The following is a 281,076-nucleotide window of genomic DNA, read 5'->3' on the forward strand; positions in this document are numbered from 1 at the left end:
GACACCTCCAGATTGAGGAACCAAACCTCACTGGCCCCTTTCTTGGAAGAAGAAAAAAATTCTCTTGTCACGAGGAAGGTAAGAACCTTCTCCATGACCCTTCATCCTCCCAGGTGCCACAAAGACCAGGGACGAGCCTTGAGGTGATACAAGGGGACAAAATTAAAACAAGTAAACTCTGCTAAAGCTTCTTTTGGATTTGCAGAAGCTTTGGGAACTTTCCTCATTTGGCTGTGGTTGTAGTTAACACTCGTTACTCGACTCGGGCTGGCTGCAGTGCTCAGGCCCACGCAGCTCCTGCCTCCCTCACTGTGTCCTACATTTCAGCTGCACGTGACTGAAATTGGGGCTTTTGGCGTGAAAGGGGCCAAGGGGAGCAGCAAAAACAGGGCTGCGAACCCCAGCTGGGCACACAAATCACCGAGGGGAGGGTGGGCACAGCCCCGACTTCGCAGAGCTGCCAATTCCTCCCCTCAGGTGGTGAGAGGCTCAGTAATTCCCAAAGCTGGGGATTCCTAAAAATGCCACAGTGATGCTCCTCTCCATCCCCCAGGGCCAGCAGCCCTCGGGCCCAGCATCCCAGTGAGGAGTTTGGAGTCACCCAGCTCCTGTTCCAGGGGAATGGCGAGGGGAAAATGGAGCTGAGCAACCCTGGGAGTGCACCCAGAGCCCCCCAGGGACTGACCCCAGAGCCCCCCAGGGACTGCAACCAGAGCCCCCAGGGACTGATCCCAGAGCGCCCCAGGGACTGATCCCAGAGCCCCGGAGGGACTGATCCCAGAGCTCCCTTGGGATTGATCCCAGAGCCCCCCCCCCCCCCCCCCCAGGGACTGATCCCGGAGCTCCTCAGGGACTGATCCCAGAGCCCCCCGGGGACTGATCCCAGAGCGCCCCCAGGGACTGATCCCAGAGCCCCCCTGGGACTGATCCCGGAGCTGCCCTGGGACTGATCCCAGAGCTCCCCTGGGACTGATCCCAGAGCCCCCCGGGGACTGATCCCAGAGCCCCCCAGGGACTGATCCCAGAGCGCCCCCAGGGACTGATCCCAGAGCCCCCCGGGGACTGATCCCAGAGCGCCCCCAGGGACTGATCCCAGAGCCCCCCAGGGACTGATCCCGGAGCTGCCCTGGGACTGATCCCAGAGCCCCCCAGGGACTGATCCCAGAGCTCCCCTGGGACTGATCCCAGAGCCCCCCAGGGACTGATCCCAGAGCTCCCCTGGGACTGATCCCAGAGCCCCCCAGGGACTGATCCCAGAGCCCCCCAGGGACTGATCCCAGAGCCCCCCAGGGACTGATCCCAGAGCTCCCTTGGGATTGATCCCAGAGCCCCCCAGGGACTGATCCCAGAGCTCCCCTGGGACTGATCCCAGAGCTCCCCTGGGACTGATCCCAGAGCCCCCCAGGGACTGATCCCAGAGCTCCCCTGGGACTGATCCCAGAGCTCCCCTGGGACTGATCCCAGAGCTCCTCAGGGACTGATCCCAGAGCTCCTCAGGGACTGATCCCAGAGCTCCCCAGGGACTGATCCCAGAGCTCCTCAGGGACTGATCCCAGAGCCCCCCAGGGACTGATCCCAGAGCTCCCCAGGGACTGATCCCAGAGCCCCCCAGGGACTGATCCCGGAGCCCCCCAGGGACTGATCCCGGAGCTCCCCATCACCAAAACCCCGGGTTACCCCACTGGCAGCGGAGATCCATCCCAGGGATGGTCCTGAGGGAGGAAAGGGATTCAATCCTGCCACACCAACCTGGCAGAAGTCTTCCCCCATCCCTGCTGCTGTCAGACTCCACCCAGAGCAGGAAAAGAACTGATAAATGCTGGTTAGGAGGCAAGAAAAGCCACACAACCCTCGAGGATGGCTCACAATCCTCACACTGCCTTTGAGGCTCTTCACAACCCTCACACAGCCCTCGAGGCTCCTCACAACCCCCACAGAACCCTCGAGGCTCCTCACAGCCCTCACACAGCCCTTGAGGTTCCTCACAACCCTCACACAGCCCTCGAGGCTCCTCACAACCCTCACACAGCCCTCGAGGCTCCTCACAACCCTCACACAGCCCTTGAGGATGGCTCACAGACAGAGCAGGGGCTCCATGAGGCCAGCTCTCAGCAGGTGCTCAGTAAAGCGCCTGGTTCATAGCAGGTTCTCTGCAGGTTCCCAGCAGGTTCTCTGCAGTTACCACCAGGTTTTCTGCAGGTTCCCACCAGGTTCTCTGCAGGTTCCCAGCAGGTTCCCAGTTTCAGAGACGCTCTGTTCACACAGGGCTGAGGTGCAGCCAAGCCCCCGGCAGCCCCAGGGCTGGAGGTTTCACAATGACTCAGGGCTGGTTTGCCTGAGAGAAGCAGAGCCTGGGCAGGCTGAGTGATCAGAACCCACAGGAGCAGGAGCAGCAGGAGCAGGAGCAGAAACAGGAGCAGGAGCAGCAGGAGCAGCAGGAGGAGCAGGCAGCTCTCACTGTCCCCTCTGCCCTGGATTGCTCCATGCTCACACAGCCTGGGGCTCTGCACAGGACTCAGATCCAAAACTGAACCCCAGGAAGGCTCGTGATCACAGAATGGTTTGGGTTGGAAGAGACTTTATTGATCCTATTGTTCCCACCTCGTTCTGTGGGCGGGGACACCCTCCACTACCCCAGAGTGTCCCAAGCCACATCCAACCTGGCCTTGCATGTTTCCATGGACAGGGCAGCCACCACCCCTCTCAGCAGCCTATTTCAGTGTTTAAAAAGTTTCTCCCTGACATCTAGTCTAAATCTACCCTGTTTTAATTAAAAACCATCATCCCCTGTGATCTCACAACAGGCACTTCTGAGATGTTCATTAGGAGCCCCCTTTAGGTATCAAAGCCCCCACAGCAGCAGTGACAAGGTGAGGGCACAGAGCTGCACAAACCCGGGACATTTCAGAGTCCCAGCCCAGCCTGCAGTGCATTGAAGTGTGACAGTGTGTGGGGACACAGGCACTGCCACCCCTGGGGCTGTGGGATGGTGATGAAGAGCAAGGAAAGGAGTGGAACTGCTCCCCATCCCTGCCAGACCTTCAGGTGCTTCAATCAGAGACTTCTCTGGGTTTTCCAATGGCAAAGGAGATGGAGATTGCAGCCCACGGTGCAAGGAGAACACCTCAGCTGCTCAGGGGTGGAGATTTAAGGGTTTATCACCACCAGTTCTCATTTTCTGCCTTGTGGCCTGCTGCCTTTGGCCTCTTGGCAGGGTCTCTCCACCATTTCATCACACCCTGAAGCAACCAAACCATCTCCTTTGCTCCAGAGCTGGACCACAAGGTTCCTTTCCTGGCAGTAGCACCAAATTCACGTTTTTTCCGAGCCGAAACTCGGTTTCCTGACTCTTCTGCAATGCTGAGCCCAGCTGCTGCGACTGGCACATCTCACACACCCTCCCCACAACCTGCTGGGTCTGATTTTCAGAGCACTGAGGAGCAGCTCTGCCTTTCCTGGCTGGAAAAGCCTAGAGCAGGATTCCTGTGGGCCTTATGGTGAAATTTCTGCAGAGAATCTTACTCTGAGGAAAAAAAAAAAAAAATCACATCTCGTTCTTCTGCTTTTACAGCCAAATTTCCATCAGCACCTGTCATTTCACAATCAGCCCTCAGCAGGATCCCTGCAGCCCCAGGTCTGAGCAAGCCTTATGCCAGCAGAGCTTCCACAAATCCAGCTTTTTCTGGGCATTAAAGCAATTTAGCTGTGAGCAGGCCAAGCCTCACACCAGGAAATCCTGACATCCCCCTGATATGCCTGGTCCTAATTCTTAGAAAAATACAACTATCAAGTGATTCTGCACAGATTTTTTGCCCTTTTGGAGTTGTCCAGCTTACCAGGAGGTACAAACCAACCCCGAGCAGAAAGACAACCAAGCCAAAGGCTCCGTGGGCAGCAGAAGGAGGCAGGTGGCTGCCAGAGCAGCTCTGCCAGTCCTGAGAGCCCAGGCATGGGAAAAACAACTTCTCTGAGTGGTGAATTAGGGCAATAAACAGTAAATGATCCTCACCATCACAAAACAAAGGGCAGCAGTGAAACAGCAACCAGCTGAGGGCTCCTCAGTGCCATTGCACAATGTGCCTTCCTCCTGCACTTCCACACGAGCCTCAGGACATTTCGTCCTCCTGGGGCTGCCCAGAGTTGACCAACACCATGGGAGCACAGCAAACCACAGCTGGAGCAAGGGGCTTCACCTCCATCCTTGCAAGAGCAGCAGACACTTCTTGTGTTGACAGAAAAGAGATCTTTGTGATTCATCCCTCCCCAGTGATCGGCCTGGAGCAGAGCCAGACTTTTGATCAAAATCACCTCAAAAGCAAAAAATATATATATATGATTTTTTTCCTTAGCAGGAAGCTTGTTGCTAAAAATAAAGCAGGTGGGGGTGACGAGAGAGGGGTTATTTTTCTATTAAAAATTTCAAATGTTGCAGTGAATCTCTTTCACAAATTCCTTTGGAGTCAGCAGGTCTCGGGTACCCCCAAGTTTCCATGCTCTGCTCCCACTGCAGCTGACTCCTGCAAATAATGGTGGCCATCACCTCCCACAGGCCCAGACCAGCGCCCCAGTCCAAGATTTTATATCCTGCCTGCCCTGGGGTTGTGTTTCCCAGAGGTGATGGAACCACAGAACCCCAGAATGATCCTGGCAGGGACCTTGAATCTCACGCCCCTGCCACGATGTGTGGATCCATCTCATCTTCCCCAGACAAAACTGGATTCCTTCCCACTACTTTTCCCATCCTTACCTGATCCCAGAGGACACAGAACCCCCAGAACTCCAACCCCTCTCCTCTTCCCTCTCCAGTCAATTTATTTACAGCACCTTGTGAGCAGATCTGTCCCAAAAATTCTGGTTTCAAACCTAAAATCGACAAAATCTGGCCCCGTGTGAGTAAGCCCGTTCTCACCCGCCACCCACACTGCCCCAGCTATTCCTTTTAGCATCAACAGCTTCACAGAAAACAGCCCCGGGTTTCATCCACCCAGGCACTGAAAGCAGTGACAGAAAGAGAGAGCCTGGGGGCTGCAGCGGGGGCAAAACCCCTCCGGAGGGACATTTCTGCTGGGGAGGGAGGGAAAGTGGAGGGTGGAGGGGTGACACCACGGCTACAGCTTTTTCTCCAGGGGTTGGGACCTTCAGGAAAGCCTGGGGAGCTTCAGGACCACCCTGGGAGAGCTGCTGGCCCCTGATGGCTTCAATTGAGGGGAATGGAGCGGGGGAATCAGCCGTCGGTGCCCGCCCCGCTCTTCCCTCCCCAAACACGCACAGAAAACATTTCAAGCCGCAAATCTTCCCGCCGGAGTCGAGATTTGTGTCAGTGAGCACCGTAATTTCCAGAACAGGATTTCGGTAACAAAAAGAAACCTGAACCTCATCCCACCCGAGGCGGCCTCGGGGCTCATTACCAGGATTACGTTTTGTTTAGAGAATCTTTTGGTTTTTTCCAAAACGTTGAACCTGCGCAAGCCCGCGAGACCTCGGGGGATGGAAAATCCTGCCCGTGCTTCACACCTCTGCCTGCGCCTCACTCCTCTCTGCCTGCCGGCAGCAGCCGCATTTCCTCTCCTGGGACAGCTGGCTTCGAGCTGCGGCCCCGGGACACTGACAGGGATGGAGCCGGGAAACGCCAGGGATGGACCCGGGAAATGCCAGGGATGGACCCAAGGCAGTGCCAGGGATGGACCCGGGAAATGCCAGGGATGGACCCGGGAAACGCCAGGGATGGACCCGAGGCAGTGCCAGGGATGAACCTGGAGCAGTGCCAGGGATGAGCCTGGGGCAGTTCCTGGAATGAACCTGAGGTAGTTCCAGGGATGAGCCTGGGGCAGAGCCAGGGATGAACCCAGGGCAGTTCCTGTGACGAATCCAGGGAAATGCCAGGGATGAACCCGGGGCAGTTCCAGGGATGAACCTGAAGTAGTTCCAGGGATGAACTCAAGACGGTGCCAGGGATGAGGCTGGGGCAGTACCGGGGATGAATCCAGGGAAGCGCCAGAGATGGACCCGGGGAAATGCCAGGGATGAACCCCAGGAAGTGCCAGGGATAAACCCACGGATGAACCCAGGGAAATGCCAGGGATGAACCCAGGGCAGTTCCAGGGATGAACTCCCTGCTCTGGAGCTCGGCAGCCCAAGAGGCTCCTCCTGGCAGGGGAGGCTGCAGGAGGTCGCTGGAGCTCCTCTGGCCGTTCCCAGCTCCCATCGTGCAGCATCTTTGTGGGATTTGAGCCCCTGCAGCCCCTCTGCTGCTTGGGAACACAGTCACAGACTGCTTTGGGTGGGGAAAGACACCCAGTGCCACCCCTGCCATGGGCAGGGACACCTTCCACTGTCCCAGGCTGCTCCCAGCCCTGTCCAGCCTGGCCTTGGACATTCCAGGGATCCAGGGGCAGCCACAGCTGCTCTGGGCACCTGTGCCAGGGCCTGCCCACCCTCACCGGGAGGAATTCCTTCCCAATATCCCGTCTAAACCTGCTCTTCTCCCGTTTGAGGCCACACCCCTTGCTCTGCTGAACAAAGCTCAGGGATACAGAGCGGAGCTCAGGGATGGACAGGAGAGCCCGGGGAGGCACAGCAGTACCCGGGGATGCACAGCAGAGCTCAGGGATGCACAGGAGGCTCAGGGATGCACAGCAGAGCTCAGGGATGCACAGCAGAGCCCGGGGATGCACAGCAGAGCCCGGGGATGCACAGCAGAGCCCGGGGAGGCACAGCAGAGCTCAGGGATGCACAGCAGAGCCCGGGGATGCACAGCAGAGCCCGGGGATGCACAGCAGAGCCCGGGGAGGCACAGCAGAGCTCAGGGATGCACAGCAGAGCCCGGGGATGCACAGCAGAGCCCGGGGATGCACAGCAGAGCCCGGGGAGGCACAGCAGAGCCCGGGGATGCGGTGAGTCCCGCTCGCTCCCTGGCAGGAGGTGAGGAGGGTGAGGAAGGCACGTGGGGACTGCGACACTTCCTCCCCTCCTGCAGCACCTCCCGCAGCCCCGGCGCTGACAGCGGGGACCGGGCACAGCCCGAGGGGGACAGCAGGGACCGGGCACAGCCCGGCGCTGACAGCGGGGACCGGGCACAGCCCGAGGGGGACAGCGGGGACCGGGCACAGCCCGGCGCTGACAGCGGGGACCGGGCACAGCCCAGGGGGGACAGCGGGGACCCGGCACAGCCCAGGGGGGACAGCAGGGACCGGGCACAGCCCAGAGGGGACAGCGGGGACCCGGCACAGCCCAGGGGGGACAGCAGGGACCGGGCACAGCCCAGAGGGGACAGCGGGGACCCGGCACAGCCCCGGCGCTGACAGCGGGGACCCGGCACAGCCCCGGCGCTGACAGCGGGGACCGGGCACAGCCCAGAGGGGACAGCGGGGACCGGGCACAGCCCGGGGGGGACAGGGGGACCCGGCACAGCCCCGGCACCGGGCGGGCAGTGTCTGTCCCTGCCGGCACTCAGCACCCGGGGCCACATGTCCACGTGTCCCACACCATCATCCACATTATCCCACATCATCATCCCAGCACCCCACACATCCCACAGCATCCCACATCACCCCACACCATCATCCACAACATCACCACATCATCCCATTTCATCAGCACATCATCCCACCATCACACCACCTCACACCACTCCACACCACCATCACAGCACCCCATAGCACCCCACACATCCCACATCACCCCACACCGTCATCCACAACATCACCACATCATCCCACCATCACAGCACCCCACAGCACCCCACAGCATCTCACACCACTATCAAACCACCCCAGAGCCCAAACCCTGGCAGTGAAGGTCCTGGGGAGGGCAGTCCCTGTGCAGCAGCCCTCGGAGCTGTCCCCAAACTGAGGGATGTTGTGTCCCCGGAGAACACCCTGGGGAGCTCAGCCTTTCTGGTGGGGAAAAGAGCAATTTTAGGACACAGGGAGAGCAGCTGGAACACTTGGGAGTTCTTCACGGCCACACAAGCAAAAGGAGAGACTGAGTGACTCTTTAAGTGTCTTTAATCCAAAGGACTGAAGAGCAGACTGGGAAGATTAGTATAAGCCAACAGGCAAAAAAAAAAAAAAATTAAAAAAAAAAGGGGGGAGGGGAGGAAAGGGATAAAAACCAGTTTTCAAAACAAATTAAAATTCCATACAGAGTCTAAAAGATTGCCTAAAAACTAAACATCGCCTTAAAAAATCGGGTTTTTTCCCCATTCAAACACATTTAACGAAGTGAAACATCGTGACAAATAATAATAATAATAATAACAATAATAATAATAATTCATGGACTAAAGACTTCAGAGAAGGGCCAGGAGCCACCCTGGGGGTCAGCCCTGGCCAGGGTGGGGTCACAGTGCTGGCCCCAGCTGTGCCACCTCCACCCTTCCCCTGTCACTCTCTGTCCCCAAGGACCCCCCAGGGCAGGGGATGGGCTGAGGGGGGGACACATCCCTGCAGAGCCCCCCCCGAGGTCAGAGCTGCCTTCCAGGGGGGAGCCACGAGCAGCTCCAGGCCCACGGACAGACACACACCCCACACAGACAGACAGACAGAGCCCGGGAGCTCAGGGAGGGGCTGGGGCGCTGCTTTTTTTTGGCTCCTGTGATTTATTTGGTGGCCACAGAGACCCCCCCCAAGGCCAGCAGGACAGGGGGGAGGGCAGCTCTCCTTCCCTGACCCCGTCTCTAGCCAGCATCCACACAGGGAACACGCTTGTCTGGGTTTCTCAGCTCTACAGTAGTTTTCTTTTTAAAAAATATTTATACGTTTATATACCCTAAAAAGGTCACCACAGGAGTTTTCCGTGTCTTTGGAAGGAAGGAGGGAGGGAAACAAACAAACAAAAAAATATATATATAAATCAAAACTGCTTCACAAAAGAAAAATTAAAAAAATCCAATTATTGGCGGCGTTCACCTAGAGGACAAAAATTCCCTGGCTGCAGGTGTGGGTGTGAGGGGGGAGAACTCACCACCTGCCCCAGAAAGGTCAGAAAAACACAGGTGAGTAGCTAAAAATAACTAGTCTGGTATAAATGTCTGAATTCCATGCGCTCGATAGAACAGTCTTGTTTTTTTCCTTTTTGTCTTTTTTTTTTTCCTTAAAAAATATATATATAATAGTTATTGCTTTGTCTGGAGGGCTGATGGGCTGGGGGCCCTCAGTGGGGCAGCGTGGTGGGCTCAGGGGGGTTGGCTTTCTTCCTCCTCTTCATCAGCAGAGGGTTGGAGGAATCCTCAATTTTCTTGATCTTGATTTGTTCGTAGTCCACTCTCATGGTGGCCAGGGCACTGGTCATCTCCTCCTGCGGGCAGGGGGGGCACAGAGCCATCAGCAAAGTCCCCCCAGGGTCCCCAAAGCAGCTGAGATTAAGTGGCCACTATGAACTTTTCCAAGTACAGATCTGCTCCAGAGGCAAATTGGAATTGTGGAATTGTTCAGGCTGGAAAAGCCCTCCAGGATGATTGAGCCCAGCCCTGTTGTGCCCTGGGATGGAATTCCCAGGGCAGCTGTGGCTGTCCCATCCCTGGCAGTGCCTGGCAAGGTTGGAGCAGCCTGGGGTAGGGGAAGGTGTCCCTGCCCTGGCATTTGAGGCCCCTTCCAACCCAAACCATTCCATGGCCAACCCAACGCAGCCACTCCACCACTAAATCATGTCCCCAGGGCCACATCCACGCAGTCATTGAACACTCCCAGGGACAGTGAACCAGCCTGGTGTGCAGGGCCACAGGAGAGAACATTCCCAGAGAACAGAGGGGTGCAGGGCAGTGCAGGCAGGGACGGAGACAGGTTTTACCTTCACATCCTCCCACAGGTCCTTCTCCTCCTTCAGCACACGGCTGGTGTGCAGTGGGGTCTGGGGCACCTGCATGGATTGCTGCCAGGAGAGGGGAGGAGTGTGAGCTGGGAGCCACAGGCACCCATCCCATGGATCCTATCCCATCCCATCCCATGGATCCCATCCCATAAATCCCATGGATCCCATCCCATAAATCCCATGGATCCCATCCCATAAATCCCATCCCATGGATCTTATCCCATCCTACAAATCCCATCCCATGGATCGTATCCCATCCCATCCTATGGATCCCATCCCATAAATCCCATCCCACCCCATGGATTCCATCCCATAGATCCCATCCCATCCATCCCATGGGTCCCATCCCACGGATCCCATCCCACCCTCCTGCTCACCATGATCCAGGGGTGGTTCATGAACTCCGTTATTGTCATGCGCTGGGTTGGGTCTGTCTTCAGCAGGTTTCGGATCAGCTGCTTCACTGCAGGGGTTTTGGCAGGCTCAGGAGCCAGCACCTCCCTGGGGGGCTCTGCTGAGCTCCAATCCCAGCCCCAAAAAAAACCCCTGCACACCCCACACCCTCCTGTGCCACACCCCCCACCCCACACAAACCCTTCAGCAAAAGCCTCTCCAGCAGAGGGGGAGATGCTGAGAAGTGACCCCTGACACACTCCCAGCCCTCAATGTCCCCCTCAGCCTGGGGACAGCCACCACAGGGAGCACATTTACCTTCCTCTGACACCTCAGACCACTCAGGGTTGGGAAACTCGTACTGCCCCATCCGGATTCGCTTCTTCATGCCAGGAGAGATGGCCAGGCCGTGGTTGGAGTAGAAGGGGGGGTACCCACACAGCCTGCACCAGGAGGGGGAACAGTCAGTGTGCCACCCCAAAAACCTGCCCAGGAGCACCCACAGGGCACGAGGCAGTGCCACAAGGTACCCACAGGGCACGGGGCAGTGCCAGGAGTGGAAGCTGAGCCCAGCAGGAGGGAGAGGAACCCTCAGACTTACAGAATATACATGATGACACCGAGGGACCACATGTCACAGGACTTGTCGTACTTCTCCGGGCCCAGCACTTCTGGGGCTGGTAAAAACAAGGAGAAAATCCTAAATCCGGCAGTGCCAGCACCGGGTGAGGGCTCTGCCACTCCATGGAGACACCAATGCAGCTGAGGGCACTCTGGAGCAGGGCAGTGTTGCCCCCAGCTCCAGGCTGGATGGATGCAGAGGTGATGGGTGTCACAAGAGGACACAAAAAGAACTACACTCACCTGTCAGCATGAGAATGAGAAAAAGAAGGACGTTATTTTGGGAATCCCAACTTATATAGTTTTTGGGATTTGGTCAAGGATTGGGGGATGAGAGGAACACCCCCCTGACCCCAGTGGTCAAACCAGCAGTCCATCACGGAGAGGAATGCAAAAACAATCTACTCTGTTTATGTTTCAATGCATGAAAACTCCAATGTAAGAATGCAAAACAATCAGAAGGCTGAAAATCAGGGTGACATTGGGCTGCACGTGGCATCCTCTAAACCCTCCAGCTGTGCCCCCAGCCCTACAAACCCCTAGAGCACTCACCCACGTAGTAGGGCGTGTAGCAGGGCGTGGCCAGGGAGTTGTGCGTGGTGGTTTCCTTGGCAAAGCCGAAGTCGGTGAGTTTCAGCACAGCATTGGGCCTCTTGGAGGTGTACAGGAGGTTTTCAGGCTGGGAACACACAGGGGACAAAGGGGTGAGTATTGGTAGAGGACACAAAATGAAGGACATCATGCAGTCAGTTGTCAGGGTAAAAAGAGAGGTGTTTGTTTTTTGACCTCAATTTATACAGATTCTGGACAATGATCAGGGATTGGACACACGAGGTTGATGCTCCTCCAACTACACTGGTCAAACTAGAAGTCCATCAATTGTCCCTCCTCCACAGAGGAATGCAAACATCAAGGACAGTTTCCAAAACATCGCTTTTGTTTACGTGAAAAACTGTGGAAAAACTCCACTAAAAAAATGCAAACATCAGAAGGCTGAAAAAGATCAGGACAACATCTGAGCGGCAGGGCTGGGGCAGCCTGGCCCTGGCATGGCCCAGGGGGGCTCAGCACAGCCCAGGGTGGGATCAGCACTGCCAGAGGAGGGTCAGCACTGCCCAGGGAAGGGCTCAGCATTGCCCAGGGAAGGGCTCAGCATGGCCAGGGGGTGTTGGGAAAGATGAGGCAGAAAAAGCTTACAAATATGATTGCCTGGCAAGAGATACTGAAAATATAAAAACTGTGAGTGAAATAGAAATGAAAGCTGAGCTTTGAGATGTGATCATGGCAGGTGGGAAGACAATGATGAACTGGGAGATGGGTTGAGTGATAACAAAGGGACACCAAGGGACCCAAGGGTGTAGCCCCCACCAAGGTATCCAGGAAAAGGTAGATAAGAGAGCAGCCTTTAGAGTTTAGAATACAGAGTGATGTGGTGATATAGCAGTTCTCATGGGCTGTGTGCAAAGTCTGTAGGTTTTGTATCTCATGCTGGTTGGTCACTGTAAATCAGAATATTCAACACAAAAGGAGATAGAATGGATTGTAACAAGGACCTCGCTCTCTTACCTCTCTTAGCCCTTACCCTCCTGCTCTTACCCTGTTACCCCTCTCACCCTCTTGCTCTCTCTCTCTCTCCCTCTCTCTTTGGGGCATCTCCCCAGCCCAGGCTGGTGGCTGAAGGCAAAGCCCTCTTTACCCACAACCTTTGCAATAAAGCCACGTGTTCCTAGAGTGTCTCAGGTCTGCAGAGTTCCCTCTCCCTGCCATCCACGGATGCTCCTACAAGTGGAAGGCTCAGCACTGGCAGGGAAGGGTCAGCACAGCCCAGGGGTGGCTCAGGGCGGTACCTTCACGTCCCGGTGCGCGATGTTGATCGAGTGCAGGTACTGGATGGCTTCCCCGATGCTCTTCATGATCTCTGAAGCCTCTGAAGCGGCAAAGAAACCATCAGAAGCCTTCATCAAGGCAGTTAAAAAGGGCTCACTCACTCCCTGGGTAACTCTACAAACCAGGAGTCAGAGAACCTGGCAAAGTCAAGGGGGTTTTCTCTGCCTGAAGACCCCCTTTCCAGGGAGTCTCTTCCCTGGGTAAGGAGCCTGCAGCTCCCAGAAACTCCAGGGGAAGGGATGGGGCAGAGCCCAGCCCCTGACCCTAATACCAAGGAGGGGCCTGCACCATTTAGGACACCCAAGCAGCAAGGAATCCAGCTGGGAAAGGTTTCCCCTTAGGATCAGGAAGTCAAGGGGGCAATGGGCTCACAGTTTGGGTTGTGTGGTTGCTTTTCCTGGCCAGAGGACTAGAGGGAATGAGATTAATGAGATCTATGAGAACCACGGCCCATGGAATTAATTCTTTGAGGGAGGTGGGTGTTTCTGACAGGATTGGGATGGACAGAGTGTGGGAGCAGCTGAGAAAATACCCCCTAACCCTGTTCTCAATAAACATGAAAAGCAGGGCCCCTTGCACCCACACCCCTCATTCCCTGAGTGCAGAACTCTGCTGGGGATCCAAGGAGTCACTGAGGGCTGGAGGGGACTGAAGGGCAGCAGGAGTGAGCTCCATACCCCGCTCTGTGAAGGCCTGGTCTCCCCTGTCCTGGATCCGGCTGAAGAGCTCCCCGCCGTCCAGGCTGGAAGAGAAGCAGCTGCTGTTACATCCTGTGGGTCACATCATCACCAGCTGCACCAAACCCTCTGCTGCTCAGCAGGAAACTGTGGACTCGATATTTTCTGAGCCTGAGAATTGCTGAGCTCTTCTCAAGGGAAACTTTTCAACAGTTTTTCTTTTTCCCAAAACAACCTTGTGTAAACAATGTTCATTTCCCATCATGACAGGTGTTGTTTGCTATTTGTGTTACTGAGCCAATGGGAGAGGTGTCAGCCCCACGGACCAATAATGTGGTTTTTTAGCACAACATCTTATAAAAGGGCTGAATGAAAATAAATTAAATATGAAAATATTTTAAATATTAAAAGTTATTACAATATTTTAATAAAATAAATATAAATATATGAAAATATTTTAAATGTGGAAAATGTGGAAAATGTGGAAAATGTGGAAAATGTGGAAAATGTGGAAAATGTGGAAAATGTGGAAAATGTGGAAAATGTGGAAAATGTGGAAAATAAATGTAAATAAAACCTTCTGATTTCCACTGACTGGAGTCAAGCACCTTTATTTTGTGTCCTATTATCACAGGAAACAATCCTCTTCTCCATCCAAGCCCTTGGGTTGGTGTTTCTGGGGCGTTTCAGAGCCTCCCCTTTCCTGGCACGGGCAGGGCAGAGGCACAGGGCGGACGTGGTCACCCCAGAAGCCACAGAAACACATTTACAGTAAAGGCAGCAAATGTGGCTTGAAGTTGGTGAGAGCACTCCCAGCACTTGTGGCCTCCTTTTTTTTGCTCACGAGCCAACTGCCTCAGCAGCACCATGACCCAGCACAGAAGTGCTGAGCAAAGCTCAGGGCACGGGTGAGACATCAGCTGTGTCACAGTGAGCTCCCCGAGCTGTGAGAGAGAGGCTGGAGATCCCTGCAGCACAGCCAGGTCCTGTGGGAGGTGTTGGAGAACCACTGGTGGGGTTCCCTCCCCAGGTACCCACAGGGAAAATGCAGCTCCCAGAGAGATCAGGGCTGAGAAATGGGAGAATTCTCCATGGGAGCAGGATAATGGCACTTCCTGCCCCTGCCTTATCTGACTAGAGCAGGAACAGTTTGGCTTTCCCAGCGCTGATAGCATCTCCCTGACATTCTCTGACATCTGCAATAGCAATAGCCTGCAGGCCCTGGGGCCCTCTGCTGCACAGAGCCTGTGAGGATGGACCCAGAGCCTGCTCCTGCTGGAAGTCAAATCCTGCCTTGTGACAGGTATTATTCCCAGAGCATCCCTCGGTCACACAGCCAGCCCTGGGGACTCTCCTCCTTCCCCTCAGCCATTCTTTCTTTCTTTCCCCACCACACACCCCTTTCCCACCCCTGGCTGCCCAGAGTGCCAGGCTGGTTCTCAGCTCCCTGTTCCCCCACTTGAGCTGCTCAGGGGGCTGCTGTGCCCCCTGCCCTGGCACTGCTCCTGCACCCGCCGCCCCCCCGGGCCACCTACCAGCCTGGCAGAGGAGAGGCTTTGGCAAGGAAGCTGCATCAAATCACAGCTGCGGTTGGGATGTGGTTTCAATACTTTCCCCTTCATCCCTCCTCCTCATCCCCAGGTTAATACCAAGCTCCTACACCCCGAGCAGAGCCGCTCAGCTGCTGCTGCAGGAGGTGCCAGGGCAGTACCAGAGGTGTCACCTCGGCTCGGTGGCTGCCCCACCACAGCTCCCGGGCTGCCAGGAACGCGCTGTGCCTTTTGATGGCCAAAGGCAGTTTGGTTATGACCCACCTGTGAGAACCACAGGCCCGGAGCCGAGCAGGGCCCAGAGGGTTTTCAGGATGACTCAGAGCCAGCGCAGCCCCGGCCGTGTCCCCGTCCAGCAGTGCCCGGGCTGGCATCCCCACAGCTCCATCCACCGGTGTCCCCAGTGCCGGAGGATGCCCACCCCACTTTGGCAGCCCCCCAGCCCCGCTCAGGCCCGGGGAGCCCCCCGGCCGGGCTCTCACCACTCCATGACGATGAGCAGACACTTCCTCCCCTGGTAGAGGTTCTCGTAGACGTCCATGATGCGGACGATGTGCGCGCACTGCGACGCCCGCCAGTGCAGCTCCACTTCCCTGCGGGCCTTGGGGCAGTCCTGCAGCATCTGCGGGAGGAGTGACACCCCGTCAGCCCTGAGACACCCCGGGGAGCTGGGTGGTGACCCCCGGCCGGCCCCGGGCCACCAGAGAGGCGGCGGGGGCTCGGGCCGGGCGCTCCCCGCGGGCGCGGCCACAGCGCTCTGCCAATGCTCCATCCCCATCTAGCGGGAACTCTGAGAAGCCGCTTGCCCTCAGCTTGCCCTTCCTCCTGAGGCTGCTGAAAGCTTGTTCTGGCTGCGTGCCACCTCCCAGCGCCCCACCAGCAAGATCTACCGCATTTATGAGCCAACTTCGGCACCCTGATACCTCCCCTGCTGCACCCCTGGGTGCCACCGGGCATCCTCACCCTCCCCTTTGCTCTGCTGTCCCCCATCATTTCCCATCCATCACCCTGCTCCTCCTGACCACAAAAGCTCCCTCACCACAAATTCAGAGCCCACCAGCACTCGCGCCTGGGGAGGGGACAAATCAAATATCCAGATGTTCCCTAAACTGCAGCTCTTTAATGAGCCCCCTGCCCTTCCCAAAGACAACTCCGAGTTCCCAGGTGCAGGAAGGGTTTGCTTGTCTGCCATAGACTATTAATTACGGTGTTTGTCAGGATAAACAACCAGCCTTAATTATTGTGCTCCTAAATATAGAACAACAAACGTGTCTATCTTGAGCGTAGCTCGTTTTCCTTCCTGTCTCCGGGAGCCTTTGGGGCCGGGCTCAGCCCCTGGAGCAGCTCTGCCCCCTGGAGCAGTGAGGGGGGGATGTGGAAACACACCCCCACCCTGCAGGAAACAGCAGGTTTGGTCATTTCACCAGGATTTACACAAAAAAGTGTTTCTGACCCATCTGATCTCACCCCAACGTGCTCCAAGGGGCAGAGCAGCATCAGCCTTGGGATGCTCTGCAGGACACAGGGAGGTGCCCAGGGCAGTGGGGATTTCACAGGAACAAGGATGAATTCCCAAAAACCCCACACTGCCCGTTTGCAGATGAAACACTCGCTGATGGTGATGCTTTAAGCTTTAGCTTGCAGATTCTGTGTTACCTAGGGATGTAGTTCTGAGTTTCATATTCAGTGCTAGTAAGCTCTTTTCACAGGGTAGGCAGACAAAATATTTTTTTTTTTCTGCTGAGAACTAAGGACAACTTTCAGGCCCAAAAGCACAAACAAGTGTGGACCAAAGGGAGGAACAAGAAGGATGAGACCTCACAGCCTGAAGCTGTAACTGGACAATTAAACTCCAATATGCAAATAGACCAAAACTGATAAAAATGTAAGATCTCCTGACTGATCAGCCTTTTGTGAGTGGCATACTCATAAAAGTTTCATGAAAACTGAGTTTCATAGCACACTCAGGGTGCAGCCTTGGTCAGGCTCCTGTCCTGCCCAAGGTAAATCTTGGAGGCCTTTCAATAAATCCCTACTTTATTCTCTAGCTCTGTCCAGTCTCTGTTTCAGGTCAGCTTCCAGGCACCAATGGTGCTGCCCTGGCAGAGTAACCCTGGAGATTTTCATTCCTGCCTGGAACAGCAGCCATCCATCCATCCCTCATGGGGAAAGGCACAGACAGGATGTGCCCTCCAGCCACCCACCCACAACCATCCCCAGGCTCTCCTCACACCTCTGCCACCTCCTCAGCTCTCCTGCTTGCCCAGGCAGAGGAAACCTGGGGCAACCTGTGCAGCTGGGGAGGCTGCTGGCACCAAACCACCAGTGAGGACCAAAGTGCCCAAAGCCAACTTTTGACTTGACCAACAGCCTCAGGGAAAAGGAAGACAGGGCAGGAGGTTGGACAGTCCCTCCTTGCTCCTCTATTGCTTAATTACCCTAAAAACTGCATCTTGCAGAAGCCAAAACTCTAAGCAAGAGTAACACCAGCCCCCTGAGGAGCCCTGCAGAGGGGACTGGAGAAAAGCCTGGCTATTTGCAGCCCCACTCTGAAGAGCCTGGCGTGGGGAGCCAGGAAGCCGAAGAGAAAAAAGGAAAAAACCAAAACAATTTGTAATTATGCTTCAGGAAAATGGACCAGCAGGAAGCAGCCAGTTAACATCATTCTGCACAAGACAAACAGCAGAGGTACAGCAAAATACATCCCATTTTTAGAGGTCACTCGGAGCGCTTTTATAGGAGATTAATTGGATTTCTAATGAAGCAGGAGGCAGCAGCCTCCATTACCTGCACCAGCACAGCCCTGACGTTTGTTTTTGTACCCAGACAACCTCCAGGAGCAAACAGCTGCCCCGGAGCTCTCGGAACACTCAGCTGTGATCCAGCTGCTCCCTCTGCCCCCCTGCTGGCTCTGCACCGAGAGGTGATGGAGAGGCTTCCAGAGGAGCAGATTAAGCCTCGTTAAGGGAATGATTTGGTTAATTTAGGAAATGTTCCCGGTGCCAGCTGAAGGCCAGATGCACAGAGGGAAGTGGGGATGGACAAGCCATGGCAGAGGCAGCCCACAGCCTCAGCATCTCCTGCTGCACCCCAAAACTCCTGCTCTGAGTGATGTGGGGATGGACAAACAGCCCACAGCCCCAGCATCTCCTGCTGCACCCCAAAACTCCTGCTCTGAGGTACATAGGGATGGATAAACCATGGCAGAGGCAGCCCACAGCCCCAGCACCACTTCCTGCACCCCAAAACTCCTGCCCTGAGGGATGTAGGGATGGATAAACCAGGACAGAGGCAGCCCACAGCCCCAGCATCTCCTGCCGCACCCCAGAACTCCTGCCCTCAGCACAGGCACCGGCTCCCTGTGCCCTGGGATGCTGGGAATGTGCTGAGCATGACACAGGGCTGGGGCAAGAGCAGCACTTCCAGCAGTTTGTCCTCTTTAGGTGGGAGCCAGCAGCTCCCAGAGCTGCCAACCTTCCCTCCCATTGCCCAGCCAGCAGTGAAACCTCTGGTGGGTGATGCCCTGGCACTGCTCTGCCCACAGGAACTGCTCACCAGGGTATTTGGGGGTGGCAGCACTGCTCATGGCCCTAACTCAGCTCCGGTGTCCAGGAGCCTGTGACAACAGCAAGATTTATATTCCTGGGCTCCCAACAAGGAGGCTGAGATGGGAAAATCACCTCGTGTTTCCCCTGAGGTTCAGCAAGGATGAACGGCCCCCATCCTACACCAGCTCATTTTGCAACCCAGTAATCTGGAACACAACCAGGGTTAACCCTTCGATGGCAGCAGCCAGGACGAGCTGCTCTCAGCTCAGCTTCTCCAGCTCTTATGTCCTGTTCCTCTTCCAAAGAAGAGATCTCCTTGATCTCCTAGGAGAGCAAACTTCATTATTTCAGAGGGAAACGCTGCAGTACCTGCCTGCTCCTGCTGGAGAGGAGGAGGGCCCGGCAGCTGGGGCGGGCAGTAACAGGATCCCCGAGTTACACAAGTGTCCCCGGGCAGGGCACAAGGGCAGCGCTGCGGGGGAAGCTCTGCCACCTCCTCGCAGCAAATCCGGGCAGGATTGAGGCAGGAGGAGCTGCTTCCCTTCCCCACGACGGCTGTTGGGTGTTCAGATTTGCAGCTCATCTCCAAACTCAGCTCATGGTGACAGAGCAGCCCTGTGTGTCCCTTCAGTGGCAGGGGACGGGGGACAGCCAGGAGAGCTGAGCCAGCCCAGAGCTCTCCCCATCCCATCCCTGCCTCCCACCGGGGCACCTCCCGGCAGGAAAGGAGGGAGAGCAGGGAAAGAGCCGCTCCACCCTGCTGGCAATTAGGGAGGAAATTCAGCTTTCAGCCGCATTCCAGCTCCCCTCCCAGCAGCCTGACACCTCTGAGAGCTGGGCAGACAGTCTGCTGCCATCCTGTGCCTTGGCTCAGCCCAGCTCTCCCAGGAGCCTTCCCATGCTGCGAGAGAAATTAATTCTGTGCTCCTGTAAACACCCTCATTAGCTTCATTAGAGCCCTCCAGCCACACTGCTCCCATCAGAGGATGGCACAGCCCAGCCTGGTGTGCTCAGGACCCCCAGAGCACCAAAGGCTCCTCACCAGCTCCAGCTTTTCCCCACCTTGGGAAGACAAACCCTGGAAGCAGCTCCTGAAAACAAAACAGCTCATCAGGGCTCCTGAAGGAGGGCAGAACCCAAACCCAGGCTCCAGCCTGGTCCTGCAGCCATCAAAAGGAGCTTCAGCTCCAAGGAAGGGCTCAGCACCACATGGAGCTGAATTTCCCCCCATCACCTGAGGACAAGCACAGCACAGGTGGGTGGGCACGAGGAAGGAAGGAAGGAAGGGAGGGAGGAAGGGAGGAAGGGAGGAAGGGAGGAAAGGTCTGGAGCAAAGCAGGGGCTGGAGCTGCCCACACTCACGTTCCCTCTCCTGTCCTCAGGCACCACTGATTCGGTCTCGCCGCCTCCTCCCGGGATGATGTTCCATGAGTCACGACAGGTTGGAAAAGGAAGCTGCCTCCTCTCCTGGCACGGCAGGAGGTCACTGAGGACACTGTCCCACTGTCCCTCCTTGCTGTGGGTGCCACCACAGCCCCCAACGCTGCTGCCCCTCAGTGAGCCAAGCACACCCAGATGGGCAAGATACCCCTGTGCAAGAGGGAAAACTCACCTCCCACAGGCAACTCCCATGGACACTGAGGATCAGGCTCACACCTGTCCATTCCCCAGGGCTGCCCCACGCTCACCCCGAGTGCTCCAGCTGCTCTTGCAGGCAGGGTGGTTTTATTTCCGTGGGTATTTTGATCCCACCCGATTCTCCTCAGTCCCCAGCAGGACAGCACAGGCCATGCAGTACCCACCCCTCCAATAGGGCCTGCAGGGGTGTAGCCAGGCCCCAAACCACCCCCAGGAGCTCCCCTCTGCACCACAGGGTTAAAATAAACTCTTCTTGAGCTGCAATAAGAATGAACCTACAGTGAAGGGAGGCAGGCTGTCATCCCCCAAATTATCAGCAGGGAAGCAAAGCAGAGCTTCCCCTTGCCTGGATCACACACAGGCTTTGGACTCCCCTGACCTGACTAGCACAGGGCAAGGAACAGTTTTTCCTAATAAAGCAAAAGGGTTTTTCTCCTCAAAGGATTTTCCTCTCCTAATATTCCCCTGCATACTCGCTGCCAACTGGCGTCAGCTGCTTCACACATTTGTAGGGCCAGTGCTGGAAGCTTTGCACAGGCTGTTCCCACCTCTCCCTGGACTGAACTGAGCCTGTAATGCCAGAATATTTGGGGAGCCCAGAGGTAAATGAGCCCAAAGCTGCCCCAGCCCCTGCCAGGAGGGAGAGGGCAGCAGAAGGACGTGGAGGCAGCTGAGCTTGGTTCCTCTTTTGGGGTTTATGAGCTACGAAAGAGAAACAAAATCACGAGCCCCAGAGCCCCTAAGAGGAATTGTGTTACCAAACAGAGGGAAATTCATGGCTGAACCACAAGGCAGGAACAATGAAAGGTGCAGCTCAGGAAGCCTCCCCCACATCACTGTGGCTCTTATATAAACCTTTAGATTAACCCCATCCCCGCTGCTCACACCCACCACAACCTGCCCTGCCGACCTGGTGATGGGACTTTCCCGAGCTGGGCTTCATTTCTGCTCTGCCCACGCCCAAAGAGCCACAGAGAGTTTGAAGCCCCAACAGAAGAAGGAGGTGAAAGCCTCATCCTCACGTTTGTTTTGCCCGGGGAAAGGCAGAGAGCAGAGGTGATGGAGGAGGAGCCGTGTGTGGGTCGGCAGATCCTGCCCTGAGCGTGCCCCGTCCTGCCAGCCCAGCACCACTGCTTGGAGGGTGACTCTGCTCCTGATGGATCCTGATGGAGGTGGCTTCATCCAAGAGAATGAGGGATGCAGGAAAATCCTCCTTCCAGAGGGATGGAGGCCACCAGAGCCGGGTGCACACTGAGGCTTCGACCCACACCAGCACACTCAGCTCCATCCTCCATGTTCTCTCCCCTCGGGGGAAATGGAAAGGTCGAAGAAAGGATCCCAAGCAAAGAGAGGATTATTTAGATGAGAAAGAGCAAGGCAGGAGAGGCAGGAGAGGCCGAGCAAATGCGAGCTGACACACAAATACAGACACACACACACAAATACAGACACACACACACACACAAATACAGACACACACACACACACAAATACAGACACACACACACACACATACAGACACACACACACACATACAGACACACACACACACAAATACAGACACACACACACACAAATACAGACACACACACACACACACAGACACAAATACAGACACAAATACAGACACAAATACAGACACAAATACAGACACAAATACAGACACACACACACAAATACAGACACACACACACACGCTCGAGCTGCTCGGCCACATTCTCCCAGCGTGAATGATCCCAGCGCTCCCAGGAACATCCGGAACCCCAGCGGAGAGCTCAGGGAGAGCCTCCCCACAGCACGAGCAGCCAGCCGGGCATGAAGAGGCTGCGTGAGCCCGGGGAGAGCTGAATCCCCTGGCAGGAGCAGCTGGCAGGGAGGGAAGGAAGGAGGGAGGCAGATGTCGCGGCGGGGGCAGATGTCACAGTGCTGTCCCCACTGCTGCTGCGGGCGATGTCGCAACCACGGGGCGGAGGATGGAGATGGGGAGAGGGAAGAGGCAGCTCTTACACGCCGCTTTCACAAGGGGCCCCCGGCATTGCACAAGGTCCCCGGTGCTCTCAGCTCCCCTGCCCGTGGGGTCCGTGCCCGGCGGGCGATGCTGAGACCCCCCATCCTGCAGAGCCCCCCCTGCCTGCCCGGGGCATCTGCTGAGCATTTCCTTGCCCCGCTGCTCTCCCCCTGCGACAGATGCAGCAGCCATTCAGCCTTTTCAGGCGGCAACAAAAGCCTCTCGAGGCACACAAAGGCGAGGAGCAGAAGAGAGGCCTGGGTTTAAATAAGAGCCACCTGCCAGGGGCCTGTGTCCCCCCCAGTGTGGTCGGGTGCTGCCCCCCCAGCCAGCCCCACACTGCAGAGCCCATTTCCCAGCAGCTAAAAAATGGCCTTGGCACATCCTCTGGATGAAGAGTCCAAGTGGGAATCCGGGAGCAGCACCTGGATGCTCCGGGAAGGGTCCCAGCATGGTGGAGGCGTCGAGGAGGGAGGAGATGGAGTAGGAGGGAAGGGGCTGCAAAACTCACAGGGAAAAAGTCAGAGCAGGTAAATGGCAACAAGGCAGCAGCACGAGGCGTCCCCGCTGACTCACAGCCAGCAACAGGCTGGGGCTGGTGTTTAAAGGAGAGAAATGAAGAGTGTCGGCTTAATTTATCTGAGAAAAACAAAATTAGGGGCCTATTCAGTCCCATGTGTTTGTTTTGGGAGCCTCCTCTTCCTTCCAGCCCTCAGCAGCAGCAGCGCTGGGTCTGGCTGACTCACACGATGCTCATCCCTCCAGGAGGCTCCGGGTGAGGAGCAGCAGCAGCCCAGGCACGAGCCACAGTCACGGGGGTGCCACGTCCTGCTGGGCCACATCTGCCTGGGGTGACAGAGCCACCACCCTGCCAGGACCTCCCCGGGAACCCCACAGGGACAGACAATGGCCAAAGTGCTGCAACCCATCCCACCTCAGCCCATCCCATCCCATCCATCCCATCCCTCTCCAAAGACATCCAAGGCATCACTGCTCACCAGGAGCCACCACAAGAGTGGGTTTGAGCAGGAAGGGCCCGACTGATTTGGGGGACAGAAGGAGGCACAGCCCAGCTCTGAATGGAGCCACTCTGGGCAGGGATGCTCAGATCCTCTCTGCAAACCAAACCCCTGATCTCACATCCCTCTGCTGCCCCTGCCAGGGCCCTTCATCCACACCACACAAAGTGAAAGGGAAATAAGGAGCCGTGGGAAGGGTGGAGACCTTCCCAGGCACAGCTCCACACGCACACAGCTCCCTCACCTTGCCCCTCTCTGCAGGGCTGAGGGCTGGGGTCAGCTCCTCCTCCCGAAGCCTCTCCTTGGCAGTCACTATCAGAGCTGACAACACAACGGAAAAGCACACACGTGGTTTTATGATGGGAAGTGGTTGATATTTGCAGGTGTGATTAACACCGAAGTAAACACTGATGTAAACCATTAACTCAGGGCTGACCTCTGTCCTTTGTGCTCCCCTCCCACAGGCTGAGCTTGAAAAAAGCACCCCCTTATCACCAGCTCTGCACGGAGCTGCATGCAGCAGCCCTGCAGCCACAGCCAGGGGCTTCCCCTCACCATCAGCCCACCCAGAGCATCCCCTGGCTCCACCAGCCTCACACCAACCCTGCCTGACCCTCCTGCTACCTCTGACAGCCCTGCATTCCCCACACTGACATCCCAGAGCTGCTCTTATTTTCACACGTGTCCACCCATTCCCTGGACGTTTCAGCTGGAAGTGATTTTGGGGAGAGGCCCAGACCCACGCCTGCAAGAGGAGCAGCACTGAAGCCCTGCCAGAAGAACCCCCACAACACTCACTGCTTCCCAAGGCTTGAATTCTGCCAGAAAATGAAATTTCTCAGGGCTCAGCCCATGGGCAGGGCCCCCCAGGGGACAGAGCTGGGCTGCCACCCACCCCCCCAGCACAGGGACCCCACCTGGGGCCTTCCAACACAGATCTGAGTGCAACATAAATAAATATATGCGTATTTAAAGAAAGGAAAAAAGCCAAACTGAAACACAAAGCTGCATCAAGGCCATCCCCTGCTGAGGCACCACTTGCCCCTGGCCCTGGGAGCAGCAGGGCCTCGGGATGTGTTTCCTCCAGCAGGGCTGAGCCTGAGCAGGGTTTCATTTACGCAGCCCCTGAAGCTCGGTGACGACAGCACCGTTTTGCATCACCCTGTCCTTCCTCAGCTGTTTATTTAACACAGTGTCACCCCTTGGTCAACACCAGGGCCACAGCAAACACCTTGCTGAGATAAGCCCAGGACGTGCAGCCCAGCTCTGCAGGGATCCAGAGCAGAGCATCCCCTCAGCTGCTGGGACCCAGCTGGGCAGTGCCAGAGGGGCTGGAATCACAGCAGGGACCATGCCCACACCAGCCTGGAGGCTGCCAGAGTGCTGGGAGCAGGAAAAGGCCAGGAGCAGCTCAGGGATTTCGTAACAGGGCTTTGTCTGCGCAGGTGCTCAGAGAGGCAGGGGCTCCATGGCCACCCACAGCCTCCTCCTCCTCCTCCTCCTCCTCCTCCTCCTCATGGCACAGCAGCCCCAATGTCCAGGGCAGGGAGAGAGGCAGCAATGAGTGTCAGGAGAGGGGATGGCAATGAAGGGGCAAGAGGGGATTGCACCCCAGAGCTGGTCAGGGACACACATCCCCCACCAGCCTCTGCTTTGCCATCTCTCCAAACACCCCCAAAGCCCACACTGCAGTCTCCAGGCTGTCCCTGCCCCCCTCCTCGTCCTCCTCCCATCACACTGAGGCTGTACAAGCCCAGCACCCAGCAGGACCTGCAGAGGAGCTGCTGGAAACCCCCGCTGGCCACAAACCCACGTGGCTGAAGAGCCAAGCAACACTCCAGACCCAGCACTAGCACAGCAGTCAGCATTTTAGGGGAAATCCTGGGCCCTGAAGCAACACAGTGAAAACCTGAGAGCCTCCTGCCAACCCTGAGCAAGGCACTCCTCCTCCAGCAGCCACCCTGAGACTCCTTCAGCCGGCAGGAAAACACAGTTGTGTTTCTATTTTTGAAAAAAAAAAGCCCTTCTCTGCATCCTGCTGGCACCACATTAAAGCTCTCAGGACACGGTGGCTATTCTTAGCTCCCTGCAGGCTTTTGGCAGCCCCAGGAGCCTCCACAGCACCTGTTGGCAGCAGCAGCCGTGTGGCCCCGGAGCTGGGGAGGTTTGGTGAAGGTTTGGGACAGAGCCTGGACCAGTGGTGTCCCAGTCAGCACCATCACCTCAAAACGCCTCGGCCAACAAGTGTTAAAACTCACTGTGAAGTGCCTTGGGTGCACAAATTCCCAAAAATTCCAGGGGGGAAATGTCCCCCCTGTTGGTGTCACCAACACAGAGCGAGGAGTCACTGAATCATGGAATGGTTCGGGTTAAAAGGATCCCTAAAGATCATCTCATTCCCACTCCCTGCCATGGGCAGGGACACTTTCCACAGAATCACAGACTGATTAGGTTGGAAGAGACCTCCAAGATCATCGAGTCCAACCCAGCCCCAACACCTCAACTAAACCCTGGCACCAGTGCCACATCCAGGCTTTGTTTAAACACATCCAGGGATGGTGACTCCACCACCTCCCTGGGCAGACCATCCCAATACTTAATACTCACTAGAGCCCCATCCAACCTGATCCAGCCTGTGCTGACAGCAGAGGTTTTGTGCTCTCACATCTTTCCAAGACACAGCAAAAACGTGTGGAAAACACACAGGGAAGAGTCACTGATCCTCCCATGGATGCTCAGCACCCCACTGCTCGACAGTGTTTACCAGCAGGCCACTTGATTTCCTACCAAACCCCACAGGCAGCAAGTGGTTTGGACTCATTTTGCCTGCTAGATTAAAACGGAGATGGGATAAAAGGATAAAGGCACGGATATTTAAACAAACCAACAGAAAAATCTCCTCCTGCAGCTACTGCTGCTCCCTTGGCAAACAGCCTGGGCTCCTTGGGCATTCCCAGAGCCAGCTTTTTAAAAAGAAACCTCTCCCCTCAGCCAGCCTCACACACACCCCGATCCCAGGGCAGCGTTATCCGGGACCCCTGGGCGTGGGGTGAGCAGGGGGCAGCTGCTCCCTCCAGGTCAGCCGGGGGCTCCTGGGCCCTGCTTTGTATGAATTTAAGCTTTTTCAATCCCACTTATTCACGAGGAGAGCTCAGGGCTGGGGGAAGCCAAAGAGCAGAGACAGGGCAGCCTTTGTGCGGCTCCACCGCCCACCCCAGGGCTGGGGCAGCCCCCACGTCCCCCCACACAACCCCTGCAGCACAGCCGGGGCTGGCACAGCCCCACAGGGCCTGGAGCAGCACCTCCAGTCAGCACAGCCTCCTTTCCTGAGCCAGAGGGGGAAATGAAGCCTGGAACAGCCCCTGTGAGCAGCACCCACACTGCACGACCCCACCTCTCTCACAGGGTGAGGCTTTTGGCTCTTTCCAGGGCTGCTGGGGGGGATTGGATTTGGGGTTCAAGATCCAGATGTCCAGTAGTGGTCAGCAGTTAAGTCACTAAAACCCTCGAAGCATCAGCCAGAGGGAGAAATGAAGTCTTGAGCAGCACCCACACTGCACGACCCCACCTCTCACACAGGGTGAGGCTCTTTCCAGGGCTGCTGGAGGGGATTGGATTCGAGGTGGGTTCAAGATCCAGATGTCCACTGATGGTCAGCAGTTAAATCACTAAAACCCTCAAAAGCATCAGGCAGAGGGAGAAATGAAGCCTGGAACAGCCCCTGTGAGCAGCACCCACACCGCACGACCCCACCTCTCACACAGGGTGAGGCTCTTTCCAGGGCTGCTGGAGGGGATTGGATTTGAGGTGGGTTCAAGATCCAGATGTCCACTGATGGTCAGCAGTCGAGTCACTAAAACCCTCAAAGCATCAGCACCATGTCCCAGGCCAACCCTCCTCCAGCTACATTTGCCTGGTTGTCTCAGGGCAATCTTTGAGGAGAAGGAAACATGAAAGGAATGCTTTGGTTAAAGCCAGAGGTGCTTGACCTGCTGTGAACACGCTGCCCTTGCTGCCAGAGCCTGACAAAGCTGAGCTAAGGGGATACACTCAGCTTACTGAAGCCTCTCCTTGCTGCACTCACAGGGCCAGAGCCATTCCTGCCCCACAGCTCCTCCAGGAGAGGCCCGGAATTGGGAATATCCCCCCAAAGCACTGCCCTGAGGCACACAAACATCATCTTCCCAGACTGTGGCAGAGGCAGAGCCCTCAGATCTGCCCCACAGCTCCTGGGAAAAAGCAGCTCTGGCTCCCACCCAGTACCTGCCTGAGCTGCTGCTCAGCAGCACCCAAGGACCACATTTTAATCCATCCAGAACCTCCTCACCCAGCACCTTCCTCACCCAGCTTTCACCAGCCCAGCATTTGCATTCCTAATGACATGCAGGCCTGGGGAATGGGAGCACCAGGACACTTCCCAAAACACCCCAGGGACCTACAGTGATCCTCTGCTGAATCCCAGCACCCACAGAACATCTCCTGTCCTGGCAGAGCTGTTCTTGAGTCCCAGCACCCACAGAACATCTCCTGTCCTGGCAGAGCTGTTCTTGAGTCCCAGCACCCACAGAACATCTCCTGTCCTGGCAGAGCTGTTCTTGAGTCCCAGCACCCACAGAACACCTCACCCCCTGGAAGAGTTGTTCTTTCCAGCAGCTCTTCCTTACAACGAGAGATTGGGAGTCTGAACTCCAAGGTGGAACAAGGGGATGGAGAGGAGATGTGAGTGGTTCCAACAGAGCTGCACAGCCCCTCTCACCAGGAGCAGGGTCATTCCTTGTGGGAAACACTGAGGACAAAAGCAAAGGGCTTCCCAAGCCTCTCCCTGGGCCAGCAAGGGGAAGATGTTCTCTCCAGGAGCCTGGGCAGGCGTCCAGTGAGGGCTGCAACACCTCCAGGCTCCCCAAAACAGCCCTGTCCCCATGCCAGCCCTGCTCTGCCGGAGGCACGGGAGGAACCCGGCCCAAAATGCCAAATTCACAGCTCTGATGACTTCCAGGAGATAACCTGAGTTTAAACTTCCTGCCAAGCCCGCCCTTCCCAGCACTGCCGGAGCCTCTTGCGCAAGAACCGCCCGCCCGGGGCTCTTTTCTCTCACAGATCTGCCCAGCACCACGGGCAGCCGGGTTGGGAAACGGCCCAGGAGGAAGAGACAGTCACAGCAGAGCCCCGAGGGGACAGGAGGAGGCTGGCACAGGTGACAGTGGCTCCCCCAGCCTGGCAGGAGGAGGCTGGCACAGGTGACAGTGGTGGCAGGAGGAGGCTGGCACAGGTGACAGTGGCTCTCCCAGCCCGGCTGAGGGAGGCTGGCACAGGTGACAGTGGCTGCCCCAGCCTGGCCCTGGGAGTCACTTTATTCCCAGAGCCGTGGTGGCAGCTCAGTGACAGCCACAGGGGCCTGTTCACCGGAACAAGTGGGAATAGAAGCACTTTAAGCACTTGAGCTGGGAGATGCCATAAGGCTCACTGCTGCTGGAATTCCAAACACATCCCTGCCACCAGACGCCTCCTCTGCTCTTGATTTGATTTACTGCTTTTGTTAAGATGAAGCTGAGGATAACACACATACTTTGGGGTTTGTTTGGACCTGATTGCATCTGCTTTTCCCCCGGCCCGGCGGAGATAGGCGGGATTGCAGCTCCATTCCCAAGGAACAGCCCTCGGAGCGGCTCCCGCCCGCACCTGGGGGCGCAGGAGGGGATGAGCCGCCGCTACTGGAATTGCAGCCTGACAGGGAACGAGCTGCCAAATTTCCACAGCAGCCCCGGCTGGTGTTCCAGCCACATTTCCCTGAAAACACACACTTGGCAGGACATGCAAGGAGCCTTTGGAGAGGCTGCCCCAGCTCGGTGCCGGGCAGGAGGACGCGGGAGGACAGAGGGCAGGGAGGGGAGAGCGGCTGCTCCAGTGCTGAAAGCCCACAAGATGCTCCCAAAGGCACGAGGGAAAGGGATTTTCCCTTGGGAAAGGGACAGCATAGCCCCAGCCTGCTGTGACACAGGTTTAGCCTGGTTCACAGTGTGAGGTATGACCCCAAACCTGCCTGACCCTCATCTTCTGGGGCCAGCAGAGCTGGAAAGTTTGAGCTCAAAACGGGCACCCACCTGCAGCCAAGGGCACAAAGCAGCAAATTTAATTACGGTGACAAAGGAAATGAATCCATCCCTCTCCCAATCCCCACTCCACAGGCCACACCGGGTAAGGACACCAAGAGCAGAGCAGCAAAGCCCCAGCCTGGCCGGGCGCCCCAGGAACATTCAGATCTGGGTTTGGATTTTGGACTTTATCTCTGCTGTGGGCTGCAGGGCACAGAACCACGTGCGGCCCTGACGCCAAGGGCCTGAATAATCTCATTACATGGGACACAGGCAGAGGCTGTGCCAGCTGCAGCAACTCCTGGGCCACAGGGCTCACCTGCCCTCCCCACCGGGACAGGGCACTCAGGGAAGGTCCTCATCCACAAGAAGATGCCATCGTCCTCCTCAGCAGCACCAGAGTGAAGATGGAAGCACAGGGGAGCTCCCAGAGTGCTCAGAGTAGACCCTGTGTCCCCCTCCCAGAGACACTTGCCTCATGACATTTTTCACACAGCATCTCCAGCAAAACTTTTTCGTTTCAGGTCATCTCAGGTCCAGCAGCACTCAGGGACTGGGGGTTATCGGTCCCCTCCCCAGGCCACAAAGGAGCAGCGAGTTAATGCAACCATTAAACCTGCCAGCCGCTGTAATCCCCACCTCAAATTGGTAAGATCTTAAAAGGCTGAAATGTTTGAAATGAGTCAGCCGCGGGGTACAAAGGAAGGACGGTTTGAAAGGCTGTTAGAGCTCTCTGCATTCAGAGCTGCTCTGGCGTGCCCTGCTCCAGCCCCCGCACTGCTCCCCATCCATCTCTGGGGACCTTTCCCGCTGGGGACACAGAGCTCAGAGTCCTCCCCAGAATGAGCTTCCGGGCACAGGGCACACTCACAGCCCTCGTGCCAGCCAGAGCTGAAAGGAGAAGAGATTTTTCAGAGAGGAAGAATCACGACATGGTTTGTATGGAAGGGACCTTGAGGGTCATCTCCTTCCAGCCATGGGCAGGGACACCTTCCACCAGAGCAGGATGGTTTTGTCATCCTGCAGAAAATGAAGATGGGACCCACTTTCAGTGGGGTACAGGCCTCAGGGGCTGTTAAATTCAACACTGGCACTCCCAGATATGACCATGGAGCTGACCCAGAGTGACTCCCCAGGCTCCAAACTGGTTTTTTGGGGAGTGGTCAGGCCAATCTGTGTTCCCATGCCAGCCTCTGGAGATGGTGATGGGATCACCCTGGTCCTGCTTCAAACCCTCCCTCCTCCAAAGCTGACCTGCAAGATCAGCCAGGTCCTGAAAACCCTCTCCCAGCTGCTGCCTCACCCCTGCAGCCCACAAAGGGCAGAGGAGCTGAACAGCCTGGGGTGGGCATGGGATAAACCAGAGCCCTGGGGCCAACCTGGGACGGGCATGGGGCTACCTGGGGACACCTGGCACAAGCCAGAGCCCTGAGGCTGGCCCATGCCAGGCTGTGGCAGCCACCCTGGCCCTGTGGCCAGCCCCTGCACAGCACAGGGGAGGCAGCAGGGGAGGCAGCACGTTATTCTTGGAAACCAGGAGGTGAGGTCATGCTGCCTGAATGCTGCAACTTGAGGCCAGACGAGCGGGGCCAGTTGTGCTTGGAGAGGAGCCTGACTCTGCAGCGAGGGCCGTCTGCAGGTCGGGAGGCTGCCTGTGCTCCGAGCAGGAGGAAATGGGTTTATAAAGGAAGGCGGAATCTTCCCTCTCAGTTTCTCAGATCTTCCCTCTCAGTTTCTCAGCAGACAGCCAAACCACAGTGAAAGGATGGGTTTGAACGGAGCAAAGCCCTTGGAGCACCCCGGTGTGGGGCACAGGAGCCCACCAGGAAGGTTGAGAAAGTGGCAGAGCATCAACCTGGAGTGATGCTGCTCCTGTGCCACAGGATCAGCCCAATGGCCACTCCTCTGGATGCCTCCGACATACCTGCACCACCCTGCAGCCCAGCAAGAGCTCTTCCATCCCATCAGATACTACAGCACATAGAGCTGTCTGGGAAGACAGAAGTCACCTTCAGGCTCCCTCAGCAGGAACCTTTGAGAGTTTTCATCATCTGTGCCCACCCAAACGTGCCAGCAGACCTGGCTGCACAGCTTCAGTTATTATTTACACATGGCTTTGGTTGTTTTAGAGCACGTTTCTGCCAAAGCCCAGCCTGTTCTGCATCACTCAGTAACCGAGGCAGAGCCATCACCTCCAGAGCCCCAGGAACAAGCACTGTCCTGTAATGAGCCTTTCCTGGTGTGTGTGTGTGAGGAGGTGATGGCACAGAAGGCACCAATCTCACCAAAGGCCAGCAGGGCTCAGTGTGAATGGCAGAATCGTGGTTTTACCTGGTGGCATTTGGCTATTCAATCACACATCCAGGGCTGTGTTTTCATCCTGTGTGCCACAGGCAGCTCAGCTCCTCAGCCTGCTGCTGCCTCTGACGTTCAGTAAATCACTGCATCTCAGTTCCCCGCCTCTGAAAACATGGGAAACGCCTTTTGCAAGACCCATGGCTGATGGCATGAGATTATTACTGAGAGGAAGAGCCCCGCCACTTCCTGAGCACGTACCAAAGAGAAAACCCCTGCTCCTGGGCTTTATCAGTCCATCACAGCCATAGTTCTGACTGCTCAGAGCACATGAAGTGTTTAAAAGAGATTACGGCCAATCCTAAATCATTTGAACAAACTCAAAACCCCAAGTTTGAGTTTGACTCAATTGACTCAGTAGACTCCTTTGGTCAATGAGATAATAAACCACTGCTTTGGAAAAGTCCCAGTGATGTCACTGCAGTTTCCACAGCTTTTCAACCACAGCTTGCACAGAAGGCCACGGTGAAGACATTTCTGATTATATAAAATACATGGCAGAGCTAATTAAAAAAACATCTCTCCACTGAGAGAGGGACAGAAGAACAGCAGACACAGCAAGCTGTCTCCCATGAGCACGAGCCCAGGATCTCCATCTACTCCCTCACTTCAGGGATGTTTTTCCAGATGGATTCTCAGAGGGACACAGCATTTGATCCCAGACAAAGCTGCAGGACACAGGAGCTCGTCCACGGAGCTGCTCAGCTATCAGCCCCGAGCTGCCTGCCCTAATTCCACAACAGGCACCTTCCCAGAACAGCAAACCACAAGCGCCATCCTCCTTCCTCCTTCTCCATCAGGGGAACCATCACCCAGAGATTATCAGATGAGGCCGACAGCAAGATTGAGTGTTTTGCAGATGTGCCCCAAAGCACCAAGGATGCTCCAGAAATGGGCAAATCCACAGCCCTGAGCTCCTCCAGCCTTCCCAAAGCTCACCAGTCCAGGTGAGGATCTCCTGCTTTGAAGCTGAAGCCAGCAGTGAGGTTTGTTCATTTATTTTAAAGGAAACCTGCTCCACAAAGAGCTCCATCACACAACACATACAACAAACTCATCACCTGCAATACCAGTCCCCACTCTCCAGCCTGGCTTAGCTGCCATTTCCTCGTGGAATTAAGGCAGCCAGCCCAAAGATTAGTCTTAAAAGTGGAATTTGCAGCAGGCAAAGAGCCCTCGCTCCCAGCCCCACCAGTGCAGCCTGACCACAGCCGGCCCTGCCAAGTCGGGCCAGCAGTGACCTACATACAGCAGCCTCCACAGAAATTACAAGCCTAATTTTGCCTAATAATAAATCACACTGAGGTACAAGGAAGAACAGGGTAAGGAACCAGGCGCTTCAGCTCCATTCATCACCTCTGCCCAGGCTTTCTGTTCCTATCCTGCAGCAGATCATCCTTCTTCAAACAGGGGCAGGTCACGGGTGACCGGGACCATCTGCAGCTGCTTCACACCAGATAATTCAGGGATGCCACACACTCAGGTACCAAAAAATACAATAAAACCCGGGGTGGGAAACAGAGAGATGAACAAGAATCTGTAAGAGAAGTAGAGGAATCTCTTATTTTCACCCAGGTACTACACAGCAAGCAGAACTACCTTCCATTAACTCGCACACAGCATCATTTTGTTTAATGATGTGTCTCTGCCACGGACTATTGCTCTGGAAGGAGAAGAAAATTTGCCTTAATGTTTTCACTGCTGCTAGAACACTGTCCCCAAGCTCAAACTCTCCTGGAGCACTGAAAAGTTCCCTTCAGCAAAGTGACTCTCAGCAAAACCCTTACCAAAACCATCTCTTGATTTGGGAGGAAGAGTTTTTGACAACACAAGAGTTGCTCGTGACCAAGGGGAAGCACAACATGACCGGAAGACACCGTTCATGTCAGGGACAGACAGCGAAGGATTGCATTGTTACACAAGATTTTGGAACAGCAAACCTAAAGGATGACACTCCAAATGGAAAAGGTTCACTGCACAACCAAAGCAGGCAGCAGACAGATTTCAGCTGTGGCTCCTGGCGATGGGCCATCAGGATTCTTTTAAGCATCATCTGAAACATGACAACTCGATGCAATCACTTCTGTGGATCCTGCTTTAGGTCATCTTTCCACTGTGATGCAGCCCATGAGTAATTTGGACCCAAATACCTCTCCACAGGTCTCTAGCAGAGACGTCAGCCCAGCTGTGTATGCGAGGAGGGAATGAAGTCAACACACATCATGTCTGGGGCAGTCACCCACACCAAGTTTGGGCTCTGCAGCCCAGTCCAAATATCCCAAAGGAGAAAGCCAAGCCTGTAGCTCACTCATGAGGGCAGGACGGGCACCCACAGGCTCGTCCCAGAGCCCAAACTCCCAGCGCAGCAGCTTTGAAGGTGCTGGAGGGAATCACTTACAGTAGCAGCTGTGCTGCTCTTTGAGAAGCCAGGGACGTGTCCAACCACTCAGCTGAACTCGTCCCTCCCCGTCAGGGACACCAGGAGAGGCCAGGACAGGGGACAGGCAAGACAATCCCTTCTCCTAAAAGAGACTCAGTGTCGAATATACCTCACCCCGCAGGAGCCACAGAGACACTCTGCGTCACCCTCCTACAGCCCAGCTCACAGCCCTGCACTCCAGGAGGATTTTCAGCAATCCAAGGGACCCGTGTGACAGGGGACACAAACGCTGAGCCCTCGCTGGGGCACGGGCAGGGTGACAGCCCCAGTCCCGTGCCCCAGCCAGGCCGGAACCTCCAGCCTCCTCCTCCTCCATCCTTCCCCTTTCGGGGCTGCGAGAGGGAAGTGCTGGGATCTGTGCTTTAAATATGTGACTCAACTTCAGAGGCGAGGAGGAGCCCGTCTGTCAAAACAGAAGAGGATTTTGCTAATTTTCAACCCAACGAGATGACAACACAATGTCGCCCTGGAGTGCAACACACGGTGGCTCACGGGCAAGGTCTTTGGTGTTTCTGAAGGAAAAGCCAAACTTTTATTACCTAAGTGACCCCCCTTCCTTAACCACAGACATTCAGCACTGTACCTTGCCCACCCCACAGCACAACCTGTACCCCCAAAACCCCACGATCCTTCCCTCACTCAGGGTAGGAACCCCAGACACCAACAGAGGAGCAACTCTAAACACAAAAGAAGCGTGGTTACGGGTTTAGGTGGGAGTTACAGGGTTTAGGTGAGGGTTACGGGTTTAGGTGGGGTGTTTTCAGCCTTCCCAGCTCTCGGGGTAACGCCAAGGACTGGAACAGCTCATGTGTGGGCGCAAATTGCACGGATGCTGGAGAACACGGTGCTCCCAGCCCGCAGCCAGCCCCGCTCCCGCCTCACCCGCCGCCTCAGGAATCCATTCAAACTTCCCCGAGCCTCGCTGGCAGGGAGACACTCTCCCCTCTTTGCTCAAAAACCTCTTTTGAAAAGAAGGAGAAGGGCGGCATCACCCAGAGCCCGCTCAAACACACCCTGGAGCCGCTGGTTACCCCTGGCAAAGAGAAGCGAGTCAGGGACAAGGGGTAACACAGTAACGCTGAGATATTCCCTGTGGGAAGCTGAGGACGGCCGTGGCTCGGTGTTAGAGGCGGAGGGGACATGGAAGGGGACAGCGAGCAGCCCACAGCACTCACAGCACCGCCCCACGGAGGGGACCCCGCGTTCCCACAGCCCCCGGCATCCCGGGATGTGCATCCCCGGGGGATCTCAGCCAGGCCGGGATCTCCTCCCCATCCTGACCCCCTTCCCCAGCCTCGGGCTACCAACATGTCATTTCGCCTCGTTTCCCACTACAAAGCTGGAAAGCCGCGTCTCGCTGCTCTTAAGGGGAAGGGGGAAAAAAGAGATGAAAGCGCGGCCGGAGGGGCGGGGGCAGCTCATTGTCCGGCGGGCCCCGCTGCCGCCCCCGGCCCCCCCGGGACCCCCTTCCCCGGCAGCAGACTCCTTCCATCACTGGCACGGCGCCGCTGCCGCTCCCGGCCCCTCCCGGCCCGGCGCCCCCCGGTCTCCTCGGTCCCCCCCGGTCCCCCCCGGTCCCCCCCGGTCCCCCCGGGCCCCGCCGCACCTTCAGCGCGAACTTCTCGCCGCTCTTCTTACTGAAGATCTCCAAAACTTTCCCGTTGATGCCGAGCCCCAGCACTTGCGTGGTGACCTTGTAGTCGTCCGTGATGGCATTCTTCCGGATCTGCAGGCCGCCCTTCCCCGGGAACGGCGGCGGCCCGTGCGGGGGAGCGGCGGGCGGCGGCGGCGGCGGCGGCTGCGGCGGCGGCGGGCTGGGGAAGCCGGCGGGCGGCGGCGGCGCCCCGGAGAGCATGGCGGGGCCGGGAGGGCTCCGGGAGGGCTCGGGGGAGGCTCCGGGAGAGGCTCCGGGAGCGCGGCGGAGCCCCGCGGGCCGGGCGGGACGGGACGGGACGGGACGGGCCGGGGGTGCGGGGGGTGAAGCAGCAGCGCCGCCGCCGCCGCCCCCCGCCGGTGCGCCCCGGCCCCGACACGAGCGATGGCTCCGGTGCGGCGGCGGCTCCTCCTCCTCTTCCTCCTCCTTCTCCTCCTCCTCCTCCTCCCGCCGGCCCGGCTCTGATGTCAGCGCCCCGGCCGCCGGGGGAGGGACGGGGCGGAGCGGCCCCGGGGCTGAGCCTGCGCCCCGCCGGACCGGCCCCGCCGCCGCCCGGGGAGGGCTCAGCCCCCGGGGTACCGGCCACCCCCGGGGTACCGGCCACCCCCGGGGTACCGGCCACCCCCGGCCCCGCCGCCGCCCGGGGAGGGCTGAGCCCCCGGGGTACCGGCCACCCCCGGGGTACCGGCCACCCCCGGCAGTACCGGCCACCCCCGGCCCCGCCGCCGCCCGGGGAGGGCTCAGCCCCCGGGGTACCGGCCACCCCCGGCCCCGCCACCGCCCCTGTGCCCCGGAGCCGGCAGGGCGATGGGCAACAGGTCGCGGCGTTCCCAGTGACCCCCGGTGACAACAGGAAAGAGCGTTGGCAGGACAAGGGGCGGCAGGACAAGGGGGAAGGGGCTCGGGTTCAGAGAGAGGAGGTTCAGGTTGGATATTGAGGAGGCCCTGGCACAGGGTGCCCGAGGAGCTGTGGATGCCCCATCCCTGGCAGTGCCCAAGGCCGGGTTGGAGCAGCCTGGGACAGTGGGAGGTGTCCCTGCCCGTGGCCGGGGTGGGATGAGATGATCTTCAAACAAACCCATTGTTCCCATTCCATGATTGTACCATTCAACCAGTAACAGAGTCCCAGCCGTGCCTGGCGTCCCCTCGCTGTCCCGAGAGCTCCCTGAGGTGACAAAGGGCTGGTGGCTGCTGGTGCCCCACACCTCACCCACCACCGCTCCATCCACAGCCACCTCCCAGGAGGAGAAGAGCTGTAACCAACACCACAGCACAGAGAACAGCAGGGGTGGGAAACCAGTCCAAATAGAGTGAAGCCTGCCCTGATGATAAATTAACTCCCATGTCCATGTTCATCCCAGAATCCAACAAAGATGAGGCTAAAAGAGATCCACACTGAGGTGCAGCCTGCCCTTCAGCTGCCTGACAGCCAGTAAAATCCATGAGCATTCCTTCTGCTGGGGCACCACAGGAAATCCAGATATTTCATTTATGGATGTAAAAGGCACACGGATAATCCCTGTTTTCTAAGTAAAGAACATGTGTTTTCTGACACCCACCCCTCTTTCCCAGCTGTCCCACAAAAGGCAGGCAGTGTGCCCTGGGGAAGAGATGAAGGAGCATCACAGTACACAGGACCCACACCACGTCCTCCACAAGCAGCTGCCACCACAAGAAAGAAGAACCCAGGTCCTCAAAAGGGACAGGACAATGAAGGGCAGGACAGGGAAGGGCTCTGTCCCTACACACAGGCAAGGCCACCCCGGAGCAGGAGGCATCTGCTCCACCTCTGCCACCTCAGCACCTTCTGAGATCAATAAAATCCTCTCAGGTCTTTTTAATCAAGCCAATAAAACTGCTCCCAGTTTTACACGGGCGGCTCTTACGCCGTGGCTGATCAATAGCTGGGTGAAGCAGCGGATCCAGCTAATCAAAATACGTCATTAGCAGCAAGAGACTGAGCGTCTGTCAGGAGGTGGCAGTGACAGTCACCAGATGGGAGAGTGAGTAAACCTACACCAGGCGCTGGCAGCTTTATAAATAAAACTCTTGTCGAGCTCCCCGTGCCTCTCTCACCGAGTCCTGAGTTTCCCTGAGAAACCTGGAGAGCAGCAGAGGCCTCTGCCCACTCCTGGCTGAGCGTCGGCTGCAAGGAAATTTCCCCCTTGGAAAAGGGATTTATTCTGGGCCTTGCAGCATCTCCCGGAATAGTCTGACTCTGCACCCTTCACCCCAGCTAACAAGGGGTGTTGGGGGTGGGAGTTAAATGCACCAGAGCCTCTAACCACAGATCAAAGCTGCTTCAAAGCTGCTGCTCTGTGGGGTTTTCCCAGCTCTGGCGTCCCCTTTCTTGGGCTTGTCTCAGCACGTCTGGGGAAAGGAGCCTTTCAAGCCAAGTTTTTCTCCACGAGGAATCTGGTCAAAGGAAAATGATTGACCTATTTCGTTGCTCCCGTTTCCTTTAGTTTCATTCATATTTGCTTTGTAACCCGACCCTTCAGCTATTTCAAAGATAAACAGCAGCCCAGAGGAGGCACAGTTTGGGAGCCCCGGGTCCTGGGTTTCCCATGGAATCCTCCTTGGTTACTCACCCGAGGCCAGGGCTGGGCTGGCTCCTCCATCACAGCCCGGGCCCCACTTCCCTCTGCCTCCAGCCTCGGGGGAGTCAGGAAACCACATCAATTCATCAGAGAACCGTGGAATGGTTTGGGTTGGAGGGGACTTTAAAGCTCATCCAGTTCCAGTCCTGCCATGGGCAGAGACACCTTCACCCATTCCAGGTGGCTCCAGCCTGGCCTTGGACACTTCCAGGGATCCAGGGGCAGCCTGGGCAGTTTCTCTGTGCCAGGACCTCCCCATCCTCACAGGGAAGAATTTCTTCCCAATTCCCAACCTAAACACCCAATCTTTTAATTTAAAACCATCTCCCTTGTCCTGTCACCAAGCCCCTGACACTTCTTAACTATTTCTAAGATAAATCTAATTGCAGGGAGTTTGTCCTTGCTCTGCTTCAAGCCGTGCTTTGATAAACTTAAGCTTTCTCTTGTACAATTCATGTCGTGGGGACAGATGTTTCTTCCCATCATTACACCTTTTACAAGGTAATCGCAATGACAATCTGCTGCTGCAGTCAGTGGGAAGCAATGAGCCCTTCGGTGTGAATTTATTAAGAAATAAAGAATTTATTAAAGAAATAACCGTGGAGGGGCAGGCAAGGGATGGCCCAGTGTGACCATAAACATTTGATTTTCAGTTTTACAGCAAACCTGAGAAGCCAAAGTGGTGGTGAAGTGGGTGAGGCAGAATTAGAGCGATTTCCCCCAGAACGATCCAATCTGTCCTAAAGCCGGGACAGAGGGGTAAAGACGGGCTGTTCGGGGTGTCGGGGACTCCCAGGCCGGCTCGGAGCTGCTCGCCAGAACCGCCACGAGGTGGCCCCCGGGCCCCGCCGAGCCCCGCTCCGCCCGCGGCACCGGCACCGGAGGCTCCGGGATCCCGGCCCCGCTCGGGGCGAGACCCCCTGTGCCACCCCTGCCCCGGCCCCAAAGGGAACCCCCCAGGCCGGCCCCCGAGGGAGCTGTGCCCCAGGAGGGCTGGGCTGGCTGGCAGGGGAAGGCTCTTCCCCCGGGTGTGCTGGGGGCTGACACCCGCCCCTTCCCCTTCCCACTCACCCACGGCTTTACACAGCCATGGGGCTGCCCTCAGTTACCCCAAAGCACCGTCAGACGGGGTCCGGCATAGGAACAACCACCGGAATTTGCTCCCTTTTTATCAAAAAACAAAAAATCCCCTCCAAACAAACCAACTCATAAAACCCTCTGTGAACACCAAGCCCAGCAGCAGCGAGCTCCAATCCTCAGCCAGGAGAAAAAAAAATCACCCAGATGAGAATGGAAACTGATTTTTCCCTCCTTCCACTCCCATTTCCACCAGGGAACAATCCCTGGCCGGCAGCAGGCTCGTCCTGAAGCGGCTGATCCATGAACGTGCCCTCCATGGCGAGTAATAAACCAGGTAGTTATTTGATTACAGCAGAGTCACCAGGAAAAAACAGAGCACGAGGATGAGGGAAATGCTCATTAAGGCTCTGTGCATCCTGTTCTTGTCCCTGGGTGGATCTGTGGGAGCACGAGGCTGCTGAAAAGCCATCCCACCTAAAAAACGATAATTCCTTGAAATAATCCCACGTGTTTAGGAGAGGAGTAATAGAGATGAAAAGATGCTGTTAATCACCATTACAGCCATCAGTGCCGCTCGGAAAGCGGCGGAAGGGCTGAAATGAGCGCAGGAGGCAGCGCTGGAAGCTGCAGTGATGTTTTTCCACCGTTCCCGGAGCTCCAGTTCAGCTCCCGGCAGCTGCTCCGCTCTCCCAGGAAGTGGCTCCATCCCGGTGCCTGGAAGTGATCCCTGTGCACGGCTTGCAAATCTATTTATAGAGCACTGTGGGATCCTTCGGGATGAAAGGAGCTCTGCTCACTCGGGTTTATTTCCCAAAAACGCGAGCACAGCTTTGTCTCGCACTGCTCGGCTCAGGACGAGCCCGAGCAACGGCGCTTTTGTGGAGATGTCTCGGGGCAGGGATGGCTCTGCCTGGCAGCCCCTTGCCGGGATATTTGGCACGGGCATCACCTTTCTGAGGCAGCGGGAGATGCGGCGGTGCCCCTTTGGCACAGGGCGGGGAGAGGCAGCGGCTCCAGGGCCGGGATTCCCGTCGGGGATTATCACCCGGGGCTCCGGCGTTGCTGACATTCCCGGGCCCTTCCCGCCGGGCATTCCCGGGCTGACACACAGAGCCCTGATTGCGAGCCATGGCAGGAAACGCTGCTCGGGATTAGAGGTGTCTGCCCGCCGGGGGTGAGGCTTTTCCTGCCCCTTTCCCGGCCGGGTGGGTGCCGGGCACAGGCACAGGGCACAGGGCAGGGGACACAGCACGGCTCAGGGACAAACCAGCGTGTCCCGGGGGCATCCTACAAGTGTCCGCCTCCAGCACTGACCCCCCATCCCGGGAGGGTTCAGCACAACACTAAAAGCACAAGAAAATCCCCCAGCACTGAGCCCTTACTCTGCTTTTCCCAGCACAAGGAATTTTCCACCTGGAAAGCGGATCCTGATTCATTGCCCACCAGATGATGCCAAATGTACTTCCCCAAGTGACAGTCACAAAAACCATCACTCAGAATGTACAGAAATGTCCAGGCCCTGAAATAATTGGCTTTTAAAGGGATGAAGTCCAGCTGAGAGGTGAAACCACAGATCCCACACCGGGAGAAAAAACGGGAAAAACCGGGAAAAACCTTAGGTACAGGCAGAGGGACCTGGTTTTAAGGGCAGCACTGCTGTCCCTGGAGGGTAGAGGGGTGACAAGGTAAGACCCTGAGCAGGAGGAGGATCTTCCCACCAGCCCCAGCTGGACCAGCCTGGCACAGCCCCCTGAGCCCTGCATGTGTCACCCCCCAGAGCCCTTCTATCTGCTGGCATCCTCCCCCAGCCCCAATCCCACTGCTCTGCCAGCACAGAGGAGCATTTGTGTGACAAGATTATGGAGATTAGCCCCATTACCATAAGCAGCTCCTGGGCTGGCCCTAATCCAGAGGGACATATGCAGCCCCTGTGCTGCTGCTGCTGCCCTGGCTGTCCCCAAGGAGCCGTGGCAGCTGGGGACACCATTGTCACCCGTGTCCCCGTGTCAGCAGGGACCCACAGATCCTCCCAGCTCAGCCCCTGCAATGGGCTGGCCATGCTGGGTCAGTGGCTGGGGACAATCCGAGGGTGGCAGTGACCCCACCACACCAGCATAGCCCAGGGTCAGTGGCTGGGGACAATCCAAGGGTGGCAGTGACCCCAGCACAGCCCTGGGGCAGGGTTTGGGGACAATCCGAGGGTGGCAGTGACTCCACTGCACCAGCACAGCCCTGGGGCAGGGTTTGGGGACAATCCGAGGGTGGCAGTGACCCCAGCACAGCCCTGGGGCAGGGTTTGGGGACAATCCGAGGGTGGCAGTGACCCCAGCACAGCCCTGGGGCAGGGTTTGGGGACAATCCGAGGGTGGCAGTGACCCCAGCACAGCCCTGGGGCAGGGTTTGGGGACAATCCGAGGGTGGCAGTGACCCCAGCACAGCCCTGGGGCAGGGTTTGGGGACAATCCGAGGGTGGCAGTGACCCCAGCACAGGTGCTGCCGCCTGCGGGGCTGGCTGGGCTCTCTCGGGGTTTCTCTGCAGGGCGGAAAATCGCCGGGGCCACCGAGTGAGAGGCTAAAAGTGGCCGGGTCAGGGCGAGCAGCTGCCGGGCCGTGCTGGAAGGGCCGGAGGGGCCGGAGCAGCCCCAGCGTGCTCAGCCCCAGGGCCGGGATTGCATTGCACAGCCCAGGGCTGGCATTCCCCACAGGCCAGAAATAAACCTGTTTGTGTAGCAACTGCAAACACAGCAACGGCAGCGAGGTGAGGTGGGACTCGCTTTTTTTTGGATGTTTGTTCGGGTTTGGGTTTTTCACTTTCTTTCTTTTTTTTTTTTTTTTTTTTTTTTTTTTTTTTTTTTTTTTTTGTTCGTTCGTTGATTGGTTTGTTGGAGTTTGGGGTTTTTTCTCTTTTTTTCTTTTTCTTTTTTTGTGGGTGGTTTTTTTTTTGTTTGTTGGGGTTTTTTGTTTGCTTGTTTGTTTGGGGTTTTCGTGGGGGTTTGGGGGGTTTTTTTTTGTTTTGTTTTGGGAGGCCAGAAATATTTCTTTGGGTGGGAGAGATTTTGTTGTAAAGAGGTTTTTGGTCGGGCTGTGAGCTCCCTGGAGCACCCCAAGGCTGTAAGTGGCAGCAGGATGTTTCCATGGAGGTCCCAGCAGCATCTTCATTGCCCTTTCATGTGCCACGGGCTTTGGGGTGCTGGGCTGGGTGGAGAAACGCTGGATGCAGCACAGAACAGTCACCAGAGGACATGAAAGAACCACATTTGCCCATCAGGTTGTGAAATGAGAAAGAAGAAGAAATTTATTTTTGGATTCAGGGTTTAAATAGGGTTTGGACTTTGACCAGTGACTGGGGGATGAGGTTGACACCTCTCTGACCCCACTGGTCAAACCAAAAGTCCATCAATTTGTCCTTACCCCTGGAAAGGAATGTATTATTTACCAAACATCAGTCTTTATTTTTCAATGCCTGAGAAAGCTCCAGTAGAAATGTAAAACATCAGAAAGCTGAAAAATCAAAGCGATGGAGCAGAGCCAGCAGGATGCAGGGACGGGCTGGAACCAGGTGTATCCCAATATTTGGGAGGCATCGCTGACATTGCTGTGTTCCAGTCCCTTTCCAGCTGTCCCTGCACCTTGTGGATGGGGAAAGGGAGTCAGGAATGATTTGGGTTTGTTCAGGACTCCTCAGGAGCCAGGACTGTGCCCACAAACCCCTGCAAGATCCAGGGGGATGGGACAAGCTGCAAGGGCAGCAGACAGAAAACAGGGAAGATGGGCTAATTAAAGTGTCCATATAAAATAACCTTCCTGCCAGCACAGGGCAAAGCACAAGGTCACCCCTGGCTGGGACAGGGCAGTGACAAAGCTCCCACCCCCCAGCCCTGCCCGCCCTGGGCACTCCATCCCCTGGCAGTGCCATGTGGGAAGAGCTCAGCAAATGCCATCAGGGAGGCTGGAGACAGGGAAAGGACTGAAACTGGGCCCACCAAAAGCTGCAGTTGCTGTGGCCCGTGGGAAGGTAAAACATCTTTCTGTAACACTGCCAGGAGGGGTCGTGGAACGAGAACAAAACCTGAGAAAGCAGCTCATAAAGGCCAATTCCTCCACGGGGTGTAACTAGACCCAGCAGTGTGGGTGATGCACGAAGCTCTGGGTTTAGTTTAATGGGGGGGGGGGGAATCATCAAAGAATATTTAGAAAGGTTTGTGTCACTGCCATCACATGGAGATGTGTCAAAGGACCACGCTTAGTCCTGCGAGTGCTGAAGAGGGGCCTGGAAATAGCTATAGCCAAGCTTGTGACCCATTAGACAGGGCAAAAGAGGAAGAAAATCCAGCTGGGAGATTCTGGCTCTCTCTTACCTCTCCTGTCACCTTTATTGCTCCTCCTGAGAGCTCAGCCAGGGCCCCTGAGCGAGGAATGAGATGACGAGGGAGGTGGAAACGATGCCGTGTCACCGAGGCCTCGTCAGCTCAGCTCCACGCAACTGGCACTGCTGAAACCTCCTGAATCAGCACCAGCTGGCTGGAAAATGAAAGCTGGGCTGTTTGCTCCCCTCTTGCACCGCCCAAAATAACCAGCAGCTTCCCTCCCCTCACCCCCTGTGAGCACACACATCCCCAGCTCCCCCAGCAACCAGCGTGCCCAGCCTGCTGCTCCCTGTGCCCCACAAGTGACCACATTAAATGGGCATTTTTGGAGATCACCAGGCTGTAAATGTCTGAAATGTGTTGGAGAACACAGTTCCCCCCTCCCAGGGCCCAGGGTGCTATGTGGAGGTTGTGAGGTGCTGTGGGGCACGTCCGGCAAGGAGGAAAATCATCTCAAACCACCCTCATTGTTTCCACTTTTATCTCATCTAAAGAAGAAACAGAGCATAAAAAGGTGGGCAGCACATTTCTCCAGGCTCCTTCAGAACTCTGAGGAGCTGCAGGAACTGCCCAGCTCCAGCCTCTTTCTGTCCTGTGTCACACAGGAGTCGACAGCATCCACACCAAACCACGCCAGGGGCTGAGCTCCACACGGGAAAACAGCACTGAAGGGAATTGTGCAGGGGATCCACAGGGGTTCTACAGCTCCTGTCTCACAGAGTCAGCCTCAGACAAATAAAACCATCCCTCTCAGCTTGCCTGCCTGTGTTCATTCGTGCTCATGGCGCTGGGAGCAGAGGAGTTCTGGTGTAAATTACCCGCACGACCTTTCCTGTTTGATGACTTTACAGCTGGCTGCTCACACCTCCAACATAATTCCATTTATGCCATCCATCATTAGCACCTGCTGGAGAGCCTGGCAGCTCCTGTGGTTGGTGCTGCTGTCCCCAGGGGCTGTGGCAGTGGCAGGGCACAGGATGGGCACACAGGGAGGTGACACTGCCCTGGGCAGGGCAGGACATGGCCAAGGACCTGCCATAGGGTTGAGTAAAATCCTTCTTTAGTCTTCTTGTTTTTCACCCACTTTGAATGAGCTCTGAGGCTCCTGCTGAGTGTGGCAGAGTGGAAATCATTTTTCCAGCTCTTTCCCCTGCCCAGCTGATGCCTTGGGAAGGCTGAGCTGGAACAGAGACTGGACAGAGCTGGAGAATAAAGTAGAGATTTATTGAAAGGCCTTTAGGATACACCTGGGGCAGGACAAGAGCCCAACCAAGGCTAAACCCAAGGAGGACCCAAAATGGACACAAAATATCTCACCAGTCAGGAGTTCTCACACTTTAATAAGTTTTGGTCCATTTGCGTGTTTGGGTTTAATTGTCCAATTCCAGCTCCAGGTTGTGAGGTCTCATCATTCTTGTTTTCTCCCTCCAGCCACCCTTGTTTGTGCTTTTGGGCCTGAAAGTTGTCCCTGGTGTGCAGCAGGAAAAGGATTTGTTTTCTTTACCTCTCCTGTGAAGAGAAATGAGTGACACTGAATGTGAGCTCATCACTGCACCCCTGGGCAGCACAGAATCTGAAAAACAACAGAGCCAAAACTTAAGGCATCACTACAAGCTCATCCAGCACAAAGCCCTTGAAGGCCACAGCAGCTGAACTCCACTCTCCCAGCAGCTTCTTGGTTGTGAGTTCTTGCATTGCCACATCCTTAGTGCCTACAGCCAAAAACCCACCCAGGGCAAGACCTGGCTGCCTCATTTCTCCTCTGGAGAGCCCTTGCTCACATCCCCTCCCCAGCACACCGCAGGTGGGGTGTTCTCCCCCTGCAATGAAATTCCTGTTAAATCCAGGCCGGTTTGTGTCACCGGTACCTCCAACAGTCCCTTCTGTGGGCTAATCAGGGATGTGCCTTATTGCTCTCAATCCCTTCTCGGCTATGCTTAATTACACTTAATTATTGTCACCACGGGCTCGGCCTTCCTGCCCTCCATCCCAGCAATCCCCGGCGATGCTGCCGTGCCTGCACAGCCGAATTCCGGAGCTTCCGAGGCGGCGGGAGGAGGAATGCGAACCCTTACATGGCTCCGCTGCCCTGCCAGGGGCTGCGCCCGCCTCTCGCTCGCCTTTGGAAAGCTCCTCTCAGCGGTTAAGAATGGCCAGACTTAATTCGGGCAGCTATTCCAGCCCCGCAGACAAAGGAAACAAGCCGGAGCACACTTCAGGAGCGATTATTTAAATCCCCGTGTCTGCAAGAGGCGGGAGGGGGGAAAGCTGCTGGTGCCAACCATCCCCAGGGCCACATCCCAAACCCTCCTGTGCCATTCCTTATAAGTTCAGCTTTCCCCAGACGTCTCGGTCCACATCTGCACCCGGGAAAATTGCATTTATCACCCGGGAAAATCGCATTTATCACTCCCCTATAAACTCTGGGGAGAGAGGAAAAAAACCCGGTCAATGATACGTGTTTATCCCTGGGTTTTACACCCAAAACCCAAGTGAAGATTGGGTTTCCCTGTCAGAGGGAAAGGCGTTTCTGAGCATCTCTGCACGTGGCTGTCCCAAAAAGGTGTTTGCAAAGCCCGTTGGGGTAATGGGGACATGAGGAAAGAAAACAAACCCGGAGCTGCCACCGCTCCCTCCTGGCCCGTGCTGAGCTCACAAACCCAGCCGGTGAATCATCCCAGCGCCAGCTTGAAGAAAACATGATTTAGGGGCAGAATCCTCCGGGCAGGGACACCTTTCACTATCCCAGGAGGCTCCAAGCCCCGTCCAGCCTGGCCTGGGATACTCCCCGGGACCCACCTCAGTGACCTCCCCACCCTCAGTGAAGGATTGTCCACAATATCCAATCTAACCCTTCTCTCTCCCAGTCTGAATCTCTTCCCTCTCGTCCTGTCACTACAATAATTAACAATAATTGGAATACGCCACAGGAGTAACAAACTCCAGCCTTCTGCTCTCGGTTTTTGTGCAGATTCAGGTTTTTACCAGCACCTCTCAGCACGATTTTACCGGGCACAAAGACAGGGCTCAGCTTTGCTGTTGGATTCCCCAGCCCCTCCACTGGCACCAAACATTATTTTAACCCCTCACAGTGCCTGTGCAGCTCAGACAGCAGAATTTGGGATCAGTCCCTTACCACGTTATATCAACAAGTATTACAGCAGGGCAGATAAACTTATGTTTTTCTTAATCTGAGGTGCTGTGCTTGAGAAAATGTCACTCAGAGAGTGTCCCATGGACTCTGGCTGAACACAGCTACACATATTTATTTACAAATACCACAAACAAAGACATCTAAATCTCTCTATTTTATTTTTTTTTACTTATTGTTTACTTATTTTTATTTATTGTTTTCAGCTTGCAAACTTTAAAAAAATCAGTTATTTGCCATTCACCCACATTAAAACAAGGTAAAAATTCACTGTGTTGTCTGCACACACTGTGTGTTTGTGACACACATGGTTTAATCACCCAGGTTGTAGCTGGAGACCTTTTCCTGGAGCATGATTTCATCTTCAAACCATCCCAATATCCACTTGTGTACAGTAAGTTCCTCATTTATAGGTTTCTAATAAAAGCAAATCTCCCCTAAGTGGCTATTACTGGATTTCTCCTTTCAGCCTGGGGATAAGCAGGATTCTGGGCTTTAAAAAGCTCTCTAGTGGGCTGAATAAGAAAGTGACAACTGAAGAATGTCATGGCAAAACTCTGGTGTGTTCTAATTACAGCACTGTTAACGAGAGGAACATTTGTCAGGGCAGAGCTTCATCACGTTTAGCACAGACACAGAAACCTCCCACTCACCCAGGGACAAGTTTCTCTGCTCTCCAGGCAGATGCCACAGGAGGTGGTGTCTGCCAGCACAAGGTAAGTTCCACCAGCTGGAAATAATTAATACCTTTTGCTTTTTCGTTTTAATCAAGGACTTTTAGGAATCTGCACACTTGATCGCCGAAGAAAACGATGAGTTTATTTTTCTTTTAAAAACGACCCAAAATACAACTTTAGGAAATCTGCTTGTTACATTTAGATACATAGTTTGAGACTGACTGAATTCCAGAATGTTCCACCACGGTTACATCCACATGCACCTCCACTGTTTCCCACATTCCCCCACCCTATCACACCTCATCACGATATTCATAATAAAAAGGCAAAACTGCAGATTCTGAGGACGCTGACATTCAGCTGGAACATCTGCAATGTGTAAGAACCCCTGGCCAGGAGGCAGATGGAGGCTGGTGAAACCCTGAGTGCTGTGTGGGGGGGCTCTGGGACAGCACAGACCCTCTGAATTGGAATAAAAAATCCAAATTCAGGAGCCACAGATTTTACCTGGCTCAGGGGGAGTTACAGAGCTGGAGGCATTGGTGGCATTTCAGAACTCTCTGATGGGATGTAGGAGGTGTATTTACTTCCACAAAGTGCTGTTTAATTAATAAAAAAAATAAAAATCAAGTGGTGTTTGTGAGCTTCTGGCTCTGCACAACTCCCTGACAGGAGGAAGGATTTGAGATTATCCCAGGGAACAGGAACAGGAGAGGGAACAGCCTCAGGCTGGGCCAGGGGAGGCTCAGGTTGGACACCAGCAGGAATTTCCTCATGGAAAGTGTGGTCAGGCCCAGGGAAGTCTGGAGTGCCCATCCCTGGAGGTGTCCAATAACTGGACACTGGTCTGGGTGACAATGGGGATCAGGCACAGGTTGGAACTGATGATCCTGGAGGGCTTTTCCAGCCTCAGCGATTCCAGGACTCTGATAGCACCAGATATAGAATCACACTGTCCAACACCCAAAGTTGCCAGGTCCCCACAGCTCTGAGCACTCAGCATGTGCAGAAACCCCAGGATTTTTCATTAAAGTCTCTGAGCACAGTTTGTTTTTAGTCTCAGCTGGTGCTGCACACAAGTCCCACAGATCTTTCCATATTATTTCGGCTCTCCACTTCCACAACGGAATTAAACTTTGGCAGGCAGGGGATTTGTATCATTTCAGCAGAGATCTCTGAGTGCAGCATCAGCCTTTTGCTTGTGTGCCTGGGATTAGCAAGACATTGCTGAGATCATCATATATATGTTTCACAGCCAGGACAGCTTTTGGTATTAAACAAGAAACAAAAAACAAACCCCAGGAGAGCTGCAGCCTGCAGCCCTTTAAAAACGACCCTGTGTTTGTTTGAGAGGTAGTTTTGAAGGTGATGATCATTGCAAAGAAGTTCTGCAACTGCATAAGAACTTTTCAACTGCACAAAAACCCTAACAGGTAAAAAAGACTGTAAGCAATCACTCACTGTTCCACAAAAGTTGTATTAAATCTGTCCAGTTAATCTGCTGTGGATTCTCAGGTCACTGGTCAAGCAGGATTCCCATTGCAGCTGGCTGGGAGGATAAAAAACACCAGTGAGGAGTGTCTGTGGCACCCACAGCATCTCTAGATTTAGGTTAAGAGTCTTTCAGGTGTGTTGCTCATGCATCGTCATTGATTTACATAAAAATATTGCTGAGCCAAAGAGCTGAAACTGCAGCCAAATGAACAGGTGTGATTTGCACCTCTCACAGGGTAGTAAAACACTATAAAGAACATTTCAAAACAAGTCTGGGTGACTTTTAGAAGTGTCTGATTTGCTGTAAACACAAGGGATTTATTTGCATGTGTTCTGTTCTCTCCTCAGGAGAACATGACTGAGGTGCCAGTGCTGGCAGCTTAACAAAGCAAAGCTACCACAAAACCAAAAATTCCTCTTTATTTTCAGACATTTTTCATTTTAGGCTACTTCCAACACTCTCAGCAGTAGCACAGGTAATGATGTGATGGCCTCTGGTGATTTCAGACCTGCCCAGAGTTTGGCTTTCCCAAAAACAAGTGTGACTTTGAGCTTTGGCCATATCTGGCCAGCACAGACACCGAGATCGTGCCCGCCCCTGATAAATGACAGTGACACAGCCCAGGGCCCCACAGGGGTGCCTTGGACAACTCCTGCTCCAGCTCACAGGGAACCCAACAGGTCCAGGCTTTGCAGGGATGATTTCTCAGATGATATTTATTGGCTCACCCAGAGGGCTCTCCCAGTTTGGGAATTCTGCGTCACACAATTCACCAAAAGCAAATGATTCATGAAGAAATTTGGGATTTTTGATTGGGAACAAGACCTCAATATTCTCAGCTGTGTTTCCTGGGTTAGGAAGAAGTTTCCAGCCCAGTAAATATCTGCTGAGGCTGCTTTTCCTTCTCACCTAAATTAGCAATTCACATAACCACATATTTGATTTTCAAATATGGCAGCACCAAGTAAGTAAGAGCCAGTCTTAAACAAACACTCGTGCAGTCAGGGCATGCTGAACACATTTTCTAGATGAAAAGCCACAAGTTTTGCCAGTTAATTGCTTTATCTGCAGCTTCACAGCCCCAGCCTTAAGCAAAATTACTGAATGTGCACCAGAGGCAGCACCAGAAGTTCCCTCACAGTCACTTCTTCCTACAAGTCAAATTATATTTATTATTCTACACTTTTTATAGATAAAATGGTTTTGAATCAGGACTCTGCTGTGTTCCTGGGCCCTGTTTGTGCAGCTCCCAGGACATCACCACTGCTCCTTCTGCCAGGTTCCAGCACCACCATCACCTTATATTCTCCTTAAGAAATATATATATATATATATATATTCTCCTTAAGATATATAATCTTAAGGATTTCATAAAATCCTTTTCCATGCATCTTTCCTACCAAGCTATTGCTCCTGAAAGATTCCTTTCTCCCTTCTCACCTGGTGTATTTTGTTAAAAAAGAAATGTAAAGGGCAGAAAAGGAAGACAAAGAAAATTTCTGGCTTCTGAAAATGTGCCAGATCTATTAGACATTCTACTAAAATCGATGCAAATATCTTCTGCCACTTCCCTCCAGAATCCACTTCCCTCGTTCTTCATTCAAAAAAATACTTCACTCAGCCAAGCAAAATAAAAAATACCAGCCATGTGTGGCTGTCAGTGACCCATGAACAGCCTGTCCATGCTGGTTGCTGCACGGATAAGGGCCAGACTGTTATTTTAATATCATTTCTAAGCTCATTGAATTGACACTCGTGAAACAAAACAACTCAGAAAAGCTCCACACATAAGAACTTCCATTTCAGCTCCTGGGAACCTCAATTTAAAGTCCTCTGGAGCTCTGGCTGAGTCTTTTTGAGGTTTCCTGCAGGCCTCCACCCAGTGCTGTGATGACCCAGAGGGGTCAGAGCAGCCCCATCTCCCCAGGGGAAGGGTCTCCTACTGAACATTTGCCCACCTTGTATTTAAAATCACCCTGGTGACTCCTTTGTTTATGTACTGAGAGTCTCCTTTAGCATTCAAAACCTGCTGCAGAGAAAGTCATTACATTTCAAACCTTCTGTTCATTAAAGCTCTAAATTGCTTTAAAGTCCTGTTCAGGCACCTGGCAAGGGATCAGATGGTTTTGGAGATGGACTCGGGCCATGAGGCTGCAAGAAGGAACAACCCCAACAAGCTGTGCTGTGGCTGTGACAGGTCACACCACCCTGGCATGTTCTGGGAAGATAAAGGAAGAGGAAATACAAGCTCATGGAGTTCAAGAATGAGAAAATGTAGGCACCCAAAGGCCTGAAGGAAGGCAATTAGAAACAAAGCAGCTCTTCCCATAAAATATTTCCATTTGGATCCGCCAGTTCTTGCACCTTATCAGCCTTTCCTGGTTCTGTTTCCAGAGATTTTGTTGAGATTTCAGAGCACACTCCCATTTATTGATGTGTGTTTCCCCCCCTCCCTCATTTTCCAGTCACAGCCCTGGGCCTGAAAAAGTTCTACTTGTCTGGCAGGGGTGGCATGTTTGCATTTTTATTAAAAGAGCTTCATATAATTCAATGGAATTCACTCTACACAAAGAGATATTTTTTGCAAATACCAGAATCTCAAACATGGATATAAACCAGCTCTTGAAGTTCAACATTTTTTTTTAGAAACACAGGAAAAACAAAGACACACACCTGGCAGAACCGATGATGGAAATCTGAGCTCCAATGAAACAGATCATTTACTCATTACCTGAACAAACTGGCTCTCACTTGTGATGGACCAGGCCTGATCCCAAATTCTCGTAATGGACCAGGCCTGATCCCAAATTCCCCTAAAAGCTTTCCATAGATTTTAAGGGGGAAATAGCAAGTGTTACTGAAATTAGTAGTTTTATTTAGATATATCCTGTGTTTCATGGCATTTCTACGCTGCTTTGAAATTTTATCATCTGAGTATTTTCTTTTCCAACAACAAATTCCTTTGGTGTCTACATCCCATCACTTTTTTTAAAATCCCAGGATAGATATGGGAAAAGCAATGCAGAGAAATAAAATTCTTCAAACTTAAGCAATTGGCAAGTAAGTTTCTAATGCATTACATTAATGCATTTGTGCTTTTGACAAGAGATTTAAAAACTTTCCCCTGGAACAGAAGGAGTTCAGCTGGAGATAACTGAAAACATGAAGTTTAAATCAAGTTCCTTTCCTGCCTTAAGCAAATGAACCTGTTGAGCCATGATAAGAAATGGTTTGATTTCTAAACCAGTATTTTTAAACAAACTGTCTCTGTACTCCCCAGCTGAGCTGAACCCTCAGCAGTGGAATATGCACCAGGTGTGAGTGAATAAAACTGGATAAAATCAGCCCTTTAAAATGTGCACTTTTTGACTGATCTTCCAATATTCCAGACTGAGCCCCCTACGGAAAATTAAATCCATTAAAACCCTCTGCATTTGATTTCCTCCCACAGCATGAACAGACAGTTAACGCACACACATGGGGTGTATCCTGGGAACCCCTCTCTCCCCACTAGCTGACCAGTTTGGGGAGCACAGTACACAGAGGGATGTTGCCACTGGACTCAGGGGCCATAGTGCCCCTCATCTTGCTGGAGACTGCAGACACAGGAGGCAACTTGTTAGAAATTCCTTGGAAGGAACCTGAATAGCTGGAAATCCTCCTGCTGGAGCTTTTCTCCAAACCGGCCGCTTTGGGCACCCGTTTGCAGATCCAGGGGTGCCGCAGGGCCTGGCTGGGGATCATGCGTGCAGAGGGATCCCAGCTGAGGCACTCCTTCAGGAAACCAGTGAACAAGGGGTCGTCACAGCCCTTCAGAGCTGTCACCCAGTCCTTGTTCCCCGGGGCTCCCCTCACCTTGCCCCGGCGCGTGCGGCCCCCGCTCAGGGTCACCTTCCCGTCCGGCTGCGTCAGCACCGTGCAGTACCGGGGCTGACCCTTGGAGTTGATGAAGTTCTTGGCTCGTTTGGATTGATCCAAGAGCTTCTGAGGTGGCATTCCGAGGAGTTCCATGATGCAGGCCAGTTGGTCTGACTCGTCCTCTCCAGGAAAAAGAGGGTAGCCAGTCAAAAGCTCCACCAGGATGCAGCCAAAACTCCACATGTCTATGGGCATCCCATAGCGGCTGCCCAGGATCACCTCTGGAGCCCGATAAAACCGGGACTGGATGTATGTGTAGACTCTTTGGTGCTCAAAACAGCTGGACCCAAAATCTATAACCTTGATTCCGCTCCTCCCTTGCTGTTTTAGGAGGATGTTTTCTGGCTTCAAGTCACAGTGGATGATTTTGTTTCGATAAAGGGCATCCAAACACTGCAGGATGGAGTGAGCGAACTTCCGAACCAGCTGCAGGCTGAAGCCCTGAAATTTATTCCTTTTAATCAGCTCATACAAGTTCATACTCAACAGTTCAAAGGTCATGCAGATGTGGTTCCGAAAGGTGAAGCTTTCCAGCATGTGGATCACATTCATGCTGCCTGTTTTATCCTGCTTCTTCAGGTGCTCCAGGATCCTGATCTCCTCAGCGGCTTGGCGATGGAACCTCTTCTCGTTGCGAACCATCTTTAAGGCCAGGTGTTGGTGAAGTTTGTGATCATAGACTTTAGCAACTTGTCCAAAACTGCCCTTGCCAATGATTTTGAGCACCTCATACCTGTAGGCCAGGTGGTCGTGGGGCACGTGGATGTAGCTGCCTTGGTCGTCATCGTAGCCGCTGTTGTTGGGGCCGCCGATCACCCCTTGCCTCTTTTTGGCAGACGCCCCCACAAAGTAAATCTCAGAGAAACTGAAGATCTCCTGCTGCTCGTAAGCTGATAGCTGATGTTTGTACTGTCTGACAGCTTGCTCTGGAGCTTGGGAGATGGCTTTATGTGATTTCAAGGAGCTCCCATTGCCCCTAGCACCCAGGTTCTCCAGGCTTTTCTCTTTTCTCAGGGAAGGGAGAGATCTTTCTGGAGTAAGGCCTGCAGAGTGAAGAGCACCGCTCCTTCTGTTGCCAGAGTCCTCAAATAACTGCTCCACTTTGACCTGATTTCCAGCCAGACAGTGATCCTTCATGGTGAGTTTGTTGACAGAAACCTAGAAGGGAGAAAGTAGTTTAGTTTATCTTTTAAAGCACAGGTTAAAAATAAAATCACTACCAACAGAGAATAGGTAACACAGATGATTTTGGCATTTATTAGCAACAAATATAAAATGCTGGACTAAATTAAGTTACAAGCATAGTTATAGAAGGGTACACAAAGAGAAAGCAACTCCCTGCAACAGCACTTGTGCTTTTAAATCCAGAAAGGGAAACCCTAGCCAGCCAAAGACTGAAACAACCACAAAATACCTATCTCCAGTCTGCAAAGGGCTAGGGAACAGCTATGTTTAGCTTCAAACGTGGGTGCAGCAGCACAGCCACCAACAGATGCAACTTGCACCTGTCTGGAGCACGGAATGGAACGAGGACATGCTGAGAAGGGGCAGGAAGATTGCACAGCCAGGCTGCCAAAGGAAGACAAAGCAACACCAGCAGGTGACGTGGCTGCTGTGAGGCAGCTGCACCAGGAGCAGGAGGAGGACAGGGCAAGGCAAGGTAAACCAGTCTTTAAAAGAAATTCATTGTGGGGTCTTAATTTCAAGAGGAAAAAACATCATGATATCCACACCTCCCTTTGAAATCATGGTGGAATTATAGAATACCCTGAGCTGGAAGGGACCTATAAAAACCATCAAGTCCAACTGCTGGCCCTGCACAGGACACCCCAAAATCCCTCCCAGTCTCTGAGAGCATGGTTCTGGAGCTCTGGCAGCCTTGGGGCCATGCCCATGCCCTGGGCAGCCTGTTCTGTGCCCCAGCACCCTCTGGGGGAAGAACTTTTGTCCAACCCAAACCTCCCTGACCCGGCTCCAGCCATTCTCCTGGGTCCTGTCACTGTCACACAGGAAAGAGAGAACTGCACAACTCTCTTAACACAGACTTGAATAACTAAGAACACCTCCCACTCCAACTCACTCCCTCTTACCACCATGTGCTAAAATATTTACATCTGAAACAAACACATACGAGGTGAGAAAAACACTGTGAAATTCTCCAGGCTTGTCAATTTTACTATTTAGTAAACGCTGACACCCTGGGAGGTCAGTTTCCCACTGGCACAGCAGTTATTCCCTTTCCTGCTCGCTGGCACTCCTTGCTGAGAGGCAGCACAGAGGTGTTGTCCATTCCCAGGCAGAACTGAAGAAGCCCTGACTGAAGCAGCAACATCTGTTTTCCATTTTGTCCTTTAATCTAAAAATAAAGATCTCAGACACATGCCAAACCGAATCCCTGAAAACCAAAATAACTACACAGGAATCAAACAAAAATATAAATAAACCTGCAACCCCACAGCAATAAAACCAAATTCCTTTTTAGTTACATCCAGCCCAACATCTCAGCAGGGTCAGCAAATAAGGGAAGTGCATGTTCTCGCCAAAGCCAACTACACACAGCTCATAAAAGACTCCGTTTGTTGGTGCTGCCCTGAAATGTTAGTTCTTGCCCACAAGCCTCAAAAAATGAGCATTTCCCTGTAGAACTCAGTCCTTATCAACATGGAGAGATCCTATGAAGCTCCACTCCTCCTATCAACCCCAAAATGCAGTGTGCTGGGAGGGACACGCCTCGCCAGAGTCTGAAACAAAAACAACAGAGCCCAGCCCTGGTAACGCGGAATAAACGCCTTTTTCTTGGAGCCTGGCTGAACCTCTGAGATAAGAATGACATTTTTTCAGAGCTGGCTCAAAGATTCTTCAGTCCAGCAGACCCAAACAGAAAGTTTACAAACAAACAGGAGAAATAAAAACAGAACTGGGCTCACATTTGTTTAAATATTCTCCACGCATGAGCAGTAGCAGCTCTGCTGGTGCTGCTGCTCATAGCAAACATTTTGTACCTCTGAATCCCTAAATAAACCAGGAATTCATGATTCCATTTATCCTGGAACGATTTCTTAATGAAGGAATTATGGCTTTGGATTTCAAACCTGACTCAACGGTTGTAAGGTCTCAATTTTCATCCTTAGAGGACTCCCAAAATCAGTTGCCACATGATGGTGAGACACAAATATAGCTTCATCTTCACTTGAACTCTGAAGAGCTGCACTCAGATGACTCCTGGGTAACATCAGCTTGCTTTCAACAGCTTTCTTTTACAAATCCCAGGCTCCACAGGTTTTTGGTTTTATGGCTGAAGTGCAGGCAAGAAATGAGGCTGACAACACCAGTGGCACCCTGTCGAAAACTCATCCCTGACAAAACTTCATTTTCACTGACAAGGAGACAGCTACTGCAATTCCTACACAAACTGGTGTGCACAGATGTTCTGAGCACTGAATTAGACTGAATTCAGTCCGTGTATTTTCAAAGCAGAGAGACTTTGTGTTCTCTTGCAGGACACAAGGCATTCCCGATGAAGGAATGGGCAGCTGCAGTCATCACCAGGACTCCTCACCTCTCATGTAACATCACATCATCATAAAATATCTTGCAAGAAGAAAACTAAAAATCCAGGTATTTTCCTATCAAAACATAGCAGGATCATTTTCAGCCTCACCCCCTGCTTGCCTGATACCACTGAGGCTGGATTTTATTGATACATCACCATGCAAACTGGGCATGCTACAAATCCTTAATCTTGCCCTAAGAAGTTAACAGGCTTCAGGGACAAAACACAGATGAAGACAAGTCAAATCAAACAGTCACAGATTTATATTTGTATTTCACTGTATAGTTCCACTCTATTGACTTGTATTCAGTTACGAACAAATGAAGTCACACTATGGTTTAAAACATTGCTGCTGAAATCTTTCCACATCCCTGCAAATAAAAAACCCCAACCCACTACTCTTCAAACCCTACTGCAAATTCCTTCTGCTCCCCCTCATCATTACCAAAAAGGGAAAAAAAACCCAGACTCATGCCCCTGAGTTTGCACAGACCAAATTTGTTACAACAAAACTCCACAAGGTGATGATTTTCAAATGCATCTCGCTAAGGGCAATGTCTATTTTCACTTTTTAGAGAGTGAGAGGGGTTTTTTTAAGCTTAAACTCATTCCCTTCTGCCAGAATTCAACAAGAGCCAGAACACATTTAAAACCCATCTAAAGGAGAGATCAGTGTACAAAAGTACAGCTGAACATGAGCACTACTGAACCAATTAAAGGGGAAAAAAAAATCTCCCAACTCCACATCTGCTGAGGGAACAGAGCCCTGATGAAAGAGCCCGGCAACACCTTCAGTTCATGAGGAGCTATTTCGGTAGAAGTGACAGATAATGCCCAAGTTTTCAGAGCAGAAAGATACTTTTGTGAGATGTTTGGCAGCCACACAGACTCACACTGCTCCTTCTGCTGCTCCTACGTACTTACCCGTCGGAATTTTCATGAGGGAAACTAAATTGGAAACGTGCAGGAGGAGGCAGAGCAAAGCGTGTGTGGATTTACTTATCAGAGTACAAGGTGACAAGGCAGAACGCTTCAACGCTTTGTAAAGTGACTTTTTTTCTTTTTGACTGAAACACAAACTGAGGGCAGTAAGATGGGATTCCTGAGGCTGCCAGCAAGTTCTGCAGTGAACACAGCACATCGTTTTTATGCTCAGGAAAAACAATAATGTTAAGAAGCCACTACAAAGCTGCAAAATCCTGCTTTTAAAATTTATTCTCTGTAGGGAGGTATCAGACCCCCAGATAGTTTTCACTGCCACACAGAACACTGTGAAGACAGAGATGACTGTAAAATACTCACATGAGTTCTTGAAAGGGAAGGAAGTCCTGAAGGGCTCTCTTCTTCATTTGTAGGCTCTGGGTATCTACACTCATCTATCCTCATATAGGAGTCGTACAATCCGTCTCCAATCCTGCCTGGAAAGGTCCCACACACAAACCAGTTATTCACAACAACTCACACTGATAGAGCCAAATGCTGAAATGCAACTCCCTTCAGCACATTTTAATCTGTGAAATCATTGATTCTCCTTCACTCATTAAATGATCTTTGGAATCTAACTATATTTTCATACCACAGGAGCGCGATGCTTCTGGAGAATCTTAATTCGAGATACTTTTAATTTAGAGCTTCTTTTTCGTTAATCAACTTCTGCACTGCAAAAAAATACATCCCTAAGAAACACTAACCACCATCCTCCCCGCTTCCCCTTAATCAGGATAATCCCAAACGAGCAGAAAACGAGCAAACACTTAAACACTTGATAGGACTATCCTTTAAAGCAGGTTATCCCTTAAAAATGAGATGTAGGAATTATAGCTGCAAAAACGTGGGGAAAGGAAAAAAAAAAAAAAAAAAAAAAAAAGAATAAGAAAAGGCGGCGTCTCTCGCTGTCGGTTGCTCAAGAACTTAAAATCGCGAAGTCTATCGCGACAGACCCGACGGACGGCGGGGACCACGCGGGGGGCTCGGCGGCCACCGACCCAAATCGCATCCCTCCCTTTCCCCCCCAGCCCCCGGGACCCCCGGCCGCCTCCTCCTCCTGCTCACCCGCTGCGAGAGGCCCGTCCGGCTTCCTGCCGAGCAGCATGGTGTCGGGGGGGCCCCGGCGCGGGCCCCATGCCCGGCGGGTGCCGCTGCCCAGCGCGGCCGCTCGGCCCCGGCCCGGCCCGGCCGTTGCCCCGGGAACGGCCCCCGCCCGCCGCCCGCCCGCCCGCGCCTGCGCAGCGCCGCCGGGGCGGGATCGCGCCCGGGGCTGCGGGGCTCCGGCTCCCGCTTCGCTTCTCCCCTTAACCGAGCCCGCCCCGAGGGACCCCCACACACCGCGGGCTGCTCGGCCTGCAGGAGGGGAGGCCGCCGGGGCGGGATCGCGCCCGCGGCTGCGGAACTTCCCTGTTCGCTTCGCTTCTCCCCTCAGCCCAACCCGCCCCCAGGGACCCCCGCACAGCGCGGAGTGCTCGGCCTGCAGGAGGGGAGGCCGCCGGGGCGGGATCGTGCTCGGGGCTGTGGAGCTTCCCTGTTCGCTTCGCTTCTCCCCTCAGCCCAACCCGCCCCCAGGGACCCCCGCACAGCGCGGAGTGCTCGGCCTGCAGGAGGGGAGGCCGCCGGGGCGGGATCGTGCTCGGGGCTGTGGAGCTTCCCTGTTCGCTTCGCTTCTCCCCTCAGCCCAGCCCGCCCGGAGGGACCCCCGCACACCGCGGCGTGCTCGCCTTCCTCTCCTCACAGCGGGGCGTGGAAGGATTTTTAAATTTACTTTTGTTTTGGGACAGTGTACACTCTGTGGGTCTACCCCGATCTTCTCCCTGCCTTTGCAACATGGCCCTCTGTGTGTGCTACAGAAATAAACCTGTCCGTGGTTGCGGAGAGGCGATGGAGGCAAAACGCTGAGTGCTGCATGTGGGAGGCTCTGGGACAGCAAAGGCTGCCCCGACCCTGCCAGCCCCTCTGCAGGAATTAATGATTTAGTGTAAAAAGTCCAGGACAACTTTCAGCTCTCCACGGGCAGCCACGGAATTTGCCTAGTAGAGAGGGAGTTACAGAGCTGGAGGTGTCGGTGGCAACATGAGGGCTCTCTAATGGGATATAGGTGGTGTATTTTGTTCCCTTCATGAAATCATTTAAGTAAAAATCAAGTTGTGTCTGTGACTTTCTGGCTCTGCATAACTCCCTGACAGGAGGGGACAGACATGTTCTGATCCCAGGGAACAGGGACAGGAGGAGAGGGAACAGCCTCAGGCTGTGCCAGGGGAGGCTCAGGGTGGACACCAGCAGGAATTTCCTCATGGAAAGGGCGGGTGGAAGTGCCCAGGGAGGTTTGGAGTGCCCGTCCTTGGAGGTGTCCAAGGAAGGATGGATGTGGGATCAGTGCTCTGGGCTGGGGACAAGGCGGGCATCGGGCACAGATTGGACTCGATGATCCTGGAGGGATTTTCCAATCTCAATAACTCTGTGATCCTGGGAAAGCTGCAATTACTACAGTACTCCTGTAATACTCCCGCCTATTCCACACTCCTCAATTTGCAGCTAGAAATTGACCAGAAACACTCAAGCAAAGGTATTAAATCAGAGCCAGAGTGCCCAGCTGCCGGGGCACCTTAACCAGAGAACAGCTCAGAAGTTTAAGCGCAAAAGAAACCCCACATTTCTGAGAACCCCTCGTGTGGATAGAGGAGCCCGGGGGCGCTCTGGGGAGACCCCAGACCCGGGTGGGGAACCGGGACCCCCTCAAGGAGCCGGGGCAGGGGACCGGAGCCCTTCAGGGAGCTGGGGCGGGGGTCTCCATCGGGGCGAGGGGAATCGAGACCCCCTCAAAGAGCCGGGGCGAGGGGACGGGGGCCCCTCAGGGGGCCAGAGCGGGGGCACCGAGACCCTCTCAAGGAGTCAGGGCGGGGGGACCGGAGCCCCTGAGGGAGCTGGGGCGGGGGTCCCCAGCGCAGGCGAGGGGGACCGAGAGCCCTGAGGGCGGCGGGGCGAGGGTCGCGGGGGCTCGGCGGGGCCGGGCGCCGTTTCCAGCCGGACGCTTTACGGGCGCGGACGGCGCCATGGCGGCCGCCGCGGGCTGAGGGGACGGCGCGGGCCCGCCATGTTCGCCAGGGCGTTCCGCGTGAGGGCCAACACCAACATCAAGGGCTCGGACCGGTGAGTGCCGCGCCGGGAGCCCGCAGGGACCCTCCGGGCCGGGGGGACGCGCGGGGCTCGGCCCCGGGGTCGCGGTGGCGGGCGGCGATGCCCCCGCGAGTAGCTGCTTTCACCCCCTGCTTGTGATACACTCCCGGCCTGAGCACGGAATGTGCGATTCGCTGGAAGGTGCTGCCGTAATTAAGCCAGGTTTAATGGAAATGTTACGCCGAGGCCTGGATGAGTTTTCCGTGTTTATTTATAGCAGCGTTCAGTGCCTAACTGAGCTGTAGAGGGGTTTTGGATAAGAACATAGAGTGACAGGACTAGGGGGAATGGCTTTAAACTGGAGAAGGGTCGGTTTATATTGGATATTAGGAAGAAGTGATTCCCTGTGAGGGTGGGCAGGCCCTGCACAGGGTGCCAGAGAAGCTGTGGCTGCCTCATCTCTGGCAGTGTCCAAGGCCAGGTTGAACACTTGGAGCCACCTGGGTAGTGGAAGGTGTCCCTGCCATGGCAAAGGTGAGACTGGATCGGATTTAAAGTCCCTTTAAACCTGAACCATCTGTAATTCTCTAATTCTCCATGTTCCTAAGCAGCGATGCTGGGCTGACCTCCTGATTATTCAGGTTCACTGGACACTGCTGTGAATGACCACAAACCCTGTGCTGGTCACTGAGGCTTAAACTTCAATTAAAACCAGGGGACAGGGAAATCTGGCTATCTCCTGCTCCATCTGTGGGTGACAGGCTGGGCAGAGCGAGTGTGGCACTCCCAGGCTGAAATCACAGTACAAAACAGAGGCACGGGCAGCAAACAGAAGCTGAAGGCAAATGTTTAAGGAAGATAGGAGCAGGGCAAGTATATCTGGCCTTTTCCTGGTATTCTTACATCATTTGTAAACCCAGACACAAACACTTCGAATTATCTCCTGTGAAAAGGTGGGGAATTTAGGAACAGCCAACAAAACAGTAACAGATGCAGGAATTAGTTTGAGGGATGGCCTGGGCAGCTTTGTAACACATTTGGGATTTTATTGTTGCAGGAGGAAGCTCCGCAGTGAGGTGGCAGCAGCTTTCCCCACCCTGAGCACCGAACAACTGGCTGAGTTGGTTCCAAACAAGGAAGAGCTCAATGTCATCAAAATATATTCTCACAAAGGGGAGGCCATCACTGTTTACATGAACCACAGGAACCCGATCCTGTTTGAAGTTGAGAAAGTTCTGTATCCAACAGGTAAGGGGGAAGGGACTGGAATAATCCTCTCTCTTTGCTCACCTTCCCAGTTAATTATTGTGCCATTGTTTTTATTTCACATTTCTTTATTATCCAGTTAAGTATTTTATTATCCAATTAAGTTTAATCTCTGTGATTACCCAAGTAGAGTTTAGTCTTAAAGATGAAAAGAAACAACAGCTAGAAATGTTCCTTATGATGGATTTTTAAAATTTACTTCTGTTTTGGGACAGTGTACACTCTGTGGGTCTACCCAGATCTTCTCCCTGCATTTACAACATGGCCCCCAGTGCTACAGAAACTTGCAGGAGGAGCAGGTAAGAACAGCAGAACTTTGTCACTCTGCACTGCAAAAAGGACTTGCTTTCTGGGCTTTTTAGGTGTTTTCCTTCACAGTGGCCAAAAAGTACCTGAAACAAGTAAAAGGAATGAGTACTCAAAAATAATTTGTGGTAGTGTCCTAAAAAGGAAATATATTAGCTGTAAAAAGAGTTTGTGAATGAAAGAAAGTGGGTGAAGCTGTTTAAATGCAGTAACCTGCTCCATGTGGGAGGCTCAGATTTGGAAATCCCTTCTCAGGGTGATGAGCAGCCCTGAACTGGGACACAGGACTGCCTGTGCCATTCTTGTCCCCTTTGAAAGTTCCTCTGCTGCCACCCTGCTTCCTGTCAGTGCCCAGGTGAGCAAACTCATCCTGTGGATAAGAAGATTTATTTTGGAAGCTACAGTGCAATCGGTGTCAGCCAAACTGTGGATTGTGCAGGTGAGGTTGGAGCTGAATTCCTGGGTTTCTGGCTCTGCCACCTCATTATGGATCAGGACTAACAGGAAAGGAGTCTGTTTTCTGGAACCTGCTTTGGATGCAGTTCAGACTCAGGAGAATCAGCTCATTATAAACTTTAAATTGCTGAACTGCTCAAGCAGAAAAAAAGATTAAATTGCAGCTGCAGCACCCTGGGTCTTTACCTGGAAGTGCTCACGTAGGAAGGGATGTCTTTTTCCATGACACAGCACCTAAAGTGATTTCCCTTTAGATTTCCCTGCTTTGTTTGCTTTTGGGGAAAATAAAATGCTCAGTGTGTAGCTGTGATAGACATCTGAGGGAGCCTCGCTGCTGACTTGTAATGACCCAGTTTCTGGGGAAAAAAGACTTGCTAATGGGGAAGGACATTGATGAAAGAGGCCTGCGGGTCATTCATCGCCCCTGGCAACCAGGCTACCTCTGTGCAGGATCCGAAGATAAGGAGCTGGCCAGGGGACAATGGCCACAAAGGGAGAGGTAGAGCCACTCCTCAGGAGGGAGAGGAAAAGCACGAGGCTCTCCAGTGCTGCAGACTGGAGCACTGGAGGACATTCAGTTCCTAAAAGCAGCGTCTTCTGGGACATCTTTTCCATAAATTCAAATACCTGCTGTCTGCCGTGGTAATTTACATAATCGAATGCTGCTTACGTGGTCACATTGATGTGATTTCTGTCCCCAGCCAAGTGGAGCTCTGCTGGCAGTTGCAGATTTAATTCTAAGACTTGATAAAAATCGTTGTGACAATGAATGAGGAGAAGAATCTTGGCTTCTTCAGCCTCCACATTAAATCAGGGATGCTGAGAAAAATGTGAGATGCCTGCAAAACCAAGGCATGGAACAGCTCAGTCCAGGAGGCTGCAGAGAGCTGCTGTGAGGGAAGGCAGCTGCTGTTCCCATCATTTGGTGATGACACCGTGCCACACCTGCAGCATGGAAAACTCTGCTTTGCTCACATCCCAGGTGTGGGAAGCAGAAGGAAGCAGGAGTGTAGTTTTTGTCCAGAATAGCAAGGAGGCAGCTCCCTGAGAATTCCCAGCTGGCTGCAGCTTTGGGGGGGATGGAGTAGCAGTGGCAACTTTGAGGCAATTCTCTAGGGAAAAAGCTGCTGGGAGATAACCTTCTCTTGGGAAGGGGGAGAGTAAATGGGTAATTCCTGATACCTCTCCTTGCTCCTTTCCCTTTCCATGCCATTACTGAAGAGTGATGCTGGGAGCTGATTAAAAACAGACAGGGCTGAGCAAGCATCACTCCTCTGTAGATTTTTGAGATGTGCCCAGCACGTTATGGATGGGATCCCGCACTCCACGGGGAAAAAGCGCTGCCTTAGGAGGAGAAATAGAGAATCCCGTTCTCCCTGGCGTGTGCTCAGCTGGTGTTTTTGCTGAGTAACGGGAGGGAGGGGGGCGGAGGAGGCGGTGCCTGAGCGATTTCATTGAGAAATGGACGCGCTTCGTTCTTCCCGCAGACCTGATGCTGCCAGGAGTTGTGGTGCCACCTTCCGGCCTCCCTCAAGTGCAGCGGGGCACGCTCTGTGCTGTCACCCTCCTGGGAAACAGGTACAGAGGATTCTTCAGTCCAGAACCCGTCCAGAAACTGAAAATTAAGTGAAGGGTTTCGAGGAAATGAAAGCAGAATTGTTTTCGTGCATTTGATGCGCTGGGAACCTCATCAGTGAAAAATACAGCAGGGAAAAAAATTTTCATTTTCTGGGTTAGAATATGTTTGAGCTGAGGTGGGATGCTTTGTAAATTTGTTCTTTTGGACCAAATTTGTTCTTTTGGTCAATTTGGACCAATGTTTTTAACAAAAGATTGTATTTTGCACCATTGTCTTTGTGTACGTGTGGAAATTCTGAGTGAAGGAGTGCTAAAGCCATTGGTTTTCTCTCACTGCTGGTCTCTTCTGGCAGTGCTTCTGGTAATTTATTAAAAGCAAGTTTGTGTCACTGCACAACCTTCATGCAGCTGCACTTATCCTCAGGATTCTTTGGAAAGCCTTACATACCAGAAGGATAACCAGAAAATATGTAGATCCTTGAAAAAAACCCCCAATTTTTAAAGAATAAAGACATTGTAAAAGAAATTTAATCTAACACAGCAGCACAGCCTGTGTGCAATAGCAGAGTGTTTGTGCTGTCCTGCTCCAACATTCCCTTCTTTTCCCAGAGCTCCTGTGGCAGTTGGAGTTGCCACCATGTCCACAGAGGAGATGCTGGCTGCTGGAATGAAAGGGAAGGGCTTTGCTGTGCTGCACACTTACCTGGATCACCTCTGGTGGGTAACTGCCAGCCCTGGGGGAAAATGTGCAACAGGGCTCGTGTGCTTACTGAAATCCCAATCTGTGCCCCACTAGGATTAAACTGTCAGGCCAAATTACTGAATTATTTGGGTACAGCTTAGATAGGACCTTTATTTAGAAATTGTGGAGGAAGATGAGTTCAAAGTCAATTTTACAGTTCTGAGATTGCAGAAAAAGCCCCATGCAGGTGCCATGCCTTTACTCAGGGTGACATCTGTTCACTGTCCTGTGGTTCAAAGCAGCAAAAGGAAAGCTGTGCTCTGCTTTCTCTTCCTCTTGTAGGGAATATGGTGACAAATCTTCTCCTCCTACCTTAGCTCCCTTGGTAACGGATTCTGCTGCAGAGGAGAGCGCTGGGGATGAGCAGGAGCTGCAGGAGAAGGAGCCTGGCAGCAGCTGCTCCCCTGAGCCACAGCAGCACCTGGACATCAGGAACTTGAGTCTGAGGGACAGAGACACTTGTGCAGAGCTGCTGGGGAAGGAGGAGCTCCATGAGAACAGAGCTGCAGAACCAGCTGAGGATGCCAGCACAGAGCACCAACACGAGGCTGAGGACAGCAGGACCCCACAAGGTATTTTTTGAACCCAGTGATACCAAACCAAGCCCCTTTGGTTTGCTGAAGGCCACAGACAACTCACTGCCCACCTGTCCTTTTCTCTCCCTGCAGAGCAAATGGATGCATTGTTTAATCAGTGCTTTTTCCATGCCTTAAAATGCAAAGTAAAGAAGTCAGATCTCCCTCTGCTCACCAGCACATTTCTAGGCAGCCACATGGTCTCCTGCTGGTACGTGGGAAGGAGATGGGATTGGGATTTGCATGCTGGGATTTGGGCTTTAAAATGTGGAGATTGTGTGGGATATTTAGGAAGAAGGTTTTAAGTAAAAGATAAAATCCAGTTCTTACCTAAGGTTATGCTCATTTCTGCCATCAAGTACTTTGATCAAATACAATCCTTATAATAAATACTTGGATGTAAGGATAGACCAGACCTGGATTTGCACTTGGGAGCCAACTTGACTTGGCTGACATTGGTTTCACCAGGGTTTAGTCACCTGAGTGGCTGCTTCCCTGCCCACAAGAACATCAGCACTAATTTCACTCATCCTACTCTATTTATCAGCTTCTTTGGAGTAATTATTTCTGTGTGTGATTTGTATTCCTGCTGTTAAGAAACTTCTAGCATAAGTAGCAAGATTTAGGAAGAAATGAAGGATGACTTATAACTAAAGAACTTTTAAAAAATCCATTTATAGCCCTGCTGGAAAACAACTGGACATAAAGAAATCAAGCTATAAGAAGGTGAGATTTTTTTGTGAGTTTGGGTAGGTTTTTAAAATTAATTTTAATAAGAAACAGAAGAAGAGAAAAAGTTTAAAACACAAGAGCATTAAAAATGCTTGACTCCACATTTCTGATTGTTGCTTCCTTCAGTTCTCTAAATTCCTGCAATGCATGCAGCAGCAGAGGATCTTACAAGTGAAGGAGCTGAGCAAAGGTGTGGAGAGCATCGTGGACGTGGACTGGAGACACCCAGAGTATGTAGAATATCACAATCTTTAAAAGAATTGGGAGTCTCTGAAAGAAGGGAGTGGAATCTGCTGCTTCCAGCTCTGTTTCCATCCCTTTTACTCACACCAAGCAATTCTTGTGGCAGCATTAAAGCATTTGCAGTGCCTGAAGGATTTTCCTCAGCCTCTGCTGCCCAAGACAGCAAAAGTGAAGACAGAGAACAAGTGTACCATGCTCCTGAAATCATTCCACTCTATGGGGTCTCCACAAAAATGGTGCCACTCTTTCAGGAATCTGGACACAGGTAAGCACAAAAACCATGAAGGGATAGACCAGCAAAACTGTAGTTGCTGTTTCTCTCTTAGTGCCAGAACCCAACACCCAAATACTTGAGTTAAAAATCCTCTTTGTCTTCAGAAAAGGCAGCGTCCTCTCAAGCAGTGAGGTGAGAAACATCATCATTAATTATGTGAAGAATAATGAGTTGGTTGATGAAACAAACAAAAAGTGAGTACAGGTGGAAGTTTTCCTCCCCTGCTTCCACAGGAGAGGCTGAAATTAGAGTGAAAAAAATTGACCTGGTTTGCTCCTTGTGTGTGCTTTTGTTTTGTAGCTTTGTAAAGGTGAATGCCATTCTGTGTGACTGCCTGTTGGATAAATCAGAACAGGATGAGATCTCACACCTTAAATGGGATGAACTCTTGAGCAGGTGATTGTTCTCTCAATATCCCTTCCCAGAACTGCACAGATTTATTGCCTGCAACTCAAACCCCGTGGTGGGAGCTGCCTGATTTGTAATTTCCTGGAGATAAATGGGAGCAAGATGAGATCTCACACCTTAAATGGGGCAAGCTTTTGAGCAGGTGCTTGTCCTCAATATCCCTGCCCAGAATGACACAGATTATTATTGCATTGTCCAGGTGCCTTGAACGACTGCAGCCCTTACACCAGGTGACATTTCCTGGCCAAGAGCCCGTGGTGAGAAAAGGAAACATTGAGCCCATTGACATCAGCATAGCACAGAGATCATCAAACAAGAAGGTGAAAAAAGACAATTAAATGAGGGGGATTGAGCAGATGAGATCCCAGATCCTGAGGGCAGCTTTGGCAATCATTACTAAACATTCAGCAGTGATATTTCCAATCATTGTTAACCCCTCAGGACTGATATTTCCAATCCTTGTTAGACACTCAGCAGTGATATTTCCAATAATTATTAGCTCCTCAGCAGTGATGTTTGCAATCATTATTGTTACCCCATCATCAGCGATGTCTCTAATAATTATTAACCCTCATCAGTGGTGTTTCCAATCATTGTTAACCCCTCAGCAGTGATGTTTCCAATCATTATTAACCCCTCATCGGTGATGTTTCCAATCACTGTTAACCCCTCAGCAATGATGTTTCATTATTAATCCCACAGGGTTTAATGAAATCATTATTAACCCCCACAGGGTTTAATGAAATTATTACTAACCCCCACAGGTGACAATTATCAAGAACCTGGAGCTGTATGGTCTGGACCCTCAGTGTGTGGCCAACACTCTCCAGCAGAAGGTCCAAGCCAGTGCCACCATCAGCCCAGCACCAGGAGCAAAAGACAGAGTCCAGGTCCAGATCCAAGGCAACCAAATCCATCATCTGGCCAAGATGCTGCTTGGTAAGAACGTTCTGGAACTGGGCTGGGTGCAGCAAAACTGAGATTGTAATTCTTGTTTAATTCTTCCTTACCTGAAGTGAGCTCTTGGTTGCGTTGCAGATGAATATCAGCTACCTCGGAAATACATCCAAGGCCTGGAGAAGGCTCCAAAGCTTGGCCACAAGAAGTAGGAGAAAAATCCCTTGCAAGGATTGCTCAGCTCTCATTATTTATACAAGTGTTTGCTGCCAGCGAATCAAGGATCATGTACAGGCCCTGCTCATTCCAAAATGAGTCCTGGAAGTTTACAAGGTCTGGAATTCACCCAAATAATAATATCGCTCCAGGTGTTCATTTTTCATAAAAATAAAAAGCTGAATAAATCCCTTGGCATTATCCTTTTGTGATTTTTTTTCCTGCCAATTGATGCTGAAGAACTGGATGCTACAGTGGCTTTTGGGTAGTTTAACATTCTTGCTTTGCATCTTTGATCAAGGATGTGGAATAAACCTCCACTGAAATATGAGAAAAATACATTCCAACACAATCCTGGGACAGTGCAGGGTGTTCTGCCACTGAGTAAAACCCACTCTGGTTTAGATTTTATCCTTTTAAACATTTACAGGTATTGAAACCAGACATTTCAGCACTGAGAATTAACTGCATTAGCTGGATTTCTGTAGTCTATATTATTTTTATATACATAAAATACATTTTAATGTATGACACGAGCTGTAATTTATCACAGGTAACAGTTCTGTGAGCCCCAGCTAAAATACTAAATTAATGGAACACTTTGGTCAGGTCTTTAGCTCTCTAATAGTAGGTTAGGAAATTTAAATTCCCTTCTAGGAAGGATTCCTGTATTTCCCTTTAGACTTAATCCACTGAAGTTCTATAGGAGGACAGCAGAAAAAGAAGGTTGAGAGATTTCTTTAATTACTGACAGTTTTATTATCATGGTCTCTTACACTGTCTGCATATGAACAAATAGTTCCAGAACCTTCAAAAAAAGCTGAGAGTGAGACATTTTGTAAAAATGCCATAGAATCACTAGGGAGTAGTAAAAATAAATTACAGCATTGCAAAAATGCATTTCACTTTGCCATAGAAGCTCTACTATTCCATCCTATACACATTATTTTACAAGGTTTTACAGTAGCCATGGAAAATAAACTCACACGACCTAGGCGAGACAATTGCTAACCAAAGGCACTGCCAACGGGATTTTGCGCTTAAAGAAGGGGCAAGTACTTCTAAAAACAGCTCAACTGACCCATGAGGATTGGAGTTTCAGCACCCACCGACTCTTCAGATGCCCCTCATATTGAAAAAAAGAACAACAAACCAAAAAGAGCGAGGCCTGCTGGTGGCAGGAGGTTTTCAGCAGCATCCACAGTGATTGCATACGAAGCCATGCCTTCTACTAACTGTCAAAGACATGCTGGGGCCAGGAAGGGACAGGGGACACTCGCCAAACTCACCAAAAAGAAAAAAAACAAAACCCTGCACAACTTTCAGCCAGAAAGAAAAGGGATTTCAAACCAAGTGTGTGGCTCTTCTCTCTCGAGAACCACTGGCAGTTTTTTTACAGCGTTTCTTCCCCACGGTGGAACTGAAGTATTTATACGGCGCTGTCAAGGCTCAAAGCACCAGATAAATGGTATTTAAACGACTCCACAAGTGAACAGTGGAGTGCTGAGTCTGCTTGTAGCTGGACAAAGAGCCCCAGAGCATGGCAGGTGCTGCTCTGTGGCCGCCAGCAGTTGTTAAAGGTCGTTGGGTGTAGAGTACAGTACGGCTGGAGGCTCCTGTGCACAGAGCCCTGCGAGCAAACCCTGCCTGCTGACCACAACAGGAGCTGCAGCTGAGCTTGGCACAAAGTGCCTTTCACACCAACCGAGGGCTCCGAGTGATGCAGTTACTCTCGTAAGGTTTAGAAACAAACATACCCAAAATCTGGGAAAAAAAAAAAAACAAACAAACAAACAAAAAAAAAAACCCAAGCAATCACCTTCCAGAAGGAAACAAAGCAGTTCCTCATCCCTCCCCGGACACGAGAGCCTCGTCACACCAGGGCTGTGGGGACAGGAGGGACGAGGCCTCTGCACAGCTTCCTCCTTAGCCCAAATGCAAACTTTTCACACTTAAGGGAAAAAAAAAAGGCACTGAGGTAAATTTTAGAATTTTAGACTCCTCCCTGTTCCCCAACAAAGCGCTGCCTCCTCTCCCACTGAGTGCGGGTGGGATGACAGCAGCCGCAGCGAGCTCCGAGGGACAAGCCCTGCTCCATCCCAAGCCAGCACTGACATTCCCTGTTCCCTGCGCTCTGCTGTGGGGTGAGCAGAGGGAGGGCTGGCCCTGGGTGTGTGTGCAGCAGGAAGCACTGAGGGTAAACACTGGACCTGTCCTCTCCCTGGGATCCCTGGAGCATTCCCAGCCCAGCAGCCAGGGCAGGGACCCAGCCTGCAGCTCCAGGACTGTGCTGAGGGATGCTCGGTGAGCTGGGAGCCCTGAGACAGGCAGAGAGAGAGAGACTTGCTGTCCTCTCCTGACTCCACAGAGAGAACAAATCCTGGGAAGCTTCCTGGACGTGCAGGACAGCACCAGTTGAGAGTGTGGAGGGAGATCAGGGCACAGGGAGGGTGTGACAGGGACAGCAGGGCTGGGATAGCTCTGCCAGGAGCGAGAGCAGGAGGAAGCACAGGTGAGGTGAGCAGAAAGCATCCAAGGACAATAATTCCCTTACTTGGTGCCACCTCCACACCCCAGCCCTGGATGGGGCTCCTCTCCCTCGGGGCCAGGCACGTTCACAGCTCAAAATCTGATTTATGAAGGAGTTTTGAGCTTTCTTGGGTTCCTCTGATGGACACTTATTGCTAAACCTTCAACACTGAACCCTCAGCCTGTGCCCCAACCATCACCTTTACCCTTTTCAAACAGAATTTCTGGAAACATAGGTCCCAATTCCTACAGAGAACTGATGAAACACTGGCTAACTTAAGCATCAGGGACAGTTACTGTAATTCAGCTCTCTTCAAAATTAGAAGTCAAATAGAATCAAAATGAATGATTTTCCCAGGAATTCCCAAGTTGCAATAATATTTACTAACAGACTGTTGGGGTGTTGCAGCTGCCTTGGTGTCATAACCTGGCATTTCCCTGGCTGCCTTAGCCCTGAACAAGCCCAGGGCTGGGTCAGAGCTGCAACACCCACATGGTTTGGTGCAACAACCTCCTCCCCTTTCCCTGCTGTTTCCCTGTGCTCTCCTTACGAAACCAGAACTGGGCCACGAGGGCACTGTGGGCCACAGCACCTCCAAACAGGAACAAGCAGCTCGCTGGGAGGAGCAGGAGCAGCAGGAGCTGCCCTGCTCAAAAACTTCAGCCAGCAGATGGGTCCTGTTGGGTGTCACACCGAGGATTTTCCACGCAGCCTCTCCAGCAGATGACAGGGCTGGAAAGCCAACCAGCAGCTGTGTTTTGCTTTGTTGAAGCTGTTTTAAAAACAGCCTTCCCGTCCTTGGACTGGTTCTGGTCCTTGGAGAAGAGGTTTCGGAAGAAGAAAATGCAATAGGATAATTTTAGGGGTGCTGGGAGCCAGTCCTTATGGAAGGTTGAAGGGGGAGAATGACTACTAAGGTGTCCTGAGAAGTCTTTTCACTTAAAAACAGTCTCTAGCTTAGTCTGATGCCCAGTGCCTCCTGAAGGTTATCCAGGTTTGCCTCTGGCTTCTTTCAGGGTCTGTTGCAGTCTCTGTTTGAACTTCTCGTACTTCCTGTGCACTTGCTGGATTTTGTCCTTCTCTTCCTTTTCCAGGATCATCAGGAAGTTCTGGAGCTCCGGGATGGTGAACGCGTCCCACTGCAAAAAACAGCACAAAGTGAGCACATACTTTATGGGATCTGTGGGGTCCTACCTCTGAATTTGTGAGGAGGAGCAATAAAATACATTTAAATGTATTTGATCTCCAGGGATTTTAGCCTCAGGTTGTGAGAGAGATGGGATAAGGGGCTACAGCATGAAGGACCATCCCAATCCTCCCAGGATTTAAGGGATTCCCACAAAACAAGAAGCAGAATCCTGCAGGATGCAGCAGCTCCCAGGATTTGCTTCACTGTGGTGGAGAGCAAGATTTCAACCCAAAACCGACTGTGAATTTATTACCTGAGTGTCCCTGGCTTTTACTTAAATTAGTGGATTACTTACAACAGTGCTCAGCTGATCTAATTAGTGAGGATTAACCCTGGGGCGGCACTGCCGGGTTCCATAAACAGATTATGCAGTGGCCATCAAAACTGGCCTCAGCATTTCCACAGCTCAAGTTTGAATCGTTTTAAAAACCCAAATCATTTAGGAGCAAGAAAAGACCAACCCAGCCCTCTTAGAGGGAAAAACAGCCCTTTTTTGTGCTGCCTCTGCCACACATCTCCCAGCTCTGCCATGTACTCCACATATGAAAACCAAGGGAAAGAGTCACCAATGTACCTCAACTTCTCCTGTTTCGTTTTCCTTCAGCACAAAGCTCAGCACATCCGTGTCAGGGCCTGCCAGCAGCCGCAGGTACAGGGGGTACTCGGTGAGAGGGAGCTTCTGGAAGAGCACTGCAAGGATAGCACACACCCCCAGTGAGATCAGGACTGCCAGGGGAGCTCAGGAGGTCAGCATGGAAAAGGATGCTCAGGATCACAGGGCTGAGTCTCTATCACAGATTCATGAGGATCCCTGTAAGGTCTCAGGTGGTTTCAGCCCCTTCTGAAAACATAATTCCCTGTTAACTCAAGCAGCATCACCTCCTGTGGAGGTCTGGCTGTGGATTCACCACCCCAGTGAGCCCTACAGGACACCAAACTCACCACCCCAAACTCACCTTGCCCGTCTTTCCGCATCTCCTTGAAAAGTGCAAACTTCTGGGGGTTATCCACCACCATGAACTTCTTCAGCAGCCCCTGGATCACCTCGCTCACCGTGGTGGTGCTGCTGATGTGCAGCTGCTTGATGGCATCCAGGGGCAGGTAGAAGGAGGTCCTCTTGTCCGTCATCTCTGCCAGGTTCACCTCCTTGAGGGCGTCGTAGATGGACTGGGGCCGGATCCCGGCCGGCACCGTCACCGGGCGCCGCAGCTTCAGGTGCACCTTGATGAACCCTGTGTAGGTCCCATCCTCATTCTGGGGCAAAGCACACAAAGATCAGGCTCCAGGCAGCTTTTCCAGCCCCCTTCCCCACCCCACACAGCAGGAGCTGCCCCCGCTCTGGGAGTTCCAGCGTTTTCTCATTAATTGTGTCAAAAATACCCAGTAATTTCAGGACAGTCACTACTGATTTTCTCTTGGCAGTGACTCATCTCTTCCTCTCGTCTGTGGGATCTTGTTTTATTTCAAACCAGCCCTGCTGCGAGGCAGTTATGGAAATTCTGTTGCATGGAATTTGTAGTTGCACTTAATATGGATTTGAAACCCCTGGTTCAGCAGGATCTCCCCAACTTATTCCTTGTGTTTGATTCCCCATTTTAAGGGATTTTCATGTCTCCATGTAACAAATCATCCTTGGACATCAGCTGATCCCACCACAGGTCTCTTACCCCACCCTCAGCTCCACAAAAATGCAAGAATTAGGAAAGAAGACCTGGTTCTGCACAGTCCACCCAGGAAGCCTGGCAGTGGTGAGGACAGAGCATCTCTCTCTAGAAAAGTTTTGTGTTCCTAAACCCACTTCCAACAGCTGCTGAGCAGCCCTGGCTCCACCGTGACTCATCCCCACTGGGGCTCATCCATCTGGGACAAGACTTTGTGGCAGCTCCTTGCCAGAGATGAGTGCCAGCAGGAAGGGATGGAGGCAGGGAAGGGTTACCTGCAGTGCCAGTGACACTGGAAAGCCAAGCAGGAGGAAAAGCAGCTTGAGAGCCACTCTCACCCCAGTGACACCTTCCCCACAGGCTGGCCCCATTCAGAGCCCACAGAAACCAGCAGCAGTCTGGTGTGAGGGAAACCAGCCCAGCACGTACCAGTTTCATCAACAGGCAGTTGGTGACCTTTGCATTGTACTTTTCAATCTTCTGTTTGATCTCCTGGACGGTCGGAGGTTCGGGTTTTTCTTCTTCCACTGTTTGTGCCGCATTCTGCAATCACAAGAGAGGGGCTTGAGCTGCTCTGTGTAAAGCTCCATCTGTTCAGCTCCTGGGAAAGCAGGAATGGATCCTTGCAGATCCTGAGCAGTGATGACGTGGGTGGGGATGGTCCCAGAATGTTCAGGATTCCACATCCCCACCCCAAACCACCTCTGACACCAGTGACAGGCAGTGGAGGGCAAAACAAAGTGCACCAGGTGGTGGCACAGAGCAGTAAAACATCTCAGTACAAACCAGGGGAAAAAAATCCAGCCTTTAAAACCTACTTTCAAAGCAAAGCCACCTGCACCTGTGAACATTTATTTCCTTCTTGCCATGCCAAAAAAAAAAAAAAAAAAAAAAAAAAAAAAAAAAAAAAAAAAAAAAAATCCCATCCTATTTCCAGTATTCACAGCTCTGACTCCCCAAAACTCAAGCAGCTTCCAGTGGGTTCACCCAGGCAGAACCTGGAGTTAAATCTCTCACTGCTCTTGTCCAAAGCTTGGGAAATTATAGCTCAGAGCAATAAAAGCACACGAGCAGCAGGCTGGCTGTGTGACTGATAATAAATCAGGCACTGCAGGGCCAGTCCAGGCATCGCAGCCCCTGTCAAAAACTGCCCAGTCTCTGCATGGGCTCACCCAGAGGGGGAGAGAGGCTGCTGCTCACCCAGGTTTGGGGGAATTTCCTCCAAAACCAACGGATCTGACCTGTAGGTGGGCTCTACCTGAAGGCCACCCATGGAAATGTCACTAATGAATAATCACAGAATCATTAAGGTCAGAAAAGATCTCTGAGATCGAGCCCAGCACCATTAAACCATGTCCCCAGGTGTCACTTCCACGGCCTTTTGAACACTTGCAGGGATGGGGATTCCACCACTTCCCTGAGCAGGCTGTTCCAACTCCTGACCACCCTTCCATGGAGAAATTTTCACTGCTCTCCACTCCAAACCTCCCCTGGTTCCCCTCCAGCCGGGAGGGCAGGTCTCCTCTGCAGCACTGCCTGCTTTATCTGCTCTCTCTATCAAGCCTCTGTGTGTGTTGGGCAATACTCAGCGGGCTGGATGTCCCTGCTCAGAGCTCTGCTGCCTTCCCTGAGCTCATCACACTCCCTGAGCTCACCACCTTCCCTGGCAACGTTTTGCCCAGATTTTCTGTGGGCTTGCTCGGAAGCTGGCATTAGCAGGGAGCAGAAAGCGTGAAGGGATGTGCCATCGAGGCTGGGAAGGCTCAGAATGAAAACTGCAACCTCTGAGAAGGAGAAAAAAAAAAAAAAAAAAGGGAAAAAAAGGCAGCTTGGGGGAGCAAAGCTCGTCTCTTCCCTGACAGCCCCAGAGCACACAGGACAAGGATGCAGCAAGCTGTAAATAAGCCAATATTGCCCAAGGCTACCCATGGCATTTCTTTCAGGAGGAGAATCAAGCCGAGGACAAACTGAACGCCTGGTTGCAATCTGGCAAGGCAGCAGCAGTGCTGGGACTGGGGAGCCCTGGGTTCAGGGAGGCCATTCCCCAGTGACAGCTCAGGGTTTCACAGTTTCCATCCCAGAGCTGCCAACAGCTCCAGGCCTCTCAGACACCCACAGGGAGCAGACACCCAGGGGACAGCAGTGACACTGAGGTGCCACCTCCTTGGTCACTCCAATAGAAGGAGAGGAGCTTCGAACAGGGACATGGAGTGACAGAAATGGGGTGATGGCTTTGAAGTAAAAGAGAGAGATTTAGATGAGATATTGGGGAGAAATCCTTCCCTGGGAGGGTGGGCAGGCCCTGGCACAGGGTGCCCAGAGAAGCTGTGGCTGCTTCATCCCTGGAATGTCCAAGGCCAGGTTGGAGCACCCTGGGGCAGTGGAAGGTGTCCCTGCCCATGGCAGGGATGGGAGTGGATGAGCTTTAAGGCCCCTCCCAAACCAAAGCATTCTATGACAATAAAAGCAAAGCTTTCCTGGATTATTTGAGAACTGCACGTAAATCTTTATCAGAACTCCCCAGTCTGTCAGAGTCCTTTGGCTCATGCTGCACCAAGTCTTGGCCACACACAGGTGCAGGGCTGGCAGGGGAGTCTTTGAAAATCATCTTTAGAAATCGTGCCAGGGATTGAGATGTTGAAAGGAGCATGACGGAAAAGAAAAATAAAAACAACAACAGAAAACCACACCCCTTCCCTATAAGTTAACAGAAGATGAACTCTCAGAAACCCTGCACTTCCTCATGTCACCCATGTCACAGCACTGAGACAGACACAGCTGTGCTGCCCCTCCCCAGGGCTGGCCCCCACCCCAACACACAGTGAGGGAGGGCAGGGGACCCCCAGGACTGTCCCCTTCTGCACACGGAGAGTTGTAGCTGCAGAACTGAGGGCACCACAACATCATCCATGGCACAAACACAGCACAGCGTAGAGAGCATCCATCCATAGACCCATCCATCCACCCATCCATGGATCCATCATCCACCTATCCACCATCAATGGATCCATCCATCCATAGATCCAGACATCCATCCATGGATCCATCATCCATCCATCCATGGACCCATCCATCCATCCAGACATGCACAGCAACAGCAAACCCAGCAGCTCTGCCTGTCCCTGTCCCAGTTTGCTTCTCCTCAGCAGAGCAGGTCCCTCCCCTCTATGATGTTCCCAGCGCAGGGACAGGAGGGACACAGCTCTGTGCCAGCAATCAGAGCCTGTGAGCAGCTCGGTTTCCATGGAGGGGCACGGCACAGCAGGGCAGCAGGAGCCTGGAGCGGTGCCCTGGGGCCTCACAGCAGATGAGGAGGGCTGTGGCTTCCGAGAAACCCAAAGCACTCACAGCAGGAGGGGCCCTGGCTCAGGTGTCACCGGTGTCACCGCAGTAACAAAGCACAGCTGTGATGTCTGTCCTGCCTTCCCCACCCTGGGCAGGCCTGGGCAACCTGCAGCCAGCTCAGCCCCTGCCAGCTCCCCTCCCTCCTGCGCCCTCCCACTGCAGGGAAAGAAAGTTTGGGTCATTTCTTTCATGCCTCTGTCCCACCGCGGGCACAGTGATGACAGGATGAACCCTGGGGACACACAGTGAAGTCATAGGAGAGAAATTAAGGCAAAGTCCGGCCTTAAAAAGTCCGGCCAGCTGTCCCAGAGGATCCAGAGTGGGGCCACCCCAGCTCCAGGAGCTGTTTAGAGATGGGGGAGCCCATTAGGGGATCCAAGGCCTCAACCCTTCACCTCTTCTTGCCACTCAAGTGATGCTCGGGCCAGGCAACACCACAAGCCCCCCAAGCAGGGACCACCCATCCATCCTAATCCTGCACACCCAAATATTCTGCTTTTCTGCTTCCAGGCCCAATCCAGCCCAGCAGCACCAGCAGTGGTGCAGGAGCCCTGGGAAGAGCAGAGCTGCTCCTCCTGCAGTGCAGGACCAGATCAGCCACTTCTTGCTCCTCACCAATCAACCTCAGCCTCCGGATGTGCAAAGTTTCTGGTGCAGAATCTGCAATTCTGGCTAAAGGAAGAAAAACAGAAGCTTTTAACCATAAAACCGTTGCCACATTTCCTGTTGAACCGGGACAGGATGAAACGAGCTGGTGACAAAACCACATCTCTGATCTGCACCTCAGCCCTGCTGGGGGCCTGCAGCTTTCCTGGGTGGAAAACAGGGATGAGGCAGCTCAGCCATCCTTGGGGATCACCTGGCCAGTGCCCTCAGCACAGGACATTGGTGTCACAGCCAGAGGGATGGGCACATTCCCTGTGCCACCCTCCTGTGTGACCAGCAGGACAACTACGAGCAGTCCGGAGCTGCCAGGAGAGCTCCCTGCCTGCTCCATGGAAAATCTGCTGCACAAAACTGCACAGCCGGAGGTTAAACAGGCCGGCATCGCCCAGACTCAGCAGGTGAGGGCTTTGCCAGCCCTGTGACACTGCCATAAAGCAGCTCACAGGCAGGGGTGGCTGCAGTGACACGGGGACACAGAGACTGTCAGGACAGTCTGGACACGGGGATTTGGGGACCCACAGCAGCACAGGACTCTCCTCTGCCCTCCCCATGCCCTCCATGACCCACATCATTGCTCAGCTGTAAGAAACGCCGATTGTAAGGAACGACTGGAGCCGCAGCTGGCACTTGGGTTAATGCTCCAGGGGACAAAGGCTGCCCGGGATGAGCTCTGGGAAGGGGCAGGACCGTGGCACAGAAAGCCCATGGCCCGGGGCTGGGCAGGGCTCACCATCCAGGCCCCCTCTGTGCAATCCAGCACTCAGCTAATGAGCTGTAAACTCCTGCCAGGCTCTTATGGACAACCCAGGGGCCACGGAGATGATGGTGACAGCTCTTAATGGAGTTCTAAGCCAAGAGGGGCAACAAGGAAACCTCCTGTGATGGGTATTTCCATTTACAAGGGAGAAATACACCCCACATTCAAAGAGCACCCTCCTCCCTACAGCCTCTCACCTTCTCTAAGTCAACACTCAACTTAAAAACCATTTAAAAGCAGCCAAGGCAGCAGCTCTGCACCATGCTGGGACCCTGTTTTGGGAATAACAGCCCCAGGAGCTGTCCCAGCACAATCCCATTGCACGAGCTGCTGTGTGGTCACAGCCTGGACGAGCAGCAGCTCAGGAACTCTGGCTTCACCAGCAAACCAGGCATGGGAAAGCAACAGGGGCAGAAAGTCTGAGTGTAGTGGACACTCCCTGGAGCCAGGGCCACCATCCCTGCTGCCCCAGGGCCACCATCCCTGCAGCCCCAGGGCCACCATCCCTGCTGCCCCAGGGCCACCATCCCTGCAGCCCCAGGGCCACCATCCCTGCCCCTCACTCCCAGCCAGTTTCTCCTCACCAACTCTTTCCTTAATGAATTGGAGGAGCAGAGCACTGGGATGGATCCAGCCCAGCACCACCACATTCTTGGCAGTCTGATCTCCAGGCAGGAGTGGCCAAGTCCTCCCTGGTGAGCTCGGGCACAGCTCCATCACTGTTCTCATCAGCCAGGCTGTGACAGCTCACATTCCCAAACCCACAGCCCAGGCTCTCCCTTTGGCTCCTTGTTCAGACTGCAGGAGCATTTCAGAGACCTCCTCTGAAGGGATGTTCTGACCTGGGGCATCAACCCTCAAATTTTCTGCTTATTAAGGAAAGATTTGTGTTAAAACACCAGAAAACAAAGGCTGAAGAAGCACATCTGAGTGTTCCTGGCTGTGGAGCTGCAGATCAGAGCAGCATCACCTGGGACCACAAACACAGCCCAGCACAAGGGACTGGAAATAAATGTGAATGCTCCAGATTTGAGTCAGGAACATGAGAACCAGCAGCTCAGATCTGTAAATCCAGCTGCAGCAGGGAGTGGTGGCAGCTTGGGGACACTGGGGGGAAGGCTGTCACCAGAGCTGGGACATCTCTGCTCTCAGAGCTCTCCATCCCTGCACAACACCCAACACTTTCCCTTCAACACCCACTCCCGGGGTTCACAGCACTGAACTGGGAAAGGCTCCAGCACAGACAGGCAGGGGAGAGAATCATACCAGAGATCTGAACCAAAAAAACCCAAAAAACCTGAAATACCCCAAACATTTCCCTCCCTCTGAGAAATTCAGATGAGGTGCTGTGGTTTACTGTGGGGTTCAGAGGAAAAGGCAGCAGACAGGAGAGCTGTGCTGCTCTAGAGCAGGGGAGAGGGATGGCTGCTGCATTTCAGAGAGGTTACAGCAAGTGAAGACGGGCTCAGTGTTTTGATTGCCATGGAGATTTCACTTAGAAACCGATTTTCCTGCCACATCTCAGCTCAGCACTGAGAGCTGACAAGGTCCTCATAGGGAGCTGCATCTCAGGGGGGTCCAGGCTGGAGCTCCTCTGCATTGCACCAGCTGCTTCCCTGCACCCCACAAACCTGCCCTGAGCACCAGCCAGCTCTGGGATTCTGGGGCAAGGCTGGGTGGGATCCTGGAAATCCCTTCATCCTCACACTTGGGTTCTGCCCCTCCTGTGCTTCCCATCCATGGGCACTCATTCCCTTGTCCCCTCCCCTCTCTGAGCCAGCTCTCTCTCATCAGCCACTGATGCAGGACTCCAAGAGCAATTTTGCAGAGTTTGAAGCAATCAGGCTTCAGGCAAAAGCCACTGAAGCCATTCAGCTGGAGAGGCCCAAAAATGCAAAGTAATGGATCTCCAGGGGTGAGGTCACATCTAAGATCTAAACCAGCTCTTTGCTAATGAAGAGTGATTTCACTGATGGTTTTGAAAGTAAAAAGGAATTGCAGCATTCCTAGAAAGAGGCTCTTCAGACTAACAGAGTTGTTTCAATCAGAAAAATGGTTTCTGTAATCCTGCAGATCAAATCCCACTCTGTTGAGTGCCATGCATGGCCATGTGTCCCCTCCTACCCATCCACCCCTCATTTCCTCCCCAGAGATGTTTCCTGTGCCTTTCAGGACCTGTATCCCTAAATTATCCATATTTGGCTTCCTCCCACCCAGAGTAGGCCCTGCCACACTGCCAGTCCTGCCCTGGGCTCAGGAATCACTCCTGGGCATCCTGGCATGGACAACCATCACCATCCCCAAACACATCCACCAACTGAACTCTGAGGTCTCAGCTGATGTTTTCACCCTGTGGCCAGGAGCAGGTGGTGGAAAACAGAGCTGTTGTCACACACAGCTCTTGCAGGGGTGGAAATGTTCCACATTCAATAATTACCACTTAAATGAGGTGCTGAGTGGAAAAGAGAGGACAGGGAGTGAACCAAAGCTCGAGAGAGATGTCAGCCACCTGCTCAGTGTCCAGCACCTCCTCAGTGTCCACCACATCCTCAAATGTCTGCCACCTCCTCTTCCTCCTGCAGGACCTGCACCACCACCAACCCCAGACGAGCCATGAACCCCCCCCAGAACCTTCCTCCAGCAAGGCCTGAGTGTGGTTTCCACCTCTGTGAGAATCCACCTCCTCACACAGCCCCATCACACGACACCAGTGGGGCTCAGCAGCACCTTTACTGCCTGTGGGGGTTTTTTTCATGCATAGGAACCATTTCCTCCCCACAACACCAAACCCCTGACAGGCTCCATCTTCTCTGACAGCCACGCTGGCCGTGTCCAGGTGAGGAGCTGAGTAAAAAGGGGCTGCAGCAGCCCCTGAACCCTTCTGGGAGGGAGAAATCCCAAACAGCAACAGCAGCAGGCTGATTTCCAGAAGTCCTCCAGGATCTGCAGTGCCCTGGCTCAAACAGAGCAGCTCTGGCTGCACCAGCACCCCAATCTCCTCCATCTCCTACACAAATGAATCATCAAATGACATTTTAAAACCAGCACTACGTGTCGGTTAATCATAGCAAGAGGGAGCTGCTGGCTAGCGGGGAATATCCCATCTTAAACCATTTTCTGCAGAGAAATTGAATAAAATTCTCAGCTGATTGAAGCTCCCCCTCCAGAGCTGCCCCCCCTGCCCAAGGAGCTGCTGCAGGGAGCTGAACCCCAAAGCACCTGCTGAGGGTTGCAGCTCTGCAGCCTCAGGTGCAAATACAGCAGAGGCTGAACGGGAGCACGTCGGTGCTGGTGGTTTACTGGAGGATTTTAAGTGAACAAACTGCTCCCTGGGCCAGATTTGATCTCTGGTTGCTGCAGGGCTCTCGTTCCCCTGTGAAACTCCCACTTCTGCAGCAGCGCCTTCTCCTTTTATGCTCAGCTCTGGTTGGGGCCCCAAAGTTCATGACAGGGATTTTTCATTTATTTATTTAAAAAAAAAACCCAGACGTTTAAAAACGATGAAGCAGCCTTGTCAGTGTTGCTGAGACACAAATCTCATCGTGGGTGAAACACTGCCCAGGCAAACCCTCTGTCCTTCTCCCAGGCAGGCACACACAGCCCCGGGCTGCCAGGAAAGGACCACGTCCATCACCGTGTTAATCGGTTCACAGATTAATCCTGCCCCGAACTTTCCCCGCCGCCCCACAGGTGCAGTTTTCACCCACGGTGCACATTCTGCGAGGTCCCCAGAGCACAGGTCCCCTTGACCCGCGGCTGAGAGCTGCCTACAGGATTTCACCTTAACGCCGCAAACAACCACCCCGAGAGCTCGTCCGGCGTGAATCCCCGCGGAACGGGGAACCCCGGCGTGGAGAAGGCTGAGGAAAACCCGCAGCGGTGCAGAGCCCGCCGAGGAGAGGGCAGAACCCCCTCCCGGCCCTGAGCCCCGGCCGGGCTCGTTTTGGGCAGCGCCCGCAGCCGAACGTGCGGGAGCCGCATCCCCGGCCCTGCGCTCCGCGTTACCTTGGCGGGGACCTTGCTCTGCGCGCTGCGGAAGAAGGAGGTTTTGGCCGTGAAGAAGCAATCCTCGAGGTCTTCATCCAGGCTGCAGTAGCCGCTGCTCATGCTGCTGCCGATGGTCATGGGAGGCGGGCAGGGCCGGGGGGCGGCGGGCCGGCCGGGGGGCTCGGGGGGTCCCCGCTGCGGCTCCCGCGCTCACATCACCCCGGGCTCGCCGCTTATCTGCGATAGCTGCCTGTGCTCATCCTGCCGAGCTGCTCCTGCTGAACGGGCGGCCGTGCCGGGTAACCCTTTCCTTTCCCTTCCCTCGCCTTCCGCAGCCGCCTCCGCCTCCCCGCGCAGCGGCGCTGGGGCAGCATGGAACGGGCAGAGCTCCCAGTCCGCTCCCGGTCCGCTCCCGGTCCGCCGCTCCCCGGGGGTGCCCGCGCAGCGGCAGCAGCAGCATCGCCTCCCCTTCCTGCCCTCGCCTCGCACCCCCGCAGCCCGGCCACTTCCTCTTGCTAAATTTCTCACCCCGCTCGCCGCCGAGGTGCTGCGCTCGGCCCCCGGGCCTGGGGACACCTGGCACCACCTTGGGGACACAAAAACGCGGGGCCACGGTGGGCTGGGGGCTGCTCTGAGCCTGCCGGACCATCCCCCGGGGCTGCATCACCCGAGGGGACCGAGGTGGTGGGGAAGGGGGAGGCGGGTGCGGATGCAGCTCAGACACCCCTCGGGGTGCCAGCAGCCCCGGGCCATCCAGGGGCCATTCCCTGTGAGGATGAGGAGCCCTGGGTTCCTCTCCCGCCCCTGCAGCTGATCCCAGAGCAGCAGGAGCAATTTCGGCACCCAGACTGAGGCAGCTCCGAGTGCAGCCCAGGAAAAGGGTGTTCAGCTCCTGGGTGCTGCTTTTACAGCCCCAGTGACCTTCCTGCTGGGTGAGGATCACAGGGATTTGGGGGGCTGGGCAGGGGAGGGGCTCTGCTCCCCACAGGATGCCACAGGGCAGGGACACCTTCCCCTGTCCCAGGCTGCTCCAAGCTCTGTCCAGCCTGGCCTTGGACACTGCCAGGGATCCAGGGAAAGCTCCTCTGGGCACCCAGGGCCTCCTCACCCTCACAGGGAAGAATTTCCTCCCAATATCTCATCTCAGCTTGCTCCAAGACCTTCCCACAAGCCACCACCCAGCACCACAACCTCTCCTCCTGACAGATTGCAGATGTTGCTCCAAACCCTTCCAGCTGTATCTGCTGAAGAGCTTCAATTGCTGCAAGGCTTTGAGAGCTCCGTGCCCACCACAGCAGCACCCCGTGAATACAAAAACGGGGATGGGGATGGAAAAACTGGCGACATCTGCATCTCAGAGAGAGGAAGGCAAGAATCCAAGTGCCTTATTTACAAAGGGAATAAATAAATAAGCCACGTTCTTATGGCAGCAGCAGCAGCACAGCCCCCTCTGCTCCACAGGGATAAATTTAGAGGAGAGAGAGGCTTAAATTGAGCATGTGCAACACCAGCAGAAAGTGAGGGTGGGGAACATCAGCACCGGGGTCTTCTAAGGAGCCTCAGCCCAAAAGGTCCCCAGTGGGACCAGGGTGCAACCTCTGGATGCTCCATGGGATTCTTCAAGGATCCCTCATTTATTGCTTGCAGTCCACCTGCTTGGGACATCAGCTCCATAAAAAAAATACCACAAAGCCAGATAAACCCAAGAACTTTGATCTCTTTGTTCAGCAGCAGCTCCACGTCATGGTTACCTGCACTTCAGTCCCCCAAAACCCACTGACCCTGGTACCCTGCACCAGTTCACAGGTTCACAGCACACAAACCAGCCCTGCCAAATCCAGAAACCAAATTCCTGGTGCTGCTGAGACCAGAGGAGGCTTTTGGCAGCTTCAGCAGAGTCTGGATATCACCTGGGAGGCTGATCTGAGACCAAAATGTAAAACACTCCTAAATACTTAACTGGATCAAAGCCCAAATTATTAATGCCTGCTATTACATGGTAACAGTCCTTAAATAGGTGATACTAAAATAGTTATTTCTCTGATGCTTCCACTTTGCTTAATTTTGATAATATGATTTAATGACTTCCAATTATGCCAGCTATTAATTTTTTTCCATGTGTTTTCAGGCCTCTTCCCCTCCTGCCATTGTATTTGGGCATCCTGTTAGTCTCCTACTGGAATATTGACATAATTTTCCCTCCATGCTCCTGTTTTCCAGCAGCAAGACCTGCCTGACCAACAGAAACCCTGCAGGAGCGTGGCTGAGTGCTCAGATCAAGCAAACCTGGCAATGATTTTCCCCTGACTATCCATTATCCGTGAAGAATAAATGGAGCTTTAATGCAGCGATTTACCCTCATTAGCCCTCAAATCAGCCCCAGCACAGGCCAGGGGAACCCTGCCAGGGCTTTGCTGTGCTGAGGATTCCCAGGTGCAATCTCCGGCCTTTGGGATGGGATTTCTGATGGATTTCTGTCTGCTGCTGGAATTGGAGACACTTTTTGTTTCCTTGGCACAGGATGCCTCCCCCTCCCCAGGGTGACACCAGGGTGATGGATGGCCACCAGGCACAGGCTCCCTGTTCGTTATTAGGCCCATCAATAATCCTGGCTGGGGTGATTGCCCTGAAGATGGAACGAGCCTTTCTCCTTTTCCCAAGAGCCCAGCATTGCTGGGGGAAGCCCAGTGACATCCAGAGGAGATGTGACCACACACAAATTTACCTTTACTCCCTTATAGAACACCTGGAGTGGAGATCCCACTCTGAGCCCTTTTGTAATGCACAATTTAGGAAGAGCAATCCCATCCCACTTCAGATCCCTTTAGGAAGGTCAATCCCATCCCACTTCAGATCCCTCCTGATCATTTTATTCTGAGCAGCAGCTGCCCAGCAAAGGATGGATGAAAACCAAACCCCATACACCAAAGGGAAACCCTACATTTGCCTTTGGAAAAGTGCAAAATGTTCCCATCTCCAGTTCTGCACCAGCACATCCAGGCCCTCCACAGAGAAGACATAAACAGGGGCTGAAATGAGGGAGAGAACACAGAACCACGGAATCATTAAGGCTGGGAAAGACCTTTGGCTGGATCCCACCACACCCACCAAGCCAGACCATGAAGTGCCACATCCACTCACTGTTTGAACACCTCGAGGCACGGTGACTCCAGCACTTCCCTGCGGGGCTGTTCCAGACATTTCAGAAAAGCACACAGAGCCTGGCGAGGCTCCATCCCAGCCAAATCCACTCCAGGCAGGTCTCCCAGCCTCGCCTTAAGCTTGCAGCATTAAACATCTCACATCTCATCACAGGCTCCCCGTGCCACCCCCGCAGGAGCCCAGACACTGCAGGACCCCGCGGGGATTAAAGCAAAGCTGAGCCTTCCGGAGTAACCCTGGGATTACAGCACGTCCTAACGCAGATTGAAGTGTCTCCATCCCCCGGGACTACTGAAACTCTCCAAACAAGGCTGTCAGCCAGCTCTCCTTGGAAAATTCATCTGTGCCGCCGATTGCCCGTGTTGGGACAATCCATCCCAGTATTGATCCTCCCCTGGAAGCACCGGGATTTGGGTGGTGGGGGGGCGATGTCCTGTCGCCCCTGCATTTCTTGCTTTTGAGTGTTTGAGTCTTTGCAGCAGCTTTCTCACACTGCTTCACATAAACAATATTGTATTCTTAGAATTTATCAGTATGTTTTGCATTCTTGTTCTCTGAGAGAGAATTTAACTGATGGTCATAGTGACCAATGGAGTCAGGAGGTTGTAACCTCCTTGGGCCAATCTGGGCCCACTGTACAAAATGTATATAAGTTGTTAGAGTCAGATAATAAAGGGCTCCATGTCTGACCCTGCTGCTGCCTGCTGTCCTCTGTGAGGGTCCACACCCACGTTGCGTGTTGCCCTTCTAAAGGCAGGGGTAACAATGTCCCTACCTGGCACTGCTCTGCTCCAGGTGACAACGGCGTTTTAAACACGCCAGGAAAGGAGGGCGATGCTCACATTCCCAACCTCCATCCCGCCAGACAAACCCACCTGGGCAGGGCTGCAGGTGACACGTCAGTGACACTCACTCTGACCAGCCCTCCCCTCCTGGAAAAGCCTTTGGGAGCAGGGAACGAGCTCCGTGGGGACATTGCGGGTCCCCCTGGGGCTGTGTCCCCCCAGGTCCCCCATCCCCAGCGTACCTGGCTGCGGGGCGGCAGGAGGAGGGTGTTCTCCGGGGACAGCTGGCTCTGGCACGGGCCCGGCCGGCGACAGTCCAGCTGGATGAGGCTGCGACACTCCTGGTGACACGTGTACCTGCAGTCTGTGGGGACACACAGAAAGGACAGTGTGAGGCGACCCCAGAGCTGCCCCAGTGGGGCTGGGGACACTGGGGGCACCATGGGGAGGGACTGGATTGAAGCCAGAGGGATTCCAGCATGGTCAGAGCTGGAGCAGGGCCATGTCCCTGTTCAGACCCCTGGCCCTGTTCAGGCTCCTGGCCCTGTTCAGACCCCTGTCCCTGTTCAGACCCCTGGCCCTGTTCAGGCTCCTGGCCCTGTTCAGACCCCTGTCCCTGTTCAGACCCCTGGCCCTGTTCAGGCTCCTGGCCCTGTTCAGACCCCTGGCCCTGTTCGGGGACACTCCTGCAGGTGAGGAGAGGCACCAGAATGCTTCATCCAGAGCAAAACCCACTCCCACACTCTCTCCCCGGGGAACCCTCCATTCCTGGATGCAACAGAGCAGCACAAGGCACATTCCTGCCACGCATCCTGCTGCCTCACTGATGAATAAAGGATGGAAAAAATCCTCAAATCCCACCAAATGATGGGGTATCCCTTGCCAGCTCTGCTCCTGGGAGATGTCACCTGCAGGAAAAGCTTGGCCAGGGCACAAGGAAAGGATCCTTCACCTCCCACCATCGGGAAATATGTTTGTACTGGACAGACATCAAACTGTTTAAGGTCACTAAATATCACAGGAGGGTTTGGGTTGGAAGGGACATTAAAGAGATCATCCAGTTCCACCATCCCAGGTTGTTCCAAGCCCCTCCAACCTGGCCTTGGACCCTTCCAGGGATGGGGCAGCCACAGCTTCTCTGTGCCAGGGCCTAAAGATGAAAACTTCAAGGGCCATCTGTGGTGACAGAGGCGTGGATCTGCCACCAGCAGCCCCAAACCCACCCCTGGAGAGGGCGGGGACAGAGCCCGGCCCCGGCAGAGGCTGTGCCCTCCTGTCCCCAGGTGCAGGAAGGCATTTCTACAGCTGTTTTCTTTGGATGCTGACCCAAAGTCAGACATTAACCCGTTCATGCACAGGTGACTCTGCACAGAGCAGCTTTAACCCCTTCAGGCACAGGGTCCTGCTCACCCTCATCTGCACAGGGGCACATTGGGCACAGCCAGCTCCACTTATCCCATATCCATCACCATCACTCCTGAAACCCCCTCCCTCAAAGTCCCAACTGCTCCAAACCCTCCTGACTGCAGTGAACAACCTCCTTCCACTTTTAACATCCCACCGGAGCATTTTAATTTTTAACTGCAGTACAAACAGCCTTAAATTTGCTTTTTACACTGCCCAAAATTCCAGAGAGGTCACCAACCTGGAAAAAAATAATTCTATCCTAAAATCAAGGCAAGAGAGCTCACTCCACAGGAGGATGTGGGTGCCTGTCCCTGCACCAGCCCCATGACTTTGCTAAGAGCCACTGAACTTGTATTTTAAATACACTTCTTCTTTTTTTCCCCTTTTTTTTTTTTTTTTTTTTTTTTTTTTTTTTTTTTTTTTTTTTTCTTTTTTAGCATCTGGGTGCTTGGTTTTGAATGTCTGGGGCTTGCAGGAAAGCAAAGGAATATCCCATGTTTGCTCTGGAAAGTGATTTCTGCTCAGCTCTGGGGAATTCTCCAGTGCCTGAGAATGAATGAGAGGAGCTGAACCACTGCTGGGAGCTGGTGCCTGAGGGGGGTAACATCAATCTCCCGGGGAAACAGGGAAATCATTTATCATTTAACATTCATCTGGCGTGAGCTGTCTGTCATCCTCCTATTCCAAGTCAGTTGTTTCAAGCGAGCCTGGGGGAAAAGCAGGGAGATTTGGCTTTTTTTTTTTTTTTTTTTTTTTTTTTTTTTTTTTAATTAGAGATAAGCTGCAGTTACACAGTAATTTAATGCATGACCTTTCCAGCAAACTGGCACAGCCTTTTAATGGGGGACAGTGGCCAAGTCTTTGCTGGAGAATGCTCCAGCTGTGGCTTCACCTGAGCATCTGCCACCACCACAACATCCCCTCTGCCCATGTGGGCCCAAATTCCCACATTTGGGCAGCTCCAACAGCAGGAAAAAGGCAGCCAAAGGTCTGACTCAGGTAATTCGGAGCCCAGAAATGCCAATTCCCAGGCACTTCCTGCGGGTCAGGCCCATCGTGGCGTCTCTCTGTGGGATTAAAGTGTGACACCTCCTTAGTCACCGTCACCTATTAACAGACCTAATCACCGGGGATCCGGTGGGGAGAACTAATTTTAGAAAGCCCGCAGAGCTTTAGGAAGGAGCCATGTGACCGGCTTGCCGAGAGGAGCAGGATGCCTCCACTTAGGCTTCAAGATAATTCCCATTCCAGTCAAACAATGGAACACTTGGAAATGGAGTTTCTTAAAAAAAAAAAAATAAATAAATTGAGAGAAAGAAAAAGGTCATGATGCTGTGAAAAACTTTGGTGGCTGAAGGGAATTGCCCTTTCTCCACACATAAAGTCTCTCAGGGGGATAAAATGAGTGAACCAGTCCCATAGAAATGCCCATCTCAGTGCCTGAACACGGCACTGCAGTCACAGAATGGTTTGGGTTGGAAGGGACCTTAAAGCTCCTCTGCCACGGGCAGGGACACCTTCACCTCTCCCAGGTGGCTCCAGCCTGGCCTGGGACACTCCCAGCCACAGCTGCTCTGTGCCAGGGCCTCCTCACCCTCCCAGGGAAGAATTCCCTCTGTCATCCTGCCCACCCCAATCCTCCCATTCCCACCCCCAGGACACCACAGACCCCACAGGGCACCTTCCAACTCGACCTGACCCCAGTGGAAATGGGGACAAAAGGAGAAGGAGGCTCCACAGGTATCTGGGAGCTGGGACAAGGTGTCAGAATGGACATTTCCTCCATTCAGACTCTGGAATCCTCCAGGGGCTCACACACCTCCAAGGGCAGGCTGCACCTGAGGTTCTGAGGTTGGATTTTGCAACCTGTGCTGCTGGGGGTGCTCCTCCCGTGCCTGACGTCACTGGGGTGACCTCAGGATGTGGCCCTGTGGCACCAGCACCCACAGAGCCAGCCCAAGGAAGGATCTCAGTCCCCCTGCAGCCCCCCCAGGGCACTGATCCAGCCCAGTGAAGGGTCTCAGTCCCCCTGCAGCCCCCCCAGGGCACTGATCCAGCCCAGGGAAGGATCTCAGTCCCCCTGCAGCCCCCCCAGGGCACTGATCCAGCCCCAGCCCTGCAGCTCCATCACTGCAGTCTCATCTTGGCAGTTTTAGGTCTAAAGCAGATGGTTTGGGTTCATTTGTTTGCACACACTGGTAAACCCCAGGGGCTGTTACTGTGTGTCCAGGGCAGGCAAGCCCCCTCTGGTGACAGCCACCCCTCTGTGACCTCCCTGTGTCACTGCAGTACCCTGAGCAGAACCCCAGCCCAGCCATTATTTAACAAACCCCCAAATTTTTCTTTGGAGTAGCAGGTGGGACAGCAGTGATGCCCATGCTCCTGCAGGGCAGGAGATGTCCCCGTGCCCCTGGAGGGCAGGAGATGTCCCCGTGCCCCTGCAGGGCAGGAGATGTCCCTGTGTCCCTGCCGGGCAGAGATGTCCCCGTGTCCCTGCCGGGCAGAGATGTCCCTGTGCCCCTGCGGGGCAGGAGATGTCCCTGTGCCCCTGCAGGGCAGGAGATGTCCCTGTGCTCCTGTGGGGCAGGAGATGTCCCTGTGCCCCTGCAGGGCAGGAGATATCCCTGTGCCCCTGCGGGGCAGGAGATGTTCCTGTGCCCCTGCAGGGCTGCAGAGGAGCCACAGGAGGAGGCAAAGCCACCCCAGGTGTGGTGCCAGCCCCCTGCCCACCCCACTCCCTGCCAGGCAGGATCCCTGTGCCCAGGCTCAGGAACATCAAGACAAACCCTGCATCCCAAAAAGAAGCAGAAAACCTGCAAACCCAACCCAAAAAGACCCCCCCCAAAAAAGCCTACCTGTGACCAGCAGCACCTCCCTGCTGGGCCTCCTCGGCAGGCGCAGTCCCACGGGCCAGGGCTTGGATTTGGGGAAGTGCCTGAAGATTTTACGGATTCTCTTTGTTACGAGCCCGAAGCAAGCGGCTGCTCCTGCCTTCCCCTCCGTCATCCTGGGGATGAGGAGCTCTCCAGGCACGGCCCAACCCCAAACGCTCTGGCATAAAAGTTGTGTCTGCTCCCACGAGAGGCCTTTTCCCCCCACGGAGATAAAGCCCTGACTGACATTGTCCATTTACAACCTGCTGCCGGCTGACGGGGCTTCTTTATTTATTTTTTCTGAGCAGGGGAGAGCAGCTCGGGGCTTGTGCATCTCCTGTAAGCCATGGAAAACTTTCTATTTCTGGGGCTTTTTGCTTGATAAGATAAAATAACCCAACGGAAGAGATTAGAGAGAGAAAGCGCAGGACTCTGTGCTGGGAGGTCTCTTCCCGGCATCCTCCCGTCTCTCTTTGCTGCTTTTCCCCCCGCAGTCTTTTAAAGTTTGAGGGATAAAAAAAGCTCCCAGTGTTTAATCAGAGGTTAAAGGGATTTACACTGAGATTAGCTGTGTTTATAATATTGATTTTAACTCTGCACATAGTTATGAGAGGCTTGTAAATGCCTTTCGCATCATCCATGAGAGTCAGGGCATTTTAAAGAAGAGGGAGGGGGAGTTTTTAGTGATAGGACAAGGGGGATGGTTTTAAATTAGAAGAGGAGAGATTTAGATGAGATATTGGGGATAAATCCTTCCCTGGGAGGGTGGGCAGGCCCTGGCACAGGTGCCCAGAGAAGCTGTGGCTGCCCCCGGATCCCTGGAATGTCCAAGGCCAGGCTGGACAGGGCTGGGAGCAGCCTGGGACAGTGGGAGGTGTCCCTGCCATGGCAGGACTGGGATAAGATGAGTTTTAATCCACCCAAACCATCCCATGGTGGATCTGCTGTACCAGGTGTCAGGTGATGGGGGGGGACACAAACACCACTTTAACAACGCCCCTGAAATCTGCCCCTTTGTCCCCACTCCCCTGTGTCCCCTCTGCTCAGGACCCCTCTCACAAACAGCCTTCAGCACCCTGCACCACACAGGGAGTATCAGAGATGGGATTTAACCAGCCCAAAGCCCACCCCGAGCAGAAAAAGCCATGAGTTATCTCAGGGGGTTTTCTCAGCCCCCCAGAGCCCCTGTGCACCTCCCTCCTCCCACAGCCAGACCAGCAAACCCCACTGAGCCTCGCTGGCATGAAGCAGAGGGAGCAACCCAAAAACCAACCTGCGAGGTAAGAGCTGGAGCCTGGGCTGGTGTCTCTCTCCATAAACCCTTCCCAAGGCGCTGGGCCGGAATGCAGCAGGAAACATGACCCTGGCAGAGCCGAGGCACCCCAGGAGCTTGTCCCACGGCTCTGGGCAGGTCCCCGTCCCTGCCCACAGCTCCATCCCCTCCCAGGGAGGAGCGCACCCTGCCCGGGGCAGCCGCGGGGGGCGGGAGGCACCCCCGGGCCCCACCCCGGCCTCACCTGCCCGCCTCAGCTGGCGGCAGGAAAAGCTCCAGGAATCCGCCTGGATCAGCTAAACGGGCCAGAAATGCAAAGTGTGTGTGTGCTGTGGGTCCTGGGAGCTGCCGGATTATTGTTTACAGTGGCGAGACGGAGTGTGGGACACTCCGATGTGGTGGAAGGAGAGACACAAAAGGCGCCGGGTCCCCGGGAGGAGCAGCGCTCTGAGCACAGACAGCCTCGGCAAAGGGCTCAGGAAAGAACTCGGCAATGAATCCGGCAAAGAACTCGGCAAAGAACCCGGCAAAGAACTCGTTATCTTAAGCAAACGGCTCCTGGAGAACAGTTCAGCTTTAGAGCTGAAGTTTGCTCTACAAACCAGAAAGAGGAATGATGTTTTACCCACTCCCTCCTTAAGGAAACAGGGGCTGGCTCAGCGCAGAGCCCGAGCACAGGAGGAGCTGCCCCGGGAGATACGGGCGGCTCCAGAGCGGAGGCACAAAACCCGTTTGGATGCTGAGCTGGTGCTCGGCGGGGCTGGATCTGTGTCACCAGAGCCGCAGATCAAAGGCTCAGGCTCCAGGTGTGACTGCAGAGGTGCTGGACACGCTCTGAGGTTTCCCTCCAGGGCAGCTGGAGTGGTTTACTTGTAGAGAAACCCTTCAGCCAATAATGTGCTCTTTTAATTAACACAAATATCGAAATTATACCATTTTGATGTATGATTATATGATCAAAAGTACTCGATATTTTTGGTTATCAGAGACACCAAGAGCAGCCCTTGAGCCGTTCCCAGCCGGTGTCCCCCCAGCCCTTCCCAGCAGGAAGCTCCGAGCCCAGCCGGGTTTCTGTGCTGTCCCAAAGGCTGACAGAACACACACAGAGGGCTCTGAGGCCGCGTTAGTCACCGGGACACCCGGCAGCTGCTCCCGCCCCCCTGAGCTCACCACACACCCCTCGGCATCTCTGCTCCTGCCCCCCTGAGCTCACCACACACCCCCCGCCATCTCTGCTCCTGCCCCCTGAGCTCAGCACACACCCCTCGGCATCTCTGCTCCTGCCCCCCTGAGCTCAGCACACACCCCCCGCCATCTCTGCTCCTGCCCCCTGAGCTCAGCACACACCCCTCGGCATCTCTGCTCCTGCCCCCCTGAGCTCACCACACCCCTCGGCATCTCTGCTCCTGCCCCCCCTGAGCTCACCACACACCCCCCGCCATCTCCGCTCCTGCCCCCTGAGCTCACCACACACCCCCCGCCATCTCCGCTCCTGCCCCCCTGAGCTCACCACACACCCCTCGGCATCTCTGCTCCTGCCCCCCCTGAGCTCACCACACACCCCTCGGCATCTCTGCTCCCGCCCCCCTGAGCTCACCACACACCCCTCGGCATCTCCGCTCCTGCCCCCCTGAGCTCACCACACACCCCTCGGCATCTCCGCTCCTGCCCCCCCTGAGCTCACCACACACCCCCCGCCATCTCCGCTCCTGCCCCCCTGAGCTCAGCACACACCCCTCGGCATCTCTGCTCCTGCCCCCCTGAGCTCAGCACACACCCCTCGGCATCTCTGCTCCTGCCCCCCTGAGCTCACCACACACCCCTCGGCATCTCTGCTCCCTGAGCTCAGCACACACCCCTCGGCATCTCTGCTCCTGCCCCTCCAGCCCCGGGAGGAGCTGGCAGGAAAAGCTGTTCCCCGGCAGCAGGACAGGCATGGATTTACACCTCCACACGGGGATTGTTTCCTTCATTACCGACTGAGCTCTGAGAGGTGCCAGCAGCACAAAGCCACACACTCTGTGTTAGACGGGAGATATTCCAGGACCAGCTGCTCCTCCTGCCCAAATGCGTTCCCTCCAAAGGCTGGAAACAAGGGTTTTCAGGGAATGGCAGTAGGATTTGAGCTCTCACCTCCCCATCCTTTCACACTGAGTGAGAGAAGGGTGTCTGTCCTGCACAGAGCCTGGAACACTCCAAATAAAAGCTGGGAAAAAAGGCTTCCATGTCCCAGGCAACATCTGCATCAGGTGCAGCAGCCATGGGCAGGACTTGGGTTAAAATCACAGAAGTTCCCCCTGAGCATCCTTTTCTCCAGACTGAATCATTAAATAATTATAATAAATCATAATAAATAACAAATAAATAAGATACAGTAAATAGTAAAAATAAATAATATAATAAATTAAATTATATTAATAATATATAGTATATAATAAAAACATAGTAAATCATTATAATAAAGAAATAAATAAACGCCACTTTCCCATTTTACTAAATACAACCAGATCTGACAAAAATAAAAATAGGCCAGAACTGTGCAAACAAAAACCTGGGTATCCTCAGGCTGCAAGTCAAAAGCAAACAAGCAGCAACTCTGTATCAGAGAGAAAAAAAAAGACTGTTCACCAAGGGGGGAGAGCGCGGCCCGTCTGCAGCTCTCAGGCGTTTTCAATGGGAGTCACTATTGGGATGACAGGGAATGCAGACTGGAGTGTCCCTCCCCCCATCCCGGTTGTTTGGGGAGTTTTGGAGGCAGAACTACTCCCACAGTCTGCATGATTCTCTGAAATGAAAAGGGAAATAGAGTTCTTTAAAATCTGTTTCAATATAAGTATGGAAAACATCCTGCCAGAGGAGAAGTCCCTGAGAACAGCTATTTACACAGCGTTTCGCAACACCACTGAATTCTGTGAATTTCTGCTTCAGGTCAGGATTTCGAAGCACACAAGTCAGGATCTCACCTCGCACCTGCCCCCAGTTTGCAGGGCCTGGCAAAAGAGCCTCGACAAAGGTGGTTTTTTTCCCTCAAATAAACCTGATTTCTCCTAAACACGATATTTTTTAAAGCACACTCATTCACACATTCCCGGCTGCACGCCAGGAGTTCCCAGCCCCGGGAAATCACCTGGGTCTCCACAGCTTTTGAGGGAATTAATCAGGAACACCACGCAGAAAGCCAAAGGTGCGCCCTAAAATCAGATTTCCATCCCCCCAGCGCCAGCCCCGGCGTGTCCCGGTGTCACGTTGTGGTGGCGCCCGGGTCACATTTAATTCCCAGAGTCAGGGCTAAAGCCTTAACGCTCCGCAGCGGGGCCAGAAGGTGCTGCCGCCTCATCCCAAAGCGCCCGGCCACAGCCCTGCCCGCCCCGCCAATCCCCGCCAGGAACATTTCATTGCCCGTAACCCGAGCACAGGCGAGCGTCAGGACCAGAACTGGCTGAGCCGGGCACTGATTGCCCCGCTGAGCTGCCGGGGCTGGCACTGCCCTCCCAAACAAGCCCAAAAACGAGCAGCGGGGCGTCCCCCGGGCCCAGCCCGCGCCGGGACGCGGCTCAGCCCCAGATTAGCGCCGGCAGCGCCTCCCTGCCCTCCACACCCGCACTGAGGGCACCCTGACAGGCGACTCTGTGGGCACAGGCCTGCAGGGGATGGCATCAGCATCAACGCCTTCTGTCAAAAATCAAGAGGCTCAGCGAGTTTTCAAGCCCCTCAAGCCGCAGCAGCTGCATCCCAAAGGAGTTTGCCCCCAGCCCGAGGGGCTGAGCTGGACAGGAGCGCTTTCACAGCCAGCAGGGCTCAAATCCACGAGTTATCAGTGAGAAAGGTTTGCTAAAACCTCTTCGTTTCCCCTCCCGCCACGGGTCACACCTGGCCGGGGAGAGGGAGCAGCACCCCGGACAGGGGACAGGGGACAGGGGACAGGGGACAGGGGACAGGGGACAGGGGACAGGAGACAGGGGACAGGGGACGGGCCGAGGGTGTCACGGCACGGCCCCGGCTGGGTCACCTCGGGCCCCTCCACCCACAGAGGGAAGGATGAACCTGTCCTGCAGAGCAGCATCGGCGCAGCACGGACCGGACACGAGCAGCATCCCCCTGGCACAGGCTCCCTCACCCCGGGGGTTTGGGCAGAGCTTCAGGCAAACCTACAAATTCCGGAGGACTTTACCCCTCACTGTAAAGCTTTACAAACACGAACCCTCCCTGCTCACCGCGATGCCAACCCCGCCCAGGAGCCGATCATCATCTCCTCTTTCCCGGAAAAATATTCATTTTCCAAACCCGCCCGGGCAGCGCCGCAGCCTCACCCGGAGACCTGGGCCCGGCCCCCCCGATCGCAGCCCCCCGGGACCCCCCCAGGGCACCAAAACCCGACCCGAGGGGCGCAGAACTGGGGCCGAGGGGAGGCAGGGAGGGAGGGAGTCCGGGCAGGGAATGGGATGCGGAGAGAGCAGGGGTGCGGGACAGCGAGGAGCAGGCGGGGGACAGGAGGGGACAGGAGGGGACAGGAGGGGACAGGCAGGGGACAGGCGGGGGACAGGCAGGGGACAGGCAGGGGACAGGCAGGGGACAGGCAGGGGACAGCAGGGGCAGGTAGGAGATAGGCAGGGGCCAGGCAGGGGCAGGCAGGGGACAGGAGGGGACAGGCAGGGGACAGCAGGGGACAGGAGGGGACAGGCAGGGGACGGCAGGGCACAGGCAGCCTCGGCAGGACGGCAGCAGCACTCACAGTCGCAGCGCAGGGCGCGCTCCCGCACCGCCTCCCCGCACAGGTCGCACCAGCCCCGGCGCGGCAGGCGCGGGGCGAAGCGGTGACCGCGGCCGAGCTCGGGGGGGTCCCGCGGAGCCGCGAAGATGCTCCGCACGTCGGGCAGCAGCCGAGGGGCTCCCCCTCTCCTCCGCAGCCGCCGAGCGGCCTTGGCCCCGCCGGGGCTCGCCGTGGGCTCCCCGGGGCCGGCGGGGGCGCGGGGCAGCGGGCGGGGGCGCGGCCCCACGGCCGGCGATGCCATGGGCTCCGGGCGGCGGGCGCGGGGCAGCGCAGGCGCCTTGGACCGGCCGGGAGGGAGGAGACACGGCCGGGGGGTGGCACCGGGACCGGCCCCTCCCGTGGGGACCCCCCCGAGCATCGGGGCGCTTGGTGTTCTCACCCCTCCAGCCCCGCGGGATGTTTTCCCCGCGGGATTCCCCTGGGAATGTCCCCGCGGCGGCGTGTCCCGGGAATCCCCGCTGTCCCGGGGCTGTCCCCGCCGGACAGCCACCCCCGCGGGGCTGGGGGGTCCCGGGGGGTCCCACAGGGCACAGACAGAAGTTTCCCCCAGCGACTTCTGCGGGAGCGCAGCCGCGTCCTCCCCCCGCGCGTTGTCCCGCGGGGCACAGCGCTGAAAACCCCTTGTCCCCTGTGCGGGGACAGCGACAGCCGCGCTCCCAGGGCTGCCACTCGCAGGAAATGAAAGGGGAAAGGGAAAATACGCGGCTGAATGTTGAAATGCAGCGGCTCGGGGGGACAGGGCCCGGGGCGAGGCTGTCACCCTGTCCCCGGGGCGGCCGGAGCTGGGTGTCCCCCCGGCACTGCAGTGACCGAGTCCCTTCAGCCCCGGGGATGTCGCAGGGGGTGGAATGTCCCTGTCACCCCCTCCCTGCTGGCCGGACAGGGTGACACAGCCCGGAGTCACTCAGGACATCACCGGCCCTTCTCTGCTGCTCTCAGTGGTTCGTTCAGGCAGAATCAGCCCCGGATTTCTGCGGGAAGGGAAGGGAAGGGAAGGGAAGGGAAGGGAAGGGAAGGGAAGGGAAGGGAAGGGAAGGGAAGGGAAGGGAAGGGAAGGGAAGGGAAGGGAAGGGAAGGGAAGGGAAGGGAAGGGAAGGGAAGGGAAGGGAAGGGAAGGGAAGGGAAGGGAAGGGAAGGGAAGGGAAGGGAAGGGAAGGGAAGGGAAGGGAAGGGAAGGGAAGGGAAGGGAAGGGAAGGGAAGGGAAGGGAAGGGAAGGGAAGGGAAGGGAAGGGAAGGGAAGGGAAGGGAAGGGAAGGGAAGGGAGAGCTGGGCTCAGGGAATCTGGGACTCTGAACTTGACGTCTCCCGGGTACTCCTGAGGACAGGATAAGCCGGGGATATCTAAATCCTTTTCAAGGATTCTAATTTGGAGGATGGATTAAAACACTGGCTCAGAATCCCAGCGCCATAAGCAGCCCCTAATGAGAGCCTCAAACCAAAGGAGGGATAAGGCAGCTGGAAAAATCCGAGTTTTGTTCTGGGCTAAGCAGCAAGTTAATTTTTGGAAGGTCTTTTCCTTCCCAATTCAGGATCCTGATTTTGCACCTCCTCTGCTCCTGCTTGAAAACAGCAGCAGATTTATTCCTCAGTGAATTGTTCCACAAAAATTTGGTGGTTTATCCTCTGTCCTCCACAAACCGTTAATTGTACCAGGAATCACCTACAATAAAGGTAATTTCTGAGGGTGAAGGTCTACCTGGCACCCGGCTGGGAACCTCCTAAATCCATTCTGGACTTTCATTTTCCCAAAATCATCCCAGGAGACATCTCCAGTCTCTTTTCTGCAGCCTCAGGGCACAAAAATACTAAATAAATGTAATATTTTCTGTCCCCACAGCAAGCTCTGGCTCAGCCTGCACAAAAGGCTCATGACAGACCTTCCCAGCTGTCCCTTCAGGTATTCAGGGAGCTCTTTCAGGCCACAGCTTAAAATATTTTTGGGAAAAAAAAAAGAAGAAAAAAAAAAAAAAAAAGAAAAGAAAAAAAAAAGAAGAAAAAAAAAAAAAAAAGCCCAAGTAATTAACATTGGCAGGAAAATTCTTGTTTCGTTTGGATTCCAGAAGTCCCCTCTGCAGCTGCTGTGTTACAGCAGTTTGAGCATGACAAGGGCTATTAGCAAAAAAACCCCCCTTTTTTCTGTTTGCCAAGAAAATAAATCCCTTTTTTTGTCGAAGCCAAACGTGTTCCAGGTCAAATGCTCAGCTGGTGCGAGTCAGTGCAGCTCCACTGCAGCCCAGGAGGTGCAGCAGGGACCCTGCCTGGGCTCCCTGCCCTGTTCCTGGGGGAACATCAGCGAATTCCTGCTGCACTCAGAAACAAAACCCATTAGAAAAACTCGGAGAATCCCGGAAAAATAACTCGTAAGAGAAAAGCTTTTAAGCCGTGGCTTCGTTCCACCCCTCCACAGCAAACAGGCGGGTTGGACATTCAGGATGTTGGTTTTTATAATTAAAATGAATGGGGAGCTCGGGTGCCAAATTCCACCCCGGGGAAAGGTTTCCTGGGCGGGGGAGGCCCCTGGGCACCCTCGGCGTGTTCCTACAAGAAACTGGGGCCGGGCACAGCCCCTGCAGCTGCTGCTCCTCTCTGTGCAGGGCTGGGGTGTCTCGGTGCCAGGGAGGGCTGGGACCTGTCCCCCTGCCCGGGCTGGGGGCTGCTCCCCGGGATGCGGCTGTGGGATAAAGAACATCCCATAAATCACGCTGGGGACACCAGGGCTGGGGGGCAGAGTGGCTGACCCTTCCCACAAACAGTTCCTGATCCCATCTCCTGGATCCCAGCAGTCCCTGTCGCTGTTCCCTCTGTGCCCTGGCTGATAATCAGGGAATTACAGCTCCTCATCAAGCCCAAGGTCAAAAAACAGTCGGGAAACCAAAGCAGGATGAGAAAGGGCTGGGCCAGGGCCCTCCCGCAGCTCTCTGCGTGACTCCCGAGGGTGGGAGGGATGTGCTCCCCCTCCAGCCTGTCTCTCTGGAGCATTAACAGCAGGGAAGGTTGGGGAAGTCTTCCCAGGGCAGCTCCGAGCACTCAGAGCCACCAGCATCCCCTCTGCCCTGTTAAATTGGGAATAATTCCTAAATAAGTAAGAGGACAAAAGGTGAAGCCTCTTCTTCTTCCTCGTCTGACACAGTGGAACCAGAAAAACACCAAGTCCTTCAAGCATGTTTTTTTAAAAATAAAATGATAAAGTTTTCTGGCCAAACCCCTCAATTTTCTGGCCAAACCTGCAGGGGCTCAGGGCACTGGGAGCTGGTGGGGATGAACGTACAAAGTGCTGGAGCACAGAGGTAGGACACAGAGAGCTCCCAGGGCACAGAAATCCCACGGCTCCATCGCTCCAGGCGCTGGGAATTCCCTGGGCTGGGAAGTGGATTTGCTGCAGCAGCTGCACCTTCACCGTGTGCCCCTCAAACGCTGGGGGTGGGAGCGGCCCCACCCAACCTGCAGGGACAAAAATAAAGGATTCAGGCCAGATGTGGTCCTAAAAACAGGGCTGGATTCCCCATTCCTCTCCTTTGCCTTTTAAGCCTCCTGGGCATCCTGCTGTCCGTATTCCCATTGTCCATTTGCATTTGGAGCCCCAAGGAAAGGATGCAGAGGAGGAAAATCACAGGCAGTGAACAGCAGTTCAGGACAGCACAGGGAAAAGGCTGGAGAGAGGGTGAAGAAATGACACAAAAGTTCATGGCTAAAACTCAAAAAAAGAGAAATTCTGCTGCTGCCAGATCATGATGCCAAGTTGGGGCAGTTAAAAACCCCATGTGAACCACCCCAGGAGTGAGTGTGGCTGTGTGTGAGCCCACCCTGACCCTCCAGCATGTTCCTGGAGGGAGCAGCAGCTCTGGGGGCTCTCACTCACCGCTCGATGATGCTGTTGTTGAACTGGAGATCGCAGGTGACTGACCTCATCTGCTCCAGCAGCTCCTGCATCCTGCAGGGACACAGGATTCCCTTAATTCCTGCATCCTGCAGGGTCAGAGACGGCCCTAATTCCTGCATCCTTCATGGGCACAGCCAACCCTAATTCCTGCATCCTTCAGAGGCACATCCAGCTCTTATTCCTACATGGGCAGATCCAGCCCCTCATTCCTGCATCCTGCAGGGGCACAGGATTCCCCTAATTCCTGCAGGGACACAGCCAGCCCTCTCTCCTGCCCTGCTCAGTCCCTGCTTCCCCTGGGAGCAGCTCCTGCTGAAGGGCTGGGATGTGCCCCAGGACACCGAGCAGGGATCACACCCAGCAGGGTCAGAGTTTCCCAGCCCTGCAGCCACAGAACTCTCACCCCGCTCCCGAGGATGAGCAGCAGGAGGAGCTGGGCTGGGCTGTCCACAGATCCCAATCCCAGGGACTCACCTCAGAGCCATCTCCTGGCTCAGGGGGGCTGAGGAAGGAGCGGGAGGAGCCGGGGCCAAATTCCATTTCTCTGTCTGGAGAAGCCTGTCCAGAGCCTGTGGAGGAAACTCCTGGCAGTGCCCACACCAGGGGCTGTCTGTGGGGCCAAACACTCAGTGCCAACCACCCAGCTCTGCCCCAGGACAAAACAAATAAAACAACCCAAGCACCAGCACATCTGCAGGAGGTTGTGCCCCAGCTCAGCAGCTGCAGGTGAAGCAGCATTTTCCTCCTGCTGTAATTCTCATTTATTGGGCACAGATCCCCCCATGCCAGGGAGCACAGGTGAGGGCTGGCAGCATGGAAACCCCTGGTGGCACCAGCTGGGGATGGGAATAGGAGAAGGATGGGAAAAGACTGGGAAAAAAAAAGACTCCCCAATGGGAGAAGGATGGGAAAAGACCAGGAAAAAATACCTGGGATAGGGCAGGGAAAAGGCAAGGAGGAGGCATGGAGAGCACAGGGACAGGGCACGCAATCCTAGGGACCAGCAGTGCCTTTGCTAAAGGTTTCCCCACTCCCTGCTCACACAGCAGGACAAAACACCACCTCCAGCTTGGATCAGTCACAAAAAACCACAGCAAGGGGGTTAAAAACCCTCCAGGTGCCCCTGGAGCCTGGAGTGGGGAGAGGAGCACCCCAGGGACACCTACGCCCTGCAGGCAGTCCTGGCACTCCATCATCTCCACGCTGCAGCTGCTGATGCGGTTGCTGAGCCTCTTCAGGTGCTTCTTGATCTCACAGACTTTCCTGGAAGGAGAAAACGGTGACAAAACCCCCATCACTGTCATCGTTGATTTCTTTTGTGTGTCCTAATTGCAGCTGCTCTCTGCAGAGCTGGCTGGATTATAAAATCCTGAAGGAAAGCCAAGGAGTCCCAGCAGTGTTGTAGTCACAGCTGCAGCTCCAACAGCCACCAAAGGCCAGGGTATCCAAACAGCTCCAAGAGCTGATTAATTAGGGAAAGTTGCTTGTAAATGAGGCAGCTCAGGCCCATCACTTCACCCAGCACAGGCTGGGCCTCTTGTCCCTTGGAGGTCTGAACATTTACCCAAAAAAAGGCTCCTCAAACTCAGCAGGCACATCAGGAGTTGTATAAAAAAATAAAAATGTTTGGTTTGGCTTTAAAAAAAAAACAAAGGCAAGAATATTTCAGGTGAATGATCCACCTCTAGTCCCCAGAAAAACAACCAACAAAACCCTGGCAGGAAACAAAACAGGACAATTAAAACTGAAGTAACAAGAAATTAAAAATATCCAGCTGTGACTCATGGTGCTTTCTCCGTCAGGGCAGGAAAACAGGTACAAAAATACCCCAGGGAAACATGGAGAAGGTTTTTTCCCTCCCTGTGAGCAGAGGTAAAACCTGCTTTAGTGCAGACAGGCCTCCTGCACTGCAGGGATTTGGTGAGGCTCCACATCTGGGGGGATCCCAATCCTAAACAAAATTCCCACTGAAGTTAAGGGGGATTTCATGGCCTCTGGTGGGACAGGGTGATGAGGGGCACAGTTGTTGTCCTCAGAGTGAAACCTGCATTTGGGTGAGGCTTGGCTGCATGGAAACCCCTGCTGGGACCAGCTGGGGCTGGGGATGGGAGAAGAATGGGAAAAGACTGGGGGAAAAAACTGGGAAAAAAGGCAAGGAGGAGGCAGGGAGAGCACAGGGACAGGGCACACCCTGCCCTCAGCTCCTGGAGAAATTCTGAGCATCCAAATCAAACTTTAAAATCCCCTCCACTTGTAAATCCAGCCCAGGGCTACTCCCCACCAGAAATGGGTCAAAAAATGAGTTTAGTTGTCAGGTACTCCAGAAACTCCTCCTCCCTCCACCCACACCGGCAGCCCAGGGGAGGCTGCTCCTCTCCAAAAGCCACCTTGCCATGAAAATCCAATTTTTTTTGTGACATCCTCTCCCCACCTGCCTCTCCCTCGCTGCCGCCACAGGCAGTGGGTTGCTCTCAATCACGGCGGGTAATTTGTTCTTTGCATAATTCCCTGAGCACCATTTAACAGCAAATCATTCCCACTAAGTCAATGTCTCTGTCTCAATTCTGTCCCCATAAAAATAACCTCTCCCCCCAGGCCAAGAGCGAGGAAACTGCTGCTCCAACTCCAGCTGAAAGTTTTGGGGCTTTTTTTAAAATATAAACTTAAAATAGCAGGGCAGAACTGTGGGATGGCTGCTGGGGTGATTCCCAGTGGGCTCACAGAGCTTTGCAGTCCCTCAGCATTTCCCAAAATCCCCATTTCCATCTCCACACTTGATCCATAGCACAGAGCACTTGGAAGCCCTGATCCTTGCTGGGTTATTACCCCAAAATCCCCTGTCCCAAAACCCCAGGGGAGGGCTGGTACCTCATCCTGCTGCTGTGCAGGGCCAGGGCCTCCTGGTACTGCTGGACACAGTCGTTCTGGAAAATGGACAGGACCTTCCTGGCCAGGCTCCCCAAATTCAGCCTGAACAGAGAGAACACCATCATTTCCTGAAATGTGTGGAAAGGAACGTCACAGGAGGCCTAAAGCTGCCTTCTGAATGGAGGAAGAGGGGCTGGATGCTCTGAAATGAATCACAGAGAAAACAAACCCTGACTGGGATGGAGAGGGAGGATTTGGGGGATGCAATCCCCTGTCACCGCCCCCAGGGCGCTGCTGAGGAGTCTCTGCCTCTGAATTTAAGGCAAATTTATAGTGACTGAGCATTCAGTGAGACAAAGGAGTCTGAAATTCCACCCTCCCTGCTGCACTGCTGAAGTGGGAATTTTATTTCTTGCCTGTGATAAAATTCCCCTGGTTCTGGTGGAAACTGAAAGGAGGAGTCTTAAAGGGACAAAACCCACCAGGAACTTCCCTGGCACTGGAAGTTAAGCAGACAGGGAAAGCAGGGACATTGCTAAATCAGCATCTCAGGAAATAAATGGCTTCAGATCAAGCCCTGTGTGAGCAACAGCCTGGAATGAGTTTATCCCCCCATCCAGCACAGGGAGTGTTGGCCTGAGAGATTTTACCCTGCTGGCAGCTGCTGACTTTTTCCCAAGAAAAAACTTCTCAAAAAAGCTTCTCCTCAATACAACCTTGGCAAACAACTCTCCTTTCCCAAAACAATCTTTCTCCAGGTGGTGTTTTGCTGTTTCTCTGGTTTAACCCATGGGATCAGAGAGGTGTCGTTCCTATTCACCCCAATCATGTTCAGTCTGGATGGGAACACCTTATAAAAGGTAGTGAGAATTAGACAATAAAAGCCTTTTTTCTGTGCTCCTTGCCTTCTGAAATATTTGGAGTCTTTCGTGTCCTCTACAGGAATGTGGCCCAAAATCCTCTCCCTGTCCCCACCTCTGCAGAGCTTCTCCCCCAGCTTCACCTGGGAGAGTTCCTGGCTTGAAACCTTCACTGCGAGCAGGAACCAGCCCAGGAACCACCTCCAGCTGCCCTCTGACAGCACCAGGGACAATCCACAGCCCTTTGGGGTCCAGTCAGAACCACCCAACACCCGCCTGGCCCCGGCCAGGGCAGCTCCAGGGGAGGGGACAGGGGTGGGACTCACTTGTCCAGCTTGTGGATTTGTTCCTCGTTGTAGCCCAGCCCTGGGGAGGAAAGACACTGTCACCACCACTCGTTTCCTGCTCACAGCCCAGTAAATGCGATTTCACAACACACAGAGGCTGCTGGAGGGGATTTTCCTGCCTCAGCCCCCGGGGCCGCTGTCAGGACACAAAGGTCCCTTCCAGCCCAAACCCTTCCATGAAATAACTGCAAATCCCAGCAGACCATAAAATCCAGTTTTGCAAACCAAAATAATCCATTTTCCCAGTGGGACAGAGCAGGGACATTCCTGCCTGGTGCCCCAGCACTCACTCAGACACGTCCTGGCCTTCTTGAACTGCCTGTAGATCACCTGCATCTTCTCCAGGCAGCACTCCATCTGCTGGATGCTGCAGGGGGACAGGGAATGAGGTGTGAGACCCCTCAGGAGGGGGTGAAATCATCATTTTGGAGTGAAATTATTGCTTTGGGATGTGGAATGTGACCCTGCTGTGAGCGGGGGCACTGCTGCCCGTGTCTGGGCTCATAAATGTACTTTTAATATACTCCATCACATCTCTAATTGATGTGCAGTTAATCTGACTTTTTTTTTTTTTTTTTTTTTTTTTTTTTTAAGAGAGATTTCTATTTGATTTTATGATGTAACTATTTCACCTGACCAAAGGAATTCTGGCATATTGTACTGGACATTTATATTAAAAAAAATAAAATTACTTGATAAGTTGTACTGAAATATATCTTTTTCCCCTGAAAATATATGGGTAGATTGTTAGTGTGCTGCCCTTAAGAGCACTGTATAGGTTTCAATGAATAATAGTATAATAAAATAACAATAATAATAATAATACACTATTATTTATTATTAATAATAATTTTATAAACATGTGAAATATATGTGTACAATTATATTTATTTTTATATATTATTACATTATTAATTATTATTAATAACATTAAATTAATAACTTTAACAGCCAAAAATAATGATGCTATGAAAAGAGAGGTCAGAAATAGAAGTGAGGAGAGCCAGGGGGGAAAGGATGTCCCATCACCTTAGGGGCTGTGCCTGGCAGGGGAACTGCTCCATCCAGCTGATGGATATGAGCTTATTCCTGGCGTTTTCCTTATTCCTGATTATCCTCTGAGAGCCCCAGATGACATCAGGTACAGCCCAGAGCCTGCTGAGCTCACTGACAGCCCAGTGGCACCAGGGGTTCCACCACAAACCTTTTGTCTTCGTGCACTTGCTGCCTGTCCTTCACCAGCTCGGCCAAAATCCCATCCAGGGCCCCCTGGAAGTCAAAGATGCTGCGGGAGCACTGAGAGAGCTCCTCGTCCACCTGCAGAGGAGAGGGAGAGGGAGAGGTCGGGACCAGCTGCTCCCAGAGCTGTGGGGGCTCCTGGGGCTGGGGATGCTCCTCACCCTCTGCAGCCTCGTCCTCAGCACGTCCAGCCCAGCCGGGCCCCTGCTGCCTGCAGGGGTGGCCTCGCACCTGGGGAGAGACAGAAAGTGAGTGTTCCTAAAGGAGGAAACAATCCAGGGGCAGCTGCCACCGGGGGAAAGGAATCCACCTCGTGCTGGGGTCTGCAGGGACTGCAGAGAGATTTCCTTGGGCAGCAACTCTGATTTGAGAGTGCAAAGTGATTTCCTTGGGCAAAAACTCCAATTTCAGAGTGCAAAGTGATTTCCTTGGGCAGTAACTCTGATTTCAGAGTGCAAAGTGATTTCCTTGGGCAGCAGCTCCGATTTCGGAGCGCCGGATCTGAGCCACGAGATGCAAAGTGCTGATCTGGTAAAAAAACTTGCCCTGTTGTGTCCAATTTGTTCCCAAATTGTTGGTTTGACAGGCCCTGGCTCCAGGCCAGCTGGGATGGTGCCTGTGTCCCTGCAGCTGGCACGGGAGCTGCCAGGGCTGAGCGTGGCACAGTGGCTCAGTCAGCAGAAATATTCCTGATGCTGAGTGCTGGAAGGGCTGGGAGAGCCAGAGCATCCAGCTGCAGCATTGCTGCTCTTGGCACTCCAGCCCTGGCTGCTGCACTCAATGGGAACCATGTGTCCCTATTTTATTTATTTTTTTTTTCAGATTAAATGGAAATTAAGAGACTTTGCTAAATGGCAAGGAATGAAAGAACAGCAACCCAGCAGCAAAGAATTTTCCACTACAGCAACAAAAAAAGCAGGAGAAAAGCAAAATATCCATGGGTTGCTTGAGATAAAATGGGTTCATCTGGGTGGGAAGGGGGGTGTGGGGAAGGGGAAGCTTGGAGGCAGCCCAGGGTCTCTCCACAATCCAGGGGAGACTCCTGGAAGGAAATGGGAGCTCTCCCTGTGGGTGGTGGGATGTTGGATCCCTGGGAATGCAGCCTGGCTCTCCAGGGCTGTTTGTAGGGAATGGGGTTCAGGGCCAGACCCCCATGGGGGTCTTTATTTACCCCATCCCACTCTTTATTTTGTCCCATCTCCATTTTCCTTTCCCTGGAGCTGGCAGCAGCCCTGGCTCCTTCCTGCTCAAGGGCTGTGACAGTCACAAACCCCAGAGCTGGTGCCAGAGGCAGGACCAGCTCTGGGCTCCTGTGAAACCGAGGACTGATCATTAAACACTGAAGCACTGAGGGAGAAACAGCCAGAGTGGCTCATTTCCTATAGTGAAAAGGCCTCCTATCTCCCATAGATGATATCTATCATCTTATTCCTGGCATTTTCCTTATCCCTGATTATCCAGGCACCTCTGAGAGCCCCACAGCTCCTCAGGCACAGCCCAGAGCCTGCAGAGCTCACTTACAGCAGGTGTGTTTTCCCCTCGGTGAGCTGCAGGCAGGCCAGCACGGAGTGAGCCCCTCTCCTCTGCTCCAAAATCCTGCAGCACTCCGTCCTCAGGTTCCCTCTGCAAAGAGAGAAAACAGCCCCTCCAACACGGGCTCCCTGCACTCATCCTGGGGCCAGGGGGTATGGATGGAGCTGGATGGACCGAAAATTGGGTGTGGCTGCTGGTTTTAGGGTCTCTCGCCCTCTGCTCACTGTCCTGCCCCAAAAGGAGTGGGTGGGGCAGGGAAATCCGTCATGGAATGGTTTGGGTTGGAAGGGACCTTAATAAAGCTCATCTCATTCCAACCCCCTGTCCTGGGCAGGAACACTTCCAATAGATGCACACAGTGATGGTAATACTATTATTATTATTATTATTATTATTATTATTATTATTATTATTATTTCTGCTCTTTTCCTCAGCCTCTCCTAAACTGAAAAAAGTGACCCAAAAGGAACAAAAGAGGACAGTTGCATCCTCACAACACTGAGGAGTTTTTCCTCCAAACTCCTGGAGTTTTTCCTGCAGGTCCTGCTCTGTCCTGGGCAGGAACACTTCCAATAGATACACACAGTAGATACATACAGTGATGATGATGGTGGTAATAATAATAATAATAATAATAATAATAATAATAGTAATAATAATAGTAATAATAATAATAATACATTCTGCTCTTTTCCTCAGCCTCTCCTAAACTGAAAAAAGTCCCTCAAAAGGAACAAAAGAGGACAGGAGCATCCTCGCAACACCGAGTTTTTCCTCCAGCCCCATGGGGACACCCTGCTCCCTCCAAACCCCCCAGAACCCAACCCCACCATCTCATAGAGGCTGGAAAACCCTTCATGAGCCCCCAGACCCCCAGGTGCAGGCAGGACCATGTTCCCCTGTGCCCCAGCAGTGGCTGAAAAACCCTTCACTGAGGGAAAACCCTTCACTGATCCCCCAAACCCCTCTGTGTCCCCCCGTGCCCCAGCAATGGCTGGAAAACCCTTCATGATCCCTCAGACCCCCCAGGTGAGGGCAGGGCCATGTTCCCCCTGCTGGAAAACCCTTCATTGAGCCCCCAGACCCCCCAGGTGCAGGCAGGGCTGTGTCCCCCCGTGCCCAAGCAATGGCTGGAAAACCCTCCATGAACCCTCAAACCCCCTGGGTGAGGGCAGGGCCATGTCCCCCGTGCTGGAAAACTCTCCATGAACCCCCAACCCCCCAGGTGCAGGCAGGACCATGTCCCCCGTGCCCCAGCAGTGGCTGAAAAACCCTTCACTGATCCCCCAGACCCCCAGGTCCAGGCAGGGCCGTGCCCCCCGTGCCCCAGCAGTGTCCCTGTCACTCACATCACCCAGTGCAGTCCCCTGGCCAGCAGCTCCCGGGCCCTGCGCAGCGCCCGCCCCACGCGCAGCGTCTGGTGAGCGGCACCCACGGCACTCTGCGGGCAAAGGGCACTGCCAGGCTTGTGCCAGGCACGGGGCACTGCCAGCACGGCTGTCCCTGTCCCCCTGCCACTCACACCCACCTTGGCTGTGCTGCAGTCGGCCACCACGTCCACCCTGGGCACGAATTTTGGGAACTCCAGCGCCGCTGGAAAGACAAGGCAGGGTCGGGGGTGTTTTGTCCTCCCCCAGCTGGTGGCTTTGGGGCAGCTGCCAACCCACCAAATAAACCCTGTGGCCACTCAGGATTTCAGCCTCAGTGTTGGAGGCTCAGTGCAGCCCTCCAAGGTGTTTTGGGGCTGTGGGTGAAGGCAGGAATTCCCTGCAGAGCCCAGGGTGGTGGCCGTGGATCAGCAGCACATGGCAGGGGAAAACTGACCCTGAAATCCCTTGATCCTGCTCCACCTCCTGCTCTGCCCCAGGGACCTTTTGGATTGGGATTTGGTACTGGCAACTGGGATCAGGGCTGGGAACTGGCACTGGAAACTGGCATCAGGACTGGGATTGGGAACTGGGATCAGGGTTGGGATTTGGCACCAGGAACCAGTACTCGTGCTGCTGGCACTGGGGTCACCACTGGGAATGGGGACTGTGGCACAACCTGGTATGAGAAAAGCCACCAGTCTGGTGAACTGGGAACCCCACTGGGAACTGGGATCCAGGTCAAACACTACCGAGGCACCAAGACCTGGGATCATGCAGGAAATGGGCCCATCACCCAGCTGGGAAACGGGAAATCTTTTGGGATAATAACTGGAACAAATCCCTCTTCTCCTGCCATGACACATCTCCAACCAGCCACACTCACGGTCTCTGTACCGGACCCCCACCACGTCCTCGGGCTGCTCTGAGGTGCTCAGCAGAGTCAGGGGGCTGCTCTCTGTGGTTTTGCAGAAATTACGAGCTTGCAGGTTGGGATCCAGCTCATACAGGTGTCCTTCAAAAAAATATTCTTGATGGTGAGGGACTATATTTGTCTGCTTGAAGACGGCATCTAAAAACTTGGTGGTACTGAAATGAAGAAAGAAGACTGGGATAAGCAGTGAGGTGAGCACAGATTTCCATCCCTTCAGCAGCCTGCTGCCCTCAAAATACCAAAATGTTGATATTTTCTCTTAGCAAAATATCAGACAAGGTCAGGACACCTCCCTGGGGCTCTCTGAGTGCCCACAGCTCCCTTAGTGCACTCCCAGCAAAGGCTGATTCGAGCCTGGTGTGTTTTAACCTGGCTTGGGAGCAGTGCAGAGGGAAAGGTGCTGCCCCCAGGTTTCCCCTGTTAAAGTGAGGAGCTGAGGTTCTTCTGAGCTCCGTTCCCAAATTCCCCTCCAGCACAGCCTTACGTGTTGTAGGAGTGGATGTAGATGCGGTGGGAGGACGCCTGCTGCAGGGAGAACACGTCCACCACCATCCTGTGCAAAATGTCATTGGTGCCTGCAAAGAACTGGTCGAATCCCCAGCACTTCTCCTGATCCACCTCGAGGATATTGGCCAAGATGGGGATCAGCTGGTCCTTCAGCCCCCTGCAGCAGCAAGGGAAGAGGAGAGGCCTGGAGGGGCTGGTGTAACCCCGGGACATAAACACTGCCCTGCCCTGCTGGGTGATTTTTGGGGCCAGCCCATGTTTGAACTCTGGGCACTGAGAATTTCAGGCTTTCTGTGCTGACAGGCATTGACCCTCAAGAAAACATTGCAATTGAGGTGGTTTTGGAGGCAGCCCAGGCTGTGTCACCCTTAGCAATGTGTCTGTCTAACACAGGCCATTCTGGTGCACCAGCCAAACTGGTCATGAGTAATATTATCAAACCACCTGCAGTTCTGTTGTTAGAGCTCTCAGGAATTCATCAAAGTTACTGAGAAAACAACAGAATCGAAAATAAGAAAAGAGCCTGAGAAACTTTCTGCAAAAAATGTAAACCTTGGACAGGGGAAGCACAAGGTGAGGATGGACATTGAGCAGCTGGATGTCCTGAAGGATGCGCCTGCCTCAGGGAGAAGCAGCTGAGCCAACCCAGAGATGCCCAGGTGGACAGCAGACCTATAGAATCTATATCTGCCATGGAATGTGAACAATAAACAGCTTCTGTTGGAATCATATTGGTTCTGTTATCCAGTGTTATTCTGTTATTCTGAATTCAGTGTTATTATGTTATTCCGTTTTCCCCTGCACCCCCTTTTCCTGTCTGGAAAGCAAAGATCTGCTCTGAGAGCTGTGACACCTGAGGATGGAAAGTGTCGCAGCCTTGCCACCCCCCCGTGCTATGTGGGGACACTGCTGCAGCCCCAGGCAGGGACACTCACACAGAGAGGCGGCAGGTGATGGGCAGCTCGTAGCTCCACTCGATGGTCCCGTTCTCCTGCCTCTGGATCCCTGCAATGGCCCCAGGAGGCTTCTCCGTGGTGATTTTGTACCTGTGGGAAGGGAATTGTTTGCTGCTGACTCGAGCCAAGCCAGCTCTGTTTGGGGCAGAGCGTGGATGTGCTGGGAAAGAAATGATTCACTGAGGGAAAATGAAGTGCCCAGAGGGAAAATACTGCAAGGAACAGTTGAACCCTTCTTTGTGAGCACTAACCCTGCCTCCACTTCCAGCTGTTTAGCCAGGAGGTCATGGGAATGCATTTTATAGAATCCTAGAGTTATCTGGGTTGGAAGGGGCTTTAAAGGTTCCAACCCCCTGCTATGGGGCAGGGGAGCCACCCATGCTCAGTGCCCCATCCAGGCATCCCATTTGGAGGGAGAACATGGCAAATGGGACATTGACTCTGTTTTACACCACAACAGCACAGACTCGGAGCATCAGAAGGCTGAAAATGACTCCTTTATTGTTGGGATGTGTCTCCCTTTTATCCCATTTCATACAGACCAATTGGATTGGTGACACAAAGACAAACCTCTTCACTCCCATTGGTCAGACCAGAGGGACATCAAGAGGAAGTCCCTCCTAGGGAAAGGAATGAACAACAAAGTACAGTTTACAAAAACACTTCTCTTGTTTAGAGAAAATTCTCTGGGAAAAGAATTTCAGAAAACCAAAACACCTCAGGCACGAAACCAGGGCTACAGGACCTGGATTCTGCACCACACTGCACACACAGACCCCTTGTCAGGGCTTGGAGGCCATTTGGGGTTAAACCAGCAGTGAGCCACTGTAGCCCTGATTTTGTGCCTAAAATCTTTTAGTTTTCCGAAATTCTTTTCCCAAAGAATTTTCTGTAAACAAAAGAAATGCTTTTGTAAACTGCACCTTTGTTTCCATTCCTTTTCCTAGGAAGGACTTCTTCTTGATGTCCCTCTGGTCTGACCAATGTGATTGAAGAAGTTTATCTTTGTTTCACCAATCAAATTGGTCTGTGTAGAATAATATAAAAAGAAAGACACATCCCAAAAATAAAGGAGTCATTTTCAGCCTTCTGAAGTCGGAGTCTGTGTCATTGCAATGTACAACAGCCTCAAGCCACCACTGCCACAGCCCCAGCTCCTCAGCCCCAGGGTGGGGACAGGACCTACATGATCTCCTTGTTCCTGCGGGGTCCCCCGAAGGGCAGGAAGGGGAGGCTGCCCGTGGCAGCGTGGTAGAAGGTGACCCCGATGCTCCAGAGGTCCACGGTGACCCCAAACGCCTTCTGCTGCGGCTTGCGCAGCACGGCCCGCTCGTACACATCGGGGTGCTGGGGAGGACAGAGAAACGGGGGGAAATCAGCACCTGGAACACAGCTCGGGGTCCTCCTCCCCAAAAATCATCACCTAGAATAGCTCTGGGTTCTCCCCAGAAATCATCACTCAAAACAGAGCTCTGGGTCCTCCTCAAAAATCATCACCCACAACATAGCTCTGGGTCCTTCCCAAAACCTGTCACCTGTAACAACTCAGGGTCTTCCCCAAAAATCATCACCCAAAACAGAGCTCTGGGTCCTCTCAAAAACCATCCCCTGTAATGGAGCTCTGGGTTCTCCCAAGAACCATCCCCTATAACCCTGCCACAACACACTGAGCCCCTCCCCTTCCAAAAACACTCCAGGCTCTCCAAGTCCCCCCGGTGTCAGAGCGAGGGACAGGGACCAGCCTCCCCCGGGCCTGCAGGGAATGCCCCACTCACCAGGTACTCCTCCGTGCCATAGACAGACACAAACTTCTCGTCATCCTCCAGCTCCCGGGCGGCCCCGAAATCCGTCAGTTTGTAGATGCTCTGCCCGTCCTCCCCCACCAGGCGCATGATGTTGCCGGGTTTGATGTCCCTGTGCACCACGCCGTTCTCACGGAGGTGGTTCATCCCTGCCACTGGCCACACCGGGGGGAGCAGAATTTGTGTGTGAGGTGGAGTGTCAGAGTCCAGGGCATCCCCTTGGATAACCTGGGACCCGAGGAAGGGAGTCTGAACCCTGGACAGGGGGTGTGGAGCCAGTCCAGGGGGGTTGGAGACCTTGGCACAGAGCCCAAGAAGACACTGGGTTTGATTTTAGTCCATGAGAGAGGCTTCCAACACTGAGAGAGGAATTGCAAACCACAAAGGTGTGAAAACAGTAGTTTAGCACAGCACAAAATGAAAAATTCAGTAGTTTTGGGGTTCATAGAATAAAGGTAAGTGGGGGACAAAAATGGAGGAATTAGGATAGTGCCTCGAGTTCCTCTCATTTTTCATACTCCATCTTCTGATGTGACAGTGGCACAAAGTAGTTTAAAGGGATTGGGTCAAAGTAGAAATGACCCTTCTAGTCCAGGCACTTGGCATTGGTATGAAATTGTAAATAAAAGACACAGAGTTATCTGTATAAAAGTAAAGCAACACCCCATCAGGGGCAGTCCCTTCACGTCCCAGCTGCTGTCCAGACCTCAGCTGGGAGTGGAGAAAATTTTGAGATATCAAATAATAAACAACACGAGAAACCTGAAGACAAGACCTTGAACACTCCGCTTTTTTCTTGCAACACGACTCGGGGCTTTTAGAGGGCCAAGGACTTTTAACAACCTGAATCTCAGGTGAGAAACCCAACCCAAGAGTGGAGCACTGGGCTCCAGGGGGCTCAGGTTGGGTTTAGGAAGGAGAAAATAAATTTTGATTTTTGATTTTCTATCAAAGACTGGGACCACCAGCATGAGTTTTACGTGTTTGCATTATGATTGCTCTGGATAACCAAGACTAACAAACAAAATTGGTAAAGAAAAAATAAAAAACAAACCAAAGTTTATTTTTACCTAAGAGCTTTTTTGTTGCTTTTTTTTTTTTTTTTTCCTGCTAAGAAGTTGTCAGCTCACCTTCTCATATTTCATTAAAATACTTATTTATTCCAGTAGTGTGTTCTGGTTTTACCACTTATATAAATAAATGCATGGCCACTTTAAATTCCTGAAATAAAGAGGGGATAAATCCCATGGTGGTTGCACTTGGATGGGCACTAATGTGACTGGGGGGATGGTGAGCATGAGGCCACGGCAGGGAATTTCTGTTGCCACAGAAGAAGATGAAGCTGAACCCCACCGGGTGCAGTTTCTGAGCCCTCAAGGTGGTGCCCAGGGTGGTGCCTGCAGGGTCCCACCTGTAGCAATGTCTCAGTCTAACACAGGCCATTCTGGTGCACCAGCCAAACTGGTCATGAGTAATATTATCAAACCACCTGCAGTTCTGTTGTTAGAGCTCTCAGGAATTCATCAAAGTTACTGAGAAAACAACAGGATTAAAAATAAGAAAAGAGCCTGAGAAACTTTCTGCAAAAAATGCAAACCCTGGATGGGGAAGCACAAGGTGAGGATGGACATTGAGCAGTTGGATGTCCTGGAGGATGTGCCTGCCTCAGGGAGAAGCAGCTCGGCCAACCCAGAGATGCCCAGGTGGACAGCAGACCTATAGAATCTATATCTGCCATGAAATGTGAACAATAAACAGCTTCTGTTGGAATCACATTGGTTCTGTTATTCAGTGGCCCATTTCCCCTGCACCCACCAGCACGGTGGGGTCCCCAGCTGGAGGGTCACAGTCCCTGGTGGTCCCTGAGCCCCACACTCACCCACACACTGCAGCACGATGAGGAACTCGGACTCCGCCAGCCCAAAGGCGTTGGCTGGGTCTTCCAGCACGTTCAGCAGGCTGCCACTGGAGCAATACTCCATCACCAGCACCTTCTGCTTGGTGCTGCCCTGCGGGGGAGAGGCCGGGAGGGCTCAGCCAGCCCCGTGTCCCAGCCTGTCCCCACAGGTCCCCTCCCTTGCCTGGTGACCCCGAGGCTTTCCCACAGGGGTTCCCACTCACTGTCTCCTCCACGGCGAATAATTTGACGATGTTTTTGTGGTTCAGCTTCCGCAGCATCTCGAACTCTCTCACCTGCACCTCCTGGGGCCGCAGGTAGCTGGCATTGTTAAAGACCTTCACGGCCACCAGCTCCCCGGATTTCTGGGGGAAAAGAGGGGGAAAAAGAAGGGGAAGAAAACACGAGGTGATGTCATCCACGTGCAGAGCGGCTCCCGGAGCTGTCAGGGCTCCCACACCCGGCTCGGGATGCAAATGATGCCCCTGTACCGCGTCTGCTCTGCTGCACAAACAAACCGCTGCTTTCACCTCCCTGCTCTTCCTGTCCCTGCACCCCCGCGCTGCGGGCCGGCTGTTTATTGTCAGCACCGGCAGTTCCCGTCCGGAGCCGGGCCCGGCGGCTCCCCCGAGATGGGGATGGTGTACCCGGGATGGTGTTCCCGGGATGGTGTACCCGGGGTGGGGATGGTGTTCCCGGGGTGGGGATGGTGTTCCCGGGGTGGGGATGGTGTTCCCGGGATGGTGTTCCCGAGATGGGGATGGTGTTCCCGGGGTGGGGATGGTGTACCCGGGATGGTGTTCTCGGGATGGGGATGGTGTTCCCGGGGTGGGGATGGTGTTCCCGGGATGGTGTTCTCGGGATGGGGATGGTGTTCCCGGGGTGGGGATGGTGTTCCCGGGATGGTGTTCCCGAGATGGGGATGGTGTTCCCGGGATGGGGATGGTGTACCCGGGATGGTGTACCCGGGATGGTGTTCCCGGGATGGGGATGGTGTTCCCGGGATGGGGATGGTGTACCCGGGATGGTGTTCCCGGGATGGGGATGGTGTTCCCGGGATGGTGTTCCCGGGGTGGGGATGGTGTTCCCGGGATGGGGATGGTGTACCCGGGATGGGGATGGTGTATCCGGGGTGGGGATGGTGTTCCCGGGATGGGGATGGTGTTCCCGGGGTGGGGATGGTGTTCCCGGGATGGGGATGGTGTACCCGGGATGGTGTTCCCGGGATGGGGATGGTGTTCCCGGGATGGTGTTCCCGGGGTGGGGATGGTGTACCCGGGATGGTGTACCCGGGGTGGGGATGGTGTTCCCGGGGTGGGGATGGTGTTCCCGGGGTGGGGATGGTGTACCCGGGATGGTGTTCCCGGGATGGGGATGGTGTTCCCGGGATGGTGTTCCCGGGGTGGGGATGGTGTTCCCGGGATGGTGTTCCCGGGGTGGGGATGGTGTTCCCGGGATGGGGATGGTGTTCCCGGGGTGGGGATGGTGTTCCCGGGGTGGGGATGGTGTTCCCGGGATGGTGTTCCCGGGGTGGGGATGGTGTTCCCGGGGTGGGGATGGTGTTCCCGGGGTGGGGATGGTGTTCCCGGGATGGGGATGGGGATGGGGATGGTGTTCCCGGGGTGGGGATGGTGTTCCCGGGGTGGGGATGGTGTTCCCGGGATGGGGATGGTGTTCCCGGGATGGTGTTCCCGGGGTGGGGATGGTGTTCCCGGGATGGGGATGGTGTTCCCGGGGTGGGGATGGTGTTCCCGGGATGGGGATGGTGTACCCGGGATGGTGTACCCGGGGTGGGGATGGTGTTCCCGGGGTGGGGATGGTGTTCCCGGGATGGGGATGGTGTTCCCGGGGTGGGGATGGTGTTCCCGGGGTGGGGATGGTGTTCCCGGGATGGTGTTCCCGGGGTGGGGATGGTGTTCCCGGGGTGGGGATGGTGTTCCCGGGATGGGGATGGGGATGGGGATGGTGTTCCCGGGGTGGGGATGGTGTTCCCGGGGTGGGGATGGTGTTCCCGGGGTGGGGATGGTGTTCCCGGGATGGGGATGGTGTTCCCGGGGTGGGGATGGTGTTCCCGGGATGGGGATGGTGTTCCCGGGATGGTGTTCCCGGGATGGGGATGGTGTACCCGGGATAGGGATGGTGTTCCCGGGGTGGGGATGGTGTACCCGGGATGGGGATGGTGTTCCCGGGGTGGGGATGGTGTTCCCGGGGTGGGGATGGTGTACCCGGGATAGGGATGGTGTTCCCGGGGTGGGGATGGTGTTCCCGGGATGGTGTTCCCGGGGTGGGGATGGTGTTCCCGGGGTGGGGATGGTGTTCCCGGGGTGGGGATGGTGTTCCCGGGGTGGGGATGGTGTTCCCGGGCCGCTCCCGCAGCCGCCGCTCCTGCAGTTCGCTCAATGAACTCCAAAGGCTGCTGAGGAGGAGGAGAGCCCGCTCCGAGCCCGGCGAGTGTTTGCATGAAGTATGCAAATGGCCAGGGATGGGGTTTTTAAAACCTCTGGGCATTCCCCGGAAAACAGTTCCTTCTTCCCCCTGCGCCGCTCGGGATCGCAGATCCGGCCGTGAGCGCCCCAAAACCCGCCCCCGACCCGCGGAGCAGGGCAAGGAGCCCCACGGAAAATGAAAATAAAACCCAAAGCGGCGGCTGAGCCGCTCCCCGGGCAGGGATCCCCCGAGGGGGGAGCTGGGGGCGGGAGCGATGGGGGCCCGGGGCTGGGGGGTTTGGGGTTCTGCCCTCCCCGCTGCCCCCGCTCACCTTGTTGCGAGCTTTGTAGACAGAGGCCGTGGCGCCCTGGCCCAGGAGGTCCTCGGTGCTCCACAGGTAGCTGGGGGTGCTCTGCATGTCCGGCGGGGAGCGCGGGGCTCACCCCGGGGGTCGCCGCCCCCCGAGCCCCCCTTGGCCCCTCGGTGCCGGCGGCGCTCCGGGAACCGGCTCCCCTGGGCAGCCGGGCATGGACCGGGCCCCCAGCGCCGCCAGAACCCGCCCGGGCCCGGGACCTGCCGGGGCCGGCAGCGAAACCCTGCGAGATGCCAGAAACGGGGAGAGAAGGAGCCGGAGGCGCCTCCTCCCTCCCCGGGCCGGGAACTGAAACCCGCGGATTGCAAAACCCGCCCGGCGAGCGAGCCCCGGCCCCGCTGCAGGAGGAAATGCCTCCGCTTCCTGCTCGAGAGAAAACTTCCCGGTCCTGCAGCGGCCCCGGGCACCGCGGGAGGGTCCGGGATCAGCTCCGGCTGCCACCGGCACCGCCGGGCTTTGGGAAGCGGGACCGGGTCAGGATCCGTGCCCGGGGTCGGTGCCCAGCCCTGGCTGTCTGTGCCAGCACAGGGACAGGCCTCGACCCCGGGAACGGACATGGCGTCACCCGGCACGGCCGGCACGGAGCTCTGGGGTCCCTGTCGGGGATGTGGGATGCAGGGTGGGGTGTGGGATGCAGGGTGGGGTGTGGGATGCAGGGTGGGATACAGCCTGCAGAGCAGGATGTGGGATGCAGGACAGGGTGGGATATGGGATGCAGAGGGTGCAGGGTGAGGTGTTGGACAGGATGGGATGTGGGATGCAGGATGAGGTGTAGGACAGGGTGGGATGCAGGGTGCAAAGCAGGATGTGGGATCCGGACAGGTTGGGATGCAGGACAGGCTGGGATGCAGGATGTGGGGTTCAGGGTGGGATGCAGGGCAGGATGTGGCATTCAGGGCACTCTGCTGCTGCACAGGGCAGAGCAGGGCTGCTCCTGTCCCTGCTCCCTCCGGCTTCACTGTCACCAGCTCAGCATCAGGGTCCCACTGCCAGGAATCATTCCAGGCTGCCCTGGATGTGTCTAAAGGCTCCATCCTCACAGAGGTCTGAGAGGCTTTATTTAGAATTCATCAGCGTGTGGGGCATCCAAACATCGACATCACTTCCCCCGCCTGCACACAAACTCCACCCCTAATTAGTTCCTTAATTCCTGCTGAGCTTCATTTTCCCAGCCACAGGTGAGTGAGTGTGCCTGGAGCAGCCTGCAGAGCTGAGGGCACAGCCTGGCCCTTCCCTGGGGCTCTCCAGGGATGTCCAGGGCTGGGGAGGGATGGCAGAGTCTTGGTTTAACCACATAAAAACTAAAATCGTTTTGATTGAAGTAATTTTGCTGCAGCTCAAGAGAAAGGGAAGAGAAAGGGCCGGGGTGACTTCTTGAAATCGTGTGTAGTTTTATTTTCGGTGCATGGGGTGGCGGTGTCCTTAAAACAGGGCCATTAATGTGTCCCCACGGGGCTGGCCAAGCCTGGGAGTGCAGGGAACTCACCCCCAACACCTGTCTGGCTTCTTCCAGCCCTCTTATCCTCTCTTCTGCCATCCTTTTAAAATTCCCAGCTCATTCTGCCCCATCAGCAGGTTTTGCCTCCCAATCCCATGTGAACCCCAGGACTGGATGTGCCCACAGGGGACAAACCCTGGTGTGGTGGGAGAGAGCACCTGGCACAGGCTGAGAGAGAGAAAAACCCGGCCTTGACAGCAATTCGTGACAAGAATTCATTGTTCCAGCTGGTGGCAGCAAAGCCCGAAGAATAAAGGACGAGCAGCGGGCTCTGTGTGCAGCAGGGACCTTTTCCTTGGGCTCACAGAAACCGAGAATCCCACGGGCCCAGCGGTGTCCCCAGGGTGTCACTGTGACAAAAACCACCGTAATGGGGCTTGGGAGGGAGGCTCGGACCCGCCTGTGGTTTGATGAGGGTTTAAGAGAGAATCACAGCGTCTTCTGCTGCACGGTGACCAGGGGAAAAATCAAAAGTCCCTTTGTTATCTGTGCCACCCTATTGCTCTCTGACTCCTGGTTCATGTTTTAAAAAGCAAAACGCCACTCCCAGCGTGCCCAGCTGGCTCTAGGGTGGCACCACAGATTTTGGAGTAAAAGCATCCTGGATTTCCAGCTGTTCCCTACAATAAATGTGGGACAAAGAGCACAGGGATGCTCACCCCAGGGACAAGGGGGACAAAATGCTTCAGGTAAACATCAACCCCCACTGAAATGAAGTAATTCCTTCAAATCTTAAGAAAAGGAAGCCAAAATGACACAGCCCTGCCACGCTCTGAAAAAGGCCTGTGGAAAATCCGAGATGGGGGAAAGCTGGTAATGATAATAATTATGATCCAATCCATAATCTCAGCCTTAAATCCTCTTTCTCGAGACAGTTGGGGGTCCATCCTCAGCAGGAAAATGATGAAGATTAAGCACTTTTAAATCAGGTCACTGCCAGGGAAGGGGTTGCCCCGGGGGATCCTGCGGTGGGTGCGTGTGAGCCCAGGGTGGGGGAACAGGGGCTGGAATTGGGAATCACTGGGGTCAGACACAATGGGCTGGGCTGGAAGAGACCTTTACAGTCTTATTCCATGTGCAGGGACACCTCCTGCTATCTCAGGGTGCTCCAGCAGCCTGGCCTTGGACACTCCCAGGGATCCAGGGGCAGGCACAGCTTCTCTGGGCACCCTGTGCCAGGGTCCACCCACCCTCACAGGGAATTCTTTCCCAATATCCCATCTAAACCTGCTCCCCTTCAGCTCCAGGCCATTCCTCTGTCCCATCACCGCATCCCTGGTGTCCCCCTTCTCTCTGTGGCACTCACCAGCACCTCCAGCAACATTCCTGAGCATTCCAGAAGCCCCCCCAGGCCATCCTCTCCCTCTCTCCCACTCCAACCCAGGACATCACACACCGGCACCCTCAGGTCAGTGTTTCCACCATACCCAAAACATTTATTTCTCCAAAAACTATTGCTAATGACAATGGATACATTTTGTTGCCTCAGTATGGATTGAACACTTCCAACACATTGACTCCTAATACTGTACAATACTGTACCAAAAAGGGGAGGGGGGAAAAAACCAAACCAAAACAACAAAAAAGGCTGTACCTCCATATTGTACAGAGTTCTATGTACAAAGTACAATTTTACACAGTTTAATATATACACCATATATATATTGGTGTAGAAGACATGAAACAGTGGAAAACTTGTTTTAGGAAGAACATTCCATCCCATCATGGAAACAACTGCTGTTGACAACCCCCAGGTTCAGACAGAAAACCACAATTCCTGCACTTTGCAACCCGATTTTCCTGCCTTCCATCGCCTCGGGAATCAGAGGTGGATTTCAGCAATTGCCCTGTTCGAGCTACATCCAGCTGGGCTTTGGGAGGAGCTGCTGCTCACAGGTATTGCTCCAGCAGTTTGGCACAACTCACGAGTCCAACCCCTCGGGCTTGGGTCGTTCTTCACCTCTCAGGGTGGAGGAAAGGCTGGTGAAATCCAGGAGGAAGTGCCTTGGAAAGGACAGGCCCACCTACGATTCCCACTGCACACTGCTGAGTGTTCACCCTGTGTGAGGCTTGGCAGATCAAATATGAGCATGGCAGGAACCTCTCCACCTTTGCCTCTTTTTGGCCCACGGTTCATCCCAAACTACCATAGAGGAAGCACAAAATTGAACAGGAAAAAAAGAAAAAAACACACTACCAAACCCCTCACATTTTCCAGGCCTTGAACTGCTGTTTTGGCATCTAGAGGCACCTAAAAGAGATGATTTGCTGCTAGAAAACCGAGCCTGGAGAAGAATCCACCTGCCCTGTGGTGGGTGGTCGGCGGAACCGCTTGTGCGTGAGGCAGCCGGGGCCACCCCGGCCCCGCAGGCACGAGGCAGAGGGTCAAGTATTCCTTGGGTTTTAGTTCTTATTTTCAAGTACCAGGTTGTCACACAGACACAGAGACATGCAGAGAGATGAGGTGGAAAGAGCTCAAAGCCCAAAGTTCAGTCCATGAAGTGCTCAGTGTTTCACCAGAGCTGCTGCTCTTCCCCTCGGGGAAGAACTTCCCCTCCTTTCCACCCCTTGTGCTACCAGCCCACTAAAGGAACAGCTTAATGCCCCCAGCTGCATTTGTGGGGCATTAGCCAAGGCCAGATAAGCCCCAAAAAAGGGCTGGTTATTTTTGTGAAAGCTAAAAATCTCAAAATAAATAAATCCCCGGCTTGTTAAACTCAATTTTTTGTTCTGGACAGGCCCATCAGTGATGGAAATGCCCCAGTGCTGCTGTTTTCCTGTGGTTTTGAAGCAGTTTTTGAAGCAGTTCCCTACCCTGTGGCTCCCAGGTGAGTTCAGTGTTTGTGCTTTGGGGCACATCCCTCGACACCCAGGGCTTGGTCCTGCCAAGCACAGGTGCCCCTCACCTGGTCACCAGAGCAGTGCCACACCTGGGGGAGACACAGGGAAACCTCCTTCCCCTCCCACCCGCACTCACAGATGTGCTGGACAAGGGGCCTGAGCTCAGCCTCTCATGGAATCCATCAGACTGTCTCAAAAAGGGGATTTTTGGGGCGTTTTCCCATCATTCCTGATTCCTCACTGGGAGCATCACCTCCTGGGAGTGTCCCCTCCACACGGATCCCACCAGGGTGGGGCTCCAGCCTCCCCAGTCCACACCCTGGGAAGGATCTGAAGCGCTGAGAAACCGCAGACGTCGAGTTTTTTTGCAGAACATCTCCCAAAAGCTCCATAAATCCCCAAACCTGCGCCCTGCTCCGCTGAATTTGAGGTTTTTGACACAGAGAAGAAGAGAAATTAGGCAGCAAAGTCCACCTGCAATGAGCTTCTCCTGTCCCAGTATTGCTGGAGCTCTTCCAAGTGCTGGGTTGGCCCCGTACCGAGCGCAAGGTGGGGAACTACAACAAGATGGGATTTCTTGCCAAGCTGAAGTGTTCTGATTCAGTAAATAAATTTATGAGAACTCGGTTATCTTAACCTACTTTTGTGCAAGAACAATCTTGCCTTAAAAAAGAAAAAATTTAAAAGGAAAAAAAAATAAATCAACAAAAACTCCCAAAACCCAACACATGAGGTATTCAGCACAGGAAACCCAAAGACTCCTTTTGAACAGGTATCAAAATACAGACATATACAACAACTTTTTTTGTTTTTTGTTTTTGTTCTGCTGTCACAGTGCACTCTAATTATTTACTCATTTTCATTGCAATGAAATACCCAGTACAGATAAAGTGAGAGGGGTTTGATCGTGTCCCACTGCTCGGACATGAAGGACAAATTTACAATTCATAAACTTTGGACGACCTCAGAGAGGCAGAAATTAAGCAATGATTAAAGCACACTGCTCCATTCCCAACTAGGGAAATAACCCAGAAAAAGGTCTGAGCTTCAGAAACCATTCAGATTGATCACCTAAAACTGTGTTTCATTTTAAAAGTTTTTTTTTTTTGTTGCTTTTTTTTTTTTTTTTTTTTTTTTTTTGCTTTGGATTATTTCAATCCAACATCTGATGAACAAGGTTCATACAAAGCACTATCCAACAGACAGACGTAATTCCAGTTATCAAACACTTCCTTTGTCTCTATATTTGACACAAATATACGGGGGAAAAGTCACGAAAAAGAGGATTTCTGTGGAAGAGCTAAAAATTCCTTCGGGATATGAAGATGTGGAGTGACATTGGCACCTCCCCCAAGGTGTGGGACCTTGTCCACTCCACGCCGGCCTCTCCTGGTTCCGCAGGGAGGGAACATTTCCAGGTCCTCCTTCCCACCTTTCCGGCAGCGACTGCTCATCAAACACTCGTGGCAAAAGTCCTCTCGGCCTTGTGTGTTCACAGAGTGAGGCGGACAGGCTGAAAATCTCCTTTTTTTCCATCGTTTTGGGTGGGATTTTTCTCGTTTTGTCCCCTCCACGTGTGATTTTCCTGCCTGAGGAGGAGGAGGAAGGAGGAGCTTCAGCCTTGTCCTATTGCTTGTGTCAATCACAGTGCACACCAGAATTCCAGTTGAGTTGCTCCATATCCAGGTGATCCTGCCAAGCACTTTGCCCTTGGCAGCAGGATTGTCCCAGAGCTGTGGATGCTAGAGAAGCACAGTAATAATTCAGATACAGACAGTTGCTGTTACAGTAACCTGAAGTCTTGTTTTTTTTTTTTTAATTTTATTTTTTTGTTTCCATCTTATTCCACACTTCAGACCTTGAAGCTGGAAAAGAGCAGCTCCTCCAATGTGCTGTGCGTGGCTGAACACTTATTCTTAGGAATATTGAGTGCTAGGCATAAAAAATATAAAAAAGAAAATAAGGCATTAAAATGAGGCAAAGTCAATTTACAGAGATCCTGCTCTTGACACAGATTAACTTCGGTCATTTGAGACCCCTCAAAAAAAAGAAAAAAAAAGAAAAAAGAAGAAATCAAAAAAACCCAAAAATTCTTATTAAAAAGGAAATGCCAGAAAGTTCTGCCTGAGCAAAAAATTACAAGTTTAATCATTCTGTTTATTTTTTTAGTTTTCCCCAAAAAGAACAAGTGATTCCTTGGTGGTAGAAGTCCATCAGAACCTGAGAGCAAAGGTCGCTGGTGGTGCTGGTGGCATCTCCTGGAGGGACAGGGACAGTGACACTCGTACCTTGGGGCTTCCCCAGGAAAGCTCAGGAGAAATGGGAAGCGAGGGGAGTTCTCACCAAAACCTTCCCAGTTCCTGCAGGTCCTCAGCTCAGGGCCCAGAGGAAGGTGGAGAGTCATTAATTACGGATTGATTGCTTCTGTAGAGAGAGGGGTTTGTGCGTGTGGGGATGGACAGGGATGCAGGAAGACCCTGCTCCATTTTTCCAAGTCACATCCTAAATGCATCAGGAAAGGACATTTCAGCAAATCTTCTTTGTTGCTTCTTTTTTTAAGTGCCAATTAAACTGACTTTGCAGCCACCAGGAACCCACAAACTGAAAGGAAAACTCAGCTTATACGAGTGAGAAAAAAATTAGTTTTCTAATCTCGTCCTGAACTCAATATTTGATGGAAGCCTAAGACGTGCAGCTTGTTTGAAATCCTGGAAAAGCTGAAGCTCAGCCAGTCTCCACTCCTAAGTGGCACATGCCTTTTTATTTATTAAATTAAATAAACGTGGGCATTGTGGAGAATTCCCAGGGGAGTACAAAAGAGTCCGTGGATGCTGCTGGCTACGGATAAATACAAATAAAACCAGAGGATTCATTCACAGGTCAGTCCTGCAGGGTGGGAAGCCACTGCAGAGGCCACGTGCTGTCACATCCCTGTCCCCAGCAGCGTTCCCTGCACTGCTCTATAAGAGCAGAGATCCCCCAGAGCACAGAGGGACAAGGCAGGGAGCTTGAGAACTCCTGAGCGAAGTTTTTACAGTGCTTGGCGCTGGGATCAGGGTCAGGATCTGTCCTGAGGAATGGGCAAACCAGCAGAGGGTGTGTTGGGGGTGATGGGCTCCCAGCAGAGGATGCTTGTTTTCAAAATTATCTTCTTTTTTTTTTAACTTTTACATTCAGTCTCCCGAGAGCAAATGCCATGTCAGAGCCCACGGGCTGTGAAAATGACACTGGAAACAATAAAGCTGCTTTTAAATATGGGAGAGCAAAGGGGGAAACCAGTGAAGATTGTCCATAAGCAACAACTTTCTTGTGCTCCCAGACCTCAGGAACATGTTTTTTTATATTTGCACAGACACATCTTACGTAGAACTCCACAAAATCTATGAGTGTTCCAGAGTAAACTATCTTTTTTCCCATGACAACTAAAGCATGAGGCTGGATGGCCAAAGGCTTTGGCCCTGAGGGGGAGGAATGGGGAGCAAACAAACAAAACCAGAGGATGTGATGGAAGTCGAGACAGACCCTTAAACCACCGTGGCACCAGCGGGCGACGGAATAATAATTATAATAATAATAATTATAATAATAATAATGCACAAGAAACAGGCATGTCCAAGCTCCACGTAACCAGTGGCACCAAAACATGCAATAGACTAAAATCTATCCTATTGTTTCCCTGTGATAAATGAAACACAGAATATAGAAGTCACTACACCAGTATCCAAAACCAGGACACCACCAAACGTCCCTTCCAGCGGCCGAACACTTGAACAAGGCGTGGAAACCAAAATCCAACTCATCCCTTGGTGTTTTTCCTGCTCAGCTTCACAGTGGATGGTGGACTGTGGGTTTCCCAAGCATGGCAGGAGCTGTCCTGGGGACGGGGGAGGACGAGGCTGTCGCCGCTCAGGAGCTCCCGACCCACCTTCAGTCCAAGGATTCGTTAAATAGGAATTCCAACGTCTTTGATCAGAGTCTCTTCATCTGGAACAGCAGGAGTTGCACCCAGAGAGTGTGTCAGACAGTACAGGACTTGTCAGGGGGCTGCTGAGGGGCAGAGGAGGCCACGCCGGGGCTGGTGGTGCTGGTTTTGGGGAACACGGCGGGCTTGGGCCGTGTGGCCGGGGGCTTCACCTGTGTGGCCATTTTGACGGACTTGACGGGCCTGAAGGTGCAGGGGATGTCCCCAGCCGTGCTGGCACTGCGCTGGAACGGGGGCTCAGTGTCCTTGAGGAGCTGGGTGTGCAGGGGGCTGGAGGGCTCCGAGGTGGGGGCCACCACCGGGGAGGTTTTCAGGGGCTCCAGCGTGTCCAGGACGACGTCGGGCGTGTGTTTGACGCTGCTCTGCCTCTCCAGCTCCCGCAGCTCGTTCAGGGCTGAGTTCATGGTGGCTTCAATGTCCTGCAAAGCACAGCAGAGGAGCCCGGTGAAGGCACACCCCAGACACACAAATAACCAGATAAAAGGCAGATTTTGAGCGTGTTTTTGTTTTCTAAACGCCAACCTCGTGTCGAGGTTGAGCGGCACTGCATCCTGCAGCCAATGATCACTAAATTTTTCCAGCAACAGGGAGCAGAGTAATTGCCAACACTGCCTTGATGCTAATCTGGCCCTTCACTGCTCCTGATGCTGCCCAGACTTCAAAGTGAAGCCCCAGATTGCAGCAATGAACAGAAACCAAAGCATTGGTGCCCATTTTTGTGGTTTATTTGGCACGTGAGATTCAGGAGAGTGAATTCCTGAAGGGAGCACTGATGGGCCGCACACTGAATGCTGAAATCCTCCTGGGCTCTTTGCTGCCTCACTGCTTTTCCTGCTGAGCTTTTCCCAGAAATGCATTTCACAGGACTCAGGATTTCAGAAAACAGAGAAGATGTCAGGAACACACGCAGAAACCAAAACCAGCACTTCTCCTTCCTCTTAAAAAGTATTACACTATTAACAAATAAATATAAAGAGAACTTCTGAGCTAAAACCACAGGGTTTTTGTCTGAGAATCTACACACTGTCTGCTGGAGAGTCCAGTGGTGCACAGAACTCCCTGGGGAGCAGGAGAGCTCAGCCTGGCTGTGACTAACACTTTTGGCTGCAGCTTCCTCAGAGCTTTTTCAGGGGGTGGGGAAGGTAAATCAGTCAAGGAATGGTGGAAGAAAGCAGAGGCAGAAATCTGACACCTCCCACTCTATCTTGAGGCCAGGCAGATTTTTGTTATGAAGTTGGGGAAATATGTAAGATGGTCATTGGATGGTGTTTGAGCTGATACTACAGAGAAAAACAGATTTAACACAGCTTGGGTTTTCCCTCCCTTGTCTTTTTTATTTATTTTCCCCCTCCTCTTTCCTTTTTGTCCCCAGACTCTTCTCTAATGAAACAACGGAGTGAAGGTTCTGGCAGGGAGAGGAGACAGAACAACTTCAGTCAGAGCCTAATTGAAAAAACAAAGAATCTGATTTATATCAACCAAAGCCTGGGAAGGAGAGGGAGACACGAAGACAGCAGGAGCTGTACACTACATTTCCACTGTAACAAATGGGCTCAAGGCACTCAAAATGGGAAAACACAAATTCCCACCAGCATTAAACCCATCAGGTTTTAATGTGCCCTTATTTATTATGAGGAGTTGCTGTTTTGTTGATAAAAATTATGTTTAATTTTCATGTATTTCCCCGCCCCCCCCCCCCCCCCCCGCCAGCTCCTCAGGAACCTGCAGAGCCCCAGGCTGAGCAGTCAGGTCTCCCAGGGCTGGCTTTGTAATCTGAGCCTGGAGCATTCCTTGGCTTGGGGCAGACCCATCCATCCCACCCTGCAAACAGTGGGCACAGACAAATGCAAGTGCAGGCACATCCACGAGGAAGAGCCCTCGTGGAGGAGGGAAATCTGTAACTCCACGTCTTTTAGAGCCCTCCTGGAAAAGGGAAATCTGTAACTTCACATCTTTTGGAGCCAGCCCTGACTTCAAGGCCGTTGTGTAAATAACTAACTGCTGAAAACCAGCAGGGTTCTGTTCAGAGCTGGTTTCTGATCACACTCTGAGCCCTGCAAGAAGATGAGGATGCCACTGGAGCTCTGCACAAGTCAGCAGCCTGCTTTCCTTTGGGCTGTGCTGCTCCATGTGCTTCCCCTGTCACACCACAGGCAAGCCTGCACGACTGACAGGAGAGTGTTAAATCCACAATAAATACTTCATCTCTCTCATGTCTTGTAGTTATGATTGTTTAATTCTCTGCTGACAGCTTTGGAATCTGTGCCACTTTGTGAAATGGGTGATTTTAGTGCTGAGATTAAATTGTGGGTAACAAACAGGGCCAAGTTTTTATGGAGGAAGGATGTGACTGTTTATCTTCCCTCGGTGCCTTGCACACAGAGGATGAAAGCCCAGACTGAGGCTGTGTCCTAAATTAATATTGCACTGAGAGAAACACAGAATGCCTGCGGTTGGAAGGCACCTCTGGAGCCCAACCCACTGTCCAGGCAGGGTCACCTGGAGGTGACACAGGAACTCATCCAGGTGGGTTTGAGGTGTCTGCAGAGAGGGAGACTCCACTCCTTCCCTGGGCAGCAGTTCAGGGCTCTGCCACCCTCACGGACATAAGCTCTTCCTCATGCTGAGGCTGAACTTTTTTTGTTTTAATCTACAGCTCCTTGTTGCTGAACAGAGCCTGGCAGCATCCTGCCACTCCTTGGGGAGATTTGTGTGGATTAGTGGGATCCCCTCTCAGCCTTCTCCTCTCCAGACTGACCAAGCCCAGCTCCCAGAGCCTCTCCTCACCCACAGCTGTCCAACACCAGATTAAACCACACCTGGCACCCAACACCTCCTGCCCCCCACATCCTCCTGCACCCCTCGAGCAGAGCTGTCCAGCAGAAGGTGCTGCTCACCTGAGCAATGACCTCGGGGTCCATGGGGCGGTGGTTGTTGAAGCTCTTGGACCTGCCCGCCGTGACAGCCTTGCGGATCTGCGGGCTGTCCATCCTGCTCTTCAGCGACGAGTGCCGGCTGATGGAATTGAGGCTGCCGTGGCCACTGATGGAGCATTTGTCTGGAACCTCCTTGGGAAGACTTTGGCTCATTATGGGCTGAGATGAGGGCCTGGAACCGGCTATGGCTCCGGGGGAGGCTGGCTCTGCCAGGGAACTACCTAGGCCGTGGCTGTCACTCTGGCGGAACGCTCTTCTGATGCTGCCTGACTCTGGTTTCTTTCTTTGCCTTCAGTCACAAAAGCAAAACAAGTCAATACAAGCAGGCACAGGGGTGACATTTGAAGATATTCCCCCCCAAAAACAACACATAGGACAATGGGAAGAGACACAGAGGTAACCCAGATTACAAACAGACCCAGGAGTTGAGGAGAGATTGCAGTACAGTGAAATAATTATAAATTATAAATCATTCCAGTTTCACACTTCTAACAATGAGACTGAGTCCTGGCAGCTGTGCACATTCATAGCAAAACCAGAAAACTTGGGTGGAACGTGGTTAACTTGGTCAAGAGGAGAAGTATTTATACTGGAACAAAAGAAAAAAGAAAAAAAAAACAAAAACAACAAACCCTCTGTGCCATTGACAGGTTTTGATGATGTGTTTTTATTACATTCCAAGAGCAGAGCTACAATCTTTGACTGGAGGACACAGTATAAGTCTACTAAGCTCCTGGCCCAAGGCATCAAGTTATTACTTTCAGAGATCAGCAAGCAAAGACCCCCAGTTTGGGGGTTTTTAATGATCATTTCCAATGATTGCTGGTGGTAAGAGATGGTTCTTTTTCATGGCTTTGGCAGGACCACAAGACATTATCTATGCAGGGCTACAGATAAACCAAAGGGATGATGTCAAATGGATGAACTGGTCCAAAGAATTTAGTTTCTACCCCAGCACCATGAGGTCTGACAGCACGATTCCACTCAAATCATGGGAAGGCCAATGCAGAGAATACTTTATGCCATAGGTCTGAAGCTTGGCATCCATTATACAGGGAAGGATCCATTTATATATAGCACCAGCCCCATGAATAACTGCAAGAAAGTGTTAACTCCAGTAGGATTTTGGCATCCAAATAATAATTCAGTGGGTGGCACAACTGTCATTGCGAAACCATCTGATTTAATTTTGCTCAAGTCTGTTCACACATAGGTCAGAAGATTCATTCCTAAAGAAAAAACAACAAAATGAGTCTTATGCTACTTACTGCTAAATATCAGGTTCCCTAGTAAAAGGGGGAAAAACAATTCCCCAAAACTGGAGTGGACATTCCCCAGGCTTCTAAAAACCACACAACTCTACCAAAGCCAGCAGATGGTGAAGCTCCAGCACAGGTCTGATACTACACAAATCTCTCTATAACTGGCAGAATGGCCACTCCAGTGGCTCAGACAGCAAATATCGTAAAAGAAAGCCCAGATCCCAAGCTGATGCAGATTAATGCGGCTTCCCAGATATCAGCGGAGCTCTGCTGAATCCCAGAAGGAAGGACCAGGCTCTCTAGGCCACGAGCAGGGTCCAAACCTTTTAAAAGGATGCATTTGTGCTAATGCCTTTACAGACTAGATTGTGTTAAATTAACTGAAGGTTAAGAACATCCCCTCCCATCAAACTGTAATTATCACATAATACCTTCACTGCACAATGGAGAGAGCTGGGGGGTTTTTAACATGAAGGAAATAATCAGAAAGATACGGGGGATAAGCCTGTCTAGAAAAATTATTTAAGAGATCATGGAATTTAGTCTGCTACTAGCTTGATTTTCCAGCTTTTTATTATGTCGAGTGTTGGCTAAAGCAACAATTTCTGGTGGAGGCGGCAAGGTTAGAGCAACAGGGGGTTGTGCTGTTCCACTGCAAGCATATGGTTAGTAACCCGAGGTGAGGAGTGCTGCAGAAACAAAGGAGTGCTCCAGGCAGTGCCAGATGGAGGGACTGCAGGTATGGCATTTATCACAAACTGGGACACGGCTCCCTGGAGGAACTGTGCCCCCAGCCCAGCAAACAGGACGTGGTCAATGTGCAGGAGACGTGACACATCACAGGACACGAGGAGGGACGGGGACAATGACACCAGATCTCATCCCACCACTCCCCTCCCTTCCCCTGTCTGCTCAGGGCATAAAATAGGGCATTTTTAGGAAAACAGGGCCAGATGGCACCTTGGGGACAGCAAAGAGAAGCCAGTGGGGTTTCAAATGAGTGATGGCCACATTGGTGACAGTGAGGGGACAGCAAAATATGAGAGAGTTAAAAGAGGGGGAAGCAGAGAGAAATGGTGGCCGTGCTTGTTAATGAACCTTTTCCAGGGAAGGAAGCATTTCACTGGACTCATCAGCAAGCAGGGAAAACAATGCAAGGCTGCTCTTACTTGTTGATGTTTGCAAGGTAAATGTCAGCGACGTGGCCCCCGCTCGGGCAGCTGGCACCAGCTCTGGTCACTTTCTCCTCCGGTGGCTCAGAGTTTATTTCTATCTCTGACTTGGGACTGGATCTTTCCGACATCCCATCCTCGCTAGAAAGGAGATGGGGAGGGTGTCACAAGCACAGCAGGAGCAGCAGGGCTGGATTCCCAGCCCAGCACTGTGCAGGTGAACACCCAGCATGGCAGCACAGGGTGAGGCCCTTGAGAATCACCATGTGTCCCTCAAACCACTGAAATGATCTTAATCATCTTGTTCCACCCCCCTGCCATGGGCAGAGACATCTTCTGCTTCCCCAGGCCGCTCCCAGCCCTGTCCAGCCTGGATTTGGGCACTTCCAGGGATCCAGGGGCAGCCACAGCTTGTCTGGGCACCTGTGCCAGGGCCTCCCCACCCTCCCAGGGGACAATTCCTTCCAATTCCTTTCCAGTCTAATCCCACCCTTCTGCATCCTAAGGCCATTCTCCCTTGTGGAAAATCCCCCTCCTCCTGTGCACCCTGGAGATCTCCTTCACTACACACCAGAACAACTCCTTTATCCACCTCTCAGAGTGGGAGGTGTTTCTCCCCCTGTGTGAAAAGCTGAGTTCTCCCGTGGTGTGTGGCCACAAAGCCCCACCCCAAGGTGATTTTTGGGGCAAGCCCATGTTGGAAGCTGAGAATTTTAGCCTTTCTGTGCTGACAGACACTGACCCTCAAGTAAACACTGTATTTGACCTGAGGCTGTGGAATAGGGTCCCAAAATTGCGTGACAGCACTGGGATTGTGGGTGTGGGGTTTGAATAGAAACGCGTGATATCAGGGGGTAGAAAAACCTAAGAGTTTAAGGGTTTAGTACATGGTGATATATATATATAAGGCAAGATGGAGGATTTAAGGTGTAGGTTAAGCTCTTCTTTTTCACTTTCTTCATGGGTTTGGGTGGTGGCTTGTAATTGGGTGAATAATCCACATTGTGGGCCATGGGTGGTTGGTTATTGGGTTAAAAGTAAAAATAATTTAGGTGTCATTTCTTAATTGGAGAATCAGGGCTTAAAAGACCTCAGAAAGAATTAGAGACAGAGCCATTTTTCACCTTGTAAGCCAGAACTCACAGCTTATGAGACTGTAACATAGATAAGAGTTAATAAACATCTAAGACTGAACACGAATTCCATCTCTCATGCAATTAATCCTGGCTCTAACATAAGAAAAGAAGACAAAAAGCCCACAGTTTGGGTTTTGCCTTTTTTTCCTTTGATGTGTTATCTGAGTCTGATTAATATTGATATTAATTTATATTATTATTTATTAATAATTATTAATTAATATCCTCTGATTATGAAACAACTGAGCCCAAAGAGGAAAACTGCGTCTCCCGAGCATTTAATCCCAGCTCTAAAAGAAGGTAAAACAACCCCACAGGCCCAGGCTGCAGGGGTGTCACCCCACTCTGAGATGGTTTTGGAGGCAGCCTGGCCTGTGTCACCCTGTAGCAATGTATCTGTCTAACACAGGCCATTTTGATGCACCAGCCAAAGTGGTTGTGAGTATCAAACCACCTGCAGTTCTGTTGTTAGAGCTCTCAGGAAGTCATCAAAGTTACTGAGAAAACAACAGGATCCAAAATAAGAAAAGAGCCTGAGAAACTGTCTGCAAAAAATGCAAACCCTGGACAGGGGAAGCACAAGGTGAGGATGGACATTGAGCAGCTGGATGTCCTGAAGGATGTGCCTGCCTCAGGGAGAAGCAGCTGAGCCAACCCAGAGATGCCCAGGTGGACAGCAGACCTATAGAATCTATATCTGCCATGGAATGTGAACAATAAACAGCTTCTGTTGGGATCATACTAATTCTGTTTTTCAGTGGCCCATTTTCCCCCTGCAACACCCCACCATGAGGAGGTTCTGGAGGCAGCCCAGGCTGAGGGGTGTCACGCCAAGGTGGTTTCTGGAGGGACCCCAGGCTGAGTCACCCCATCCTGAGATGGTTTTGGAGGCAGCCCAGGCTGTGTCACCCCATCCTGAGGAGGTTTTGGAGGCAGCCCAGGCTGCAGGGGAGTCACCCCAAGGTGGCTAAGGAGCAGCCCAGGCTAAGGGGAGTCACCCCACCCCGGGGAGGTTTTGGAGGGTTACATACGTGTCCTGCACCACGATGTACTGGTGAGGGATGAGCCCGTCGATGCCGTTGTGCCGTCCCTCCCACCAGTCGTCCGAGGCGCGCTGGTACAGCAGCAGGGACGCGCCTTTCTTGAAGGACAGCTCCCGTGCTGTCCTGCCCAGGTAGTCAAACTTGGCTATGGCCTCTATGGGCTCACACTCTAAGGGGATAGAAGGGAACAAACAACAGTTCACTGAACACCTGGGGGCTCAGGTGAACAGTCAGCAGTTCAAACCTGCCATAAACCAGAGAATGAAGAGGACAAAGTGTTCCTTCTTCTGGCAGCAGAGGGTTGGAGGCAGGAAGATTCAGAGGGGATCCCCTGAACTTAAGGATGTTGCCCTTTCATCCTTTACCTCATCCCTACACAGAGGGACATTTGTATTTTCCAAGCCCTAAACCCCCTCACAACAATGATGGTAAGGGCAGAATTAGGGTTTCATTAAAATCAAAAGAGTTTCATTAAAATCAAAAGGCTCACACTCTAGGAGATAGAAGCAATAATTCACTAAACACCTGGGCTCAGGTGAGCAGTGTAAATCTGCCACAAACTAGTGTATGGAGAGGATAAAGCATTCCTTCCCTCTTAAGGCAGCAAAATTCAGAGGGGAACCCCTAAACTTAATGATATTGCCCTTTCATCCTTTACCTCATCCCTACATGGAAGACACATTTGTATTTTCCAAGCCCTAAACCCCCTCACAGCAATTCAAGCCAACAATGATGGAAGTGGTGAGGGCAGAATTAGGGTTTCATTAAAATCAAAAGGGTTTCATTAAAATCTAAAGGGTTTCAGAGGTGGGAAGCAATCAGATTTGTTCCAGACAAAAAAATCTGCCCGTGGTTCACTTCCTTAAAAGCAGCTGAAGTGAACCCCCTGGGCAGGCAGGGGAGGGAAACATCCTCTCATTCCAAGCTGCTTCAGAAATAAAGCATCTATTCAGAAGGCAATTTCTGCTGCCTGTGAGGCTCACCTGGCCCAGCAGAGTGGAATTCTGGCACAGTGGGAGGCCCTGCTGTTCATCCCAGGGTCATGGAAGCAAAAAGAAAACATCCAGTGCCTCCAGAGCTGGGCTTGGTGCAGGGCTGAGGACACGGAGCTGCTCCCTGGGATGCTCTGTGCCCACTCCTGCAAAAAGCTCACACAGGAGCTCCCTGCCACTAATCCAGGTCCCTGCAGGGCTCTGGATTATGCAGAGGCACAATAAGGGCATTTAAAACACTTCAGGAAAATCAGTGTGGAATTGCCGTGGATTATTTTTACGGCTCCGAAAATAATCTGCCACTGTTGGAGTGTAAAATGTGTGTTAAGGCAGCTCCTGGTTCTTGGGCAGGGATCAGGGGAATGGAGATGAGCTCAACCACACAGCCCCAGTGGGCTCCCTCTAATTACTTTAAAGGAGCTTTAATGCAGCCAAGCAATCCATGGAAATTGAGTTCTTTCCTGGAGAAAGAGATTTGTGGTTCCTCTCCTCTGATCAAAGAGAGATCTGCTGCTCCACACAGAGATCTCTGCACCACAGGAGGCTCCTCCAGTGCAAGAGAAAACTGAAATGGGCTTAAAGGCCAAACATGAGGCACAGCTTTTGCAGTTATTCCTTGGGAGAGGATATCCACAACTGGGTCTGGAGCTGCCTGTGGGCTCCAAGGCAATAGCAGGGCTTGAGAAAATAATGGTGTAAATCCATCTGAGGCAGTTGGGGCTCCTCAGCCAGGCTGAGGGAGCAGAGCAGAAGCATCTCCCCTCGAAAAAGCCCCTGCAGCACCTGAAATTAGCCAGCATCAAGTGACTGAGGGTGATCAGCAACAGATCTGTGAGATCCATCCCAAAAACCCCTCCACTACCACACCTGCCAGCTCAGAGCCCTCTCAAACCACCCATGCCAGGCCAGCCTGGGCTCAGAGTCACACAAACCCCATTTATCAGTGCCCAGGGCTTTGGGAGAGTGGGAAAAGCCTGGCCCATGCTGGCAGCTTGTGGCAGACTCCCCCTAAAGTGGTTATCTGGGTTTGGCTCCTTCCTTCCTCCCTCCTGCTTGTCCTAACAGTAAAAAAACCCCCAACGATGCTGTTTTTTGGTGTCCTCCTCCATTTAGGAAGGGGATGGGAGTGTGGTTTGGTAAATTTCATCTGCTTCATTAGGAAGTGTTTATTGTTCCAGATGAGTGTGGCACTCAGGTTTCTTATGTTTCCAATTTGCCTTTTAGGACTCTGGCTTTTCTCCAGAGCACTGATTTTAGACTTTATTTTCCAGTAGCTTTTTCCTACTTACACTTATGCTCAGAGAAGAAAACTCTGTGAACAAGGAGCAATAAGGCTAAGCCAAACCATTCCCCCTGCCAGTCTGACAGCTTGGGCAGACAAGCAGCAGATTAAAACATTTCCACTCATGTTTATCATTCCACAAACACACAATCTGCTGGTCTTTCAGCACTTCTGACCTCTCAGACCTGTCTCAAATCAGTTCAGGGAGGCTGATGAACTCTGCCAAACATGACCTTTCCCCTCAGTCCAAAATTCCTTCCTGCACAGGGGGTGGCTGGGGTGACAGCTTTGCTTTGGGAAGATCAATCCCAGCCTCCCCAAAGAGTTGGATCTGAAGACACAAGGAGGGAAAAGCCCAGGAGGATCCATGGTGGGGCTGTACCTGCACTGCTGTGAAGTGTGACCAGGGTATGACACTGCACAGCTCAATTAACATGAGGCTCCTTAATGAACCACAGGCTGCTGCTCCCTCAAAGAGACCCAGCTCCAGCTGCCTCCTCTGCCTCAGTGCCAAGTGCTCCCTCCCAAAGCTGCCTGTGGAATATTCCAGGGAGGCTGCAGACTCCATCCAAAACACCTTCCCAGCTCTTGCTCCGGGGCCCCACACACTCCAGCTCCAGAGGGGCTGCAGAGCACTGTCCTTCCCTGATCCCTGCTCCTTTCTCACCCTTGTGCCCTCCCAGTCATCAAAGTCTAAAAGTCCCAGCCACAAACAGCACAAGCTGGCAGCAGGGTGCAGCAGGCTTTATCCCAGATTCCCTCCCAGCTGTGGGGTGAGGTGGCCTGTCCTTCCTTCCAGCTGTTAAACTGCTCTTCCTCAGAGATCCAAGCTCCAGGAGGACACGTTTTCATGCATTTTTCAGAGCTTCCACTTGTCAAACTGTTCAAGGCACGAAGTAATCCTGTGTTTCATTCCCCAAGGCTTTGTGCTTCCTCCCCTCAGCCCTGCAGAGGAGTGCCAGTGCCCGGCCTTGCTGAGGGAGAACTGATTCCTTTTTCCTTTCTCTTTCTCCTTTCCTTCCCTTTCACCATTCCATTCCATTCCTTTCCTTTCCCCATTCCTTTCCTGATGTGTGAACACCAGAGGGTCACAGGGAGTGGTTCAGGCTGGGGCAGAGCTGTAAGATCAGTGAGCTGTGAAGGCAGTGGGAGCCAGGGATGCCAGGGAGGGTTTGTTAGGCAGCTGCTGGAGCAGAGAGGCAGCACAGGAGCACCTGGCAGGGCCACTGAGCAAATTCCTGGAGGGCAGCTCAAAAAGGAGGCTGCCTAATTTAAAGGGAATGCTGCTTCCCACCTCTGCAACTGAGCCCATCCAAGCAAGACCGCCCCAGAACTCCCACAGCTGCAGCACAAGAACAAAACCCTGTCCTGCCCTCGTGCTCAGCCTGGCAGGAACCATCATCTCACAGCAGTCACTTCATCCTCCCTCTGCTCTGGGTGGGGCTCACAGGATGTTCCCCATCCCAGGAGGAGGCCTTGGAAGTATCAAGGATGCTCAGGACTGCAGTGTCACCTTTTCCTTAGGAAATATCTTGGAATTCTCAGCCTTGGTGCTTCTTTTCACTGATCAGGCAGGAAATGGAACTGAGCTTCCTTAAGGAAATCCAAAAATTATCTTTGGGACAGGCTCTCAGGATTCTCTGCTCTAAAGCCCAGCTCTCAGTGGAAGACAAGAAGGTTTGGGGTTTGTTTTGAGCTCTTAGTGGAAGACAAGCAGGTTTGGGGTTTGTTTTTCTTGCTCCCTTAAAGGGTTGGGGCTTGGAGCACTCTCAATTCTTCCTCCTGAGCCCCTGAGAGTGGAAATGCCTGGCACAGGCAGAGGGGAGTGGGAGAGGACATTGAAACACATCCAGCCTCCTGCTGAGACTCCATGAGAAGAAGGGACACATCCAGATTGTCAGGTAATCCCAGAGATCCCCACTGATCCTGCACCTTGGTACTTTCTGCCATGTGAGGCTTTGAGTGAGTGCTCTGATTCAAACTCCAAGATTTGGATCTTTAACCCAGCACAGCCTCCCCTGCCTGTCCCAGGGCAGGCTGCACCAGTTACCCCAGTAAACACCAGTCCTCCCATACCATCATCACTGGTGTGGTGCTCAGCTGTGACGTCCTGCACCGAATCTTCTGTCAGGGCTCTCTCCCCATGAGGGCTTTCACTGCAACAGAAGGAAAACAGGGACAGATTCAGCTGCTGGGAATTGAGATCCCTCATGGCCAACGAGATCTGGGAAACATCCTGGAAAGCAATCAGATAGAACTGGGAACATCCTGGAAAGCAATCAGATAGAACTGGGAACATCCTGGAAAACAATCAGATCTGGGAATCCCCATCAGTAGTCGATATTTGGGTTTTGCTGCCACAGGCACTTTGTGGAGGCATCTGCACGTGGCTGAAGTCACTGTGGGTAAAAATCAAACTGAATTCTTATTTGATCAGCCAAAGCAAACATCTTGGTGACCCCTTCTGAGTGCAAGCAGCAAAGTCCAACTTCACATCTTCCAGCCTGGACCTCTGGAGACGCTGAGCACTCAGCCAGCAGTGCCAGCCTGGGTCCAGCTCCTCCCTGCCATGCCAGGATTATTCCCTTGGCTGCACTCTCCATTGCTCTAATTAGCTCATTAGATGGCTGATGAGAAAGCTGCAACTTCCTGGGGGAAATCATTCCTCGATTTATAACGATATTTCCAGGTCTGTGTTTGTCATCTCCCTCCATCCCTTTTATCACCATCTTAAATGTCCCATTCATTTCCCTCAACAGCTCCCACAGCCCAATTAGTTGCCTGTAAATAAAAGATTCCAGAGCACCTAAACTACCAAGAGGACTCATTTATGTTTGGCATGAAGAAAAGCTTTGAAAGGATCAACAGACAACAAGTGGCAAGCAAAGGTTATGTTTTTGTAAGAAGCTCCACGAGCAGTTCCCTCTGGACAGGAGCAGAAAGGAAACTGGAAGAGGATCCATTGCCTCTCCCAAGCAGCTCCACAGAGCTGCTGCCAGCTGGCAGCCCTGCCTGCCTGCCCTGCCTGCTCCTCTCAGGAGGGAAAAAAGGGCGAAAAAAACAGTCCTTGCTCTTCATCTTCCACCAGGAAACTCCTTTGCTGCCTTCTCACACTGTGACTCCTTAAAGGTGATTTTAAATCCTCTTCACACAAGGAGGAATTTCATCCCTCATTTTGGCTCTGCAGTGGTTAAAATAAGTGCTGATGGCTGGACAGTGCTCTCCCCCTGGCAACCCACCTCCTGTGCTCTTTTATATATGAGAGAAACAGAAAAAGGAGAAGGGGTGAAATGTCTGAGTGACTCCGGCGTCTCGTTCCGCTTAATCCGCAGGACACCCGGCTGCCCAACATCTCCCAGCCAGCACCTCAGCACTCAACCTTTCCCATCCTCTGCAAAGCCTTTCTGCTCCTTAATAAAGTTTACAGAAGCCTCTGAAGCCAGCTGGAGGCCCCAGGAGGAAGCAGCATTGAGGGCTAAAGTTTCACCCAGACTGTGAAGTCATGTCGAGCACGGCCAACGCCGCGGCTCCAAACCCTGCACGGAGGCCACGCGCCTCTTTTCCCAGCCATGCCTCCTCAAAAGCAGCATCTTTCCACCTGAAAAACCTGTCCTTGCTGCTGGCTGCATGCTGCTTTGGGAAGCAGTGGTGTCACCCTTAGAGCCCTGGAGGTGACAGCAATAAATCCTGCTAGAGGGATGGAGTGGAGGAATTCCCAGCAGGGAATTACTGAGGGACAGCTCTGATCTCTGTGACAGTGACAGCACTGAGGGAAGGGCTGGAGCTGGGCCAGAGGTGGATATTTGGGAAAGGTTTTTCCCCCAGAGGGGCTGGGGCTCTTCCCAGGCTCCCCAGGGAAAGGGCACTGCTCCAAACCTTCCAGTGCTCCAGGAGGGTTTGGACACCACTCCCAGGGATGCCCAGGGTGGAATTTTGGGGTGTCTGTGCAGGGCCAGGGGCTGATCCCTGTGGGTCCCTTCCACCTCCTGATGCAGCCATCCCTTATCTCCTTCCCTGATATCACCCCCAGGACATTCTGCCCACCACACACCCCTGTGCACTGAGGATACTCAGCACACTTTTATTCCCTTCACCTCGTGGGACAAAACCTCTTGTCCAAATTAATCTGTTTCCTGCAGGCCATCAATATTATTAAGTTGGATTTTTCTTTTTTCCCTCCTGCAATTCCTTCACGCATAACATCAGCTAAAAACATCAGAGAGAGGGGTGAAATGAAGAGAATTTCCAAGAGGTTTTGGCAAATCCTCTGCACACAGTTTGGAGGAGCCTCTGCACGAGGAGTGATCCCACAGCTCCGAGACAAGCCAGGGGAACAAGGCTTGCTCTGTCACCACAGTGACTTCATTTAAAAAAAAAACCCAATTTATTTTAGCCCACGAATATAATCACTGGCATTACTGTGACACTGAAGGAGAGCAAAAGCAATGTGGGGAGAGAGAAGTGGGACACAAATGAACATTCCTGATGCTCAGAGGGAGGGATCAGCTCGGCCAGGAGGAAAGCAAACCCCTCCTTTCCTTCCCCCCCTGCCCAGGCTTCCACCCCAGATGACAGGAGCCGCTCTGCCTGAATTGCTTCCAGATGTGCTCCCAGACTGAGCACGTGGCCGAGCCTCTGGAGCTCCAGGCTGCATGGAAATGGTGATTCTGCATTCCTGCCTCCTCCCTCCCCCCTCTCTCCACTGGGGCTGCCCTGGAAATTAAACTGTGCCACAGCCTTGGAGGTTCAGCTGCGAGTGACCTCTGTGTCTGCAGCAAAGGCACTCCAGACAGGCAGAGAGAAAAGGCAAAAGCAGTACAGAAAAAAAAAAAAAAAAAAAAAAAAAAAAAAGGATAAAAACAACAAAAAGAGATTGATTTTGGCAGCTACCAAACCAGAACATCCAAGAAAATCCCTCCACAACCTTGCCCTTCAAGATAAGTGAGCGAGCTTTGACAACTGAATAGCTACTTTATACCAGCTTATTTCTTTTAAGCTGATGACTCCAGAGAGACCAGAGCCATCTCTGCTGCTATAAAACAGATTTTTGAAAGGCTGGGCCAGATGCTGCAACCCCGAATTAGCCAACACACAACTGCAGCATCCTAATCCATGGATAAACACCCAGCCATGGCTCTCCTCAGAGCATCCATCATACCAGTAATCCTCCGTGTTTCCACCTCTGCTGTAGACTGGGCCCTCCAGCTCCCTGGCTCCTGGGAAGATGTTCTCATGCTGGATGATGATGGTTTTGATGAGCTCGTTGACGTGAGCCTGGCAGGAGACCTGGTCGTGCCCCTCGGGCACAGACATCAGCGTGGGCCCGAAGCAGATGGCCAGATTGTAGGGATCCATCATGTTCTCTTCACTGAACTGGGATAAACTGCAAAAAAGAATAGAGGTGGGAAGGAGGGTGAACAGCAGAAATCATCATCACCATCGTCTGCTCAGGGCACACAGCTGAGCTGGGAAGGTTTAGGTTTGCTTTGGGCTTTCTGGGACACAAATGTTCTGGATCCAGGTAAAATAATGAGACACTGATGGTATTTTCTGAGAAATGAAACAGAAACTGCATAGGGAGTTTGAAAGCTCTGGGTGCTGACTTTCATATTTGACTTTATTTCTTCTGTTATTGTTGTTCAGAGCCCAGCTCAGGACCAGGGTTACAGCAGGACCCCCTTGCCACAGATTTAAACTAAAAGAGAGGAGGTTAAATGAGATATTGGGAAGAAATCCTTCCTGCGAGGGTGGGCAGGCCATGGCACAGGGTGCCAGAGCAGCTGTGGCTGCCCTTGGATCCCTGGAATGTCCAAGGCCAGGCTGGACATTGAGCTTGGAATGAGGAAAGTTTCCCTGCCCTGTCCATCCTCAATAATTCCATGTTTATCCCAGGCCCTGCAGCAGAGCCCTGCTGCTCCCAGGGGTACTCACTGATTGAGGAATGCAAAGAGGTATCTCATGACAATCAGGGTGGTCTTGGGCAGGTTCAGCAGCACCTTCCGGACGTGCAGCGCTCGCTCCTGCAAATTATCCATGGCTGGAAGAGACAGAGAGCACCAGAGTCACCTCTGCTGCCCCCACGGTGCCACCAGGGCCCCAAACTGGGCAGCCAGCACAGCACAGGAGGGGATTTGGCTGCAGAATCTGCAAAGCCAAAAGATTTGGCAAAACCTCTGCCAGAGAATGTCATTCTGATTTTTCAGCTTTTTTATTGTTTTCTACTTCTACTGGAGCTTTCTCACACTTGTGACATAACAAAGACTGATCTTTTGTAAATATGCATTCCTTTCCAGAGGGAAAGACAAATTGATGGACTTCTGAGTTGACCACTGGGGTCAGAGAGGTGTTACTCTCGTCCCCCAACACCAGAACAAATTCCAAATATTATATAAACCCCGAATCATAATAAACTTTCTCTTTCCACTTCTCAACCTGACAGGTGAGTGTGGTTCTTTTGTGTCCTCCAGTGACAAGAGAAGGTCCCTGGGAGTCTCCCTGTGAGTGTGGGAGCTCTGGATGCCACCTGCCCCATGGGCTCTGGCACAAGGGGCTCCTTCAGGGCAGTTGGGAGAGGTGGGTGTTTGAAAAGGAGAGATTGTACCACTCCAGTTAACTCAGTCAGGGGGTGGGGCAGAGGGCTCTGTGTGCAGCAGCCCGCTGAGAAAGAAGTGGGCAGCACAGCTCAGCTCAGAGGGGAGAACTCATTCAGGGGAAAAGCGGATTTTGCTTCTCAACATGACACGAATCCAAGTCTGGAAATGCATTTATCAGGAGCAGAAAAGCACAGGCTGTTTCTGAAGCTGAATCCTCAGTGATCTTCTGCCTCTCTTCACAGTCTGCCCCTGCAAAGGCCATTTCTTTGCCTGGACAATGGAATCATTCTTCAGTTCTGGGGGATGTAGCAAGAGCCAGGCCACTTAAAAACGAGGTTGTTCAGATCCAGGAACCACAAACAAGCCCCTGCCTGGCAGAAGCACCTTTAGGAACCATGAAAAATGTGAACAGCTTGGCTGTGAGTGCCCTGATGATTGATATGCTGGAGCAGGAGGCAGTGGATGGTCCCTTGTGGGTCTGAAGCTAAAAGGAGTATGAATAAAAAAGCACCTTGTCAGCTGAGGCCAGCATACAGGAGCATGGCAAGGGAAAGGGAACCCTGCTGGTGATCCCTGCCTCAGAGAGGGCATCTCTGACATCCTCTGATGACAGCTCTTCAAGATTATTTCACACAAGTGAGGGGTTTCTTTGCTTTATTCTCTCTTAGAAAAATCCTGTCACCGAGCACTGGCTCACAAAACCCCATCACACAGCCCTTCAAATCTATGAATTTTTATCTCCTTGTTCATTCATGTCAGAGCAAGAATGGCTGTGAAAAGGTGACTGCCCAGACTGGATGATAAAAACCAGCCCAGCAGCACAAATCCAGCCAAAGAAACCCCCAAAAACTCACCCTGGAGTCAGGGGAAAAAAAAGAAAAAAAAAAAAAAAGGAAAGGGAGGAAAGAGAAGTGGGAGACGAGAAAAATTAATCTTATTTCTTTCCAGTTCTCCATGTACTTACTGACACAGGCAATCAGGTCATGGAAGATGTCCTTGGGGAAGAGGGGGTGCTCCAGGCCTCGGAAATAGAGCTTGAGGACTCCTGCTATGGAATCCATGTCGTGGTCGTTCTGGTCCCCAGCCAAGGGATCTTCCCCTTCAGCGCAAGGAGAGAAAAATCAGAATACTGGAGAAAATAAAACACTGGAAGAGAAGGATTTGCGTCAATCCCACCTACCCCAGAGAGTCCTGTGTGGGGAGTTCTGCCAGGAATCCCAGGACACCTGGGACAGCTCCTGTCAGCCAATTGTCACCCAAATGCCACCCTGACACCAGAGCTGACAGCCACAGGGGGTGTGGTGGTGCTCCTGCAGCAGAAACACTCCAGGTGTTCTGGGCAGGTGTGAACAGCACAGCTCCACCCCCTGACAGGGGCTTCAGGCAGACCCAGAACTGCAGCTCAGGTGATGCAGGGGACAGCCAGGGGGGCACTGAGCATCACACACCTGGCCCAGGTGGATCAAGGGACACTCAGGAGGTCACTCAGTATCACACACCCTGGCCCAGGTGGATCAAGGGACACACAAGCATCACACCCTGGCCCAGGTGATGCAGACACAGGGAATGGGGTGGGGGAAGTGCTCCCAGGACAATTTGTTGCTGCAGATCCACCATGGTTTGTCTGCATTACCAAAGGGAAGATGCTCACTCGAGGAGTTGTTCCCCAGGGAAAACTCCCCTATCAGACATAATTAGATTTAATGATGGGGCAATCCTCAAATTGAAGCTATATATATCCATTATGTGACTGAAATTACCAAAGCTTGCCTATTATCTTAATAACATACAGGATAATAAATGGGCCACTCCAAAGCTGAGCGTTTTCTCTGATATTAACTGCCACCAAGGGCTCTGGATGAAGTAATAAACTGCAGGCACCTTATTGTTAACTTTGGCAGTCCTCTATATCACAGCTTTTACAGAGACAAGTGAGATGAAGGAGGGGAAAAATTCCTGGTTTTTATTTCTGCATGGAACAAGTGGGTATTTCCCCAAGCTGGGATTTCTTTGTATCAAACTGTGATTCTGATACTTTTCCTGGCTGTGACACACATTGCTCTGCTCCTGAGGATTCTCCCTCCCAGGTGGATGGGGCTGAGGACAGGTGACATCACCCACCACACGCTGCTCATTAAACTCCTCCCTCCTCCAAAAAGCAAATTAAACTCGCTGTGCCTAATTAATGACTGCCCGCCTCCTGCAGCAGCAAGGAGAGAAAACCACTGATCCTGCTCTTTGGGAATGAAGGATTCCAGGGATTAACACAAGCCCTGTTGTTCCCAGTGACCCAGGGAATGCCTGAGGAGCAGCTCCTCTGAACCTGCTCTGCCAGGGAGAACAACCCAGCAAGGAGCTGATGAGTCAGGAGGCTCCCAACTGCTCCCTGCCTTTGTAAGGAATGGCTCTTCCTAGAGAGAAAAAAAATCCAATCTATTAAAAGCTACCTCAAATTAACACTCTCTTGAAATTTCCCCCTCTCTCTCCCTGGCTGGTATTTGGAATAAATGTAGCCAAGCTGTGCCTCGACAACACAGGAAAAAAAAATAAATGGAAATTCATCCTCCAGCACACAAAGAGCTGAGGGAGAGGGGAGGAAACTGCAGTTACACCTAATAATGAAATCCTCTACATCCTTTAGTGTTGCAAACAATCAATAAGCTATCAGACATGAGAGGAGATTGAGTTCAGAATATTTATTATACAGACACTCCACAGGATACAAAGCACAACAGCAAACAGCTGAGAACTCAAGGTTAATGAGCACCAGGGAGGTGTTTGGGAGGGACTCACTCAAGAAAACACAAAAATCAAAGGAACAAAAAGGAGAGAGAGCTGCATTCAGGCCAGTTCTGAGCATTCACACAAAATTCAGAACTGGCAATAATTCCTGGGATATTTTAAGAGCTCTCCCTTACCTCTCTCAAATGCATTTTTGATGTCGTTCACCTCCACCTGCGACCCCGACACTCTGAATATCCCTTCGTGCTGCAAACCTGGAGGGAAACAGAAGATGCTGGTAACAAGGTAAAATAAATTAGATAAAAGAAGATGGCACCTCCAGCAGCTACAGCTCCTGGAATAAAGGAAAAAATAAGAACACAGGCAGGAGGATGCTGGTTTAAAAGTCACCTTTCCCTGAGATGTCCAGAACGTGAGAAAACAGAACTCAGCATTGGCAGAAAAATTATTAACCCTTCTAAACTGTTGGAGTAACAGGGCTCTGACAGCCATTCATGTTATCTCTCACCCTGGAGGATCCCCAGAGGATTTTACAACCCAGAGGAAGTCATAAACCAGCAGTGGAGCAGCCAGGAGTAAAATATGATCAATGCCAGGAGGAAAACGTTTAAAAAGGACTCAGTGGAGTCTGTTGGAAAATCGAAGCCAGTTCTGGAATCTGAGTGAAATCAGCATCTCCTGATGGCCATGATTTATCCCCCATGTAAATGTGGTTTCAAGGATTTCTCCAGCAAATATCCAAGTATGGCCTTAAAGGAGAAGTCTAGAACTTGGTTATTCCAAGTGATGATGGGGATGGGACTCCAGATTCTGGTTCCTAAAACAGGAATGGAACAAGGGAAGCAAACAGGACCTGCTAACCCGGCCCTGCATCTTGGTTAATGAAGATGGATTCCACCTCTTTCCACACGTGGTAATTAACAGCTGTTTCACATGCCCCTAATAAATGATACCCATTAAAAAATGAAAACAAATCGCAATAAATGCGCAGCATTCAAGGCTGGGAGAGGTCAACCCTCCAAACAGGCATAAATCATCTCTCTGTGGCAGTAAGTGAACAATTAATTCACTGCTTGACCTCCTACATTCAAACCCTCCCAGTGTTCCTCCTCCTCCTCCTCCTCCTGGTGAAGAGGATGATTGTTCCTGGTGAAGGCCACACTTCAGGGCTCAAAGGAAGGTGAGGCACGAGTGGTGTGGATGGATGGGGAGCTAACTCTGCAGGGAATAAAGGGATATTGTTGGCAAAACAACATTGGCAAGGTCAGTTATTTGGAGAGGTCACCGCACACACAACACCAGGAATGTAAAAAAAAAAAAAAAAAAAATCAGAGCCTTTCTCCTTCTGTGGCAGCTCCTGCACAAGCACCACATGGTGTGAACATCAGGGTTTATTTTTTAGGAACTTTTATTTTTTAGGAATTCCCCCAGGCCACGAGGAACTCACCGTGCCTGCTGATGAATCGGATGCAGCTCTCCACCACCAGGGGAATGGCTTGGGAGGAATCCTGCCCAGAGAGGAATTCACAGCAACAGCAGGCAGGAGTGTAGAGTGGAGGAAAAAAAAAAAGCAAAACCAACTATTTAAAAAAAGAGAAAGGTTTGACTGTGCACACCAAGATCACAACTTGCTGTCTTTATTCTGAGACTCCAAAGCAGCAGCCCAAGGCTGTGTGAAGTGGAAAGCCCAAACTTTAACCTTACAATATCAAGGAGAGATACTTTGGGGCCTCCCTATCTCAAGGAAACACATTTTAGCTCACTTGGGTACCAAAAAGCAACAGATTATCCCCAAGGCCAGGGACACAAAGCCTGGCTTTGTAAGGCTTTATTATTACAGGAAGGCACAACAAGAGAGCAGTTACGGGTTTAACAGAGGGATTCCAGGGGAAATAAAAGGGATGGAGACCAAGAAACAACAATGTGGATCCCATAAACCAGGACTGTCCGAACAGCTCGAGGCCATTTGGGATTTTTGATTCCAGGTCTGTCAAAACACAGAGTCAAAGCAATTTTAAATTTTGTCACAGAAGATGAGTGAGGTTTTGGATACAGGTTTGAGGAATTTCTCAGACAAGACTGGAAAGGAGTATGGAAGACAGGGAGGGACAGATAAAAATCTGTTTTCCACCACTCCTCCACTTCCCCACAGCACACTCCTGCCTCGTTAAGGAGGGAAATGTTAATTACCTGCTTCCTCACGGTGGAGCTGCGCCTGCCACTGGTCCAGGAGGGAAAAACAGAAGAGAAGAGAAGAGTCAGGATAATCCTCCAGCTCATCCCTGCAGTGCTCCCAACCCCATTCTGGAGCAGGGAAGGACCAGATATCCCAGTCAACCACAGTGCCAGAGCGCCTCGTTGGATTTATCAAGTCCAGAACAATCTGAAGTGACTTTAAATCACTCCAAAACCTGCAAGGGAGCCCTGCCAAAAATCAGCCCTGACGTTTTCATTCCCACCAGGAGGAATTCTGTGATCCAGGGCTGCTTTGCTGGAAGTGAAGTTTGATATAAATTGCTCAGGGAAGAGCAGGTGGGAGCAGGCTGGTTCCCCCTGTGCTGTTAACAGCTGCCACTGTGGAGTCTTTATTACAGTTTTGATAAGGTTTCAAATAAATAAATAACACAAAACCCCCCTGGAACACCAGCACAGCCCAGCCAGGCTAAGCCTTGTCTGTCTGCTCTCATTTGCTGATCTTGGTAGACATTAATGGCAGAAAAAGAGGGGGGAAAAAAGCCCTGCTCTGCCAGGGTTTTCCCCTCAAAATTTATTACTGGGGTTTAAAATTCCTTTAGTTCCTTGTAAAAATGAAGCAAGGGAGATAACAGCAGAGAGGCCCTAATGCATCATTCCAGCCAATTCCCTGCCAGGGCAGATGGCTGCTGAATTATAAATAAGGGGATTAGAAGTGTGATTTTTAAAAAGCCTGTACAATGTGTTAATTTGGGGGGAAATTCCTTTTGTTAAAAAAAAAAAAATCAGAAACACTGAATGAAAAATAAAAAAATAAAAATAAAATCCAATTCCACGGGCTGCCACAGACAATGGGGTGGGCTCCAAACTGTTAGCATGCATGATCCTTTGATATTTAAAAATTGTTTCATGATGAATAATATTTTATTATTACAGATGTCAGGGCCTAATTAGGGCCTGTCAGTTTTGTTTTGCTGTGAGGAATGGGAAGAGCAGTAATGAGTCCATGCCGAGGGTAATCACCTTCCTCTTGTTATTGAGGCAGGATGAGGCACAGCCCCAGCCTCTGGTGCCCAGCAGAGCCCCCTGAACACACCCATCTGGAGGTGGGAAGCAAAATTTATTTATTTTAACAAATAAAGCCCCACCAGAAGCTTAGTGCTGGTTCTGGGATTGGTCCATATTAAATTCAAAGGTTTTTTTCTCCATCCTGCTGTAATCCAGGCCCAGCAGAGCACTGGGATCAAACTGGGATCATTTCCCAATTTATGGTCCTCGACCCTGTGGATAAACCCTGGGCCCACCTCTCTCCAAGGAACAGGGATTTGGTTGTAAAAACGTAAATCTGGAGAACATTCTCTGGGTGAGAGCACCAAAATAAGGAATTTCTCTCACTTTCCCATCCTGCTCCTGATCTGCACTAAATACACCAGGGCAAGAAAAGGAATTTGTTTATATTAATTAAATTTATAATAAATTTAATTTTAAAATTAATAATAAAATATATTTTAAAATATATAATAAATTTGATTAAAATACAATAATTTAATTTTTAAATGTATAATAAATTTGATTTTTAGATTTCTAATAATTTTATTTTAAAATGTATAATAAACTTGAGTCTAAAATTTGCAATAAATTTAATTAGAAAATTTATAATCAATTTGATTTTAAAATTATAATAAATTTTAATTTAAATTTATAGTAATCTTAATTAAATTGATTCAATTCCTGCTCCATCCCTGGCAGTGTTCCAGGCCAACTTGGATGGGATTTGACAGTGAGAGGTGTCCCTGCCCATGGCACTGGAGGAGCTTTAATGTCCTTTCCCACCCAAAACCACTCCATGATTCCATTCTGTGACTCTAAATCAGAGTATTTCTCTAACAGACACATACCCTGGGCTGGTAACTGATCTGGAATGACCAATTTGCATCAGATTTTCCCTAAAATCACCATTCCCTCAGCCACACCTACCTGGCCAGGGCACAGTCCGTCCGCTGACCTGTGGAGGAGACACAGAAATGCAGCATGAGGAGGAGGATGGGAAAATGCTCTCAGCATTTCTGCACAGAGGATTTTGGGAGGAGATGGAGGAAAGGAGAGGAGAGAGGAGGGGAAGAAGCTCCAAGGACAGCACCAACCCCATCCCTGCCAGCTCAGCTCCACCAAACCCAACCAGGACCCAGCCCAGGCTGTCCAAGCACTCCTATCTCTGTGAATTCTTGGGTTTTTTTAAAAAAACAGGAATCACCTCCCTGAGCATTCTAATCGTTGACTTCTGCCAAAAAAACTGGGCTTGTCAGTCCCTCCCCTCCTTCCCAGGGGAACTGGTGGGGCGAGAGATTCTGCTTCACAAAGCCCCTCAGGAAGGGTGCAAACATTTCCCAGATTTGTCAGCCCACAGCCTCAACGTGCTGGCACTGAAGTTATTTCCAGAGACAGACGTTTCAGGGGTGTTTTCCACAAACATATTTATAAAAAAAATAAACCACTCCCATTAACTTGTAAGTGAATTTTCGAGGGAGCAGCAGCCAAAGCTTTGGGACTTGCTAATTCAGCATCACCTCAAACATCACAACAGAAGGGGCAGGGAAAAGGAGGATTTGCTGCTGGGAGTGGGACAGGCTTGGGGGTTTTTTTTATGAAAAAAAATCAGTGAAACCACCACTGAGCTGAAATTCCCTCCTGTTGTCTCCCTGCATCCTGAGGAGGTGGAAGGAGGAGTGAGGGGCAGCAGCTAATTGCTGATGGCTCCACAATTAGCCCAGCACATCTTGATAGCCACTTTTGCTCTCCCCACGTAGAGCCAAAACAGTGCATAATTCACAGGAAAATGTTATTCCTGCAGCAGAATTTCCAGCCATCTGTCCCCTTTTTCATTGTGGAATATTCATACAGAGAGATTATGGCAGCATCGAGGGGCTCCTGCATTAGGGTGACAAATGGGGACAGGGACATAATGACTTGCTGCTACTTTTATTACTGGAACTTGTCATCTTCAGATTAAGGCAATTTACACTGAAAAATGTCACCTGAGGATGGGGCAGGGAGGAGAATAAAAAAATAAGAACCCCCTGAATTTGCCAGGCACTGAAGACACACAGCTGGAGGCAGATCCTCCTGTAAAGCCCCTGACTGTGCTCTGGGGATGTGTGAAGGGGATTTGATTTGCCCATTTCCCAATTAAGTGACATTTTATGGATAAATCTAGGCACAGTCCCCAGTTTGTACCATTGACCTGCTCCTGTGGGTTGGGAAATGGGATGTTCCTCCCTTCCCCAGCTCCTTTTGATCTCACAGATGAAAGGAGGAGGTTTTTTGGGGCTCACCTTGACACTCACAGGGTGTCACTAAGAAAAGCTCTGGTTTGCAAAAATCAAATGAAGGAAAGAGCCTTTAAATCCACACAGAAATCACATTTGATTTCCTCTCCTTTCCCCACCCAGCACAGCCTGAGCTGGGTTCAGGGGGCAGGCAGGTTAAGAGGAAACAGGACTTGGAATGCAGAGGTCAGCTCTGACCCAGGAATGGGATCAGTCACAGGGGCTGTCACTCCCAGATATTCAGAGGCACCAAAAAAAAATGCCCTGAGGACACAAAACTTTGGCTTCAGCCAACCTTTTTACAGGAGAGCAGCAACTTTCACCAACCCAACCCAAACTGAGGCACATCTCTCCCAGCAGTCGGGGCCTGATAAACACAAAACTCTTAATTACTGCAGCCAGAAGTGTTTTAGTCTGACAGTGTCTTTCCAAACTGAAAGCAAAGCACTTCAAAGGCCACATGCTGGCTGAGTTCTCATCCAGCAGATTGGCACAGCACGAGCTGTGGGGAGTCCAGCTCGGCCCAGCCACAGCCCAGGACTGAGCTGGGCCAGCTCCTGACCTGACATTTACACTGCTCAAACCTTCTCCTCTGCAAACACAAGGCAGGCAGGTTTCTATGGAAACTTAGACGCAGAGTTGAAGTGTTTTTGGCCAACAGGATTTGCCCATACCATGAAGGGAAAGAAATCTGCCTTTGTTCTGGCTCTGACAACAAATGAATATTCAGTTCTGGCTGCTGCCCCCTGACTGATGCCCTCTAGACAGGCAACATATTTCACATGCTCTGAAATTTGTTTGTGCTTCTGCTGACAAAAGCCTGGCCTCCCATACATTGGTTTGGTCGTGGCTGAACCCACAGAGGTGAGGAGCAGCTCAACTGCCACACAAATGAAGGCCCAGCCCATCAACAATTCTGAATTAATCAGTAAAATCACAAATTAATGATCTCTGGTGGGTTTGGCCCAGCAGAGATCATGAAGAGATAACCAGGAGGGGTGTGAGGGAGGGGAGGATGGAGGAGGAGGGGGCAGCACATCAGTGATGCACATTAGTGCCTCGTTAAGCATTTTTGGTGTTCATCATTCATCAAGCAGCCACAGGAGCCCTTTGGCCTCTCCCTCGTGCAGATCAGAGAGAATTCATAAAACATAAATCAGTGCCCAGGGCTGAGCAATGCAATAAATGCAACAGCCTGAGCAATAAATGCAACAGCCTGGCTGACAGCAGTGCTGGGGACACACACTCACTTTCTCCCAGGGTTTTCTGCAGGAGGTCGTGCTTGGCCTGGAGCTTCGTGATCAGGTTCCTGCCCTCCAGGTACTCCTTCATTTTCTGGGGGAAAAAATGGGATAGTGAGTGGATCATTTCATTTCTCTGGTCAAGACTTTGGGTTGCTGGATTGTGAACAGGAGGGGAGAGTAACACCAGGTTTACAGTTATAGAGTGACCCCAAATTTAGAGTGACACTGAATTTACAGAGTGATACTGAATTTACAGACTGACACTGAATTTACAGTATAGAATGATACTGAATTTACACAGTAAATTCAGAGTGATCCTGAATTTACAGTTATAGAGTGACCCCAAATTTACAGTAACACTAAATTTAAAGTAACCCCGAATTTACAGTTAGAGAATGACACTGAATTTACAGTGACACTTACAGAGTGACACTGAATTTACAGTTACAGTGTGACCCCAAGTTCAGAGTGACCCCAAATTTACAGTGACCCCAAATTTACAATGACACTGAATTTGCAGTTATAATGACACTGAATTTGCAGCTACAGTGTGACCCCACATTCAGAGTGACCCCAAATTTACAATGACACCGAATTTACAGTTACGCTCAATTTGCAGTTGCAGAGTGACACCAAAATTTACAATTACAGAATAACTTTGAAATTCATGGTTAAAGCAAGAACTAAGTCCTGGCTTATGCATCTGGGCAAGTCTGAAGCTCAGGCCACTTCTATTTTGAGCCCAACCAAGCTTGGATCAACGATGGCAAGAGTCCTTTTCCAACCTCAACAACTCTGAATTCCTGTGAATTCTCCATCTGCAGGACCATTCCCATTGTTCCACTGTGGGATCAGCTGAATGTTTGGCATCTTTCTGAGCCATCAGAGGAGCTGTCATCCACCCCTGGGCAGGCAGGGCGGGATGCACTGAATGAGCAATCTGTTTTAACCAGCTAAAAGGCTGCTACTGTGCTTGTTCTCTCACTTAACCTCTGTCACCCCACTTTACTTGTCAAACTCAGGGTCTGCCTCCACGCTGGATGATCCACAGGGCTGCACAGAGGGCACGGGACAAAACAAATAAAGATATTATTGAAGTGCAGGGGGATATTGGACAGCCAGGCAGGCATTTCTCCCACTGCTCTCTGATTTTCCACAGCTCTGCAAATGCTGGGGTTTTTTTTTTTTTTTTTTTTTTTTTTGGTTGTTTTTTTTTTTTTTTTTTTTTTTTTTTTTTTAAAATTTCAGCTCTTTCATCTCTTATCTTGCAGTTCAGAGCAGTTTTATTTATCTTCCCTGAGCTGCAGCCTGTGAAATGCTCTGCTGTATAGGGGCTGCCCACATTGTAAATGGGACTTGTTTGCAGTCAAAACCACAAACTGCAAATATCACAGAGCTCTCCTTGGGAATGATGAGAGATCTTAAAACCTCAGCCAGCAGAATGAGCACAGGGAGAGGATTCTTATCTAACAATGAATGTTCTCATTCTAATCAAATCCTCAGATGGTTTAGGTGGGAAGGGACCCCAAAGCTCATCCAGTTCCATGGGCAGGGATATTTTTCACCATCCCAGGTTGCTCCAAGCCCTGTCCAGCCTGACCTTGGACATTTCCAGCCTTCCCCAATTCAATCCAATCCCTTCCAGCTCTGATCTGCACAATAAGACTGCAATCCTGGAGGTAAAAATTTTTATTTTTAATAACAGGAGAGCCTGGGCCCTGCTTGGCCTTTGCAGGAGCAGCCTCTGTGCAGGATGGAAAGAGTCAAGTAGAAAATAGACACATAAATAAAGAAAGAAATAAAGAAATATACACACACACTGAGGCAGTAGTGAGGGAAAACCTTCCAGGAACTGAGGAAGCTTCCCCTGAGGGCTCCCCAGCCCTGACACAACAAACAAAAATGGCTTTAATTAACTGCCAAAAGCCCGTGTTTTATGTCCCCTCGCTTGACAACATCCAAAGGAACATTTCACAAGAATCAAGTCCCTTTGGAAAGCCTCAGCATTTCCTGCTTCCTTTATTAATATTTCAATTTTTTGTTGTTGTTGTTTTGGAAGAAAACAGGAAGCGCCCTCACTACTACAAAAAATTAATTACATTTTTTGGAGGGAATTTCTCTGTAGAATCTGTTTTGCTCTGTAGAATATTTTGATCAATCAGTTTAATTTTTGCAGGAGAAAAGGAGAATAAAGTGCAAAAATAACCAGTCTGAAGTGGGGGAGTTGAGGATAAATCTGGTTCTGGGGGGGGGGTCTCAGAGTCACAGGTGAAAGGACAGGAGGGTTGGAAGGCTCAGCTGCAAACAGCAGCTTAAAGATCCGCAGATCAACTGCCTTGGCAGAGTTAAGCTCCCCTTTGAAGCAGATCTAAACACTTAAGCCCAGCCTAAGGTGGGTCAGGCAGGGCAGGGCAGAGGCACTCGCTGGGACTTGCAAGGCTCTGGATTCGAGGTCATTAAAAAACATCAACAGGTACCAGGGGTTACTTTAAAGAGAAAAAAGATGTTCCCATGCGCTGCAGAACCTCATTTTTTTTTACTATTTCCTCATGCCTAACATTCTGTTCCCTGCCTGTTGCGAGGATGCTGATGAAAAAAAAAAAAAAAAGAAATTAATTTCCAAATAAAGCTTCAGGCTTTTCTCAGCGAATTACAAAGATCCATTAGCCCCTGGATTTTTGGCGTAATAAAAACAGTCAAAGGATAAAAAGAAGAAAATAATCAAACTACAGGAGAACTCCTGAGGATTTCATTTGGAGCAGAGCACAGCTGGAGCTGGGCTGAGTGCAGCCAGAACAAAGCAGCAGAAATGTCTCTGAGCCACCTCCTTTGTGCAGGGTGACAATCCAGAGGGGCACATCAGCTGGGAGGCTGAGCCAGGAGCATTTGGCACCTACAAACCCCAACACCCCTGAGCCCAAAGCCCTGCAGGAGGGGATGAAGCAAAACCCCAACCAGAACGTGCTCAGGATATAGGGAAAAAAAACATTTCTGCCCCTGCTCCACATCCTGACCCATCTCCAGCCAGGAAAACCCTGTGATTTTCCCTTCTCTCACCCCTCCAAGAAAAATTCCAAACCAGGCACACAAGGATGGGGGAACCGGATCCATTTCCCACAGGATCAGCAGCACCAGGACCCCGCCCCCAGCTGCAGGACTCAGGAGCAGGAGGATTTTATCCCACATTTCCCCATGTCTGAACCTTGGCAAAAATAAACCTCCACTAACCCTAAAGCACCTCACATAGCCAACATTGTTCTGCTTCCTCCTCTTTCCAGAGGTAAAAAACCCCAACATTTTGCCAAAGAACTGAAATTATTCCTGTTTAGAGGTGAAAGAACGAAATAATTTCCCCCTTTCCCAGTGCCCAGCTGTGCCCTGGTGGGCAGCAGTGCCAGGATCCCTGCCTGGGGAAGCAGGGCTGTCACCATGGCAGCAGCAGCAGCTCATCCCTGGATTTTGGCTCCCTGAAGTGGCTGCTGCTGCTTTTCCCTGCCTCAGCCACCTGCAGCAGCTCAGGGCTGAGCCCACCCTTCCCTGCACACTGGGAAGTTTTAATTACCCAGAGTACAAATATCCCTTCAGAGCCCAGAGATCCATCAGCACTGGCAAGGCTGGGATGTGCTTCCAGTGGAAATAGAGATTATTCCAGCCTGGAGATGCTCCAGTGAATATCCTTCCACTGAATTCCCATCCCTGTGTTTATCCAAGAGCTCTGCCTAGGAATGCAGCACATGGAATTTCCTCCTTGAGTCCACATTAATATGGAATATTTTTTTAAATATTCTTTTAAATGCAGCGTTGTTCTTACAGTTCCTCTCCCCCAGCACTCAGCAGATCATGAGCTAAAAGGGAATTAAATCTCAATTCTGCACTGCACTTTGTTTTTTTTATCCCCTGCACAAAGCTCTGCCCTCAAGCCTCATTAGTACCCATCTGAGGGTTTTATGAGACACTGAAAAAGCTGCTCCTCGGAGGTTCAGAGCTGGAAATCCTTATCAAGGCTATTTATAAGCCTGGTCAATAGCAGATCAATGCAGCATCTGATCAGGCTGCTTAAAGAGGGTCTCTCCCTAACACCACAGCAACAACATGAAAGGGAGAAATATCCCATCCAAATTGAGCCCTGGGTTCCTCCTTCTCCTGTTTGAACTCAAAACAGCTCTCTCTAGAGAGGAAATGCCCAGAGTTCAATTGAAAATCACTTTTCCAGTTCCATAACCCTGGGCAGGGTGGTCAATCCTGCCTTAATTGAAGCAGCTTCTCCACTCACTTCTCTCAATAGCCAGATTCACCTTCAGTGAAGGATTTGGGATCTTTATAATCCATCCTGCCAGGTTAGTGCCATTTGCACTGAAAATTCAGATTTTTAACAGGCAAAGGGAAGAAAGAGGTGAAGGATGCCCAAAGGAAAGACAAATTAATGAGGGTAAGACCCACGATTTTCATCTGCTACTCTGAAATATTTTGAAACTGGAAACAAATTTGACGGTTTGACATAAATCTGATCTAGGAAAAAGACACACAGTCTGGCATGAAATTCAATAGCAAAAAGCTCTTAGCATCTTGGAAAAAAGCACTGACTCAATGAAAAGCTTCTGCAGGCTGAAATTGTAAGATGATAACAAAAAATGAAAGAGCTAAAAACACTCTTTTAGTTTGCACCAGTTTTGAAATTTCATGTTTACAAGCTATTAAGTTCTTTCTCAGAAAATTCCTTTTCACATGCAGAAGAAATCAAATTTGACACAATTTACCCACAGACCACCTCTGAATCAACAGAGATAACCCAAAATATTTCCAGAGAGTTGAAACCACACATTTTTAAACCCCAACACGCTGCCTCTGCTTGCCCAAAATCAGTGAGAGAAGCGTTTTTTGTTAGACAGGAGCATCACTTTGCACTCTGTTGTGAGGATAATTCTGAACAGATCCCATTGAAAATGACAGAATCATGGAATGGGTTGGGAAGGATCCTAAAGATCATCCAGGGGATGGGCAGGGACACTTTTGGGTTAATTGTGAGGATAATTCTGAATAGATCCCATTGAAAATGACAGAATCATGGAATGGGTTGGGAAGGATCCTAAAGATCATCCAGCAGATGGGCAAGTGTTGCCTTGATTTTTTCAGCTTTCTGATGCTTTGCATTTCTGTATTTGAGTTCTTACTCATGATAACATAAACAAAGAGTGATGTTTTGAAAAACTATGCTTTTTTTTTTTTTTTTTTTTTTTTTGGCGGGGGGGGGCGGGGGAGAGGACAAATTGATGGACTTCTAACCCGACCAGTGGGGTCAGAGAGGTGTCAACCTCATGGCCCAATTACTGATCAAGTTCCAAACACTATTTAAACCCTAATCCCAAAATAAACTTGCTTCTTTCTGCTTGCACAACTGGACAGTGTGAGTGTAGCTCTTTTGTGTCCATCTGGCAACAGGCAGGGACATTTTCCACTATCCCAGGCTGCTCCAAGCCTCTCCTGCCCTCGGACACCTCCAGGAATGGCACAGCCAGAGCTGCACCAGGGTCTCATCACTGTCACAGGGCAGAATTTCCCAAAAGAGGGAAAAAACCCTCTCCTAAACCCCTAAGAATCATCTCCTTACTGTGAAGTAGAACTGCTCAGTCTCCTGCTGGTTTGCCCTTCTCTTGGCAATGCTGGGTTTGCTCATGAACGTCTCCGACACCGTGGATTTCACCGACTCCATGGAGTTGCTGTACTGGAAGCAGTCAGAGACATCGAAGTCCTCGATGGTGACAATGTCCTGGATTGTCTGCAGTGTGGCCTCCATCGTCTTCTTCACCTGCCCAGCAAGGAGGGGAGAACTCAAAACCTCGAGGTTTTTACGTTGTGAGTAAACAACAAGAGGTTTGTGAAGTCCCCTGCAGCACTTTGCTAATAAACAGATATTACTGGTTTCACACCCTGTGTGCTGTAATTAATTCTGGCTCATTAACAGCATAGTCCATGCAAGCACAGAGCTGGCAGCACCCTGAACCTGCCAGGACTCTGTGCCAGGATGGCAGCTGTGATCTCACGGGCTGGGAGCAGGAGGAGATGGAAAGAAATTTAACCTCAAAGCAAAGAAAGCTGGAACAAAGATTCTCTAATTGTCTTCTGCAACTGCATCTACTGGCCATCAAATGTTAATTACAAACAGGATTCTGCTGCACTGTGCATTTTTACTGAAGGCCACAATCAACTCTCTAGACATAAAAAGGGTTGCAAATTTTGCTCCAAAGTTCCTGAACACAGAGGTGCAGAGATTAGATCCCCGTTCCTCTCATCTTCTCATCTTGGGACAGCCAATTAAACAAAAATCACTCTAATTCAGGTTATGCAAACTCACTTCAAAATATTAAATTCCTTTTTTCCCCTTTGCTATCCAAATTTTAGCTTCAGCAACACAGCCAGTCTTATCAAGTTAAGGATGGGAAGAGAGATATGGGAGGGATTTTAAAGGATTCTCTCCATACACCCAAACCTTCCTGTGAGATCACACAATAATTAACGCGCAAGATGCTTTGGCCGTGAATTTTACCACAAATGTTAATTACAAAGGGATCACACCAACCAGATTCTTCCACCATCAGAGCCCAAGAACCACTGGAAGTGGCTGAGAGGGGTTGCTGGGTTTTGGTTATTCACTGACCTCTTCATTTTCAATCTTCAGCGTGGACAAGCGGGACTGCAGCTGCTGACACCTCTGCACCAACTCACTCTGCACTGGCTGCTGGGCACAGAGCTGAGACTCCTGCAGGAGAAGCAGCACAGCATGGCACTGCAATTACTCATTTAATTATCAGACATAAACATCCTCTGAAGTGCTGAGCTTCAAAACTTGGTAAAACCTGGATTTCAACCAGAGGAGAAGGTTCTGCCAAACTGCAGAGGATTTACAAAGTGATACTGAATTTACAGAGTGACACCGAATTTACAGTTATAGAATGATACTGGATTTACACTGTAAATTCAGAGTGACACTGAATTTACAGTTACAGAGTGACTCCTGAACAGTGAGCAGGAAGTGATGGCAACATGAAAGCAGAGCTAGAAAACATCAGCTGCTTTCCAAACACTGTGTTTTGGAGTCTGGAGGTGCTTTTTCCCACCTATTTAGATAAATCACATAAAAAATGAGGGATTTGTTTCAGTGCTCAGCCTGGGGTAGGGGCACGAGGAGCTGGGGCTGCTCAGCTGAACCACCTCCACAGCAAAGGCACAGGTCACTCTGGAATGAATCCAGGGCAGTTAAAATAAAAAAAAGCAGAGTCTGGAGACCTGTCACAGACACCAGAACACCGAGGTTCCCTGAGCTGCTCAGAAAGTCTCTCATTCCACAGCATGAGGCAGCTCTTCCCTTTTGTTTTGTTCTGGGTTTTGTGTGTGGGTTTTTACAAGAAAACACTGACCTCACTGCCTGAGGCTTTTTCTTCAGAGACAGAAATTGAAAGTGGGAGTTCCCCCCACCCCTGCACACACACAGGATCACACATTCTGATTTAATCTGCTGCATGCAGCAGCATTGCAGCAAGACCATCAGCTGCATTTCTAAACACTCCTCCAGCCTTGAGAAGATAAATGATTCAGTGAATGGGAGCTGCTCCTGAATGAGACTCTGCAGGTAATTCCTTTCCTTCTCACGATCTTACAGCATCACAAGCACAGAAAAATCCAGGAAAGGTCATTTACAGTCTGAAGGTTTCACTTTAAACGGGAGAGACAAAGAAGGGCCTGGAGCAGTGGCTGTAATTCCCAGCCCAAGAGAAGAGACTGCCTGCAAGAGACCATCCTCCAGTCTGTGCTCGGGGGGAAATCTGGACATCCAACCAAGTGACCTAAATTGTCACACTGTGCATGTGCTCCCATTCACAACCAATTTCAGCTTGTGGAATTTTTCAACAGCTCCCAGCTGAGCAACTACATCTTGATAAACCCAAAAAAGAGAGGGGTTTGCCCTGCCAGAAATGAGGAGTCCTCTGACAGCCCTGACTCACCAGGAGGATGCAAAAAGCACCACTACAAAGCATTTGTGCTCTCAGGTTGCACACCCAGATACTGCAAAAGACCAGCATTAAGGTTTTTTTAATTGGCCCTTCCAATCTCAAAGTTCAGAGGCTGTCTTGGGGATTAACCTGTGGGTTGAAGAAAAGGCTTAACATTAAATGGGAGTAGGAAACACTAATTAAGCATTTTCACCTCCACTGAAGGGCCATGGATCAGTATCAGGATCAGCTTGGATTTGAGAGCAGCACTTGCTCCTTTTCACAAAAGCTTTGGGGTTGCAAGGGACTTCTGGAGATCATCCAGCTTTGACAGCCAAGAAAGTAAAATACAAATGCCTCTTCTTAATCTCCACATCATCTCCCACCTTTCAGCCTCCCAAAAGACCCAAACAGGCAGCCCTAGAGGGGGAGAATTTACCAAAAACAAGGGCAACAAACAGGCAGGGAGCTGCAGGAAGGTCCCACACTGACCATGTCCCCCATGTGTGGCTGGAACTCGAACTTCATGGGCGGGCAGAAGACGTTGTTGTACATCTCCATCAGCCTCTGCTTGTCGCTGTTGGCGTCCAGGTTCTCCACGGCGTTCTCGATGGCGTCCAGCCCCTCGTGCTTGGACTGCTCCAGGTTCAGCTCGGCCGACAGGAACGTCCTCAGGGCTCTGTTGAGGCTGGCGTGGTAGCCCAGGTCACAGCACTGCTGGAAAGACACACACGGGGCCCAGGTGAATAAAGGAGGATGCAAAATGAACCACTGCAAAGCATCTGTGCTCTCAGATCACACGCTCAAAAAAATCCCAGAATTTACATTTCTTAAATTGGCCCCTCCAATCTCAGAATTCTGAGGCTGCCTTGGGAATTATTGAAGATGCTGCAGAAAAACCCCTCCATCATTTAGGTTTCTTAAATTGGCCCCTCCAATCTCAACATTCAGGGACTGTCTTGGGGATCAACCTGTGGGTTGATCAGGAACATCCTCAGGGCTCTGTTGTGGTAGCCCAGGTCACAGCACTGCTGGAAAGACACACACGGAGCCCAAGTGAATAAAGGAGGATGCAAAAAGCACCACTAAAAAGTAGCTCAGGTTGCACACTCAACATGCTGCAAAAAAAACGCATTTAGGTTTCTTAAATTGATTTCTCCAATCTCAAAATTCAGAGGCTGTTTTGGGGATGAACCCGTGGGTTGATCAGGAACATCCTCAGGGCTCTGTTGTGGCAGCCCAGGTCACAGCACTGCTGGAAAGGCACACACAGTGCCAGGTGAATAAAGGGAATGAAGCTCCAGAATGGGGATCTGAACACTTCCAAAGGCAGGAGTTGTAGGAATGGGGAAGGAGTTGCGGGATTTTTGGTCATCCATGTGGACAGGAGATCCCACATCCCACACTGTCTGCACAGAGCACCTCAGCCTGTAACCCCGTGCAGATTTAATCACCATGTTATATAATTATATACCTTGAATTATCAGCTAAAATATAAGCTTAAATTATTATGACAGTCTGTGGATTTTTCTTAGAAGTTTTAGAGACTCATTGGAGTATTAGAGACTAATTTCATCCAAAAGCCAAGTTCAACAGCAGGGCAGGGGATTTCCCTCAATTCTAACCTGACTTTTAGGGGTCTTGTTCCTATGAATACACTCCAAAATCCTTAAATAACATCATTCAAAGGAAGAGGAAAGCAAGGCACTGAAGTGCTATTGGAGAGACAAGACACAGGATTTGGATCACCTATGAAGGCCAAATAATCCCATCATTCCAGCAAACTTCATTCCTTGTACTTCAGCAAGGAGGAGCATGACCTGGACATGGAAACAGAGTCATCCAAAACCCAGCAGCCACCAGTTGGGATGATTTCATTTGCTGGGGTGAAACAGAAGAGCAAAAAAGCTTTGAAGCAAGAAGTGGTTATGGTCAAGAATTTCCTGGCTGTGGCTGACACTGGGATGATGTCACTGGGAGACAATCAAGCAGCTTCATTTCCACCACGGCTGCAGAGCCAAGTTTTTATGTTTCAGAAGAGGGGGGGAAAAAAAAAAAAAAAAAAAAAAAAAAGGAGCTTTTCATTAGCATGAGCTCAAAACCAGCCTGGATTTTTCAGCCATCTCATCAAGTGAGCAAGAAGGAGCCCACCTTCTTGGAATTGCAAGCAAGATTCCATCCACGAGGAGAGAATATCCAAAAAGGAAAGAAAGAGACCATCTGCTTGATTGCTGTGCTGCTCTGTAAGCAAAATTCACATGAAAACTCCTCCTCGCCCATCATTTGGGTCTCATCACTGTCATTGTTTGCAAACCCAGAGGGGGAAAAAAAAAAAAAAAAAAAAAAAAAAAAGAAGAAGAAGAAGGGGTGGGGGAAGAGGGAAGAGAAACTGCTGGACCATTCCCTGCTCCCACAGAATTCCTGCCACTGAGTGCTGGAAGCCAAACAAGCTGTGGCAGGTGTGAAGCCTTGGAAAAAGAGCTGCAGTTGCTGGTTAGGCTGCAGGCACAGAATTAAGGGACTTTGCATTCAATCAGAAAAGAACAAAACCAGCCAAGCAAAATAATACAACCCAAAAAACCAACCCAAACCAAAACAAAAAAGCAAAACAAAAGAGGCTTGATTGAGAATCTGCACGTGTGGAGGCAGCCTTGGATCAAGAGGCACTCACAGCTACTGCTCACTCTGCAGGGCTGGTCCTGCAGCTGTGGGGGAAAATGGGATTGGGACAAGGATCAGCATCAGGATGGATTCAACAGCAGCACTCAACTCCTTTTCACACAAGTTTTGGGTTAGCAAGGAGATCACCCAGGCCAAGGCAGAGTCACCTGGAGGTGACACAGGGGCATGTCCAGGTGGGTTTGGGGTGTCTGCAGAGAGGGAAACTCCAGGACCTCCCTGGACAGCAGCTCCAGGGCTCTGCCACCCTCATGGACAGAGGCTCCTCCTCGTGTTGGGGTGGAAGGTCTTGTGCTGTGGTTTATTACTCCTTGTCCTGTCACTGAACAGAGCCTGGCACCACTCTGACATCCCCTGCGGAGATTTGCATGGATTGATGGATATTTGTATGGACAGCTGGATATTTGTATGAACTGATGGGATATTTGTATGGATTGATGGGAGATGTGTATGGACTGGTATTTGTACGGATTGACAGATATTCGTATGGATTGATGGATATTGGTATGGATTGATGGGATCCCCTCTCAGCCCTTCCTTCTCCAGCCTGACCAGCCCCCTCAGTGTCTCCTCATCAGGGAGATGCTCCAGACCCCAAATCATCTCTGTGGGTTCTGCTGGACCCCCTCCAGCAGCTCCTCAGCTGCAGAGCCCAGAACTGAACACAACTCCTGCTGTGGGACTGGAGCTCGTGCAGCCTCCCAGTGTGACCAGTCTGTCCCCAGAAATGCACTGGGAGGACTGGGAATGCCAAGGGAAGTTCATGTGTCACCCCACACCTCGCTCAGGCAGAATGTATTGTGCCTCTGACAAAAAACCATTTCCCAGCCCATTCCCAAACCCTTCAAAGGGCTTTTTTTTTTTAGTCCAGTGTTCCATGTTTATAAATGCACCAGTCCTGCCATCCCTTTTCTGGGTTATATAAATGTTTGATGGAATCGTTCTCAAAGGAAATCAATTTTTTATAAGAATTTAATGATAACTCATTCAGATTCACTTCCCAACATGACAGCTGATTAACCCTTTGCCAGTGAGCTTTCAAACAGGCCTCAAAAATAGAAGATTTAAGGGGGAAAAGCCCTTTGTTTTAAAATGCAATTGACATTTGGAAGGGGAAGGATGAGACCCTGGAGTGAGCAGCCATGGCACACCTATTCCTAGAAGGGCAAAGCAAGCTCTGGGACTCACACACACGTTTTTATCTTTTTTTTTCTTTCTCAATCCTGTCCCAGTGACCCTTTTACAAATATGAGTTAATGCAAACTTCCCCATTACTGTAATGTTTCATTAGCATCAAAGAGCTGCCTCGGTCCCCAAAGTCAGGAAATTCAAAACTACTGGGCTATGGCAGAAACAATTTATGGCTCTCAACTCTCAACAAAGAATTAACTCCCTGTTATCCTTCCCTGCACACTGCAGAGGGAACAATGTGCTGGATAAACATGACATTAAACAGAAAGTTTAAAGCTGTTTGGCCTAACACAATCTCCTTGTAAGCAACTCTGAAGCTTACTTTTATATTATATTTCAAAATTCAATATCATCAAATGATTAGATTGAGGGAAGGCATTACAGTCTGGCTTAAATTTCACATTTTTATTCAAGTCAGATGGCTCAGATAACCATCACTGGTTATAATTGTTAATTTTCAATCCTTCAGGATCAAAGGCATTAATAAATCTATTTTCCCTGCATCTTAACAATGCGATAACTGAACTCCATCTCCTGTGCTCCCAGACAAGTCCCACATTTTTCCATGCCTGAACACAGAGCAGATAAAACTTTTAATTTTGAAGATGATGGGAACTTGTAGAATTAAACTGAATGCTCCAAGGGCAGGGACTCACCAGAGCCATGACAGAGAATGTCTCTAGGAACAGATAAATCCCTAAATTCAGAAGTTTGGATTCTTTTTCTGCCATGCCCCAGACACAGCTGGGAGTGCCCAGGGAGAGCAGCCCTTCCTTCCAAGCCCAGATTTGTCCTGTCCTGCTGAAAACACCTCACCTCTGTGCTTAGAAATTATCCTGGCCTTGTGAAACCCAACTGGATTCTTTGCTACCTGTGATTCATAAAAATACACCAAGAACACACAACTGAATCAGGCAGAATTTGGGGGAAGACTTGAGAGTCAGGGCTTTAGATGAAAAAAAATAAATTAAAACAATTCAATGAGGCTGATGCTGGTGAAATTAATCCCAATCTTGTAGCTCTGATAGAAACATACACAGAGAGCTCTAATTTGTTAAAAACCCAGGGCCACACAATTAAGGCTGAGCAAATGTTAACCCAAACAGGGCTCCTGAAAAGGCAGCAGGAATAAACACACCAGAGCAGCAATCCTGCAAACCACAACGTTTGGAAATAACAGCATTTTTCAAACCCACTCCCAGTGACAGCCCTGACCTCCAAAGGACAGGTTTAAATCAACACCTGGCACAAGAGCACTCCAGGCTGAGCTTATCATCACTGAATAAATGTAACCTACAGACTGCTGGTTATTCTAATAGCTGGGTAATTAATAGAGATCTGAGTGCTCTTTATTGCCTGTGTCTAGAGACTCTTGTGTTCATCACTCCCTGCTCCTCCAGGCTCTGCAGCCGAGTGCTTCCAGCAGGGATGGCCTTGGGAGGGGAACAGGATCCAGCAGAGCCCACACTCAGCATGTCCAGGCTGAAGGTTCCATCCTTGGCAAAAATAAAAACCCTCAGCATTCCTGACTGCCTTTGCTGAGTTTTCAAAAATCAGAATTTTGAGGGTTTTTTGGTTTTTTTTTGGTTTTTTTGAGGTGCGTTTTACCCAAAGCAGAATTGCTGTCCCCTGAATGAGGAGCAAAATATATTCCCTGGGAGGTGGAGAGGCTGAAATCTGTTCTGCTGGGCAGGGAAAGGATGTGAGGGAACGGCTGGAGCTGTGTCAGGGAGGCTCGGGATGGAGATCAGGGAAAGGTTCTTCCCCCAGACGGTGCTGGGGCACTGCCCAGGCTCCCCAGGGAATGGGCACAGCTCCAAACCTTCCAGAGCTCCGGAGGGCTTGGACAGCTCCCTCAGGCCCAGGGTGGGATTTTGGGGTGTCTGTGCAGAGCCAGGAGCTGGACTGGATGATCCCTTCCAACTCAGAACATTCCATAACTCAATGACTTTCTCAAAACTAGCTAAAAGCAGCTTTAGGAAACACTTCTGAACTCCCTCTCTTGTGCCAAATTTCTTCTCTACTGTTCCTACAGTTAAAAATCCCTTTTTTCCTTTTTTTTTTTTTTTTTTTCAAGCATGCTTCTGAGTTAAAAATCTTGTGGCTTTGCTTGAAACAGTCCAATGAAAATGTCAGGCAGCAGGGTGACACCGGGGCTGGGTTTGAAGCAGCTCCTCCTTTTCCCTCTCAGGGCCACATTTCCTGTCTGTATAACAGAGGTGGCCACTGAGAAAAGCTCCTTAATGACCAATTATCAGCCCACCGGCACCCCCAGGCTGCCCAGCCCAGCTGTGCAGAGGTTTCCAGCTGTGCAGAAGGAGGAGAGGGGCGTGGGAGGCTCCTGGCCCCCTCAGCAGCACTTACATCAATGAGATCAGACAGGTCGTGGATGTAGTACTTGAACACCGAGGCATTGGTGGCCTCCAGGGCCAGCAGATACTCGTTCCTGGCCTTGATGGCCTTCAGTCTGTTCTCTGTGTACTTTGCTTGGCGCTGAAAGACAACAAAAACCAGAATGCGGCATGAAAAGAGGTGAGCAGCACCCTGAGTAACACCAGAGAGCACTGAACAAATCTCACTCTGCTCACACAGGTTTTGCCCATTTGAATTCCAGTTTTGCCAGGACTCCAAGACTTGAAATGCAGATTAATTGTTTTAATTAAGCACTGCTACTCTGGATTGAAAGTCTTCAGACTGTGGGATGGGGAAGATTAAAGGAGGAATGAAGGGACAAGGTGGGGTTTAGGAGGTTATGGCCCAGCTCCAGCACCATCAGAGAAGCCCATGAGAGTCTGAGGGCTGCTACAGACACCTCAGCTCTTCCAAGGCCTGAGCGTGGTCCTTCCAGAGCCTAAATCCACTCCAAAATAACTCCTTTCCTTCTATTGCTTTGAACCTTAGAGCTGAACTGATGGTGACCAATTGCTGAGGTCACTGTTTCTGCCCTCAAAGCCAGCTTGGGAATTCTGGGCTCTCTGGAGCACAGGCCTTGTGCTCTGGACAACAAAAATAATCCCACTAACCACAGCTTTCCAGCAGGCAACTGCTGCTCTCCCACTCTAAGCTGGTTTAAGGTTTTTGTGCCGTGCCTGTATTCTCTGGGACAACACAAACTGCACCTAAACTGCACCTGCTGCAGGGTTTTCCTGTCCCCCAGCTGAGTGCTAAACAAAACCTGCCCAAAGAGTGGCATTTGGGTTTGAGGAGGGCACACCAGTGGCTCCTGGGCATCAATACCTTCTCCTTCATCTTCTCGATTTTTTTGACTGAGCTCCTCCTGACGTGTTTCTCCTCGAACTTGACGTTGGAGGTGGAGTCGGGGGAGCGCGGGGTCTGCTTGTCCTCCTGCTTCACTGACTTCCCAATCTGCTTCTCCTCCTGCTTCTCAGCCTCCTTCAGCTTGCTCTGGGCACTGATGCTGTCGGCGTTGTACATGTGGTAGGTTTTCATCACCTGCAGACAACAAAAACCAATGCTCAGGGTGCCCCTGGTGAGGCAAGGATCAAAAAAATGACCTGAAATACCTGAACCAGAAAAAAGAAACACTCAGGGAGAAGTTCCCAGGTCAGAAAAGCAGGGCAGGAGGTGCCTGAGCCAGTGTGGCTCTCAAAATGAATCTGAAATCAGAAGTGGGTGATTCTGCAGCTGCTGCTTTGTTTGACTTTGGCGTGTGCCTTCTTGCACAGGGAAGCACAAAACCAAAAAGGAGGCTGCAGACTAAACCCAGCCTTCCTTGAGTTGCTCAAAGGAAATGATATGGCAGGAAAATGAGAGCTTTTCATCAGCAGGTAAGGTTCCTGAAGGGAGCCCTATCAGCCTTTCATCTGGGTGAATCAGAGCTTTAAACAGCACAGGATGGAAATCCAGCCCCAGCACAGCCCCTGCAAGAGCCACTCAGTTTGTTCAATCAAATTTGGGACATGAAAGTACTTCTGGGCACCTCCTCTAATAAAAAAAAAAATTAATAAACAAGTGTGGTTTTTGCATTTAGGGAGACTTGGACCCTGTGCTGTATGGTCAACTTCCATTATAGCACATTTTTATAAGTAAATATAGATAAATATCCCCCTCACAGTCACAAAATTCCCATTTGTTTCACGCGATATTAATGTCTAGATTTGTGTTAAGCAAGCAGAACCAAAGGACACGAGATGTAAACCAGTTTTTTATCCATAAATGCAAAACAATTTAAATCCCACAACCAAAACAAACATGGTACAACACTCACAGAGGGAGCAAAAAAAAAAAAAAAGCACAATTGCATCAAGTCACCCATTCCAGCAGCAATAAAGGCTCCACTGGTGAATAATTCGATTTATCTCAGCTGAAAACCCGTTTACAGCTACTTTGCACCAGAACATAACACAATTTTACTCAGGAGGGCTGTGCTCCCCCTCTGCAGTGATCAGCAGAGGTCCCAGAGCCAAAGAGACTCTGGATTTAAACATGAAAGGGAATGTGACTGCAGCCAGTGCTAAAGAACATCCTGAATAATTCACGCACCCCACTCCCGGCCCCTGCAGATGCTCAGACTATAAAGGAGGCGTTTAGAAATTATAATAATGGATGCAAAGGAGTTGCTTCTCCTCTCTTGCTCAGAGAGAGCAAAAGCAGAGGGAGAAATCCCAGTTTTAATGGGTTTTTAATGGTTTTGTGCCACTCTGGCTGCCACAGGCTCTGGTGTGGGGACACTGGGGACTCTCTGAAGGCAAAATGGCAGAGGACAAAAAAAATGACAGGCTGGGACAACCCTCTGTGTTTTGTTTGTGTAGATAAAGTAAAAATTTCACCCAGATCCCCTTTGCCTAAAAGCAGGGATTGTGCCAATCTTTTGTATATTGAATTAGGGAATCACTGAGGTTGGGAAAGATCTCCAGGATCATCCAACCTTTGGCTGAGCCTCACTTTGTCACCCAGCCCAGAGCCCTGAGTGCCACATCCAGCAGAAAAAGAGGTGGAATTGCTTCTAAAGTACCACTAAATTTAATCACTGGTGGGGTGGCTTTAATTCCAGCAAAAAAAAAATATCATCTTTTAGTATGGTCAGAAGTGGCTTTTTGCAAAGGAAAAGGTTTTCTGGTGAAGGGACAATTCAGAGTTCTGCAGCAGGAGGAATGAATAAACAGATTGCAAATTCCCAGCACTGTCATTAAAAATATCAATACCTTATCCCAGTTTGTTTAGCAAAGGCTGAATTCTGGAAGCTCTTCCTTCCAGGGGTAGAGAAATGAGCAGAATTCACTATTTGGCTCAAAAAATGACCCGTCAGAGCCTGGCACCCAGAAATGATCCCCTGTCCATGAAACTCCACTCAGCAGCCACTCCAGAGCCAGCTGAACTTGGATCAGAGACTGATCTCAGCTCCTAAAATCTGTTTGTAGAGGCAGATCCACGTACTTCCTTAGGATCTCATCCATGACAGGATTCACATTTGAGATAATTATTCCCTCAAAAACCATTCCTGGAGTGCTCATTTGCCTGAATATTTGGCTTTGAGGCTCTAAGTTTAACAAACTGTAATGAAACAATTCCCTCTCTGCATTTTACTGATAGAGGAAATTTCAAGGAACCCCCTGAAACTCTGTAACACTGATTTTTACCCCAAATTTCACCACAGGGTCAATGTGCCACAGCCTGAGAAACAACCCTGCCTCACCTTTTGGAAGGAGGAAGAGACCAGAGCATTAAACCTCAGTGTCATGACCCAACAAATCACTGAGGAAGGACAAAATAAAAGGCATTTTGAGCCACTCAACAGCCAGTTCTGCTTTTGAAGAAGAGAACTTGCCCAGTAACAGCTGCAGAAAGCAGAATTTTCATCAAGCAAGAGGCCTTTTCCATTCATGTGTGTGAGGAGAAGGAAAATCCCCAGGCAGCACATGAACCCCTGGGGATCCTTCCTCTTCCTCCTCCTGTGTCTCCAGTGGATTTACTGAGAAGCAAAAAGCCCAGAAGGGAAACTCTTCCTCTAAAAGGAGCTGTTCTGCTGAGAGCTGAGGGACAAAAAAGCTCAGTGGTGCCTCTGAAGGCTCAAACCCCAAGATTTTTTTGACCCATTTGGAAATAATTCTCCCATTTCTGGCTCTTTTTTAAAAAACTATCACTGCTGCAAAGTAACAAATCAATCGTTGGGGAACCAACACTTAAGAGAGCTGAAACAACACCAGGACAGAGGTGGGGGGGGAAAAAAAGGGATTTATGGAGCTTTGTAGCAGGGAGTGCAGCCTTTTCTCAGTCCTGGTGGGACAAGTCCAACACTTCTCCCTTCTGCCAAGAAACCAGTTTGATTTACCGTGTAGAGTTCATTCAGGACCTTCATCAAGTCTTCCTGGAGCTGCAGTCCCACTTCCTTGCTCTGCAACAGAACAGAGAAATGAAAGTTAATAGAGGAAGAGGCTGTGGAGGAAGTGAGCACGGGGCAGCCACAAATAATTCAGGGCTCAATTAAGCCCCAGTGTTTGTGCTGGCAAATCCAATCAGTGCCCAGCCCAGAGGCACTCAGGCTCACATTGCACCAGGAGTATTAATAAACTGAAATCTCAGAGGGGCACAGTCAGAAAGGCTCTGTGGAACTGAGATGGAAATTTCCAGAGAATGTGAGGTTTTTGGTTTTCCAGCCTGAAAATACAGAATTTTCCCATTTTCACAGGATCAAGCAAGGCTGTGGGTACAGGACAGCCTCGTGTGGAAGCTGAAGAAAAGCAGGACGAGGAAAGCAGCACATAACAAGAATGATTTAATTCAGTTTATGGATTTTATTCACTCACTGCCCACCAAGGCAGCATTTGTGTGCTCGAACCCCCACGTTACCAGTGTTTAATATCTACTGGGGCAAGCAAATTTGATAAATTCAAGATTATTTATGCCCACAGCATTCAGGAAAAGAAGCAGATAAAGAGGCAGTGCAGCCAAAGCCACACTTAAACCAGCATTTCTGCCCAGGAAGTCAAGATAGTGCTAAACCACGAGGAAAAAAACCCAACAACACATTGATAAACTGAAAAGCCAGAAGAGAAAGATTGTCTGATTTAAATTATTCTTTTCTCCATACTGTCCAGCAGTTCAGCAGTGCTTGGAGTGTGTTTCTGAGATGAAACAAAAATTGCTTTATTAGAGGTTTTTTGTTATTATTTTGGGGTGTTGTGGGGTCAGACCAGCACGAAATTGCTCTGTTGGCACCACAATGGGATTCACAAGTATCCAACACCCAAACCTTCTCCCCATGTTCCATTCCCATTTCCCTCTCCCTGCTCCTCAGGTGCTGCAGGAAAAAAGAGCACCTGGCACAAATGCTGACAAAGGGAAGTTTTCCCTGAGGAGCCTCTAATTGAGAGAAAAGCACAGAGCTGGTGATTCCCAACCTCCAGCAACAAACCTCCAGGATTTCCACCTCTGGAAGCAGAAGGCGCTGAGGCTGCTGCTCACCCCTGCAGCAGCTGTGGGGTTTTTATCTTCTTTTGTTCTGTTAGAGCCGGGATTAAAAACTTGCGAGATGCAATTTTCATGTTCAGGCTCAGATGTTTATTAATTCTGATCTATAGCACAGTCTCACAAGTTGTGAGTTCTGGATAACAAGGTGAAAAATGGCTCTGACTAACTCTTTCCGAGGTCTTCCAAACCCTAAACGTCCAATTAAGAAATGACACTTAAATTATTTTTATTTTTAGCCCAGTAACGAACCACCCGTGGCCCCCAATGTGGATTATTCACCGAATTACAAACCACCACCCAAACCCACGAAGAAGGTGAAAAAGAAGAGCTAAACCTACACCTTAAATCCTTCATCTTGCCTTATATATATTACCATACAGTAAAACCTTAAACTCCAAGTTTTGCACCCTGTAATATCACACACTTCTATTCAAATCCCACACCCACAATCCCAGTACTGTCACTCAATTTTGGAAGCCTGTTCCATTCAGGTGGAGGGTCAGTGTTTTTCAGCACAGAAAGCCTGAAATTCTCAGCTCCCAGGGCTCCAACAGGTCTCCAGGGTTTTCTGGCTGCCTTTTCCTCCACGTGGAGATGATGGATGGAAGTGACTGCCTGGCTCTGTCTGCAGTGCCCCGAGCCCTCAACTTCTCACACAGGAGGAGCTTTCCAGCCACACGTTCCCAGTGCTGCTGGAACTGCCTGGCCTGGCCCCACCATCTGCCTCCCCACCCCACTTTTTCCAGCCCATTTTGCTCATTTCTTGCACTTAAAAAAAAAAAAAAAAAAAGGCTCATTTGCTGCACAAACTGCTGAAGCATCAATTATATGACAGAGATTAAAATGAATATTTTAATGCAGATTCGGGTTGAAAGGGGAGAAGAAGATGCCAAATTGTCAAAACACAAAACTCTCTGTGCTTCCAAATGAGCTCTCAAGAAAGGAGCTGCTGGATTGCTGGACTGGAAAAAAGCCTTCCATTAAGATGAAGGTAAGACAGATCACAGGGGACATCAGAACAAGAGCTGTGCAATGAGCACTGTTAATGTAAAACTGTTCCCTGCACTGATTCCACAAAAAAAAAAAAAAAAATGTCTAGGAGAAAAAAAAAGCTGAGCTGGCTGACCCTGATAAATGAAAATACATTGGAGGAAGCAGAAGGGTTTGCTTAGGAAAGTCAGAGGAAAATGGATTGGATGTCAGGAAAAAGTTGTGCAGTGGAGGGAGGTGGAGGTGATGCACAAAGAGAATTTCCCTGAATTCCCACAGAATTCAAAGTGCAGATTAAAGGCTGCTGATCCCACTGCCAGGGAGGCAGGAGAAATTCCAGCACCACGCCAGAAAGTGCCACGGAATTAGGAATGAAATCCATGCCAAGGAAATTCAACAACAGTCCTGGCAGTTGTGAATGTCTCAACATAAATTGCTACTGCAGCAGCAAACTCTGTATTGTTCTGTATTTTCGCTATTATTCTGTGTGTTTTGCAAAGGCAGAATGATTCATTTTGTAAACAAGGCAATAAATAAAAGATATTCTGATCAGCTTTAGTGTGATCTGCTCCTGGCTGTACCTGCAACCACGTCTATCTGTCCCTCCCTCAATGTGAGGAAGAGCTTGTGCAACAAAATCTTAATTAATTTGCTCCACTAATGAGTTGGGTGTGCGTGTGTGGGGTGGGGGTGTCCCCACAAACTGTGTGTCCTTATCTGATCCGGTTAAACCCTTCTCCAGGAGATCTGGGTGGGGGAGCAGCCGTGGGACAGGGCACAGGAGCTCCCTGCACAGCTCAGGGTGCAGAGTGGGGCAGCTGCTCACCTTGCTGGGCAGTGAGAGGTCACCAACAGACCCTCCACAGAATCACCACCAGGTTGGAAGAGACCAAAATCATCGAGTCCAACCCAGCCCTGACACCTCAACTAAACCATGGCACCAGTGCCACATCCAGTCTGCTTTAAACACACCCTGGGATGGTGACTCCACCACTTCCCCAGGCAGATCATCCCAGTACTTTATCACCCTTTCTGTAAAAAACATTTTCCTGACATCCAGCCTGTATTTCCCTTGGCATAGCTCAAGGCTGTGTCCTGTTCTGTCAGTGCTGCCTGGAGAAAGAGACCAACCCCACCTGAGCACAGCCACCCTTCAGGGGATTGTGGAGAGTGATCAGGTCACCCCTGAGTCTCCTTTTCTCCAGGATAAACAACCCCAGCTCCCTCAGCCCTTCCTCACCAGATTTGTGTTCCAAACCCATCACCAGCCTCATTCCCTCCTCTGGATGAGGAGGATTTCCTTCCTCTGCAAACCAGGGAGGTGATGAAGAAACCTCCTCTTCCTCTGCAAACCAGAGAGAGAATGAACAGATCTTCCTTTCCTCTGCAAACCAGACAGGTGATGAACACACCTTCCCTTCCTCTGCAAACCAGAGGTGATGAACACTCTTCCCCTTCCTCTGCAAACCAGGGAGGTGATGAAGAGACCTCCTCTTCCTCTACACACCAGGGAAGCAGCAGCAGCAGCAGCCAGGGCAGTCAGAGCAGGATGTGGCAGCAATGCCAGGCTGGGGATGCAGGTTTTCCCCAGCCCAGGAGGCTGCCGTGAGCACACACACACTCCTTTGTTACTCCAGGGTGTCTCTGCACCATGTGCAGGGCTGGAGGTTCTGCCACCCCTGGCTGGAACATAAATTCCCAGCACGGGCCGTGCCAGCTCCTCAACGGCCTCTTTGTTCCAGCCCTCCTCCCCTCCACCTCCCCTCTAATTTAATCAAGATGTTTTTGGGATTCTACTGCGGGGCTGTTCCGCATTCCACCCAACATTAACGACTTCAGCTTTCAAATATTTGGGGGGGATAATAAAGAGGAGAGCTCAGGAATGCTGTCAACGTTTTCTGCCCCAGATCTCCAGCCCCAGCAAGGTCCTGTCAGAAAGATGGGATGGCTTCAAAACCAAAATGCTCTGGAGTTCCTGAGATGCTTTCCCCATAAAACCCAACAACAGCCAGCAAGGGCTCAAGCCACGGGAGGGTGAATGTGTAACACACCAAGATAAAGAGATTTTTATCTAATTTGCTGCCTCAAGTTGTGGTCAGAGGATGACAGCTGGAGCTGGAGCCCAAATCTGCTGATTCTGGAACAATTTCAGGTCTCTGCATCTTTTAAAAGTAACAATTAAACATGCCTAGGTGGAGAATAAACACTAAATATTCTCATGTTTTTTGAACCATGGTGGAGTGAGGGTAAGGATGCCAGCAGGGGAGCAGGGATGTAGCACAGAGGTACCAACTCTGCCCCTCACTGAGAGTTTTACTCATGGCATTTGCACATTCACAAATTCACACCGTGACGGAGAAATATTTTTACAAATGCCCATCATTTTTAACCATGACATATCCTGGCTTTTCCGTGTGTGGGGTGCTTTAAGATTTGTCATATTCTGGTACCAGAGCAGCAGGAGACACAGCGCAGCTGTAAAGTAGGTCATGACAGACCCCTTCAGAGAATTAATAATTCTTCTTCCTTGATTACTGCAAGGCTTTTAACCAGCTCATTGTGGAGTTTCCATCTCACATCAAACACCCTGCAGTGTACCAGGAGATAAATTGGGGGGTTCTCCCACCATAAAAGGTGCTAAACAGGAGGAGAATTGCAAATCCTCACGTTGGTTTCCTTGATTCCAAACAGGAGTTTTCTCCCCTATAAACATCCTCAGTTAAGTGGATACACAGGGAAAAGCAGCCCAGGGAACCTCCCAGCTAAAACCAGAGCAGAAAATGTGTTTGAAACCCAGCAGGGCAGGCAGATGCTGAGCTGGTACCTGGCTCAGCTCAGAGGAACCGCCTGTCCTGAGGCCCCTCTGCTCACAGAATAAATCTGCCTTTCTGCCCATTTACATTTCCAGTCACTTCCCAATTTCCTTATGTAAAAAAATCCGTCAAACTGAAAAGAATCAGTTTGTTCAGACGCTGCCCAAAGTGAGCCTTCCACAGTCTGTTCTTTAAAAAAAAAAAAAAAAAAGTAATTTTCTTCTTCTTTTCTTTTTTTTTTCCCTTCAATTTGAACGAGATTATCAGGCTGCTTCTAGGAAAATTTCAAAGAGACAACACGGGGAAGACTGATTAGAGAGACCAAATTAAAGAGACTGCTGCCTCAAAGGTCTCTACATATATAAATAATCCCAAGGGATCCCACTCAAAAGATACGTCTGGAGGCAAGAAAACCTGATAACCATGCAAGAAACAGGAAGGTTGTTCCATGCAGAAAAATGAAGGGTCCCATTAAATAGAGAGGGTGACAGGGGGATAGAGGGAAAAGGGGAAATCAAAGCAGGAATCAGCTCAAATAGAAAAAAAAATGGGGGTGAAAATACATATATAAAAATAAAAATTAAACATAAATATATACACAGATAGAGGAATGTAGAAATAATTAAGTCAAGGGGCTGTGCTGAAGGAGGACAAGCAGGAGAAATCAAAGGGAGATGAAGGAATGAAAAGGAGCAGACATCAAAGCAGGATGATTTTCCAGGAGAGGGAGAGGTGACTGGAATAGCAACGCTGGTGGCACCAGGGCTGGCAACTCCAACCCTGCACCAAAGGCAGCCCTAAATCATTAACTCTGCCCAAATAAGCAAACATCACCTCCTGCCCAAGGTGGAACTGTGTGTTACCAGGACAATTCCACCCGTCTCAGTCAGGAAAATCAACACAGTATTTCATCACTGTAAAACACTTTTTCTTAACATCCAACCTAAATTTCCCTTGGAGCAGCTCAAGGCTGTGTCCTATTCTGTCAGTGCTGCCTGGAGAAAAGGGATCAACCCTCACCTGGCCACTTGATGCCTTGGGAAGGCTGAGCTGGAGCAGAGACTGGACAGAGCTGGAGAATAAAGTAGAGATTTATTAAAAGGCCTTTAAGGTACACCTTGGGCAGGACAACAGCCTGGCCAGGGCTACACCCAAAGTGGACCCAAAATGGTCACAAAATGAACCCAAAATGGTCACAAAAATGGACCCAAAATGGACAAACAGTCACAAGGTCTCACACTTTTATAAGTTTGGGTCAACTAGCATATTGGGATTTAATTGCCCAATTCCAGCTCCAGGTTGTGAGGTCTCATGATTCTTGTTTTCTCCCTCCAGCCACCCTTGTTTGTGCTTTTGGGCCTGAAAGTTGTCCTTGGTGTGCAGCAGGAAAAGGATTTGTTTTGTGTACCTGCTCTGTGCAGAGCTGAGTGACACTGACTGTGAGCTCGGATCTACACCTTTAAGGCAGCACAGAATATGAAAAAACAGATCTCAGGCAGCACAGAATCTGAAACATCTAAAACTTAAGGCATCACTACAAGCACCTTTCCTTCCCTTTCCTTATCACCCCCAGGCAGCCCCTGCTGCTCCAGCCCTGATCACAGCTGCACTCTGGCCTTTGAAAAGCTCTCCACATGCTGAGAGATGCAGCAGCTCAAGGGCTCACTGACAAAAGGGACCTCAAGCACCTCCTTTTTTCCCTGCCTGTCCTCCCACCTCACCCACTCCTGTGTCACCCTGATCTTTTTCAGCCTTCTGATGTTTGCATTTTTGTGGTGGAGTTTCTCACAGATTTCAGGTAAAAAAAAGTGATGGAATGTGAACTGTCCTTTGTGTCTATCACTCCCCTCTTGAGGAGGCACAACTGATGGACTTCTAGTTTGACCAGTGTGGTTGGAGAGGTGGCAACCTCATCCTCCAATCCATTGTGCAAAATCTATAGAAACCTAAACAGAAAAATAAACTTCCCTCTTTTCACCCTGATGATCTGACTGTGTGTGTCTCATTCTTTTCGTGTCCTACAGCGACACTCCTGCATCCCAGTGTGACACAAAACACTGACCGGAGTGTTTGGATTTAAGAGAAACGGCCCAAGGAAAGGATTTTATGCCCCAGGATCAGCTTTGGACTGCCCTCAGTAGATGAGGATCTCTGTGTCACCATCCTCTCCACATTTCATGGAGTTATTTGCAACCTAAATACTTCCCAGATTTAAGCTGGTAGATTCCCCCATCAACACCTGGCAGGTGCTTTGCCAGCAACTTGTCCTTGTCTTTAACCCAGGGAATCTTGTTTTTAACCTTGTTTTAACTTTCAAAAGGTAAAAAAAGGTGGAAAAAAATTACTTAAAGTTCAGAGATACTCTGACATCTTCTGTGCTGCTTTGGGGATATTTTACAAATGTAAAAGCCACTGAGGGGGGTTTATAATTTATATACTTCTTTAAATCTATGGACTGCAAAGCTGATTTGTAGTATTTTCATCACACCCCTCATCTGTTTTCTAGCCTGCAGTACCTTTTGGACTGACTTAAGCTGCTTCTTGAAGCTCAGGGAGGGAAGAGATTTGAGTGAAGAAGCACAAGTAGGGCCCACAGTGGCCAAATTTCTCCATTTATCAGCTGCTACCAGATAACAGAGGATGCAATTTTTGGTTTTAACCACCCAGCACAAGTGGAGTTGTAATCCAACACCTGATTTGACCCTCAGCCAAGCGGGTATTCCTGGAGAACAGCCAACCAAGTAGTTGGGATTTAGCAACAAGTGCCTTTTGTTTGTACAAATTAACGTGGAGTTTGCCCTTGGCCTGGGGGAGACAAACCAGAGATGGCATTTTGCTGTTGGATTGGTTATTTATTTGGTTTTATTCTAGTCCTGCCGCCCAAAATAAAGCAAAAACACGGGTTTGTGCTGCTTTGTAAGGAGCTGAAGGTGCCATTCCCAGCCAAATTGGGATAATATCAATTTCCAAGCCATCCTTTGCCAAGGCATTTTCTAGGCCACCTTGCTCCAGCACAGCCCTTGTTGAAATTCAACAGGGAGATTACTCCTCCTTTGGAGGGATTAGAGGAATTGAAGAGTAACTGCCATTCAATAATCCCGTGTAAGTATCTAATCAACCATAATGTAATTACCAGAAAGTTTTAAAGGGTCAAAAAGGCCTCGGTGTGACGTTACTTTGAAAAGGAGAAGATTCCTCCTCTGCTCAGGCAATGAGTTAGAAAAAAAAAATAAGTAGTGTAAGAGAAACAGAATGTAGAAGTGGAATATATTTTTCATCCTCCACTAAAAACCTCAAGAAACAGGAAGGAGAGAGGGAAGAGCACAGATTTTGTTCTCTCAGAGAACAAATTTTGTTCTCCCAGAGAAATCCCACCCACAAAACCCTGCTGGAACAGGGCACAGGCACCCTGCTCTGCAGGTAACACACACCAAGATGCTGCTCCTTCAAGAGCATCTTGACATAAAACTTCACCATCTCGAGCATTTTTCATTTTCCAACAGCCTAAACAAGCTGCTTTTTATAAGGTTTTTTACACTTAAAGCAACAGACAGAAAGTAAGAAATATCTGAACAAGCCCTCCCTTCTCCAGGCCTTGCAAGAGCAGAAATCACTCCCCAAGCCCAGGACAGGTTGCAGGGGGTGGGAGAGGGGGCAGAGAAATAATAAATGGCTTTTGACAGTGAAGACTTGCAATGATTGCACCAGGTGAAGCAGCAGATGTTGCAGCCATTGGCAGATCTCTGCAGGGACCAGCCATCACCCCTAAACAGCATTTTCAAAGCCTCCAGATCGTGTTTCTTTAACTGCAAGAACAGATCCCTAATAGGAAAACCCTCCCACACTGTCCCACCTTCCTTCCCAGGTGGAAATCAAGGGGACAAGGCAAACAAAAGAGAGCTCAGCTGTGTTCTCTCCTTTTCCCAGATAAGGACAATACATCCTTTTATTATCCAGCATAGCAGGAATTCTCCCTAATTTTTCTTTTAGCACCAATTTCTCCATGGCAGATACAATTCAGGCCTTTAAAGAGTTATTCTTGACTAGTGTTGATAGTTGAAGAACTGGAAGGTTTAAAATTTAATTAAATTCTCAACATCCATTCAAAACTGTGGAGAAAAACCACAGCCTTAATTTAGACCAACAAATCTCAACACTGGGGAAAATGCCTGAAAAAATCAAAGGCAAGTCAAGCCCAAAGAGGGAAAAAAAATCCCCCAATAAATGGATCCACCACAAGTAATGGCATTTTAGAAGAACCAAGGTGAAGTTCTGTGCTGGAACAGTCAGTTACCTTCTTGAAGAGGCGTCCTGAGTCCTCGCTGACCTGGACAAAGCGGGGGATGATGTTGTTGAGATAAATGTCACTGAGGGTGGTGTGGTCCCTGCTCTCCCTCTTCACCTGGTTGAGCAGCAGGTTCCAGCAGTTCACTGGTGACAGCACGTTCTGATCCTTCCTGCAGGGACACAAAACAGGAATAGGATTCAAATACCATTCTGGGGCTGGAAATGCAGCTGTGGGGTGGGTGGGATGCTGAGGAGAAGAGGGAAATACAGAAAATACACCCTCAGCTCCAATTCCCTACATTCCCATGAGCTTTTTGTCCCCCAACAAACAGATCCTGCAAGTGCCAGCTGCAGAGTGCCAAGTGCAAGGCTTTAATTTTTCCCTTTGAATCCAGGATTTTGTGCATAAATCAGAGCCTGAGGGAGGGAGGGAGGGCGATGGCTCCAGTGTCTGACAGGAGGTTTCGCAGTCCTGACTCAAGAATTTGGGTCTCAACCACAACAAAAAAGATTTCAAGCACCCAATGAGCCAAACAGCATCTGCATAGGAAACAAAATGTTGTGTCTCCTGTGCAAAGCCCATTATGGGAAGGGCTTCTCTATCTGTCCCCAGCCACAGAGAGCAGCACTCCTAAAAGAAACTTGATTTTCTCATCTTTGAACTTTCCCCACCTTCTTTCAGCTGAAGCAGCCAGCAAACGAGCTGCACGAAGGGCAGCAGGGGAGGGGAGAGGAGAGGAATCTTGGATTATTTGGGTCAGCATTTCATTTATTGGAAGGAATAAGTAGTCTCTCAGGGCCAGAATTTCACCCCAGATAAAAGCTGGAGTCTCACAGGCTGCTCCAGCAGCAGATCCAGGAGCCTTAATAATACCATTTATTTATCTTCAGCTCTGTTTACCATTCATTTACAGCACAATAATATTTATCTAGAAAATAATAAAACCTGTGGTGCAAAGCCCTGGTTATTGTACAGGACTCTATCAGGTTTGTTTCCTCCTAAGAGAAATGCAGTTTAATTTCCATTGAAAAGGGAATATTCTGCACTTGAAAGGATAGCAATCTCTACTGCAAGAAACGTTGGGAAAATGGGAAAACTGAGCCAGGGCAGAGTTTCATTACCCTTCTCATGACACCAGCAGTTGGATTTGTGCTGCAATATGGATAATTTTAGATAAAGAGTTTCAGAACAGCTGATCTTGATTTTTTTTCTTTTTCTTATTAAAAAAAAAAATAAATTGGAAAGCTCAGGACTGAGTGCAGCTTGTGATCTGGGCTGCTTCACCCACCGACTCCATCTCTGCCCTCCAAAGCTGGCAGAGCTACAAGTGAAAATTACCCAGCTACCATTAAGAGTTTGGGACTGAAACTTTTGCAGGAACAAAACAAATCCTCAGACTCACTACCAGCTGACCAAAATCCTGCCTCAAAACCCCTAAAACCTTCTGGCAGCCTGGAGGAGCTGGGAGCCACCAGCACCAGGAGTTCCAACTCCAGGAACCCCCAGGAAGGAGCAGGAGTGCCCAGATTCCCTAGGGAAAGGGAAGCAGGAGAGCTGCGGGAGTTAACTGGCCAAATCCCAGCTGTCCTGGCCACAGCAGCCCTGGCCATTCCAAGGCAGAAACAGCAGGAATAAACACCAGGCAAAGCTGGTGAGGGAAATCAGTGGTGTCTGCTGGCGCCACGAGGGTTGTTGACACACTCCGTGTGGTCACACATGAAAGGAGATCCCGTAGGAAAAGAATCACCCCAAAGCCCACACACCCCCAGGATTGTCACCTTCGGGATGCTCAAGCCACACACAGCCAGATCCTCATCTGAAATTCCTTTAATTTCTTGCTGACTCTTGGTTTTCAATAACCCCTTCAGTGCCTTGCTGGAACGGGCTCTTGCTTTTGTACAGATCCAACATTTTCACAGCAAGGAAGGGAGGGAAAACCTCTCCTTCTTTATTTGCTGGTGGTGATTTCCCCAGCAAAAAGCAGATATTTGAGGCAGAAAACGAAAGAGTTACTTCAAAGCTCCCAAGCATCCTTTAAAACTCCACACACATTAACTTTCACAGCATCTCTGGAACTGCAGCTTCTCCTGGGGTGGGACATGGGAACAATTTTCCCAACAGGGAGCAGGAGTTCTACACCAAAACCTCTTCAACCCTCACCACAAGCAGATGGCAGGGAGCAAACTTCCCATTAACCATTGCAGCCCTCAAAGGAGCTGGCAAATGCACTCTCTGCTCCCAGTTCCACGTCACCACAGAGGAGGGATGGGAAAGGGAATGGAAACATCAACAGGGTCTGGTGGGTACAACCACCCCAAGCTCTATCCCCATACATCCTGCAGAGTGACAGAGCATCACCCTGGAGAGAGCTAAAACTGATGAGATCAACCCCAAAACTTTAGGATGTGAATGTGAACTTTTCCCAAAGTGCTGGTGCCTTCACACTGACACCAACTTTTTGACTCAACTCCCCCATGAGCAAAAAAAGGAGGAAAAAGACGCCAAGACCCAGGTTTATGTCAAGCCCTGCTTCTCCTGGTGTAAAGATGGTGAGGTGATAGTGAGTGTGGAGTGTTTATTTAGGGTAGCCCAAATGACAGCAGGATCACAGCCACGGGGCTGGCTGGCAGCAGGAAGAGGAAGCTGTGCACAGATTTTTAGGGAACCACAAATGATGAAGCCCTGTGGTTTCTCCAGTGTTATCTTGATGGGGTCCTGGGCAACTTCCACTTCAAAGGTTTCAGCTAGGTCTCAGAAAGATCATAAGGGAAGATTGAGTCTCGAGTATCTTAATTAAATCGCTCATTCATACAAGGGACTTGCAGACAAGCTGAAGATTGATCTGCTTTGAGGCAAGCAGGGGAGAATGAGAGATGCCAGTGACACTGAGCTGGGCATGGCAAGGAAATAGGAGAAAAGTCATCTTACAAAACAGATTCAAACTTAAAAAATCACCAAAAACAAAATAAATAATAGGTTAAAATTTTTAAAAAAATCTAAAACCACACCCACAAACCAAGAATAGGAACTCTGTATTTCCACAAGACAAAGGAATGAATCAGATGAGAATGAAAATATTACTGAAGAGAAAGGCCCTGTCCAGCTTGGACTTCCAGGGATACAGGAGCAGCCACAGCTTCTCTGGGCACCCTGTGCCAGGCCCTGCCCACCCTCACAGGGAGGAATTCCTTCCCAATATCTCACCTAAATCCCCCTCTCAGTTTGAGCCCATCACTCCCCGTCCTGCCCTGATGAAGTGTCCTTCACCAAGGGAGTGTCCACGGCAACAAAAACTTCCCTGACCATCCTTGCTGTGAATGAGGCATTTAAAACAACACCTAAAGTCTCCTGTTCCAACTCCTGATCCCCTCAAAATATTCAGATTTTCCCTAGAAGTGTCCAACAGGCTTCTCCAAAGCTGGTGCATCCCAGGACAGCCAACTCTGCAAACCCTCAGAGCTGGAGCCGAGCCAAGTGTGAGAGCAGAGATTTAATTGTTCCTCTAAATACTCTTGCAATCCTCTCTGAATTTTGTCCTCTGCAGTGTGCTCTGGCAAGAGAGGCCACAATCATAGCAACATGGTGTGAGACCAGCATCACTGAGATGATGGAAAACAGCACAAAAATCCTCCCTGAGGTTTTTACATCCATTTCTGTTGGTTGTGTATCACTGGCTGAGGTCACTGAATCAATGAATGTTTAATGCTTACAAAAACCTTCCACACAGGGTTATTTGGCTCAGAATAAAATGTGCAGACCTTGGTTTCAGCAAAAAAAAAAGAACCACAAAAATAACCTATACAATGTTTTTATTATTATTAATAAGAATGTAAGTGGAGCCCACGTGGCTCAAATGCTTCTGCAAATTCCTCCCTCTCAACCTGTATCATCCCTGCTCTACAGAAATCATATTTCACTTTCAGGAAAATTAAAGCTGAACTTCTCTGCAAGCTGCTCATTCAAATCCACATCTGATTTTCCCTGACACAGCTCGGTGTTAACTGCAAATTTTGAGAATTACAAGCATGGACATCCATGCTGCTCCCTGCCCTTCTCTTCCAAAAGATTCCAGTTATGAACATCTGTTGTTTACAAGTGCTCAGGCTGAAGGTTGCCAGACTTATTCTGCATCTTCCAGTTGAAGGCAAAGGCTGCCAGAAAGCCATCTGATTTTCATGCTGGGATATCCTGGACATTCAGCTCTCCAGCTGACAATTGCTACTCAGGATCCTGCTTCCAAAGATTATCTTGATTTAAAATATGGCCTTAAAATAGCCTTCTCTTGTCTTTCTTTTTTTCTTTTTTTCCTGTTTTTTTTTTTTCATCTTCTCCCTCAAAAGCAATCACTCAAGATTTGCCATGGTTTTCATATTGCTGACTGATGATTTGAATAGGCAAATGCCTCCAGGACAAAAATCACATAAAATAGGAGAACTGAAGGCTGCGGGTTGGAGGTCCCAGGGTCTGAGTGCAGTGGGACAGAGCCTTTTTTTTGGGAGTTGGAAGTCACCTCCAGCCCTGCAGGGATCCCAGACCCAAGAGCCACCTGTGAGATGGATGCTCTGATTTACACCTCAGGTACCAAACCTGGGACAAAGAAGCTCCTGTAGCAACCACAGCTACAGGACTTGGGCTTTGAAAGGTTATCATCAGATGCTGAGGGATATATGTAATATGTGCACCAAATATTGTGTGTGACTATTCCCTTTAACAGCCTAATTGAAAAAAAACCCAACGTTTTTAAAAGAGAAGAGGCTCAGTGAGGTCTAACAGCCATGGCAGAGCAAGTAAAACCTGGGCTGTATCCAACTGCCATCAGCTCCTGTGTCACCCTGGCTAAATCAATCTGTTCCCCTTCCTCAGAGACATCAGAGGAGGATAACACACACCTACCCCTGTAAATCACTTTAAGATGCTGCAGTGAAGCTTCTAACTGAGCAGTGCAGGGCACTCTTTCAGCCCAGACCTGGAGCTCAAAACCCAGGTGGGAAATTCTCCTGCAAGGAGCACCTGAGAGAACTGGGTTTGTGGAGGCTGGAGAAGAGAAGCTTTGGGGTGACCTAACTGTGCCTGAAGGAGCTGATGGAAGATGGAGAGAGATGATTTACAAGGGGCTGGAGGGACTGGACAAGAGGAATGGCTTCAAATTGACACAGGGCAGGTTTAGAAGGGATATTGGGAGGAAATTCTCTCCTGGGAGAAACTGGCACAGAATTCCCACAGAAGCTGTGGCTGCCTCATCCCTGGAAGTGTCCAAGGTTGGCTTTGGAGCAACCTGGGATAGTGGAAGGTGCTCTGGATGAGCTTTAAGGTCCCTTCCAAATCAAACCATCCTGTGATTCAACACCAACATGGCCACCTGAATAACTCTGAGACAGTCACATCTAAGGAAAACAAACCTGACTGGGCTTTGGGAAGCCCCAGAGCAGCCTGCACCTCCCCCACTGCTCTTTCCTCCCAAAGGGGAGGAATCCACACACTCCAATTCCAGGGGTTCAGAGTGGAGGAATCCACACACTCCAATTCCAGGGGTTCAGAGTGGAGGAATCCACACACTCCAATTCCAGGGCTCAGTGTGGAGGAATCCACACACTCCAATTCCAGGGCTCAGCCCCAATCCTCCTGGCCTGGAGATCATTCCCTTAAAGGAGCACAGTGGGAGCAGCAATTCCACAATAGCTGCAGAGCAGGAAAGCAACATGCAAATTACAGGGTGGCTGCCTGACAGATTTCCGCGTGTCAGGAGATCTAAAAACGGGGATGTGCCACGGGGAGCAGGCAGGGAATGATACGGTACCTTCCGACATAATTACCACCTTCTGGGGAGAGCAGCCTATTATGGGGTATTTATAGGGTCAGGCAATTACAGAGCTCCTCTCCCAGACGTGTAATCCCGAGGAGCAGGGAGCTGATGGCTGGGCTATGATGGATTCCAGCATCTCCACAAGAGATGCCAGCCACGATATTCGCCGTGGTTCAGACAGAGCAACGCTGCTGGTCACGATGGGAATTGCCTCCCTTGGGATCCCTGTGGCATTCTAGCATTCTTCTGGCTGGCACAGAAATGACCAAACCAGTGCTGCATGGCCGGCCTGACCTGTGCCACTGCTGAGCAATGCTGCCCACACAGCCAGCAGCCTCAGACTTGGGGTTATTTTTCTCTTCTTCCAACCCTTGACCAAATTAATTTGTGTATTTAGGACTCAGAGCTTGCAAGGATGCCACAGTCCAAGAGCAAGGCATTATTCTGGCAGGAACAATCTGTTGCTAAAGTCAGTGAAATTAGGAGCCCGAGCAGCACCAGCTCCCTCCCTACAAATCCTGCAGGATTCTGTTCAACTCTGGTCAAAAATTCCACATTATAAATACATTCTAAATCCCCAAGAAGAAGGTAAGTTCTGTGCAACTTTCTCAAGCTGAACATGAAAGTGAATCTGATGGGTTGTTTCATATCATGTAACATAAAGAAAATCACCTCAATTTTCACCAGAAATAACAACAAAATCAACTGAAAGCACCGATCACACTGCAGAGGAAAATCATCATTCAAGACATCATCTCTTTAGTGCCATCTTAAAGGCACCTGCAGGACGTGCACAGTTTATAGTAGTAACAACACTTTCACTCTAAAGGAAAAGAAAAAAAATCCTTCAGACTCTGACAGGTCCATGGTTATGCAGAATAACTCTTCCCCAGTCTGTCAAACAGCTCTGCTCAGGCTTTCCTGAGAACACGGCACAACGTGTGCTCTAAATGAGAACTGGAGTGAGCGACATCAAAGCTGTGCAGACAGGAAACTTAAAATGGTGCCTCCTTAATGGCTTCCACACAGAGAGCTGCTGCTGGAAACGGGAAGCTGCTGCTGTGTCCCCACATCCCTCCAAACACAGCAACAACACAACACAAACACAGGGAGAACGTCCCGACCCAAACAATGCAAAAAGTGACGCCGCGCTTTGGGCGGGGGCAGGCCCAGATGGATCCTCTCAGCCCAAAATGTCCAGAGCAGAAGTGATTCAGATCCCAAGGCTGCTGCTGCTGCTCCGTGTTTTCCCCAGCTGCTGCCCTGACAACACAACCCAACAAGGCTGAGCACTGCCCAGATGGGGAGCACAGGAGTGCTGGGTTCACGTGGCCGTGCCACGCAGCCCCTTCCTCACCCACCCCACGCTCCTGCAGCCCCTTCTCCTGGGAAAAGCACCTCAGAAGAATCAGGAGGACGTGGACCCAAGTTCCATCTGCATCACTCATCCCAGCTCAGAGAAGTGGGGAAGAACCAAAATCCAGCAACAAGCCCAGCAGTATGACCAGACCCACTTGTAAATGACGTTTCAAGCAGGAGAGTCAGGAGATTGTCAGTGAGGACATGTTTAGGTTTTAACTGAGTCCCACCAGCTCGGTATCCAGGGATTCCCCCACCCACAGTGGCACAGCTCTCTTTGGAAGTGCTGCTGGCCTTATTTCCCTGCTGTTTGAAGTGATAGTAGCAGAGCTGCAACACAACTCCCACACAGAGCGTGTGTGGGATCCCAAAACCAGAGAACTGACAGCAGGGAACAGATTGGGAACAGCTTCCCTTCAGAAAACCAAAGCCATTGACACCAAAGGAAATCTTGGCTTTGTCCATCAAATCTGGCACACAGCTTTGCCCACCCTTCCCAAGAAAATTACTCCTTTTGCACATTCCAGTTCTTACACCCCATTCCCTCTTATCAACACGTGGCCTACCAGGACTTACTGACATGAATGAGCACCCAGAAACAGGGAATGGCTTCTGTGTCCAACACAAACCTGGGGAACATCTGGCTCTGGAATTCAGAGCAGAGCTAGTGCCTATTCACTCTTACCAACTCCCTTTTCCATTCCTATACTTGCAATCAATTCTACAGCGGGGGAGAGAAAAAAAAGTGCAGAAACAAAAGGCAGATACTCTACTTGAATTGCTGGTCTTTGGTGCTCCTAGTTTTAGCCAGGAATCTCTCAGCCAACTTCTCCAAATTCCTGGAGTAATCCATCTCAATCTCTGCCTTCTTGCGGAAGAAATCCTGCAAGTCCTGCAGTAACTGGACCCGAAGCTCACACTGCTGGTCAAGGCATTTCAGCTGCTCTACCAATTGGGCACGGATCTCTGCAACAAATAAAAGCACTGCAGATTAAACACAATCCCATCACAGCAAACACCATCAATTCTCCAGCAAAACATCGTTAAAAAGAGTATGTTCCCTCATTAGTGCCAGCCAGGCTTCCCCTGTGGTGATTAACTCTGTCTGTAGGCAGAAAATGACTGGGGTTGCACCTTGGACACAGCAATAGCAGGAAATCCATCCCAAACCCTGCAGCCTGGTGCACAGCAAAGCTTTTGCTGCTGAATAGTGCATCACTTACAAGTGTCAAATGCATTTTTGGCATGGGGGAACGAGTGGTCACTGCCTGAAAATGTACTGAATCTCGGTCTGGAAAAAGGTCTGAACGCTGCAATCCCCCCACGTCAGCCCAGCAAATCACTTCAGGGAATTTCTATCAAATTCCTCTGCAAACCACTCCTGATGCAGAAACAAGACATTGCACATTCTGGGGCGCTCCCCAAAGGCACCAAATTCAGATTATTCAGTTTGTTCTTGAGTCTCCAGCTGTGCAGCTCATTATAAACCAAGCCATGAAAGAGATGAAGAAACCCCTCTGGAGAGCCAACACCAGAGCACTTCCCATTAGGAAATCATCTCCAGGAAGGCTCCTTTTCCTTTTAAAATATCTGCAAGTAGCATTTCTCCATCTAAGGCCTCCATAAAGCACAGAGATATAAGTGTTAAGATCATAATTAATTATTAATTTATATCCATAATAATCACAGCGTAATTATTATGAATGTCTCTAGGTTAACACAATATTTTACAAACAGTTTTCCAGCATTTTACAAGCATGAAAGCTTCTCCCATTAGCCACGTGTTCTCCTTATCCCATTGATCCTGAATTGAAGGGACAGAATAGTAAAATGACTCACTCACGGTCAAACAGGGCAAGAAAACACAGCAGAAGTGTGTCAGTCCCAGCTTAAAAATGCAGAAATATTCAGTGATGCAGCCAGCAAAGGCTATTTGGCTTTTACACAGGCAATAAACTCAACATGAAATCAATAAAATATGCCCTTTCATCTAAAGGTCTTTGAGCAGTGAAACTGTAGAGATTTGCCGTGGCCTGACTGCGAGCGCTGCTCCCTCCAAAGGTTTTCCAAGACGTGTTGTTCCAGGCTGAACCCAGAACCAGCAATAAAATTTCAGGTTTCACAGCTTTCCTCACACCTCCACAGTGCGACTGCAGGCGCCCACAACTCCATCACCACAAGGGAAGGCGGGGAGAGGGAGCATTTCCTAAATCTGATTTTTTTTTTCCTAAATCAGCGACTTCACCGCAGATTCCTGAAATACAGAAAATCACAGAGAGCAGCTTGGCTCCTCTGTGAGTTTGTCCCCTTGCCCAGAAAAAAAAGAGAAAAAAAAACAACATCTGGACCTCCATGGTTTCATTCCTGCCATGCACTCCCAGGATCAGTTGCCTCGGATCGTGCTCACATCTGCGGGAATGGTTTTAAGGAATCCGGGATTTGCCGTGAACAAAACCCCGCATCTTTATTTTAGGGACTCCAAAACCCAAACCACATGTATGAAAACATGGCTCCTGGGCAGCCTTGCCAAAAAAGAGAAAAAAAAAAATAACACAAAAAATCTGCACAAATGTGGGGTTTTTCAAGCTTGAAGATGACCTTGATTAGCTCTGAATTTGGTTGTTCCAAACTGCTCAGCCTGTGGTGCCCACAGGTTTTTGCTGTGAGGATGTTGAAAGCCAGCAAGATTGTTGAAAGGGAGGAGTCAACACTGTAACGTGGAGGCAAAGCTGGTCAAGTTTATTTTTTTCCCCAGCAGAGAATCTTAAAAACCAGAAAACCTGTGTTTCTTCATCAGGAAACAGAGCTACCGGCAAATACATCAACCTGAGCTGCCTGTGCAATTCTTTAACCAAAACCACTCCAGCTCTGCCATTTCCCCAGACCCAGAGATGCCCCAGCTCCGGTGGGAGGAGTGTGGGGTCACCCCAGGAAGGGCTCAGCACCCTCTAAAGGTGACAAACGCAAGAGGAACCCAACCATGGATGGGCAGGGAAGCAAGAGCCACACCAGGTGAAATCTGCATGCTGCATTCACCCCAGCTCTGGAGATCCCTTTGCTTTTTTGAGCTGCCTCTGTTGTCTGCCCCATCCCAGCTGGTGTTTCAGGACTGGCAGGGCCTGGGAGGGGAAAGCTGGGATGCTCACACACATCAGACCTGCCAGCACTTATGTAAAACTTTGCTGCTGATGCTCAACATGTGCTGCACACACTCAGCCCCAACCACAAACCCACTCAAGGATTTGCAAGGCTCTGCACGAGTGACAGGTTTAACCAGGGAAATGCAAACCAGACACCTCCATCCCACCTGAGGCTTTGCCATGAAGACTTTTTAAAGCCAAGGAGGTGATAACAGCATCAAAAATTGCTAGGAAGGTGGTGTTTCCTTGCTGCAATCACTCAGCTCTCTTGATCCTTAAGCTGACACTCACCTGCAGGTCTGACATCCAAAAAGGAAAATCCTTCAACATAAGGAGCATTAGAAAGCTCTTCCTCCCTTTGTGTTTTCTCCTCCACCCTTTCCTCACCAAAAAGGGATGTTCCCAACACAGAAACAACTCTGTGACCTTTTCAGAAGCCACTGGACAAAAGACACTAATTTTAGTCAGTTGAGGACTCAGTGAAAGGGATTCCACAAAGAAAATCCCTGAGCAGATCTGGTGTTTTCTGCTGAGTTCATTAAGAAAGAGAGTCGGGATTCAAATGCAGCAAATATTGCTTGTGATATATTTGTGCATTTAGGGATTGCTCATCTGTGATTTTTTGGAAGTCAGCAACCCTCTCAACATAGATGAGTAGCAGACATCTTGTTAGAGAAGAGGATTGGGGTAGGGATGGCAAATACCAGATTCAGGCAGACCATGGCATGACCACCCATCCTCTTTGGTGCCTCAACTGATGGACAACAACCCAGGAAACTGGACATTATCCACAGTGTTCTCAATTGGAAAACCACCTTCTGGAGCAAAAGTAGAACCACAAAGGACCCCTTCCAAAAACCCAGCAGAACACGAGTGTTTTAATTAGAAAATCACCAGGCAGCTCGAGCTCTTGGCTCTCGAGGTGGGGACACTTCACACACACAGCTCTCGCTGCACAGCCCCGAGAACCAGCAACTTCTCCTTCAGCGTGAAAGGCGATATCAGCACTTTTCTTTCTAAATCAAGGCAGTGTTTTGGAGGGGAGCAGTGACAGCTGATCGGGCTCCCGCGGGGAACAATGAGCCATTGAGCCCCGGCTTATCGAGGCCGCGGTGCTGGGCCCGAGCGAGGCAAACCTTGCTCATCTTTCAAACACACGCCCCGCAGCCCTCTGCCACAAAATAAAATCAAGAATGCAGGAATTTCCTGAGGCTTACTGGGCTGTTCCAGAGTATAAAGTGTCTGCTTGTTTTCTCACTGCTTACACAAGCAGAAGGTATTTTTTCGGGCCTGCTCCGAGCACATCCCTCGGCGGAGTCGGGGCCGCGCGTGCTCTAACCCGAGGTCACTGAATTACACGGGCCCTTTTCATGTCTCCAGTCACAACAACCACCCCAGCCCCAAATCCATGGCTTCTGCATCTTTTAATTTGCACAGGTTAGTAGGTTAATAGCCACTTTAAACACCAAAAAAAAAAGCCTTTCCCCCTCCTTTCCTTCAGAGTTTGGCAATACCACCCACTGTGGTGGATGAAGACAAGGAACAAGCTCCTGAAGGTTCTGCTCCTGCTGCCAGTGCTCCACGGGCCTGAGGGTGAATAAACACAATTGAATTCACTGGTCAAGACGCCGGGGGCAAAATTAGGATTAAACACCAGGTATTCTTCTGGTAAGCCTTGCCCTGTATTGCTGAATTCTGTCTATTGTATTTCAAGCTCACCTGGCTGACAGCTACACAGTGCAAACATCCTCAGTGGCCACGGAAAGTTTTCCATCCACCTCAAACAAATGGTTTATTCGTTTCCACCACCGATCATAAAGTCACCTGGGTCACCAAGGGACAGGCCATTGTATAACCCTGGACATTTGCCTGACTTGACTTTTGTCCATTCTGCAACCACCTTTCCAACATTCCATATAGCACGCAGAGGGCAGGTCCAGTTTATAATGAATACAGAGGGTGAAGAAGGATTTTCTGCCTTCTGTACTTCAGTCCCATTTTCCATTTCCCATCCAGAGCAACTGCAACTGCCCCATCCCTGGAAGTCTTCAAGGCCAGACTGGATGGAGCTTGGAGCAACCTGGAAGGTGCCCTTGCACATGGCAGGGGTGGAATGATATGAGCTTTAAGGTTCTTTCCATCCCAAGACATTCCATGATCCTCAGCATCCTCAAACTCCCTGGCAAGGAATTGTGTTTTCACCAAACAATTCCACCCAGAGCAGGGGGATATCCACAACGACTGGGACTGCACTTTGCTCTGGTACAGCACCTAACATCCACCTTCAGAAAAACAATTCCCCAAACTTGACTTTTTAAGGCTTAAGCATCCTATAGAGTTGGAATATGGACCCAAATCTCCTGTACCAGCTTGTTCATTCTCCCATAGGTCACGCAGTGACCTAAGAAAGGGAGACCTCAGAGCCAGGAGCCCTCCTTCACACACTCTAAGCAAGGCTCCTGCACCAAGCAGGATGATGTCCCTGCCTAGGAAGGGTTTCAGCCCTTCCCAGGGATAAGCTGGCAGTGCTCTAGCTGGATGGCAGCAGAGTGAATCACAGGCTGCCAGCACAGGGCACCAGGAGGAGGCACGAGCAGCCCCAGCTGTGGCTGCTCAGTATCTCTCACCCATCTCCTGCATCCAACGCCGTGGCTTTCCCAAGGAGTCCCCGCCCCAACCCGAGTGCCACGCTGGATAAAAAGATGACAAAGCTTGGGAAAGGAGTGGGATGGCAGCAAAACACAACCACCAAGCCCCAGCTCCCGCCCAGATGGAACGGCAGAGCTCTCACCCACACGGCTCCGCTGCACCGGGCAGAGCCTGGCTCAAACCCAGCTGTGCCTGGTGGTCCCACTCCTGTCCCCACCCCATGGCACTGCCACCAGACCTCAACACCAAGGCACAGCAGGATCCAGGCAGGAATGGGAAGGTGGCAGCCAGCACAGCCTGTGTGGCTCAGTTAAGCCCTGACTAAGAAGGAACCACACTAAACTGCACATCCAGCCTAACACAGGCTTATCTTTAGGCTCCCCACAGCACAGGAAAGGCAAGGAAAGCCAAAAGGAATTAAATCTCCGCTTCAGACAAAGCTGGAGCAGTGATTTTAGATCTTGTGCCTCATCCTTTATCAAGCCAGGCTCTCCTGGAAGCTGCCACACACTCGAGTGGTGAACATCAGAATGAGATGTCCTGGCATCCCCCTTTGGAGACTCCATGGAAGTCAAATTAAAGATTACAGCTGAGTTTAAAGCCAACACTCCATTCACTTTGCAAAAGTTAAAACCATCCAACATTACAGCTCCTGAGTGAAAGCAATAACTGTTTAAATATACAAGTAACTTTCAGAGAATGTGCTGAATCACATATTTTGACATGTTCTTACCACATCACTAAATTATTCACATTTCTCCTGCCATCACTTATGAGAGGCTGTACTCCAAGAGTGAAGGACTTGGTACTTCTGACTATTTTTATTGGTACATGATTACAAACAGGACTGTGACTAATGACAGGCCCAGCCCAGCAACCCCAACGTGGCTGGGAGGTTTAATGACTTCGAAAAGCCTTTATATATTAACAGAATTCCAGAGAACAAGCTGTGTCACCAGCCAAAAGCTGTTGATCATCACAGCCTTAAAAAAATCTCCCTGGCAATCTAAAAGCTCGACTTTGAAGTAAAAATGATATAAGAGGAGGAAATGCAGCCTTTTGTTTAAGACCAGAGCCAGGAGGGAGATTCAGGTTCACAACCACTGTGAGCCCTGGAAAAGGTAAATATTCTTTCTACAGCCAGATATTCCATTTGAGAAATAATAGCAACGGGTAACACGAACTGACAAGAATCCCTTTGTAGTTATAAATATATAAACAGAGCTGGAGGTGTTGGGAGCTGAAATTCTTTCCAACAGAGATTGATGAAATTGTTTTGAGGTGCAAGACGAGTGCTGGGAGATTTGCATTAATGAAGTGAAAGGAGAGGACGCCAGACGTGCTTAAAAGCAAAAATTAAGGCTGGTCTCAGTCTCAGGGAAGAACTGAGGATACTCAGCTTTTATTTCCTCACCTACACCCTAATATATGTGCATCACTAATTACCTGGGGCTCACAGATTTTCCAGGCACCAAACAAGAGGCACTTGCAGGACTGTGGCAGCCGCTGCATCTGCCCTGGGTGCTGCCTCCAGCACAGCTGGAAAATTTATCACTTTCAAGAATCCCATTGACCACAGTCAGCCTGGACATTGGTTTTCCATATCCACACAAAAAAACCTCCACAAAAAACCAAACACACCACTCATCAGATATTCCCAGACTGCAAAGTGATCTGAAGCTGCAAAGCTTTTAAGCTGATGCTCAAAATTCTGCAATTAACCACGGTGGCAAAGTTGCCAAGGTATTTAATCCATCCAGTATTCCAATTAAATATTTAAATATATTTTTTCTGTCTAATGAAGGTCTCTCCTTTGTTATCATCAAAGCACAGCCCATGCTGTTGACTTTTGGGGAGGATGTTTAAAAGCAGAACCCAGATTAAATTCCCCTGGGTGGGAATTCATGGCCCTAATTCCAACAGCAGAACGTGAGCAACTCCTCCAAACAAGCCTGATAAGGGGTAACATGTTTGAGTACATCAGGTAATAATCATCTATTTTTAGGTTCTACAACTGTTTACTCAAAAGAAATAAAAGTTTATCAATACATTTCAAATAACCCACGTGCAAACAGCAGGAGCTTTGCAGCTCCTCCTCTCCAGGAAGTTTCAGGGCTATTTTAGGATTGTCTGCACTCAGTTAAAAGTTTTCCCCCAACTGACACCAAGCCAAAATAATAGAAAAAAAACAAACCTCAGGCAAAGCTTTGCTTATGCTTTCCCAATTTCTGAATGCTGGAAAAAACACCACGGGCAAGCAGTAAAACTACATTTTATCACTCTTTTGCAGCATGGAATTACAGAATAAACAATCTAAAAGTCATTTTGACACATGGACTATTATTGAAATCAAACACAACACACACACACACGCCCAGTTCATATTTTCAAGATTCAGAGAATAATTTGAACTAAAAATACTCTTTGTAGCCTCTTGTAATGAGCACCCCCAAGTGTTGCGTGGCCCTGGGAGGCAGGAATTGCTTTGGGCCCACTGAACAACCTGGAATAATTTGTTCTCCAAAGAACATTTTCATAGCTATTTCAATGGCTTCCTCTCCTGCAGGGTGACAGAGACAACACTGCATAGATAGCCAAAAATTTGGTGAATATTTTTAATATAAAGGGTTTTTTTTCCTGCTTTAGTTCCCTTTCTTCTTCTGGCCCAGGGCAAACCAAGTCTTCCTGAAGCACCAAACTCAGAAATTTTCCATCACACTCTCCTACTGCTCACCCAAACCTTTCTCTCAGAAAGAAAAGACTCTTCTCTCAAAACTTGATGTGTTAATCACAAACAAACAAACAAAAAGGTATCAGTGCAAGGAGCTGGAGATGTACTCCCAGTTACCCACAGCAACAGGGAGTAAACTCAGCAAGGAGTGAAGCTGAGCATGTGCTGGACACATTTTCCATCAAATTCCCCCTAAATTCTCACAAAACCAAGGCTGGTTATAACTAAAATGTAAAAATGCAGAATGTTTCTGGATCCTCTCTGGGAGGGCAGAGTGGGGATTCCCAGCGGGTGTTGCATAAGGATCACACCACAAGGAAGGGAAATTTAACTCCTGCTCCTCCACCAGCCCCTGGACCACGCCAACCCCAGAACCCTCCACTTCCAACCCCACTGACACCACTCTTGAACACCTTCAACACCACCAAAAAAAACCCCAAAAGCCACAAAGGAGTAATACAAATTCATCCAGTTTGGGGGAAGGCTCCTGAGCAGTGGTCAATGCTGGGCCTCCCCATGGAGCATCAGAGTGCAAGAAGGAACCCAAGTGCCCCAAAAGTGTGGGAAATGCACAGAAACACCCTGCAGGAACCGTGGTAATAATTCATTTGCAAGCCATGAGCTGCCTGGGCGTGGGGAAGGAGGGAAGGAGGCAGCCAGGGCTCTTCCCTTCAGAGCAGGAGATTTGAATGAAGAATGTGGTGCTGCCGAGCTCACAAAGCACCTCAGGTTCCTTTGTACAGGGAGAGGCTCTCCAACAGAAATATCTGTTTATTCTAGAATAAATCCAGCAGGAAGAGGCAGCAGAACAGGTCCAGGAGACAAAAAGATGAGTTTAGGATGCTGCTGACCCTGTCCAGCTCCAGCTGTCTGCTGGGGAACATCCCAGGGGATCTCCCAGCTCCTGGATCAATCTGCAGCTGTGTCAGGGGGGTTTGGATGGGTATCAGGACAAGGTTCTTCCCCCACAGAGTGCTCAGGAACTTCCCTCTCCCCAAAACACAGCCCTGGAGCAATGGCTGCTGAAACTCTTTGTGAAACAACCCAGAAATATTTGGTTGTCCTTTACTTCTCCAATGCATAAAGGTGGATTTTAGGGTTAAGAGAAATAAAATCAACCCAATCCTTTCCTATTTTACAAATAATTCTGGCACATTTCTCCCAACTCCTGCTTCCAGCACTTTCTGCTGTGCTTTCCTGGCTTATTTCAGAAAGTGTTTCTGTTTGCAGCCCTTCACCTCCCCGTCCCTCCCTCTGCTACACAGTTTGGTAGCCACAACTCCATCCTAAACCTTACTCCCATTTTCCTCCTAAGCGTTAAGGTTTCCTCTGCTGCTGCTGATTAAAACAGAAGTTAAACAAGGGCTCCTTTTGCCTTCCAAAATTTCCCCTCCAAGTGTTTCAGCTGTGCCGTGTCAAATATTGTGAGGGGTTTATTTTAATGGCAAAACAAGCCCTAAACCTGAAGTGAATTATTCATCAGAAAGCTGTAATGTGATCATTATTTCTGGCGTTCCCCATATGCTCTCAGTGCCTCAGTTCACTCCAGGAATCCCAGTTTCAGCTCCCTGCACATCCCCAGAGTGCCACATTCCAGTGCTGTACACGCAGACACCTCCAGAGGTGAGAATGAAGCATCCACACAGATTAAATCCTCCACAGTGCTAATTATTTCTTCAGGAAAACAGTCCAGGGATGGAGCAAATTTCCCAGACCCAATTCCCGGCTGCCTCTGCAAAAACTCAGTTAATTTGATATTATATTTTTTTTATTTGTCAAGGGTGCTCGAAGTTTGGAAGTGCTAAAGAATCTGGGATGCAAGAACCCAGAGACAGCATTAATATGAAAAAATCACTATTTCTGCCCAATTCAAAAGACCTGAAAGTTACTGTCTCACACACGATTATTTCATGCAAAGTAACATCAAGTGTATTTGTCAAATGAATAAAATTGCCAGAACAAAAGTGGCAATTTACAACTTACATGCCTTAATCTCTTCAATTAAAGGAAACTCCTTTGGTGAATTATGTCAGATATTTAGAGATACAAACAGAATGATTAATGCCGGTGTCTAATTGAATTTCACCTCAGGATTTCTTTGCCTCCCTCTCCTCTCTGGTACCTAACACGTTAACATGAATAAATGATTGAGAAAGAAATGAAGAGAGGAACAAAAGGGGACAATGTAAACACTCCTCAAGCACAGCACAGCAAACTCAATTTCAAAATCACTTCCAGCAGGCTGCCAAATTCCAGGGCTGTCTTAGGCAGCCAGGGGAAAGTCAGACACACGTGGGGCTGTTTTTTTTAATCACAGACAATTTTCATCCTTGCTTTGTGTTAAAAAGAACCAACACCAATTCACCTGGTGAAAAAAAAAAAAAAAAACCCAAAAGGAGAATAGGATGAGGATTCATTTTAAAAATCTAATAATTATATAAGAATGAAAGATAACCTTGGGTTAGTCCCACTATTCTAGAGGGATCCTGCAATGAAACTCTGGGGTGAAGACCCTCCCTGGTGCCCCCAGCACATCCTCCCCAGCCCTGGGACAGGTGAACCCACCTGGTTGGTCCCAAGCAGCCCAGCCCGGGGCAGGCCAGCAGCCCTTGGACCTGGACAGCTGAACCATGAAGGATCTCCTGGGGCTCCTTCTTCCCTCTGGAGCAGCAGGGAAAGCTCTCAGTCCATGGAGGAAGAGGACAGCGACTGTCCCCAGGAGTCAGCAAGGTGAGTCAAATATACCGGAGCCGTCAGTGCCTCCCTGCCAGGCCCTGTGTGTGCGTTTCTGGGAGGTTTTCAGGGCTATTAATTAACCCGGAGCATTCCAGGGCAGGTGAATAATGAGCATCATTACAGACACTTCACAGCTGGCTCGAACAACATCAAAAAGGCCCAGGTTATTTGCCCAGGGTACCAGTGGACAATGATGACAGAGCTGGTTTCCTCCAGAGCAGCCTCTCATTTTCCCCACCAACACCAGCCATTAAAGCACCCCATAAAATCAAAGTAACGCCTCCTTCAGCTGGCAGGAGAGCTCAGGATAAATCAGTCTTAACTGTTTGCATAAGAAATCAAATTGGAGCATTGTTTTAATTCAGATATAACACACCTAAAAGCCAGACGGGAGCCTGATTGAAAACCACAAAACACATTTATGTTAAAAAAAACCCCAAAATCAAAGTGCTTCAGTCTCCCTGTTGCTCACTGGCTCAGTCTGTTCACATTCAAAAGGAGTTTACAGCAGGAATACTCAATGAAAGCAAAGCTATCCCAGATTGGATTTTCCTATTTAATCCACAGCATTAATTCCTTCAGGTATAAATATTCAGCTGTGTAAGTGCAGCACTGCTGTCTCCAAAGGAACTCACATTTTACTCCACAGCACCACTTGTAAAGGAAGAAATGAATATTTGACAGAGCCTGCAAAGCTCGAATTATGTGAATCATCATTTTTCTATCAGTTCATTGTCAGCTACAGCAACACCCATTAATCAGCACAGCTTAGACCAGAGCTAGAACAAGGAGATGCTTATTTTTCATAAGCCTTTGTCAGAGAACTGACATTAAAATTCAGGTCCTCCTTTTTACACACGCACACGTGTGCTTTATCATTTAGAAACCATTTCTATTGCTCCAGCATTTACAATAAATGACTCAAGGTTCAATAAAAGACTTGACTACATGCACTGTTTGGAAGATACACAGGGCTCTGCCCAGTCTTTGTACAGTAGTAACTTCTACAATAAAATTAAAGTCTACATCTGAATTTTTTTTTCTTTTCCTCTCTGATCCCATCCCATGGTTCTTCTGCAGAAAAAAAAAAAAAAAATCACCTAGTTTCCAAAAAAAAAAAAGCTTTTTTCCAAAAAAAAATTTAGGTCCAGTCCACCAACAAATTGCAGCCATGCACTGGGTGTCAAAGGGGAAAAAAATCCCCATATTTTACACACATTTGTATAAATAAAATGTAGAATAATTTGAAGCCAGAGTATGAGACACAAATCCAGGTATTAATCTGGATTAATTGCAACACAGCATTCCCTGAAATGGAGCACCTTGTCCTGCCTTTTCCATGCAGGGAAAGCGCTGCTTTGGGTCTCCTCTGCACACTTCAAGCCTGACCTGAGCCCTGATTAACTCACTTCACTTTTCACTGAGATGAAAAACAGCACAGCTCAGTCCCTAGAAAACACCACTAAAAATATATCTAATAAATCCAAATTTCATAGAGTCATAAAACCCCAGACTGGTTTGGGTTGGAAGGACCTTAAACCCAACCTGTCCATGGGCAGGGACACCTTATATTGGCCCAGGGTGCTCAGGTTTAAATTGAGATTTCTCACTGGGACAGGAGGAAACAACTGCCTGCTGCAATCAATGGGTGTGACTTATTTACCCGGAGCATTTGAAGCCCCAGCCATGGCAGAGGAGCCCCTGAAGGAGCTGGGGACAAGCCCAGCCAAAATCAACACCCAACAGCAGCGAAGGCTCCTCTCGGCAGGCACACGGAATGTTTGTGTTGGTTCATTGAGCAGGGACTGAAAACAACACACCCAAAATCAACCAACCAGCCCAACAGCCCGGCACAGGGAGAGCAGAGATGGCCAGGGGGATCCAGAGAGCCCAGGAATTCCAGGAGGGATCCAGAGAGCCCAGGAATTCCTGCATCAGCCAGGACAAAGTCAGGGTCAGCTTAGTGAGAGAAGTTTCTCCATCCTCCTTGAGGGGAAAAAAAAAACACTGAGGTACAGAAAGGAAACTTCCTCCAGAGATCTGACCAACTCTGGAACATCCCTGGTTCTCAATCTCATTAATACACCAAAATTAATGGAGCATTTTGTTTGGGTTTAGGGGTTTTTGTTGGAAATACTTAGCAAAAGCCTAAGTCAGGAAGGTCTATAAATATTATCTAAACAATACTGAAAGGGTGTAGTAAAAGCTCCATTGATAAAGTTACACGTGTAACTTTCAATAAAACTTACTTAAATTTGATTTACATGCTGACAACACCCCAGATAACTTAGGAAATCCAGTTATTGGCATGGCTGAATTATGAATTATCAATACACAACATTTCATTAGCTCTTATTGCTTGTTAGGTGTATAAATCATTGATGCCATTAAGCTGTGAGTGACATTTGTAAATTCACATGGCGTGATGGACCTTTACTGTGGAGAGACATTCCTGTGAAGAGCCAGGACAGATGGATTTGTTATCACCACTTAAAATCCAACACTTTCACAGGAACATCAGAATAACTTACAGAGGGAAATGAGCAGTGAAAGCTTCAGCTGCTCTGGTCCTATTTTTGTTTTTTAAAAAGCCTGAATGGTAATTTCCCATTAGCACGAGAAATCTGGTTTTTCACTCCTCTAAAGCCATCGACTCTCCAAGCAGAGGGAGTAACCTTATCAAAGCAAGCCACTGCACCTTCCAGTCTGACTCACACTGAGACCATCTGGACAAAACATTCAGACAAGAGCTTTAAAAAAAACCAAAAAAACCCCCAATATCTTGAAACAAATTGCCAGACAGGATTACACAAAATGATCTGTCGAACGTGTTAGAGACGGCCAGAAAAATCTTTAAAAGCAGACAGAGGGGAGGAAACGTGGATCCTTCTGGGATCCACTCATGGCTTATCTCTTTACCTTCTAGCCTTTCCAGCTATAAAACCCAAGAGCAGACCCTGCCCTGGGGGTTGCAGGCAGCCTGAATCCTGCAGTGTCTCCAGAGATGCCCAAGGAGCTTTGTCAGCCCTGAGAGCTGGTCGTGTCCCACCTCAGCCTGTTCTGGACCTGCCTGTCCAATCCCCAGGTGCTTTTCCCAGTCACACCAGCAATCCCCCAGCACTAACAGTCTGCCACCGCTCTCTCCTACCAACCAGAACGAAAAAAATACTCAGACCTGGGTATTCTTGCTCAATTTGCCCCGATAGCAATCAGCAATGGCTCCAGTTATTAAATAACCCCCCCAAATCTTGGACTTGATTATCCAGGGTAGTTTTTATCCTTTATCTGCCAAAGCAGACATGCTGATCCAGCCAAGACACTGGATCCAGCTCATTGCACATTTGCCTTTCCCATTAACGAGCCCAGAGGTCATTTGCCAAAGGACACACAGATAAAGCAGACGAACTTTCCACTACTCCCCGACAGCTTAATTACTATCCAGGATCTGGAGCAAGCCATGACAACTTTGCATTTGTTTCCACATTTCATTTTTATGACACTCCAACATCTGCAGAGGATGCTGTAATTAAAAAGGAATAAAATTATGGTTAAAAAAAAAAACAACACCAGCAAACCCTGGACAGAGTCATCTGCTCAAAGAGCATGGATTACACAGCAAGTACAGATGCTCTGCAGCAAGACAGAGTCAGTGTGCAAGCTTCAAAGTCCTGAATTACACACGCTGCTGCAGCAGCCAGGGGAGATTAAAATGACTTTTAAGAAAACCCTGAGTTTCACAGCAGCACTGCTGATGTTCCACTTTGGCTGTCCCACAGCGTGGCTGGAGCTGTGCTCTGTGCTGGACTGGGAATGAACCAGATAAACATAAGGCATCCATCCTTGCAGCATTCCTGCATCCAAGTAACCCAGACAGCAAGGCAGAGGGGTAAAACCTCCTTAGAACAGGATGTCCAGCTTTTAATCTCCTGAGGTGCAGCTCAGAAACCACTGCAATGGGAAGGAAGTCAAGCCAATCAATCTGAAGACAGCCTGATCCTCTCCAGTTCCCCACCTTAGCCCCACTTGAAAATCTTCATTTTTAGGCACAGTGACACTGAGCAGCCTCGCAGTTGATGGACAGAAGGACTGGCCTGGCACAAACAGCTCCACACTTGCATCAGCCCCACCACTCAGCAATGCAAATGATCTTCCCCAAATTCAGAGGCTGCAGAGGAAGGAGCGGAGGTGCCTGGTGACAGCAGCTGCTTCCCCTGTGGCAGCCACTGGAAGCAGAAGCATGTGGCAGCTTCCTTGCAGAAAGCTCTGCCCTTAAAAATAAAGCTGGAAGAGAAACTCCTCCTCCCACCTGGTCCTTTGTAGAGAGGATTTCAGATATCATCCTCCAACTCAAACTGCCCCATGGACACGCTCCCCACACACTTTAATCACTGATTCCTGCTGCAGCATCCACGACAGCCTCGATTCACATTTAATATCAGCTTGTACTTTCCTTGATTTCACAACACACCCAAAATAGAACGAACAGAAAATTCTTTCCTCAAGAGGTTTCAGTTCCCTCTTTTCAAAATTGCGTCACCGACGGACAACGAGGCTGGTCCTCATGTGGCACACTGGGGTCTCCTCTCAGGAGCCATTTTCCTTCAGAACCTCCACTCTCCTCACCAAAGAAAAACACTGAGAAGTCCCCAGCGAGAGGAGAAGATCCTGAAGGAGCCGTGGCTCTCAGAATTAAAAACACCCCAGCACACAATGGCCCGAACGTGCCGCAGCGGCCGCGGCTTTTCATTCCGGCCATTGTCCGCTAAGAATAGCCAGAGCCCCACGGCCACATTGTGTGCTCCTGTCCACCTCCCTGCCAGAGCTATTTAAAGCCCAAAACAGCTTCTCCTTGGATGTCAGCTCTGGCTGGAAAGTCAGAGCCAAGGCAGTCTTGAGATTGTGGATTTTAAAGCGCTGCCCGCCCGGTGCGGGGTGGAGTTTGTGATTCAAAACAACAGGGGAGGAAAACTCGCTGAGAGAAAACAGCAGGGCAGGTGTGGAGAGCTGCACAGGACAAGCAGCATGTCCATGAGCCAGCTCCCTCACAGGATCACACAACATTCAGCTTGGAAAAGATCTCCAGGACCATCGAGTCAGGCTGTGACAGATCCCCAAGACCACAAAGTGTCACCTTCCCAACAGGAGGTGGTTGATGTTACCCCCAGGCCACCTCCATTCCCAGTCTGGGTAAGGCTTTCAACACAATCCCTGATAGAGATTTAGAGGACAGAGATGCACAATGAACTTATCCTCTCACAATAAATACATCCCAGTTACACTGCTCCAAGTGTGCCTGCGCTGAGCCACAATCCAGTGATTTTTCCACTGAATTACCTGAATTTTCCATTGGATTACCTGGCCAGGAGCTGTACAGAGCTCACTCAGGTGCTCCTCTGGCTCACTGCTGGGGTTTGAAATAGTGAGGGTCAATTTTCCATTGAATTTCCTGAATTATCTCGAATTATTAAAATCCCACTGAACCAGCATAATTCCTCCACTGACAACAAGTACTGTGTGATCACAGGCAGCCCCAGAAGCTGAAATCAGCAGCCACTTTGCCTTCCAAGAACAAAACAACACCAGCAAACCTCTATCACTTGCAAGGAAATCCAAATATATCAAAACCAGTGGGCACACACTGGGAATAAATGCCAATGCCCAGGGATGCTGCTCATCTCAGCACGACTCCTTAATTCCTTGTGAATAATACCCACTGACAAAAATAAAACCATGGGCTCGGGCTATGTCTATAAACATTAATTGCTGTGATTTGTAATTGTCACAGAAATATCAGCCTTTTAAAAAATAAAGCAACGCCACGTTACTCAAGCCCCAGGAGCCCCATCAGCGCCTCGGTGCTCACTAGACAGCTGCAAACCCAAGGCAGGATTCCTCCTTCTATCTGCAGCTGTGCAGAGCCAAAAAAGCTCCTCCTGGCTCCAGTTTGGGTCCAAAAGGAACAGAAAAGTGATTCATCCTCCCACTCTGCATCCCCAGGCTCCCATTTCTGTGCCAGAGCTGCCAGGAGGAGCCCAGCAGCACCTTTGGCAGCTCAAAGCACTCCAGCACCGAGACAGGAGCCACTCCCAGCCCTCCCAACACGGGGAACATTTGGTGACATTTCCACTGCTACAAACAGGGGGGATGAGTTTGAATCAGGACCTATAGAAAAGATGAAGGTTGAGTCATCCACGCTGATTTCTCGTGCACCAAACTGGGTTTTGCTCCTTCCCCGTTTGCTGCGTGCGAATACTGTATTAAAGAAAATATAATCAAGGAAGCTCTTAGCAAGCAAAGGGAAAAAAGAGCCTTAAAAATGAACTCACTGATGAATTCTCTTCTACTTGCTGTGTTCAGTGGACTCCTGACTTCATCTACAACAACCCTGCCAACAGGAGAAAACTGAAAATAACTTCTACCCAAATCAAAATGACAGCAATTAAGCCATTAACAAGCGGCTTGATGAGTTCAAGCCATGAGCCTGGAGTGTTAAATGGCATTTTAAGCCTTTCTAGGGAAGAACCACTGCTTGCTGCTACAACTCTCTGAAGGCTTGAATGGATGGTTACAGAACTGCTGCTCAAAAAAGCTGCATCTGGCTGAGCAAGAGAACTAAAATGAACCCAAAAATAAAATCCCCACACCAGCAAGTTAATAGTAGGTGTGGGAAAAAAATATTAAGACACCCAGTCTGCAGTATAAGTTTATTTAGAGTAACCACATTATTAACCAATTTGCCATCAGTAATAGAAGCCATCCCCAGTGTCACCACTAGCACAGAACTCCCAGGCTGCAGAAAACAGCCTGACCTCAAAGCAAGCCCTGGCACGTAGGGAATGAAACCACCACAGAACCAGGCACTGGCTGAAGTTTCAAGTCCAGCCTAATTACTGCCAGAGCAAAGAGGATTTCTCTTTGCTCCTGACACACTTTTCCCCTTCCTCCAACAATCCAATTCCTCTGCAGCATTTTCTTTGTGTGTTCTGCTCAAAGCCAGGCACAAGCACCTTCAGCTGGGGAATAGCACTGAGACAAGACCAGAGCAACCTCCCGCCCCTCCTCTTGCTGGGCAAAAGCAGGTCAAAAGGCAGGAGAGAATTCCCAGCACTAAAAACAAGGAGAAGGTCTCTGCAGCACAGGGAATCTTCTGTTTCCTCTTCTCCACAAACTCCCCAAAAATCCATCCCCCAGGAATGTGGGAGCCCACTCCAAGGAAACAGTTTGCTCTACACAAGGAATCAGCCCATAAATAATTTGCTGTGCTTGATGTGCTCCCCAAAAAATGCATTTAACATTCAAAAACTTCCTCCTGTTTAGATCACAAATCTTCCCAGGGCTCAACTTCAGAGGGAACAGTAAAGGTTGGCTTCAACACTAAGGGTTCCTCACAGATGTAGGGAAGTGGCAACACAATCCCAGTGCAGGAGGTGGCAAAATGAGCATCCTTCACATTCTCACCTGGCCTCTCTTCTTGGCAGCTTGAAAGATTTCAAGATTTTAAAACAGAAATTCGACATCCAGGACTGGCAAACCAGTATCTCTGCCAGCACTGAAGTTCACACAAGCCTTCCACTCCTAAAAATAAAACTTAAAGAAAACAGCCATTCAAACTCAATCCCAATGGAGCAAAAAAGAACTTTGGGAGAATCACAAAAAAACAACGCTTAAAAATAGCAAAACCTGATTGTTTGTGTTGGGAGATTTCAGGGGAGTGTTTATTTCCCTCTTAATCCTCAAAACAGCGGGAATCAGAGAGAGGAACAAAGTGAAGGGAGAAAGGCACGAAGGAAGGGATAACTGCAGACACATTTCAGCTCCCTGACAATCTGATTCCAGTCTGTACAAAGCTCTGACTCATTCCTGGAGTTGTTTTTTTGGTTGTTCTTTGCAGCTGAGTTTTATTTGAGGGATGAGCTGCATCGCCCTGTCCCTGTTTCCAGCTGATCCAGGGAGCACCTTTGGCTGGACAGATACCTCATTCAGCATCACCCTGGGATTTGTCCTTCCGTCCCCTCCAAAAAACCCAAGAGGAACAAAACAAAACCAAAAAACAAACCCCAGAAAGTAAAAGCACTGTGCAGTTATCTCCTCTGTCCAAGTAATTTTCTTAAAAAGAAGAGGCACATCCTGTCCAGCCACGCAGGCTGCACTGCCAGACAAAAAAACAAGATAGAAAAAAGTTCAGTGTTCTCTCAACGTGTTTCAAGATGTGTAACTGAATCCCATAAATCTCACCAGAGACCTTGATTTAGGTCATTTGGAGTAATTCACTACCATTTAATCTCCTCACCTACTTTCGGGCTGCTTGGAACACAAAGGCTGAGCAAGAAGTGCTGAAAGCCCCAATTCAGGGACCCAGAGAACACAGACTCCCAAAAAAAGATCTGGATCAAGGGCAGGAGGATCCCTGTCCTCAGCCAAGGCAAAAAGCAGCTCCCACAAAGCTCTGACACCGTCACACCAGAACAAAGGCTGGTTTCAACCTGATGCTCTCTCAATGATCATAAATAATCTTTTCAAAATGAAGATGGATTTGATATTAAAGGAAAAAAAGCAAATTTTTATTCATGCATGTTACAACACACATGCAGTTATACCCAGCGAATAATTTGATTATTTACCTTTAGGTAGCTCACAAATAACATTTCCAACATTTAAAATCTGCTACAGGAAGTTTCAGAATCAGAATTCTCCAAAAGACAACCCTGGCTTTTCTGGGTTTTTCAGGCATTAAAGATGCAAGAGTTCTCAATTATAATTATTATAGATGATGTATAAACTCCCTCATTTACACTAAGTGGCGAGGGAGACCAAAATCTAAGCAGAGATGTTAAGTGAAATCTGGAAAGTGATGCAGTAATAAAATATAAATGTCAAGAAATCTGTGATAGAGCTGAAGAGCTCTTTAGTGTATTGAAAAGAACATTGTGTTTGGGCTCCTTCAAACAAACCCAGATAAATAAATGCTTCACACACTGACTGATAAAACCAAAAGTGCTTTCCTACCATCTGATAAAACCCACTCTCTGTAAGGGAAATGAGGAGTTATGCTCTAAAAGAAGTGAATGGTCAAGAGGTTTTGGTGCTACTGCCATAAGCAGGAGCAGTGAGACTTCAGGGGGATCTTCACTTTATTAACAAAATCAGCTTTTAGAGAGGCACACGACGAGAAGCAGTGAAAGAAAGGAGTGGGGAGGGAAAGGAACCTGTTTTCCTTGTGCTCCTCAGAGCTGGATTTGTTCTTCCTATCGCTGTCAAAGACTCAAAGCCATTCTGCAAACACAGCAAAACCTCTCCACAAGACAGCCCAGGCAGGGCTGGCTGCATGCTGATGGCTTTCATTTAAAATAAATAAATATATATATAAAATAAAAATCTACTCACTCTTCCCATGCCCTGCACGCACCTTTCCATGCAGGATCTCAAAGCAACCTCCCCCTTGCAAAGGAGAGGCCACTGATCTTTTGGGACTGATAAATGTGTTTAAACAGTCAACATATAAATAACTTCTTACAGCAGGACCACAGCGAGCCTTCCCCGAGCTGCAGGATCCTTAAATTAAAGGTAACAGCAAATTAGCAGCACTTTCATCCCAACCATAGCAGCTGGTGGAGCTGCTCTGGGTTTGGGAGAGGGTGGGGTGCAATGGGAACTATTTGCATGAAGCTTCATCCTAAAACCACTGCAAACGATGTGAGGGAGCTGGAAAAGGCAACAGAGAAAATTATAGCTGCTCCTCCAGCTCCCAGCCAGTGTTTATTGTGGAATTCACAAGCTGCAGATGCTGCTGCTGCTCTGGAGGAACCTCCAGCAGCACAAAAACAACATCAGTTCTCATCCCTTCATATGGGATATTGAGGAATTTCCCAAACCTCCTTACGGGTTTGTCTTGTTCCTCCCCAAAATACTGATGGAGCCTCTCTGGGTCTGGGTCCAGTTCTGAGCCTCTCACCTCAGGAAGGACAGGAAAAATCGAGGAGTCAGGAGCAGCCAAATGGATAAATTACAGCAAGAATGCCCAAATGCTCCCGGGTGTTTACCAGAAAATAGCCTGGAGTTCCAGAACAAAATAGAACAAAAAGCCCCAACAAAACCAAACCAAACCAAAACATTCCCTTCGCTGCCAAAAGCTGTCACTGCTTTCAAGACATAAAAGAAAGCTCTACCTTGTAGGGATTTTCCAGAGGGGCCACTGCCAGAATTTTTTTCCTGATTTAAATCCAAAACCAAACTACCTGAATTTCCATGGATGGGTTTGGTGGGGAGAGTTTTGAGCCAAGATTTTCAGGGAGAAAGTGTGAAAAGGGGAAATTAATGGATGCAAGGAGCCCTTCTCAGCTGTATCCTATGAAGTTCACTGTGATGGGGGGAAATAATTTGACATAAAGCCTAAATTAAGATTAATTCCTTAAGTAGGAAGACAATGGTTATAAATGTGTTTGGCATTAGGCAACTGGCCTAAATGAAAGGACTTCTCTTACACTTTTGTGTAAATTAATTTATCAGTACAGTCATGAATTAATCATATCATGGAAGGTAACACCAACATATGGATTGATAAAAGTTCAAACCAACCTCAGAGCAAACACAGGCAATCTGGATGGCATAAGGAGAGAGAAAAGGGAATTTAGCAACCAGCAACGAGCCTACACACACATAGGAAATCAAATCAACACTCGAGGGGTCCAAAAGTCAGCTCCGAGGGGTGCTCAGAGCAAGTTTTGAGTTTATCCAACAACCCTGGTCAACACAGCAGAAATCTCTGCCAATACAAGTTCCTGCTACGGAACCTCACACATTCAGTACAGACAAAACTTTGCCTTGCAAATAACCAGAAACCAATAATGTCACAGCTCTGCTGAACCTGGCAGAGCTCAGACTATTTAAACCTCTCCCAGCCTGTCTGTGGGTGCTGTCCATCCTCCCTTTCCCCTTTTTTTTTTTTTTTTTTTTTCATTTTTACAGCACAACTCACAAGCACCAAAAAAAAAAAGAAAAGGAAAAAAAAAAAAAAGCAGCAGAACAAGGAGTATCCAGAGTTTTTAGACATTCAGCTCCAGGGGGAAAACACGAGAGCACAGTTTCATTCATAGCAGGCTGAGTTTCCATCCAAACATCATCAGCGTACCCTGTGACCTTTGTAGTGCTGCATTTCTCCCTCCCTTTTCCAGCTGCACGCCTTAAAATTCTTCACTGGCAAAGCCTTTTGTTCCCGGTTCAGCATCTCTCTGCAGCTCTGGGACACACACGGGCACAAGCAGCAACCCACAGATACTGGTATTGGGATTTTTGAGAAGGATCACTGGGATGAAGCCTCTTCCTCCTCCACCAGATGGAGAGACGGCAGAAAAGTTAGGAAGGGTTACATTCATTAAAGAGACCAAAGCAAAGGCAGGCTCCTTTCCAAAACCACTTCACAGGGATGTTCATTTATTAAATTTCTGTGTGACTGCTTATCAAACACTGAGGAAAAAACCTCCACAGGCCTGCTCAGGGACCTGCACCTCCACACTCTGCTTTGTCACTCACTCATTCATTCATCCCCTGCACAGATTAACCAAAATTGAGGCTTTTTTTCCCCCCACAGCAGCAATGGCTGCTCCCCATTGATGTGATTTCTGTCCAGGTTTTGATGCATTTCAGGCTCACCAGACTCGTCAAAACACACCCGTGATAATTTGCTTTATGGGTCATAGGTTTGAATTTACATCTGCCAACGACCAAAATAATACATAGATAAATAAATAAATAAATACATAAATAGGTAAATAAATAAGTTATCTAGCTAAATAAAATTTTGCCAGTGGATTTGCCCAATGCTCCAGCCAGGAAAGCCAGAGGGGAAAGGATTGTCAGCATCTTGGCACATCCAAACAATTCCCTGACTCTGCTTTACAGGCACTTGATCCAGCTCTGCCTTTCCCAGGAAGGTGGAAGAGCATCAGCTCTGCAGCACAATTCATTTCCACTCACACGGATGGTTATTCACAGTGCCACCCCTTGCCTCGGGAGGAGTTCACTCCTCACAGTCATGATTTCCCAGGAAAACACTTGAGACAGACTCCTTCAGCCCTTCCCAGAGGAACTGGGGTGGAAGGAGAATTGTCACATTCCAGGGAACCCCCAGCAGCCACCAGCTGGCCCCTGGTTGCCACAGCCCTGCCCAGAGTGAGGAATTACACCTGGTGGATGAGTGGAAGTCTCTTAGATACATAACCCCATCCCAAAAAACATTTTAACACAGACAGTGCTAAATGAAATATGGGAATAACTCCTACTTTTGTTTTTCCTAGAAGCAGCAGAACCACATAAAATGTGTGTTGGTACCACAGACTCAGATCAGGAGAACAGCAAGAGCCCTGCTACAGTGTGGAGTTGTATAAAGAAAATGTTGTGGAATTTCCCAATTTTCCCACCTAAATTCACAAACTCAGAGCATGCCCTGCAGTGGGACTGGACTGCTGGCCCAAGACACACTCAGGGACTCATTCCCAGGCAACAACTGTTGTTATTTTAAGTAGGTTCAATCTGCAAGCACTCCCCATCTATAAATTGCATCCTTCCATGGTTTCCTCCCTGCAGGAACACCATCCTCCAATGACAGCAGTACTAAAACAAACCAAAAATCCTGCCCTGCTCGCAAGAAGCCAAGAAGCTCTTCCTGGAAAGTCCTGTGATTTAAGAAAAAAAACAACAAAAACCAACCCAAAAGCAACGTCAGATGTGGCAGGACCAACCAGCTCTCCCTGGTGCAGCAGCTCAGGGCTGGAGGTTGAGATCCACACTGGGTTTGGAGTTAATCTGGTTATTTGGCTTCTTCTCAAGAGTCAAAAAGCCAAGAGCTGCTCATGAGCCACAGGAAAAGGCAGCAGCTCCCCTGGCCTAATTCAGCCCATCTCACACAAATCCATGGGAAGCATTAATGGAAACCCTCAAAGACCTGAGAATTTCTGCACCACGTTTAGCAACACCTTCAGAGAGGCTGTGATTAACCCTAAACTCAAAGCAAAACAACTGGGTCAGAAGATTTGGAGTTTAACAACAGCAAACAGTTACTCTGCTGGCAAAAAAATTACATTGTTTTAAATGGTTCCAATCTATTTACAGCATCTGCTTGGAAAAACACCAGTTGAGCTTCCTCATTTTACATCCACAGGGTTTCTGACTTCAAACGCATGGAGGGTTTCAATGACCATCACCCAGGGATTCCACAGAAAGAAATTCTGTTTTGTCTCCTGGAGTATTGCAGTTTGGGAAGAAAAGGGGAGAGAGAAAGTAAAAATGGAGACTGGTCTCTACTGGTGGAATTATTGCCAGGTCAAGACCCTTTCTCCCATTTTCTTCCACGCTTTTATCCCCACAATAAATCCCAAAATTGCATTTGCTTCCACTGCCTAGAAATCACTGACAGCATTCCAAGAGTGAGACACCCATGATGTGGTAGGAATTCTCTGAGAGAAACCATGAAATCTGTGAAAGTCATCCCAAAAAATGAACTAAATAAAGTTGTGAGTAATGAATATCAACTGTGCATGGCACAGCAAAAGCCATTCAAGGGAACATGTGCTTGAACATACTTTCCATCTCAACAAAGGTTCAGATTTTTCACTCTTCATAACGACAGCTGAAAAAAGTTGTCCAGGCAAAGAGACTCTTCCAAGTAAATCCCTAAAATGGCCAAAAAAAATTTAGTAAGGATTTAAAAAAAGAATAAAAGAGGAGTCCAGCCTTTTAACTGACAGGAAAAAGGGAAAGATACTAATTTGTAACCTCACCACGAAAGGAAATCATTTAGAGCTAGGGAAAAATGTCCTGTCCCTTAGCTGGGAGTCAGGGAAAACTGGCTATTACCAGTAAACTTTTTATAGAATCCTACTGGAGTTACACTGGCAATTCCTTCTGCTTTTGGAGGGAAGTGCAGCACTTAAGAGGACGGAGTGGTTTGGTCAGCTTTGGTCTCCAGCCTTCCAACACCTGATGAAACTGCAAAAAAAAGGGGGATTTTGGAGCTGGAGAGGAAAGAAGGCAGACTCTGCATTCCTTCACCTCTTTCCATCCTCATTAATAATCCATTAGCAGGAGTTGGACACAAAAACACAAACCATTGCTGGAACATCAAGGCAGTCTCCCAACGCCCCCTTCCCCCTTTTCTGGCACCAAGGCTGCTTGGCTGGCCCAATCCAGCCCCAAAACTCGAGGGATTAGCACTATCAGGAACTGCAGAAAACCAGATGATTCCACAGCCATTCCAGAGCCCCGAGTTTGGAGCAAGTCATTGTTGCAAACAAATGGAATCACTTACAGGCACAGAGCCCTGATTAACTGCAAAAACCCCTTAAAAGGTAGTTTCACATTTGAAATGGGAACGTTAATCCAACGCACGCAGAGTCAAAATATCAGAATTCAGGATTATTTTGCTCAACCACACCGGGGTGAGTGGCTGGAAAGTCTCTTTACGGGGTGTATTAAAAACTCTGGGAATCCCCACCCAGGTGGTGCAAGGACCAGCCACAGAGTGAGGTGGGTGACCAACCTGGTGACCTGAACGCAAAACACAAATCAACATTTATTGTAACATCAACACCACTGAAAAATCCCAAAGGGCACAGGTTCAGCAGGAAAATAAATGACAGTGATTTCAGCTCATTGATCTAAAATTCTGAAGACTATCCTGTAAAAAGAACAACCTTGCAACCATTGAGAGAAATGCAAATTTTTGGTTGAAATCGTCACCAAAAGCATCCCAGTTCCCTTCCAGCCCCCAAATTACAGCTGCTGACCCTGTCACAGTTACTTCTGCAATCTTGCACACCCAGAAGGGCTGGACCAGTCAGGAGAGTTCACCAGGATTAAAAACTGCTGAGCATCCCTCGGGAAGATGGACCGTACAAATGAGATTTCCACACAGCATTTCAGGCAAAAAATCACAATCAGATCAAACACTCTCTCAGATGTTCAACACAGAGGGGAGGAAGGGACTCATCCAAAATTTATCAGCCATTTTGGGGAGGCTTAAGGGAAAGTTTTAGACATTTCAGTAGCCTGAGTGTGATGGCAGCTGGGAGGTTGCCTGGAGTTGTTCTTATCAGGGATCTTCCCTGAGCAAAGACAAACTGAGCTCAGCAGCCACGAAGCCACCTCTGGACTCTGCTTGTTCCTGCTGTAAATTACCTCATCCATTTGTCATATTTTTAGCACTTTTTGGGCTGGGCTGCAAGATCTGCAAGAGATGCATTTTAACCTTTGCTAGCGACTCCTCAAGGACAGAAGTGGTTTATGAGCCCACGCTGTGTAAAAAAACGTCAGTATTAAATTTCTGCAGCTCAAACCATGGAGCTATTTACTGAAGCTTTATACAAACTAATTAAATATAAGGCTCTCATGGGACACGAGGAGAAAGAAAAGGAGAATTAAGAGATAAATCACTGGCTTTTCTTTCCTCAGCAAGTGTACACTCCAATTTAATATATTAAACCAAAAAAAAAACACCCTGCCAGGGCTCACTCAGGCACAGAGAGGCAGCATCCCCAACCTCACATGGAACACAGTGCACAGCACAAATTAATTATCTCTGCCTCACCACAACTTGCACAAAGGAATTGGGAGAGACAATCCAGACAAGGGGATGAGCTCGAGATATCAAAGGCTCCATATGGAGCCCAGGGAATCTCACTGCAGCTTCCCAGGGCTTCCAGGCCCTGTGAGCACATGGCATGGGGAGGTATCAAAGCAGAGCTTCCCTCCCCTGCAGACCCCGGGTCATCCTGGCAGGAGAATTCCAGCTGCTTGACACGGATTCATGCTGGAATTTCCTCAAAAAAAGGCACCCCAAGGAGTCCTGGGGACCCTCTCCAAGAGCAGAGAGGACAAACCATGGGAGCAATGGAGAAAGGCTGGAGATCAGCACAGGTGTTGGGGCAAACCAACAAGTCTGGGGACAACTGTGGGTTAATTCCCTTCTGCAGGAGAGGGAGTTTGGAGCTGAACCTCCAGATGTGGGAGACCATGGGCTCAATCCGGCACATCCTCTGGTGGTCAGCTCGAGGGTCAGACCAAGAATTAAGGCTGTGTCCAGCCTGGATCCAGCCAGCTCCACGGATGCCCAGAGTGGACAGGTCACCAGGAGCCCCTCGCTCCTTCGACACCCCTCCTCACTGCACAGGAGCTTAACTGCACAGGTTAAAAACATCTTCAGCTTCAGAAATTAATTCCATTCAAATGTTTATCTCCCCACACACACAAACCACGGGAAGAGGCAAAGAAATGGCTGTTGGGAGACAACAAATACCTAAAGCTGATGGTTATGGGACAACAGAAAGTGTCATCCATCCACACTCCATCCCTGGAAGTGTCCAAGGCCAGCTTGGAGCAGCCTGGGATAGTGGAAGGTGTCCCTGCCCATGAGATGAGCTTTAAGGTCCCTCCCAACCCAAACCATTCCATGATCCTTTGCCCTGCTGCCCCTTTTTCAATAAAAACCACCGAGCTCATTCAGCAACAGAAAAATCAAAAATTTTGCGTTGCGATGATCTATTAATCAAGCCACCCTTTAAATGGTTTCTGATTAACCACTTAAGGCTATTAAATTTTTAAACAAAGCTCCATCATTCCATTAGCAATCATTTAAAGTGCTTAAGGAGGTGTTTGTGGATTAAGGGTTTTAAACGAAGCCTCTAAACACAGCCCTGGGCACGGAGAGAAGCACAAAAAACACCCCGGGTTTGTAAATGCCAGCAAAAAATATCCAAGTTTTCTCATCAGAGGAGCAAATGCCACCTCACAATTCATGATTCATCTCACCCCCACAGCCACTGCTCCACTTCCCAACTCAGGGAAAAAGATTTCAAAGAGAGTTGACACCATTTCCTCGCTGCTCCTACAGCTGAGAGCAGAATTCCATCAGGACACCAAAATCTTTCTTGGAAGAACCTTGGTGTGTTTGGTGATGAGGCAGCACCACACCACACTTGTGGATTTCAATGGATTTAGCACCATCCGTGTGATGGAGAGACCTGCACATCCCTGGAATTGGAGCTGAGAGATTCCCTAAGGAACCACAGCAGTACCCAGCTGAGGACTGAGGGATCTGTGGGATGTAAAGCCAGGTTTGTGGGGTGTTAAAAGCAGCAAAGTCTCCCCCCAAAGTCGGTACCTCAAGGCAGGGAGACAACAATCCCCATTGCCAAAGCAGCTCCCAAAGGGCAGTGCTGGGTGGGAAAGGGAGGCTCTCCCTGTGAAATAAAGGAGGGGATGGATGTGGGCCAGGGCTGCTGCAGGACTGTGCTGGGCACCCCTGAGCTGTCTGGTCCCTGCACACCTCCCTCCCAAGAGGGGCAGGAGATGGATCAGCAGCTCCTTCCCCACCCCTGCACTGGGAGAGGGACGGGACGAGCGTCCAGAGCATCCCCAGGCGAGCTCCTCACTGCCCTCAGCACTAATTCAGGAAGGAAAACCCCTTCTCCAGCTCCTCCTGATCCCTTCACACGCTTCCGGCCTCCTTAACCTCCTGGATCTCAGAGAGAAAAGCTTTACAAGGCCAAAAAGCAAAAATAATTCCTACAGTCCACTACTGGGAGGACATTTCCAGATTACTTGAGAGCTCCGGGGATGAGCTGAGCTCTGGCAGGAACAGGGAAGGCTCCTTTCCATTTTCCTGGTGTCTTGTCTGAAAAGGAAGGGAAGGATTCCTAATTCATGCAGGAGCTGAGAGGTGAGAGGATGCGCTTTGCTAATTCTAAAGCCTCGTTTCCCTGTGATTCCCAAATATTGTGACTGCGAGCTCGGATCCATCACGCACATTTTGATGGGGTAAATAATGAACGAGCCTACAAGCCTCTAATTTTACACTGACTGCAATTCCCAGTTCCAAAGGCAGCTCGAAAACAGGAATAGAAACTAAACCAGTAAAAGAGAAACACGCCCTTCTCCGTTTCTAACTTTAAGAACCTCAATATTAAAAAAAAAAAAAAAAAAATCAGAATAAACTCTCAACACAGCTTCATATTTGCTCAAATAAGCATTTTTCAATATAAGTACCCAAGCTGCTTCTAGGAGCAGGGCACTGGGGTCAGGGTAGGAGATGTCTTGTAGCACATGTTCCAATGATTTGCAGCCAAGGAGCAGACCCCCCCCTCCCCCTTCCCCAGCAGGAAAAATAACCGAGCACCTAATTGCAAAACAATATCTTAATTGTCAGTTTTAATCTAGGTTTCCTACTCAGATTTAAATCTGGCTTTTTTTTTTTTTAAATTGCATTGATTTAACTCAATCAGCCCTGCCCGAAGGCCATCTTTCCTGCATGCTCTGAGCATACCAAGCAAGTTTTAACCAATTAGATAAATCACTGAATCTCACAACTTCCCAGCAGCGACGTATCAAGCCATGCACGAGCCCTAATTATTCTTTTAAATGTGTCTTATCCCAAAAACTTCGCAAAAATAAGCAGCTATGGGGGGGGGGGGGGGGGGGGGGCATTTCACCAACCTTTTATTTTTTTTTTTAACCTAGGGGCACATTATGGCCTGAAACCCAGCCAGCTGAATCCTTCCAGGGTCACTGCAAACCCCACTGTTTAAATTTAATAATTTAAACTGAAATGATTCCCTGTGCTGATGGGAATAACGCTGCTGCAGGAGTTTCTATTCATTTCATTTCCCTGTGTGTGTGTGTACACCCACACCCACACTGCAGCCTGAGGTGTTACACTCCAGCACGGCAAGGAAAAGCAGGGGGAATGTGTATGATGGACTCACCCCGAGCAAAAATCCTGAATAATGGAAGTTTCTAGCACAAGCAGCTTCCCGGGGACCCTGGAGCACAGTCCCCCATCAGCAGCAGTGGAAATATGCTCCTCTGACACTGCACAGATTGTTCAAAGATTCCCATGACAGGCAGAGGATTAAAAACCAATTCCCTGCCTCTCATATTTCACATGCAAAGCCGGAACGGCGGGCAGGAAAAGATGGATCTCCCCGAACTAAAAAAAAAAAAAAAATCCCATATTCCATTAAAAAAAAAGCCCCTCTCGCTTTGGTACCTTAAAAACGGCACCACCAAAGCCGGACCTGCCCCATGGGGACGGACACGGCGCTGCAAACCCGACCCAGCTTTGTACACCGAAAAAAAGCCCTGCAAATTCCAGGCAATCTGCAAATGATTTCCCTCTTCCCCACCCAAACATCCACTGCAAAAACTCCTACAATCGCCAGGCAGGCTCGCGGTGAAGGGATGGAAATAAAACCGTTCCTTACCTTTAACTTGGGTGTCGTATTCAGCTATGATCTCCTTATCCTTTTTGAATTTTGCTGGCGACGTCATGTTTTCTTTCCCAAAAAAGCTGAATAACCTCGACAGAGATCCAGCAGCACACGGGCGAGAAAGGCAATTTTCGCTCCTCTCAGCACGATGCCTTTGGCTCGCTGCTCGTCCTTCCCTCCCCCCCCACCCCGCAAAAAAGGGAAAAAAATAAAAAAATCAGTCCATGGAGAGAGGGTGTGAGAGGGAGCACGGCGGCAGGAAAATGCAGATGTTGAGATCAGCGGATGGAAGAGGCAGCAGTTTTGTCTCCCTGCACCAAATCCTCGAGCAGCAGCATCAGCCTGGCGAGACCCTGCAGCCCCCAAAGCTCCTCCTGATCCTCAACAGCACAGCCAGGGAGTGGAAGTCCTTCCGCACATGTTTTGTGTGGCTTTGGTTTGCCCTTTCTTCTTTTTTTTTTTTTTTTTTTCTTCTCTTCTTCTTCTTCTGCTCTTCTCTTTTCTTTATTTATTTCTTTTAATGGGCTCAGAGATGATGCAAATCAAATCCCAAACGAGAGCAGCAGCAGCAGAGGGAGATGCAGCTTTGGTTTGCTTGCCTGCAAATACAAATAATAATGATAATAATTAAAAAAAATAATAAATATACACATATATTTAGAAGATTGCTGCTGGCAGCCCCAATCTGTGACGGGAAGCAGCACTGCCCTGACACCCTGACATTGCAAATCGTCCTTTGAGCAGCAGCAGCAGCGGGAGGCTCCCAGCGCAGCCCCGCCAGGTGACCGAGGGAACACGGAACACGCCTACAGCGGGCCCCGGGGGATGCAGGGCCCGGGGGATCGGGGCTGCGGGCCCGGGGAGCCGGGGCTGGCTCGGGGAGCGATCCCGGGGGATGGTCTGGGGTGCGGCTCCCGGGGAACGGGGATGGCTTGAGGAGCAGGGGCTCCTTTGGGAGGCGGCTCCCGGGGGAGCTGGGCTTGATTTGGGGTGCGGCTTCCGGGGGAGCTGGGGTTGATTTGGGGTGCGGGTCCCGGGGAGAATTTGGGGTTGATTTGGGGTGCGGGTCCCGGGGAGAATTTGGGGTTGATTTGGGGTGCGGGTCCCGGGGAGAATTTGGGGTTGATTTGGGGGGCGGGTCCCGGGGGAGAGATTGGGGTCGTGGGGTCTGTCCGGGGAGCAGCTCCCAGGGGAAGGAGCTCCTTTGAGGGGCAGGAGCTCCTCGGGTCTGGGGGCTCCCCGGGCCGTGCCTGCGGTGGCCCGCAGCATCCCCCGCTGGCCGGGCGCGCCCCCGGGCACACCGGGCGCGTCCCCGCGGCCCCGGGCACACCGGGCGCGTCCCCGCCGGGCGGCTCCACCCGCGGCTTCTCCCTCTTCGCGTTTATTTTCTTTGGAAAGGGGGTGATTTAGGGTTTCTTCCAGCGCCCGCTGCGCTGTGCAGGGCGGGACACAACTTTTCCCCCGTCTTTTCTTTCCCATTTGTATTTCTCACCCGTTTTTTTGGGGGAGGGGGGAAGGAGGGAGAGCGCGCGGCCGCAGCCCCTCGCGGAAGATGCGCCTATGGGAGGAAGAAATAAATAAACACGGCACCCGCCGGATCCGCATCCCGCCCCGGGAAGAACAATGCGGGCGGCGGGGAGAGGAAGCGTGGGGGGGTCCCGGGGGGGGGCCGGGGCTGGGGGGACGCGGCTGGGGGCGCCGGGGAGGCGGCGGGGCCGGTGGCAGAGGGCTGCCCGCGGCCCGCCGAGGGGTGGCACGGGAGGGCCGGGGGTCGGGCGGCCGGGCCGGGCGATTACCTGGGCACTGCGGAGCCGCCTCCCGCAGCCGGGCGTCCTCCGGCCGCTGGCGCCCGCCGCCCGGTCTCCCGCACCGGCCCGCCGCCCCGCCCCGCCCAGGGCCTCGGCCCGCCCAGCGCCTCGGCCACTGGACGCGGAGTGATGGGCATGAGCGACGGGCACCGCAACCAATCAGACAGCGCCGTGCCCAAAATGGTCCCGCCCCCTCTTCCCGCCGCTTGGCGCCCGTGGCACCATCCCGCCGGCGGAGGGCGGAGCAGGGCGGGACGAGACCGTGATTGACGGCATATTTGACCAATAAAAGTGAGGCACGGCGCTCCTTTTCACCAATAGGCAGGCGGGAGAGGTGGTGCTACTGGCTTTTTCAATGGTGTGGGCGTGGCCTGCGGCGCCCAATGAGAGGGCGCGGTCGGGAATTCAAACTGACAGGTGGGAGCGTGGCCGTTGGCCCGGACCGGGACGGGACCGGGACCCGGTTGGGATCGGGATCGGGACAGGATCGGGACCGGGGTCCCACCCGCCATGTCCTCCAGCGCCTGCACCTTCGAGGACCGGTGCGTGAGCGTGCTGTGCTGCCGCTTCTGCCGGCAGGTGCTGAGCTCCCGGGGAATGAAGGCGGTGCTGCTGGCGGACACCGACACCGACCTCTACTCCACCGACGTGCCGCCCTCGAGGTAAGCGCCGGGAAGGGGGAAAAGGGGTCCTGTCAGCCCCGGGGGACACGGCTGGAGGGTTCTCAGCATCCCCCCAAATGCCGGTGTCACCGGAGAACAGCCCCGCAGGACACGGGTCACCCCATCCCTACATGTCCAGCCCACCCACGGCGGGACAGCAAAACGGATGTCCTGTGCAGGGCAAACCCAAACTCCAATTTAACCCATCCCTGGGGATGACACAGGCTCGGCAGCCGCGGGAAGCTCCTCCCGCTCCGTCCCGAAGCGAAGATTAGAATGTGAAATAAAGACCCGCAAACAGAACAAACCTGATCTGTCACCAGGACTCTCCCCCAGCTCGGCCCAGCGCTGCTTTCCCATAGCGAGATTTGAATAGCAAGGAAATCAGGTTGTGAAATGACATGGTAATCACAGAGTACGGGCTGGAGAGGAGATAAGGAATCAAAGGTTTGGGGTTAAACATCCCAGCCTCGGGGGTATTGCTGTGTTTGTGAGCCGGGATGTGGCACAGCTCGGCCGTGTCCCCAGTCAGGGCTGTGACTGCCACTCCACACTGAGCCCCAGAGCCCCTCAGTACCAGGGCAAGCTCTGCTTTTTGCGGGTTATTTTAAGAGGATTTTTGATACTCACGCAAAGCCACGTGGGTCTCTCGCTACAGTTTCCGTGTGAGTAGGGCTGAGAGTCAAAAGGAAAACGGAACCGTGTGGCCTAGGGAGGTTTAAACCACCCAGAGCCAATGGCAGCATCACTTTGTGGTGACTTCAAAGTCAGTGAGGTCGCTAGAGGACATGAAGGAACCACACTCACCCGTCAAGTTGAGAAGCGAGAAGAGAAAGAGAGAGTTTATTGTGATTTGGGGTTTAAATAGGGTTTGGAATTTGTTCAGGGATTGGGGGACGAGAGTAACACCTCTCTGACCCCAGTGGTCAACTTAGAAGTTTATTAATTTGTCCTTCCCCCTGGAAAGGAATGTGTATTTGCAAAACATCAGTCTTTAGTTTTATTACAATTGTAAGAAACCTCTAGTCCAAAAATAAAAACATCAGAAGGCTGAAAAATCAGGGCGACAAATGAGTCCCAGTGACCACCCCAACCCTAAACCTGGGTCCATTTCCTTCCTCCAGAACTGTCGACTTCATCGGGAGCTGCTACTTCACCGAAATCTGCAAGTGCAAGCTGAAGAACATCGCCTGCCTGAAGTGGTGAGCAGCACCAGGGCTGGTGCCACTGACGTGTCCCCTGTCCCCTCCTCGCTGTCACCTCCCACAGCTCAGGGATGGACGGACAGATTGCCTTCCCCTGGTGCAGATCTCACCCTGCTGGGGGGAGAAACTCAGCCCACCTCCCCCGGGCAAGGCTGCCAGGGTGTTTCTGTGCCCTGGTGGAAATGTGACAGCACAGTCAGGAGGCTCCTGGAAGCCTCTGTGCCACCTGCCCCATGAAATATCTGCCTCAACACCGAGATATCCCTGTGAACGAGGCCCCAGCGAGGAGCAGTTACTCATCTGCTAATTAATGGAACATCCTCTTGGCAGATCGGGGTGTTGGGAGCAGATGGAACACGCTGTTGCTGAAGTTCTCCCAGTTCTTTTATCCTCCTTATTAATGCCTGATATTTAAGGGTGAAAACAACAACTCTCAAATAGCTCCCAGTTATCTGAGAGGATCTTTTCAGCCCCCCTAGGAGAGATTTTTTTACCTTTCTCAGATTTGAGCACAATAATTGTGATAGGGACACAATGTTTTGGTTTTTAGACAGAAAAAGAGAAATAGAAATATCAGCGTATATGAAAATGGATAAATGGTTATTGTGGTTTCAGTCTAGGAGAGTGGATAAGGGTCAGTAATCAAAGGGGTCAAAAAGGCTCAGAGGAGCTGTGGCTGCCCCATCCCTGCAGTGCCCAAGGGCAGGTTGGAGCACCCTGTGACAGTGGAAGGTGTCCCTGCCCATGGCAGGGGGTGAAAACTGGATGAGATTTAAGTTCCTTTCCAATCCAAACCCTCCCATAATTCTGAGTTTCATCACTCCTTGCTGCTGGTACCCTCCTGTGCACAGTGCTTGTGCACAGGTGGATTTTGGGTGTGAGGAACTCCTCTGCTGGCTGGAACCACCGGCCTTCCAAATGAAAACAAATAAAGAAACCCCACCAGTGTTTGTTGGTATGTAAACTAATCTGGGTTACACAATTTCGGTTACTAAACACTTCCCTGCCCTGCCAAAGATCCAAAACTCAGATATTCTGTAACTCCCAACAGATGTTCCCTATATATTTAAGATACTTGTTTAACCCTGTTCCCTCACCTCCATCCAAACACCAGAGTTACATAACGCTCTGGCGCCGGGGGCTGTTTAACTGCAGCTGGAAAAGCCACCTTTTCCCCAGGCTCACTCTTTTCCCTTCTCTTTTCCCAGTGGGAATGTTGTTGGCTACCACGTCATCTGTCCCTGCAAGCCCTGCCTGCTGTCCTGCAACAACGGCCACCTCTGGATGTTCCACAGCCAGGCCGTGTTTGGCATCAACAGGCTCGACCCTTCTGGTGAGGGGACACCAATTTGATTCCTTTTCCCCTAAAATCCCAACTCCCCATCCTCACTAGGCCAGAGCATTGGGAGGGAGGCTGGCACATGGAGGAATTGCTGCTGATTTAGAAAACCACAGTGGGGCAGGCAGCTGTGGATGAAAATTTCAGTGTAAATCACTCCTAACCTCCCCCTCCATAGGCATAAATCAGGATTTTCTGCACCAGGATAAACACAGGTTTATTTTTAGTGGTGAGGATGGTTTTGCTGCTCCGTCAGGCAGCTGTCAAGGGGCATCTTGGGGTTTTTTTTGGGCGAGTCACTTTGTTGAGTTGTCACTTTGACCCTCCCTGAGTCCTCCTGAGCTGGAATTGCAGCTCCTGCATCCTGGTGGGAGGGGTGCCAAGTGTCTGGCAGCGTTGGATCCCCAGGAATGCAAAGCTCCCTGATAAAACCACCCTGCCCAAACCTTGCAGTGTCACCTGTGCCTCACATCGATGCTGCTAACAAACAAAAATCATTGGCAATACCTGCCTGGATTGGTTATATAAATATTTTTGTGGGCAGGGGATTTGTCCTCTGAATTGAGCTGGGGAAAAAACAAAAATAAACAACAACACTCCCAAGATCACTTTGAAGGAAGATAGAAAATAGATTTATTCATCATGAACGTGACTTCCTGGGTTTTGCAGGGATTATTTTGTCTCAAAATAGACAGTTGTGCAACTTCAAAATAAGGTCACAATCCAAAAATACCTTTTTTCTTTTTTTTCCCTCCTTTGTCTCCTTCCCACCAGGTGTGAATGTGTTGCTCTGGGGCAACCTGCCAGATTTGGAGGAGAGCACAGAGGAAGACACGTCCTGCACCTCTGAGGAGGAGTACATCAGATAAATGTCACCTGCAGGATCTCCCCTCCTCTTGTGGCCTGGCTCTTTGCTTTGGATTTATTTCAGTTCATCCCATCAGAGCTTAAAAAACAGGCCAAAACCTCGGGAAATCTGGGGAAAAAAAAACTAAAAAAGGGAATTCTTCTTGTTCTTTCCTTGTCACCTTCCCTGGACTCCTGAATCTGCCTCCCCTCAGCAGAAACACCTTGGAGATGCAAACACAAAATGCATTTACTGAGCTCTATTTTCCTTTCTATTCTTAACCCTCTCCAGCTGATAATCCTTCTTTTCTTCTTTCCTAAAGCACTTTTCACAGAGCAAAACCTCTCAGCTGCTTTCAGTTCAAAAAAACCACCCCAAAACCTTCAGGAATAATCAGCCAGGTCTGGGGAGCTCTGGAGGAGCCTCCAAGTTTTGCTGCTCTGGCTCAGTGGTCTCCTGCTCTCTGCACCCCAGGGTGCTCCTAAATGTGCCCTGGGAAGCCTTTTAGAGCCTTTACATCTTTATTTTTCAATACTTTCAGGGTTCTGTCTCCACAGAGATCAAGTTCATGATTTTTTCTCCCCAATAAAACCTAAAGTCTGCAGTTTCTTGGTAGAACTTCAGGGCTACAGTGGAGTTTTTCTTCAGGGCACCAATAAAACCCATACATTTTCGTATATATATATATACATATACATACATACATATATATATATGTATAAATTTATATATATATATATATATATATATATATATATATAATTCTTCCCCCTCTCCAAAACAAAACTTACTCATGAAATCGGGTCTTTTTAGAGAAAGAAAAAGAAAAATTAAAAAAATTCCATCCTGAGGTGCACAGACAATGTGGTTCCTGTAGGTAATGAATTCAAAGCTCATTTTCTGAGTTGTTAACAAACCATGATGTTTCATTTCTGGACTAAGTTTTGTCCCCTTCAGCTACTCACCTGAAGGCCAGTAACAAAAAATCCCAGGTAAAATCACGTCAGAGAACAGAGGACACTTTTAAATTTGGATTGATGCTGAATAAATCCCTCTGTAGCCTCTTGTGATACTTGACAGGGGTGCAATGAATACAGAACTGAATTGTCTCCATATTTTTACTGCTCCTATAATTATTTCTTAATTAATGGTACTACCTCTTCTGCACTGTTTAAATGTATATTGGTGTATATTTGTGTGTGTCTTGTTTTGAGTTCCTGTGTTGTGTCTGCCCAGGAAATAAAAGCTTTGGACTCTGGAGTCTTCAGGGCTGTCATTAATATGGATGTGTGATGATCTCTCAGATAATCAAAACAATGAAACAGCATCTTGGATTAAAAGAGGAGAATAATTAGGGTTTTAGTATTATGGATTTGTTTTAGACAACCCAAAAACAAAATCACCTTAGGCTGACAAACCTGACAGTTCCCCAGTCTCAGTTAACCCTTCTATAACCCAATATGCCATTTTTTGCCAGGCTCCTGTGATCACTGCAGCACCAAGCTGCCAAGGTGACACCTCGAATATTTTTTTTTTTTAACAGAATTCATGAGCTAAAAATAAATCTGATTGTTTTTGCATGAGCACTACACTAGTTCAGACATAATTGTGCCTGTTGCCACTCCAGCACTTGTGGCTCATACCCTCCAGCACTGTGAGCCAGCAGGGGCAGAGCTCATCTCCCCAGGGAAGCTGAGGGTGAGTTCCTCCCCAGCAAGTCTAGAATTCTGCTTTTGCTCCCCATCTGTCCACACAGAACTGGAAGTTCTACCATGAATTGGCCTGTGTAATTAAAGCAATCCACCTCATCAGCTGGAAATTAGGAGTGAGGCAGTTTTAAAGGAGCTCAGTCCTTCCTTGATGACAATAAAGAAGTTGTAGGTGTTACACACAAAGTATGTAAATATCCCCCATTGCCCCAGCTGCCATGAGTGTCACCAAGGTAATCAATCATGTCCAGGGCTGCTCCTTCCTGTCTGAAATTAAAATAAAGAACTGATTGAGCAGTTAGTGTTCAAGCCACAGCAGCTCATTCACAGAGCCCCAAAGTCTGGGGCTCAAAAGTTTTGATTTTTCCAAGGATCTCTGTGGTTATGGACAGATTTAATCCCAAACTGGCACAAAACCAGATCAGTATTTCTAGAAACACTCCCAGGTCCTTCACCCTGCCCAAAGCTGTGTTTGAAATAAACTCAGCTCAAGTCTTTGCTTTGTTTTCTCTGGGGTTTTTTGACACATAAAAGGTGTTGGAGCCCTGGAATATGCCACGGATCACCTGGAGGGAGTGGCTGCAAAGCCTCTGGTGTAAAACCACATCAGGAGAGATAATGGAGATAAACCAAAGGGGATAAATTCAGTGGCAGGGCCATGGTCAGGCTGATCCAGATGTTGATCCTTTTTGGGAAGGATTTCCCAGGGAAATTGGATGAGATCTTTGCCGAGCAGCCCCTGAATCACAAGGCTGCAAAACAAGAAATACATCCTAAGGCCTTTCCCTCTGCTCATCAAGGTACAGAGCAATTAAAATGTCTCTAATCAGCTGTGGGTTCTTTTAGGAGGGGCTGAACACCAGGCAAAAGGTCCCAGATTCTGAGTCAGAGCTCCTGCAAGGCTCTGGAGTCTCCTGGCAGAGCCCATCCCTCTGTGCCCATGGGCCACCCCAGACCTCAGCCCTGCAGATGTTAACAAATTGTGCAACCCAGACTTGTGGGTTCAGGGTCACAGCCTTGTTTGGATGGAAACACTTGGAGCTGGAGTTCCAAAAGGGGCCGAGGATGGCCAACCTCAATCTGATTTTTGAGTCGCAGTTTTGATTTTTGTGTGATCACTGTTATTGAGAGCCAACCCTTCTCCTCCCTGCAGTGCACAAAATCAGCTGGAGGGCTGGAGGAAAGCCAGAGCAAGACAAATTTATACCCCCTCCATAATAAATAAGATTTACTGGGAGAAAAAAAGCCCATTTAAATCTTCTTCCTTATTCCAGCAGAGCCTGAAACCTCATCACAGCCTCACGTTTATGTCCCACTGTCCATCCCAGAGTGATTTACAGTGACAAACAGGAATTCTCCTGGCCCTGAGCTGCAGCCAAGGGCAGCTGCCAAGCAGAGAGTGGCTGGGCAGGGCTGAGGCACCAGCCTGGGATCGAGCTCAGGGTGTGACCTCCATCAGCACAACCTGATCCACCCAAAAACACCCCAAAAACCACCTGAGATACCAAAAAGTACCCTCAAATCCACCTGAAACACCCAAAAATACCCCCAAAATCACCTGAAATACCAAAAAAAATACCCTCAAAATATTCCACAGCCCACCTCAAGACACCCCAAATCCCCCAAATATCCCCTGAAACACCTGAAACACCCCCAAACTCCCCCAAATCCACCTGAAATACCGAAACAATCCTCTAAAACCACCTGAAACATCCAAAAATACCCCCAGAACACCCCACAGTGCACCTCAAGACACCCCAAATCCCCCAAACATTCCAAAACCACCTGAAACAACCTCCGAACCCTAAAGAAACAACAAAAAACACCTAAACTCACCCAAAATACCACTAAACCCACCTGAAACACCCCAAGAACCCAATAAAAATCACCCCAAATCCCCCCAAAACCACCTGAAATACCAAAAAATACTCCAAAATCCACCTGAAACACTCAAAAAAAACCCTCAAAACTCTCCACAGCCCACCTCAAACACCCCAAACATCCCAAAAAACACCTGGAACACCCCAAAAACCTTAAAAACCCCAAAGAATACCCCCAAAACAGCTGAAATTCCCAAAAAGTACCCAAAACTTCACCTGAAGCACCCCCCAAAATCCCAAAAAATCCCCAAAAATACCCCCCAAAACACCTGAAATACCAAAAAATACCCCAAAATCCACCTGAAACACCAAAAAAAATACCCTCAAAATATTCCACAGCCCACCTCAAGACACGTCAAATCCACCAAACATCCCAAAAACCACCTGAAACACCCCAAAACCCCTAAAAAACCCAAAAAATACCCCCAAAACACCTAAACTCACCCAAAATGCACCTGTAACATCCCAAAACCCCCTAAAAATTCCAAACAATGTCCCCAAAACCACTTGAAATACAAAAAAAACCAACCAACCAAAAAAAAAAAAAAAAATCACACCTGAAACATCCAAAAAATACCCTCAAAACCCCCTAAACTCCACCTTAAAAGGTTTTGGGGTGAGTCATAAATCTATCCCTCTATGGCAGCACCTGCTGGGGTTTGGGGTTCATTTTTACACCAGGGCATTCTCCACCTGCAGGGCAGTGTGGGGACAGCTTTGTGAACCTCACAGAAATCCTTTTTTGAGGGGAAAAATAAGTCCTGATCTCTTGCATTTCTCTGTTCCTGGAGGGAAATGCCAATTAAAATAAAACTGGCACAGTGAGTGCAGGGATCCTTCCCTGCTGGGCCACGGCAGAAGCTGATTAGTTCATCCCTCTCCAGCATATGGCCTGCCTGGGAAAGGGAAATTTCCACTAGAACAGGAGAGAGCAGCAGAAATTCAGGTGTTTGTAGCCCTGAGGTGTTTTGGTTTTCTGAAATCCTTTTCCCAGAGAATTTTCTGTAAACAAGAGTAATGTTTTTGTAACTGTAACTTTGTTTTCATTCCTTTCCCCGGGAGGGACTTCTCCTTGCTGTCCCTCTGCTCTGACCAATGGGAGTGAAGAGGTTTGTCTTTGTGTCACCAATCCAATTGGTCTGTGTGAAATAGTGTAAAAGGGAGACACATCCCAGAAATAAAGGAGTCCTTTTCAGCCTTCTGAAGTCAGTCTGTGTCATTGTGGTGTAAAACAGCCTCAGCTGTTCTGGGGCTCTCACCACAATTTCCCCCAAGAAAAGCTGGTCCTGGTTGTGTTGGGGACAGAGAGCTCCTGACACAAGGACAAGTTTAATAAGAGTTAAATTTGAGTCGGATCCACCTGATTTTGCCTCATCATCTGTCCTGCTCTCAGAGCAAACACCACCCTCCAGCCACAGACTGGCCAGGCAGGAAAAGGGTTTTGGGACCAAACCACAAGGGGACAAAGCCCCTTTCCCACCCCTTTCACTTTTTTTTAGGGATTTCACCAGAGCTGTTCCTTCCCCACCCATTTATTTCATTTCAAAAAGCACAGATTCAGTTCTGAGGCTCAGCCAGGCTTCGACAGGAAGGAGTCTGCTCTGAGGTTCCTGCTGTGCTTGCAGAATGCACCCAGAAAAACCCCCCTCAGCCAGGCTGGCAAGGGAAGAGCCAGGAGCTTGTGTGCCACAAGCTGCCTCGGATGTGAGCAGTGCCAGCCCTCCTTGGCCACGTTAAAAAAACACCCCAAACCACTCAGAGACAGCACAGATGGGATCCATCCCCAAACCAGGGCTCAGGATGCACCTCCAAACCCCAAATATTCAATCAAATCCCAAATATTCAGTCAAACCCTGTATATTCAATCAAAATTGAATTGAATTGTTCAGGACTCTGAATTCAAATTTTTTTTCAAAATTCAATTCAAAACCCTGGGCCTTTCAATTATTAAATTTTTGAATCTCTTTAGGGCTTTGAGCAGTTCATTGATTCCCTTGCAGGTGGGCACGGAGCACGGGGATTGTTTTAGACCCTCCACAACACCAAAGCTGCAATAATTTTTCCTCCCAAAGGCAATAGGATCAGAGAATTGATTTGGTTAAAAATGCAGATGGAAAGGCACAGTCACAGCTGAGGGGAGGTTGTGAAAGCTCCTGCAGATTCAGTCTTGCATCCACTCGTCTTTGATGAGAACCCAAAATGTTGGGAAAAAAAATGAAGCAATCTGCTCTTGTGCAAAGCCCACCATAAGACTTTCCATGGTGTTGCTCCATTCTTTCTTGGACCCCAGGTTGGATGTGAATTTTACTCTGTAAAGTAGATTTTTACACTGCTCCAAATTTTACCCAGAGCCCAAATTGCTTTCTTTGTAGCTGAGAATTTAAAATTCAGATGAATACATGTTTTTTCCTCTCCCCTGCTAGCAGAAGGCAGCATTCCTAAGTGGCAGGAAGTCTTTATTCAGCAGAATACGTCCAATTTTTTAATTCCAGTCCTTATGGGAAATCAAAATTTAAAAACTGCTTAAAAGCAGCTGGTGCTGGCCTTGATAAGAACCCTTTTACTTCCCTAACTGGATCGAATTTTGATTTGATACAAACATGCCAGCCATGCAGGAGCCTGAATTGCTGCTTTCCTTTGCACCCCCCTGACGGCACAAAAACCCTCCTCAGCAAACTGAGCTGCAGGTCAGCCCCAAACCCCACAGGATTTTATAACCAGCAGCTTTGGGAGAGCATCAGGTGCTCTGATAACCCCTCCTGCAGCCCTGCAGCCTCCTCCTGCTCCTGCCAGGGGCTCAGACGGATGGCTTTGGCATTATTTAGATATATTTATATATTTATATTTATTATATTTATTATCTATATAATATATATATTATATGTATCATATATATTATATGTATATTATTTTCTATAATATATATTATATTCTATATTATATTATATTAAAAAATAATATGGACTCTGAGTTTTGGGGTTTTGTTTTCAGTGGGCACTGATGACTCTGCCATTAATTGCAGCAGGTACTGATGGCTTTGGCATTTATATATATTTATAATTTTTATATATCATATATTATCTATATAATATATATTATATGTATCATATAGAATATATTATATAAATATATACATTATTATATTAAAAATAGTATGGTCTCTCTGAGTTTTGGGGTTTTGTTTTCAGTGGGCACTGGTGGCTTTGGCACTAATTGCAGTGGGCACTGATGGCTTTGGCATTAATTATATTAATACTATATTTTCTATTATATTTTATATAATGGCTTTGGCACTAATTTCAGTAGGTATTGATGCCTTTGCCATTAATTGCAGCAGGCACTGATGCCTTTGGCATTATTTGCAGTGGGCACTGGTGGCTTTGGCACTGGAGGTGTCCCTGGTCATGGCAGGGGTGGGGTGAGATGATTTTTAAGGTCTTTTCTAACCCAAACCATCCTGGGATTCTCCAGCTCCCACAGTCTGAGCAGGACACCCGCACCTATGCAGGGCAGGAGGAGGGTGAAGCACCCAAAAAGGAGCTGGGGGTGCAGCAAACCCACACCTGTGCACGTTTCCTGGGGATCCTGGACCCTCCTGGAGTTGCCACCAGGCCACAGAATCAGAGGCAGCAGAGTTGTGCTCCACAAACCTGCATCAGGAATGATCCCAGGAAACCCGGCTGGATTTGTAACTTCAGCCAACAGTGAGGACAGGAAGGTTCCCCAGCAGAGCACAGAGGGTTTATTTCCCTGATAACAGTGAAATAAAGACAGCAGGGGAGAGCAGGAGCTCCCTATCCACGGGGAGAGGGGAAGGGACTCTGAGATTTGAAGGCGTTCACCTTTAGGTTATAAGCAGCTTATCTCAGGCTGCTCCATATGTGGTCTCCTTGGGAACGGAGGCAGACAATAATAAATCAGATGTGCCAGCCTTTATCAGAAGTTCCAACCAGCCAAAAAACATCAGCTCCCCTCCCAGTGCCAAATGAGCTTTGCAGGGCCAAGCCTGGAGTCACTCCTGAGGCACGCAGCGGGGTCAGACACACCAGATTAAAACTCCACCACTGCAAAGCTCCAAATAATGCTCATCTCACTGCTCCTCATTCCTCTGCCCTCCTGCAGCCACGGGCTCTTGTCAGAACCTTCAGAAAAAGGCAAAAAAATAAAAAGAGAACAAAATCAACCTGGCATTTTGTGGGCACGGTTGCTGCACACATCAGGGCAGCATCTGCATATCGTGCCCAGTCAGCCACAAAAAGAAGCCAAGCCCTTCTCCTCAGAGTCTGGGGCATGGAGGAGATTATTCTTGTCTCAGTCTGAACGGGGAGGGGGGGAAAAAAGCAATATATGGGTAAGAGTGGTGGTAGGAATAAAAACAGCTTGAGGAAAGTCAGCAAGATCAGTGCATGAATATTCTCGAAGTGCAGAAATCCTGCCAGACACAGGGGGAAGAAATCCAGACATTTCACATGTCAGGAATAAAACCATCCCCACCAAAACCTTGTTTTTTTCAAACGGGGGAAAATTTCCCAGCCAGTTCCAAAATGGTTTTTTGTGTGACCAGAAGAATGTCATGGCAGGAATCGTGGGGACAAAGACCTTGGTTTTATTTATAGGGGGTCTGGGCAGGGAAAAGCAACAGCAGAGACATCAGTGAGACCCATTTATCCCAAAATTCTGGCTCTGGTGGCATCAGAAGCGGGTTTGGAGCTGGGCTGGGAGCAGGTGGGGGAGATGGATGGGAGCAGAGCCAATGTCTGGACATGGCTTCACTCGTGGCCCAGCAGAGGAAAATGTCACCTTTTCCCAAGAGGAAAAGTCATCCTTTCCCCTGAACTTTGTGAATCGTTCAGTCAATTAAAAAAATCCCAAAATAAAGCAGATAACAGAGACCTGGCCATGTGCTGGCACCTGTGTCTGTCAGAGTGACTGCAGTGACAGTCACTGTCCCCGATGTGACAACCCAGCCCCTGCTGGCTCAGACCCCTCGGGCAGTGAGTTTTGGAGCCCACCCGAGTGTGACCTCAGGTAGAAGTGGTGTCCCCCTCCCCCGGCACTACAGACCCCCAAAACTGCCTGAGACCCCTCCTTATTCACTGCCTGACCCAAAACTGCCTGTGACCCCCTTCAAACACTGCCAGACCCAAAAACTGCCTGTGACCCCACCCCATTCACTGCCAGACCCAAAACTGCCTGTGACCCCACCCCATTCACTGCCAGACCCAAAACTGCCTGTGACCCCAACCCATTCACTGCCAGACCCAAAACTGCCTGTGACCCCACCCCATTCACTGCCAGACCCAAAACTGCCTGGGACCCCCTTCAAACACTGCCTGGACCCCATCACTGCCCGTGCCCCCTCCCCATTCATCAGCAGACCCCAACGCTGCCCGAGCCCCTTCCCCACTCCCTGCCAGACCCCAGTACTGCCTGTGTCCCTCACTGTGCCTGTGTCCCCGTTATCCCCTTGCACAGTGGGGGACAGTTTTCCCTGTGTCCCCCAGCTGTCCCCGTGTCCCCCATTCCCTGCCCGTGTCCCCGTGTCCCCCTCACTGTCCCCGTGTCCCCGTTCCCTGCCCGTGTCCCCGTGTCCCCCATTCCCTGCCCGTGTCCCCCTCACTGTCCCCGTGTCCTCCATTCCCTGCCCGTGTCCCCCATTGTCCGTGTGTCCCCCACTGTCCCCGTGTCCCCCATTCCCTGCCCGTGTCCCCCATTGTCCGTGTGTCCCCCACTGTCCCCGTGTCCCCCATTCCGTGTCCCCAGCCCAGCGCAGCCGGGCCCGCAGCGCCCCCTCCCGGCCCCGCGGGGCAGCGCCCCGGCCCCTGGCGGCCTCATTAGAGCCGCTTTAATTCCGTTTTTTCCTTTGTTTCTCTTCGTTTCCGGCAGGTTTTATTTGGGTTTTTTGGGGGGGTTCAGTATTTTTACCTACAAGGTGTGGTACAAACAGAGCCAGGTTTTATATTTCAGTTGAATTTCTGCACAAAACAGCCCCACCAGCTCTGACACTGCTCCCACCAGCCCATCCCAGTTTGGGATTTCCATCTCTCCCTTTGCCCCTAAATCACAACTCAGGCCCTTCTGAGGTCATCCCCCGTTAGCGAACTAAGAAAATCAGGAGGGAAATAGTCAGCAGAGCACCAGAACTGGATCGTTTAAAGCCTTTGCTGAAGTTTTCTAGATGGTGTTTTCATTGAGGTTACAAAGCTTTTTGCAGCTGTGTTTGAACTTTGTGGCTGTGGAAAGCCCTTCACCAAAACAGATTTGAAACACTGGTAACTATAAAATATATTTAATATATTTTAATATATAAATATATATTTAAACATGTATATTTAAATATATTTAAAATACTGGTAAGTATAGAATATATATTATATATTTATATTTTTATACTTAATATATAAAAACATGCTTAAAATATATAATAATATAATATAATATATATTATATAATATATCGTATAATATTATAATATTGTATCTATATTATAATATTATAATTGTTATAATATTATCGTTATATATATTTATATTTTAATATAGTTGTTATTATTAGTAGTAGTAGTATTGTTGTTGTTGTTATTATTATTGTTATATATCCATCACTGGCCAAACTGAGACAAGCCCTGACGAACCCAATCTCTGGAATTTGGCTCCCCATTGGGCTCAGGGGATGCTCACAGGCCTGTTTTCCTGCAGAAGTGGATAAAAAGGTAATGAAAAGCCATTTAAATGCAATTAAAGAGCTCCTTTCCTACCTGACTCCGTAAAAAAAAGGAAGGAGCAGCTATGGAGGGGTCACTCAGGGGAAGGGCCTTTAGCAGAGACAATCATGGGTGAGGCTGTTTTACACCACAACGACACAGACTCTGAACTTCAGAAGGCTGAAAATGACTCCTTTATTTTTGAGATGTGGGGGATTTTATACTATTTTACACAGACCAATTGGATTGGTGAAACAAACTTCTTCACTCCCATTGGTCAGAGCAGAGGGACAACAAGAAGAAGTCCCTCCCAGGGAAAAGAATGGAAACAAAGTTACAGTTACAAAAATGCGTCTCTTGCTCACAGAAAATTCTCTGGGAAAAGAATTACAGAAAACTGAAAACATTTCAGGCACAAAACCAGGGCTCCACACGGGCACCAGGATTCTAGAACACCCCAAAAGCAGCACTCAGAATTCACCAAGATTTAAACCTGGAGCCACTCTGAGCCCCCAGTGCAGCCCTGCCAGTGGCTCTCCCTCCCTCCAGCACCCCCAGCAGCAGAACTGAGCTGATTCCCTTGGATTATTCACAACCAGCCCTGCCTGAAGCCGGGCAGATGAGGGCAGGGATGAGATTTTCCGAGGCAGCAGAGTCAGCTCCTGTTTGTTCATTAACACTTAGGGAGCTTTAAACATTTCCCAGCAGTGTCATTGCTGCTCTCTCTCTCTCTCTCTGCTGACAGACTCTGCTCCTCTCCAAACTGAAGTCCAAGACAAAACAACAATAAAACAAATGATAAAACAACATTAAAACCCTCCATGGAACCTTTCATGGCCTCCCAGCAGTGAACACTTTTCCGGGACTTATTAACCAGCTCCCAGCTTGTTCTCCGAGTAATCGGTTTGCACTTCAAAGCCTCTGCCAGCAGACAGAGCTAAACGATGGTGTTCGACTCAATCATGCAGAAAATTAATTAGTTTGGGGGCAGGACAGTGGGTATTGGTTGTCAAAAGTTGGGATATTTAATGCTAGATGGGGTTGCTCGGGGGCTCTGGGGAGCCTTTAACTTCCCAAGCAAATCCTCTGATGTTCTGGATGTGGGGATGTTCTTGTGTGGGGTGGGTGGGAAGGGAGGTAGTGGCTCCCGGCAGGGAAGGGGTCAGGAATGGCAGAATTGTCCCTGGAGGAGCAAAAGGCTGTGCTGGTTCCCCATACGGGATTGCTCCCACACTTCGATAAATGCACATTTGCCAAATTAGACACAGATCAGGCCAGATGTCAACAGATGCTGCAGAAAACCCCCAGTGTTATAAAATTAGAGAATTCCAGGATGGTTTGGGTTGGAAAGGATCTTAAAGCCCATCCAGCTCCACCCCTGCCCAGGGCAGGGACACGTCCCACTATCCCAGACTGTCCAACCTGGCACTTCCAGGGATGGGGCAGCCACAGCTTCTCTTATAATTCCTTTAAATTCCCCCCAAAGAGCTGCTCTGCACCTCCAGCTGTGGCTGAGACATCTGGCAGAGGTGTCTGGAGGCCAAGGTTCCCAAGAGGTGACCAGAGGAGCCCCAGGGATCTCTGAGCCCGGATCCTGTTCCTCTCAGACCAGCAGGAGGGAAAACAGCATCTGCCTCATCCCCCAGAGCAGGTCACTCCAGGGAACGGCCCTTTGTCCCCAGCATCTCTGGTTTCCCTGGGATAATCCCGTCCCAATTAGCTTTTGAGGATTTCAGAATTAATTTCATTATTTTTCAGTCTCTCCATCGAGGCCAACGATGCCCTGGGAGCTGGGAGGACAGTGGGGCTGCTGGAGCCTCACTTGGCTGAACACAAGGGGTTTAACAGCGATTTTCACATCTCATCTCAATCCAACACTGAGCTGTAAATCTGCCCCTCGCCGGGGCAGGGCTGGGTCACACCTGAGTGTGACAACACCGGGGTTTCATCACACCCCGGGGTGGGATTTGATGTCCTGGAGAGATGGGGATCATCAGCTCCGGGTGCTGTTCCAGGTTTGGGGCTGAGCTCCCCAGATAGAACATCCAGAATATCCAGGCACAGAATATCCACTAAAAACAGGGATCTGAATGGGCCAAGAAAAAGCAGAACCACACACAAACCCCCACTCCATTTGGAAACAGAGCTATGACCAGAATATGGAATATATGTAGCAGATATGGCCTATAGCTATAGCCCAGAATATGTACCAGAATGTGGAAAATATACCATAAATATTATGTAATATTTATAGATATAATATAATATAATATATATTGTATTGTATTTACAGTATATTGTATTGTATCTACAATATATCATATTATATATATTATGTTTATATATATTTATATTTTATCAATATTATATTTGTTATATCTGTTATAGCTATCATATAGATATATCTATGATAGATATAATAGATATATCTATTATATATAATATATATATTATGTATTTATATAATATATATATTATATATTATATATTATGTATTTTTATATATAAATACATATCTATTATATGTTTCATTTATATAATATATATTCCAATATATTATATTATATTATATTATATTATATTATATTATATTATGTTATATATTCCAATATTATATTATATTATATTATATTATATTATATTATATTATATTATATTATCTCTGAGTTTTGGGGTGGTTTTTGTTTCTTTGTTTGCCAATAAACCTATGCAAAACCTCAACCACACATAAAAAACACAAGGCACAACCCCTCAAGCATCTCCCACCTAAACCCAGTTGTGAGTCTCCATGCCAGGAGGGGCCCAGGCTGCAGAACCCGAGATTTTGCTGCTCCCACAGCAATCCCCAAACCCTTCTGTCCATACAGAAACCCCAGAGACAAACCCCCCGTGGCTGCTCCCCCTGGGTGATGATTTTATTCATGCTCCAGACACCAGTGGAGGAATCCCTGAGCTCAGTTTGTGTCTGGGCTGAGGGAGGGAAGATCCATCACAGCCACAATTGTGTCCGGCCCTGCTGAGCTACAGGTGCCAGAGCCCTGTGCTCCGCAGGCTCCAAAAATTCCATTTCTCTGCCACGTGGGCCAACAATTCCCATTCACAGAGGCTCTGAACACATCTCCGAGGCCTCTCGGATGTGCCGTGCATGGAAATCGCTCCCAGAGATGCTCAGCAATTAACACCGAGCGTGCAGGGAGCAGAGACAAAGCCTTTGTCTGCTGATGTTCAACGATTTCTTCTTCTTTTTTTGGTGGCACAGAACCACCTGCCACAGCCTGATCCAGCCTTTGGCTAAAAAAATCACTCAGTTTATGAAAATAGGTGTTACACTCCTCTCGGTTCAGCGATATCAGGCACTTAGAGGCGCCAAAGCAAGGTCATTAAATCAGATTTTTGGGGAGGATTCGCCACTCCTGTTCCACACTCCTCGGATTTCTCAGTGGGCAATGAGGATGCGGTGAAAGGATTTGTTTTTGTCAGAGCTCCTTGACCACCGGCTTTGTCATCAAAGTCACCCTTCTCTCTTGTCCTGGCTGAGAAATCCTGGTCTGCAAGAGGCTCCTCGGAGACTCTGATTTGTCATAAACCACAGGTCCCTCTCCAAAGAAATCAGACCTTCAGCTCCACAAGGAGAAGTTAAAAGTGGAGATGCAAAGACTGCTCAGCTCTTGTGAATTTTAAACCCCATTTCCCACAGAGCTGAGATCCCTGAGCACCAGGACATGGACCCGAGTGGGGCGAGGAACATCCCCCCGCCTGTCACACCAATACAAACCGGGATTATCCCAAATTCCCACCTCGTTCAGCACCCCCGATTATGGGAATGGTGTCCAGGGGGGGCTTCACACCGCCCAGGGCAGGGCAGGGACAGCAGAGCTCAGAGCTGGGCTCTCCCAGGGGCAGAATCCATCCCAAAGGGCTGATCCCACATTTTCCAGCCCCTTCCCTTTCCCCAGGCCTGATCCCACATGTCCCTGACCCCTTCCCTTTCCCCAGGGCTGGCCCCACAGGTTCCTGACCCCTTCCCTTTCCCCAGGGCTGGCCCCACACGTTCCTGTCGCTGACCCCACAGTTCCCAGCCCGTCCCCTTTCCCCGTGTCCCCCCCCGGCTGTGGCAGCCCCGCAGGACGCGCTGTGCCCCCGCTGTACTTTGTCACCTCCTGCTCAGACACGTCCCCCGGGCAGGGGATTAAGGAGCATTAGCTGCGCTCCCCGGGGCCGCCGGCGCAGATGGGAGCGGCTCGGGGATTAGCTCCTCTCGCTCTCCCAAAGGACGAGGAGGGGGATGCGGGGTGTGGAGGAGCAGGGAAGGGATCCTCGGCACAGCAGCTCGGTGGGGCGGGGGGGGATGTTTGGGGAGGTGTCACCTCTCCCCAAAACCACCGGGGTTCCCCGGGAGGCTGCAGCTGCGGGGAGACCCGCCGGCCCAGAACACATCTGGGGCAGCATTTTTGGGGCTGCTCCACATCTGGAACCTCCAGCCTGGCAAATCCCCGCCACGGCAGCATCATCAGAGCGCGGGAATCAACCCCAGAGAGGCGGGAATCCAACACCAAAGGCAGGGAACATCCCGGGGCCGCATCCCACTACCATCCCCAGTGCCATCCCCAGTGCCATCCCCAGTGCCATCCCACTGCCATCCCCACTGCCATCCCCACTGCCATCCCCAGTGCCATCCCCACTGCCATCCCAGTGCCATCCCCAGTGCCATCCCCACTGCCATCCCCACTGCCATCCCAGTGCCATCCCCAGTGCCATCCCCACTGCCATCCCCACTGCCACCCCCAGTGCCACCCCCACTGCCATCCCCACTGCCATCCCCAGTGCCACCCCCACTGCCATCCCCAGTGCCATCCCCAGTGCCATCCCCACTGCCATCCCGACTGCCATCCCCAGTGCCATCCCCACTGCCATCCCCAGTGCCATCCCCAGTGCCATCCCCACTGCCACCCCCACTGCCATCCCCAGTGCCATCCCCAGTGCCATCCCCACCGCCATCCCCACTGCCATCCCACTGCCATCCCCACTGCCGTCCCCACTGCCATCCCACTGCCATCCCACTGCCATCCCCAGTGCCATCCCCACTGCCATCCCCACTGCCATCCCCAGTGCCATCCCCAGTGCCATCCCCAGTGCCATCCCGACTGCCATCCCCACTGCCATCCCCACTGCCATCCCACTGCCATCCCCACTGCCATCCCCACTGCCATCCCCAGTGCCATCCCCACCGCCATCCCCACCGCCATCCCCACCGCCATCCCCACTGCCACCCCCACTGCCATCCCCACCGCCATCCCCACTGCCGTCCCCACTGCCGTCCCCACTGCCATCCCACTGCCATCCCACTGCCATCCCACTGCCATCCCCATTGCCATCCCCACTGCCATCCCCAGTGCCATCCCCACTGCCATCCCCAGTGCCATCCCCACCGCCATCCCCACTGCCATCCCCACTGCCATCCCCAGTGCCACCCCCAGTGCCATCCCCAGTGCCATCCCCACCGCCATCCCCACCGCCATCCCCACTGCCATCCCCACTGCCATCCCACTGCCATCCCCAGTGCCATCCCCACTGCCATCCCCACTGCCATCCCCAGTGCCATCCCCATTGCCATCCCCAGTGCCATCCCCACTGCCATCCCCACTGCCATCCCCACTGCCATCCCCATTGCCATCCCCAGTGCCATCCCCACTGCCATCCCCACTGCCACCCCCACTGCCATCCCCATTGCCATCCCCAGTGCCATCCCCACTGCCATCCCCACTGCCATCCCCAGTGCCATCCCGACTGCCATCCCCAGTGCCACCCCCACTGCCAGCCTCACTGCCATTCCCAGTGCCATCCCCAGTGCCATCCCCACTGCCATCCCCACTGCCATCCCCACCGCCATCCCACTGCCATCCCCAGTGCCATCCCGACTGCCATCCCCATTGCCATCCCCAGTGCCACCCCCACTGCCATCCCCACTGCCATCCCCACTGCCATCCCCACCGCCATCCCCAGTGCCATCCCACTGCCATCCCCACTGCTATCTCCAGTGCCAGCCCCTCCTGCCCGCGGAGCGAGGGGAGCCGGCAGCCCCCAGAGCTCCGCTCCCTGCGCAGCCCCGGCAGCAGCCGCACCATCGGGGCTCTGTTTCCAAGGAGATTTTCACACACTCTGATGGGGAGAGAAAAATGAATAAATAAATAAATAACCCCCACATTTCGTTGGAGCTGAAGGCAGCGATTCCGCTGGCGCTTCTCGCCTGTCGGAGCTAAACTGCGAGTGGAACTACAATAATGGGCGTTAATTTGGCTCATTTTGTGCTGTTCTCTACAGAATGAAATAAAAGGTGGCGAGAGAAGCAAAGGAGCTGCTCAAATGGCTGAAGGGAAGCGGCGCTTCAGTGACCAAGCCTCGATTCTGTGAATTTTTCTCTCAGCACCCCGAAGTCCCTTGGGTTGGCACCCCCAAAAATAATCGGGGTAAAACTATCCAGAGCGGGTGTGGAATTCCCGGTGTTTTAATTATTTAATAAATACTGCATTTATTAATTCTGCCATTTTAAATACTGCAATTATTTAATAAATACTTTAAATTATTTAATAAAAGCTGCCAAGTTTCCCTGTGTTTTCCCCGAGCTCGACCCTCAAACAGACGAGAACAAACCTCTCATCACCGAGCCTTGAACTTTGCCGCGGTGAAGCAAGTGTGGATTCCTGCAGAGGTTTCCCCCACCATCCATCATCCCCTAATTTATCGCCCCCCAGCAGCTGCTCCGTTCCTCTCCCAGCCCTGATTGATGCCTCTCCTACCTGGAGGGCGATGGGATCGGAATAACCGTGGGGTTTCCATCAGGGAAGGAGGGGAAGGGGACGCGGGGCAGGGCTGAGGTCATGGCGAGGTCCTGATTCACTCCCCCCTGGACTGAGATATTCCATTAATTCGTGTTTTAAACCCTGCGCCCTCCTTTGTCTGCACCAAGGGGAGAGAGGTTCCCCTCCCACTCCACCATCCCAGTTCCCACTGAGATTATCCCAGCCCCAGTTCCGGGATTCCCGAAGCATCCCAAGCTCCGATTATCCCAGTCTCAGTTCCGGGGTTCCCGAAGCATCCCAAGCTCCGATTATCCCAGTCTCAGTTCCAGGATTCCTGAAGCATCCCAAGCTCCGATTATCCCAGTCCCAATCCCAGGATTCCTGAAGCATCCCAAGCTCCGATTATCCCAGTCCCAATCCCAGGATTCCTGAAGCATCCCAAGCTCCGATTATCCCAGTCTCAGTTCCAGGATTCCTGAAGCATCCCAAGATCCGATTATCCCAGTCCCAATTCCAGGATTCCCGAAGCATCCCAAGCTCCCGAGCTGCTGAACCCATCCCCACACTGGGGACCAGGGAACCCTCCCCGCCACCGACTCAATTCCCCAGCCAGGATTTATTAAAACCATCCCAAACCCATCACTGCAGGCTGTAGGGCCTGCAAAATCTCATGCACAAATGAGATTTTTTTTCCACTGCATAAAGCAATTTAAAGGCCCTAAACGGCTCTTTCAGCCTGGCCACGTTGTCACCGTACCTGGGTGGGAATTCTGTCCCGGGTGAATTTTCCTTTCTCCTCTCCCTGTCCACACCACAGAGAGCACACACAAATTTCTCCCGCAGCAGAGGACAGAAAAAAAACCCATTTGTTTTTGTTTCCAGCCTTGAAACGTAATTTTAGTTGTTCCTCTGTATTTTTTTTTTCATTATTGATTTGAAGGTTGTAAAGCTCTTGGCCGTGTCTGGGTTTTTAAATGCTAATGATGGTAACAGCGGAAAGGAGAGGAGGGAGCAGGGGAGGAAATTGAAGCATTTCACAGCTACCCAAGTCTTTAAACATCCCTGGCTGCACCAGGAAACCAGCGGGGAGAGCTTAAGGATGATAAACAAGTCATTTGCTGTCCTGTAGCTCCAATTTTACCTCCCTCGCTCTGAGCAGGTTTGCTCACATTTGGGTCAGAATGAAAAGACCCAGCAAAAACAAGAAGGAAAAAGTGAACTCTGATGGAGTTATCAGTGCAATAACAGGGGTTTGGATTTGTTTTATTGGACAGAAATATCATATAAATAAATAATGTAAATATAAATAATATATTATATAATATATATAAATAATATAAATATAAAATATATGCATAATATAATATAAATATAATAGAACAGAAAATATCGACAGAAAGCTCCTGGTGCCTGGGAGGATTCTCTGGATGGTCACAGACCGTGCCAGGCACGGGAGGCTCCAAACCCCATTGCTGTGGGGTCAGTGGGTTTCACTGGTGATTCTGGGGATGATTCGGGGAGATTTGGGGTTTCTGAGTGGCCAGGGCTGTTCCAAACATTGGGGAGGGATGTTTTAAACCCCCAGCTTGGACACAGCCCCTCCAGCTCAATGTTCAAGGAAACATTTTTGAGCCCTGATCCTTTAAAAGGCAGCTCTGCCACAACCCCCTCAGCTTCTGTTGCTCTTCTTGCCAATTTTCACAGCTTTCCATGAAAATTCTCCTTCTGCCCGGCTCTGGGGCACTCCCCATGTGCTCAGCAGATTTATTTGTCCTCTCTAATATTAATAAGGAGTAGGGCTTTTAATTAAGTGGAAAAACCCCAATCTGAATGAGGGAACGGGGGGAGGAAAGGGTGAGGCTGGAAAAGGTGAAGCTGGGAAAGGTTTCACTCCAGGCTTTAAATGCTGGAAGCTCCTCTTCAGTGCCAGGTGAATATTTAGAGGCAGTTTAACATTTTTGGGGCATTTTCTGCGGTTTTAGAATGGCCCAGGACTTTTGGACTCCCATTCCCCGCCCATCACCCTGCAGGAAAATTTGTTTTCCCTCAGACAAGACACCACAAAGTGACTTCCCCAAGAGCAGTTCACAAACAAAAATTAAAACTGCATCAAGTTTCAGCAAAATTGTCCAAATTTGAAGGGGGATAAAAAGGGACAAAAGACAGGTCAACAGCAAGAGCAAGGTGGGCTTTGAAGTCTCAGCAGTTTATATTTTCAGGAGGTGGAGGGGGAGCCCATTCCTGGCTTCATTTCAACAGAGAGCTGGCATTTAATCCAACAGGAGAGCCCAGGAATACAAATTTAACCCAACAGGAGATCCCAGGAATTCCCAGCCCTCATTACTGCCCTCAGCCCTTCCAAGGAGACAACCCCAGGATGCTCCCGAGCAGTTGCAGCACCATTAATTTTACGGCATCTGAAGCAGCCCAAAATGACCAAATGTGCCTTTTCCTGACCTGAGCACCAGAAAACATTGCAGTGATTAAATGCTAAAGACAGCCCAAGCCTGCTCCGTGCTGTCAGCAATAAAATTTAACAGCAGCACACGCCACAAATGAAATATTTGTGTTGAGGAGGAGGCCAGAGCTGCACATAAACCCAAGCCAGCACATTTTATTTCTTAAACCAGCAGCTACCCACAACAACAAAGTCACCAGGTGCTGTGCCAGATGATTTAACAATCACAAAAGCTCTGCTTGTGCTGCCCAGGCTGAGTATGGAGTGCCAGCTGTAACAGGAGCAGCATTTTCTGGGATGGGTTTTGAACTAGAACTGCCAAAAATGAGTGGTGTGATGCTTTATTGTCCTGATAAAATGAATTTAGGGGCTTAGAAATGCAGTGAGGTGCTGCCTGTGGTCTCCCAGGAGGGGTCCCAGCAGGTTTCACCCCATTTCAGGGCTCACCCCACAGCAGGAATATCCAGGAGCATGGGGCTGAAATTTACCCCAACCCTTCATGGACATAAAAAAATCCATTGCCCAAAACCTGCGGGGTTTTTCCTCATCCCACAGCTCCTCCAGCCTCTGCTCCCAAGGCCTGGCTTAAGGAGGAACAGCCTAAACTGGGACCAGGCTGGGACAGTGCTGGGCCATCACTCACCTGGAACTCCTGGAGGAAATCCCAACCCTGGTGTTGCTGAGGCCTCAAAACGTTCAGCAAAGCCACAAATGAAAATGAGTTTATTTTCCATTCCATCTGGTAAAAAAAAAAAACAAAAAAAAAAAAAAACAAAAAAAAAAAACCAAAAAAAAAAAAAAAAAAAAACAAACAAAAAAAAAAAAAAAAACAAAAAAAAAAAAACAAACAAAAAAAAAACCAAAAAAAAAAAAAAAAAAAACAAAAAAAAAAAAAAAAAACAAAAAAAAAAAAAAAAAAAAAAAAAAAACAAAACAAAAAAACTCTTTCCTGTGGTGACATCTCTCTCCCCCTAAAGAAAACTGAATTTTCAGGTTCCAAGGGTGGTTTAGTTGTGATGTGAATCAGCTCCATTTTCCCCTAAGCACCCTTAAGGAAAAGAGCTCTCCTTGTAACTAAACTTGGGAAAATCTGGAGTAAAAGCTCTGACTTAACAAATCCAGAATATGCCAGAAAAAAACCCCCGACTTTGCCCTCAAAACCCTCTCAGTGTTTCTTTCTCTCTGCAGACTCTGCCCTTCCATCTCTGCCTCCATCTCAGCTTTTCACTGCTTTGTAAAGTGATTTTTTTTTTTTTTTTTGTGTGCATTGCCCTCTATTAATCTTCCTGGAAATCAGACAGCTGATCACAAAGACAGAAAATTACATTATCCACCAAAACCCTTCCCATTCACACCTCCACCAGGCACTGTCTGATGGGTATTTTATATCCACAGGGCCTCGTAAGGATGAATGTCTTTTAATTAGAGACAAAGTGAGCTCATTTAGGGTTATTAGAGGCGATCTGTAAATTTATTCAGCAAATAACAGGTTTTTTTACAGGGAATTTCTGTGGAATTTCAGCATCTGGGGATCCAGGGGAGCAGAACCGTGTCCAGCACACACCAGGTGGGACAAAGGTGATTTTGGGATCGCTGCTGGCATCTTTTCCCCATGGAAAAAGAAAAAAAAAAAGGCATGAAAATAGATGAATTTCACTTCTTCTTGTCATAATTTAGCAGCCAGCAGGGAAAACAAAACCTGGATGTTGCCAGACAGAAGTGGAGTTGTGTGGACAAACACTCACAAATGCTTTGCAATCACATTCCCTGTGGGAAGAGACAGTGAAGGCCCAAAAAAGCCAAAAAAAAAAAAAAAAAAAAAAAAAGCCAGGAAGGGAAGATGAGGAGGTGCCCAAAGACCCAGGAAGGTGAGATCCAAAAGCCTTTCAGCTCCAGACTCAGCTGGATTTTCCCCACTGGAAAAAAAAAATAAATAAATCCCCATTTCCCCATTGGAAAAAAAAATAAAATACAATAAAATACAATACAATACAATACAATAAAATAAAATAAAATAAAAATCCAACTTTTCCCCACCATTTGCTGTGCCCTCACCCCACAGTCCAGCCCCTTTCCCTCAGCTCACAGCCAGCCTTGCACAGAATCTGGGACATCTCCAGCTCCCTTCTCCCCACCAGCTTTGCTTTTCCCATGGATTATTTGCCAGGTTTTGGGGGGAAAAATAAAAAAAATATGGGATAAACGCTGGGCAGGACCTCCCTCCTCATTTTCGGGGTGTTTTTGTGGCAGATGGAGGAAAGGAGCAGAGCTGAGGCTGCAGCGCGTCTCGGGGACGATCCCGCGGAGCGGCGCAGGGACAGCGGGTCAGAGGAGGCGGCCCCGGGCTGTGGGGACAATAAATGATCTTTGCAGCGACTTTGCTGCGGGGCTGAGGCTCAGCTGCGCAACCCGGGCCATGTCTGGCTCCTGCTGTGGGGAAAAAAAAACTCTTTCCGGTGGTGACATCTCTCCCCCCTAAAGAAAATTGAATTTCCAGGTCCCGAGGCTCCGGGGACACAGAGAGCCCAGCGGGAGAAGCCCCGGGCTGAGATTTTGGGGGGTCGGAGGGGCAGGGACGCTGCAAACCAAGGGCAGATTGTCCCCCAGCAGCTGAGGGGACACAGGGGGAGGATCGTCATCCTTTGGGAATCTCGTTTTGGTCAAATCCGCCCTGTCAAACCCAGCGGTGGGAGAGCTCCGGAGGGGATGGCACTTACCGGGACGGGGCAGCCGAGGGGACACCGGGGAGGGTGAAACCCGGCCCGGGCTGTAAAACCCAGCCTGGGGACACACCCAGAGATACCGGCGGGTTTGAAACTCAGGCCGGGGGACAGTGCTCACACACGGGGACACCGGGGAGGGTAAAACCCAGCGCGGGGTGTAAAACCTGGGGGACACACCCAGGGACACCGGGGATGGACCTGGCCGGGATATAAAACCCAGCCCGGAGTGTAAAACCCAGCCTGGGGACGCTGCTCGCACACGGAGACACCTGCCAGGATGTAAAACCCAGCCTGGGGACGGTGCTCGCACACGGGGAGGGACCAGCCGGGGTATAAAACCCGGCCCCGGAGACACCGAGAGCCGCCAGCGCTCCCCGTGGAGACCGCGCTGGGACACGCTCACCTGGCTGCTCTCTCTGGGGTGGAAAAGCCGAAGGGATTTTCGCTCTGTAGCGGTTCCTGCTGCTTTTAAGGAGGATTTCTCTTTCCCCTCGCATTTGCCTGCGCAGGGAGGCACGAGGCGAGCGGTGCAGGCAGAAACTGGGATTTGGGAAGGTTCTGTGGGAAGGAGAGAAGTACCAAGGGCTGAACCTGGGATTTGGGAATGTTCAGCGCAGAGAAGAGAAGTACCAAGGGCTGAACCAGGGGCTCTTGCACCTCTCCGCTCCACAGGAATACCTTCAGCCCCGGCAGAGGGGATTTGAGCTGTGTGATGCAGGGTTAGTGTGACAGGAGACAGAGAGGTGACAACCTGCCCTGGTGCTGGGACTGCTGGAGCAGGCACATCCAGGACCCCAGCCAGGGGCAGAGGAGCTAGAGTCAGGGGGACACAAGGAAAGGGACACCAGGACACCAGAGCTCGGAGCTGTGTGCTCCTGCAGAGCCTCCTGCAGGGATGGAGCCGAGCTGGGGCTGGAACAGCTCCCAGCAGAGCCCACCTGGGGACCCCAACCTGACGGTGCTGCACACCCGGGACGAGGAGCTGGCCAAGGCCGAGGTCGGGGTGCTGGGCACCATCCTGGCCGTGGCCACCGTGGGCAACCTGGGCGTGCTGCTGGCCATGTACCGGCTGAGGAGGAAGATGAGCCGCATGCACCTCTTCATCCTCCACCTGGGCCTGACCGACCTGGGCGTGGCGCTGTTCCAGGTGCTGCCGCAGCTCCTCTGGAAGGTCACCTACCGCTTCCTGGGGCCCGACCCCCTCTGCAGGGCCGTCAAGTACCTGCAGGTGCTCAGCATGTTCTCCTCCACCTACATGCTGATGGTGATGACCCTGGACCGCTACCTGGCCGTGTGCCACCCGCTGCAGTCGCTGCGGCAGCCCGGCCGCCAGGCCTACGCCATGATCGGGGCCACCTGGCTGCTCAGCTGCCTGCTCAGCCTGCCCCAGGTGTTCATCTTCTCCCTGAGGGAGGTGAGGCCGGGCTCGGGGGTGCTGGACTGCTGGGCGGATTTCGGGTCTCCGTGGGGAGCGCGCGCCTACGTCACCTGGACGGCGCTGTGCGTGTTCGTGCTGCCCGTGGGCGTGCTGGCCGTCTGCTACAGCCTCATCTGCCACGAGATCTGCAAGAACCTCAAGGGCAAGACCCAGAGCGGCACGGGGGGAGCCCCCAGCCCTGCGGGGAAGGGGATGGGGGTGGGGAGGGGCGGGCAGCCCTCGAGGGTGAGCAGTGTCCGCACCATCTCCCGCGCCAAGATCCGCACGGTGAAGATGACCTTTGTCATCGTGGCCGCCTACGTCACCTGCTGGGCGCCCTTCTTCAGCGTGCAGATGTGGTCCGTGTGGGACGAGGACGCTCCTGATGATGGTGAGTGTTGGAACCCCGGGAGCTGGGAATTACAGGGTTTTTTTAGGCTTTGCTGGCAGGCACTGACCCCCAAGGAAACACCACATCTGACCTGAGGCCTTAGAAAAGGATTCCAGAATTGAGTGATAGCACTGGGATTGTGGGTGTGTGGTTTGAATAGAAATGTGTGACATCACATGGTGGAAAACTTAAAATTTAAGGTTTTAGAATATAATTATATATAATTTTAAATAATTATATATATACATATATAAAGCAAGATATAGGGTTTATATATATACATCAAGATATAGGGTTTATATATCTATATATAAAGCAAGATATAGTGTTTATATATATAGTGGGTGTGTATATATATATAAGCAAGATACAGGGTAGATATAGATATAGATATAGTGTATAAAGCAAAATATAAGTTTTTAGGGTGGAGGTTAAGTCCTTGACTGAAGTTCAATTATGTGGAATATTTTCCCCTGTAAATCTTCAGTAGTTTTGCTGACAGTAGAAGGGATTTCACCCAAGATTGAGAAAATCCTCTGGGAGATGCTCTGGGCAGCAAAGAGGCTGGAGGAAAGTCCAGAATCTGCTGGGTCTCACCTCTCAGAGGACGTGCACATTCACACCTCAGAACCTGAAGGGTAGAGCCCAGCTCTGCCACCTCCCCAGCCCTCAGGAGTGCCAGGAATGTGAGCCAGGGGAGCTCCCAGGCCCTGCCCAGCCCCGGGGATGTCTCATCTCTCTCCCTCTTGCCTTCCCAGAGTCCACCAACGTGGCTTTCAGCATCACCATGCTGCTGGCCAGCCTCAGCAGCTGCTGCAACCCCTGGATCTACCTGTTCTTCAGCGGGCACCTCCTGCAGGGCTCCGGGCGCTGCCGGGGCTGCTGGGGCCGCCCCAGGGCCGGGCTGCGCCGACCCAACTCCACCGGGAGCCTGTGCAGCAGGAAAACCACCATCCTGAGCCACAGCCACCAGGCCGGGCTGTCCCTGCACGGGGACAGCGCCAGGGAGCCGGAGCCGCCCTGCCACGAGGGCCTGACAGAGTCGGGCACGCTCTAAGGGGGAGGTGGCAGCTGTGACAGCGCCAGGTGTGACACTGCCAGCTGTGACAGCGTCAGGTGTGACACCCAGATGTGACACCGCCTGATGTGGCACCGACAGGTGTGGTATGGCCTGATGTGACACTGCCACTGCCAGGTGTGACACCGACTGATGTGACACCGACTGATGTGACACCACCAGGCGTGACACTGCCAGATGTGACACTGACATCGCCAGGTGTGACATCCAGACATGGCACCGACTGATGTGGCACTGACAAGTGTGAGACTGCCAGGTGTGACAGCAGCTGTGTGACACCGACTGATGTGACACCCAGGTGTGACACTGTGCGGTGTGGCACTGCCAGATGTGATACCGGCTGATGTGACACTGCCTGGTGTGACACCGCCCGATGTGGCACCAACTGATGTGACACTGACACCCCCAGGTGTGGCACCCCCAGGTGTGACACCGCCAGGCCTGACATCGCCAGGTGTCACACTGACTGATGTGACACCACTCTATGCGACACTGACACCACCAGGTGTGGCACCGCCAGATGTGGCACCGCCAGGTGTGACACCGACTGATGTGACACTGCCAGGTGTGACACTTCCAGATGTGGCACCGCCCAGTGTGACACGCCCGCCCCGTGGCTGCAGAGCGCGGCTCTCCCCACCTGGTGGCTCCGCGTTTTGCACAAATCGCTCTGTTTCGCCCCCAAAAGCGCCGCCGCCCGCCTTGTCCTCGCTGTGACCGCCGGGGCACGGACAGAGCCGCTGCCTGACCACAGCATCCACCACCCGGAGTGTTTGGGGAAACCTCTGGCTGCTCTGCTCCGGGAAATGGGGATCCTGGATCCTCCGGGATGGGATCCTGCGTCCTCTAGGGTGGGATGCTGCATCCTCCAAGAAGGGATCTGCATCCTCTGGGAATTTGGGATGCTGCATCCACAAAATCCTCCTGGAGGGACTCGAGTTTCGCGTTCCCAGCAGAGCAGCCGGAGCATGGCAGGCGGCAACGCGGCTCCATCTGCTCCAGAGCTCGGCGCCGCTTCCTCCTCCCGTGCTGGGCGAGCCGACAGCGGGGACAGAGCTGTCCCTGGCCCCGGGGCACGGCACCCTCCCCCCGCGGGTCTGCACAGCTCCTGTGGCCTGGAACCGTCCCCTGTCACCTCCCCTGGGGCAGCGGCGGCCCCTCGTGCCGGGCACAGCCGTCCTGCCCCACGCTGTGCCCGCTGGAGCGTCCCAAATGTGGCACTGGCACCCCCGGGGAGCTGCCGGGAGCAGCCCTGGCCCCGCTCCAGCTCAGCCGGGCCCGACCCGACTCCCCCCGTGCCCTCCTCCCGTCAGCTTCACTGCCAGCCCCGTCCTGTGCTCGGCATCTGCTGCAGCACCAACATCTGCTGCACCTCAGCCAGGGCTGCTCTCACACTGCCCCTGATTTTGGCCGATTTTGGCTGATTTTCAGCCGATTTTGGCCGCCTTTGGCTGCTTTGGGCTGATTTTGGCTGCTTTTGGTCGATTTTGGCCGCTTTAGGCCAATTTTGGCTGATTTTGGCCAATTTTGGCTGATTTTGCAGGGATCAGGGGCCGAAAAGCACCCGAGGCTCAGGGAGCAGGGAACTCGGTTCCCGTGCAGTCCCAGCCTGGCTCCTGCCCTGCTCCCAGGAATTGTTTAGTGCAGGAATAAATCCTCAGTGAGGCAGGAAAGAACATCCATTAGCTCTGGCAGTCGAGCTGAAAAGCTGCTGAGGGCGATGTGCAGGTGTCCCAGTGAAGGTTCCAAATTCCCTGTGAGTCACAGGCATGATTCCTTACCCTGTCACAGGCTAAAGCTGTAAAAATAAGACATTAGGAGTAAAATACTTTGAAATCTTCAGTATTTTCACTCTTTAATCGCCAGCCATTTGAATCAGATTTCTCAGAACCTTCCACTCACCGGTTTTGGCCTCACCTCCAGCCCAATAATCACACCTCTCCTGGGTTTTCCAACGTTCCTCAGGAATTCTTGGGGGTTTTGGAACATTTTCCTTTGTGTGCCCTTCGGGTCTGCACCACAAGGTCGTGAAACCAGGAGTGTCCTGCCCCTGATGGATCCTAAATCAATCATCTCACAATCTTTCATTAAATCCCGTTTAAAATGTCCTTGGGGCAGCTCCGGCCCTGAGGAAAGGTGGCTGTGCTGGGGGGCAGCAGCTCCACCCCCCTCCCAGGCACTTTGGAAGTTTATTTCTGGAAAATTCTGAAGTGACAAAATGCAGAGTGAGGAGGAGCAGAGACATGACCCAGGTGGGGAGATGTTGAAGCCCTGGGCACTGGGGATTTTAGACTTTCTGTGCTGACAGGCACTGACCCCCAAGCAAACACTGCATTGACCTGAGGCCTTGGAAGAGGCTCCCAAAATTGAGTGACAGCACTGGGATTGTGGGTGTGGGGTTTGAATAGAAATGTGTGATATCACAGGGTGGAAAACTTAGAGTTTAAGGCTTTACAATATAGTAATATATACATAAAACGAGATGGAGGTTTTAGGGGAGAGGCTGAGTCCTTCTATTCCACCTTCTTCTTCCTAGATCTGGGTGGGGTTTTGTAATTGGAGAGAAAAGTCAACATTGCAGGCCAGGTTGGTTGGATATTGGGTTAAAAGTAAAAATAATTTAGGTGTCATTTCTTAATTGGACAGTTTATCCTTAAAAGGCCTGGTAGAGAAAGTGTTAGGGGCCTGGAGAGGACGACCCCAGCACCTGGAGCAGGGACAAAACAGGGAAAACAAAAGGTGGGAGACAGGGTGAGGGAAAAGCCAGTGCAAAAACTGTATTTAAAAGGATTTTATGAGGCCGATGAGCAAAGCAACATCACTGAGAGGAGCTGCCAGCCAGTTCAGTGGAGATTTTGAGGTTCACTGCATCTCCCTCCCTGCACTGCCCCGTTTGAGAGGCGAGGGGGGGAATGTTTCTTTTGCCTTCATGAAAGGAGGGGAAAAGAGCCACGACACAGAAGTGGAGAGCTGATCCCAGCCGGGCTGGGAGGAGCCAGCCCTCAGGAACAGTGCTGTCTTTAAGGAAAACGCCAAGGAAGCTGTGCCTGCAGGGTCAGGGTGGTACAAGTGGTGCAGCCCGTGCCAGGCAGTGCCCCAGGGGAAGGGGACAGTGCCAGCTGTGCAGCTGCGGGGGGCTCTGGGCACCCTGGGGTGACAACTTCACATCAGTGTCACAGTTTCACATCAATGTCACAGTTTCACATCAATGTCACAGCTTCACCCTGGTGTCACAGCTCCACATCAGTGTCACAGCTTCACCTCAGTGTACTCCACACCCTTGGATGTCTTGGGGCTGGAAAAGGGCCAGAAATGTGTTTTCCTCTTCTTTGGGTCCACGTTGACATAATCCAGCCCAGTCTTCACGTTCTCATAGTCCTGGGCAGAGCCCGGCTCGTGGCCCTTCCCTGGGAACACCAGGGAGGTGTAATTGATGTTTTCCTCGGAGCCACGGCCCTGCAGGAGCAAAATGAACCCCCAGGTCAGGCCCCAGCACCCACCCAGGAGCCTTTGCCCTCAAACTCTTGCATCAATTCAGGGAATCATGGACTGGGTTGGGTTGGAAGGGACTTTAAATCTCATCTCATTCCCTCTGCCCTGGGCAGGGACACCTTCCACTGTCCCAGGCTGCTCTAGGCCCTGTCCAATCTGGCCTTGGACGTTCCAGGGGTCCAGGGGCAGCTACAGCTTCTCTGGGCACCCTGTGCCAGGGCCTGCCCACCCTCAGGGAGAAGATTTTGTTCCCTAATTTTCCTAAAGTACCCAGGGATGCTTCCCTCTGAGCGGGGAACACTGGAACGCTGTGGGTGACAGGGGACAACAACCACCCCAGCCCTTATTTATGGAATTTTGGTGTGGTTTGATGGATTTTCCCCTCCTGATGGTGCTCTGGGGCTCTCGAGCTGGACACAGCACCAGGTGGGCTGGGGATGGTTTTACCTGTGGTACCTGAGGGCAGGAAGGGTTGTCCTCTGAGTCCTCCGAGGTGTCTGAGGATGTGTCACTGCTCCCTTAAAAACAGGAAATATTTACCACCCCAGAACTTCCCAGAGGGTTAAAGGGAAAAAAGGGTTGAGGGAGAAAAAGCAAACATGCTCAGGAGTGAGAATTCCAACCCACAAAGCATCAGTTTGATCCCTCCCAGTCTCATTTCCCTGGGAGAAATGGGGCCAGGAGAGCCCAGTGGGGTGGAAGCAACGGGAAGAGGAGGCAGCTCCTGCTGGGGCCTTCCCCCACCCCCTGCTCCCACCCCCGAGGTGTTCACAGCTCATCAGGAAGAGACATCACACAAATTCCACCCCAAAATTCCCGCCCCTGTGCCAGGACAATGCCCTGTTGCTGCAGGAGCCCCTTACCTGCATAGGCTGGGGCTGAGCTTTGTGCCCCGGGTTTTTGTGTCCTGGATTTTGGTGCTCTGTCCCCTCCTGGTGACGAGGCTGGAGCTGGGCTGGGGTGAGGGCTGAGACGGTCCCCAGGGCTGCTGCTGGCCTGCATCCCGCAGGAATGTTGGGCTGTGACCAAAAAGAGAGTGAGCCCTGACCCCTGCTGAGCCCAGAGCACCTCAAACCGTTTCCAGCACCCCCAGGGCAAACCAGCCCACCCCAAAATAATTATTGCTGTGCACTGGGGCAGCCTCACACCCACACATTCAATTACTGAGGTGATCCAGGGCCCTGTTCCACCCTCCCCACGAGAGGCTCCAGTGACAAATCACAGTGTCAGGGCCTCTTCTTGCAAGTTTGGAAGGATTTTTGACCCAGGGCGGAGCTGGGCTTTGTGCAAATGTGAGTTGGCGTGAAAGGATTCCCTGCTAGAAATTGCAGCCTCATCTGAATTAATACTCAGTAACCTTAACTCAGTGAGTTGATTCTTGGTGTTCTCCCAGCACTTTACTTATAAAAGCAATAAGAGAAAATGGTTTTGAAGTAACACAAGGTTGTAGAACCCTCACTGATGTGTAAAACCAGGTCACCCACAGCTCCGCAGCCAGCCTGGAGCTCAGCCCTGCCCCTCTCCCATCCCACAGCCAACCCCAAACCAGGGAATCACCGAGAAAGCAAAGCCAAGGAGGCACCAATTACCAATTTTCCTGCTGAGCATGATGTAAAGGGCCAGCAAGAGGAGAGAGTAGAGCAGCAAGGTGCCGAGTGAGGTGGCAGCAGGAATCCAGCTGAACAGGAGGAAAACTGAAATTCAGTCTCACTGAAATCACCAAATTCTTTTCAATTGGCTTCAGGGCACGTTTAGGCTCAGGTTTGCTGGTAGCTTTCAGTTTTGCTTTTTGGTTTTCGGGTGATGAGCCCCAAAATGCCGGGTTTGGTTTTCAAAAATGATTTGAGCTCTTTGCCCCTCGTTTTTGGGGGCCTGTGCCCAGAAGGGTTTTCAAAAGCCTCATTGCCAGGGTGGGAATGTGGTGTTGGAGGGGAGAGAGACATTACAGGTACGATGGAATTATGTAATTGTGGAATTATAGAATTGTGGAACTGTGGCATGGGTTGGGTGGGAAGGGACCTCTGAAGGTCACCCCCTGCCATGAACAGGGACATTTTCAGCCAGCCCAGGTTGCTCCAGCCTGGCCTGGGCTGGTGCCAGGGGTGCTGTGAAGGGCTCTATGCCCCGGGGGGCTGCACTCACCACGCACAAGAGCTCATCCTCCTGCTCAGGCTTCTCCAGGCTCTGGGGGGACACAGAGAGGCAGCAAGACCTGGTGGCAGCCAAAAAAAGGGTCATTTTGAGCCTCATGCGGCTCCACATGAGCTGGAGATCAGGCTCAGCGCTTGGATGCAGCGGTTGGACGTTGCAGATGTGAAATAAAGAGGTTTTTATTTTATCCCAGCCCTCCCCCTGTGAGAATCCCTCTGGTTCACACCCTCACAGAGCCAGAGGCTCTCCCTTATCACTGAACTAATGGCTTTATACATGCTCATATCTGAGGCTTGTCTGGACTTTCTGGGCTCCACCACAACGAATTGAAATTTATTCTTCTTGCTTTAATCCTCTCTCACGGTTCGTTTTTTTGCTTTTTCTCTTTTTCTTTTTTGTTTTTCTCTTTTTAATCAAAAAAAAAAAAAAAAAAAAACCACAAAAAAACACAAAAAACACACCCCACATAAAACCTACAAGATGAAGAAAAAAAAAAAATCCATGGAAAAAGTAACCAAAGGAAGGCTGTGGGTTGGTGTGAGACTCTCACATCAGTCAAGGTCCAGACAGAAATATCAGAGGCCCTGCAACACCTCAGTGTCTGAAACACCTCGGATTTAACACTGGGAGAGCTCCAATCCTGGTGAGGTTAAGAGGGTTTAAGGCAGAAAGTCGGGAAACACATAATGCTGGGCTGGGCCCCTTGGCTTGGGGCTTCTGGCCATAACACTCAAGAGATTTATAATAAAAAATAGGGGTGTTTGTTTTGTAAAAATAGCAATGGGCTGTTCCTTTTGTGAGCTTTCACTTGCGAAAAAGCACTTTAAACCTTCCCTCAGTGTTAAACACTCACTATTTATAAATGGCTGATAGGGAGAGATGTTCAGCTGAAGCTTTGACACAGTGATTAAAGCAGCCATGATGATTTGATTGATAGGCTGATGGATAAATTGATAGAGCAAAGGCATTATCCATCCTGTGGAGCAGATTCTATCATTCCCTCTATGACACATTTCTGAGCCTAATTCATCAAAAGCTTTCTGGATAACCACCAATCTCCTGAGAAATCCCACTCATGCAAACAGTTTGATGACTGCCAAGCTAAAAAAGTTCAATTTTTTTTTCAGTAATTTCCCCCCCTCCCTTACTGAACAAATCTGACCCCAAATATCCTTCTCAAAGGGCTGCCACTCTTAAAAGGGCTCATTTCCTACTGTGGGGCAGGAGACGCTGCAGCAGCAGCAGATAAGGATCTGAAAAATGAGCTGCTCAAAAGGAAATTGCAAAATAAGCCCCGAATCCAACTCCCAGCAGCAGCAGCTTCTGTGCCGAGGTGGGTACGGTGAGATAGAGGTGCCGATATCGGGTGGGTACCGAAAAATCTGATTTGAGGCAGCAGCCAGCCAGAGCCTGGCACCAAATTTTGTGCTTTTATGGGTGTCTCAGGGAAACTTCTGGGAGCCTGCAGCCCCCAGGACTCCAACCCTGCCTCAAGAAAACGCTGAAATCAAGGTTTGCAAGGAGCTGCTCCTCGGCCGGGGCAGCGAGGGCTCAACCTGCGGCACCCGCACTGGGCTGAAGGTGAGGGAAAGCTCCAGAATGCCCCAAATTATTTTAAATCCCATTTGAAAGCTCCAGAATGCCCCAAATTATTTTAAATCCCACCTGAAAGCTCCAGAATGCCCCAAATTATTTTAAATCCCAGGCCTAGATGGCTCACTGGAGCTCAGGATGGCACCAAGATGTGCCCAGGGGGATTCCCAGCCCAGCTCTCCTCCCGCTGTTCCACCCTCTGCATCCGGAGTGCGGATTTACCTGGGGGTCAGAGCTTCCCTCACCTTCCCTTCCCCACGGCTCTGGGGCAGCTGGGGCTGTGCAGGCAGCAGGGTTTGGGGCTGTTCCAGTAGGGTTTGGGGCCGTTTCAGCAGGATTTGGGGCCGTTTCAGCAGGGTTTGATGCAGAGCGGGGTCCGGCGGCGCAGAGGTGCCGGATGCGGTCACGCTCTACCCGCAGGTCAGAGGCACCAAGGAGCCCTTGGGAGGTTCCATGACGCCTCCCCTCTGTCAGAGGCCTCATTTAAATAGATTGGGGTGTTTCTCTGCTGTTCTGTGGCTGGTTTTGCTCTTGCACCCCTCCATCAGTTCTCTGTCCTCCAGCGGTTTTGTCCCAAAAATTCAGCAGAACTTCCTTGGAGCCAAGAGGTGCTGAGGGAGCTGAGCCCAGCTCAACTCATCTGCCACCAAAACGAGCTCTGGGTGCTCCCAAGCAAACATTTTCCACAGGGGTGAAGCGTTTTACACCACATGGCTCTGTGTCTGCTGTGGGACCACGGGCCTCCATCTGCCCACGGTCTGGAGAACGTTCTGTTCAAGCTTGGGGTGCCAGCAGCAGCCTGGCAGATCCCATCCCGAGAGTTCCCAGGAGGTTTGGGGAGTGCTGGTTCATAGGAACTGTGGGGTTTGTAGCTCTGGAGGTGCCCTGCAGCAGCCCAGCCTCTTCCCTGGCAGAAAGGAACAAGAAATTCCCTTTTTATTTCAAGGTCCCTGACTTGTGGGCATGATGCCTGTCTGCCTTTAAACATCTCCACCAGTCCACAGCAACCCTGTCCCAAACAGGGACAGAACAGCCCAAAGAATCCCCCCGATTTAGAATACCTACATTTAGATTTAGATTGCCTAAATTTAGATTTAGATTATCTAAAGGCAAAGAGAAGATCTCAGAAAGCATCACCTACCCCTGGAGCCGCATCACAAGTTTGGGGGTCACTTCCCAAATTCCTCTTCATCCCTGGGACTGCTCCATCGGCCCCATCATCAGATGTTGCTCCTGCTCTCCTCACAGTTGCTGAGCCCCAGGTAAATATTTTGGGGGTTTATTTAACTGAAACTCATTTGTTTGTTGATTTTTTTTTTTCAGGTGAGAGTTTGCTGCTGCAGCGCTTTCAAGTGCTCGGTGGTGGATAAACAGATTAACAGGTGGGAGAGGTGTCTGATAACGGGAGGAAAAAAGGGTTTTTCAGAAAACCCTGCTGGGGCACCGTGTGAATCAGTCGGGGCAGTGGCTCCACTGAAGGAAATGTATAAAAAGGAACACAGATAACACGTTTTTAGCCTGAGAAGAGGTTTTTTTAAAGAAGGAAAGCACTTCACACACAGCTGGTGAGTGATACATTTTCCACCCAAGGGGTAAAGCCTATTTTGATGCACCTGAGGGCAGGTGTGTGTCCCTGGAGGGGTGGGACACAGCTGGGGACAGCCCCTGCCTGGCACGGCTCATTCCTTTCTGGAATATTCCAACAGTTGGGGCCACCTTTCCTCTGCACGCCACACATTGAGGTGCAGCTGGAATATGTGTGAAACAAAGCCTTTTTGACCCTATTTTTCTGTGCAAATCCAGCCCAGTTGCTCCCAAAACATAGAGAGAAAAAGAACAAAATAACACCACTTTGTTCTACTTGAAATAAAAATTCTGAAGTGCCCCTAAGAGTTGAGCTTTTAAAATTGCTTCTAAAATAACTCAAAAAGTCGAAATAGATTTGCTTAGCTGCAAAAAAATTTCTAAATGAAAGGCCTGGCCTCATTATGACTTTCATCTTCCTATTTTAATGCTGAATCTTCTGCCAGGAGTTTGCAGATTACGATGATCCAATTGGGGGAATCTTTTCCACCAAATAAACTATTTCACTTAAAGTGTTTGGCGTGTCTGTGCTGCTGCTCACCCTCACATTTATCTCCAAAGCCCAGTGACCCTTTGGGCTGGGTTTTCTGATGGGATTTTCGGGTTATAAACCATGTCTGGAACAATCCACTTTGCTGTTTTCGGCTGATCTGGCACTTGCTGCAGCTGCTTTTGTTTTAGGAAGTTTCTTTCTAATCCATGAATATGTGATTAGGACGAGGAGGGAGGCTGGGTACATTAAACTGCATCTCAGAAGGGGAAATAGAGAATAAATTTGTATAAAAACCACTCGGTTAAAAAAAAAATAAAAATTACACCATGGGGGAATGCAGGGAATTTTCATTTATTTTGGGGAAAAAAAAAACCAGCTGCATTTGCCATCGGCATCAACTGTGCCCAATGTTTTCCTGCTCCCATCAAGACATATTTGATGAATTTATTTATTTATTTATTTATTTTAATTTTTTTTTTAAAGCAGAGGGAGAGGAAGGGCCTGGCAGCATCTCCGGGGATGGGGACACACGATCCCGGTGACAGCAGGACGTGACTCAGCTGTCCCCAGCCACCCCTCGGTACCTTGTGCCTCACCGATGAGGACTTGAATTTCCTGGGCGAGGGCTTTAATGAGATAAAATTTAATTAGATAAAAAACAGGCTCACGGGGACAAACAAAAAATCGATTAGCACGGCACTAAACCCAGGTAATCAGGTGAATGGGGCTCGCTGAGCAAAACACGCCCTGGAGGGGTTATTTTAGTGCCAAAACCATGGAAAATAAAGAAAACACAGCATCCTCCCGGGCTTGGGAGATGGTGGCAGCAGGAAAACCTTCGCCTGTCCCCTCCACTCGCCTCCCCTCATATCTGGAGCCTTTATTTGTTCAGCAGCATTTTCTATTTGCACTCGAGGAGCCTTTAATGGGACGCCCGTGCTGGGTTAAACAAAACTCGCCGGGGACGAGCCCATTAGAGCCTGCAAAGCAGCAGGGAAGTGTCTCCCGTGGGAAGCTGCTCCTGCCTCCTGCCCGGCCTCTGGAAGGGAAAGTCCAGGATTCCCGAGCCCTTCATCAGCGCTAATCAGTCTTTGCCTTTTAAAATTAGGCCGGTGGCTGATGGTACAAAGACATCCCTTGGCTGAACCTCCCTGCCGGGGGCTGGGGCAGGTCCCCGGGGTGGGGCTGTGGGGAAACCTTCCCCTAAAGCATTTGGGGGGATTTCACCATGGATGAGGGGCTGGAGCTGGGATGGGAACTGGGATGGGAACTGGTGCTGGGGTGGGAACTGGTGCTCAGATGGGAACTGGGATAGAAACTGGTGCTGCAATGGGGACGGGGACGGGAACTGGTGCTGGGATGGGAATTGGGATGGGAACTGGGATGGGAACTGGTGCTGGAGTGGGGACTGGGACAGGAACTGTGATGGAGACTGGTGCTGGGATGGAGACTGGTGCTGGGATGGGAACTGGGCTGGGAACTGGGCTGGATTGGGATCTGGGCTGGGAACTGGTGCTGGGCTGGGAACTGGTGCTGGGCATGGAACTGGTGCTGGGCTGTGGACCCCATTCAGCTCCCTCTGCAGGACCTGCACTGCCCCAAACCAGCCCAACCCTTCCCTGCTCACTCCTGCAGGTCCCCCAGCGCCGTCCTCACCCAGAAAAGCAAACGTGACCCCGGGGTGCCCGCTGAGCCTGCCCGGGGCCGTGGCCGGTGATTCACTGCGAGCTCCCGAGCCCGGTGTTGACTCTGGCAGGGCTGATCCAGCCTCGGCACCGCGGCTATAAGAGCCTGGCACGGGCACGGCCACTCAGCCACGCCATGAGGCGCCTGCTGCTCCTCGCCGTGCTCTGTCTGGCCCTGGCCAGTGCCCTCTGGAGGTAAGGGGGTCCCCAGGGTGCAGCCGGGGTCCCCAGGGTGCAGCCCAGCCCCTCGGGGTCTTGGGGGGTCGTTCTCAGGGGTGTGAGGGAGGGCAGGGCTCAGCCTGGGCACCCTGCACTGTGCCGGAGCGCTGGCACCGCGCTGGGATTTCAGGGTTCTCCATCGCTCTGGGCAGAGCCTGGCAGGAGCAGGAGGGGGCTGCAGAAGGGTCTGTGCGAGCAAGGAGGGCACCAAAAACCAGCCTGGGTGGTCCTGAGCCCTGCTCACCCTGCCCAGCCCCAAGGTCCCCTCCCTCAGTGGCACCGAGCTGCCTGTGCTGTCGCTGCCAGCTCTGGCCTTCATTTCCTGTTCCCTAAAGCACATCAGCCCCTCTTTTGCTGTGCCCAGGCTGGACATTGTTGCAGTGGGGGGATGTGGGCTCTGAACCTTCATCCTGGCACTGCCAGGACCCTCAGGGTGGGCACAGTGACTGCAGGACAGGGACAGCACCCACGGGAGTGACCAGAACCCTCAGGGTGGGCACAGGATACCCATGGGAGAGACCAGGACCCTCAGGGTGGGTTCAGGACACCCATGGGAGAGACCAGGACCCTCAGGGTGGGCACAGGATACCCATGGGAGAGACCAGGATCCTCAGGGTGGGCACAGGATACCCATGGGAGAGACCAGGACCCTCAGGGTGGGATCAGGACACCCACGGGAGTGACCAGGAACCCATGGGTGGGCTCAGGACACCCACAGGGGTGACCAGGACACCTCTGTCCGCAGGGTGCCCCTGACCCGGCGCCGCTCCCTGCGGAAGCAGCTGCGGGCTCGGGGGCAGCCCTGGCACCTCTGGAGAGCCCAGGAAGGGTTGGACACGAGCCCCGAGGACTGCGACGCCTTCTTGGAGACCAACGAACCCCTCATCAACTACCTGGATGTGAGCAGGGGGGCACAGAGCGGCTTCAGATTGTCCCCAAAGGCTTCCCAAAACCCCCACGACTCCAGGGAGTGCCTGGCGTGCCCAGGCTCGCTGCCTGCCTGGTGCTTTTTCCCCGGGAATGTGAGGATGAGGACAAGGAAAGGCATTCACTGCCAGCCCTGCTGTGCCCTGCCCACGCCCCTAGAGAGACATTTACTCCAAAATTCAAGTTACATGCTTTTTGGGGCAGAGCCCACCACAGAGCAGCTGGAGAGATTCCCCAAGAGGATCTCATTCCCCAGTTCCCCTGTCCCCAAAGGCCCTGCCTGGTGACAGGGTCCCCTCAGGACCCACCGTGCTGCCTTTTGTCCTCAGTCCCCATTGCTGTTCCTTAAATATTTGTGTCCTTTATTGCACCTGGCACGGTGTGGCAGTGACAGATCCAGCCCTGAGTCTGAGCCCCTGTAGACACCCCAGGCTCTGTTTTTGGGGCATTTCTGGCTGTGCTTGTGGCTCACAGAACTCTCTTCCCCCTTCTTTGGCAGATGGAATATTTTGGGCAGATCTCCATTGGAACTCCACCCCAAAATTTCACCGTGGTGTTCGACACAGGCTCCTCCAACCTCTGGGTGCCTTCTGTGTACTGTGTCAGCAAAGCCTGCAGTGAGTGGGGACCCCTCGACCCCAGAGAGGCCACAGGGCCACCAGCCCCAAGGCCTTGGGGACCCTCCCAACAGAGGTGACAGAAACCCTGGGGGCTCAGCAGGGGACAAACGTGGCTTTTTGGGCCTGTTAGTGATCAGCCAGCCCCAGAGAGCCCAGGCTGCTGCTGTGGGACCAGAGCAGCCCGAGGGGGATCTGGGGAATGGGAGTGGATCCTGCAGTGCCCGTGAGGCTGCTGCAGGCTGTGACCACGGACAGCAGTGCTCATGTCAGGACTCGTTAAATGCTGCTGATCCTGCTCCCTCTACTAGCCCTTGCACCTTTCATCACACTGAAACAGGAGAGGTTTTCTCCCCCTCAAAACTCCAGCATGTCCCTCAGCAGAGCCCCCACAACCAGGAGTGTTGGTGACACCACCAGCACCATCACTTTGCCTCACGGGGGCTCCTGACAGCTGTAGCCATGCAAAAAAAAAAGACATTTCTGGTGACAGATCTCATCTCCTTGCCCAGCTACGCACAGCAGGTTCCACCCAGCCCAGTCCAGCACCTACCAGGTGGTCGGGACCCCCTTCTCCATCCAGTACGGCACCGGCAGCATGAAGGGGATCATTGGCTCCGACCAAGTGGCTGTGAGTGACATTTGGGTGGCCCTGCCCTGCCCACCGTGCCCAGGACTCCCCCACGGGCTGGGCACCCCCATGAACCCCCTCCTCCCCTGCAGGTGGAGGGTCTGACCGTGAGCAACCAGCAGTTTGCAGAGAGCATCAGCGAGCCGGGAAAAGCCTTCCTGGATGCTGAGTTTGACGGGATCCTGGGGCTGGCTTACCCCTCCCTGGCCGTGGATGGGGTCACCCCTGTCTTCGACAACATGATGGCCCAAAATCTGGTGGAGCTGCCCATTTTCTCCGTCTACATGAGCTCGTATGCACGTGGATTTGCTCTGGGGTGTTGCTCGGGGTCTGGCAGTGCTTTAGGCAGCAGGAGGGCTTGCTAAAATACAGATATTTTACTGAGATAATGAGAAAGGATAGATTGTTTTGAGAAAGAAGCTTTCTTGAGAAATTTTTCCTTGGGAAAAAGTTAGCAGGCTGCTAGCAGACTAAAAATCTTTCAGATCCAGAAATATCAGGCCCACAGAGATAGCGAAGGGGTTTTTGCTCTGGGATGTTGCTCAGAGCCTGGGATTACTTTAGGGAGCGGGACAGGCTGGTAAAATACAAATATTTTACTGAGACAATGAAGGCGGTTTTAGCTCCGGGATGTTGCTTGGGGTCTGGCAGTGCTTTGGGGAGAAAGAGGGGCTCCTAAAATACAGATATTTTATTTAGACAATGAAGGGAGTTTTGGTACCAGATTGAGCATCGCAGACCTCTGGCCTTACAGCATTTATGGTGAGAAATTTGGGCTAAATCCATGCTAAATGGACAAAAATCTCTCATGTATCCTCCTCCTCCTCTCTGCAGGAACCCTGACTCCCCCCAGGGAGGAGAGCTGCTTTTTGGGGGCTTTGACACCTCCCACTTCACGGGCACCCTGAACTGGGTGCCGGTCACCCAGCAGGGCTACTGGCAGATCCAGCTGGACAAGTGAGTGGTGCTGGGCAAGGAGGGAGGGCAGTGGCATGATAGGACACGAAATAAAGATGCTTGACTCCAGTCAGGAGAGAGTAGGAATCAGAAGGTTTATTTACAATTCATTCAGCCCTTTTATAACATGCTGCACTAAAAAACCACATTATTAGTCCATAGGACTGACACCTCTCCCATTGACAGAAAAAGCAAACAACTCCTGTTGTCATGGGAAAGGAATATTGTTCACACAAGGTTGTTTTGGGAAAAAGAAAAACTGTTGAAAAGTTTCTCTTGAGAAGAGCTAGCTCTTCCCAAGCTCAGAAAATATCAAGTCTCCAGGGCAGGGCTGTGCTGGCAGAGCAGGACAAACCCTCCTGCTGCTCCTTGTCCCCTGTCTCAGCATCCAGCTGGGTGGGACAGTGACCTTCTGTGCCAACGGCTGCCAGGCCATCGTGGACACCGGGACATCGCTCATCGCTGGCCCCACCAAGGACATCAAAAAGCTGCAAAACCTCATTGGGGCCGTGTCTGTGGATGGAGAGGTGAGAGCCAGGGTGGGCACAGGAGGGGACAAAGCCCTGGGGAGCCTGGAAGGGACCCCCCTGGGCAGCCCCTGAGCTCCCAGTTGTGTTCCAGTACGCTGTGGAGTGCAGCAACCTCGACGTGATGCCTGACCTGACCTTCACCATCAACGGGCTGCCCTACACGCTCAGCGCCCAGGCTTACACCCTGGTGGTATGGCTGTGGCTCCCTCCACCCCAAATCCCAGCTGCTCCAGGGGCAAAGGTGGCCCAGCCCCACGCTGGGAGTTGTCACCCAAGGGTGACAAACCCCTCTGGTTTCTGCCTCACCACTGTTCCTGGGTGTTTCCGTGAGCACGAGGCTCCTCCCCAGCTTTCCACTTCTCCTTCCCCAGGAGTCTGGTGATGGCGTAACCTTCTGCATCAGTGGTTTCCAGGGGAACGATGTGCCCCCTCCCACAGGACCTCTCTGGATTTTGGGCGATGTTTTCATCCGTCAGTTCTACTCCGTCTTCGACCGTGGCAACAACCTGGTGGGGTTGGCCCCTGCTGTCCCTTAGGGCTGTGACACCCTCGGGGCAGGGCAGTGGATGTCCTCATGTCCCCCTCGGTGTCCCCAGGGGGATGGAGACCCCCAGGGATGCAGCTGAAGAGCCCAGCACGAGTTCAGTCCACGCCAGGACACTGTGAAATGAAAACGTCTCGAGCAGCTCCGTGATCTGCTCTGCACGTCCTCTGTTTTTGAATCCTGAGCCAATAAAAGCTTTAACAAACCCCAAACTTCTCGTGCTTCTGTCAGCAGCAGTCTGGCAGAAACCCTGCTCATCCCAAAGGGGGGTTAAATCCTCCTTGCCCATGTCCTGTCCTCTTCCCTGGGTGATCCATGGGCACGGCCAGCGCTGCACTCCTGGCGTGGCTGGAGCTCCCCTGGGATTCCCACAGGGGCAGAAAGGAGAGGATGCTTTGCCCAGGTGGAGCAGAAATCCCTGCGGCCATCCCTGAGCACCCCAGGCCCGAGGGAGCACTGGGAATGCACCTTTCCTCAGCTGGTGTTGGTAAACAAGGAGGTAACAAAGAGACTGGAAAGACCCCGGGGCTCTTCCTGTGCCACAAAACTCCCGGGGGAACCGGTGATTTCCGGTGAACTTTGCTTCGATTCCCTCAGGGAATTTACAACAATAACGAGCTCGGTGGGTGCTGCAAAAAGGGCAAAGCAGCTGCTGAGCCCTGGGCTGGGTTGGCTCAGAGTGTGGGGGTCTGGGGGGCCGTGAGGGGCTGTGAGGAGGTTTGTGGGGTTTTGTGGGGCTGTGAGGAGCCGTGAGGGACTGTATGGGGTTATGTGGGGCCGTGAGAGGCTATGAGGGGCTGTGTGGTGTTATGTGGAGCTCTGGGGGGCTGTGTGGGGTGTGAGAGGCCGTGTGGGGCCATGTGGGTCCGTGAGGAGCCGTGTGGAGCTGTGTGAGGCCGTGTGGGGCCGTGTGGGGCTGTGTGGGGCCGTGTGGGGCCGTGTGGGGCTGTGAGGGGCTTTGTGGGACTTTATGGGGCCGTGTGGGGCTGTGTGGGGCTGTGAGAGCCCGTGAGGGGCTGTGTGGGGCTGTGAGAGCCCGTGAGGGGCTGTGTGGGGCCGTGTGGGGCTGTGAGGGGCTGTGTGGGTCTGTGTGGGGTTATGTGGGGCTTTGTGGGGATCTAGGGGGCTGTGTGGGGTTGTGTGGGATTTTGTGGGGTTGTGAGGGGCTGTGTGGGGCTGTGGGGGGCTTTATGGGGCCGTGTGGGGCCGTGTGGGGCTGTGAAGGGCTTTATGGAGCTGTGTGGGGCCATGTGGGGCTGTGAGGGGCCGTGTGGGGATTTATGGGGCCGTGTGGAGCTGTGGGGTGCCATGGGGGATCCCGTGGCACACGTGTCTTGCTGACAGCAGTGTGACATGCACGAGCAGCTGTGGTTCATAAGTGATGCACCCCGAGACAGCGAGAAAGGGAAGCACCAAAAAAGCTTATTTTTATCCAGGCCTTTGCTCTGCTTTCCTCGCTGACCCCAAAGCAAGGCCAGCAGTGCCCAGGGCGGGGTGCTGGGGTGTCCCTGTCCCAGCCCAGCCTCGGTGGCTGCTCCGTCCATCCCAGAGCCTTCAGGGAGCTCCGGGAGCTCTGGAATTGTTCAGATCTGGTTGTAAACTTTGCGGCTGGGCCTTGTGGTTTGCAATAAAAGGAGATCTGTGCCTTGCCCAGAGGCACTGATTGTGCCCGACCAGTGTGGGCTCTGTGACGTTTCCTGTGTTGATTCACCCCTGCCGTGGGCCCAGATAAGGTGCTGGGGCAGCTGGACAAAGGTCTCCTGTCCCTCTTCCACCTTAACCCTTCGCACGCCAAGGTGCTGCTGAGCACGAGCCCTGGGCTGGGGGGGAACACGACAGGGGCCACCCAGTGTCCCCAAACAGCAGCTGGCAGTGACACTGGCCTGGCCTGGAGCTGCCCAGGACTGCTCTGGTGCTGCGTTTTTGGGATCTCACAGCATTCCGTACCCTCCTGACAGGTTTGGCTGGGGGGAAGTTGCTCAAGCAAGAATCAAGAATCCCAAAAAAGAGCGGCCCTGCTGTCCCTGAGAAGGCTGAACAGCGTAGGGAATACTTGGATGTCCTTCGCTTCCTCCCCTTTCCCTCAGTCCCTGCAGGGCACAGCCCGTCCTGTCCTTGTCCCCACCAGCCTTTCCCCAGCTGTGTCAGCCCCAGCTGGGGTTTCATCACCTCCTTCACAGTCACAAAACCCACAAAGCCCACGCCTTTTCCTCAGAATTGCTGCTGCGGGGGAGCAGCCAGGATGAGACTGAAGTTGTGATCACTGGAGCTGCTGAGCTTGGCCATCGCCTTCTCCCCACGTGCCTTCATCCAGGCACAACCTCAGCCCAGGAGAGCAGGAGCTTTGGGAAAATCCCTTTTTCTGTGAAATCAAACAAAAACCAGAGCTGAGGCTGGTGTACCCTGGTGGGCACAACCCCTCCGGGCAAAAGCAGAAGTGGCCCTGGGCACCAGCTGCAGTTTGGGATTGACCACAAACCCCGGCCCCAGCAGCGTGGAGAGGCTTTGATCATCTGACAGGGTGAGCAACCCCTGTCCCAGCAGGGACACGAGACAGGAACGGGGGCAGGAGTTGTTCAGGGGGGAGCTTGAACCATAAATTCTGTCTGCGAGAGCAAAGGTGAAGCAGGGTGGTGAAAAAGGGCTGAAAACAGGGATTAGGAGAGAGCTGCACCAGGGAAATGTCAGCTTTTTACCCACCACTGGTGAGAACTGGCTCAGGTTCTCCCAGCTCCTCCCAGCACCTGGGGGGAAAAACAGATTTTTCCTCTGGGGGGAAAAACAGATTTTTCTGGCCAGACAGGTCCCAAAATTACACCTGGAGAAGAGGGGGAGGAGGGTTTGTCCTGCTGAGTGTGGTGATCCTCTCTGAGATCCCATCAGGGTCTGTAAGGGGGGAAAAAAGTATCTACAAAAATACTGGAAGTGGAAAAGCAAAAGCGGGGCGGGGTGGGGGGGAATCTACAAAAATGCTGGAAATGAAAAAGCAAAAGCCAGGGGGAAAAAATCTACAAAAATGCTGGAAATGGAAAAGCAAAAGCCAGTGGTCTTGGAGTGATCCCAAAACCTGGGCAGGGGGACCACCAGCAAATGGGGGGCTGCTGGTTCAGGATGAGGGAGGGTTCACAGGTGAGGGACACCCCACTTCCACTGCAAACCCCAAATCCTACAGAATGTTTGACAAAGGCACAGGACCTGCCGTGGCACGTTGGGAAGCAGAAAGTAGAGCTCTGCCTTTGTGGCTGTGCCCAAGCAGGTTTTCCCACTCCAAAGAGCCCTGGGCACCCGCCTGGTGCTGGGATTGCTCTGTGGGGGCAGCTGGGATCCCCAAAATCCCATTTAGTGGTTGAGCACATCCTCCTGGAGATGTCACCAGCTCTTTTTGGGGTGTTTCTGAGGTGCCCGTGTGCCTGTGGGCTGGGGGCTGCAGGGATGTGGGGCTGAAGATCTCCTGATTCCCACCCTGCCCCTCTCCTGCCTGGAAAAGGAGATGAAGCCACACAGAGCTCCTCGGAGGGATCCCAGCCCCTTCTGACCCGTCCCCAGCTCCCAAATCCGCTCATCCCATCCCACAAGAGCAGAGGAAAGTCCGAGATGGCTCCAGGGATGCTGCTCACAGCCCCGCCCGGCTTTTTGTCCTCATCCCTCAACAATCCCCCAGTGGGGAGGCAGATAAAATGTCCCGGGGAGGTGGCAGAAAGGAACCGAGGGGATTCTGAGACAGAGGAGAGGCCAAAAGTCAATCCCGAACTCCAGCAGTGAGGATGAGCCCCGCTCCCCTTTCCCGAGGCGGGGGACACTCGGCAGAGCCGCGGAATTGAGGGAAAATCCACGGACACGGCGCCTCCTCCAGCCCCGGCGGGATCTCGGCCCCTTTTCTGCTGATGTCACGGACCCGCAGCCGCTTTCCCTTCCCCGGGAGGGCCGGGACCGGCCGCCCTTCCCCGGATCCTCCTCCCGGGCCTCTCCCCTCCCCGGGCCGGCCGCAGCGGAGCCGGGAGCTGCCCCGGCCGCCGGATGCCCCGGCAGGTGAGCGCTGCCCAGGTGAGTCCCCGGGGGCAACAGCGAGGGGGAAAAATTCCGTTTTGAGTTTAAAACGTCTGGTTTTCCTAAAAAGCCGGCGGAAAGACTGGGGAGTTTGTGTGTGCTGAGGATACAAAGCTCTGCCTTGTGCTGAGGATGCTGCCCGCGGCTGGGCACGGGAGGAAGAGGGGGACAGGGGGGCTGGACCCCAGAGCTCAGAGCTCCCCGCTGGTGTTCCAAGCGGGAAGGGCGCAGGGCCGGGCCAGCGCATCAGGGAAAAATGCAGGGATGAGGCTGCCAATGTTTCCATCTGTGCCTTGGCCGGCGGTGTGGGACGCTGCCGTGGGGATGGGGATGCTGGAGCTGCTGGAGGATGCTGGTGCCACCCGGGGAAGGGGTTTCAGGGGTCCTGGCCAGGCTCAGGGCATGTAGGGACATACTGGGGACACGTCCTGCGGAAGATTTCGGGGTGTTCCTGAGCGGGGATGTTCCCTGGGCTGTGCTTGAGGCACCAAGGAATTCCACCTGGCTGGGGTCTTCTTCAATAAATTTAATTTGCAGCAGGACCCCAGGCGTGTGTGCCAGGTCTGGGGGGAGGGACTGCGCTGGAGAGGGGCTGGGAGAAGCAGGGAAGTGGCTCCCAGCAGCTTTGAATGGTGATGAACCGGCGAGTCCGGGCGTGCTGCGGCTCCTCGGGAGCCGGGCGCGGGCGGGGCCGGGGGCCGGGCTTGGCACTGGGAGGGTTTTGTGTCCCCACCACGCGGGGACATAAATGCTGGCTTGGCACTGGCACGGTGAGGACACAGCGACATCCCGGGGTGGCAGGGTGAGACCAGGGACAGGAGCCCAGGGTGGGAGCAGGGACAAGTCCTCAGAGTGGGGACAGGGACAGGTCCCCAGAGTGGGGACAGATCCCCAGGGTGGCAGAGTGGGAGCAAGGACAGGACCCCGGGGTGGGAGCAGGGACAGGAGCCCAGGGTGGGAGCAGGGACAGGAGCCCAGAGTGGGAGCAGGGACAGGAGCCCGGGGTGGGAGCAGGGACAAGTCCCCAGGGTGAGAGCAGGGACAGGACCCCAGGGTGGCTGGGAGGAAGCAGAGACAAATCCCCAGGGTGGCCAGGAGCCAGTGCCATTCCCACAGCCCCTCTGGTCCCACAGAGCCCATCCATGGACGCCAGCAAGAAGGTGGATCTGAAAATCATCATCATTGGAGCTCTGGGGTAAGGAGGGAAGCCCCCTGTGTGTGCTGGGTGTCCCCTGCCCCTGCCTGTGGGCCTGAGAGATTTTAACCTGCTAGCAGCTGCTGATTTTTTCCCAAGGAAAAATTTCTCAAGGAAGTTTTTTTCCTCAAAACAATCTTAGCAAACAACTATCCTTTCTCATTATCTCAGCAAAATATCTGTATTTTAGCAGCCCCTCTTTCTCCCTAAAGCACTGCCAGGCTTGGAGCAACATCCCAGAGCAGAAACCCCCTTCACTATCTCTGTGGGCCTGATATTCCTGCGTCTGAAAGATTTTTAGCCTGCGAGCAGCTGCTAATTTTTTCCCAAGGAAAAATTTCTCAACAAAGTGTTTTTTGGGTTTTTTTGGGGTTTTTTTTTTTTTTTTGGTGGTTGTTGTTGTTGTTGTTTGTTTGTTTGTTTTTGTTTTGTTTTGTTTTGTCAAAACAATCTTGGCAAACAACTGTCCTTTCTCAAAACAGCTTCTCCCTAGAGATCTTGTAGTTAAGATTCCTGGGTTCAATTCTCTGGGTTCAATGCCCAGACAGAAAAAACAGCAAAACACCACCTAGAAAAATACTGGTTTGAGAAAGGATAGTTGGTTTGCCAAGATTGTTTTGAGAAGAAACTTTCTTGAGAAATTTTTCTGTAGTCCTGGTTTCATGCCTGAGGCGTTTTGGTTTTCTGAAATTCTTTTCCTGGGGAATTTTCAGTAAACAGGTGAAGTGTTTTTGTAACTGTACCTTTGCTATTCATTCCTTTCCCTAGGAGGGACTTCTTCTTGATGTCCCTCTGCTCTGACCAATGTGAGTGAAGGGGTTTGCCTTTGTTTCACCAATAAAATTGGTCTGTGTAAAATAGTATAAAAATAAGACACATCCCAAAAATAGAGGAGTCATTTTCAGCCTTCTGAAGTCAGAGTCTGTGTCGTTGTGGTGTAAAACAGTGTCATTTTTCCTTGGGGAAGAAAGTTAGCAGCTGCTAACAGGCTAAAATCTCTCAGGCCCACAGCTGCCCACGCCCTCACCTCACCCTTTTTCCTCTGTCACCAGCGTAGGCAAGACCTCCCTGCTGCACCAGTACGTGCACAAGACGTTCTACGAGGATTACCGCACCACGCTGGGCGCCAGCATCCTCACCAAGGTGCTTGCCGTGGACAGCACCCCCCTGAAGCTGCAGGTGAGTGGGGTCAGCTGGACTGCCCGGGGTGCCCACCCCGATCCCAGGGACCTGGGTGACCCACCCTGTGTGCCCACCCTGATCCCAGGGGCCTGGGTGACCCACCCTGTGTGCCCACCCCCATCCCAGGGGCCTGGGTGACCCACCCTGTGTGCCTGCCCCAATCCCAGGGGCCTGGGTGACCCACCCTGTGTGCCTGCCCCAATCCCAGGGACCTGGGTGACCCACCCTGTGTGCCCAAGAGCCTGCCAGGGGTGTGAGGTGCAGAGCTGGGTGTGCACCTCAGCTTGATTCAGCCCGAGTTTCAGAGCTTAATTTCAGAGGCTGATTTTCAGAGCTTGATTTTCAGAGCCAAATTTTCAGTGCTTGATTTTCAGAGCCTGATTTTCAGAGCTGATTTTTAAAGGCTAGTTTCAGAGCCTGATTTTTAGAGCCCGACTTTCAGAGCCAATTTCCAGAGCCTGATTTTTAGAGCCCGACTTTCAGAGCCAATTTCCAGAGCCTCATTTCCAGAGCTGATCTTCAGACGTGATTTTCAGATCCCAAATTTCAGAGCTGATTTTCAGAACCCGATTTCCAGAGCCTGATTTTCAACATCTGTAAACTGCACTGGAATCCCTCCTGTGGGCTCAGCACCCCCTGAAGCTGCTCCTCTGGGCTGCAGCCCCCACCTTGCTGTCCATCTGTGTGTCCATCTGTGCCCTTCTCTGCCCTAGATCTGGGACACAGGGGGACAGGAGCGGTTCAGGTCCATGGTGTCCACCTTCTACAAAGGCTCAGACGGCTGCATGCTGGCCTTTGACGTGACAGACAGGGAGTCCTTCGAGGCCCTGGACAACTGGAGAGATGATTTCCTGGAGAAGGTCATTCCCAGGGAACAGGATTTCCCCATGGTTGTGCTGGGGAACAAGATCGACCTCAGTGACCGGCAGGTGAGGGTGGAGGAGGGAGGGAGGGAGGGAGGGAGGGATGAGCAGTGCTGGAGTCACCATCCCTGGAGGGATTTAAATGTTGTAGTTTAGATGGGGCACTTGGGGACATGGTTTAGTGCTGGGTTAATGGCTGGACTTGATGATCTGGAAGGTCTTTTCCAACTTAAACAATCCCATGATTGTATGACTGGGATGCCGTAGGGTTCAAAGGGTTTTGAGGGCTGATCCTTCACCTCAGCACCAGCCTTTTCCCTATCCTCACATGAAAACCAGAGCTCCAGGCAAGGAGCTGCCACCTCCCCCAGGACTCTTGGAGGGGATAAACAGCATCCTCCTGCTGCTCTTTGGGGCACAGACTGTCCCCAGCAGAGGCAGCAGGAATTGAGTAGCAGCACCTTGAGTGCTGTGCCCAGTTCTGGGTGTCTCAGTTTAGGATGGACATTGAGTGCTGTGTCCAGTTTAGGATGGACATTGAGTGCTGTGTCCAGTTTAGGATGGACATTGAGTGCTGTGTCCAGTTTAGGAAGGACATTGAGACACTTGAGCATGTCCAGAGGAGGCCAGAGGCTGGTGAGGGGCTGGGAACACAAACCCTGTGAGGAACGACTGAGGGAGCTGGGGTTGTTTATCCTGGAGAAAAGGAGACTCAGGAGTGACCTCATCACTCTCTACAACTCCCTGAAGGGTGGCTGTGCTCAGGTGGGGTTGGTCTCTTTCTCCAGGCAGCACTGACAGAACAGGACACAGCCTCAGGCTGAGCCAAGGGAAATACAGGGTGGATATCAGCAAAATATTTTTTACAGAAAGGGTGATAAAGTACTGGGATGATCTGCCCGGGGAGGTGGTGGAGTCACCATCCCTGGGTGTGTTTAAAGCAGGCTGGATGTGGCACTTGGTACCAGGGTTTAGTTGAGGTGTCAGGGCTGGGTTAGACTCGATGATCTTGAAGGTCTCTTCCATTCTGTGATTCTGTGAATGACAACCTCGGGCAGTGCCTGGATGGGTGAGGAGTCCCCCTGTCCCAGCCCTGAGCTGTGGCTCCATCCTCCCGTCCCCCAGGTGCCCAAGGAAACGGCCTCAGCCTGGTGCAAGGAGAAGGACATCCCCTACTTCGAGGTCAGTGCCAAGAACAACATCAACGTGGCCGAGGCTTTCGAGACGCTGGCGAAGCAGGCGCTGAGCACGGTGAGCATCCTCCAGCCCCGAGGGGAGGGAGGGAACCGGGCTGGGCCGGGGCTGCTCCGACAGATCCTCCCGTGTGGAGCAGCTCCCGCTGCACCGGAGGGCCCCAGGAACGAGGAACGCAGCAGTTTTGTTCAGCAATTTAGTCAAAACTAAATTTAGTTTTGAGGCGAGATTTAGTTTTGACCCTAAATCAACAGGAGCGGGAATTGCCGTCTCCTTTTCCCGCGGTGATGGGGACACGGCGTGTGGCACCCAGAGTGCTCCAGCACTGTCCTCTAGCGGCCGTGCCACGGGGACACCCGTGTCCCCAAGCCCTGCACTGGATGGCTTTTCCCTAGGGTTTTGCCTTTAACCACAATTCAGGACCGAATCCCTGAATTACTCCTCCTTTACTCATTACTCATCCTTTCCTTTCTCCTCTTTGTTTTTTTCCAGTACAAAGGGATATTTGAGAGTTATTTAACCGACTCCATCAAGCTCACTCCCAATGACAAGCCCAAGCAGAGCTGCTGCTGACCCCGGGGCTGCTGGAGCCCTGGCGGGGGTCCCTGACCACTGCCCAGCCCAGACTGACCATGCCAGGACACAGCCAGGACACAGCACGGCCACCACTGCCCAGCCCAGACTGACCATGCCAGGACACAGCACGGCCACCACTGCCCAGCCCAGACTGACCATGCCAGGACACAGCACGGCCACTGCTGGACACATCCCAGGATTTGCTGCTTCCCACGGCTCTGGAGCTGCTCTCCTGAGCCTCCCCATCACCTCAGTGTCCCCCTGGACAGGTGACCCTGTCCCCCCTGTCCCCAGTGCTGTGTGTCACCCTCGTGGGCCGTGTCCCTGTGGTGACAGTGCCAGGGGTGCAGACACTGCTCCAGTGCCTCTGCAGAGATCACCACCACCTCTCAGCATGGGTCACCCCTCCCGGCTCTCAGGGTGGCCACGGGCTGGCCTGAGGGGACAACTGGGGCTGGTGGCCCTCACAGGGCCCTCCTGGGATCAGCCACCGCCGAGGGAACTATTCCGTGCCTCAGTTTCCCCTCTTCTCATACATATCCCCCCATCAAACACCTTCCCCCTCCCACCTCACTGGGGAGGATTCTCCAAAAAGCACTTTGTCAGGGGTACTCTTTTTTTTTTTTTTTTAAGGAAATTAAATATTTCATTTTTATTTATATTTATGTGTTGCAAAACGCTCCCCAGGTCCCCAGGCAGCAGGAAGGTGGGGTGGGGGTCTGGACTTTCCTCCCTGGGCCTGTTCAGCTCCTCAGGGCTGGGGGATGCAGTTTGGGTCTGGCTTTTTTTGTTTGGTTGGGTTTTTTTTGGTTTGGTTTGGTTTGGTTTAGGTTTGTTGTTGTTTTGTTTTTTTTTTTTGGGTTGGGGCGGGTTGTTGAGTTTTTTGGGTTTGTTTGGTTGGTTGGTTTGTTTTTTTTGGGGGGGGGTATTTTGGGGGGGATAGTTGGGTTTTTTGGGTTTGTTTTGTTTTTTGGGGAGGTTTTGTTGGTTTGGGGGTTTTGTTTGTTTGTTTGGGTTTTGGTTTTGTTTTGTTTTTTTTGGGGGGGGGTGTGTTGTTGTTTTTTGGGGTTTTTTTCAGTGAAAATTTTGGGTCGGGGAGAGGGGAGGTGCGAATGTGTGTGCAGAGGTGGCCTGGCCGGGGCTCAGTCGGCAGAGGGAGCCCGCTGGGAGCAGAACTCGCCTCCCGCTTCCCCTCCCGCATCCATCCCGCTCCTCTCCGGGCTCCTTCCAGCAGCCGGGGCTGCCCGGACCACCCGGGGCTGCAGCCCCCCCTGGCCGGGGTGGATGGACTCAGAGACATCCCCAGAGAGGTCACCAGGGGCTCTCTGTCCTCCCTCATCCCCCTGCAGACCCCGCAGTGACCCCAGAGCTGCCCGGGGTCACACCCGGCGCTGCCCAGGGGACAGCACCCATGGGTGCCAGTGGCAGGTGAGCTCGGGGAGGGCGAAACCTGAGCCGGGGCCGGGCACGGGGGGCGTGGGGGCGGCAGGGCTGGAGCCCGTCCGGAGAGGAACGGAGAGTTCCCAGCCTGGTCCTTACGCAACGCTCCGCCTGTTTATTTGGGCACCGGGCCGGGGAGAGGATTTGTCCCTTCCTATGGGGACCAGAGGGCCATTAACCATTTCCTCCCCACCTTCTGCACGCCCTTTCCCCGCGCTGTGCCCGCCCGGAGAACCCTCACACCCAGCATCCCCCGGGCCCATCCTGCACCCGCCGGGGCTGTGGGTGCTGAGCTCTGTCTGTGCCAGCAGCGAGGTTGTTTCTCATCACACCCTTCCCCCGGCAGCTCCCAGCGCTGGCAAACAAAACCCTGAAGTATTTCAGCCCAGCCAACAGCAGTTTGGACAGCCGGGGCTGAGCAGGTCGCACAAACGCTGTGAGGGGGGCGGGTGATCCCTCCCTGAGCCGGGGCTGGGCGGCCTCGGGCACAAACCCGGGGCTGCTGAGGGTGATGGAGCCGGTGAGTGGCCAGGTGGGAGCTGCAGGAGCTCCAGGTGGGAGCTGCAGCCTTGGCTCAGGGTCCACCTGCAGCCCGGGATGCTCTGGGCAGGGACAGGAGCACCCAGCAGGGCTGGGCTCAGACCTTGAGCTGCAGGCACAGCTTGTCTCTCTCGGGCAGGCTCTGAAAGGCTGGGCTCAAACTGATGCACCCTGTGCATCATCCCAGACACGGGAATCATGACTCTGAAGGACGCTGCAAGCTCAGGAGCTGGCAGGATCTCCAGCAGCATCACCACCCTGTAGGAATCCTGGCTGCCACACCTCAGAGATGTGCAGCACCGTGCTGGAACCAGCTACAGCCCTCTGTCACGATAGGACACGAAATAGAGATGCTTGACTCCAGTCAGGAGGCAGTAGAAATCAGAAGGTTTATTTACAATTCATTCAGCCCTTTTATAACACGCTGTGCTAAAGGCACGTTATTGGTCCATAGGCCTGACACCTCTTCATTGGCTCAGGAACAGAAATAGCAAACAACTCCTGTTGTTATGGGAAAGGAATATTGTTCACACAAGGTCGTTTTGGGAAAAAGAAAAACTGTTGAAAAGTTTCCCTTGAGAAGAGCTCAGCAATTCTCAAGCTCAGAAAATATCAAGCCCACAACCCTCCAAATTTTCTCCTCCCTCCATCCCTCCTGGGCAGGGTGTCCTGGTGGTGAGGAGGAGCCCGGCACAGGCAGCAGGGCCGGGGCAGGGTGGCTCGGGGCCAGGCAGGGCCGGGGCAGGGTGGCTCGGGGCCAGGCAGGGCCGGGGCAGGGTGGCTCGGGGCCAGGCAGGGCCGGGGCAGGGTGGCTCGGGGCCAGGCAGGATGCTGGCGGCGGCAGCAGCAGCAGCCAGAGGTGCTAAGCTGGTAACACTATCCCCGGGCCGAAACCCGATAAAGGGACAGGGGGAGTTTGTGACACGTGGGATTAGCAAGGTCAGCTCGAGATTTTTCTCAGGGTGAAAATCAAAGGGGAAAAATATTTGCCTTTGTGTGACTCAGTGAGTTCCTGAGCAGCCACCTGAGTTCCTGAGCTCAGCCCGGCCTGTGGCCACTGCTGAGGAACCCAAGCTGAGCCCTCCTGCTCTCCTGCCCACAGTTTAATCACCAGAGCCTTCCCAGCTCCTCTGCTGTCCCTACAGGTCTTCATTCACCCATTGAAATGACAAAAAAAATCTGTAAAATCCCACCTTGATATGCTGGCCACCAAACAGGGACTACCCCAACCCTCTTGAGGAGGATCTGCTCTCAGTGTTTGGGGAATTAGCACCCCACACTCACCCTAAATCCCTGACTCTCAGTGGTCTGAGGTTCAGTTACCCCTGGGAGCTCTTCACCCTCACCCCAGGTGCTCTGACAGCCCAGAGTGCGCTCTGTGTTACCTGCTGGAACCAGCCCTGGTTGGTGCCAGAGGTGCAGCCGGGTTGGAGGAGGGGGATTTTCATCACAAATCCCTCACAGAGACCAGCTCCCCCTCTGCTTCTTCCTGAGACTCATCCCAGGCACAGGCAGCAGTGCCCAAGAGTCACAGAATCGATAATTTAGAGTAGAAAAGCCCTCTGAGATTATCAAACCCACCATGAAATCATGTCTTGAACGCCCACCTACCCCAGGCTGTGGCACCTGGAGCCGGGTGGGATTAAATTATTCTATTGAAATGTGAGAATTTCAATAAAGGCACTGAAAAATACCTTCAAAGGCTGCAAAGAGAACCAAAAAACGCCCCAAGTTTTCCTGTTGGGAAGCAGAAGCCCCATTAACCCGGAGTTAACTGCGAGTAGGGCAGTGGCTTCAGCCACTTCAAAGCCGACCTGATAAACGCCAGAGGTTCAAAGTTCCAGGTGACCTTTCAAAGGCGTCAGACGTGAAAAACAAAGCCACGGCATCACGCAAAGCCTTATCTGTGCCCCGCGGTGCCGCCGGGGCCGCAGGGCAATAAACAGCCCTGGAGGTGTCAGCACCGGCCTCCGCAGCCTCCCGGTGCCACCGCGGCCGCTCCCGGTCCCTGTCACCCGGCAGGGACGGGCTCGGGGTGGTGGCCCGGCCGGTGGCACTCCAGGTGTCTTTCCAAGAACGCTCCTGGGGCTGTGAATTACCTGGATGACTGTTCTGCCTTTCCATAATTGTCCCATTGTCTCATCCCCAGTGAGGGGTGACACTGATGGGGTTGGTGTGACTGTTCCTTCCAGGTGTGACAGTCCCCCCCAGGTGTGACTGTCCTCTCAAGGTGTGACTGTCTCCCCCAGGTGTTACTGTCCCCCTCGGGTGTGACTGTCCCCTCCAGGTGTGACTGTCCCCAAAAGGGACACACACTCAGCCCAGGTTGAAGCACAGTGTCTCCTCACCCTCTGTTTCCCTGCCCGCCCACCCACCCACAGCAAATGTTTCTGCTTCTCCTTCGTCCTCAGCCCCTGGCAGGTGCTGTCCCTGTGTCCCACCCCAGTGGCACCCACGTGTGGGGTCGTGTGGGGTCACAGGCTCTGGGGCTGGGGACAGCGGCCTCTGGGGACGTGGCAGGGCCGGGAGGCAGCACGTAGAGAGGATTAGGGGCTGTGGCCACCCCGACAGGCAGCTCTGGGACATGCTGAGCTCAGCAGCCAGCCCGAGCCTCCCCACAGCTGGGGACAGCATCGGGATCATCCCGCTGGGATGTGGGGTGGGATCATCCTGCTGGGGTGGGATCAGCCCACTGGGATTTTGGGATGGGATCATCCCTCTGGAATGTGGAATGGGATCATCCCTCTGAGATTTGAGGTGGGATTATCCTGCTGAGATGTGAGATGGAATCGCCCCACTGGGATTTTGGGATGGAATCACCCCACTAGGATTTTCGGGTGGGATCACCTCACTGGGATTTTGGGATGGAATTGTCCCACTGGGATTTTGGAATGGAATCGCCCCACTGGGATTTTGGGATGGAATCGTCCCACTGGGATTTTGGGATGGAATCATCCCGCTGGGATTTTGGGGCAGGCAGGGTGTCCCCAGCCAGCCGGGCCCGGGGCTGCCCCACTGTCCCTCCCCTCAGCGCGTCCTTTGGGTTTTGCAAAGCCCCCCAGGGGTGCTGAGTGCTGTGGGGAGGATCCCACCGAGGGACAGAGCCCGGAGCAGGAAATCAGCGGCGAAAACACCCGGAGAGATCCGTGAAGGACTTTTTGGGGTTTTATGGGGATGGGACGGTTCCTGTGCCAGGGGCCGGGGCTCACACGGGAGGGGTGCAGCCCCTGGCACAGGGATGGGCATCACCTTCCCCAGGGAATTCCAGCCCGATCTGTACCTGGAGAACAGCAGCAGCCTCAGCCTCCTGCTGGTGGGTCCCTGCTGCCCCAGGAGGAGCTCAAATATCCCAAATTCCCCAGGTTTAGGTGTGAGACAGGCTGGACTCTGTCCTGGAGGAATGAGCAGCTCCTCGGGGTGTGGACAGACACCAGCCCTGGTGATCTGCAGCTCCAGTGGTGCTGAGAGAAGGGAAAATGTGGATTTTCCTCCTCTCACTGCCCTGCCTGAGCTCCCTCAAGCCTTCAGTGATAAATGACACACAGAATTGAAATCTTCAATTTTTCTGAAGCTGCTGAATGGAGTTTAAAGATGAAATACTTCAACTTGTGTTCAAAATTTATTTCTAATTGTGTTAGAATTTATTCTGTCCCATTTTAGTGGCACCAGCCTCCCTGGGGATGGGGCTGGACTGGACCAGAAGCCAGGGCAGGATCAGAGCCTCCCTCAAGCCCTGGGGGAGGCTCAGGGCAGTGAAATCCTCTCCCAGCAGATCCACCTGAATCCCTCTGGCCCCAAATGCTTTATTTAATTTAATGCCCTTTAACCACCGACTCTGCCAGGGCATTTCTGAGCTGCCTCCTGGCCTGGTGCCACGGCTGCAGCATCAGAATTCCTGAAATTCCTAAAAAAAAAGGCAAATCAGGGGTCTGATCTGACATCAGGCATTCGATTTTCATCTAAAAATCTGCTGACGTCTCTGACCAGGAGGGACAGAACCTCCTCCTCCAGGTCCTCACGTCCAACACCTGAGCTCCTGTGCAGGCCTTGACCTCGGAGCCCCGAACAATGAGCGGGTTTATTTCAGGCTTTATCTCCCCTCCCATCGCAGCGTTTGGGCCCTTAATGAGCCGCCCGAGGCCACAGAGCAGCAGCAGCAGCGATGGGACCGCGCTCCTCTCCTGCCCTGGCTCCTGGGGAGGAGGAGAGGACACACGTTCTCCTCCACCAACCTTCCCACTTTTTTTTTTTTGGAGGGAAAATTCCTGGTAGTTTTGTGGGTGTGGAGTTTTTTTTTTGTGGGTTTTTTTTTTGTTTGTTTGTTTTTGGGTTTTTGTTGTTGTTGGGTTTTTTGGTGTTTTTTTTTTTGTTTTGTTTTGTTTTTTTTTTGTTTTGTTTTGTTTTGTTTGTTTTTTGGGGTTTTTTTTGTTTTTGTTTTTTGTGTTTTTTTGGTTGGTTGGGGTTTTTTGTTTGGTTTTTTGGGAGGTTTTGTTTGGTTGGTTTTTTTGGGTTTTTTTGTGTTTGTTTGGGGGTTTTTTTGGAGGATTTTTGTTTGTTTATTTGTTTGTTTGTTTGTTCGTGGTTTTTTGGTAGAGTTTTGGTGGCTTTTTGTGGGTTTTGTTTGGTTGTTTTTTTGGGGTTTTAGTTTTTGGGGTTTTTTTTGTTGTTGTTTGGGGTGTTTTTTGGGGGAGGGAGTTGTTTGGTTTTGGGGTGGGTTTTTTGTTTGTTTTGTTTTTGGTGGAGTTTTGGTGATTTTTGGTGGGGGCTTGGGGTTTTTTTTTTTTGTGGTTTTTGTTTAGTTGGTTTTTTTGGGTTTTGGGTTTTGGTTTTATTTTGTTTTTTGTACAGGTTGGAATACCTCCCTTCACAGGAATTCAATGGTTTAAGCAGAAAAAAACCCCAACAAACTCCTCTTTTGGTTTGACTCTGCTGGGTCAGAGTGGGCAGAAAGCCTCGAGGGCAGTGCCTGCAGCCACCCCCCGACCTGAATTCCAGGAGAATTCCAGGAGAATGGGGCCCTCCACATCCACCCCTCGGCCTGGGCGGACCCCCAAGGCTCCGGGGCTGCTCCAAGGGCAGGAATTTTTGGATGCTGGGGCTGGTCCCCCCCAGCCCCAGGAGCTGCCGGTGTCCCCAGGGCTCGGGCAGACCTTGCTGAGCACATTCGGAGTTCCCCTGCAGAAGGCAGATATCTTACACCTATTTTACAAATAAGATAACAGCCCTTGCTCAAGGTGACCTGGGGCTTGTCCAGAGAGCACGGGCCAGCCCCAGGTGAGGTCACAGCCCAGGGCCAGGTGCTCTCTGAGGGCTCCCGGGCTCTTTTTGGGGTGACCATTCCTCTGGAGAGCCTTGTGGTGCTCCAGACAGAAATTTGGGTGGGTGGGGTCAGCTCTGACCATCAGAACGTGCTCTGCTCCCCAAGAGTGCCCCCCGATATGTGTCTCACCCCACAAATCCTTCAGTTTGGGGATGTGCCCGTGGCAGCCCTGCTGGAGGAGCAGAGGGGGAGCTCCCTGTGAGGACAAGGGGCTGTGACAGGGCTGACCCCACAGACACACACGGGTGACACGGTCTCAGCAGGAAGGTGGCCCTTCCTTCATCCAACTTCCTCAGTAATTAAACAATACATCAATATCTAAAAATTACCCTCTAATACTAAATTAAAAATTACCCTCTAATATTACTCTCCCTACTCCTTCCACAAAAAATGAACACATCATTACAAAATAACAAAAATATATTTCTTTTTTAACTAAAAACACAACCATATTAACCCATAAGACCAAGATAGGCTGGAAAGGCCCCGAGCAGCCGTGACCCAACAATTCCCCCAGCAGATAAACCCCAAAGCCTCTCCCCAGCCCCGAGAAAGAACCGAACGGCCCCAAACGCCCACGGGGGCAGCTCTGAACCTCCCCGAGCCTTTCCTGCATTCCAGCCTTGATTTTGGTGCTGTAAATTCTCCTGCCTGGGACAAGGTGTTCCTCATTCCTGCCTGGATCAGGCCCCCTGTGCCAGGGGTGACACCGAGCGGGGGTGGCAGCGCCAGCGGGGCCCTTTCAGGTGGCACCTGCGGCTCCAGCCCTGGCACCACGGAGCCAACGGTCCTGTCACCTCTGCCAGAGGGATGGTGGCATCCAGCCCGGGCTCTGCATTCCTGGGAGAGCAGGAAATGGTGATAACCAGCCCTGGGAGTCTCAGAGCTCCAGCTGGGCTCTGTGCAGTGACACTGTGATGACATTGGCAGTGCCATCTCCCGTCGGGCTCTGTGTGGTGGCACCAGCAGTGCCACCCCCTTGCCCACCCTGCCGGACTCTGTGTGGTGACATCGTGGTGACACTGGCAGTGCCACCCCCTGCCCATCCTGCCAGGCTGTCTGTGGTGACCTGTGGTGACAGTGTGGTGACACTGTGGTGACATGGGCAGTGCCATCCCCTGCTGGGCTCTGTGCAGTGACACCATGGTGACACCAGCACTGCCCACCCCTTGGCTACCCTGCTGGGTTCTGTGTGGTGACACTGGCGGTAGCACCCCCTGCCCACCCTGCTGGGCTCTGTGCAGTGACAC

The 281,076-nt window shown here is 51.2% G+C and overlaps 11 protein-coding genes across 24 annotated transcripts; 5 read left to right on the forward strand and 6 right to left on the reverse strand.

The window, feature by feature from the left end:
• Window positions 1–7,898: 7,898 nt before the first annotated feature.
• MAPKAPK2 (MAPK activated protein kinase 2) lies at window positions 7,899–35,893 on the reverse strand (the record flags this gene model as incomplete). The annotated part of the gene is made up of 10 exons (XM_083878643.1): window positions 7,899–9,297; window positions 9,790–9,870; window positions 10,188–10,273; window positions 10,522–10,646; window positions 10,805–10,880; window positions 11,377–11,503; window positions 12,672–12,751; window positions 13,389–13,453; window positions 15,421–15,560; window positions 35,645–35,893. 10 exons carry the CDS (start codon window positions 35,891–35,893, stop codon window positions 9,154–9,156), a joined length of 1,173 nt encoding a protein of 390 aa, XP_083734769.1. The 3' UTR covers window positions 7,899–9,153.
• Window positions 35,894–51,568: 15,675 nt separating this feature from the next.
• On the reverse strand, window positions 51,569–58,740 carry DYRK3 (dual specificity tyrosine phosphorylation regulated kinase 3). Its single transcript, XM_083878345.1, has 3 exons — window positions 58,586–58,740; window positions 57,836–57,951; window positions 51,569–54,138 (listed from the first exon to the last, which is right to left on the reverse strand). Exons 1-3 carry the CDS (start codon window positions 58,623–58,625, stop codon window positions 52,573–52,575), a joined length of 1,722 nt encoding a protein of 573 aa, XP_083734471.1. The 5' UTR covers window positions 58,626–58,740; the 3' UTR covers window positions 51,569–52,572.
• A 1,838-nt stretch (window positions 58,741–60,578) lies between these two features.
• EIF2D (eukaryotic translation initiation factor 2D) lies at window positions 60,579–68,460 on the forward strand. Its single transcript, XM_083878659.1, has 15 exons — window positions 60,579–60,673; window positions 61,698–61,888; window positions 62,122–62,205; window positions 64,156–64,246; window positions 64,856–64,963; window positions 65,271–65,560; window positions 65,657–65,774; window positions 66,244–66,289; window positions 66,422–66,525; window positions 66,645–66,803; window positions 66,917–67,006; window positions 67,113–67,208; window positions 67,420–67,540; window positions 67,985–68,159; window positions 68,259–68,460. The coding sequence occupies exons 1-15, from the start codon at window positions 60,618–60,620 to the stop codon at window positions 68,327–68,329; spliced, it is 1,800 nt and encodes a 599-aa protein (XP_083734785.1). The 5' UTR covers window positions 60,579–60,617; the 3' UTR covers window positions 68,330–68,460.
• Window positions 68,461–69,088: 628 nt separating this feature from the next.
• On the reverse strand, window positions 69,089–96,074 carry RASSF5 (Ras association domain family member 5). Of its 3 annotated transcripts, XM_083878509.1 has the most exons (6): window positions 96,013–96,074; window positions 86,658–86,779; window positions 74,143–74,256; window positions 73,009–73,306; window positions 72,627–72,742; window positions 69,089–72,002 (listed from the first exon to the last, which is right to left on the reverse strand). In XM_083878509.1, the coding sequence occupies exons 1-6, from the start codon at window positions 96,029–96,031 to the stop codon at window positions 71,850–71,852; spliced, it is 822 nt and encodes a 273-aa protein (XP_083734635.1). In that variant the 5' UTR covers window positions 96,032–96,074; the 3' UTR covers window positions 69,089–71,849. The 3 variants fall into 3 exon arrangements, with proteins under 3 accessions (XP_083734635.1, XP_083734634.1, XP_083734636.1); XM_083878508.1 differs by lacking the exon at window positions 96,013–96,074 and having other exon boundaries at window positions 86,658–86,967; XM_083878510.1 differs by lacking the exons at window positions 86,658–86,779; window positions 96,013–96,074 and adding an exon at window positions 82,487–82,683.
• Window positions 96,075–99,398: 3,324 nt separating this feature from the next.
• IKBKE (inhibitor of nuclear factor kappa B kinase subunit epsilon) lies at window positions 99,399–117,775 on the reverse strand (the record flags this gene model as incomplete). 4 transcript variants are annotated; one of them, XM_083878621.1, is made up of 20 exons in its annotated part: window positions 99,399–100,181; window positions 100,600–100,671; window positions 101,095–101,189; window positions 101,787–101,883; window positions 103,489–103,590; window positions 104,675–104,714; window positions 104,986–105,062; window positions 105,900–106,012; window positions 106,096–106,165; window positions 107,456–107,557; window positions 108,817–108,908; window positions 108,996–109,060; window positions 109,721–109,923; window positions 110,253–110,432; window positions 111,211–111,321; window positions 112,418–112,578; window positions 113,007–113,188; window positions 114,913–115,042; window positions 115,155–115,295; window positions 117,689–117,775. In XM_083878621.1, the coding sequence occupies 20 exons, from the start codon at window positions 117,773–117,775 to the stop codon at window positions 100,148–100,150; spliced, it is 2,154 nt and encodes a 717-aa protein (XP_083734747.1). In that variant the 3' UTR covers window positions 99,399–100,147. The 4 variants fall into 4 exon arrangements, with proteins under 4 accessions (XP_083734747.1, XP_083734749.1, XP_083734748.1 ...); XM_083878622.1 differs by lacking the exon at window positions 99,399–100,181 and adding an exon at window positions 100,335–100,390; XM_083878623.1 differs by lacking the exon at window positions 110,253–110,432.
• Window positions 117,776–120,654: 2,879 nt separating this feature from the next.
• On the reverse strand, window positions 120,655–218,886 carry SRGAP2 (SLIT-ROBO Rho GTPase activating protein 2). 5 transcript variants are annotated; one of them, XM_083878466.1, is made up of 23 exons: window positions 218,823–218,886; window positions 217,021–217,625; window positions 187,288–187,480; window positions 179,359–179,521; window positions 170,123–170,185; window positions 167,068–167,283; window positions 166,195–166,323; window positions 160,453–160,674; window positions 158,628–158,729; window positions 157,581–157,778; window positions 151,979–152,063; window positions 149,380–149,407; window positions 147,400–147,430; window positions 146,657–146,717; window positions 145,386–145,463; window positions 143,432–143,566; window positions 141,806–141,911; window positions 141,033–141,257; window positions 137,951–138,030; window positions 133,589–133,769; window positions 131,419–131,562; window positions 128,949–129,276; window positions 120,655–126,470 (listed from the first exon to the last, which is right to left on the reverse strand). In XM_083878466.1, the coding sequence occupies exons 2-23, from the start codon at window positions 217,085–217,087 to the stop codon at window positions 126,087–126,089; spliced, it is 3,219 nt and encodes a 1,072-aa protein (XP_083734592.1). In that variant the 5' UTR covers window positions 217,088–217,625; window positions 218,823–218,886; the 3' UTR covers window positions 120,655–126,086. The 5 variants fall into 5 exon arrangements, with proteins under 5 accessions (XP_083734592.1, XP_083734590.1, XP_083734591.1 ...); XM_083878464.1 differs by having other exon boundaries at window positions 160,453–160,677; XM_083878465.1 differs by lacking the exon at window positions 218,823–218,886 and having other exon boundaries at window positions 160,453–160,677; window positions 217,021–217,930.
• Window positions 218,887–219,411: 525 nt separating this feature from the next.
• FAM72A (family with sequence similarity 72 member A) lies at window positions 219,412–223,563 on the forward strand. The gene is made up of 4 exons (XM_083878722.1): window positions 219,412–219,496; window positions 220,621–220,698; window positions 221,910–222,034; window positions 222,815–223,563. Exons 1-4 carry the CDS (start codon window positions 219,432–219,434, stop codon window positions 222,907–222,909), a joined length of 363 nt encoding a protein of 120 aa, XP_083734848.1. The 5' UTR covers window positions 219,412–219,431; the 3' UTR covers window positions 222,910–223,563.
• A 22,492-nt stretch (window positions 223,564–246,055) lies between these two features.
• On the forward strand, window positions 246,056–248,025 carry AVPR1B (arginine vasopressin receptor 1B; the record flags this gene model as incomplete). The annotated part of the gene is made up of 2 exons (XM_083878301.1): window positions 246,056–246,968; window positions 247,727–248,025. 2 exons carry the CDS (start codon window positions 246,056–246,058, stop codon window positions 248,023–248,025), a joined length of 1,212 nt encoding a protein of 403 aa, XP_083734427.1.
• Window positions 248,026–251,295: 3,270 nt separating this feature from the next.
• RHEX (regulator of hemoglobinization and erythroid cell expansion) lies at window positions 251,296–253,736 on the reverse strand (the record flags this gene model as incomplete). Its single annotated transcript, XM_083878302.1, has 4 exons — window positions 253,681–253,736; window positions 253,128–253,216; window positions 251,995–252,056; window positions 251,296–251,502 (listed from the first exon to the last, which is right to left on the reverse strand). The coding sequence occupies exons 1-4, from the start codon at window positions 253,695–253,697 to the stop codon at window positions 251,296–251,298; spliced, it is 375 nt and encodes a 124-aa protein (XP_083734428.1). The 5' UTR covers window positions 253,698–253,736.
• A 5,450-nt stretch (window positions 253,737–259,186) lies between these two features.
• CTSE (cathepsin E) lies at window positions 259,187–263,666 on the forward strand. The gene is made up of 9 exons (XM_083878636.1): window positions 259,187–259,239; window positions 260,009–260,162; window positions 260,690–260,807; window positions 261,320–261,438; window positions 261,531–261,730; window positions 262,273–262,395; window positions 262,781–262,922; window positions 263,017–263,115; window positions 263,297–263,666. The coding sequence occupies exons 3-9, from the start codon at window positions 260,690–260,692 to the stop codon at window positions 263,459–263,461; spliced, it is 966 nt and encodes a 321-aa protein (XP_083734762.1). The 5' UTR covers window positions 259,187–259,239; window positions 260,009–260,162; the 3' UTR covers window positions 263,462–263,666.
• A 3,778-nt stretch (window positions 263,667–267,444) lies between these two features.
• On the forward strand, window positions 267,445–273,420 carry RAB7B (RAB7B, member RAS oncogene family). Of its 5 annotated transcripts, none has more exons than XM_083878674.1 (6): window positions 267,445–267,498; window positions 268,650–268,711; window positions 269,764–269,890; window positions 270,607–270,822; window positions 271,882–272,007; window positions 272,443–273,420. In XM_083878674.1, the coding sequence occupies exons 1-6, from the start codon at window positions 267,487–267,489 to the stop codon at window positions 272,521–272,523; spliced, it is 624 nt and encodes a 207-aa protein (XP_083734800.1). In that variant the 5' UTR covers window positions 267,445–267,486; the 3' UTR covers window positions 272,524–273,420. The 5 variants fall into 5 exon arrangements, with proteins under 5 accessions (XP_083734800.1, XP_083734799.1, XP_083734802.1 ...); XM_083878673.1 differs by having other exon boundaries at window positions 267,452–267,513; window positions 272,443–273,419; XM_083878676.1 differs by lacking the exon at window positions 267,445–267,498 and adding an exon at window positions 268,278–268,286.
• Window positions 273,421–281,076: the final 7,656 nt, after the last annotated feature.

Source organism: Zosterops lateralis, assembly GCF_965231275.1.
Source record: "Zosterops lateralis genome assembly, chromosome: 26".
Taxonomy (NCBI): Eukaryota; Metazoa; Chordata; class Aves; order Passeriformes; family Zosteropidae; genus Zosterops; species Zosterops lateralis.

Coding starts and splice junctions, on each gene's coding strand:
- FAM72A (XM_083878722.1), top strand. CDS start 219,432: ATGAAGGCGGTGCTGCTGGCGGACACCGACACCGACCTCTACTCCACC. Junction 219,497..220,620: donor ACCGACGTGCCGCCCTCGAG/GTAAGCGCCGGG, acceptor TCCTTCCTCCAG/AACTGTCGACTTCATCGGGA. Junction 222,035..222,814: donor CAACAGGCTCGACCCTTCTG/GTGAGGGGACAC, acceptor CCTTCCCACCAG/GTGTGAATGTGTTGCTCTGG.
- DYRK3 (XM_083878345.1), bottom strand. CDS start 58,625: ATGCTGCTCGGCAGGAAGCCGGACGGGCCTCTCGCAGCGG. Junction 57,952..58,585: donor GGACGGGCCTCTCGCAGCGG/GTGAGCAGGAGG, acceptor GGACCTTTCCAG/GCAGGATTGGAGACGGATTG. Junction 54,139..57,835: donor CTTCCCTTTCAAGAACTCAT/GTGAGTATTTTA, acceptor TCTCCCTTCTAG/GTTTCTGTCAACAAACTCAC.
- EIF2D (XM_083878659.1), top strand. CDS start 60,618: ATGTTCGCCAGGGCGTTCCGCGTGAGGGCCAACACCAACATCAAGGGC. Junction 65,561..65,656: donor GGACAGCAGGACCCCACAAG/GTATTTTTTGAA, acceptor CTCTCCCTGCAG/AGCAAATGGATGCATTGTTT. Junction 66,290..66,421: donor AGAAATCAAGCTATAAGAAG/GTGAGATTTTTT, acceptor TGCTTCCTTCAG/TTCTCTAAATTCCTGCAATG.
- RAB7B (XM_083878673.1), top strand. CDS start 267,487: ATGCCCCGGCAGGTGAGCGCTGCCCAG. Junction 270,823..271,881: donor TCGACCTCAGTGACCGGCAG/GTGAGGGTGGAG, acceptor CCCGTCCCCCAG/GTGCCCAAGGAAACGGCCTC. Junction 272,008..272,442: donor CGAAGCAGGCGCTGAGCACG/GTGAGCATCCTC, acceptor GTTTTTTTCCAG/TACAAAGGGATATTTGAGAG.
- RASSF5 (XM_083878508.1), bottom strand. CDS start 86,858: ATGGTGCCCCCAGTGTCCCCAGCCCCACTGGGGCAGCTCTGGGGTCGC. Junction 73,307..74,142: donor ACTGCCTGTTGATGAAACTG/GTACGTGCTGGG, acceptor GCTTTGCCCCAG/AATGAGGATGGGACCTACAC. Junction 72,003..72,626: donor ACGAAACAGGAGAAGTTGAG/GTACATTGGTGA, acceptor TGTTTTTTGCAG/TGGGACGCGTTCACCATCCC.
- SRGAP2 (XM_083878464.1), bottom strand. CDS start 217,087: ATGACGTCGCCAGCAAAATTCAAAAAGGATAAGGAGATCATAGCTGAA. Junction 146,718..147,399: donor GCTCCACCGTGAGGAAGCAG/GTAATTAACATT, acceptor CTCTCTGGGCAG/GATTCCTCCCAAGCCATTCC. Junction 133,770..137,950: donor GCACCACACCAGTGATGATG/GTATGGGAGGAC, acceptor CTATCCCCTTAG/AGTGTGAGCCCATAGAGGCC.
- CTSE (XM_083878636.1), top strand. CDS start 260,690: ATGGAATATTTTGGGCAGATCTCCATTGGAACTCCACCCCAAAATTTC. Junction 260,808..261,319: donor CTGTGTCAGCAAAGCCTGCA/GTGAGTGGGGAC, acceptor CTCCTTGCCCAG/CTACGCACAGCAGGTTCCAC. Junction 261,731..262,272: donor TTCTCCGTCTACATGAGCTC/GTATGCACGTGG, acceptor TCCTCTCTGCAG/GAACCCTGACTCCCCCCAGG.